Source organism: Onychomys torridus, chromosome 20, assembly GCF_903995425.1.
Source record: "Onychomys torridus chromosome 20, mOncTor1.1, whole genome shotgun sequence".
NCBI classification, from domain to species: Eukaryota; Metazoa; Chordata; class Mammalia; order Rodentia; family Cricetidae; genus Onychomys; species Onychomys torridus.
The window spans coordinates 39,550,758-39,839,115 of NC_050462.1; the positions used below are offsets into that span (position 1 = coordinate 39,550,758).

At 42.8% G+C, this 288,358-nt stretch overlaps 2 protein-coding genes across 2 annotated transcripts; both read right to left on the reverse strand.

The window, feature by feature from the left end:
- Positions 1–71,307: 71,307 nt before the first annotated feature.
- On the reverse strand, positions 71,308–203,190 carry Msrb3 (methionine sulfoxide reductase B3). The gene is made up of 7 exons (XM_036169799.1): positions 202,968–203,190; positions 175,463–175,590; positions 156,145–156,253; positions 154,458–154,535; positions 121,655–121,683; positions 80,539–80,636; positions 71,308–74,363 (listed from the first exon to the last, which is right to left on the reverse strand). Exons 1-7 carry the CDS (start codon positions 203,180–203,182, stop codon positions 74,187–74,189), a joined length of 834 nt encoding a protein of 277 aa, XP_036025692.1. The 5' UTR covers positions 203,183–203,190; the 3' UTR covers positions 71,308–74,186.
- A 25,613-nt stretch (positions 203,191–228,803) lies between these two features.
- Lemd3 (LEM domain containing 3) lies at positions 228,804–277,603 on the reverse strand. Its single transcript, XM_036169834.1, has 13 exons — positions 275,856–277,603; positions 254,407–254,444; positions 251,435–251,501; positions 248,982–249,049; positions 236,182–236,261; positions 235,948–236,093; positions 234,857–234,958; positions 234,644–234,746; positions 233,826–234,004; positions 232,027–232,108; positions 231,298–231,403; positions 231,125–231,203; positions 228,804–230,911 (listed from the first exon to the last, which is right to left on the reverse strand). The coding sequence occupies exons 1-13, from the start codon at positions 277,561–277,563 to the stop codon at positions 230,748–230,750; spliced, it is 2,922 nt and encodes a 973-aa protein (XP_036025727.1). The 5' UTR covers positions 277,564–277,603; the 3' UTR covers positions 228,804–230,747.
- Between the last annotated feature and the right edge of the window lie 10,755 nt (positions 277,604–288,358).

Consider the following 288,358-nt stretch of genomic DNA (forward strand, 5'->3'; position numbering starts at 1 on the left):
GATAGAAACCAAAAACAACCTGGAGGAAGGGAACCTTTGATAAAGTCTTAAGGGTCAGAGTAGGGTTTGACCACACTGAAGAACTTTAAAATGAGTAAAAACATAAACAGAAGTTAGCAGGGGGGGGGGGCAGGGGGCGGGGGGGGCTGAGTTTGTGTAAAGAATGTATTAAGAATGTAAACATTCGACAGGGGGGGCTTTGCAAAACCCAAGGTGATAAAGAGATGGCCATGGCTCTGTCATGGCAGGACTGAGGATATGGAATGGATGGATGGTACTAGTCTGTCACTCAGTCTCTCTATGTCTGTGTCTCTGTGTCTCTGTCTCTCTCTGTCTCTGTCTCTCTCTCTCTCTCTCTCTCTCTCTCTCTCTCTCTCTCTCTCTCTATATATATATATATATATATATATATATATATATATATATGTCTCTCTCTGCCTCTCTATCTGTGTGTCTCTCTCTCTCTGTCTCTATGTCTGTCTATCTGCCTCTCTATATCTGTCTCTCTCTGTTTCTCTGTCTCTGTCTGTCTCTCTGCCTATGTCTGTCTCTATGTCTATCTGTGTCTCTCTTTCTGTCTCTCTGTCTCTCTCTCTCTCTCTCTCTCTCTCTCTCTCTCTCTCTCTGTCTACGTCTCCCCAGCCCTCCCCACCCCTACCCCCACTTACATGGTCATGGTGTCAGTACTTTGGAGAGCAGGACACCGTTTGTCTCTCTCCTCCCTCGTGCCCGCTTGGTCTGGAAAAGCAGGAACCACAGACAACTGACATGAGACCTCATCTCAATGGCCTCTCTCTGCAAGAGACTCCTGGAGCTTTTCTATGCTTTGTGGTCTGCCCCACTCTCTGTTCAGCTGTCTACAGTGCCCATTTGAGAATGATTCTAGAGCCCTGGGCATAGGGCAGAGAAGTGGTTGCCACTCCCCAGGCCCCCATCCGCCTGACTCTAAGAACCTGTTCTTGTTTCTCAGGGGGTGCTGACAGGACAAACCTGCTGTGGGCATCACTGCAGCTGGATCCTGTCATCTGTGTTACCTTGTTCCCAAGCCCAACCTTCAGGTCTCATGGGTGACTCTTCTCCAGAAGCTCGAGAACATCCACACTGGGAGCAAGGGTGGGCACTACAAGGCTCACACCAGTTTATCACTGATAACCTGCCTCCCTTCAGAAAGCTTTAAGTGATGCATCAGCCATGTTCAGGGTCCCAGTGCATCCTGGGAAAGTCTCCACACTACCTATCCTTTTGAGAGATATGAAAATGTATGACTTACTCTATTTCATTAAATTTCAATGACCTTCACTGTGCATGGAAAAGAAGATAGAAGACAGTTGTACCCATGTATGTGTATGTGAGCACCTATGTGTGCAAGTGTGTGATCTTCAACAGATACAAAACACTTTCCCATGTGCTTTCTCATTTAGTCCTTACCACAACTTTTCTATTTCATTAACTGGGGGGTGGCAGGGGGGGGGGCAGGGGGAAGGAATCTCAGAGTGACAAGGTTATGGACATAACTTATAAAGTTGAGATTGTTTCTCATATCTCCAGAGCCTACCACAGTGCCTGACACATAGTAGGTGTCTGGTCAATATTTGTTGAATGAACTGTGAAGTGAATGAGTGAAGTGAATGAATATTATGTATTTTGAAGAGCTGGGGTTAAAATTTAAATTCTGGGGTTGGGGATTTAGCTCAGTGGTAGAGGGCTTGCCTAGCAAGCACAGGCCCTGGGTTCGGTCCTCAGGTCTGGTTAAAAAAAAAAAAAAAAAAAAAAAAAAAAAGATAAAATTCTAAATTCTAACCTGGCGGACCCCCCCCCCCCGATTTCTTCTGGTAAAATAGTGAGGTTCACTGTCCAAATGGAAACAAATAGAGCACCTACTCACAGCAGTCCTGGAAATTTAAAACATTTTCTTGTAATATACCTAAGCCATGCTCTGTGTTAGTGGCTGCACCCTTGGCATTGAGTTGATGGAGAGGCCATACTGAGGAGGGTTCACGGGGTAAGGGGCTCTACGGCCTTTGGCTACCCTGAACCCGATCCCATAGCCTAACTCACAAAGCATGTGTGTTTGCTCATGCACAGTTCTGCATACCCCTTGGTAGCTCACACAGTAAAACTCCTCACATATTCAGGAGTAGGGTGGAGGTTTTTTCTTTCCATTGGGATATTTAGTATCCAGTTAAGGCTCCTGATAAACTGCATACCACCTCAAAGTGCAAAGCTACCATCAGACAACAAGGGGAAGCAAGGAAGAAAGGGAGGGACGGAGGGAGGGAGGGAGGGAGGGAGGGAGGGAGGGAGGGAAGCCAGAGGTGCACAAATGTGGAGGGCAGGAGGGTCAGCTCCCTGGGATTTCTGACTGGCTTGGGAGGCTGAAGGATATCACAAGATTGATGATATAATTATTTCAGATGTTCCATCTTAAGAAACCAGGGAGCAGCCAGGCAGTGGTGGTACACACCTTTAATCCCAACACTTAGGAGGCAGAGGCAGGCAGATCGCCATGAGTTAGAAGCCAGCTTGGACTACAGAGCAAGATCTAAAACAGCCAGGAATACACAGAGAAATCTTGTCTTGAAAAAATTTAGGAAGAAGAAGGAGAAGGAGAGGGAGAAGAAGAAGAGAAGGAAGGAAGGAAGGAAGGAAGGAAGGAAGGAAGGAAGGAGGGAGGGAGGGAGGGAGGGAGGGAGGGAGGGAAAGAAGGAAGGAAGGAAGGAAGGAAAGAAGGAAAGAAGGAAGGAAGAAAAGAAGGAAGGAAGGAAGAAAAAGGGAAAAGAAACCAAGGAGCAGCCTGCTGGTTAGCAGATGAGTTTTTCATTTACTTCTGAGGAACAAGAGAAGGTGGTTTGTACATTTAGATCCTTGCTGACCCATGGCTGGCAGCTGAGTAGCCTGACACATTGCATCAAGTCTCATTTATTCATACAAATAAGATCTGCTCAATGATTGATTTATCCTTCGAGAATTTTGAGACCCAGACCATTTTCTTTACCCCTTCCTCCCACTAATATTCTTGGTAAATACAAATAGCATGGTTTTATAAACACTCTTTTTAATAAACCCCAGAAATGGAGCCAAGACTAGCATCCCCAATCCCGCTTTCTGGAACAAGCCCCTTTCCCTCAGATCATTAGTCCTTGTGAAAATACCACATTCAGTTAAACAGACTAGCTGGTGTGGTCAAATAAAATGGTAAAACTCAACATGAAAAACCTTTTGTATGTAGGGATAAATGAAGTAAAATAATTCTCCTGCCAGCTCAAATACATCTAAACATCTTGGGAGTTCCAGAACCTTCAAAATGAAGATGAATTTGCAAAGATTAGCAGTGACAGCCACTCTAAGTAGACAAGGATAGCAGAGACCAGCCTCGTTTCTAATGAGGAAGAACAAATCCAACCATCAGGAAGTCGGTGACCCCAGCGCTATGTACAGCATCTGAGGATGACATAAGCCTCCTGTATCCTTCTTGCCACCACTGGGTCTCTATTCTAGAAAGGTCAAACTCCTCCAAGCATGTGAAGATCTAAACAATCCATATTGATACATACTTATCATAAAAAAATGCTTATAAGGAATAATATATTTAACAAAATTGCTGTATTAAACTATGTGTATGTATGAACAATGAACAAAGGCTTAACTACTCAGGTAAACCTGAGAGTAAGGAATAATAATGGTAAATACATTTAATCCTTGCTACCATGTCCTGGGTACCAGTCTCAGTATTTCATATGCATTAACTTGTCTAACCTTCCTGACCCCTGGAAGACACAATTATCATCCCTGTTTTGTGGTTAAGGAAACAGAGGCTTAGACAGAATAACTTCCCTGAAGTTAAACACACACCAAATGATGGAGATGACATTTCTAATATCAAGTCCTCAGAAGTTGGACTCTTTTGATTTGCTCAGAGTAGCTGTGGATGATGAAATTCCTTCTGGGTGTGTTGGAATCCCAGGAGTGAGGCAGGACAGACAGCCCTTGGAATCTCCTACCCTCTGTGCGGAAAGCTGGACCCGCCTGAGATCATGCCTAAGCTGGATTCTGGGAAGTTCTGTTTTAACAAAGCACTGAGGAAACTGTCCAGGGTTCAGAGACGTGCTACTGAAGAGGAGGGAAGAAATCCAGTCCAAATACTAGAAACCCCAACATCACCCTACCCAAGAGTGGATTCCAAAGTCACACTACTCTTGATATAGTGTTAAACCTAGAAATTACAAAGAGAAAGACCAGTTCTTCAGTTAGCCAAAAAGTGAGCTTTATTTAATACTGGCTAGGCAGACAGACACTGGCCAGGTCCATACCCGGGATTTCCAGAGAATGGCTACTAGCTACATTGACCAAGTGCCTCTAAATGCCAAACCTACAAGGGTACATACTTTTCACCTTCATCCAATGAGGGGCAAGCATACATCCTGATGAACTTCCTGCCTGAGTGTGATCAAGTTGGATCAAACAGGCTCGTTTAGGGAAGTGGAAACATGTAGTTTGTTATATGAACACCAGCCTCCAGCATCTCAGGAAGTATCCCTCCTTAGGAAAGTGGGGTTCACCAGTTAACTTTAGCCCCAGAACAGGAAAAATGGCCCAGAAGCAAACTCTGGTCCTCTGAATAGATATTAAAAAAAAAAAAAAAAAAAGAGAGCTCAGCAGCACATAAAGAAACTCCCATGAAAGGTGGGTATCAAATGCATCACAGAGGCCTAAAGCAATCTCAAAGAGGCTCATTACAACCTTTTAAATATTATTTAAAAGAAAAAGAATGACTAAATGTTTTAAAGGGGCCATATACATTCTAGCATGAGAAAGGCAGCCATTAAACCTTGTCAAGCTTTAATGAATAAATTATGAATTTCTTTTAAAGATTTATTTATTTAATTTTATGTGTTTGGGTATTTTGTCTACACGTGGACATGTGCATGCATGCCTGGTGCCTGGAAAGATCAGAAGAGAGTAACAGATCCCCTGGAACTGGAGTGATGGACAGTTGTGAGCTGCCATGTGCATGCTGGGAATCAAACCTTAGTCCTGTGCAAGAGTAGGGGCCAGTGCTCCTAACCTCTGAGTCATCTTTCAGGCCCCCCCCCCCCACACACACACACCAATCATGACTATTTAAACTGAAAAAGAAAGTGAGCTCCAAGTGTGATATTGAACCTAAATGTTATCACTATGACTGCAGGTCATGAAATTGAAGACATTCACACAAGCTAGCAGAGAGAGAAGCCAGACTGCCATGAAAACCAGCTAGAGCTCACCCGTCACCACTGACTTCTCCGAAACAATGGATTCCAGAAGACAACACAAGAAAATCTTTCCCATGCTAATGGGACACAACTTATTTGAGTTTTCTATAACTTGCTGTGATTTCACTTTTAAATGAGATTAAAATAAAGATCCTCCCAGACGTCCAACAACTGAAACCGCTTGCTACCAAGACCTTCAGAGAAATACCGAAGGACATACCAAGTGCCAGGACAAAATTAGACTCGTGAGGCACAAAAACACACTGGCAAACAGAAATAATCAAATCTCCATATTGTTGGGAAATCTCCATCAGCATCAGCTGTGGAAATACAATGTCACGTCAACATTAACACGGAAGAAGAGGAGTCACTTAGGAATGAAGGTGTTTAGAGATATTTGTCTATCTTAGAAGAGGTGGACACATGGATAAACGTCAGACTTTGAAAATGATGTCATAACTGTATAAACCATGTTAATTGAGAAAAATATATTTCTTGGCTGTCAGCTGAATGCCCTTGTGGGGGGGGGGGCGGAGGGGGAGGGGGGGAGATTTAATATGCATTTCCAGACCTTCTTGTCCAGAGCGTCTGGAAGGGTCTTCTCTCTTTCAGTGTGATTTAGCATAACCTGGATCCAGACGAAGTTTGCTGAGAAGTCATAGTTGATACTGTCTATGCTCAGTGGGACTTGTTTTCTGGATTCCTCCTTTGGGGTCCTCAGGATGAAGAGATGAACTGTGAGCCAAGAAATACCAGAAAATCAGAGTGCCAAAGGGAGGCAACGCCTAGGTAAGCACCTTGGGTTCCAATGAGAAAATCCTCTGCATTCTCCCTGGCATGTAATATTTTTCCAGGTGACTGGTTCAAGGAGGTAATTTAGTAGATCCTGACCATCGGAAACAATTTATTTTGAAGTGACGGTTTAAATTGGGTATTGGCAGGAATTGAATATTTAAGCTAATGAGTTTAATTGAGTATCAGGAAGTGTTCTCCTTTTTCCTTATTCTTTCTTTTTGTAACAATGATGTAATAACCATTGACATTCTCTGTGTATTAGCAGGAAGGCTTAAGTGCTGAAATGTTTGAGCAGTACTGTTGGAGAGAAAAGTGTTCTGTAAAAGTTATTAGCTCCCTCCATAGCCTGGGTGAGAAGCAGAAGTCATTGTCTGAAAGCTCAGTACAAATTGGCTTAGCTAAAATCCAGAGCCATGTACTGATTCCTTGGGTAGAAGTTTCCTGATCTATATGTGAAGAATATTACTGATTCCTTGGGAAGAAGTCTCCTGATCTATATGTGAAGAATATTACTGATTCCTTGGGTAGAAGTCTCCTGATCTATATGTGAAGAACATTACTGGTTGTAATTACTTGATGAAAATCTGTCTCTCAGGCCAAATTATTAGCACCAGGAGGCTAAGAATAGTCATATTTTGTCCGGCATTGTAGCCCCACTGCCTAGAAAAATGGAGATTATACGTTTGTTGCAGTTTCCACTGGACAAGCTCTGAATGAACCATCAACTCCAGTGTCTGTGCCTCGGCGTAGCAGGGGCTGGCATTCTGCAGGCTGACACTCCCTGACATACACAGGGCAAGCTTGAGCATTGTCCCTAAGTGTCATTCCCTGACTGCCTTCTCTGTTCATTCACCTTCCCTGACGAGGCTAAATATTTCCAACACTGCTTTATCACCCAGAAGGGTCTGTCAGAGTTTTTCAGACTCTCGGGGTAGTAGACTGACCTTGCCAAATGAGCATTTGCAATGTAGGAGGACATAGTCTTCCGTGTAGATTGTGAAATGGGTCCTAGAATTCTTCCTGTGTAGAAGAAGCTTGATGCTGGACCCTTGGATGTTTTCTGGAGAGTAATTTTCCCGAGGAACTATCTCATCTCCAAGGCTGACTGTCTGGCCCAGCTCTGGGAACACATATACATCACCGTTTCAATTCTGTGACCACAGTTCTCTCAAGGGCCCCCAGAGTTTTGCTGTTGCCTGGGCAAATTTCTTCATTGCCCCAACCTATTGGTGCCTGGAGACTGGGGAAAATACAGACAGTGAAGCTGAGTGTCTCCTGAAGGGCTCAGGTCTGACATTTCACAAGGGCAGAGCACAGGCAGACCGAAACAGCAGCAGAGAGCCTGCTCCAGGCTCCCGTGAGCCTTCCTGTCTGAGTTCATGCGGCTCTTGCTCCCAAACGGAAGTGGAAAACCAAATAAAGTCAACTCCACGGAGGTCCCAGGGACTAACACTGAGCAGCCTCAGGAATACCAGAGTGATGCATCATGATTCATGTTATTACAATAAATGCCTAAGAAAGTAATAAGGATTTGGCACTTAGTATAAAGCATTGGCAAGACAGCTTGAAAGTTTTCTGCTTGTTGTAAAGTATAGCCTGGGACATTTTCTCTCACTGAGCAACCGGCACTGGCAATGTTATCTATAGGAGTTACTCACAGAGCTTAATTAAATGATGTCAAGCTCCCTCCCTCCATGTGTTCCATTCTTTCCTGGGAGAGGCTTCAGAACAAACACTAAGATATTTTTCCCAGTGTGTCTCCAACAGTCTACTATTAGAAGATGAAACACATACCCGGAGGATTAGCAGTTCAGGAAACACCTTCCCCAAAGTGAGTCACTTTGGGGGGAAAAAAACGTGTGGAAAAGCTAAACTATCACCCTTCTGATTTAATGCCATTCCCATTTACAGAGTCGACTCTGCACAGGACAGGGACAAGTTCAGACACAAAGCGCCGCTACAGAGCTGGCATTTAGGGGATAATAGAGAAATCGTCCAGCTAGTTCTCTAGGTTCTCCAGAACATAAAGAAAGCTTGTGGCCTTCCTGGAAAAGAGGTTCTCTCCCAGAGAACAACAAAATCATCTTGGATCTCCCCCCAGCAGCTGGTGTCTACCCGTGCAGGTCAGCATTGAGATGGCAGCATCACACAGGCAGGTCCATCAGTAGTGGGATGATTTGAAGGCAGGCAGTGTGTGTAGGAAAGAGGTTGACCCTTCATCTTTCTGCTTCCCTGTTTAATATGAGGGATCTGGATGGTATCTACCAAGGCTTACCAGATCTATGCCCTCAAGCAATGAGGAGGGAGAAGAGAGGTACTTCTGCAGGACAATGGCTCTCAGCTCCCTGCGATACCAAGCCTCCCATGATCTCTCCACAGGTCCTCCGCTCCCCACAATAGAAGGCCTTCTCCAGTTTGGCCAAGGGAATTTGGCAAACCCTCCATCATTTGGCAAGATAAGGTTAGGTGCTTCCCTGATTTATCCTACTAGTATGATGAACCATGAGGTTTACCTGGCAAGCAATGACTTCCCGCCATGTGGAACTTTTCACGTTAAAATGAGGACGGTCGCCCCACCTTGCTGCCCCACCTTGCCATGCTCTTTGTGCTGACCGTCCATGCCCCAACTTCTTGTCTTCTGCGATCGCAGTTCACTTAGAGCACGCCAGCCTGTCAGTTGGTGGAGGATGGGGTTTGGAGTCACTAACCTTTGTAACCCTTGACCTGGGGCAGTGAAAATAACCGAAAGCTATTACTGCCACGGAGCCTTAGGGCTGAACGGATGAAACGTGGCTCTTACTCTGGTGTCCCACAGCTTTTCCAGATGCCTTGAATCTAGATGTGGAGACTAAAGTGGTACCTCTGTGTCCTCCACCCACGACAGCTAAACGGATGTCTGACTCCTGCATCTTCCGCTCCAGCATCACTCCCCTTAGTTATTAGAATTAAGAGATTAAGGGCTAGGACTCTTATTTGTTTTCTTTTCTATTCTTTTCTTTTCTTTTTGAGACAAGGTCTCACTGTGGAGCCCTGGATGGCCTGGAACTCGCTATGTAAACCAGGCTGGTCTCGAACTCACAGAGTTCACCTGCTTCTGCCTCCCGAGTGCTGGGATTAAAAGTGTGCGCTACCACATCCTGTAGAATAATTGTTGTAACTATAGTTAAACTCCCTTTGTCGACCATTAGTGGAATATTTGCACATAAGAGCTACGGTAGTCCTGGCCTTTAACTTTCTGAGTTTACATTCAAAACAATCCCTACTGCCTCCATTTTCCAGATAAGAATTTGATTGCACGGAGAAGTTAAATGACTTCCTCAAATGCCCACAGTTACTTACAGGCAACCCAGGGCTGTGCCCCCTTGTTCGGGCTCTTCACTGCAGAACCTATGTTTGTAACCACAGCCCTCTACTGCCAGAAGCCCGAGCAAGGGAGACTGCATCAGTGTGGGAAAAACTTTACTACCAAGGTCTGTATGTCGCATTGAGGGAAGGGATACACAGAGCCGTTTCTCTGCCTCTTGTCCATTAGCCATACTGAGCCTGGCTCCTTTGAGGTAAAGAAAAGCACAGAGCCAGAGTGTGGTCCAGGAGACTGAATACCTAAGAAAACAGGAAGGTGGCTCACTGTTTATGAGATAAATGAGAAGCAGAGAGCAAGCCAAGGTAGAGCTCTGCCCAAGGTAACAGCCAGACAGTGGCAATGCGGGCCTTGGGGCCTTAATCCCCTGACTTCCTGCTCACATTTTCTCCCTGCCTTCCCCCCATTCTGCAACTATAAAAAACACACAGGGCCCTCTTTACCACATTCCTCGGGTTTTAAAGGCCTTGCTCCTGCTGTCCTCCCCCACCCCCAAATTCTAATACTCTTTTCTTTTTAACATTTGAGGGGGAGAAAAGTGTTACGGTTAAAAGCATTTGAATTCCACCATGTCACTGTAACTTGTAATAAATACCTTTTATTATTTATTACCAAAATGCTTAGGGGCCATGAAGACTAAAAGCTATTCTTTTTTTTTTTTTTTTTCTGATGAAGCTCTAACAAGTTTATTCCCACCCCTGGGTGGAGGTTGAGGGGTGGGGAAGGGAACAGCTGGGCTTGATGGTTTAATAGTCTCAACGCCACAGGCTGTGTCATCTCTGTGATTATTGCAGAATTATCTGTGACTGGAAGATTTGTTTTAGCTTAAACCTTACAGCCTTAAGAATGGCAAGGTCCCAGAAATACCTATCCAGCCCCCCTACAGCCATACCCCTCTCGAGCAGCTGAACAAGCTAAGGCAGAAACTGAACCAAGAAGGGTCTAGGTTACCCCCAAAGTGCCCAGAAATTCTGTTGCCAGGTAAGAATTACAGAAAGATCTCATCATCAGTTAGTTGGGCAAAGTAACTTTGTGGCTATTTCTGGTAAAGAAGAAGGAAGGGGAAGAAAAGGAGGAGGAGGAGGAGGAGAAGAAGAATAGAAAAAAGGAGGAGGAGAAGAAGAGAAAAAGGAGGAGAAGAAAAAATCAAGAGGAAGAGAATGAAAATGACAAGCAGGAGGAGGAGGAGGAGGAGGAGGAGGAGGAGGAAGAAGAAGAAGAAGAAGAAGAAGAAGAAGAAGAAGAAGAAGAAGAAGAAGAAGAAGAAGAAGAAGAAGAAGAAGAACCTCTATCTTAAAAGGCCCAGAAACTACAAGGCATCCACACTCTACCCTCCAAGCCCTTTCTACCTGGCAGGCAGGAATTTTGTTTGCATTAAAATGGCATCTTCCAAGAGGACCTATGAACTTAAAACAAATGTTGTTTATTTAATTTGCCATTCATTAGGGGTGTATCTGGATTGATTTATTGCCCCCTTATGACCCTAAGTCTTTGGAACAGCATTCCTGCACGATTAAACAGGGAAAGGGTACAGACCAGACTTCCAGGGAGAGAAGGCTACAATGATACTGAAAATTGCTGTGTATCAGGTAACCCAAAGGGAACACAGGACCAGTTTTGAATGCATGTGATCCAGACCAGAGTGTGTAAGTCTTTTGACCCAGGTTTGCCGAGTCTTGCCTAAGGGACGTGGCTAGCACAGGCCTCCATTATGCAGACTGTGGGCGTTTTGAGGACTTCCACATTGGGGGTATTTGGAGAGTGCTATACAAGTGATCATAGGGTGGCAACCTCTTTTGATCCCGAGGAAACCTGCTCTTCCTGCTAACTACACAGCAGCAGGAGACAGATGAGATAGAGAAAAGACAGACTATGGAGATGTGCGAAGAGAGAAAACAAGTTTCCCCTGGCAGTTCAATAGGCCGGTGGCAAACAGAAAAACAGGCAAAAAAGAAATCCAAAAAAAAAAAAAAACCAAAACAAAAACAACTTGCAACGTGCCAAGAGTTGAGGCAGTAGCGATTACCTTTAGAAATGGGATCAGCCGCCTCTCCCGTGGGCGGCACAGGTCTAATTACAGCAATTATGAGCAACAGCTACAGTCTTTTATTTTATCTTATTTTATTTTGCTCTTAATGTGTAAACAAACTATTCAGGGACTGGTAAGCCTCAGCCAACGGGTATTGTTTGTTTTTATCTCCTACTGTGACTCACCTTGTTTTAATTGACTTCCAAGAAAACTGTCCAGGGCCTTTGAGGTTGTGGTGGGAGCTCAATACACACATTTACCTGGAGACTGGGGTCGTGGAGGGAGAACACAGTGCCTTCGGTTCACTACCCAGCTTCCTTAGAGCCCAATAACCTCAGGCTGCCCCGCCAGAGTCCGTGGGATGGAGGGACTTGGGGCTCCAGTTGAGGCCCCTGTGCCCCTAGGCTTCCTGTGAGGCTTGGATGCTGGCTCTCCCTTGAAGCAGCTGGCGTAGAACCTGACCACTCCTTCCCACATCCCTCTCTCAGACTCCCTCCCTCCCACCCCAAACTGGCATGTGTCGGGGTGTCTAGCAAGCATCCTGATTTTGTTTGGTTTTCCCATTGAAACCCAATGGCTATATAAGTCAAGAGGAATGTGGGGGCCCAGATGAGGTCAGGAAGCTGCTCGTATTCTATTGTTTGGGGGTGGGGGGGAGATGGGAGGGGATATTCGGAAGCCCGTCGTCTTAGAACTAACTCCCCACCCAGAGGCTGACAGTCTACCATTTGTGAGGGACTAGCTTCCCCCAAGAATTCCTTAGGATTTATTAATGCAGTTAAAGAAATGAATCCCGAGAGATCCGCCACAGACTCGCTTATAGAGAATCGGCCGTTGTGAGCAGCAGCCCGCTTGCAAATGAAGGGCTGCAGATTCTCCAGAGGATGACTTCCTGCCCCCCACCCCCACCCTCCAAAAAAAGAGTCTGCAGTGTGCTTCGAGGAATGAACAGCAGTGAAGTCTGACTGACCGACTAGTAAGCTCTGAACAGAGTTAACGATTCACACAACGGGCTTTTTTTTCTCCATACGTTATCTTGCCAGATATCTGAAACTTAATTTTATCACTAGAAATCGATTCCTGCAGTCTAAGAATACCCTTATATTTTTCTTTGGGATGAAAATGTTTGCTTCCCACTTTTACTACGAATGCAAAGTGAGTGGTTCTTTTCACGAGATGGGCTGACAAGGAAATACCCCAGTACCCTGGCTCCCTCTGTTGGGAGGCCTTGTCTTCCCGCCAGCTCTGTAGCCCTGGTTCCCTAGGTGTCCAGGCAGCCTTCCTCACTAAATCTCTGCAGGATGCCCTCCCTGGTCCCTCCAAATGTCTCCACCAAAGGTCCTCCTGAGTGTGGGGAAGGGGATGGAGCTGAACAGGAAGGCTCAGGTGGTGGCTGGCACCCCTTGCTGAGTTAGGGGCCAGGTCAGCAGCGCGGGCTAGAAGGCAGTAGGTAGGTGGTAGTTTCATGCCCTCTCTGTGCCATTTTCAAACGCTTGGATGTCCCTATGTCTGACCAGCTCAGTTGCTGACAACCTCCAGAGATGACTCCACACTGTGATGGATAGGCAAATAGAATTGTGGGATACGGGCTGCACATGCTGCCCACGGCCGTGTTTTCGACTTTCTCCTTCCGCCTTCCTGGGCATTAGCTCTACACTCTGCCACTACCCAAGCCTTATTGACTTCATCATCTTTACGACACTCAAGGAGCCATAACATCTTTGGCGTCTTAATGCTCTTTCTACATCCAAGCTTCTTTACGGCCCTATATATATCCCTATATATCCCTATATGCTATAGTCTTTGCGTGGCTTTGAAGATGTCCTTAGCTCTCTTCACATTTATGAATAGTGCTAAGTGTACAACCTCCCTTCTGTATTTCAGCAGAACTAACCTGATAGTATTAAGTAGAACTGTACAAAAAAACCAGTAACTAGGACTTAACCCATGCTGGCTGTTAGAATTGATATTAATATATATTCTACAATGTCCTTTGGTTAGTATGTTTCTTCCGAAAATGCTACATTAATGTGAAGGTGCCAAAATTCTTCATATGCCAAAAAGACTATCATTGTCTTTAAAAGGTAGTTAGCAGATCTGCCTTGATTTATATCAGCCACTTCTTTGGGAGACTTATAGTCTGGACCGTTCACTAAAGTTCCCAGCTGAAAGATGTCACTTTACAGAGTACAGCCAAGACTGAGTGCCTCACAGGAGACTACAAGTTTCAATAGGGGACAGAGCTGGTGAGGGTGATCATCCTTCTGACAGTTTCCAAAGTGTTGAGAAAAAGACAGGGAAATAATAGAAGAACAGCTACAGAAATATTCACAAACACACATGGAATGAAAAGGACCCCAAGTGTCAGGTGGACTTTAGCCAGCTTGGGCTCTCAGAAACTATCTATCCAACCATTCTATAAAGCAGAAGAGCCTGAGCTATTTGCTCAGATGAAGGCTCCAGGTGGAAGTCCTTATGCCTCCTAGATTTGCTCTAAAGCCTGGTGCAGAGCTCAGCCAGATGACTTCTGGAGCTTTTGACACCAAGTCAACCGTGACTCCACCAAGCAGAGGACTCCTTAGTGAGGATGTTAAGACAGAACCACTCAGTGTGTGACTTCTCTAGATCTTCCCACTTCTAAGTGGAAAGGGAGTAGAGCATTCTCTTCTTAGTTCTACCCCTAAGTTATTATGGGTAAGTGACCCCCTCTGCCAGATGACGAAACTAGAGAGGGAAATCTTTAGCACCCAGCAAAAGTATGACCATTCCAAATAGTTTATAATAATGTTTCTGGGAAAATAATGTTCAACTGAAATAACATGAGAAAATCAGTGGGAAAGTGCATGAGCATGTACGAGTCTCCCTAATCCCCACCATCCCATAATATCATATCACACCACAGAGAAGAAAATAGAAAGAAAAATGTGTCCCTAGAGAGTCAACAGCTCAAGATGTCTGTCCCATAGAAATGATTGGTCTAGTATATAGAGCAAAGCACTATATTAGGAGACAATGTTTTTGTTTTATTCAATTGATTAATGACCAAAGAGATTCAAAATGATTAGAAAACATATTCCTTTCTATTGGTGAAATTATTAAGGCCACTCCACGTAGTTAAAAGGGAGGTTTATTTTGTGGGGTAACTTACAAATGAAGGGATAGGTTGCAGGGTCTGGGAAAGGTATGGTGCAGTCCGGCGGTGTTCTCTGGAGAACTCTGCTCAGTCTACCTCCAGCGTCCAGGGTCCCGGAACAAGGAGAGCCTCTCCTCTCGATCCTGGGTCTTGCGCTTCCTCCTCCACCCTGCCTTGTGCGCATGACCATTACCGAAGCCTCAATGGGGGTTGGAACTTTCAGGCCAAGGCTGGGATGGCTACCCACTACACATTTCTTTCTTTTTTGAGACAAGGTTTCTTTGTGTAGCTCTAGCTGCCCTAGAACACTCTGTAGGTCTCACTGTGTAGACCAGGCTGGCCTCAAACTCATGAGTGCTGGGAGTAAAGGAGAAATTAGATTTCTGTAGTTCTTCAAAATTAGTTTCTAATTCTCACCCTGCATCTTCTAATACACAGTCTGGGTGGAGCATCCAACTAATGCTTACATTGGTGGGAAACAGAAATGGCCCTGGGATTCACAAGGACACCCACATCAGATTGGACCTTACAAGGCTCTGATGCTCCTGAAGGAAAGATCAAGCCAGCAAGCTGGGGAAGGACATCCTTGGATGCAGGCAAGGTCCTGAGTTCCTGATTAGTGAACACTTGGTTCCATGTGATAACTTCCCCAGTGAATGTCTCTGTGGCCAGCAGTGCAGCTCACAGGGAAGGACTCTAGAAACCTTGGTTCAGACTGAATTCTGTTTCACACATGCATTAGCTACATTTCATCTGGCAAGCTCCTGGGCTTCAGTTTTCTTGTATGTAAAATGTAGATGTGAAGTACTTAACATGCATAATAATAACTCCATAAATTTTAGACATCATCACTACTTCTACTGCCATGACAAAACATCATAGAATGGCTGGCCTAAACCACACCTTTGTTTTCTTTAAGCCCTGGCATCCAGATCCAGGTCAAATTGGTGGATGATTTGATTTGTTGGTGAAGATTTTCTTCCTAGCTATCCGACAGCGACCTTCACAGCTGTGTCTTCATATAACCATTCCTTGTGGAGTGTGCAGAGAGATAAAGAGGAAGGGGAAGAGAGTGGAGGAGGGAAGGGAGGAGGAAAAGAGAGGGGCAAGTAATTGTTTCTTTGGTGTATCTTTGTATCAGGGCACAAATCCTATTGGATTAGGGCTCCATCTTTATGACATCATTTGATCTTATTTTCTTGGCATTCTCATCTCTTTATAGCCACACTGGAAACTGAGACTCTGGCGTATGGATGTTGAAAGGGAAAAACAAACATAGAGTCTACAACACTATAATTATTTTCACTATCCTAAAGGAATATTTGAAAACCTTCAGTTAGAGGGATCTAATGCAAAAGTGTGGAGCAGGTGAAGGGGATGCCTTTACATCTCCATTGTTGGGTCAAGTTCAGTTAACCATTGACACCCGTGATCAGACTTTCAGGCTTGACAGTGACTACGTACATAACCACCAACTACTCCTGTACACAACACACATACACACACTTATTGATCCAAAGGACGCTTCTTCCCACTCTTCTGATCCCATTGGAATACCATGATCTGGGGAACTGAACTCAAAGAAACAATCTATATGACTATGACTGAAGGCTTTGGTATATACAATCATCTCTCAGCTTTTTAACTCCAATAACACATATGCGACAATTGGCCGGCTTCGTGTCTCCTGAGCTCCCCAAAATGTTTATAGTTTGTTTCCCTGGGGCCTGCCATATTCTCCCTACCTAACAGAGAACTCACTTACAAAGGCAGTAACCTGTCCTGGCTAGTCTTGTGTCAACTTGACACTCTGACTAAAGTTATCTGAAAGGAAGGAACCTTAATTGAGAAAATGCCTCCCTAAGATCTAGCTGTAAGGCATTATCTTAATTAGTAATTGATGAGGGAGGTCTCAGTGCATTGTGGGTAGGGCCATCCCTGGGCTGGTGGTCATCCTGGGTTCTCTAAGAAAGCAGGCTGAGCAAAGCCATGAGGAGCAAGCCAGTAAGCAGCACCCCTCCATGGCCTCTGCATCAGTGCCTGCCTCCAGGTTCCTGCCCTGCTTTAGTTTCTGTCCTGACTTCCTCCCCAACTTGCCCTTTGGTCGCGGTGTTTTATCACAGCAATAGAAACCCTAAGTAAGACACCGGAATTCTTTAGTCAGGCCTGTTTAACTGCCTTGGCCTATTCCCACTATCCTCCCCTTAAACATGCCCTACCCATGAAGACTGCACATGGTGTTTCTTATGCCCGCAATCCTTGCTCCAAACCCCTCTTGCGGCAAACTCGAAGCCATATTTCCTGGTTTATTTTTCAATGCTTCCTTGAGTAAAGCTAGATGTGTGTTTTGCTTCCATCATACATTTTGCCCTCCTGGATGTCAGTGTTGACCACCAGATGTTGGTTATGTTTTCACGTCTCTGTAATGCTTACTAAGAACATAGGTGCTTGCCAGCAACTATTCCCTTTAAGTCCTTTAATTTTTTTTCATTTTTTATTTTGTGTACATGAATGTTTTTGCGTGTGTGTGTGTGTGTGTGTGTGTGTGTGTGTGTGTGTGTGTGTTGCCCATGGAAGCCAAAAGAAGACATTGGATTCCCTGAAACTGAAGTTACAGATGTTTGTGAGGCACTGTGTGGGTGCTGGGAATCGAGAACTCAGATCCTCTAGAAGAGCAGTGTTCTTGACTGCTGAGTCACCACTTCAGCGCCTAGCCCTCTGATTCTTGAAAAGACCCTGGCATGGTTCCCACTGGAGCTGTATGATGGACAGCCTATGGGGTCGTTTTCAGAGCTCCTGGAGTGGAGACTTTCTTGATACCCCCAACTGCATCACGCAGGAGGCATCTCTATTTTTTAGTCGCATAGGGTCTGCAGAGTCACATGACCTGGACATAGTGCGACTCTGACTTTCACTTTCAAATGAGCTAACACTGAGTGACTGTCAGCTAGAAGTTGACTTAGCCAGATTAGGTTTCTTCTTTCTCCTGATTGGAAAAGTTTGTTTTAAAGGCTTGCCTTTACTCAGTGATTTAACTCCGAGTGGTCCAATTTCTCTGCACTTTGGAGAGAGAGAGAGAGAATTTTTCATCTCTATTTATATTTTTCATATTTATTTATTTACATATTTATAAAATACTATAGGGGTGAGAGATGACTCAGTGGATAAAGGGTGTCCTGCTTGCCATGTGTGCATGAGGATCAGAGTTCAGATGCCAGAAGCCACATAAAAGCTGGGTAGTGGCAGCCTGCCTTGAATCCCAGTGAAGAAGGTGGAAACAGGGAATCTCTGGGCAAGCTGACTGCCAGGCAAGCTAGAACAATAGCTCCACATTCAGTGAGAGACCCTGCATCAATATGTAAGGTCTGAAGTGATGGACGAGGATACCGGACATCAACCTTAAACCCTTATAAACATGTGCACATGAGTACACCCACACACAAGATCACATACCACAATATACATACATCACACACTCACTCACACACACATGCACACACACCAGTGTATACCTTGATTATCATCTCATAAGCCATTGAATCACACATGGTCTCAGTCATATCAGGCAAATCTCTTGTTACTACAGAAAACCTAGGCAACCGAGCTGAATCACGGAGTAAAATTATCCCCAACCCAGAAAGAGTTCCTCAGCTTCTTTCCTTCTCACTAATTCAGGCTACTCCATCTTTTCTGGGTAGCTGGGGGGGGGGGGGTAACTTCAATGTTAGCACAGGAAGAGAACTCAACAGAAGGAAGGCACCCTGAGGAAAATGCTTAAAATGAACTGACTCTGTGTTGGCAGGAGCAGTCCTAAACTGGGTCAACACCACATTCATTTATTTATTGGTTTGTTGATTCATTGATTTATTGGTGAAAAAAGAGATTATGTGAGTCAGAGGGAAAGAAAAGTTGTGGTCACCAAATCACAATTATGCATTTCATGTGGTCTCTATTGAAGGGACCTTCAACTTGGAATCTATCTGCCTGGTGAGGAGCATGGTACCTCTTAAGAGAAACATGAGTGAAACTTCCCACCTAGGTTGCTCCACCAGCATTCTAGATAGTTCTGCTATCCAAATTATCACCCTAAAACTTAGTAGCTCAAAAATTGTGTCATTATTATCTCCAAGTTCAGGGCTAAATGAAATGCTTCTCACACAGACTTCCATGTACTTATAACAATGTGTGCTAGGTCTGGAATCATCATGAAAGCTTTTACTCCTAATTCCAGTGTGGATGCAGACTGAAAGCCAGGGCCTCAGCCAGGGATGTCAGCTGAGCTCCTATCTGCACATGGCCCCTTCACCATCCAGGGCTTCCTCATAGTGTGGTCACTATGTTCCAAGAGAGCATCCCACAAGGACCAGGCAGAAGCTTCTCTGACTTCTCTGACTAACCTCAGAACCCAGACTCATCTTCCATCATGCACACTTGGTAATCCAGACTCAAGCAGAAGATACAGAAACCTCATTATTGTTAGACGAGAGCAATCAACACAGAAGGAGATGTTCCAAACCAGTGCCGCTAAGCGAAGAAAACTATTAAGGTGTCATATGATGGTTATGATTGGATGAGCAGTTGTTGTGCACTGTCATCAGTGAAAGGAAAGCAAAATATTCTCAAACTAAATGATGGAGATATCAATAATTACATCTGTTATAAAAATTCTAGTAGGTCAGAGAGTTGGGATGAACACTGGCCTGGGAATCAGAATATTTTCATCCCAACTCTACCATACTTAAAAAAAAAAAAAACCAGTGAAGTAACTGAACAGATGTCGCCTTTGTTTCCTATTTGCATGATGAGATCATAAAGAACTGTCTGTCTTGTATGGTTCATGGATCTCTGCAAGAAAATAGATGATGCAGAAAAACCTCAAAAACCATAACCTGTAGTTAATCAAAGGAATCCTAAATATTGCAGGAATGTTCCTCTTACTCTTGCTGGTCTTGGTTTTTTTGGTTATCTTAGCAATGCTTTGGAACAGTCCCTCACACATAACATGGCCTAAGGCTCCATGTTACAGGAAAGAGAATTCTCACAAACCCCTGAAAACACATCTGTGTGCCCACAAGTTTTCAAAGGCTGCAACTTAATGAACAGGAAGTAGTCCCCCTCACACACACAATGTGTTTCAGTTGTGCATCATTAATGCAAACAAGTCTTTTTTTTCCAGTATAGCCAGAAAAATATATATTACATTAGATCAATATGAAAACCACAAAATTAGGAGAAATGACTGCAGGGCTCCGTGACCCTGGAGAACAGATCTGCGTACCTAATCCAGGTGAGATGGGAGACTGTTGATTTCAGTGCATTAGTCTATGGTTTCATGGGGGACTCACAAAGCTGGCTCATCTGCGAAGTCATTAAATTCCTGGAAAGAGAAAGGCTGTATCTCAGACTTCTTTGAATCTTCCAAGGCATTTTTCATAGAGGATTTAATTATGGGCAAGTAAAAATGAATAATGTCATTTAAAATAATACATGAGATAATATATGCAGATTTCAATCTGATTTTTGTATTAAGCTAGTGCTTTAATATAAAGCCCTTCTTAGAACTAAAACCTATCCCAGAACTACAGCCCATCCTAGAACTACAGCCCATCCCAGAACTACAGGCTATCCCAGAACTACAGGCTATCCCAGAACTACAGGCTATCCCAGAACTACAGTTCATCCCAGAACTACAGCTCATCCCAGAACTACAGGCTATCCCACAACTACAGCCCATCCCACAACTACAGGCTATCCAAGAACTACAGCCTATCCCAGAACAACATACAGGCCATCTCAGCTGTTTCCAGTCACTTGAACCACCCAGCTGAGACTCCAATACGAACTTAGCCCCACAGTACCTTGCCCAAATTACTGGTTCCACAAAGCGTATTGTTTTGTACTACTAAGTTTAGGGGTTAACAGTAGAAAGATATAACACTTTCAACAATGCTGGATTGTAGAATCACCATACTGGATAATATTAACAAACATATTACAACAGCATTTGGAAGACGAGTTTCAACTGCCCCACTCAGTGCTGAGCTTTGCCAACTCCAGGGCACATATTCCCACCAGCCAGCTCCCAAAGCAAGACACAGAGACTTATTATTAGTTTTGGATGCTCAGCCTAGCTAAGGCACGTTTCTCACTAGCTCTTTTAACTTAAAAACATGTTTCTCTTTATCTACCCTTTGCCTCGGGATTTTTTTACCTTTCTTACTTCTATACATCTTACTTTTACTGTCTCTCTCTCCTGCCTCCTCCTCCTTCCTCTCGTCCTTCCCTTCTTTTCTAGCCTAGATGTCTCCTCCTATTTATTCTCTCTCTCTGCCTGCTAGCCCCTCCTACCCCTCCCTTGCCTAGCTACTGGCCGTTTAGCTCTTTAATTAGACCAATCAGGTGCCTTAGGCAGGCAAGGGGAAACAGATGCCACACATATTTACATCATTAAACACACATCCTTGCATTGGTAAACAAATGCAGCCTAAACAAAAGTAACACACCTTTACACAGGTGAAGTCATATTGTGCAGCATGAACAAATGTGACACATCTTTGCTTAGCTAAAATAATATTCCACAACGGCGTAGGGCCAAGAAGGCCATAAAGTGACAGAAGACAGGGCCCCAGTGCTTCTCAGAAGTGTTTGTGCTTCACAGACGCTCAACAAATGTCTCTCTCAGGAATGAATAAACATCATCAAGAATGAATAATAAATAAGAAGCATTCTTCCATGAGTGAAGGATAGATTTCATGCATCATTTAGGAGCATTAAGTTTTTTCTAAGATGATTTTTTTCTATCTAAATTGCATGGCGGAGTAGACTTTAAAGCTCTTTCATGTTCTGAGATAAAGCATGACATTTCAGAAAACTACCCTTCAAGGAGGCTGTTGAGATATCACGGCACTTCTGTGGCCAGGATTCCTTGTCTTCAGCCAACAGGAACAACCAGCTAAGTGAATCACTGAGTAACTACTTTGTACTTCCTGTATCAGTACATGTCTCTTGGAACAACATTTAAGGAGGAGAAGGCACGGAATAAACAAAATCAAGGGACTGCATGCTTTTGAGGGCTGTGGAGGAAAACACAGTGTGAAGGTGTGCATGGGAATGGCCCCCATAGGCTTATATCTTGGACTGCTAAGTCACTAATCAGTGGAACTGTTTGGGAAGGATTAAGAGGTGTCTTCTAGCCAGGCGGTGGTGGCGCACACCTGTAATCCCAACACTCAGGAGGCAGAGGCAGGCAGATCTCTGTGAGTTCAACGCCAGCCTGGTCTACAAAGTAAGTTCCAGGAAAGGTTCCAAAGCTACAGAGAAACCCTGTCTCCAAAAACAAAAACAAAAACAAAAACAAAAAAAAAAAGAGGTGTCTTCTTGGAGGAGGTGTGTCACTAGGAAGTGGGCTTTGAGGTTTGTACACTGTGAAGATGTGCTGCTGTGACTGGTGTAATAAAAAGCTGAATGGCCAATAGCTAGGCAGGAGAGATGGGCAGGACTTCCAAACACAGAGAGAATGCTGGGAAGAAGGCAGAGTCGCTATGGAGGAAGCAGGATGGGCAGAACAGAGATGAGGTAGCAAGCCATGAGATAGAATGTACATTAAAAACTACGGGTTAATTTAAATTAGGGAGACCTAGTTAGGAACAAGCCTAAGCTAAGGCCGACCTTTCATAATTAATAATAAATCTGTCTTTCTTTGTGAGCAGGTGGTCCAAAGAAAAATCCCTTTATAGTCTCTCCCTCTCTCTCTCTCTCTCTCTCTCTCTCTCTCTCTCTCTCTCTCCCCCTCTCTGTCTCTCTTTCCCCCTCTCTTCCTGTCTCCCTCTCTTTCTCTGCTATCTGATCAGGATAACTATTCCTCCAGCACTATGTCTGCCTTCCTGACACACACAGCCCCTCCACCAAGAGGATAATGGACGAACCCTCTAAAACTGTAAGCAAGCCCCCAAAAGAGTTGTCTTATTCATGGTGTCTCTTCCAGCGAGAGAACCAGAACTAAGATCCATAGCGAGATGAAGAGACTGTTGCCGTAGAGCAAGAAATGGCTATTGTTTAAGAAGAGCAAAAGCACCTGGCAGTGGTACACTCGGGAGGCAGAGGCAGGTGGGTCTCTGAGTTCGAGGCCAGCCTGGTCTACAGAGTGCGTTCCAGGACTGCCAGGGCTACACAGAGAAACCTTACAGAGAAACCTTATCTCAGAAAAAAGAGGGAAAAAGAAGAGTGAAAGCTTAGTAGGTAGATGACATTTGAGCAGAAACAAAGAGAAATCCAGAGTGACTTGTGTGGCGACTTTATGAACTGAGCCATATTTCCAGAGCCACATCTCCCCTTTTTCTGACCTAACAATTGAGCATACTTGTGATGTAGTGTGGCGATTCAATCTCGGGTGAGGCCCCGCTCCTGTTCCCTTCTCCATAAACAGTTAACTCGCGCGTCGATGACCTTGGCGTTCTCTCTTCCGGTTCCTTACAAGATGTGTAATAAATGGTGGACTGGACAGATTTCAGTTTCAAGTTAGGGAGATGCCGGAAGAGCAGAGGGGGGCAGGAAGTGACAGAGGGCCCCTTTGAAGAAAAGCTGCCCACATGAAATAGCTCCAGGGTTTTTGGAACAATCAAGCAATTGTAGAGTTAAGAAGAAAAATAGATGAACAATACAAGCTCATTCGTGTAAAAAGACAAAACAAAACAAAACAAAAACAAAAACAAAACAACAACAACATAAAACAGTTGCTGTTCACTTTCCCTCTAGCCCCACCCCCACCCCCCCGCGCACATGCGCTCTCCCGCCACTCTGCAGACCTACACCTGGAGACAGAATGAGGTAGGTCCGAACCCCAGCAAAGCAGCTGGTGGGCCTGAGCTGTAGAGTAATAGGCTTATGTCATTGTTTAATTCTTTGAGTATTCCCCTGGGCTGGTATGGCTAGAAAATTACCTGTTACATGTGAGCCAAAATTCAGACTCAAAAGACCCAGATTTCCCATCATCAAGACAATTCAAAAGAATGCACTGTAGGTTTGAAGACAATTTCCAGAGAGACACGCATTCTCCGAATGTTTTCAGTAATGACTGGATCATTGGAACAAGGGCTGACCTCCTCCCCTGGGGATCCAGCTCATTAGGATGTATGTGCTGAGAACTGTTAAAATTCCAACTCATTACATAATAGTTGCACCTTATGCACTTGGATACCTCCGAAAATGTTTCCAGCCTTTCCATTTCGGTCTTTACAACCCACTGACAGTTTCCTGTACCTCTGAGAGAGCGTGGCTCCAGCAAAGGTTAAAAAACAAGAAGGCAGGAGGCCTCAAAGAAACACTGCTGTGGACCAGCCGCTCTATTGGCTTCCTTTGAAAGGACTTAAGACCCCAAGGAGTAAATTCTCTCCAGCTTGGGGTTGGTGCTCAGAGGCTTCCTCTGTCTTGTCTCTTTTACTTTGTGCATCCCATCTGAGAAGATGATAATTCCAGAACTTAGGCCAGTAATGCCTTGGAGGAAACAGCAACCAACATCTACAGATTTCAATCCTGCCTTCCACTAGAAGATTCCTCACCCTCTTTTTTTCCCCCAGGGTGAAGTCAGATCACCCCTGTTGCCACAGGCCCTTCCCTCTGCCACTAAAGCATGTGGCTCTGCACCCCCCCCCAAGGTGCTTCATTTTCTCCCTCTTTACTTCTTGTGACTTTTGAGCATCATGCTGAATATTGCATTGTTCAAAGACTTCATTACAGACCGATCCATATTCATATGCAGATACGGAAAATCCAGGTGTAGGACGGAATGTGTGCAGAGAAAGCATACTGGTAAATAAGGTTTAAGTTCCAGCTGGGCGGTGGTGGCGCACGCCTGAAATCCCAGCACTCGGGAGGCAGAGCCAGCCCATGTCTGTGAGTTCAAGGCCAGCCTGGTCTACAGAGCGAGTTCCAGGAATGGCGCAAAGCTACACAGAGAAACCCTGTCTGGAGAAAACAAACAAACAAACAAACAAACAAACAAAAAAGATTTAAGTTCCAAGCCTCATGCAGGATCTCAGGAACAAAAGGGTCTTCTATGTGTCCTGTCAGATTCAGAGTTCTAATACACATGGGTCTTAGCAAATAACAAGCCTGCAGGGCTGGAGAAGCGGCTCAGTGGTGAAGAGCAGGTAGTGCTCCTGCAAAGGACCCAAGTTTGACTCCCAGATCCCACCTCGGGTAGCTCACAACCACTTGTAACTTGAGATCCAATGGGTACTACGCCTCTATCCTCTGTGGAACGTGCATTGATGTGTACACATACATACACACACATACATATAGTTTAAAACAATAAAATTTTAATAATAATTAATTAATTAACAAATAAATTTGAAAATATATTTTAATAATGATCTTTATTAAGTAAATTATTTTTAACTGCTTACTGAAAAAATCAGCCATGTCAAATATATTGTTATTTTTACTTTGTTAATTATCTTAATATATCTACATATTTTACAACGTCTTAAGCCACAAGTCTATATAATAGAATTTATTCCAAAACTTACTTTTTGACCAACTGATGCAAAGTATGTACAGCTTGCCCTTGAGAACGTGGTCACTTTTTGAGAATCCTACCACTAAGAGAACTGTTAGATGCAAAGATATTTTCATTACTATTAAGGGAGAAATTATAACGTGCCCCACTTCTGAGATGCCAAATACTGAGATTTTCATTTTCACAGGTGTAAACATGGTTGAATTAGAGGTATGGGGAATTAGAGCTCAGTAGTAGAATAGTAATTATGAGGTCCAGGGGTCGGTTGTATGTTTGTTTGTTTGTCTAACTATGAAGAAAGCACACATACACATCCTCATGCTAACTGCAGCATTATGCCCAATATTCGATGTATGTGTCCATCAGTAGAGGAGCCGATGAATACCCAAAGTGGAATCGGCCTTTAAAAAAAAAAGAAAAGAAAGAAAATGTTGTCATTTTTAACAACGTGGATGAAGGCAGGGGACATTACATCAAGTGCAAGAAGCCAGCCATAGATAGACAAACAGCACATGGCACCTCTTACATACAGAATCAAAAACTGAAGTCACTGACACAGAGAACAATGTGGGGGTGAGAAGAGCTAGAGCCGGCCAGTCAGGGGCTGCAGGGCTAGCTGAGAAAGCCTTACACAAGTGATGCAAGGGAACAATTTTGAAGAGATCTATTGTGCAATCTGCAGAGTAGAAAGAAGGTTCTATGTATTCTTACCACAAAAATGGTAAGCGTAGGCAGTAAAGCTGTGGTAATTTGGTCAATGTCACCATTTGACAATACAGGTGAGTTGCAAAGATGACCAAAAAGTTGTGTTGGTCAGTTAAAGCATGATTTCAAAAAGTATAATAGACTTTGAAAAGAAATATACATAGTATAAGAGGAGGATCGCATTGTGGTTGGTGGTATGAGGGACTGTTGTTTGAACAGTACGTTTGAGGGAGGGGCACCATCTCCAGGTTATTTTCCCCAGTGTAGAGGACTTGCAGCCTTCTTCCATTAACCCTTTACTTAAAGCCATCTTATTTTATTTTATTTTTTTAACATTGAGTCATTTATTTTGTGTGGTGTACATGCCAGGGGGTGAGGCACACATGTGGAGACCAGAGGACAATTTCTAAGGGTCACTTCTCTCCTACCAAGAAGGTTCCAAGCATTGAACTCAAGTCATCTGGCTTGGTGGCAAGTGCTTTTAAGATGACTGAGCCATCTTACCAGCCCACAAGATTTTTACATGTCTAAACAGTGTACTTGAAAACACACATGAATCGGGTGTGCTTACCCGATTCATGTGTGGACTGGAGGCTGTAGTGATGTCACATCCCTCCACTGTAAGAATGCAAGGTAGGATGTGTGGATTCATCTGCATGACACACAAATTCAAATCTGTCCCTTTGATACCCTGTGATGAGAAACTGTCAGGATGACCAAATTGGTGAGTTTTATTTCCTTGGAAGTATGTTGTTGAAAAATCACCTCTTATGGTGTCTTAATTTGTTCCTGGTAGAAAGTCAAGAGCCAACAGCACAAAGGAATTGTAGGATACAATCTAATGCTCGATAACCACAAATCCAAAAAACATAATGACTTAAAAAAAAAAACTACATAAAACATTTTAAGGTAAATATTGACTAGCTCATGCACTTAGAACTTCTGAAGTATTTCAGCCAAGTGGTTCTTGCTTGAGGTCTGTCCAGAGGTTATAGTCAAGGTGTCAGCAGGCGCTATATAGTCTGAAGGCTTGATGGAGGAGGAGGATCTACTTCCGTAATGTCACATTCATCATTGCCAAAGTAATGGCAGATGTTAGCAGGGAGGTGGCATGAACTTCTCACCACGGGGAAGTTTCCATACATCCGGTTTAATAGCCTCATAGCTGAACAGCTGGCTTTTCCTCGGAGGAAGTGGTCCTTGAAACCAAGGCAGAAGTGTGGATGGCTTTTGTGACCTTGTCTCGGAAGTTTATGTTCCGTCATTTTTGAGATTCCCTGTTATCTACAGGTCATCCCTCTTCGGTTTAGGATCAGCCTCTGCAAGGCATTGGTGTGAGGAGAGACCCTCTGAGGGCTATTTTGAAGGAGAGACACCAAAGACAGTACAATTCGTCAAGAACCATTAAGGTGCAAATCTGCCAACTGAACAGACAAGTTCCTTATGTTTATAGAACTTATTCTCAAGGTAAAAAAGAACAGAAACAAGACCTGATAAGCAAGAGAATTAATCGTGGGATTTCATCCTTGTTTGGTGGAACAGGCCTGTAATTCCAGCATTTGAAAGATCAAGGAAGGATGAATACAGCAAATGAAAGGCCAACCTGGTTTACATGGCAAGTTCCAGGCCAGCTAGGGCTGCATCATGAGACTGATTCCAAATACATAAATACATACATACATAATACATACATACATACATACATACATACATACATACATACATACATCAGCTATTGAAAGTTATGAAGAAAATTAAGCAAGATGAGACTGGGTGGTAATGATATCTTTTTGAACAGATGGCCAAGGCGGGGGCCTCTCTGAAAATGTATTTTAAATGACTATGAATGATAAGAAGGAACTAGCCTTGAAAAAGTCTGGAGGAAAAAGTGTCCCTGAGAGGAAGAAGAAAACAAAGGCACCAGAAATGGTAACAAGTGTGACGTACTCATGGACCAGATAAAGGGTCAAGGAGCAGCCTAGGAGGAAGTGAGATCGGAGGCCAGCAGGGGCCGGAATGTAGTCCTTGGAGGATGGAGTAGAGACTTTGGGTTTCATTCAGTGTATGATGAGAGTGGAGAATCTGAAGCAGGTAAAAGACATGATTGAATTTATATTTTCAAAAAAAGCGCTTTCTTCTCAATATGTCTTATACAGCAACCACGTGCAGTTAAAATAATAGTTCATGGCAGGACTGTTGCTACAGGTGTGGTGAGAAGTCAGGGAAATTAAGAGAGATTTTAGAAGCAGAAATATTCAGTGGGTCAGGTGGAAGTGAGGAGGAAGGGTCAGTAAATCTGGGGACTGTTAGGGTTTAACAGAGGATGCTGCTTCCTTTACAAAATGGGGGAGATGCTGTGCTAGATGGAGTAGGGGTGAGGGAGGGGGAATTCTCTGTGAAGGTGCTGATTTGAGATGCCTGTGGGTGAAGAGTCCAGCAAGAGGTTGGACCTCTCCAGAGAACAGCGGACATAAAGGAGACCAGAGGAGATAACTGAACAAGTTAAGTCCAGGGACATCTGGTTTGCAAGACCCCACGTTTCACCGGTGTAAAAGGGTAGAGGCGTAACCAGGCATGTAATGGAGGGTTCGTGGAAGCAGTGGTGGCGTAGACTGCCCTTTCAGGGGGAACTCAGCCAGTGAGGAGAGTGGGAAGGTTCAAAGGACAGAGGCAAATTTTGCAAAGTAGCAAGATAAGTCGGAAGTCTGCCAGTAGTACATGTGAGAAAGGATGACTGGAACACACATGTAAAAATAGATATGGGAGGGGTGTCTCCCTAAGCAGTTTAACTGGGCAAATGCTGTCAATGGACACACACAGGTCTTAAAGCACCTAAAGGTTGCTTCCTGTGAGCTCTCTGTTCCCTGCAAACCAGGAGTAGCTTGCTCTCTCTTAGCAGCTGACCTTCAATAAATAAATTCCCCAGAGATGGGACCGTCTCCTCTGCAGATGCCACTGTCAGCTGGAATCCCTCTTCTTCCTCTGACTTCTACGGTCATCCGGTCATCCATCCTGAGGAAGGGCATGCCATGTCTTGCCTCTTCTGAGGACTCCAAGCTCACCCCCCTTCACTCCTGGGCTTCTAGCTTCTACCGAACTAGCCTGGGAATAGAGATGCCTGATGTTTAATTCAGATGCTAACTCATTCCCCTCTTCTCTCCCTTTAACTGTCCTTTTCCTAGGTGTCCTAGGCATCTGTGGGGGCAGGAAGGGGGACCCCACAAATTAAGGTGAAGGAGGAGGTCCTAAAAGCACCGGGCACCATTGTCCCACCTCCGAGACAACTTTTAGCAAGCACATATATTCAGTTTGTGTCTTTGAATGGGAAAATTTATGTCTGATGCCCTCAGATTTGTATTGGAAGCATTTGAAAGGGGGAAGGGGGTGGTGAGAGGAAAATAATGCTTTAGCAGGAAACTGCCCCTCCAGATGTCAAAAAACACCAGACTGAATAAAACAATGCTGCGAAATGTTTAACTTTGGGGACTTAGTCTGGACATTAAGATACTGCAGGCCCTGCCTGGGGCATTGGTTAGCTCTGGACAGTTGTGATTTGCTATAATGTAGCATCTGTCACAGGAAGCCTTGATTTGCCCCCAGGAAAGTGACTGGACCATCACATCACACCCGGCAAGTTAAAATTGCTCGTGTTTCTGGTTCTGACCCGGGGCCAACGGGGCCTTCTTTTACGGCAATGTGAGTTTGAGGTATCACTCAGGCCTGTCTCAGGAACTTCCATTTGGGGTACCTTGGGGACAACGGGAACACTTTACACAATTTGCCCTTCAGGTTCTAGTCCCCCGGAACGTCCCTCTCCTCTTCTCGTTTTTTCTTCCTTGTGGACGGCAGTGTGACTGAGCTACCACGGACTTTATCCAGAGCCCTGTCTCTAATCGGGGTCTTGTCTCTCCAACTTGTTCCTCTGCAATGACATCTGTGTACCCTGCTGCCCGAGCTGTTGGTCACTTCACCTGATGGCCAAATCCTCACCCAGGAACCGGACTGCTTGCTTGCTGCCCAACCTAGTACCCCTACCCTGCCTCCATCAATCTACCATGACCAAAGAGCATCTGTGCTTAAGCTCCACGTTAGGGGTGGGAGCAGCGCTGAGGGGTGGGGAAGAAGGGATGCTGTCTGTCTTTCCCTGAACTGCCCCTAATAAAGTGTCATAAACTCGAGTGGTTTAAGCAATGGGAACTATGAGAGCCAAAGTTATGTTTTAAGTTTTAATGACTGCGCCTTAGAGAGCCATGAAACAAACATGTCTCTAACCTGCAGGCTCCTTATCCAAGGACAGAGCCTTCTTAAATTGCTGGAGGCTCTTGTTCATCTAAGGTAAATGAGCCACATGTTTTCACTCGCCTAGACAAGTTCGGTTGACCCAACTGCACTGGATGTGCTGATCACAAGTAGGCAGGAGGTGTGTAGACAGGAAATGCATCAGGATGGATGTTTACCCATGATTGAATGTAGGCAGGAGGAGGTACAATGGCAGGAAGTATGTCAGGATACCCCCGATTGGACCTGATGGGAAATACTGAGGGCCTTATGGATCCCCCCCCCCACTCCCGAGCTGGGGACCAAACCCAGGGCTTTGCACTTGTTAGGCAAGCGCTCTACCACTGAGCTAAATCCCCAACCCAGGATTTGCCTTTCTTAAGCCTCTGCAAAACGTGATTTGTCACCATTTTCCAGGAACCCAGGAGTGGTATATGCCCAGAGTCCATCATCCTGGTCAGTATATGATTAAAGCTTGCTTCATATTTGAGATTTTTCAAAATTGTGGTGGTGGCCTTCGTCTCCAGAGAGAGGGTTAGCAGAACTAATTTCACACAGCCGAAGCCTGTGTATCTGAGGTGAGGATTTCCCAGGGTTGCTTCCTTTGGAGGGCTCTGGAGGAATCTGTTGTGGCCTTGCTTCCTGCTTTGTTGATGGCTGTGTGCCTCTTCCAGAGGTGTTCCCTCAGTCTGTGTGTCCAGACTTCATCTTCCTCTCAGGAGGACACAAGTTTTACTGGATTAAGGCCCAACCCAACGATCTGGTTTGAACTTCTTTAGTTTTTTAAAGACCCCATCCTGAGGCCTTGGGGGTTGACAACCTAGCATGTGGAATCTTTGATGGTGAGGTAGGTGTGGTGGTTTGAAAGAAAACAGAGGCACTATTAGGAGGTGTGGCCTTATTGGAGGAGGTGTGTCACTGTGTGTGTGTGTGTGTGTGTGTGTGTGTGTGTGTGTGTGGCGGGGGGCGGGGGGGGGACTCTGAGGTCTCTTTTGTTCAAGTTTCCCTCAGTATTGACAGTCAGTTGACTTCCTGTTGCCTGTAAGATGTAGGACTCTCAACTACTCCTCCAGCACCATGTCTGCTAGCATGCTGCCATGCTCCCCATCAAGATGATAATGGACTGATCCCCTGAAACTGTAAGCAAGCCCTCCAATTAAATGTTTTCCTTATAAGAGTTGCTGCAGTCAAGGTGTCTCTTCACAGTAATAAAAACCCAAACGAAGACAGAAGTTGGTATAGGGACTGGTTTATTGCTGTAATAGGACAGATCATGTGTTTGTTTGGAGGAATTTGGACTTTGGTACTTTGAGTTTGGAAAGCAGTAGAATGCTTTAAGCACTGCCAAAGGGGCCATGCTTGTAGGAACATGAAAGACAATGGTGGTAGGAGGCATTTGAACTATGGGGGGGCTCACTCAAGATGTTTCAGAGGAGAAGAATTTTAGTATGTTGCTAGAGATTATTCTTGTGATATTTTGGTGAAGAATGTGGCTGCCTTTTGCCCTTGTTTGGAGAGTCTGCCTGAGGCTAAAGTGAAGAGTTTTGGATTAATTCTGTTGTCAGAGGAAATCTCAAAACAGCCTAGTATAGACTCTGTCATGTGTTTTTTAGTGGTAACTGTAATGAAGATTTATAATGAAAAGGAGCAAGCTGAGCAGGGTAAATTATAAAATGTTCCAGAGGAGAAAGAGAGCACCAGGAAGTGGAATGGAGCTAAATCCTATGTTCAAGGAGATGGAATAAAGGGAGTGGCGACCTCAGGGTAAGATCCCACCCAGCTAAGTTCCCAAGTTGTAAAAAGGAGCTAAAGAAAAGCTTAGAGCTGGATGTGGTGGGGCACACCTTTAATCTTAGCACCTTTAATCCTAGAAGGCAGAGGCTGGCAGATCTCTGAGTTTGAGGCCAGTCTAGTCTACAGAGCAAGTTTAAGAACAGCCAAGCCTAGGCAGTGAAGGAAAACAGAAATCTGGTGAGGATGTAATTGAACAAGTGGGCCAAATTCCAACCCTAGCAAGCAGCAGAATTTAGCAGCTGAGGCCACTTGGTTCTGGCTTTAGAGGTAAGTATAAAACAAAGGAATTATGGAATAAAACTGTTGAGGCCAGACATGTGTCAGGGGTGTCCCTGAATAGAGGTCCAGAGAGGCCATTGAGTGAAGCTGTGAAGTTGAAGCCTGGATTGCCTTGGAGATTCCAAGATGTTAAAGATGCCAGAGGATATCTGAAATACCTGCCGAGGAGAGCTGCTAACAGGGAATGGAAACAGCTCAAGAGAAAGAAATGTGTTGCAGTCAACAAAGCTAGGAGGAGTCAGAGCTCTGAAGGGTGATTTGGCATCAGACATGGAGCTGCAGAGTTTGGAGTTTGCCCAGCTGGTTTTCAATCTTGCTTTGGTCTAGTGTTTCCTCACTATGCTCCTTTCCCTGCATTTTGGAGAGATAATGTATATTCTGTGCCATTTTATGTTGGAAGTATGTGATCTGCTTTTTTATTTTTATTTATTCTATTTTTTACAGGGGGACTACAATTAAGAGATTGCCATGTGTCTCAGAAGAAATTTTGAAATAAGTTTGAGACTGTTATGGATTATGGGGCTTTTTGAAGTTGGACTGAATGCATTTTTTTTTTTTTTTCAGTATGATATGGCTATAAGCCTTTGAGGGCCAGGGAGTGAAATGTAGTGGATTGAAGGAAAATAGCCCCCCCAAAGGGAGTGACACTATTAGGAGGTGTGGCCTTGTTGGAGGAAGTGTGTCACCCAAAGTGTGGGGGTGGACTCTGAGGTCTCTTTTGCTCAAGCTTCCCTCAGTGTGACAGTCAGTTGACTTCCTGTTGCCTACAAGATGTAGGCCTCTCAGCTCCTTCTCCAGCACCATGTCTGTCTGCATGCCGCCATGCTCCCCACCATGATGATAATGGACTGAACCTCTGAAACTGTAAGCGAGCCCCCCAATTAAATGTTTTCCTTATAAGAGTTGCTACGGTCATGGTGTCTCTTCACAGCGATAGAAACCCCAACTAAGACAGCAGGGAAGGCAGAGGATCCAGCTTGGGACAGACCCCCACTTGACTAAGTGGGCTAGACTCAGGCCTGGTTGAGCCCCAGTGAGACAGCACCGAGGTCTCCACAGTGTGCAATCATGTGTTTTGCAGCCTCCCAGACTTTGTCTTGCAACAATGGGAAAACTCATGGCTTTTTTTTTTTTCTTTTTTTTTAGCATGAGGAGATGGAATTTCTCAAACCCACAGTGCAACTCCACTTCAAAGGCATTACAGGTAATCAAAGGAGGCAAGAGAGATGCAAGGAAACCCATCCAGGGAGGGTGATGGGACATCAACCCTGGCCTGGTCCTTCCTTCTTTCCTCCCAGGCCACTGACGACATTGTCTGAGAAGGTGAGGTGTTTGTCTTTTGTCCTTTTTCAAATACTCTTTCTAAAGAAAATCTTCCTTGTCTGTCTCCTCCTTCCACACTGTTCCACGCTGGCAAAGGAACCCAGTCCCACCTCTGGATTCTGCCTTCCTTTATGTGGACATTAACCGTAGTTTTGGACTCTTTGTGCATGTTTCTGTGTCTGAATGCACACCAGGTTCCTAGACGGTTAGGACCTGGAACCACCTGTGGGCCCAGCATCAGAACCCATGCCAATTACCCAATGATAAAGGAGGGAACAGCTATTCACAGAGCAGAAAAGTCACCAGTGTTAACTAATATACACTGATGGCAGGCCCCTATTGCGATTTCTTTTACCATTTATTATAAAATAAAAGTCAGGGATAAATATTAAAGATAAAAACCTGAGATAATTGAAAGCTACAGAGATGCACACCGTCTGCTTCCTGGCCCTGCCTCTTCCTCCTCAGGGACCTAGCTCTCCCTACAGGGAGAATCAGGACAGGGAGAATTCCATGATCCATTCTGACCAGCTGAATGTGAACCCCACCCCCACCCCCAACCAACATCAGATTCCATTTGATGTCAGACCACAGCATAGACAAAATTCCTGTAACAGGTAATGTGGTGGTATTGTGTTCCCCAAAATATTGTGCACCCTAATAAATTTATCTGGGGTCAGAGAATAGACAGCCACTAGATACAGAGCCAAAAATGATGGCTAGAAAATGGGTCAGAGCAAGCCATAGCAGAAGCTGGGTGGTGGTGGTGCACGCCTTTAATCCCAGCACTTGCAAGGCAGAGCTAGGCGGATCTCTGTGTGTTCAAGGATGCAGCCAGCATGGAGACACATGCCTTTAGTCCCAGAAAGTGAGCCTTTAATCCCAGGGAGTGACGGCAGAAAGAAAGATATATAAGGCGTAAAGACCAGAAACTAGAAGCATTGGCTGGTTCAGCATTCTGGCTTTGGAGCAGCACAGTTCAGCTGAGATTCATTTGGATGACTCAGAAGCTTGCAGTCTGAGGAAACAAGATCAGCTGAGGAACTGGCGAGGTGAGAAAGCTGTGGCTTGTTCTGTGTCTCTGATCTTCCAGCATTCACCCCAATAACTGGCCTCAGGTTTGTTCTTATTAATAAGACCTGTTAAGATTCCTGCTACAAGGTCCCTAATTAGTCTGCATGTCCTGGTCCTCCAAGGAGAGGACACCAAGAAGGAGACTTAAACACAAAAGGGACTTATAGGAAAGTATATGGGGGAGAGAAAATGCAGGGGACGTGGGAACACAACAGAGTCCTCAGATCCAGTACAGGACTGACTAAGACATCAGGAACGGGAGTGGGAATATAGAGTGATTGAGCCTCAGGGCAAGGCCCAGAAAAGTAGAGTTGAGATGGAGACTGGAGTTGAAGCTGTTGAGGATCTCTGCTCCTTGGGAAGGAACCTGCATCCTCATCCACACAGCTCCACCAGTAGCTTGTGGTAACCCTCAAGAAAAGGTGACCTTGAGAGAGCAATCTCAGACAGAACCTGGAAATGAATTTATAGCTGGGGTCACTGACCACTTCTCCCTGCAGGGGTCTGGAGGAGAAAGTTTTAATGCAGATGAATGAGGAGAACTATTTATCCTGTTGTGTGTTTCCTGGGCCTGAACTCAGTTTTACTCACAGTATTAGGTAGCTAAGCAGGAATTGGCCTCAGAGGCCCTTAAGGATAGAACCCTGTGTCGTCATAGGCTTGGGACCTTATATCTCATTTTCCTGGTAGATAACAGCTTCAACACTTCTTTTGTTGTTGTTTGTTTTGTTTTGTTTCTTCTTGGTTTTTGTTTTGTTTTGTTTTGTTTTGTTTTGTTTTGTTTTGTTTTTTGAGACAGTTTCTCTGTGGAAGAGTCCTGGAACTCTGTAGACCAGACTGGCCCAGAACTCAGAGATCCTCATGAGCCACCATGCCCAGCTGGTTCTGTCAGCCTTAAGGATTTAAAATACCATATAAAATGGTAGTATATCAGGGCTCACACAGAGGCCCATTAAGCTAAAGCTATTTCCTCCTGGCAAGAAGAATGGAATACCTCTGGCTCTGAGGAGAGGTGTGACATTGTAACCTCACCAAAGATTAGAACAGTATGTACTACTGTCTCCTCCCTCAAGAGTTAGTCTGGCAGAGCCCATCAGTCACCTAGCCACTTCCAAGAGAGCTGAGTCTTCTAAAGACAGGCAAGAACATGGGAGGAATAATTATCCCTTTAATGTGATAACTGACTTCTTCCCAGAATGACATCCCCCACCTCTCACCCCCCAGCCCCCCAGCCCCACAGCTACTTGCATAGTTTCCATCAAGCAGGACTTCAGAACCTGCCCACTTTGCCAAGTTAGAAGGTTTTTTTTTTCTTTACATGCTTTCTACCTGTTTTTCTTTCAGATGCTGGCCAGAACTCTAAGTGTGCTTTCAGATTCTCACTGGGCTATCCCACGCCTTCCCTGAAGCTTGCCCACCTGTTCCACCATGATGCTGCTTGTCCACTTGGACTCTGCTTAATGACCTCTGGTGCTGAACACGGTGGCTTCCTTGTCCCTTAACTAAAAAAAAAAAAAAAAGCATATCTCTCTCTCTCTCTCTCTCTCTCTCTCTCTCTCTCTCTCTCTCTCTCTCTCTCTCTCTCTCTTTCCTCCCAGCAGCTCCCAAAACATACAGTTTGGCTGTTCTGTTATTTTTCTCTCAAACTCTAATAAAATCGTCCCAGAGCTTCCTTCAAGTCTGTCTCTAAAGTCTTACGTTAAACAAGACCAAGAATTCAGAAGAGGGGACTCCAATTCTCCCAGTAAGGACGACACTACAAGGCAAGGCAAGGGGGGGGGGGGGTCCTCACAGTTTCTGTTTTTCATGCTGTGCTCCATCCATCCACTAAGCTGGCCCAAACCAACTGTTATCCTGTTATCCGCTGGGTCCCTCCACCATCTCACACCAAGAACAAAGCCCCTCAACACCTCAGTGCTACCCTGAGCCTGCCAGTCCAGCAACAGCCCATTAGCTGGGTGGCTCCTCCTGGGTCTAAGCTCCTCATGCACACCCCTCTTCCCGCTGGCCACACTTTGGCGTCGCTGCCTTTGAGTTCCGCCGATGGAGTTGCAGTGGGAGTGTGCACCTCTGCCTGAGCTAACAGGATTTAGCTTTCTGCGACAGAAAGAGTAATATCGGCCTGGCGGCGCCATGTGCTGCCTGCCGGAGCGTGGATATTCTTTGTTAAGCTCCCGGGGTCTGGGAGGAAGCAGCAGCTACGCTCTTGTTTAATTCCATATGAGCGGCTTTTTTATTTTTACAAATAGTCCTCTTGCTGTTAGGGAGTGAGTGAGGGGCATAAATCATCATGTCTTTGGCAGCCAGGATTTCGTGGGCATGGTCCTCATTAAAGTCTTTAGTTGCAGGGTTCCTGGAGACCTTCCTTTGATACCAAAAAAACATCAAACTGAAGCGCCATGGTGGGGGGGGGGGGCATGAAGAGGAAGGGGTGGAAACTCAGGAGGACCCCAGAATTGCTGTTGGGAAGCAGCAGGGAAACACTAGAATGATTATTTTTCAGCTACAAAAAAAAAAAAAAAAAAAAAAAAAAAAAAGTAAAATTGCAGGCGCTATACAACTTCCTTGCTGCAGAGCCGGGTCAGCCCCGACAAAGGCTCAGGCAGCCACAGCCGCGGGAAGGACGGCTGCTGGAGGTGGTGAGGGCGGGTGGGGGGTGGGAAGGAAAGTTCTCTGAGCCTTTCCCTCCCCAGACCTCAGCCCAGCAGGCTGTGGACCTCAATGAACTAACCTTTTCCTAAGGCCTGATCTCCCTGCTGGGAGGGAATCCAATCCCAGGGCAAAGGTCACCCGCAACAGCGCTGTGCTGCTGGCTGCGAGCTGTTCATTCACAAAATGAGTTCCTTTGTGATCAAGTGGGGAGAGCAACCCGCTTGTGTGCATTCCAGGCTAGAGGTGGAAGGAGAGCCTCTGACAGCCGTCGGTAGGACCGGACCTCAGAAATCAAAGCATATTTTTAATGTGCGTGCATGCGTGCGTGTGTGTGTGCGTGTGCGTGTGTGTGTGTGTGTGTGTGTGTGTGTGTGTGTGTGTGGCCATTTCGAGGAACTCTGCAGTGACTCTTATGAAAAGTGAAGGATCACACCGAATCCATCTATTTTTGCCTGGAAGAAACAAATATTATGTACTAGGCAAAGGGCTGAGCGCCATGAACATTTCTTAATATGGGATGTCCCCGGGCCTGAGAAAAACTTCTTTGAGACACGTTTGGTTTGGGTTAAACCAAGATGAGCTGCTTCCAGAGTGGAGGGATTCCAGCTGGAGCCATATCCTCATGTCAGTACTAGAAGACACACACCAGTTGGTCTTCCCCTGCCTGACCCGGCAGTAATTCTTCATGCAGACAAGCAATATTCGATGTCTTTTTAAGGCCCGAAAGAGGAAGTGATAGCCAGAGTCATGGGGCAAAGGTCAGGGCCTCTATCAGAGAATTCACCCCAACTCGGCTTTCTGTGGAAGTGTCTGCCCATTCTGGTGGCCATCTCTTTCCTTGTCTCTCTCAGGGAACTCACAGCCCAGCTTGTCCATCCTCTGTGCCTATCTAGAAACTGATGCTGCATTGATCCACACACAGCTTAAATCCCCAGTCTCATCTGGGAAATGTAGTGCCTTTGAAAACACTTTTGAAAGAGAGCCTAAAGTAAAGTGAGCCTGCACAGAAATGTGTGCACAAGAACTATGTTGAACTGTTGGACCATCTGTGTAAGATCCCAGGTCCATCAGTCTTTCAACTGAACTTGGGCCGAGTTACCTAGCAGCTTCATATTCAGGCTTACTTATTTGTGAAATGTGGATAAACTTTTAAAATCCCCCTAAATTGAGTATTTGGAAGATAAATCACAAGATAGATAGATGATAGATAGATAGATAGATAGATAGATAGATAGCTTAGTTGCATGTCCAATGTATATAGTACACACTCAATAAGTGTTAGGTATTATGATCTTGTGGGGGGTTTTGTTGATGTTATTCACTTAAAAACTAAATCTCTTTCTGTATGATTTCCAGGATTTGACTGCACGGCGGTAGCTGGCTGTCATCTGGAAGAAGGGTCCAATGATGGGCTGATTGACCCCAAAGGAAAAAGAACAGCAAACACGGTAAGTAGTACCTTTGCAGAGACCGTCACGAGATGCATCCTTGGCCATAGAGCAGAGCGGAAACCTGACCTCAAAAAGGAGCACTAAGTCCAAACACTAAATTTTATGATGAACAAAACCAAAAAGTGATTTAAGAAACTTAACCAGGGAAAGACAAGAAAAAAGAAGAAGGACAGGAAAGGACATGACTGCTCCGAGATACGGTGGACAAGAAGGCTGATTGTACATAGATGGGAGAGTGTAGTCAGAGGCAGGGACTTCTGGAAGAGTCCAGAGTAGACATGACCAGACTGAGCTGGGCCATGTGGGAGAGTGGAGTGGGATGAGATGCAGCAACCAAGAGGCCAAAATCCCAAAAGGACGGATAACCAAAATGTCTGACTTATACAGGGAAGAGCCTCTGGGAGAAGGACAGTCCAGCCCCAGGGGCTGAAGAGTTCATTGTAGAGGGTGGGGTCTGCCAGGTAGAGACTGAAGGATGCTGGGAGAACCTGGAGGGCAGGTCTGCTTTGATATGGACCTCTGCCATTCATCCCGGGTTTGAAACTTAACAACCAAGATGTGTATCATCTTCATAACAACAATGATAAAACATGATTCTTTGTGTGTCAGATCTTCCCAGTCAGGAGGCTTCCTGAAAGACAACAAAAAAGAAGACAACTTTCTCCCTCCCAAAGCTAGGATGAGATTGGAAAGAAAATGACCAAAAATTAGAGGATAATTTAAAAAAAAAAAAAAAAAAAAGCCTGTCTCCAGACAGAAAGGAAAAGAATGAAGGCAACACGTTTAGTGAAAGTTCTTAGTTTCAGGGGTAAAGTCTTTCTTCAGGGCTGGATGTGGTGGCACACATCTTTAATGTCAGTATTTGGGAAGCAGAGTCTAGTAGATTACTTTGAGTTCAAGGCCAACCTGTTCTAACAGCCAAGGCTGCAAGACCCGAACTCAAAAATAAACAACTCATAGTCTGCTTCAAAGTCACCTATGAAGGATTGTGGCAGTGCTATGTCCTTATCCGATGGCATATAGAGAAGCTGGGGTACAGCCAACACGGTGCTGGTATTTCCCACATGCTAAATGAACATAGATATAACACTAATGTCACCACCCACCTAGTCAGTAATCGATGAGGGACACGCTCGTCACAGCCCACAAGCTGTACATGTGTGAACCATCACAGAGAGGAGATGGAATTGTTACTACTCACCCTGAGCTGCTTACCAAGAGCAAGATTTAGTGGCAATAAATCCACACTGACTGTGCAATTGGGGGGTTACCATAAGCAGAAAGAATTCTTCTACCTGTGGCAGTACTGAAGGCCGCCACATGCTCCCCATATGCTGTCTCCTGAAATTCTCTTTATTGACATGGAATGTACTGAAATAATGTCTCTTGGAAGCTCATCAGGCAGAGCACAGATCCTAGGAAACTCCTCGAGACCCTCCCATGCACCTGGGTAGAATCCACCATGCCTTGAGGAATGTCCTTCCCTTTGTCTGCTAAAACCCTGACTCCCCCAGCTTTGAGGTGAGGCTTGAACTCATCTATAACCCATGACAAGGTCATCTGGGCCTCCACCTTACCATCTTCCTTGTCTCATATGAGATCTGTTAGAGAAACGCCCCCAACTACTTAATCTATGTTTGGTCATCACAGTTACAGCATTCTCCGTATCCATTGACCGGAACCCAAAGAAATGAGTCATCTTAGGCTAAAATAGGAAAAAATAATGCTTGGGCAATTTGGCCTCAGAGTTAGATGAAATCCTGGTCCATAGACTTCCAAACAGACAAAAAGTCAGGGTGATTTAAAAACACAGATGACAGGGGTGGGGATTTAGCTCAGAGGTAGAGTGCTTGCCTAGCAAGCCCAAGGTCCTGGGTTCGTTTCTCAGCTCCAGAAGAAAAACAAAACAAAACAAAACAAAGCAAAAACAAAACAAAACAAAACAACAAAAACAAAAAAAACAAAAACACTGATGACAAAACTCTACCAGCAACTAGAAACACTACAGAAACCAGGCAAGGAGGCAGTGAGCCTTCCCACATGGAGGTACCAGCATCCTTTGGACATGTAAAGCCCAGTGGGTGACACAAAGAAGTGGTAGACTTGTCTCCTGCCAGGGAAGAGAAAGCAGGCGGAGAAGGGCAGTTAGGGAGGGGAAGGACGCAGCATGGGGAACAGAACGCATTGTTAGACGATGGGAAACGTGCCTCCCTGGACTGGTTTGAAAAGAAGAGAGTCATCATAGGCCATGCAGCGTGATTCAGCACTGGAAAGAAGTAAGAGAGCCAAGCTTTTTGAGGTGCCCAGGGGATCCTCACCTTCCTACGGAAGCGTGATATGCCTAGACTGGCTCCGAGGGTCTGAATCTACAGGAAAACCAACAGAGCCCCTCCCTGGGAGGTCCCATGGCCACTTCTCTGGCTGGGTTCTTTGTCTCCAGCTTGCCTTTAGGAAAGTCAGTGTGCCCAATGGTCAGGTGACAAGGGGACCCGGGCCTCTGGAGACCCCACTGAGAGTAAGCCAGCTGAGAAAAACAAGGGGTGAGGCTCCCAAAGAAGGAAGCCAAGCCTGACATCAAATGTGCCGGACCCCACGGAGGGAGTAGCGCAAAGAGGACCGACTCTGGTTAGAGCGCCATACTGCAAGCTTTTTGCAAATGAGGGTGGCATCCTCTATAGCTCACAGTTTACACATTATGGGGAGCTATGGAATCCATGGGCACTTCTCCTTGAGGGTTGGAGTCTGCCTTTATATCTACTAACCAATGGCCTTTGTAAGCCTGTTCCTGTCTTCAACTTTCTCGTCTACAGGTGAAAACTGCATCATTGTCCTCTGCCCAGAATTGCGACAGGGTGGTGTATGAAGACTTAGTTTAGACAGTTTCATGGCCCACGCTGTGCTTCAGTTTTCTCAGCTACAAAATAAGGACTATGGTAAGCCCTGGACAAGATTATGCATCTGAAATTCTAAGTCCAGTACCAGGCACAGAGATCCACAGAGAGCCTGGGCACTAATATGACCACCATCTCAAAGTGCAAAGTACCTTGATATTGCAAGAAAACACAATGTCAAAACATAGCAAGAGCCAAAGATTGTTGCTATTACTTCATACTATGAATCAGTTTCTATAATTCTAGAAAAACCACTGGAGACTCAAGTACATACGTTGAAAGGCACAAATCCCAATGTTGTTTATCAAGGCCTGAGAGGAATAATGGTCTAGAATCCAGCACAGCTTAGCAAATAAGCAGAGGTTTTAGCCATTTGATGGACTATTTACATGGTTACTAAAGCCATGTTTTAAAAGAAGAACACTTATAATCATCAGAATCATTAAGATTAATGAGAAAAAGCATAATACACTTTTATTATATTTCATAGTCTACAATGACAGACCCTTGTTATAGTTGCAAGGCAAGGACTGTTTTGTTTTTTTTTTAAACATGTGTGGTATGTCTGTATGCATATGTTTATTTACATTGGTGTGTGGGCATATGTGTGCATGCACATGTATGGGAGTGCATGTGTGTGCAGGACAGAAGTTGACATGAGGTGTCTTCCATGATCACTTTCCACTGTATTTATTAAATCATGGTCTGTTGCCAATGGGGCTAGTCTGACTATCCAGCTTATTTTAGAGGTCCCTGTCTCTGCCTCCTGAGTTCTGGGAGTACAAGGGTGCCGGGAATCCCAAAGTTCAGTCCTCACATCACCTTACAGTATCGAGCTGCTTCCCCAGCCCCAATATTTGCCTTAGACAGAGATATGTTAACAACCAGCATCAGAATCCTTAGAAATGACAAAATATTCAGTCTCATGAAACAGACAAGTAAATGTTGTGAATAGATGGCTGCTAACACCATAAGATGGTGTTAACATGTCCACAAATCCAAGAGGAAAAAATAAAACAAACATGAAAAATGTTGTAGAGAGGTGGCTGACGGGCTTTTTTTCTGCCATGGGCTGCTCTGAACAAAGATGGTTTGCTGGTGGAATGTGCTCCAAGTGGCTCTGACATTCTGTTCCCACTCACAGGAAAACTACTGTTCTCGATCATCCATGTCTGTATGGTTTTAGGAGTGTGAACTGGAACACAGATGCATCTTCCTTGACACCTATGATAAGAAGAGTCAAGGGATTATAAAAAGAGGTCAGTTATCCAACAAAAATTTCAAAGAACTTTCTAGACTCTTTGTGACATTGGCCCAGAAACTTGAGGTTGAAAATATGTACCCTGGAAATGGGAAGTAGTCTGCAAATTTTGCTTAGATATGGAAGAAGCCATGGTACCAGGAAGGCTCACCTGGGGACCACAGATGCAACCTAAGATAAGCCCAAGCCTGGTGAATTTGGGAGCAGAACCAAGGAGTATGCAGCAGTCAAAACCAGAACTACTAAATGTTATCCTGTTTAATTCTCTCAATTCCCTCTTGAGGTGAAAACTGTGGTCCATATAATGTCACGAAGACCACTGTGATGAGATTTTAGGGTATACACCTTCCATTTTTCATTTCTACTTGCTTTTTGCCTTTCTTTCTCAGACAGGATCTCACTACGTAGTCCCAGAACTTGTTACCTAGACCAGGCTACCCTCAAACTCACAGAGATCTGCCCGCCTTACAGAGCACTGTTTAGTCACAAGTCTGAATCATGGCAACAAGGGACTTCTTTCTAAGCTCCAACTCCTTCCTCTTGGATGGTAAAACCTGCTGCTCCCTGGATTATGGGGGGATTTTGCCATCAAGTAAAAATCTCAGAAGAAACCAGAGACCTAAACGTTCCCTTATTTACTGTCTCGCTAGCTTGTTCTTTTTCTCAGTATTGTTAGATTTGATTGGAGCAACTAATAATCAACGAATAATTTTCAAATGTAGAAACCCCCAGCTGTAGAGTGAGGTCATAGAATCGTCACAGTTACTCTAGATGGGGTGCCCAGAAGCACCATAACGGTGGAGGGCAAATGCCCTGCGAAGGTTTCGTCCACAAGAGCGGGAATAAAGAAATTACTGAGAGCATCAGTAAGCCTTCCGTGCATCATGCAAGGCCAGGAGACACCGGCAAGCTGGCCCAGTGCCGACTGGCCTCAGCATGGTCTCAGCCGCAGGTCACCAAAGGCAAGTCCAATTCAGTAAACACAGACTATGGCTAAACAAGTGTTTCTGCCTTGCTCCGTGTCAGCTAGAGGTTGCATGTGCCTCAAATCCTTAAAAAAAAAAAAAAAAAAAAAAAAAAAAAAAAAAAAAAAATCTCAGCAGAGAGGCCAAGTGCAGAAATCTGTGCTGGAGAGTTTCTACTTTTACAAGAAGAATGAGCGTTTGAGGCACTCGGCCAAGGTCAACCTGGGACTGGAAGGCTGCAGTTATGCTCCGAGGAGCCAGCGCCAGGATGGAAAGCTGCAGGCGTTGGGAGGGCATGGACAGGGCGGCCGGAGGAAAGGGCCAAGTGTGGGAATGTTTATTGAAAAGAACGTGCTGGGGAGAACCCAGCCCTCACACCTCGGGGATTTGGGAACTGGCCGTCTGCATTCGAAAGCCCTACCAGATGAGTCCAGCCATTTCCACTCCATAAAGTTCTTGGTGCAAAAATGAATGGCCGAGCCAGCTAGGAACGCGATTTCTCAACGGAGATAATTGAAACCAATGGATCTCCGTTTCCAATCTGTTCTGGTGGTCTGGAGGAAAAAGGCCAGTGGAAAGATCTCTGGGCACTTGCTCACATCCCTGTGCCACTCAAAGAACCTCTGTGTTGTAACGGCGCGGGACAAGCAAGGGAGGGCTGTATCTGCTAAGACTTTTAAGGAGAAGGAGAAGGCAAAAATTGAAGGCTACATTAACCCGGGTTTGGATCTGGTTGCCAGGAGACATTGGAAGACTGGCAAGGGGTAGCAAAAAGGAAGGGACATTTAATGATGACCCTGAAATAACATGACGGGATTGCCCCGGGTGATGGGGCTTCATAGTAGACATTAGATGGCAGCCCAAGGAAGAAACATGCGGATTACGTGGATTACTTATCTAATTGGCAGTCCTATTTTCCTGAAGTTACACCCATCACGGTGGCTTTCCGGATCGCTCTGGATGGCACATACGGGAGTCTGTTTCCCCCAAGGACTCAGTTTGAATTATTTCCTGGCACCGGATTCGTTTCCTTGCTTCCTATAGGCACTTGATTTATTTTTATTTTACAGATGCCTATAGTTTGGTGTTTATTTTGTTTTTAATTTTATAAACTTTATTATAAAAACCTTGCAAACAAATAAAAACATCACACATGAAATCAGACAGCCCTAAAGCCCAATACAACCTGGTGAACCTCTATGGAGTTAGAATTGGCATTTGGGGTAGAAGTTGTGACGTTTTACACTAAATTTTACATTTTTACTGTTGAGTATATCCACCAACTTGAAGTAGAAATTCCATGGCAGAACTAGAACTCAGAAAAACAATTATCTTTATAACCTTACTCATAGCTCGTGTCCATTACCTGTGCTCAGTCCTTCCTCATTGTCTAGTAGTTAGCCTTTCTGTTCTCTTCCTCATGATGTATGGTACCCACATGCGCATTTGTTTACATGTATACGTATATTCCTCATATGAGAGAGAAAATGTGCTACTTTGTTTCTTCCTGAGATTATTTCCTTGCTTAATATTACATATCCTAAGTCCTTTCTCTTGTCCTGTAAATTCTTTAACCTCATTTTTCTTTAGAATTGAATAGTATTCCATGAAATATACATATACATACATACATACACACACACACACACACACACACACACACACACACACACACACACGTTTCATTGCCCGATCATCTGTTGGTGGACGATCAGGCCAATTCCAACCCTTTGCTATAGTGAATAAACCAGTATTAAACGTTGGGGTGCAAATATCTCTATGGTACAGCAAGGAGTTCTCTGGGTATATGTGCAGGATGGGAAGAATTGTGTCATATAGTGGTTCTATTTTTAATTTTTTGAGAAGTTTTTGGAAAGACTGATTTTGACAATGGCTATATTAACTTGCGCCCCAACAGAGAATGGGGTACCTTTTCCCTACATCCTCTCAAACAGTTGCCAGGTTTCTCAATGACAGCCATTCTGACTGGGTGAGTTGGTATCCCAAAGTAATTTTAGTTTGCATTTCCCTGATGGTTAGGGATATTGAACACTTTTAAAAGACAGTTATTGGCCAACTCTATTTCTTTTTAAAATATTCGTCTATTCAGTTAACTTGCCCATGTGTTGACTGGTAGTTTTGGAATTTCTATGGTTCTTTGTAAATTCTGGATATTAGCCCTTGGTCCGGAGTGTAGCTGGTAAAGATTCTCTCCCATCTGTGGGCTGTCTGTTAATGCTGTTGCATGTTCCCTTGGCTGTGCAGAATCCTTTTCTTTTCTTTTTCCACCTTTTCCTTTTATTGAAAACAGATTCTATTTTCTCCCATAATAGATCCCAATTACAGTCTCTCCTACTCTTCCCGGTTCCTCCCCGCCTCCCATCCCTTCTTAACACACCCCCTTTCTCTAATTGAAAAACAAACAGGTATCTGAGGGATAATAATAAAATATAAAATAAGATATAAAACAAAAACCAACACATTGGAACAGGACACAACAAATAGACAGAAGGAAAAGAGCACAGGAAAAGGCACAGGAAACAGATACACACAGAGAGACCCACTTGTCCTTGCACTTAGCAATCTAATAAAAAAAAAAAAATAGTCTGGAAGCCATAATATACATTCTATGTAAAGGACCTGTAGGGTAAAAAAAAACAAAAACAAAAAACAAAAAACAAAACAAAACAAAAAAACCCTGAGGAAATAAATAAATATATAAATTTAATTTAATTTAAATTTTAAAAAAGGTTAAAGAAGGAGGAGGAGGAAGAGGAGGGAGAGGAAGAAAAGGAGGGAGGAGGAAGAGGAGAGGGAGGAGGAGCCCTGACCGGACATGAGACAAGGACCCTTCAAAGACGCCATTGCATTATTCTGATGGCCATCTACTATTGGGGATGCGGCCCACCCTTAAGGGTAGTTTGTTTCCCCAGTGAGACTTGCTTAGGAGAAAACTAAATTTTCATTTGCCAGTGGTTATCAGTGGGAGATAACTTCTGGGTTAGGGATGGGGGCACGTGTCCATATCTCCTTTCAAAATATTTTTATTTGCAGACGATATAATAATATATACAAGTGACTCTAAAAATTCCATCAGGAAACTCCTACAGCTAATAAATATTTTCAACACAGCAGCTGAATACAAAATTAACTCTCTCTCTCTCTCTCTCTCTCTCTCTCTCTCTCTCTCTCTCTCTTACACACACACGACACACACACACACACACACACACAAACACATACTCACACATGCACACAATCAGTAGCCTTCCTATATACAAATGATAAATGAACTAAGAAAGATATCAGGGAAATAACACCTTTCACAGTAACCTCAAAAGTAACTCTAACCAACCAGTGAAAGATGTGTATGTTAAAAACGTTGAGGTTTTTGTTTTATGTTAAAGACATTGAAGAAAGAAATTGAAGAAGATATCAGAAGATGGAAAAATCTTCTATGCTTCTCTGGATCAGTGGGATTAATATAGTTAAAATGAGCATCGTGTCAAAAACAATCTATGGATTTGATGCAATCCCCATCAAAATTCCAACATAAATTTTCACAGATCTTAAAAGGACAATTTCAGCTTTGTAGGGAAACACACACACAACACACATACACATACACACACACACACACACACACACACACACACACACACACACACACACAAACAGGATAGCTAAAGCAATCCTGAATGATAAAAGAAATGCTGTAGGTATCATCACCCCCATTTTCAAATTGTACTACAAAGCTATAGTAATAAAAACAGCATGGTATTGGAACAACAACAACAACAAAAAAAAAAACCAGTCACATTGATCAATGGAACTGAACTAAGACCTAGACATAAGCAAACACACCTATGAACACCTGATTTTTTTTTTTTTTTTAAAAAGGCAAACATACACATGCACTGAAAAAAAAGACAGCATCTTCAAAGTGGTGCTGATCAAACTAAATGGCTTGCATGTAGAATGGAATGCACTTAGAAGAATGCAAACAGATCCATATGTATCACCCCGCACAAAACTCAACTCCAAATGAATCTAAGACCTCAACACAAGGCCAGATATACTGGATGACCTGTCTATTAGCATGAGTAGGGTAATGAAGCCTCCCACTATCTGTGTGTGAGGGACAGTCAATATGTGGTTTAAGTTGTAGTATTCTCTTTTATAAACTTGGGTGCCCTTGTGTTTAGTGCATAGATTTTAAGAATTGTAATGTCCTCTTGATGAATTTTTCCTTTGATGAGTATGTAGTGTCCTTCCTTATCTCTTCTGGTTAGATTTGATTTGAAGTCTATTTTGTCTGCTTATCCCACCTATACTTCCTGCCTGGCTACTGGCCAATCAGCATTTCATTTGTCAACCAATCAGAGCAACACATATTCACAGCATGCAGAGTAACATCACCCATCAAGATGTTGCTTAAATTTATTTTTACCATGGCATGTCTTATTTTCTCCACCTATTGTAATTGAAAATTTTGCTGAGTATAGTAGTTTTGGCTGGCATCTGTGGTCTCTTAGAGTTTGTAGAACATCTGTCAAGGCCCTTCTGGCTTTTAGAGTCTCCATTGAGAATTCAGGTATTATTCTAATAGGTCTGCCTTTCTATGTTAACTTGGTCTTTTCCCCTTGTAATCTTTAATATTCTTTCTTCATTCTGTATGTTTGGTGTTTTGATTGTTATGTGCCGGGAGGATTTTCTTTTCTGGTCCAGTCTATTTAGTGTTCTGTATGCTGCTTGTACCCCAATGGACATCTCCTTCTTTAAGTTAGGGACATTTTCTTCTATGATTCAGTTGAAAATATTTTCTGGGTCTTTGACCTGGGTTTCTTTTCCTTCCTCTACTCCTATTATCCTTAGATTTGGTGTTTTCGTAGTGCCCCAGATTTCCTGGATGTTTTGTGCTGGCATTATTTTAGTTTTAACATTTTCTTTGACAAGCATGTCCCTTTCTTCTATCATGTTTTTGGTGCCCTGGGATTTTCTTCTTCCATCTCTTGTATTCTGTTGGTGAGACTCTGAGATGGTTTCTGTTTGAGTTCCTGAATTTTACATTTCCAGATTCTCCTCAGTTTGGGTTTTCTTTATTGATTCTATTTCCACTTTCAGGTCTTGAACTGTTCTATTCATTTCCTCCCACTGACTTCAGAATCCACCAATTGTACTGCAAGTGTCTATTAGGTCCAGGAGTTTTCTAGTAGGCTCAGCAGGGTCTCTAAGTAAATAATTACGTCGTCTACAAATAGGGATAGTTTGGATTCTTCCCTTCCTGTTCTCCCTATAATGTCTTTCTTTTGTCTAACTGCTGTAACCAAGGCTCCCAGCTCTCTGCTGAATAAGAGACAGGAAGGGTGGACATCCTTGTCTAGTTCTTGATTTTAGAGGAAGTGCTCTCAGCCTGCCTTCATTTAATATAATGTTGGCTATGGATTTGTGTGTGCAGTCTTTATTTGGGCGTATGTTCCATCCATTCCAAAAGTCTGGAGTGCTTTTTTTTATTGTGAAAGCACATTGAACATCGATGAAGGCTTTTCCAGCATCAATTGAAAGAATTATGTCATTCCTGTCCTTAAGTGTGTTTATATGATATATAATGCTTATTGGATTACATATCTGAACCAATTTTGTCTTCCTAGGATGGAGCCCACTTGATCATAAGGTATAATCTTCTTTTGTGTCCCCAAATTTGGTTTGCAAGTATTTTGTCAAGAATTTTTGCATCTCTGTTCATCAAAGAAATTGGTCTGTAGTTCTCTGTTTTTAATGGTGTCATTACCTGGATTTGCTATTCAGTTGATTCTGGCACCATAGGATGAATTTGTTTGTATTCTTTTGTTTTCTATTTTGTGGAATAAATTAAGAAGAATTGGAGTGAGGTTTCCTGTAGTTGGAGAGCTTCTCTCCAGGTTCCACCAAGCCCCTGCGGTCCCACAATCCACGTATAAAATAATCATATAAACATTTATATTATTTAAACTGCTTGGCCATTAGCTTAGGCCTACCATTATCTAGCTCTTACTCTTATATTTAGCCCATTTCTGTTAGTCTATACTTTGCCACATGGTTTGTGGCTTACCAGTATCTTTACATGTTGCTTCTCATGGCAGTGGCTGGCAGTGTCTCCTCTCAGCCTTCCTGTTCCCCGCCTTCTCCTCTTCCTTGTCCCGCCTACCCTATCCTTCCTGCCTGGCTACTAGCCAATCAGCACTTTATTTATACAGAGTGATATCCACAGCAGTTTCCCTTGAAATTTTTATAGGATTTGACAGTGAATCTGCCTGGTCCTGGGCTTTTCAAGGGGAGGCTTTTAGTGACAGTTTCAATCTTGTTGCCTTGAAATACCTCTATTCTTCCATCAGTTTTGAATGGTAGTTTTGCAGTATATAGGTGTTTTGCAGATCATAATTGTTTTCTTTCAGAACTGGGAATATTTCCTCCCATAATCTACTGACCTATATGGTTGCTGATTAAAAAAAAAAAAAAAAGTCTGGGGTAATTCTGGTATTTCTGCCTTTGCATGTGAGGTTTTTTGTTTTTTTGTTTTTTTTCCCTCTATTACTTTTAGGATTATTTCTTTCCTTTGTATTTTTGACATCCTGACTATAATATATTGTGGAGAGATTCTTCTCTGGTCACATCTATTTGGAGTTCTATATGTCTCTTGTGTTTGGAAGCCTACTTCTTTCTCTACATTTGGGGGATTTTCTGCTATCATTTCACTAAGCAGTCAGATGTCTATTTCATTGGATTTTACCCCTGCTCCTCCTTTTACACCAGGAATTATCGTGTGGAACTTCTCGAATGTGTTCCAGGCTTTTTGAGAAATCATTCATGCCCCTTATTTTTTCCATATACATATATATGGAATACACACACACACACACACACACACACACACACACACCTGAAATTCATTTTTCTGCGGGGTCTTGTCTGTTACAGATAATGTCTGTTGTGGTTTTCATTTGATTGGCCATCTCTTTCAAGTATTTCCATTTGATTATTTTTCAATGTTTCAATCTCCTTGTTAAATTTTTTATTTCTAATGCTTTCCTCTAATTTTATTCACTGCAGAGACTGTCTTGTCAAGGTCTTGGATATCTTTCCTTAATTCACACATCTGCTTCTTCAACTCTTCTACATGATCCTTGATTCTTTTGAAAAGTGAGACTCTAAATCCTTTCTCAGACACTTTGGTGATTTCTGTAATTTTGGGCTCCCTCATTGGGGAGTTGGTGAATTGGTGTTGGGTCACGGGTTGTGGCTGTGGTGTGTATTTTTGCTTTATAATGTTTTGTGAATCTGTTGGAGAAGGTATGTTTTGACTTCCCCTTTTTCCAAGCCTGTTGGGATATTCTGCGTACTGTGGCTCTTCTTAGAGAAATATCTATATGAAGTGAGCTTCCAACAGGAGGACTGGTGAACTTTGTATTGATTATTGAATTATTGAGTGAGTTGGCAAGGTGATTTGGACTTGGCTATGTGCCAACAGTTTTTAGAGTCAAAACCCTGGTCACGCCTGGACCCTATGAACCTTCCTGAGGCAGAATATCAACTTCAGACCCAGAGGGCTGTGGTTAGAGCCACAGGCACCAACTAACCTCTGGGACTTCAGAAATATAGACTCTGGGTCTTGGAGTGGCCTCTAGCACCCCAGATATCAGAATCCCACCTCCGTACATATTGTCCACAGATACTGCTAGAACCAAAGTGTTATCTCTCAGAGGATCCTGGGCACACTGGAGCCAAAGCTCAGTCCTGTACCAACCTCTGAGGCCACTCAGAGGGGGCCTAGTCACACAATGCTCTCCAGTCCTGCAGAAGCCAGGGGCCTGGTTGCCCAGAGCTCTCTCTTCTGTTGCCATTGATTCTCAAATCATTTCTGGGGCTCTTAGTTGTCTGCCCTGTTCCTGACCAAACTTCCGGGTCTACTGGAGTTCTTTTCTAGACAGTGGAGTCCTCTGACCTTCTCTTCTATTCACTCTAAATGATATCAAACTTCACCAAGTTGGCTGGCCTTACCAATTCTGGCATGTACAACTATATTCTTTCTTTCTTTCTTTCTTTGTTTTATTTTATTTTATTTTTTTTTTGCTGATTTGGGGGTTAAGGTGAGTGAAGTCATCGTGATTGCCTCTTCAAGTGTAAGGAATTTGAGAAATGAGGTTGTATGGGGTTTTGGCAGGCAATACATTTGAGCAAGAAGTACAGTGACCATCTGGGGGCCGGTCTTTTTATCCCCCCCCCTTTTTATAGACCCATACTCAAGTTCAAGTTGCTTTGTTAGACTGTGTGTCTTTTTATATTTCTGCTTTATACAGTCATTCCCCAGTCTTCCAAGCGGACAGTGAGGAAAAGTAACTCAAAAGGAAGTGCTCAGCTTAAGTCCTTGGAAGATTCACCACATCCATGCATTTCTCTTACTTTCTGGCACCTACTCTTTTAGATGTTTCCAGAACAATCTTGAGTAGATGATGCTATCAGCACTCCTAGACCATTTCCCTGGACTTCCTGTCTTGGATGTTTTTCATTGTAAATTATATTTAGCATCAATCAGTGTCCCAAAAGGAAGACACAGTGATGCCAGGGATCTCATTAAGGACAGGGGATCAGCGCAGGCTTGTGTGTTGTTTATAAAGACAAGGGCGATCTCTGGAGGAAATAAGGAAGTTGATAAATGAATTATCTTTACACTAATGGAGAATTCTGTTCAGGGCCTGGAGTGATGGCTCAGCAGTTAAGACCACATTTGCTTTTTTTTACAGAGGACCCAAGTTCAGTTCCTGGCACTCACTCCAGGCAACTCACAGCCGTCTGTAACTCCAGGCTAAGGGAATCCAAAATCTTCTTCTGGCCTCCTTGGGTATTTCTGAAGTTGTGGAAAACACACACACACACACACACACACACACTTTTTTTTTAAAAAGTCTTTAAAATTCTACCCATTTCTTTAACATTGAAAATAAAATAAAATAGCAGATTTTCAATTCTTAAAAAAAAAAAGCCTTGTCTTGCTAACAAGAAAGCAGCATTTCATTTTCCATCCCTGATACCCTTTCTCAAGTTGCTGGAGACACCAGGACCGAGTCTGCTGCTGTCTCTGATTGCCATGGTGAGGTGTGCTTTCACACACAGAGGCAGTTCCTGCACTGTTGGGGGTGCCCGCCGGGGATGCAATGAGTACCTGAGACTCTCCATCACACAGTGTGTCAGAGAGGACGTGCTGGCATCTCTAGGGGGACTGTGGCAGGGGTGTGTGTACCCCGGTAATGAGGCAACTCTGCCACTTCCCCCAAAAGTTTTGTTGTTGTTGTTGTTGCTGTTGTTGATTTTAAAACTTCTTCCTTTGCCCTGGAAATGCTTCTTATATTGAATGGCATTTCAGTGAACAAACATTAACTGAGAGAGATTCAGCACATCTTCTTCCTATCAAAGGCTGTGTTATATGACTCCCAGTTCATTCAGAATTTCATTTATAGCAGTTAATAAAGGTTGGGAATTCCTCGTACAAAATTCTGCAAATTTTTTTTTTAACACTGACTTGAAGCTACATGTGAAAAATTCCCTCACTTCATGTAATAGGTCACATTTAAAAAGCAGGTGCATTAAAAATATTACATGAACTTACCTTCGGGCTATCCGGCGAGGTGTACGTGATACACAGATGAATGTCATGTTGAGATGTAGGTTTCCTTCCTAACGCTTTTCACTAGGCACAACTCGATATTTCACATCCCAACATGTTTCAGAGCTCTGAAATACTTCTGGTCCTAGGCATTTCAGATAGGGATGCTCAACCTGCGTTACAGTTTTCTTCATACAGATCTTGATCAAGTTTGCAAGGAGGGCCTGATTCCATTGATGGCCCCTGATTGTCACTCTACATTTCAGATACTGTAATACTGGTTACCCTTTTGAATGATTTTGCCAGTTCAAGTGTTTCTCTCACTGGAGCTTTGTGGTGGAGTGTCTAGGCATATCAGGGCCTCTCAATTTCCAATCATTATCATGTCTTTGTTTTCTTGTCTTATCGTTATGCCACAGAGTGTCACCAGTGTGGCATGGTTATAGGACTGCCCATGTCGATATTGTGCTCCCGTTTCTCAGATTGGCCCTAGCTCAGCAGTGCACATAGCGGTTATGGGTAGCTCCTCTTCATGGAGAAAGAAGAGAACTCTCTTTATCTGTTGCTGGGATTACGTCCTAGTAAAGATGCTGGGTTTTTATCGACTGTAAAATCCAGAGAACACATGTCAGTTTCATAACAACCATTGAGAATTCAGGATGAAGTTCATTTCTTTTTTTAACCTAGCTTTTATGCTTTCGCTGCATTTCCGAAACATCTATAGGGGGAAAAATGCTTTTTGGAGAAAATGAGCCTGAATCTTAGCATGGTGGGAATCTCATTTTTATGGTTATGAACTGTAAAAATTGGGAATGATTATTTTGAGATAAAGTCAATAATAACAACAACAAAAATAAAGATCGCAATGAAAGTGTGAGAACCCAGACCCAAGATAGATGCTGAATTTCATGTACTGTTAAAGAGAAAATATTAAATTATTGTTTAAAGTTATTGCATGTATTCCTCTCTGTGTCTCTGTCTCTGTCTCTGTCTCTGTCTCTGTGTGTGTGTGTGTGTGTGTGTGTGTGTGTGTGTGTGATACATGCATGCACCATGGCATATGTGGAAGTCAGAAGACAACTTCTGGGGGTTGGTACCATCTTTCCATCATGTGGGCTCCAGGGGGGAAGAACTTAGATCATCAGACTTTACCTGACTCTGAAAACCTTGAGTTCTACTTTCAGAGAAGTGGGGGGTGTAGCCCAATGCTAGAGCACTTGCTTCTCATGCGTGAGGTCTTGGGTTCAATCTGCAACTGCAAATTGGGCTTTTGATGGCTTTGCTTCACATGAGACTCCCTGTAAGTTTGGTACTTGGTGTGGGTTGGGGATCCACTTTGTGATCAACTGAGAAAGAAGGACTTTCCCTGGGGAGGTCTTCTTGTTGCCAATGTAGAAACACACAGACCAAACTCTACTGTGTTGGGGAATATTATTTTAAGGTGTGTACTTTTGCTTATGTTGCATTTGTTTAACGTTTACTGTGTTACTGTGCCCGTGTAAAGCACATGATAGTCTAATAAAGAACTAAACAACCAATTGTGGGCAGGAGAAAGGATAGGCAGGGCTGGCAGGCAGAGAGGATATATAGAAGGAGAAATCTGGGAGGAGAAGGTAGAAGGAACAAGAAAGGAAGGAAGAGGACATCAGGGGCCAGCCACGCAGCTATGCAGCAAGCCACAGAGTAAAAAAATAATGAAAGGTATACAGGAATAGAGAGAGACAAAAGCCCCAAGGCCAAAGGAAGATGGGATAATTTAAGTTAAGGAAAGCTGATTAACAACAAGCCAAGCTAAGGCCGGGCATTTATAATTAAGAATAGGCTGGATGTGTGATTTATTTTGGAAGCTGAGGGGGCAGGTCCCCCAAAAGAGCAAAGAGCATCCAACAACACTACTGTATAAGTGCATTTCAAGGCTCTGCTTGGGTTACACCTGCTAACACGTCATTGGCCAAAGTGAGTCTCATGGCCAACCCTGGATTTAAGGGCTGCTCATCACCAAGTATGCCACTTTCTAAGCCTACACCAGGGCAGTTCAGCAACTGACTCCTCTCACAGATGTAGGAAGGAATAAAATGGTGAATGTCTGAGCCATTGCGTTTAATAGGGCCCTTCCTCCACCCAGCCCCAACAGGGACACACAGAGCTTGCTTGAGGAGTCAAGGGAAATATTTGTTTCAAGTCCTAGCAAGTCGGGTTGTTTCTCTCTATCACTGGGACAGCCCCACCCTCTGCCCTGTTCTTGTCCCCGTGGCAGACAAGATGACAATAAATGGCTGAAACTGCACAGGGAGATTGCTTTAGATCAAACTGGTCAAATTCCACAGACAAGTCAGAAGACAGCAGGATGGATCAAATACCTGGGGTGGGGGGGAGCACAGGAAACCACACCTGCCTGCTGCCTGGGTCTCACCCCACCACCCTGCACCCCTGTCTACATGGCTCTGCTCCTCTTCTGTTTTTAGTGGCCAGCTGCTTCTCACGGTTTACCTTCACCATCCCTCTGAGACCTCTCCAGTTCACACAGGACAGACAGCCCTGCTTGGGTGACCTCTGCAAGAAGGCTCACTATCAGTCAACTCTTTCTCTGGGGCTTCCTTCTGCTGTGGCCCAACCTGGGGATACCCATTTCCCTCTGGCTGCCAACCCATAGGCCTCTCTGACATCACTCTTGTTTTCCAGGGGACACACACACACACACACACACACACACACACACACACACACAAGCTCTAGCCACCCAGGCCACACACTGGCCACTCTGGCAGCCAAGCTGCTGGACCTGACGGCGGATGTCACACGCCTGCCCTGGGGCCTCTCCCGGGTCTGTTCTCTCGAAGGGAGATTTATTTCCCTGATGTTTTAGGACAGGAAAAGACTCGTTTCTTGGAGGCCTGCCAAGAAGGGGGGTGATCCACCCAGGAAATAAACAAGACCCCTTCCTCTCTCTCTCTCCGTCTTTCGTCTTTCCTGCTTCCCCGTGTCAAGTCCTCCCAGGGCAGCTTCCCCTGAGTGGAAGGAAAGCTGTCAGGATGAAAGGGCCTTGCTCGTGATGAACAGCTGCTGGCCGGACCCAGCCTCAACTTAACTCCTTGTTCCCAGGCAGCCAGGGGCGGACTGCATCCAGACTTCTGAAGTCAGAGCTTTGAATGAAGCAGCCTTTTTCTTTTTTTATGAATGGGGAGTCGTGCTGACAGACTCAAAAGACCACAGAATTTTCCCCGAGCATCCCCTCATCTCTTCCCAGCAACACAACAGACGACCTAAGAGGTCCACCCCAGGAAGTGAAAAGCTCAGACCAATGGCGGCACAGCTCTCTCTGGGCCCAGCTCTCTCTGGGCACCGCTCCCTGACCGGAGTTCCTCAACAGCCCGACTGCAGCTCTATTTCCTCATCTGTACAAAGAGATAAGGAAGACAGGCATCAGTGGGTGGTGTGCAGAGACATAACTGGCATTGTGCCAGTGTCTGGAACAGCCTCCAAGAACTGCCTTGGTTCGCATGGTCATTTCCATCATGGCCAGGAAGAAAGGGCTATTGCTCCTGTAAAGGCGTATGCTACAGATGTGTTCTATGTAGTCAGAAATCCCACAGGTTGGGTGTCTCTAAGGCTTCAGGTGCTGTTGAATTAGTGCAGGAATGAATCTTCGCCGTGTTTTCCAATGTGACAAAATGTTTTTTTCCAAAGGGAGAAACAAGGCATAGCCCAAGATAACTGAACAATCATATGGGCAGAACCGCCTCAGACCTTTCCCCAGCATCGACTGAAGACTCTGGCTCCATCCTCTAATAGTGAAGAGCATAACAATATCAATGCATAGGCAAAACAAATCTATACATTGATAACTGTACATTGGTTGTAGGTGCTACAAAAACACAAAGAATAAGAACAACTTTAAAGGAGAACGGTTTCCTTTCGGCTTGGAATATTCAACGGTTAACTCTGGTTGTTGACTTGATTGGATTAAGAAACTTGTAGAGTTCCAGTGAGTCACACCTTTGAACAGATCCGTGAGACTTTTCCTAGAGAGGACCAACAAAGAGGGCAAGACCTTCCCTGAATGCAGGACAAACCATTCCACGATCTAGAGAGTCCAGCTGAATAAAACTGGGAAAGAAGGAAAGCTTCTCGGCTCCATCATTCCCTCCTCTCTGTTTCCTGGTCCACTGAGATGTGAGCCAGCAGACCCAAGCTCCTGCTGCCAAGCCTGCAATGACATGCTATGCCTTCCTGGCTTAAACCATGAGCCAAAACAAAGCCTTCCTCTCTCAAACTGTTCCTTGTCTGGTTGGTGTTTGGTTGTAGCCACGGGAAAAGTAATTAACACAGAGCACCATGGAGGAAAGGGGTGGGGGTGAGGCAGAGCAATTGACCTCACTGAAGCTGGGTCACGGCAGTTGGATCAGGGCAAGACAAACAACTCAAATGCACCATCCCAACCCACCACTTCCAGCTAGGACACAGCTCCCAACAGCACATTCAGCTATGAAATCATCAATAGAATGGTCCATTGATATGGTTGATACCATCATTATTCAACTGCTTCTCAGTCATACCACCGGCCTCAAGACCTGAGGCTTTGGGGAACATTTGTACTACTTGGGGATCTCTACAGGAAGAAGGGGGTGCTACCCACAGGTTGAGAACCTCTAGTTTAGATAGTTTTGTAGGAGGAAGTCAAATTCAATAGCACCAGCCCCAGTGGTTTATATAAACATTCCTATTAAATATCTCTTGTGCGTATTACTGTGGTTCTAAAGCTACCGTGAACTGCAACACCCCAAAATGAGGATGCTCACGATGTCTGAGCAGGCCACTGTGAAAACCTTGTCGATCAATGGTTTTTCCAAAAGAGCCAAATTAAGGAGAAACAAAGTGGTTTCAAGAAATAAGCCATTAAATTAGAGTGAAAAAAAAAATCCTAGTATTGATTATAGGATTTAAATCCTATAATCAATGTATTGACTGCCATCTCCATCTCAGCCAACATAGAATGGCTGTGGAAAGCAGGGTCAGCTTTCCACACATCCTTTCCACTCTGTGAACAACATCAACAAAACAGAAAGCCAGTGAAGGGCAAATACAGAGGGAAAATGACTTCGCGCCAAAGATTTAAAAAATGGTTATAGTTTGGATAGAAAGTACCCCCAAAATGCTGATGCTCTGAGGGCTTGGTCCCAACTTGGCAGAGGTGGCTGCATCATGAGGGTGCCGATGTCCTCTGTGGGTTAATCCACGGATAAATTCATAACTATTACCAAACGGGCATTGGAAGATATGCTTGTGAATGGTGAATCTTGTCCTAAATACTTCTTCTCTTTGGTTCTTGGGATGCCACGAAGGCAAACAGCTTTCCATAGATAAATAAGTTAAGTTGGGCTAGGATTCCATTCAGAAGTAAGAGACTTAGAGAGTAAGATATAAAACAGCAACGTCGCTGACACCCTTAGACTCCATTTCCAAGCCTCTTCCTCTCCCATGCTTCCCGAGGCCTCTCAGCCAACAAAGCTCTGCAGACAGAACCTGAGCTCAGAGATCTGATCATCTTCTGACCCATTTGTTCTCTTCTTTTGTTCCCTAGAGACAGATGCCAAGAATTAATAATTCACAGAACCTGTTCTGTTGGACCAGCACTGGGAGGCTCCATATTCCCGCAGCAAACACATCCACACAGATAGTTGCAGGGACAATGGGAGGGCCATCCTGTCCGTTAACAGTTTGCCTGCAATGTCCCAAAAGTCAGACGAAGGACCAGTGTTCATGTTCACTTTCAATCCCTGTGATAAATTCCAAATAGCCTCGAATTCTTATGCCTTTTTTTTTTTCTTGACTACATGACAGCTTCATGGTATGGTTAAGGGGAAGATTTTTATTGTAGACACGAGGGAGAAAACAGCCAGAGGTATCTGGAAGAGTCCAGAGCAGAGATAATAAAAGTAGTAGACTGAACATGGTGAGCAGACTGGACCTGGCCAGGGAAGAAGCAGGAACAGAGCAGAGAGAGAGAGTGGGGTGAGAGACAGAGACAAAGAGATCTGCCAAAGACGGAGCAGAGCCAAAATAGTAGGGCTATGAAAGCAAAGGAGCAGCTGCGGAGGGACTCTGTGAGCTGGAGAAGTCTAGGGTAGGGAAGGAGGAGAGAAGAGCTGGGTACTTGTGACACTGAGGGAGCTCTGAGGCCAGCATGGGTGTCCACATGCTAAGAGGCACCATGGAGAGGCATTTGTCCCCTCTGTCAGTGTCAAAGGAAATGGCACCTTTGGTGGGGGTTGGGGGGGCGACCAGCTTCACAAGTTCCAGAAGAATGCTGGCTTTTGTTTTAACCACCAGGATCTGGGGGAAATGGAGTTTCCTTTGGACCTGATTTTGGGGGAATGGGGGATGGGGGGGGAGCATGTGTGTGGGGTAATAGTACTTTCCCTGCATGGTTTATTTTAAATTTTAAAGTTATGATTATTTCTTCTTGCTGGCAGTATGACAATATTCAGCATTCATAATTACCTAGATGGACATATTTTGTGAACATTCTAGGGCCTCTAAGTGCCTTCCAATTATTGAAATCAAATGTTGGGATTTTATTAGATTCGATTTCAGAACATTTTTAACATATTTCCATCCAGCAACTCTGAGACATCGCCTCAAGAACAGAGATTATGAATGAATGGTTATTTGGTACAAAAGCATTTGCTCAACATGGGTACGCTTCCTGAAGAATACTACATATGTTCACAGATGACATTTTTGTTGTTTTGAATTGGGTGGGTTTTTTTCTTAATGCTGCTTTGAAACATTTCACCTATAAAACTTTATATCCTATCTCAAATAAAGCTGACAATTTCCCTCAGAAATTTAAGAGCTTAGAGAAAGTCACATGCATGAAAATAATTCTACCAGTGAGAAAAGCTATATTCTGTACTTAGAGAAATATCAAATGATGCCTGTTGAATTTCTCCTGTTTCTAGGCTGCTGATACAAGGAGCTGAAAGTAGGTACACTTTTTAAAGTTGAATTTTTAGTAATAGAACTCACAAATAAGGGGAGGTAAGAGTGCTTCTCTCTTCCAAGGGTTCCAAAGACCAGGTAAGTAACTTAAGAAAGTCACCCCCTATGTGACACCCAAATAAAAGAATAAGAAGCCAATCTTTTGCACTCAGTGGGGAAGCACTGATGTGAGTAGCCAAAGTAAATTCAAGGATTAAAGAAAATGAAAGTGATGTAAAACTCTGAAGAGATTGGGACCGGAAAAAATAAAACCCATTCAGAATGAACGTAAGCGTGTTCACTCACATGTCTCTTTAGGGATAAGAAAGGAAGCAGTAGTGGAGATTAATAATACCTTAGAAGAGTTTCCATGAGAGACATTTGTTCTGGTTCGCTTCTGTCTCCGCAGACTAGTTAGAGGTTGTCCTGGCTCATTTTAAGTTAACTTGTCACAAGCTAGAGCCATCAGAGAAGAGGGAGCTGCAGTTGAGAAAATACCTCCATGAGATTCAGCTGTAAGGCATTTTCTTAATTAGCAATTGATGGGGGAGGGCCCAGCCCATGGTGGGTGGTGCCATCCCTAGGCTGGCGGTCCTGGGTTCATCAAGAAAGCAGGCTGAGCAACCCATGGGAAGCAAGCCAGAAAGCAGCTCCCCTCCATGGCCTCTGCATCAGCTCCTGCCTCCAGGGTCCTGCCCTGCTTGAGTTCCTTCCGGTCCTGACTTCCCTCAGTGATGATCAGAAATGTGGAAGTGTAAGCCACATTAACCCTTTCCTCCCCAACTTACTTTGATCATGGTGTTTTGTCCCAGAGATGAAAAGCCCAACTCGGACAGAGAGATCTAGCACAGAGTACTAGTTTAAAAATCTACAGGCTCATCTAGAGCAAAGATCTCTTTGGATTTGAACAGCTATTTACCTCTCAACACAATGGATCCCAGAGTTGAAGAGGCTACTCTTTTTTTTTTTTTTTTAAGATTTATTTATTTATTGCATATACAGTGTTCTGTCTGCATGTATGTCCATGGGCCAGAAGAGGGCGCCAGATCTCATTAAAGATGGTTGTGAGCCACCATGTGGTTGCTGGGAATTGAACACAGGACCTCTGGAGGAGCAGCCAGTGCTCTCAACCACAATGTTGAGAGTTTTAAAGTAAACTATGTGTGTGTTGGAAGACAGCAGAATAATTCACTATTCACTTCTTTCTCCTTTCAAAACTTTCCTGAAAACAACAAACAAACAAACAAACAGAAAACCACAGAGTCTAGGTTGGAAGGCATGAATAGCCCCCATAGACAACACAAAGCCTGAATGCAGGCACAAGAAGTAACAGGGCAGAGCAGAAACCTAAGGTGCAACCCAAGAGCCTTTAGGCAGAACCACGGCTGAATGGTATCATGGAGGCTGGTGTGGTGGCAAAGGCCTACGATCCTAACACTCAAATGATGATTCCTCCAAGTTAGAGGCCAACCTGGTCCGCACAGATAACGCCAGGCAAGCCAGAACTACACCCATAGTAACACCCATTTCACCACCATCAACAACCACAACTACAGCAACGGTAGTCTGCAAGAAAACCACTGAATTAGCAGCAGCCAGTTTGGCAGAGAGGATTTTTCTTCCTTGTGGTGAGAAGACGGATATTGAAAGCAAACAGGAGATTGGTTTAAAAGGCTAGATTAAAGGAAACCTCCATCCAGGCTTGCTGAACTAAAATGTCCTCCCACCAAAAGGCAACTTGAGACAGCAAGAGCTGTCCCAACTATGGTTTGAATGCATGTGGGAAGTAGGAAAAAGCCCCCCCCCATTGCTCCCCTGGTACACAAATAAGACCTATATGAAGCTCAAGCTCAGAGCCATGACGGCACACAAATGTAAATAAAATACTTCCTATTTTAGTTGACCTAGGGCTATGCAAGTAAATTCATGAATAACTGAATCTATATTGGGAGACTAATCTTAGATGATCCCAAGACAGCAAGGGAGAGATGGGCACGAGTTTCCTGATTAATTCAGGGCTATGAAAAATACACACATGGCTTCACCAGCGAATGCAAATCTTTTCTAGGAGAACGCATCCTCAAATTCCCAAAGACCAGGGTCTATAATCATGTGCACATGAGCCAAAATTACAAAGCACAAAAGGAAAAGGGTCGCTTTTAACACGGAGCTCAAGTGGCAAACTCAGATTTGGGCTCTGTGGTGGTCAGCGTTTACTGTAAACTTGACAGGATCTAGAATCACAAGGGAGATGGGACTCTGGGCATGTTTGTGAAGATTATCTTAATTACATTAATTGATGGGAAGACCCATCTTAATTTTGGGCTGGACCATTCATTCCCTGGGAAGAGGATCCTTAACTATTTAAAATGAAGAAAGTAGCTGAGTACCAGTTTGTATTCATTGCAATATAATGTATATTCAGCAAGATTTTTTGAAAATGTAGAATTGAATAATTCTAATGAAAATGAGTGCCATAAGAAGCACACATACAGAGAGAAAAGAGGTTATACACAAAGGCACAGAATAAAGATAACTAGAAAGGAAAGAATAGTGTGAGAAGTACTGAGAGAAAATGACAGTCAAATGAGAATTATATATCAACAATAAATAATTGCTTTTAAGAAGGAGAATAGGGTTGGGGACTTAGCTCAGTGGTAGAGCACTTACCTAGCAAGCGCATGGCCCTGGGTTCAATCCTTAGCTCAAAAAAAAAAAAAAAAGGAGAATAAATGAAAGTATTTTTCATATAAGCAAGAACAACAAAAAGGAAGATTTATCCATGTCTTAGTTAGGTTTCTATCGCTGTGAAGAGATGCCATGACCACAGCAACTCTTATAAAGGAAAATATTTCATGGGGCTGACTTACAGTTCAGAGGTTCAGTCCATTATCGTCATGGGGAGAAGCATGGTGGTGTGCAGGCAGACATGGTGCTGGAGAGGAGCTAAGAGCCCTATATTCAGATTGACAAGCAGCAGGAAGAAGAGACAGTGAGTCTGGCTTGAGAATCAAAACCCACTCCCAATGACACACTTCCTCCTTCAACAAGGCCACACCCGCTCCAACAAAGGCCACACCTCCTAACAGTGCCACTCCTTATGGGCCTGTGGGGTTCATTTTCTTCAAACCACCATAGTCTTCAAGAAGTCATTGACCAAAGAAACTTCCAAAATAAATAAATAAATACATAAATAGCAAATAAATACCCTTCAGGATTAAGAAGAATGCCCTATGAAAAGACAGTGTGAGAAACAAAAAGAATCAATGAACACAGAAATTAATGAACATGTAGATATGCCATCACTGTCTCTCTATGCAATCAGTATAATTAATAATATTCATGCATTAAGATAAAGAAATCAGTAGAACTCAATTTCCATAATTAGACTAAGTTGAGAGGAAGATGGTCAACGTCAAAGCACTTATATTATAAAGTCATTCAGCTCTGAAATGTTAGATATTAGTCGTTCATGATGAATTCCAAGGGAGAGGTCATGACTTCCAGATTAAAGACAAAAGAAAGGAAAACAAAATCAGCTTCGAAAGAGAAAAAGGGCAGCAAAAGAGCAAGAAAAATAGAAGGTGTAAAATAAAGTAGCTAAGGCAAATAACAATTGCACAAATAATCCATCTAGTGTGCACCCCCAACAAAACTTATGGGGGGGTTCAGAGGACAGAGCCAGCTACTAGATTAGACATAGAGGTCAGACAGTGATGGCACACACCCTTAATCCTATCACTTGGGAGACAGAGATCCATCTGGATCCACACTGGGAACAGAGCTAGGCATGTTGGCACACCCCTTTAATCTCAACACGAGATCTCACGCCTTTGTTTGGGAAGCACACACGCCTTTAATCCCAGGAAGTGATGTCAGGGCAGAGAAAGGTATATAAGGCACAAGGAGACAGGAACTCACTCTCTTTAGACTGAGGATTTCCTGGAGGAGGTGAGCTAGTAGTAGCAGCAGTTCAACTGAGACCCTCAGAGGTGAGGACTCAGAGGCTTTCAGTCTGAGGATTCATGGAAACAGGATCAGCTGAGGAGTTGATGAGGTGAGGTTGGCTGTGGCTTGTTCTGTTTCTCTGATCTTTCAGCGTTTACCCCAATATCTGGCTCTGGGTTTTTTTTTGGGGGGAGGGGGTTATTATTATTAATAAGGCCTTTTAAGTGTAGTGGTAGCCATTCCACCTTTGACCTAGAAGTTCCAACCCCCATCGAGGCTTCAGTAATGGTCACGCCTACAAGGCGGGGCCAAGAGAGGACATTGAAGACCCGAGTTCCAGATGCCAGGGCTCTCTTGGTGCCCCGACCCTGGACACTGGAGGTAGACCAAGCAGAGTTCTCCAGAGAACACCGCCGGACTGCACCATACCTTTCCCAGACCTTGTAACCTATCCCTTCACTTGTGAGTTACCCCACAAAATAAACCTCCCTTTTAACTACGTGGAGTAGCCTTAATAATTGCACCAATATTTAAGATTTGTGTTACATACACACACACACACACACACACACACACACACACACACACACACTGTAGAGTTCATTGTAAAAGATGCATTAAAAATACATACCTGTGATCATTGATTGGAAAACTTAGTATTGTTTAAATGTCCAGACTACTCAACGAAATTTGTACCATCAATAATATATCAAAATTACATTAAGATTTTTCAAACCTCAATCAAAACTACAATGGTATCTTCAAAGAAATAACAAAAAAAAAAAAAAAATCCTAAAGTTCATAGTGATCCACAAAGTTAGTAAAGCAGTCTGAGCAAAAAGAACAAAGTTGGAAATGCTGAGCATTCAACATTAATATAGCCTACACAATATTAGAAGCAGTTAGATTAAGTGTACTGCATATCAAAACAACACTATACTGGTATTAAAAACAGACATTTAACCCAATGGAATGGATCAACAGTTCACAGTAAGCCCACACACCTATAGCAGGAATCTTAAAGGTACTTATTAATAAAATCAAACCCGAGGCCAGTTATTGGGGTGAATGCTGGAAGATCAAAGAAGCAGAACAAGCCACAGCTACCTCACCTTGCCAGTTCCTCAGGTGATCCTGTTTCCTCAGGCTAGAAGCTGCTGAGTCTTCATCCAAATGAATCTCAGCTGAACTGTGCTGCTCCAAAGCCTAAAAGCTTAATCAACCAAATGCTTCTAGTTTCTGGTCCTCATGCCTTATATACCTTTCTGTTTTCTACCATCTCTGCCTGGCCTGGCTATTTCCAATGTGGCCTTGAACTCACAGAGATCCAGAGGGATTTCTGTCTCTGAAATGCTAGGATTAAAGGCATGAGTGCCACCATTTTCTAGCCTCTGTATCTAGTGGCTGTCTGTTCTCTGACCCCAGATAAATTTATTAGGGTGCACAATGTTTTAGGGTACACAATACCACACACACCTACTGTCAATTATTTTTAGATAATGCTACTGGTGAATCAGTCTTTCAACAAATGATGATGGGTGATGGACCAGCAGTTTGCAGTCCATAGGCAAGACTATTTTATAAGGATGGATGACCAGAGGAAATTGATGAGAATGAGTGTATCAGGTGGCTGAAATTACTGTCAAAGTTTAAATATCCATATACTCACCATGAATACAATGCAATGAAAGAATTAGTAGGGAAAAGAAGTTCCCACAAACAAAACGAAAAGAGAGAAAACAGACGAGAAAAAAATATATCCTTCAGATCTGAGAGAAAGATGAATGTCCAGAATGCAGAGAGAATAGTTACAAATAAGACATTTAAAAAGATAACACATATATGTTATACACACTTACAAATAAGGCATTAAAAAAGAAAATACACACACTCACTCACACACGTGTGTGTGGTTAGTCAACGTGGAGATCAGCACTTTTCATCAAGTAGGAAACAATATTCTTCCTTTATAAAGAAACAACTAATTAAACCCGAGATAAGAGGCAAAGATAAATAAGTCTAACCATAAGATCCTGAACAAGGATACTTCTGCTGAAGTAAAAATAACCTGATACTTAGAATACCAGGAAAAAAGATGAGGGGGAAAAAGAAAGACACACAACTCAGAATAATATCTTAGAGGCAGGTGGATCTCTGTGAGTTCGAGGCCAGCCTGGTCTATAGAGCGAGTTCCAGGACAGCCGGGACTACACAAAGAAACCCCGTCTCAAACAAACAATGCAAAATAATGTCTTAGAGAAGTTCAGAAAGCTACTAGAATATACATATTAAAAATATATATTAAAAACATAAATGAAATTTGTAAAACACAAACATCCTAGAGATAAAAAAAAAAAAAAGAAAGAAACCTGGATAGAATGTCAATAATAGACTCAATCAAGCCGAAAGAGATAGAACATTTGAAAATATCCAATCACAGAATCAAAAGTAAGATGGAACGAAAAAGAACGCAGATACTCTGTGAGGATGATGAGAAACCACCAGAGACCTCGTGTATATATACAGAATAGGCGTGTTTGCCTCAGCTCCTCTGGAGTCCGGAGGAAGGGAGGAGCCTGGAACCAGAGCCAGTGTGACAACTGAGGGTGCAACCCAGATCAGCTCAAGGGTGAATGGCTTGGAGTTGAGCTAAGAGCTGGCATGAGCCACCCCACAGAGGCTGCCTTCTCCCCTGCTGTGTGGGCATACAGAAAAGGCAAAGGTACCTGCTGAAGCCTCCCTAAGGCCCTTCTCTTCTTTCTCCTCCTTTTGAATCTCCCTTAACGTACACAATAAAAATAAAAAGCAAATAAACCACAGGCGCTAGAGAGGAAGCTCAGGAGGTAGGTGTTCGCCCAGCATGCATGAAGCCTCGGGTTCAATCCCAGGTGTGACACGCTGAGCATGGTGCCGTTTTGCTTGTAATCACGCCCCTGGGGAGGGGTAGGCAGGAGAATCGGTCCAGTGTCCCGCTCGGGTACCTAGTCCGTTTGAGGCCAGCCTGTCTGAGAAAAGAAAAGAAAGTTGGAAGAACAACAAAAATAAATAGATAAGTCGTCCAATAAACACCGTGCGCATTCCTCTCTGAAGATGGATGTTGTGAAGAGAAGCAAGAACACCTTTGGAAAAGTGTCTTGGAGAGGATCTTGGGAAATATCAAAGTAATGGGTCTATTTGAAAAGGATAAGGACCGCACAGATCCCTAACAATGTTCCTGGACCACCTTGTCTTGTTGCATCATATTCTATGTCTGCTCCATCTCCAAGTGGAAGCTTGCATCTGCCACCCTCTCAGCTCCATCCTTTTCTTAGAGACACCATAAATTCTTCCTCTCACTCAGTTCTCTTGTGTGCTCACACTTCTTCCCCGCCTTGAGGGACATACTGGGATACATGCAGTTAGCTGTACATCTTTTTACCCAGGTAACTGTGAGCTTTAAGTCTTAGTCTGCCTTGCTGTGCTTAGTTTGGTGCCCAGTAAGTCCTCAAGACACGTGTGTTGAGTGGATGGATGTTGTCCATCCACAGGGGATAATCAGGAAATGCGCAGTCATTGATTTATTCATAGATTTTTTTTTTTTCCAGAACTGAGGACTGAACTCAGGGCCTTGTGCTTGCTAGGCAAGTGCTCGACCACTGAGCTAAATCCACAGATTTTTGTTGTTGTTGTTGTTGTTGTTGTTAGTTTTGATGTTACTGCTAATGTGAAGTTTAGGGTACCTAGAGGGGCAAAGACCCAGCATTTGTAATATGTTAGTATGTTGTGTAATCCATATTAGAATTTTGGAACTTGGTATTGGAAACACTGTTGGTAACTCCCAAAGATCGCTATTTTCTCCCTCAAGTCTCTTGCCTTTTCCCTCGGGGCATAAATAGAAGCCCTGGGCAAAGGGCATCAGGAATACCACTGCCCGTGCACAGGGAGAAGACCCCTCCTATGTAATTGGATGTTAAAAAAGAAAATCGCCTTAAGTTGGACACAGGCTTTTGGCTGAAGTTCAACCACATACCTGGTCTAAGCTGAATTTAGGTATAGCCCTAATAACTACAGTTACTCTCTAGAGAAAGAGCCCAAGAGGTTTACCTGGAGATTCGTTCCAGATGTAAGCAGGTATGTGAGGAGCCTGGTAATGAAGATGTAAACCGGATGAGGCCATTCTCTGCCCCACAGCCTTCTCTGCGATCGCTCGAATACTAGGAGATGTTCCACAGCCATCTAACAAACACCAGATGCCTCGCCAGCCTCACAGGCTAGAGTGTTAAGGAGAAGTGGGGGCAGAACCCCAAATCTGAATACCTTTGCAGTTATCAATCTGTTGTGCGTTGCAATCAAGCAGAGACGATTCTCTTTAGCCCATCATTCCTGGGATAGAGTCTTGTGTGTCCCACATTCACATGCTGTTTCTCTCTCATTGGCAGAGTGTGATTGGTCTCGTGACACTGGTAAGGATGCCCATCCCCACTCCATCACCTGGAGAGACCACTGGGCTAGCTTTCCCAGGAACTGGATGTTTTGGTCATACTCATTTCCGGTATCCTCTCTACTCTCCCTTATTTCCATTTAAGATCACATGTGGCTGTTTCCTATAGCAATCACAGGAGAAGTAGTCAAGATAACCCCTGGAGAAAGGGACATAGTATTTGTTACCAAAGTGCAAAATTGCATGTACTTCACTTTCTTAGCTTCCTCTGAAATAACTGTCACACCACAGAATATATTTGGAAAGAAAAAGTTTTCACTGAACTTGTAATAAATAAATCATTTAAAATTTCCATCCTTGGGTCAAGTCTACCAATAACTGAGCATGAAGAATAAATAGTAAACTACACTGGAGCAGGCAGCAGGGGACAGAGCCTTTGAGGTCACCTGAACTTGAGCACCATTTGTGATTGGCCATGTATTATTATTAGCAACGTAACATATCTTGTTTTGCATTTTAGTGGAACAGCTTTAAGAAGACCACACATCTCCTATTGGAGGTAATGAAGCAAATGGTTGACATAAAGATTATTTGATGTATGGTGCCGTTAAGGTGAGGATAACCTTCTATGGTAACACTGAAGTCCTTAGGAATAAAACCCCATCTCAATCCTTACAATTCTGTTGAGCTGTCTGAGACAGATCCTTTCTTCTTTCACCTTGTCCTGAGTGTGCTGAATCAATCACTACTTGACTTGCTCTTCGCGAAACCTTGTCAAGGTGCTCTCTCTCCAAGTCTGGGTGGTAGATAATAAGAACATGTTTGTGTTTGCTGGGAATCTCAAGAACACTCCAGGGGAACGCTTGGAAACTTTCAGATAACAGAGGCCCTCTGGGCTCCACAATTTGACATTATTCTTGTCTATAATCAGATGAAAAGTCTGGAAGAGTGTGTGTAGGGTGAGGATCTGACTTGGTGTCTATACAGTTGAGTTTTATGTCAACTTGACATGAGCTAGAGCCATTTGGGAAGTGGGATTGAGAGACTTCCACTAGATTGCCCTGTGAGCAAGCCTATGGTGTATTTTCTTAATTAGTGAGTGATGTTATAGCCCTTTGTTGGTGGTCTCACCCCGGACAGGTGGTCCTGAGCAAGCCAGTAAGCAGCGTTCCCCCATGGATTCAGCATCAGCTCCTGCCTCCAGGTTCCAGCCCTCTTTGACTTCCTTCTGTGACAGACTGTGACAGTCTAAGAGAAATCAACCCCTTACTCCAGAAGTTGCTTGGTGTTTTATCACAGCAAATAGAAACCCTAGTTAAGACAGTTCCAAACTCTAAGGTCTCTGTAGCTTTGACCCACAATTGTTCCAGAATTTTCTATGGTCACATGATAACTTTTCTGGTATTTGGGGTTGAGAGGCTTCACAATTGCTTGGTACAGGCATCGCCAAGTTGATCTCTCTCAAGGTTGGCCTAGGAGAAGACCAACCTCTGAATGGGGCAGGGCAGAGTTCATATTAGAATATTCATTGGTATCACATGGTACTTCAAGTCACATGTCAAAATAATGAAATATCAATCAGCTTTGACCAATACAGGAAACAATGGCCTTGGGCTTGCTAGGCAAGCACTCTACACTGAGCTAAATCCCCAACCCCAGCAGCTGCATTTCTAGTGAGTTCCCAGGTGAGGCAGATGCTGATGGAGGCCATGCTATGAGATATGCTGTGGGCGGTTCCCTGCATGAAACTGTTGGTCAGTGATAGGGATCCTGGGAATATGCCTCAGAGAACTGATTGAAAAACAAGTCTCCAGTAGCCCCACTTTTCCTCTCAAATAAATAGGTCAATTAAAAAAAAATTCAACAACAAATATTATATCAAAATCTATTTGTAGATGAGTTATTTTATTTTGGTTCTCAGAGACAAGGTCTCACATTGTAGCCCAGGCTATATTGGAACTCACTAGTTCAATATTGAGGTAGTTCAAACTGACCTCAAACTCACAGTGATTCTCCTGCCTCAGTGTCCTAACTTCTGGGATTACAGAATGAGCCACTCTTGCCCCATTTGTAGAGATGACTTTTCAAGGTCAAAATTAATCCGTGAGCAGTGGGGACATCTGCACTTCCTCTTCCAGGGACCCACCCTTGACGTGTGTGTGCAAGTGCTGGCCATTTTATCAGGGCCTAGGCAGCACGGCACCAGCCCTGCATTCTCACGCCTTCAGTCCACGGTGGAAATTTCCGAAACATCCTTTAGCGCAAACACACCCAGGAGCTGTTACAGACTCTGCTGTAGGGAGGTGAAGGCTGAAGGAATGCACGAATGCCTTCCTTTCCCCTGGCCTTGAGCACTCCTAGAGGCTTTCTTGTGGCCTGGGGTACAAGGAGTCCCCAAGTTCCAAAGGCCCTAGCAGAGGAGAAGTCTCCTAGGGCACAAAGGGCAGACGGGCCAGCAGGGAGCGACAGCAGTCACTGCATTACTGGAAAGTAAAATAGTCTTCTTCGGGAAACAGAGAAGAGAGGCATTTTTATAAAGAAACTTTATTACCTAACTTCTGTATACAACAAATGTAGTAAAAGGTTTCATGTCACTTTTCAAAAGTTTTAAACTATTAGGAGAAAAGTTGTTAAAAAGCATTCTACGTCAAGAGTCATACACAACCTTCAGAACAAATTGTACTAATTTGCATCATTTTTCATATCAAAAGCGAGGCATTTTAGACAACATAGGGAAGCTTGGTGCCAACTGCTATGTCATTTGCATTGAGATTTTAAATACACAGAAATGAAAAGTCTGAGTACATGGAATACAACTGATGTTGCCGCCTTCTGATCTCTTCGGTATGCTCATCTGGACACACTTCCTGCCTACCAGCAGATCTCTGCATTGCCCAATGGCGCACTTGGAGCTGGGGATGTGGACATGGAACACCATGCATTCCCCTGTGTTAAAGGGCAGAACTCTCGCAGATCACATACACCTCACCATATTGCCTCAGTTCACTGCACTCCATATCCTGCGAAAGTAAATCTAACCACTCGACAGCTGACATTATTGCTCACTGACATTTTAGCAATATATTTCTTTAACATAAGACAGAAATATACTGAAATCTGATACCACTTAAGCCCCCAAAGCAATCTGGAATTAAACAGCATACACACATCTTTTTTTCAATGGATATTATATATTTTTTAAAAGTTGGTGCTGGAAGAAGCTGGCTTTTGTTAAAAAACAAAACAGTAAAAGTTTGAAAGCAGGATTCTTGTTATTATTATGGGCTCTTTGTGTGTGTGTGTGTGTGTGTGTGTGTGTGTGTGTGTGTGTAAAATGCCATAATACTATAAAAATGAAGGAAGAATAAGAGTCTCTGGGGAGGAAGAAACTCCTCATTTATCTTCTTTTGTCTACTCCAACACTGTGGCTCACAACCAAGGAACCCTGGGGAGGCTACCACAGGGAATCCAGGGGAGGCTACAGATGGGAGTGGGCAGAGAGGGCTGTGTGTGTCTCTGAAGGATAGATGCCAAGTTGTGCCAATGCCATGAGAGACCCATGTTTGTCCTTAGCAACCCTACATGGGATCCTTCATGGTGTTTCAAAGACTCCTGCAGTAATCTGGATGCCTTGTCTTAAATTTTCCTCATGTTTCTAGAGGAGAGCGAAACCTATGAAGTCCGTAATAGCCCTGGGCTTGGGGTGCAACATCTGGTTGGGCAGGAACTGGTGCTCAGGTGACTTTCCTGTGTGTCCCTGTTAACATGAACTTCTCTAGAACTGTGGGACAGTGCAGACTCATCAGGATGCCAGGACCCCCAGGAGGTACCCAAAGAAGCCCAGAAGCTTCCAGGCATGGGTGTCTCACCTTGACTTGTCCCAACTTTTCCTGCCTGCTTCTCATTGTGTCTACAGCTGTCACATGTCCACCCTCACCGTTTGTCATTAGGGCTTATGAGGGAAGATGCCAGTCTTCACAAAAAAAATTAGAAACATAAATACCTTTTAGAGGAGGATTTCAGATTCAGCATTTAAAATCACGATGTTGATTTGTGAGACATGATACTCACACCTGGCTACAGTGTGGGTAACTTCTATCACCTTTGTTCAGCAACCATGCAGAGCTTCTCCAAGCAAAACTTGCTATATTGCTACAAGGAAGAAGTCTGGCTTTCAGTCCATCTGTTCCCATGCCAACCAACTGAATCCACTTCTGCTTCTTCCCATCATGAATGGCTGCACTATAGCCTTCGAGGTGATTAAACCACATCATTGTGACTTTACAAATATTGATCTTAATTGTATAGCAATATAGTCATTTTGCCCTGAGAGGATCAATACATCTTATAAACATATGAGTCCTACTGTATACATGAAGATATAGGCACAATGAGGCTAAATGGCTTGTCCCTTGTACACACAGTGAAGTGTGGAACTTGGGCCTGACTCTTCTGTCTTAATGCCCAACATCTTTCCACAGGCCGCCTGATGCTATGTAGAAGTTTGGTTTAGGTGTGGTACCTGTAATATTCTATTAGCCTTTTTTGCACAGCATGGGATTATTTAGTACTCAAAACTTCATATTTGGTCTCTGATCTTTCTCTTTTCTACCGCCTTGATGAAGTATGTTGTCCCTCACACTTTATTTTGCACTGGGTAATCTTCCAAAAATGCTCACCCAGATGTTGTTTTCATAGGTGTGGAGAGAAATGCTTATACAAAGGCAAAAGGCAAGAATTCTTCTTTGTGAGCTTTGGACAAAACCAGGGTGCAGAATTTTACAGTTGTCTTACATTCCACTATTGTCGATGGGAAATAACATAAAATAAAGACCTGCCCACGAGGTAACGTTTACATCTCTGCCACAACCCTCAGAGAGCCCGCTCAGATCTGGCAACAATCTAACATAAGGAACGACTTTAGACCTTCACACCCTTTTAGTGAGAAAAAACCTTAGCTCAGACCTTCCACAGAGCCTAGAAATCTAAGACATCACTCCATCTTTATCATAAGGCCACATGTCTGGATGCCCTGGCTTTCCCAGCTCTGCTCTCTGCCCCTGAGCAAACAGCCTCCACCTCTTAGGCAAAAGGGGCGTACCCACCACAAAACCAAAGGAAGGTATGTGCTGGAAGAAAACAAAGCCGAGGCCACTTAGAAGCTGTGGATAAAGCTCCACAAAGCTATCTCCATTTGCAAGCCTACATATAGTTCTTGACCTTGTCAACAGCAGAATACATGGATGGGCAGAACTTCTGTCTGAGAGAGAGAGAGAGAGAGAGAGAGAGAGAGAGAGAGAGAGAGAGAGAGAAACATTTCAATAGCATAAATTGCCCTTATAGCTTCTGAAAAAATAACTCTTAAGATAAATCATTTTTGGTGTTTCAATCAGCTGTGCATGAACTACACTTTGTTCCCGCTGCTCTCCCGGATTCTACAGCTCTGCTTTGTCTGCCGACGCTGGGCTGCCATTCTCTCTGCTGCCACCGCCACCTCCTTCTGCCTCACTGCTGTCTGTGGGCGTGAAAGACAAGGAAGCCGAATTGATGCAGTATCTTTTGCCGGTCGGACGAGGTCCATCATCAAAAATGTGCCCGAGATGGGCTCCACACTGCAAGAGAAAAAGGGTGTTTAAAGCAGACGCACACACGCACAGAGTAGGCTCTGAGGGGAATGTATGGTAGGCAGTTGGAGTGGAGGGCTGGCCTGTGTAGAAATGATGGAAAGCATCCTGGACCATTTCTAATCTGCCTGTCAATAGCTGCTGAGATGGTCTCAGACAGACTTTGTACCACATGGCGAGAATAAAAAACACTGGAATTGTGCGTATCAGAAATCCTTTAGGAGCCACTGTATGTTTTGATATGTGAACTCTCTCAGCCAGCTGGAAAAAGGCTGAAGTAATTTTTTGAATTGACTTGACCCTTGATCTCTCCCCTTGTAAGAAACAGGGCAGAGTGAAATCTCTTCCCCCTGGCATGACTTTTGGCTGTGGATGAGTGGGTTTCAGATATGTGGAAGTCCACTGGAAAAGATACTGTTTAACTGGCCATGACAGAGGGCGATGGTTGTTTTCATGGGCAGTAAAACTTAACATCAGCACTGGATGCTCTTGGAAACCAGCGAAGCGGCGGCAAGACTCAGGAGATTTATGTCATGGTCGCCAAAGCTGCAAGTGTGTAGGCAGAAAGTCCCCAGGCCACATGGTTGCTTTTTCCTAGCGTCCAATCAGTGGAAAAGAGAGAGCCAGAGGGAAGGGCAGTTGTTACGGGATGCGATGGCCGGATGCAGCTTCTCTACAGAGGCTGGCTACCAAATAAATGCCTGTTCTCACTGTTTTTGAAGCCAAGTGGAGCTCTAGATGGTAACATGCACCACACGCACACATCTCCCATGTGTGTGGGACAGGGGAAGGAGACGGAGGCATCAGTGAACCGCCTTCAACAGGCTTGGGAAACAGAGGACTCACTCATTGTGCAGCCAAGGAGCCAATGGCTGGACTCAATGATTTCCACCGACTTGTCTAAATGGTAACTATGGCATACCTGTGACATGCCAGGCACTGTCCTCCACTCTGAAGATTCAGGCAACAATCCCTGGCCTCTGAGCACTCATTTACCAGTGGGAGAACCGACAATAAACAAGAAAATCACTCATAAAGTGTGGTCAGTAGAAATCGGCCTAGGGGAGCAGGTGAGGGTGGGTATCAAGGTGTCAGGAGGCCTCCTTGGCGGCTTTGGAAACACATGTGAAGGAAGTAGCATGGGAGGAAGGAGTGAGGATTTAGGTCAACTTTCAAGAGGGACAGCTTATGGATGGCTTCCTCTATTCCTCCCATTGAGAAGGGCGTATGGATTGAGAAGGGCGTATGGACTGAGAAGGGCGTATGGACTGAGAAGGGCGTATGGATTGAGAAGGGCGTATGGACTGAGAAGGGCGTATGGACTGAGAAGGGCGTATGGACTGAGAAGGGACTGAGGTTGAACCACAAGTACAGAGGGGAGACAGAAATGATGGAGGGTGCTCGTCACTGCAGAAATGTCCAGGGCCTCAGTTACTCCCTCCAAAGGTGCTAAGCTCAGTCCAAAAGGGTCCTCTAGTCACCAATAACCAGCACCAACAGCAGCCCTGGTTCCTTGGGCATTTCCATGTTAAAGGTGCATCCTATATTACTGACAATACACTGTGTCCATTTATTAAAGAACTAAAAATGAACCCTGAACTGATTTGATCAATTGCCTGGAAAATATGAAACAGGCCTAAAAAAAAAAAAACCAAATCTTCCATTATTTTACCACATTCTATGCAGGTTTAGGTAATACCAAAGATGACAGCTCAGATTGCTTTTCCCTTCCATAAACAACTGTGGCCAACTATTCAGGGATCAGCAGCTAAGATGCAGAAGGAGAACTCCACATGCTCGCCCTGTGGACACAGGAAAACACCTATTTCTGCCTGCCACAGCATTCAAGGAGCAGGCCGACAGGAACTAGTATTCTCAGTGACTGATCTCATGTGCAGATTGGGCGCTTTGATCACCCAGCATCTGAGAGGGGAGGCCTGCACATAAAAGCCGGAGGTGGGGTGTGTGTGCGGACATGCATGTGTGCATCAGTAATTATTGAAGGAACACAGCTTGCTGGGCAAAACAAACCATGCTGCTTCCATTCATTAACCGTCTCGTACGAGCATGCTTCCCTCTCAAAAAAAAAAAAAAAAAAAAAAAAGGTGTGATAAGGACAGATTTGAAGCCAGTTAGAAGTTACATGGTCTTCACTTCCTACATCATTTTTTTTTTTCCCAGAAAACCAAATGGCAGTCATTCAGTCTGCTGAACTAAGTTGATATTCAATATGTCCTTGTGTTTGCTATCTAGGAACCGGTCCTCTGATTGAACAGAAAGGCAATTTCTACTTTCAAAATGTATCCCTGATACAGGTACAAGAAAAAGAGAAAAGACACAGGAGACAACAGCAGCTATCGGCCAGCAAACAACAGAGATGACATCATGGTGCCTCCCACAAGAGACTCTAGAGCAGGGGTTCTCAACCTGTGGGTCACAACCCCTTTTGGGGCCACACGCCAGATATCCTGCGTATTGGATATTTACATTATGATTCCTTACAGTAGCCAAATTACAGTTGTGAAGTGGCAGCGAAAGTGATTTTACGGCTGGGGGAGGGGTCACCACAGCGTGAGGAGCCCTGTTCAAGTGTGACATGGAAGGTTGAGAACCATGGCCAGGCTCGCAGCACACCAGGTGGCTGAGGTGTTCACGTCTCTCTCTGCCACCGCACTGGTGCCTGCCATTCATTGCCTGCTGTCTTTCAGGAATGAGTAACCACCCAGCAGGCTTCCTCTCAGGTCTACAGGCCTGGGCATAAAGAGTACACAGCACAAAGGGAGCGCACATGGAGCCCATTCCCTCCAGCTTCTAGCCTGGCCGGCCGGAGTCTGTGATGATGGATGGGAGTTGTCAGTGATACATTGTTTCCTTAGCCGCCTGCGAGCTCTGCCTCCCTGGCCCCAGCCAATTGCAAAGCGCTGGGATCACTCAGCACACATGGTAGTAACTGAAACAAACTGGTGGCCCTGATGAAGAAATCTCTGAAACCTGCTGTTAGTGATTTCATCCAGGCTAGAATCTCTAGTGTGTGCTTTCAGAGTTCTCTTGGTGCTTACGCAGCTCTCTGTTTTTTGGGGAGGGAAAACTGCACCTGAGCAGTCCGGTCTTTATTCCAAAAGTGCACGTGAAAACAGTTCAAAAGGGAAAAATCAATTCTCTGGGGGTGGGGGGAGGGAGTCACTGGTCCTCCCTCGGGCTCGCCATCAGGAATGTTCAGGAAGGGAGCCTGCAAAGAACCAGAGAAAGGGCCTCCTAGAGAAGAGACCAAGAACCCAGTTTAACTTGAGTCCTCAAAACCCTGCCTGCAGGTCTCAACCCTGGGTCTAAGAAACACAAGCGGTGCATTCCCTACAGTGGCACGGACGGATTTCTCACTATGCCAGGGGCCCCTCTCCCCGCTGCTCCGGGACGGGACGCGTGGGCTTTTTGACTGTCAATTTCTCTCAAGTGCTTCATCTGCAGCATGAAGCACTTTCAAAGCCAGGCTTTTATACTCGGGCACATGGGCAAGAAGGGAAAGAGAAGAAAAGAGTTTTCAAAAGAAGGGCAAATTACTCTGCATTTAGTGCTGTTTCCTCCCATGGTTCCTCAGGGCACCTGTGGACAAGGAGGGGCCCCGTTTCTCTGGGCTTGCAATATTAATCTTTTGTCAAGGAAGCGATTGTGAAGTCACCAGGTTAGGATTATGGTTTTACTGAAAGATCAAGAAAATGAGAGATGGGCTGCGAGTCCGAAGCCCCACCATGACACCTGGGTGTCTTTAATCATCAGCAATATAGGCGTTGTCATCGGCAGAAGATTAATAAGGTTTGGAGTTTTACTAAAACTTGCTCCATTTCTGGACACCTTTTGTAAGAGGTACCTCATTTTGACCATCTCTTTGGTCACCTCAGGATACCTTAAGAAAGGCCTGCCTTTCCTCGGCTGTTACTGATGCCCCTCTGCCAGGCACAGGGACAGGAGGAAGACTATCCCAATCATGAATGAATGAGACACAAGCATCAGAGACGAGGGCCTTGAGAGCCAGTCTCTCCTGACTCAGTTTCCCCGTGCCTGCCTTTCAAAACTTGTTTAGAGAACTTAGAACTTAAAATACGTCACGAGCCAAAGGAAAGTCAGTGTGTAGTAGCCTTTAAAGCAGTTTTTAAGGAGACGGGACCCTGGTGAGATGGCTCCTTTGGTAAAGTCATCTGCCACTGGGCCACAGGGGAGTCTGGGTTCAGTCCCTGGGATCTGCACACTGAAAGGAGAGAAATGACTTCTGCAAGTTGTTCCCTGACCTCCACACACACAGGCTGCAGTGTATATATTTGAGAGGGGGTTGCACATGCATGCATGCACACCTGTGCATACACACACACAAACACACACACACACACACACCCTCATATACATGAGAGAGAGCTACTAGCCTTAAGAGTTTACTAGTTACCATTTACCTACGTGACAAACTGCAGAGCACCATCCTGTTTATGTTGTTATCTTTTTGTCCAAAATTTTAGATTCATGAACACACCATTTCAGTTGACTTCTATGACAGTTATTGCATTTTCAATAATCATTCAATTTAATGAAAAAACTGTACCACATTAGAGCAAATGCTGGGGAATCATGAAGCTTTTAAACATCTCTTCCAACGTGGCTTTTTGTAGTGACTCCCCTCCCCCATACACACCCCCGTTCAATAGCATGTTCTGGAATCGGGTTACCCAAGTGCAAGTCTCAGCTCTGCCATTAGAGCTACACAACTTTACCCAAATGACTGCCTTCTCTGGGACTCAGTTTCCCCAACTGTAAAATGAGGAGAATGAGGTTATTACGTGCATTAGCCAGGAGAACACTAGAAAATGATGCTGTGTAGGCAATGCTCAGTACAATTAAAGTAGGGTTCCTGGGGCTCAAACCCAGCATGAGAGAGCTCCATTGTCATGATTAGATGTATTTCTCAGAGTAGGGCAAACTAGAAACATGAATTAAATGAGGAATTATGCTTTTCCAGGGGCGGGGGATCTTTCTATGTGGAAGATGGTATACTTGATAACCTTACTTTTAAACTGAAAATAGAAATGCTCAGCATGTATCATCTACATGTACGAAGTTGTCAAAGAACTAATTTAAATTAAAAAGAGAACACAAAAATTCATCAGATGGTCAGGTTCAAACAACTGTCCTTCCCTCTCAGCCATAAAAACCCCACCTACTGTCGAAGAATCTTGCGCCTGCTGCAGGTGAGAAGCCGGATGAAGGACAGGCAGATGAGTCCCAAGGGAAGCCCACGGGGTGGCCACTCTGCCCCTGTGGCTGCCCAATAGCACCTCTCTTTCCTTATCTGTACAAAAGCATCTTCCAGTCAGTACCCCAGGCCTCAGAACCTTCCTTTCCCTTGCTGGAACAGATACAAACTGAACTACTTCCTGGAGAGTATGCGGGGGCTCTTTCTCAGGACAGGCATTTCAGCCATGTCTCTCATTAAGCCAAAAGAGTTTAAGTTTCAGTCTCTCAACGCTTTAACTACTTTTGCTTTCCTCTCAAAGCATTTTCACTTTCTTCCTTACAGGGAACATTAATTTGGGTACAGAAGAACGGGTACAGCAGACCCAAATAGAGCATGATTGGAAATAGGGACAAATATATACACCAGCGCACACACAGAAAGCGGACTAATGAGCCTACCCACTGAACTTCTGCTTCTGATGGCTTCTCTCCAACCTCTACCCGGGAAAAGCCACGTCAGAGATCTCCACAGACTGCGTTTGGGTCACAGCCATTAAAGACATTACAAATAAAGACTGGATAACAGAACTGCAGAGGAGACTCTATGGTTACATGAGGCTATGCAAGGCTAGATAATGAAATCATCGCATACCCCGCAAGTGCCCCATTCACCACTGTGGTAGTAGGTCAGATGAAAGAACTCCCCACTACCAGTCAATGACTACCCAATGTTATTGAAGCCAATGACTGACACTGTGTTAGTCTTGCGAGACATCTAAAGATGGAGGTGTCATTCAGACTTTAAAAGTGATCCAGCATGTTTGTCTGTCCCTCTTGTAACAGTCCCTTGGCCTCCCTTACTACGTGTAAGTACAATGAGGAGCCTCGAATGTGTTTGCAGCACAGAGTGGGTCCCTACCAGGGATGCAGGTAGGGGTCAACTCACCTGAGAACAGCTTGTTTCCACCCTGTGTATCCCATGGGAGAAGTCGTCTGTGAACTCGATGGCCTCAGAACTGATCACGTCATGAAAGGAAGGCCAACCTGGGTACAACAGGCACGTGGGCCCAAAAGGGAGGAGACAAAACCTTGGTTAGTTTCCAGTCTCAAGGACGATGAAGCAAGCAAAGCAAAGCCTTAGCTGTGATGAGCTAGGCTTCTTCAGCCTGGAAGAGAGGGCGGGGCATACAGTTGCATAGCAGTTCAACCCTTTCCTCACACTGAGGCGACAGCAGAGCTGGTGTGTGTTTGTGTTTCCTGAGACGGGCTTGGCTTCACTGGTAGTTTGAGAGCGTTCCAAGGTTTCCAAAGCTCTCCGTCACTGCTTTCTCTTGTCTTCAGAGTCATGAGGCATGTCTCAGAAGCACTATTAATCTTCCATTGTGGCATTTTCCAAAGCAACTGATTGATCTGGATGTTATTGTTTCTAACTACTCCAGACTTCTTTAGAAAACCATGTCTTTTCAATTCTCAGTTTTATATGGTTAAAATAAAGAGGATGGTTATCCTATAAACTATCTCCATTGACTTTCTTTCCTCATCTAAAGTGTATCTGCTACACAGTATGAATCTTGTGGGTGAACCTCTTGCTCATTTCCTAGGAAAAGTCTAAAGAACAGCATGCCCAGGCAGCTAGAGATAGCACTGTTCTCAAATAGCATCTTTCCCTCAATTTCCATGCATTCTAGTCACTTTTTTAAAAAAATCATATCTTTAGAAACTCTCAGTAAGCAGAGCACACTCTGAATACACAGTTGGGTTTGTTGGGTTTGGTTTTTGTAACATTTCTTCCAAAGGTGTGTGAGGTCCTGATGTCTAGTGAGGAAAGAGGTAAGAGGCTGCTGAGCTGCTGGTGTAACTAATGTTTTCTCTTTCCGAGGCCACTTGTTCCCACAGAAAGGAAGAGCCACTTAAAAACAGGGTGTCTCACTTTAATACACACACTGAAAGGAAATGGTACGCAGACTCCAACAACAGGATTTCCAGGTTCCAAGAAATTAGCTCCTTGCCCAGTTTTCTTCAGAAGCTTGCCCAAACTCCTCATTCCCCCAACTCCACAAGAGTGCAGGCTTTACAGCCATTGTACAACTTAGCAGCATGAGTTAAAACACTCTCAGCACCTCTATGTGAACGCAGGACTGCTAAGCACCAGGAAAGCCTTACCCTGAACATCTCACTACCGCACTCTTCAGAGACTCGATGCTGTAAGCAACTCATTACCCACTGTGCTCTATGAACTCTAAAAAGACCTTGAACATATGCTAGGCTGCACCATTTGGTTTACAAATGGCTGGTTTCACACATTCAGGTGTTCTCTGTGGAACCACAGATGTGCCCATTGCTAACGAGGGTAAATTTCGTGGTGACACTTAAGGACATTGACAAATGAAGTCATTTATCTAGGAAGAGAAGGAACCTGCGGTGTACTGTCCTTTTTAAACCTTGCATGGCATGGCACATTGGGAAGCAGCTTACGGCACCTGATACCAGCATGGGGGTGGGGAAGGGGTCTGTGGAATCATTGGCACTTGATTCAGAAGTACAAAGATAAAAGACGAGACTCCACATTTCCCTATTTCTAAAATTCAAGATAGGAACTGAGATATGGATGTGTCTCCCGCTTGGTGCCACACTCTGCTTTTTATACAGATGCATCATTCTCTTTATCTGCTCCCGAGATTTGCCAGCATTGTTCCTGCCTTCCTCCTGACCAGGGCGTAAGTGCTTGAAGGCGGCCTAAGCTCACTGCCTCACTGTGGCCCAGCTCAGAGTAGAGCATGAACACTTCCCAGTAAGCATAAAGTAAAGGGGTGAATGATTGAAGCTGATCACAGAGGCCTATGAGAAAGAGGAAGTAAATATATATGTACATATATAAATTCTCTCTCACACACCACATACACACACACACACACACACTCCTTTCTAACACAGGGAGATAGCCAACTTAGCTTCGCCCCTGTGATGAAGATTAAGGTCTCTGCACAGATAGGGAATTGTTTTATTGTGTACACAGAGCAGCAGAAACGCTCACATTTAGACCACTCATTTTGCAGAACTCTTTGGGAGAGAGCGGAGGAGATACAGAAGTGGTGAGTGGAGGAACCAAAGCTAGAATCAGAAAACTTGACATCAGCCTATGACTCTGTTCTCACATCCCACTTACTCCTCTATAAAATGCTGAGTGGTCTTTCATTTGAATACACTGCTAGGAAGGAGGCCGTATGCTTTATGGAATTGGTTTAATGTCCCATGTCACTAGGTTGACCATGACATGGACTTTGCCTCTGGAAGCCAATAATGAATGAATAATAAATACTAATTGTTTTCATGTGTCACAACTATTCAAAGGGAAAAAAATCCAAAAGTCATGATGGGAGTGCATCTAGTATGGTGGCTATATATCTTTCTATTCACTCATTGAAACCACCACAAAGACAGAACAAACTCAACTCACCCTTAGGCAACAGCAATGAGGAAACTTAATTATATTTGTATCTCAATTCCAGTGATCTGGTTGGCCATAAAGATATGCATTTTGTCAACCTGAATTAAATTCATAACATTTTCCCAAAGACCATATTCAAGAATAGAGCATGGTAAGGTGGGTTAAGAAGAAAAAAAGCAAGGAGGTTCTCAAAGAAATTCCACCATTGCTGGGAAACTAATGATGTCTGAATAGTTTATTTGTTGTTGACTCTGCTATTAACATCGGAGGAGACACTAAAGATAAACCCATAAAGACATTTCAATACTCCTCCAATTTACAGTGTCCTTGGTCCCCGTGGAAGAAAGGCAGCTTTACAAATCAGATGTTCAGTATGCCATTCAATTCTCAATCAGTGGACAGCGACAGGAGAAACCATTCCTGTGACAGATCACATTCCTAAATAGGACAGTGGCCACCATCCCTGATGAGGCCAACAAAGGAACCCACCAGTTGTTTGGCTGTGTCTCTCCCACAAACCAACTCCATCGGAAAGGTCCGTCCTTGGCGACAATCACGCCAAGGATGGATGGCCATCACCGGGGAATAAATTGTCTTGTGACAGGGAGCCCAGAGTGATGACAGCGCTTTGAAAGCGGAATTCCCTCATCATGTGAAAGTATTTAAAGGAGGGACTCTTCACTGCTGTAAAAATCCTCAAAGGAAACCCTGCCCCCTCCCTCCCGCCTGCTAATAACGAGGAAAGTGCTTCAAAGGCTGATAGGGAAAGGCTGAAGCAATCTGCGCCTTGTTGAGAAAATTATCTTGAGCAAAAGGGAGGGGGAGGGAGGGAAGTGTGTTTATGTCAGTTTTGACATTAAAGAAACATCATCTCTCCTCCTTTCTCTAGGCTTTTCCTTTTGGTCTTCCCATCCAACAAAACATCGTTTGTTTTGGATGCGTTCCATGCACTTTTTAAAAGAGAAGTCATGTGAAAACCTGTATAAACAGTGGGCTGCCTCCACCCCCGGTCCGCCCCTTTGTCTCTACTTGATGAGGTCGGATTTGGGCCTCTTATCACTTCATTTCAAAGAAGGTAAGCTGCATTTTTTAGATCGCAGCCAACGAGTCTCAAGAACGTCTTATTTTTAATAAATGTATTCTCCCCTGGAGGAATTCTCAAGATAGCGAATAAGCGCAGCAACTATAAGGAAAACAGACAACTTGGACTACACAGCAGTTCTGCCTTGATTTCATTCAACACCAAGGCCATGTCATCTGCACTTGTGTCTTAATTCTTCTTGTATGTAAGGGCAAATTCAGGACATGCTCACTGACATCTCTGACCCAAAGCAAAGGATTTATATCACTAAGTTGTCCCTCGGTGGTTGCTCTCTACACTGCAACAGACTTTTTAAATGACAACAAGACTATTCCACCCTCATCCATAATGCAGCATGACATAGTTGTTCTAAGTCTATTCCCAATAGTGGCCTGATGCTCCTCAAATAGTGTGGACAAAGTTTAGAGGCTCCACTCCCATATCTTCCTAGGAAAAAAACCTCAGCTTCTCAGGCCTATCTCTTCCTCTTTCCTTTCAAAGAGTTTTTTTTTAAACCTAATTGTTAAAATTAGCAATAGGTTATACAGAAGCCGAACACACCATGCCCACAAAGTGTGACCCTGTCCTCCATTCTTAACAAGGATGAGTAGGCAGCATCCACCTCCCCTGAATTTTTCCCTTACTGCTAGACCAGAGTGGGAATCTCAGTAAGTGGCTACATGATCAGTCAGGAGGCAACAGGAGAAACTTGAACAAGAATTTATTGAACTGAAAGGTAATTCTAAAACGTTATCTGAACGTACACGAAGCCTGAACACACTACATTCCGGTTGGTCTTGAGCAGTATTTCGTAACAACAGCTTTTATTTGAGCACAATTTTGGTGAAGATTAGTATTTTTAGTGTACACCAGGTCTCACAGTTCTATAAGTCTAAATATTTCAAAATGTCTGAGTTTGAGGTTTTCAAAAGCCTGAGTCTGTTTGCTTCCCTGACCACAATTTACCTTCTCAGCTAGACCGAGACAAATAATAAGAGGTCTCCTGCTGACAAAGATTGTTTGGGGCTTAGGCCCCTAGTCCTTGCCAAATTATTCACTAGAATTGACATTTGCAGTGTGACTTCTATCTCATTTTAAGAAAGGATGATTCTCAACTCTCCTTCAAAGGCCCCATTTGGTTGCAATCTAGTCTCCCAAAAGTATTAGTAATCAACGAAATGGATGCATGTAGCGAACATTCACAAGACAGATGGCTCCTCATGAAATGTTTCCTCTCCATCCCCCACCTTCCTACAGGCTGCCATGACTAATAGTTTTCCTGTTCTGTTTGTTTTTAAAGGTGCTTATTCTAATACCTCTTGATTCGATCACTTTAGACCTATGCTGTTCAATACAGTAACCACTTGGAGATAGCCGCCTACCAAGTCCCCAACGATCAAACATTACAGGCGATGGCTGTTAGATGGATGGAACAGACACATAGAGACCATTCTTACCATGATTTCTACAGTACGGAAGACTTCTACTACTAGAGAATGCTATTTTAGATGTTTTGAGTTGATTCTCATTGTGAAAGATGGAGATTTAGTATCCCCATCTTCATTAACGTGCCCATTTCCAACTTTTTATGTTTACATTATTTTCCCTTTAAAACCCTCACTTAGAGATAGCTGCCTCTGAGACCAGAATATACATTCCATAACATCAGGGGATTTGTTTTGGTCACCACTTAATTTCTAGCCATCCAGCATGGTGCCTACCGACACCAATGGTCCTCCAAAACACGGTCATGAAAGAACAAAGGAATGCATGGAAGACTTGTAATTCAGGGTGATACTTCTTGATTTCCCACACTGCACCTGCTCCTTCACTCATTCCGGTGGCCATTTATAACTAAACCTTCTGTGTTTCTCTTCACACAGACTTTCAAAGTTGAACACGAATGAACAGGAAGTACCTGTTTGCTCTCTACACCCTTGCTTACTATACAGCTAGAGAATGAAGACTACATTTCCTTCTCCAAGGCTGAACTGGCAAATTCACAGGCTGACCAAAGTAAAAGTTATATCTCCCACACCCCCAACCCCAGTTCATCACTGTTCAAAGGTTTGCTTCCCTCCCCCCATGGGGCATTATAAATATTTTTATAGTGTAGTGATCCAGAAGTTTTCTATCAGTCAAGGTTTTCATTTTTTAATTTTAATTAAAACATGTTAAGTATAAAAATATACAGGCTAGTAGGTACCTGTATATTCACTGCTCAGATTTAACAGATAGATCAGTTCACAATTCTGCTTCAGATATTACCCCTCTTTGTTACCAAACAAATGTTATAATTACAGCCAGATCTGACTCCAGCTCTCCACAGCTATGCCTTTTGATGGCTCAAAGACAATTGTTCTGTGGACCAATCCCATGCTCCTTAGGATCCCATGAGCATCTATATCCACAGACGATCTATACCTACTGAAAGTCTACAGAAGTGGCATCACATTGTGGCCTACCTTCTGAGGACTCATTCTTCTTGACATTCTTGGTATCTGGTTGCTCTTTCTTAACAGTAACATCTAACTTTATAAATGTAATACCTTTCAAATATCTCCAAGAATATGAATTAGAGGGTTGTTTAATTTTAAATTTTCTAAAATATGTTTTTGTTTGTTTGTTTTTCTGGGGCAACTGCAATTCTGGTTTTATTTATTCAAGCTCTTGGCTGTCTTCTCCCTTCTCTGGTGATCCTTGATCACAGTTTCTATTTAAGAATGGAGGCTAGAGAAATTGCCTGATACAGTTGCTCCTGCTGTCAGGCACAATGTGGGTCTATTCCTTCAGTGAGTCTTATCTCTGAATAGAAAGGTTGCCGGCAGACAAGGGTTTATTCTGAGGTTCCTTCAATACCTAAAAGGGAAAGAGTTGACACCACAGGACCAGAATCTCAGTAGCAGCCCCCAGAATAATACCTTATGAGAACAGTATTCTAGGGTTTGTTTCCAGGTAGACGACTGGTGATCTGCCATTTCAAATATGAAAGTGAGGGAGAGGGAGAACTGGTCTACCTCCTCCTTAGGCTTTCCTCCCCACCCCACCATCTAGTTCTTGCCAGTCCAGAGCTCTGAGCTTCTTTGAAATTCTGATGGGCATCAGCTGTTGTACATACTTTGGGCTGCAGCTTCTTAGAATCAGGAATATCAACGACTACAAACTCCCATCACATTTTTCCCTCAGAAAGATTACTCAGGCTTCCCTGTGTGCCCAACAGGCACGCCCAAACTCCAGGACTCTTCCTTTCTCACTTCTTTCCTGACTAATTTTAAGGAGTTCCTTGGGAGAGAAAGAAATAAACATTCATCTCATTCTATGTACCTTGTACAAGACACTGAACCTCTTAGAAAATAAAATTGCGGATTTTCGCCATAATATTTTACGTTATGAAGCAGCAGATTTACAGCTTCAAGGTTCTGTCTACCGACAGGAATTGTGTTTTTGTTTATCTTTCTGACAAACAATACTAAAGTCTGCCTGAGCTTGTGGCTTGGTGGAAGAACATTTGCTGAGAGGATGTGTGGGGGGAGGGCTCTGGGTTAGCGTCTCAGCACGGTAAAACAAAATGAACAGAGCAAACTAAAGTCAGCACTATGCTAAGCAGCTGTAACTGGCTTCCATTCAGCCCTGTGGCTAAGAACTGACTACAGCAAGTGTCTGAGAGTAATGCTTGAAGGCGTTGGTGTGGCCTGCTCCTTCAGAATCAGCAGTCAGGATAGTTTCACCGAGTCTGTGAAAGACATTACTTTTGCAACTTTCCAAATTTATGGTTCTTCACAACATTTGAGAATTTGCTGCATTCTCTCTTGCCATTGTAGAGATAAGAATAAGAACCCCCTAAGTGAAAACCACAGAATTTCATTTCTGCAAACAAGAATGGTCTCAAGAAGCAAAAGACCCAGGCAGGACAAAGGGTTAACAGTAATCATGGAAGTTAAAAACAAAACAAAACAAACAAATAAACAAAAAAAGAAAGCTAGGATTTTGTCAAACATTCCTCCATAGTTCATCTAGTTTTATTAAGTACCTGAAAAAATACAAAGGTACTTAGAATACATACTTTTAAAAATATTTCTTTTTATGTATGTATGTATGTATGTGTGTGTATGTATGTATGTATGTATGTATGTATGTATGTATGTATGTATGTGTGTCTGAGGAGGGCATCACATCACCTGGAGCTGAAGTTACAGGCAGTTGTAAGCCAGCCCAGTGGAGGTGCTGAGAACTGAACCCAGGTCCTCTGCAAGGGTAGCAAGGGCTCTTAACTGCCGAGCTATCTTTTCCACCCTGGCCTGCCTGCTCTTTAAACTCTGTATTCTAGGGGCTGGATGATCTGAGGAGGTAGGACTGCTTAGAGGCTTTGTGGACTGCTAGTATGTTCCTATTTGTCTTTTGAAAAGACGGTTCTGGAAACAGGCTGCAAAGAGGGACCGTGAAATGAGTACCAGTCAGAGAGACGAATACACACCGAAACAGAATCCACGATGCTCTAGCACAGTGCTTCTCAACCTTGCTAACCCTGTGACCCTTTACTACAGTTCCTCACCGTGTGGGGACACCCCTCCCCAGCCCAGCAACCACAAAATCATTTCCGTTGCTACTTCATAACTGTAAGTTGCTACTGCTATGAATTGTAATGTTGATATTTTTGTAGACAGAAGTTTGTCAAAGGGGTTGAGACCCACAGGTTGAGAACCACTGCTCTAAATGAAGACACTGGGGAACAGGGGAGAGACTAGGGGGAAAAATATCATAAAAGGCAGTTCCCTGGCTGGGTGACTATGCTGGGTCTGGGATGATGAAAGAGAAAACCAAAACTTGCAGCCTGCATTACCAGCTGGATCACAGTAAACATACAGTTTGGGTGCAAATCACCAAGCCAGTGCCTCATGGAGCTCCCTAGAAGGCAGAGTGGTATGTGGACTCAGAAGTCAAGACTAAGCCAGAGATACAGATTTGAAAGTCATTGAAACATAAAAGCATGGTTTTTTTGGAAGGATATGAAGGAGGTAACTATAAGGGGAGGGGCGAGCCAGACATGTGTTTAAATGTGGCCCAAGAATGATAGATGCTTCAAGAATTAGGTCAGAGTCCAAAGAGGAAATTCTAAGGTTAGAGGGCCTATGGCAGCGACATCGTCTCTGGAAAATCCAGTGAGCTCTGAAAGGCCTGAATTCAAGAATTAATGTCAGAGAAGGAGGCTGAGTGCTGTGAGGACTGACTAAACACACTTTTTACCTAGGGTGGAAAGGAAGGAAGGGAAAGCAGGTAGGACATGGCTACACAGAGAACAGACAACATGTCTGTGTGGTCTGGATTCTGGCGGCCCCTCCCATTCATCCCATGTCTCTCTGTTTGCGAAAGCATGTTGAAGAAACAACATACTTCCCTAGAATTTCTAAATAAAAATGACTAAGAGATATGAAAGCATTAGAAATCCTAAAACTGTAAGCATTATTCAAATGCTCCTAAAGATGTTAAACAACAGTGATAAAAAGGCTTAGAGAGAACTTGAATTTTATATTTATCTTTTTTTCTGTTGTTTCAAATATCTTGTGGTCTAAAAATTAAGATACTTCAAATAAGTGGAATGCCTTAAAGGACCATTGTGTTTTGTTTTTGAGACAAAGTAGGCAGAAATAAGCTGGGCGGTGGTGGCCCACACCTTTAATCCCAGCACTTGGGAGGCAGAGGCAGGCGGATCTCTGTGAGTTTGAGGACAGCCTGGGCTACAGAGTTAAGTTCCAGGAAAAGTGCAAAGCTACACAGAGAAACCCTGTCTCAAAACAAAACAAAAACAAAAACAAAAAAACACAACAACAATCAAACAACCAAACAAAAAAAAACAAAAACAAAAAACAAAAAAGTAGGCAGAAATAAACGTGGCTGAATAAATAAATCCAGAGACTTAATTCCAGGTCAAGTTTCTACACTGAACTTGTTCACAGAACCCAGTACTTTTACTTCAAATCATGTCTTTTAGTTAGAAATTACTTATTTATAACGAATCATTTAAAATTAATGATGGTTTAAGCACCAAGAGACCATGGCCACACCCAGCTAGTTTATGTGCATGTGCCATCTCAACCTGTGAAGGAGGACCCTCATCAGGAACTGAACCAGTGTCTGAGCCAATGCTGGATTTCCCAATCTCTGAACTGGAGGAAACAGGTCTTATTCTTTTAAGCAAGAAAATGAAGAGAGGAAGAAAAGGAGAGGAGAGAGGAGGGAGAAGAAGATGAAGAAGGGGAGAGGAGAGGATGGAAAGGGAAAAGAAATGTTTGAATATGTCTGCTACTGAACCAACAGAAGAAATATGCAAAATAGGCAGATAAACTCTATTTTCTCTAGGCATTTTTTAATAAATGCCAATTAAACATGAGTCATCTTTCCTATCAAAAAGAATGCATTTTCTAAACATGTTCATCGATAACTTTAGAAATACAATAATGTGGCCTTATCACCTATACTCATTCCACACATTTGAGTCTATTTAAAGACACTATGACCACTGACTGTGGAGAACACCAAGGTGTCCGTTGGGCAGTATAAACATCTGGCATCTATTCTCTTTAGAGATTCATAATGGAGCTGCACGGCACAGGCTTCACACTAATTCCTTTGAGCCCTGCATAGCATTTTTAAATGGTTCCAAACACACATGATTCTCTAATTGGCATGGATCTCATCCACCGTTTTTCTTATGATCTCAAGCTGCATCTAACTCCTAAGCAAGAATTGACAGGGGCCAGCTTCCCTATTTCCCTTAGTGGAGGCAGCTAGTTTTTGGTTGTTGTTTTTCAAGTTCAATAAAGTTACTGAACTCAAACAAACCATTTCAACAAAAGGGCTGGAGAGGAAGCCTTTCTTTCCCCCGGCCTCAGCACAGTCTCTTGCTACTTGAAACCCCAGTCAGTGTTTTAAAAGACACATCTTACACATATCAGCTGAAGTCTTTCAGCATCAAAGGATGTCAGCTCCATCATACGCCACTGCCCACCTTTAGCCGCACTTTCTAAGTGCCATTAAAAAAAAAAAAATGTCTGTCAAACTGGGTTTAAACTCAGTATTGACCTAGTAACCTTGATTCCCAAAACATTCAACTTTAGATGATCATTTTTGTTTTGCTTCCAAAAGCTCTTGAGTCCAGTGAGGCATCCATTAGGAAGTTCCACAAGGACTCTGCAGTTTGTTTAGATTTTATTAGCTAGGCCAGACAGGAAGATGGCGATTTGGGCTGCTCACTGAGTGAAGGTTATTTAACTGTGTTTAACTGACTTTAGAAATACCATGAGAAATAAAACAGGTACATTCAAAGGCATACAGATTCTATTCCTAGCAGTATGTACTCCAGATTGAAAGAAAACAATGCTCCCACCAAGTGCAGCCCCGAATCAGGACCACTCACGACAGAGCATCATCCGGGCAGGGTCAAACGGGAACTTCCGTTCTCTGCTTTGGTGCCTATCAACATTTCACAATAATGCCTCGTCTGAATGCATGGACCTGGAGAAAACGTTCAAACCACACTTGTCTTCTAAGAGGCAGTTGAGTATCAAAATTCTGTCACTTGTCTCAAATTTCTCCTGATGTTTCTCTTTAACTGGTCCCTCTAAACACGCAGCTGGGCATTAGATCTTTATTTTATAATAGAAGCGTAAATAACTACGGTTTAAAATAAAATGTCTCCTTGTTTTCATGAATGTATGATCCTTTATGGTCAGCACCGACTGCTCAAGTGTCAAGACATGCTTCACCTATTCAAATGTCTGAAAAGCCATCTTGGAAAAAAAAATACTGAAACAAGAAAGTGTTCAAAAAAGCTAATAAAAATAAAAGTTTAGAGTAAACTCATTTTCTTTAGCCTTTTTTTTTTCTTTGCATGACAAAACGTATTTTGCCTTTGAAGCAGACACATGGCAAAACTGAAGCCATTTGTCAAAACACTAAGCATTTCCTAATATATAAAAAAAATGTAATAGATTACATCAAAAAAGGTATGAAGCAGGCTAGGAGGTCACTCATTTAGTGAAGTTCCTGTCACAGACACAGGAAAAACCCGAGGCTGGATTCCCAGCACCCATGTAAAAAGCCCGGTGGCGTGGCAATACACACAACCCCAGTGCTAGGGAAGGAGGGAATGGAGGATCGACGAGTACTAGCCATGAGTACTGGTCCAGCTGGACTATTGAGCTCCGTGCTCAGTTAGAGACCAGGTCTCAGAGAAAGGTGGAAAGTCATTGAGGAAGGTTCCCAACACGGACCTCATGTCCCTACTTGAATGTTCACACAAGCTCATACACATCCACACAACACACACACACACACACACACACACACACACACACACACACACACACATATGGCGGGGAAGATACCTATGTCAAATCAAGGTATATCCTCATAACTTTTTAAATTCTTCAGGGAAACTTTTTTTCAACATCCAATTCCCCATTACTCTGCATGCTCGCTCGCTCTCTCTCTCTCTCTCTCTCTCTCTCTCTCTCTCTCTCTCTTTTCCTAAAAGTTATCCCTTTCTAATATACCATATCATATTCTCTTTGTCTCCTATTTGCATTTCCTCAATTTGAATGAGGGGAGATACAGTTGATTTCCTGCCAAAATATTCTAAGCTTTCAAATGGGTCCTAACATTCAATAATTCCTGATGGAATAAATGAATTTCCTATACATAGTCCCATTACTTTGGAAACTTGCTTTAGATCTAAAACACACAAAGTATTTATCCTGTAGTAGAATTAACTATAGGACCCCCACCATTTATTAGTACTTATTAACCATTCTGACACCTCAAGAGAGCCCCATTCTCTTAGTTCCAAACCCTTGTCAACATTTTACCGGGCCTCCATGATGGAGACTCATTAAGACTCCTCACGTCAAGAACCAAGAGGACAAGTGGGCCTGGCAGTTTGAAAGTTTTGGTGATTTTAGTTCCAACCACTGACAATAATCGGAAGCTTTCAAAGTAGAATGTACCATACAAAGAGCTAACCTCCATAAGGACAGGTTTATCTGAATGTGAATGGAGCACACACTGTAAAATGGCCCTGGGCCTCCGAGGCCCAGGAGTAAAAGTTCATGAAGATCTAACCACTTCCAGAATATACTCCACACCCTACAGGCCAACATAACATTTTTGTCAGCTCTACAGTGATGCTCAAATTGACCTACGACTCTAGGTACAAAATATGGCCACAGTATTAGTGGGCACTAGAAAAACAATGGTTGTTTTTTTTTTTCATGGTCTCTTTGGCATAGGGTGTCAGTATGTAACCCTCACTGGCCCCTCCCACAGATACCCACTTCCTTCTGCCTCCCAAGCGCAGAGAACAGGGGTGCATATCTCTATACTTTCTTAAACATTTGAAACCAAACTAAGCTGAGGAAAATGTGACAACACAATGCTGAGCAGTGGACTGAAGGGTGAATACAATCAAACCATGTTGTATACATGTATAAAAATTCATAATGCAGCTCATTGTCTTGTACTGTAATGCTAATAGATGCTAATTTTAAAAATGAAAAAATTCAAATAAAATCACATCTTACACTTTAAATATCCAATGTATAGAATGAAAAGTCCTGGAACTGATTAACTAGTGTGAAATTTACCTTTCAAAAGACCTTCTATAGAGGCCTGGCAACAAACACCTATAAACCTAAGGCTTGGTAAACGAAGGCTAAAGAGCCTAGAGTTCAAGGCCAGCCTAGGGTACATAGCAAGACCTGTCTTAAAAAGAAAACAAAACCCCATAGAAACTGCTTAAGAACGCCCATAAAAATTGACAAAATATTAATGTTGGGGGACTATCTCTATAAGACTTTAAAATGTTCTGTTGGTGTGTGCGTGCGCAAGGTCAAAAGACAGCCCATAGCAATCAGTACTCTCATTCTCCCATGTGGGTCCCAAGAACCAAACTCAGGTCACCAGGCTTGGTAGCATGTCCCTTAGCCCATAAGGCATCTCACCAGTCCTGAAACATGCTTTTAAGCTACAACAGTTCAGCAATGTATAGATGAACGTGATAATAATGAAACAGAATAGCAGCCCAGAAAACGTCACACGTATATATGGAATAGAGACAGTAGGTCAAGATGTGGGAATTGCATTACAATGTAACAGCACATATTACCTCTTAATATCACAGATAGTTTTTGAGAAAGCTCACTTCTCAAGCATTTACATTCTTGTGTCACTAAATGACAATATGTGGTGCCATGCAATACTATTTTGGTAGCATTTTATAAGAACATGAAAAGTCTCTGATTTTCTGTTAGTTTGTTAGTGAAATTTTTGGAAAGCTTTGGTCAGCATTCACAAATACAAAACAGCACTAATGATACTGGGGATCTTTTTAAATTAAAAAGTCTTAGGTACATACTATAAGGCGGGTAAAATCATCATCTTAAAAATTATATAAGCCAGGCGGTGGTGGTGCACATCTTTAATCCCAGCACTCGGGAAGCAGAGCCAGGTGGATCTCTATGAGTTCGAGGCCAGCCTGGGCTACAAAGCAAGTTTCAGGAAAGGCGCAAAGCTACACAGAGAAACCCTGTCTCGAAAAACAAAAACAAAAACAAAAAAAACTATATAAAAAAATGAATTTTAATTACATTTCCCATACTGAAAAACTTCCTTAGAGAAAGTTTTACCAAGGTCTGGTGCTGTATATGTGTAAAATTAAAAAATAATAATAATCTACTTTGATTTAAGGATAAACCAAGAGCCAAGAGCCAAAGAGCTCTTTGATCTTTAACAGATTTTTATTTTTATTCATTTTTTTTATTTGCAATGTTCCCTTCACATAACTTTATACCTACCAATTAATCTCAACTTTTTACTCAGCTCCTAGAACTGCCCTGGGTTTCTGGTCTCTGAGGCATCACAATGTCGTTATTTTTTTAAATGCCTTGTTACCATACTCCTGCTGCTTTTGAAAAAGTCACACACACACATTTATTAACCATATAGAGATGCATAAATGGGAATACAGCAGACGTACCTTATGTACAATTTTTTTCCTATTTTATTTTCTTGGCTATTTTCCCTTCCCGTAGGAAACCTATGTTAACAACCTCATAATGGTTCCACATTTGTCTCCTGTTCTAACAGCCATATAAAATCATAAACATCTACACACACATAAAAACATGAATGCTCTATCAAAAACATAACATTCCACCATGCAACCATCTCCCGGGCCACAGCAATGACTTTGTTTCTAGTTCCTCCGCCCCACCCCCCTTAATGTAACATTTGAGATGTTGGAGGAGGGAAACAGAGCGTGGAGAGGAAGCCAAGAGAGAGTAATGAGGAGGTGAATACGATCATATTGCACTGTATACATGGATTAACATCTTATAATGACGGAGCCAGAGAGATGGCCCAGTGGTTAGGTCAGGAGTGCTTGCTGCTCATTCAGCTAACCCGAGTTTGGCTCCCAGCACCCACAGGTGCCTCACCACTGCCTGTAACTCAAGCCACAGAGGATGCAACACACTCTTCTAGCCTCTGTGGGCACCTACATACATGTGCACATACACACAGAGAAATACACACATACCTATAAATAATAAAGAATTTAATTGTTATAATGAAACTCATTATTTTATACAATTAATAAATGCTAAAAAAAAAGGAAATGAATAAAAACGTGGCAGATGCCCATCCCACAATAACATCCTGGCACAAAAGCTCTGTATGTGGTAGACTTCTCTTTCTATGGGAAGTATTTATAAAAATAGGGTTGCTAGGCCAAACGCATTTTTAAATTTCAATATTGATTCCCCAAGCAAATACAATTTAATGCCTTTTTTCTCTATCTTTTCAACAATGGTAGGTGTCATAATTTTCTTTTTCTAGTAAATTACTTCCAGTAATTCAATTCATCATACTTTGCATTTCACTCACTGTCCTTAAAATAGACAGCTCTTGACGTCAGTTGGCCATTCCAATTAGGTCTTTGGTGACTTGTAGCTCCATATTCTTTGCCGACATTTAGTACTGATCCGAAGGAGGCGTAGCTCTCGTCCTCATCCCGGAAACTCTGCTTTGCAGCAGATGGAGACCACTGCAGAAACCCAGAGAACAATGGACTGTGTGGCGCCCAGCACTGACTAACATATCCACAACACAACCTCCACCTGCAGCTCAGTAAACATCACAGAAGAGAGACGGACAGACTTTAAGAGCCCAAGGACCAGGATATTGGCTGACAGTGTCTTCGATATACGGCAGAAGCTGTTCCCGCGAATCCTCAATGATATGGCTACCTAATTAAGACCAGCACAATGACACCACCCGTTGACATGGAGTGGGGAAAATCTTACAAGGCCCCAGCCCTAGATGAAAAGCTACAGGCAAGTCATGGGAAAAATCAGTGGGTTCCAGGGCTTGAACTCGGGTTTATTTTTATAATTTTATACATATACACATGTATTGGGATAATAATCCTCTCTCTTTAACTTCTTTTCTCCCTCCACCTCTGATGACTCCTTTGTAGAGTTTAATGGAGGATTTTTGCTTTCTTTTGCATTTAGATCTTAATCCATCTGGACTTTCCTTCAGTATATGGTAAAATATTCCAATATTGTCTTTCATATGGGAGAACTATTATCTATATATTTTGATCAATTCTTTATTAGGCGATGATGATGATGATAATGATGATGGGCTCACTTAGGCTCAGCGCTAGCTAGTAAAATAATTTAAAATTGGATAGGCTTTCAGAAGATGGATGTGCACACCCAGATGAGATGCCAGACCCTGCTGGGGGAACAAGAAGATAAGAAGAGGCTTCCTGTGTCAGGAACAGGACCAATTCAGCTCCATAGCTGCTTCTCACTGGGAAGGAGAAGGCTGGGTACAACCACAAGGGGGTATGCCAATCTTTATTCTTGGTGTTCACAGACTGCTTAGCAGACCATGGGAGGGGGCTATTACCAAAATCTCACCATTGTGATCTATGACACTCCCCCTAGGGCCCCTTCATCCACTAGGGAAGAATTGTATTCAAACAGTTCTTGCAGAAATTCCCACCATTCTTTAGGTCATGAGTTTGAGGAAGACTGGAACGGAATAAAGATGGAAGCCACGCTCAGGACTATGGTCAGTGAGTGTTATTGCTGATACTGGTTAGAGGAGATCAAATGTCTTACCTAACTCGGTAGTTATGTATATTACTACTCTACACATATAATTATAGAATTATTATATTATTAGATGATATATATTGCATATAAGTAGTTAGAGTTTTCCTGCCTGGCCCACAGTCAGGACAAATCTCTCTTACCCGCCAGTCCCACAGTCGCTCAGACCCAACCAAGAAAGCATACAGAAACTTATATTGCTTAAAAACTGTATGGCCGTGGCAGGCTTCTTGTTATCTACTTCTTCTATCTTAAATTAACCCATTTCTGTTAGTCTATACTTTGCCACATGGCTTGTGGCTTACCAGTGTCTTTACATGTTGTTTCTCATGGCAGTAGCTGGCGGTGTCTCCTCCCAGCCTTCCTGTCCCCAGCCTTCTCCTCTTCCTTGTCCCACCTACCCTATCCTTTCTGCCTGGCTACTGGCCAATCAGCACTTTATTTATTTTAACCAATCAGAGCAACACATTTGACATACAGAACATCCCACAGCACATATAATGTGCATATTTGTAGATACAAATCTTTCTGCTCTACTTCACAGGGGAAGAGACAGATTTAGACAGTGTGGCTCTTTCCAAGGTCTCTTTACTGTGTCCTATCCCATACTGCCTTCAAGTCCTTGTTCCTAATGTTATACCCAACTCTTTCCACAGCAGCTCAGGTCAAGCTGAGACAATCCATGATTGGACAAAAAAAGGAAGAAACTGTCAATAGTTCCTGGAATCTGGAAATTTCATAGTCTGCCAGAGGACTGACTTTCTGGATTTTCTTTTAAATGAGGCATAGAATAATCTGAGGAGAACTTCAGCTGTGTCCATGTTCTAGAGGAGGAACTGTACAAACGAGGTAACACTCAAATCAGGGATCACTGAACACTTTTTATATTGTTAATGGATCTTTAAAGTCGGGTAAAATCTATGAATTCCCTGGGATAATGCTTTTGAATGCATGAATCATGAGCTTACCAAAAACAAACAAACAAACAAACAAAAAACCCAAAAACAAACAAACAAAAAAACCTTTATACAGTGTTTCCAAAGTACAGAAAGCCACATTTGTAACAGAGACAAGGAAGGCAGTACCCATAGTGATCTAATGACCATAATCTGACATAGTTGAAATCAGCTGTGAAATCTCTGTGATGACTATTAGAATATGAAAAAACAGATTTTTTTAAAATTTAAGAACTTTGCACGCGTGTCCAGGCACTGGTGTTTTCCCACAACCTGTGGCAGGCACAGAGTGAGTACAGTCTATGAAATCTGAAATCCCTACATTTCTTGTGTATCTTAGTGTTTCCTGTACTGTGTTGCCTTTTCCTGTTCTCTTCTTGAAAGACATCAGCTATGCAGTTGGTCTGCTCGTTATTTTCCATAGCCCACACCTATCTATCAGCTTTCCTTTCTGATTATTCTCCTTTTCTTCATTATGAGGTAGTAGTTTCAATTGCTCCTCACATTACTAATTATATATTTAATAACAGTTTCAATTTGGTTCCTCCGTTTCTACTGAAGATTGCGACTCAGGGGATTACGAAGTTTCTCTGGGGCATCCTGCCCCTACGCTCTCTTCTTCTTTCTCTGCTCTGCTGGGAATCAAGCGCAAGGCCTTCTTCCCAGTCCCTCTGCTAGATCTTTTTGATTGTAGTAGCGTTGCTATATTTTAGTCTCCGGTCACATTACAAACTTTTCCGATCTTCCCCGTGTCTCCATACTTTTGGCATGCATGTTTCTCTCGGAGCTCTGCTATTTTCCTCAGCTTACACTGTTGAATACTCTGTGGGCGCCATGTTTGTTCGTTCCTTTCTCCCACAACAGTGAGGAAAGGTGACTTGGTCCTGCTGTTGACACTATTATGAGCCTGTTCTCCTTCTCTACAACACGGTTACGGGAACTAACGGTGACATACTGGTCTATGGAAAGCCAGAGGCATGACAAATTTACCTTTCTATGGACAGCTTGGTGATCAGGCACATGGAAGGGGCTCCAGTGAGTGCCCACAGGGATGTTTGTCTCTGTCTGCTCTAGATTATGCCTGGCAAACATCTTAAGTCCATCCAGTTTACACTTTGGCTGGGTTTTGTTTTTCCTTGCCCACATGATGATGATAAGACCCCCTGTGGTATCCATGTGGTTGCTAGCAGGCACAGATTTATTAGGGTTTGTTCTTTCGTTATCTGGAAAATAAAAGTCTGGAGATATAAAAATGTCCTTAGGCTGTTGGTGGTTGTAGGAGGCCAGCTCCCACCTTTTGAAGGGGCCTTATGAGAGAGGGATAAGAAAATATTAGATAGAAGAGAGGTAGACGATGAGAAAAAAGACAGAAACACAGGATAGCTTCGGGAGGGCCTAGATCAATACCCAACAGCCTTGAAGATTTATTGAAAAGGCTTCTTATAACATGCCAAGGGGCGGGGCAAAAGACCTCCCCCTTGCAAGATCAAAGCACACCATACAGCCAAGTGTAGACCCTTCCAAACACCTGGAAGCCACACCCCGTGGTCAAATCATCCCATTATGTAATCCCGCTGGGTAAAACAAGCTCAGACCCTGAGTAAGTTCTCACCAGGAAGCCTCTGTGGGCTCCCACACTCTAAGATGCATTTTCTGCTTGTTTTTTTTCTTCTTATATTCTAATGGACTAAAATAATTTGATCAGTTATTCTCACATTCACAAACCAGTTTGCCTCATATTTATACATGTAGCTGAGTAATATTTGCTTGGAGAAAGACAGTTTCCACTGTGATCAAATATCTAGCCACAGCATCATCAGGGCCATGCTCACAGGGACAAGAGGGAGGAAATGGTGCTTCCCAGCTGTCTAGGTTAGCACATGCTGACACTAAACCTTTAATTTCCTTCTTTATCTGTGTGTACGACCAGCTCGTCTGATTTGGAGTTAGATATGCTGACTGGCCTCAGTAGCTGGTTTTATCATAGTTATAGGAAGTCTATGTGCACAATACATTGGTTCTAGTCTATTTAAATCCTGTGCACAGGAAGCATTTTTGTTCCCCTTGCCCTTTGGGAATCCATTCACTTTCCTGTACCAGTGTAGTAACTGGTTTTTTTGCTCAAGGCTCTGATATTTCAGCCCGTTAAAAACAGCATATGCATATGTATGCAATGACAGGGTGTACTGCCCTCCAAGGCTATACTTTCTGTATATATGTAAATAGCAAGCAATTACTACATTAATTCCTGCTACTCTAAAAACAGTGTACTAACCAGTCAACAAAAACACTAACTTGGTACACATATTCTCTTGTGATTTTTATATATAAAAACCCTTTTGTTGGGTTGGGGATTTAGCTCAGTGGTAGAGCGCTTGCCTAGCAAGCGCAAGGCCCTGGGTTCAATCCTCAGCTCAAAAAATAAATAAATAAATAAATACTAATTAAAAAAAAAAACTTTTGTTGATTTGAATTTTCTTAAAACCCTGTGTTGGAAAATGAGAAGGTAGATCTAAGAGCAAACCCTGTTGGCTTTACGGAACACACACACACACACACACACACACACACACACACACACACACACATTCTAAGCCACCATATTGACTGTACTGAAGTCAGATGAAAGGTTTCCTAGTAATCAAACTCCGAATATATTTTGTTGTTGTTACTGTTGATGTTCTTCTAGCCTTTCATTTTTTTCCGTTCATCCTCTGCTTGCCAAACAGTAGATCCAGACCTGAACAGCAGTTTCCTGGGCCCATGCGCCACTGCCATCGCCCGTCAACACAGAGAGACATTACCTTGTAGAACACACAAAGGCATGCCCATGCTTCACCCAAGCCCTGCATCCTCATTCCCTGAGCCGTTTACATTGGAAAGCATGAGAGTTTGGCTTTTCTATTAGCACCTTCCAAAGGAACTAAACGCAATCAATAACTATCAACAGAGAGGAGAAAGGATACTCAGAGATTTTTCTCATTAGTTGCTAAATAGTCCAGCGTATTTGCAACTCCATCTCTTTTCCCTCTGTACCAAACCTGACAACAGGCTGGCAAGCTCGAGAATCGAATCTGTGCGTTCTCGACAGAGGACAGACACACAGCCCAAGTCAGCAGCACAGACAGACCAAATGCAGGACCGGTCTCAGCACAAGTGAAGGCGCTCTGCCATGAGGTACCAGCTTAAACCTTTGGGAGAATTTCTGAAGAAAATGAGGAGAGCTGGGGTAACGGAGGGATTAATTTTTCAACCTTCTTGAAGAACAGAAGTCAATCTGACCCATTCCCCAGGTATACAGGCCAGCCCTAAGAACAGAATCATTAAGTAAGTAAGTGCTTCAAGGAGTCTAGCTGAAACGACAAAGACCCTGAATTCCAGTCAGATGCGGGACGTTCCTTAGGGAATGAAAGAATCTTATGACTCATAAGGTGAAAATCTCCTGAATACTCACAGAAGTAATCGAATGAGACACTGTCACCGGGAAGAAGTTTGATGAATGTATGTATTGTGCAGGGAAATTTTAGGCAAAACAGGCACTTGGGGGAAAAAAAAAAAAACAAAAAAACAAAAAAAACCTTAGACATGTTTTCATTTGTCATTTTCCCTTTCTGAATAAAACTAACTTCAGAAACACACTTTCCCACATGGCATGGCATTCTATTAGAATACCACATGTGAAACATCTAGGATCTCAATCAAAATTTCACATTTCATTCAAAATGTGGACAGATAGTGAGTGATCTTAAGATTAGTCCTGGGATTCAGTTTTAAGTCATTTTGAAGATTCTTTTTCTTCTAATTACATATAATTTGGGTGGGGGGGAAGCTGTAAATGCTGAAGGTAAAGACTTGGAACTGATGCTAATACCGTATAAGCAGGAAGAGATCTTCCTAGGCTTTTTCCTAGGGAGATCCACAACAAAGAATGAGAGCCAGCTTTTAGCGAAGGCTTAAGCCCATAATCAACACCAAGAAAGCCACCTTGACCTTAAACTAGTCCCAGTCTTTTCTAAAAATTCTAACTCAAAATTTTGTCTGTTCTATATTAAATTCCCTTCTCCTAACAGGTTGTAAAAATAGAGCAAGCAATGGAAACAGTCTGTTTAATCGTTCTCCGGGCCAAACATGGTGAAATGTGGACTACGTAACTATGAATGGGATGGCAAATTCCTTTTATTCAATTTAGTCTGGTGCTTGGCTTCGCCTCTGAAATACCGGTCTGCTTCCTTCTCATCGGGCTGGCTTCTACGGACCACTTAAAACAGTAAATGTTTACACTGGAAGGACAGGAGAATGTGTGACCTATTTTAACTGTCAAAAGTGTTGTGAACAGCGGCAGCTGGAGGAAGAACGTCACTTGGCGGACCCCCGGGGGCCTCTAGTTTCCACCAACCAGCAGTCGCCTCCTTTCATGACCATGTTAAAAGAAAGACAGGAAAGGAAAGAGAACGAATTTGTTGCTATTTCTGAAAACCCACAGTCCGGTCTCTCTCACGTGTGGTCTCTACTACATTCAATGCAGACCCTAAGTCAGTGTGGGGGTGGGCTGGTCACTGGACGGGAAGCTCTTGGCTCTTCCCGTTCCGTTCTTGTCTTCTGTATGTTCTCAGGCCGTCCCGACACAAAAGCCTGGAAGGCTGTGGTCAACGTGAACTCTGTTTGCTCCTGCTGCTCTGTGCCTACTTCGTCCATCACCCCCAACTCACCGTCACGTGGCTGTGCTGAAGGGCTAGCCTCACCAGACTACACTCTGAAAACAAGTTGCCCCTTTTGCATCTCCCAGACACTATGACCTTCCACTAATAAAGCTAGAGAGATCCTGATGTAATAACTCTCCCGCTGAGGTGGTGTCGGGCGCTAGGGGATTCTGTGATAAATCCTGGATGGTAGGGACACACATGCAAAATCAGACTTCACTGTTGAACACATGTAATTCAAGAAACATGGGGGGGGGGGGGGAGAGGTCAGGTCCACCTTCACATCACCGGGGCCCCATGCTTACCCCTCCAAGCAGATCTCAAACCACACGCCCTTGTTCTTCAGCCACACCGGTCATCTTTCTGTTTCTCCGATGTGTCAAGTGTTTGTGCTTAGAACGCCCAAGCTCTGTATATAGTTCAATTCTCACACTTTAGAACTTAGTTCAACTATCACACCCACACAGCCGAGATTTCTCTGAAATTCCAACCCAGATTAGTGTCTCCTCCCTCCCACGCTGGGCTAGCATTCCTGTCCTTCCTTCACGGTTCTTATCTGCCGCCACCATGTTTCTTGACTGGTTTCATGACAGAGATTAGTATGTAAACTGTCCTGACTCTTTACCGCAGTATCTCCTGGTCCTAAAGAAGTAAATATTTACTGTGTGGATAAGCTTAAAATTCAACCAGAAGCTGAGGCCAATACAAGACGAACGTACGCAGTTTCCCCACCACCACCCAAGAAAAGGCAAGGAAAAGAAAACTAATGATGATATTTTGCCACTGAGCTGCTCTTCGTGCCAAATAATCCATGATGCAGCTCTCAACAAGCATCCTCACCAACTACGACACGCAGAATCAGAAGTCAGAAAGGGCAGGAAGCTCAGGAAACACATGAGTATGTAAAAGCAACATGCCCGCCCCCAAACAACCAAAAATTTTACAAAAGGATTTTTTTTTTAAACCTCAGACAAATGAAAATAAAAACACACCAAAACTTACGGGCTATATCAAAAGCAGTTCTAAGTGGGAAGTTTCAGAAATCAATATCTATATCTAAAAAGAAAGTCAAGTATGGTGACATACACCTGTAATTTCCAAAGTTGGGATTTAGCGCTACAAAATGTTCACATTTCTTTTCTCAGTGAAATCAAACACAAAGCAGTCTGAATGCAATAAATACACACCAGCATGAAAGCAAAAGGCTAAGAGAACTGGGAGTCAGTTTCCACGGTTCTGTGGCTTTCATATTTTATAGGGTCTCTGTTGTGTTCATGTTCATGTCCTTTATAAACAGATAAACACAAACATTCATGAAAAGCAAGGAGAGCACACAAATCATAAGTAAGATGGCAGATATCCTCAGGGACTCTCTCTCTCCATAATAAAAGTGAGCCATTTAAATTCATAGAAAACTGGATATTTGCAGACATAGACTCTCATGCTGAGTAAAAAAATATGAAAAAATTCAGCAATATTATTTTATAAGATGCTCCCATGAATTGTCAGAAAATGACAAAAGAGGTTAATATCCAAAAATAGCAAGCTCCACCAGATAAGTACAGAGAGGACACAAATCCTGACTACCAAAACAACAATAAAATCAATTCCAAAAGCATCAACTAGCATAAAAGGGAGAATTTAATAAAGGGTGATAATTCACGAGTACATGATCTTTGATGTCCTCTTCCGTATCACAGAGCTGTGAACTGTATAAAAACCAAAATTACTAGAAACATACACACACACACACACACCTGGTAACTCTCACTGAAAGGGCTGTTAATGAACCTATTTCAAAACAACAAAAACGGCAAACAATAACAATAAAGGAGACAAAAATGCTGTGAATTGCATCAGGAACAATACTGGCAGGAAATGGTGGTCAGTGCGAGGGACTCTTACCTAACATGGTCAAGGTCACAGATTTGACCCCAAGCCCTTGGAAGAAACAAAGCCTTCCTGGATCTTCCTACCCATTTACCAACTACAACTCATTCTAGAGCAACAGGTCAACCAGGGGGGAAGCTGGGATAGAAGAAACACCACACCAGGGGGAGTCTGGGAAATGCAGTGTCAAGGGGCCCAAACTGTCAATCAAACTTCAAAACCCTCAGCTTCTGGCCTGAGATTCAGGAGCAACATTCTGGGCCTTAGAAACCGAGCCCAGCTTGTGATCTCAGTTCTTGACAGGTTCTTGACAAGGAGGACTGAGAAGCAAGGCCCCAGGAGACATGGAGTGCCAAAAGGGGGCTCCTAGGAATCACACAGAAGACCAGTTGTCTGACCTGAGACAAGGTCAGAAAGTGACTTGCCACAAACGTGACCTGTGGCTGAACTATAATCCAAGGAATTAGAGACTAATTAACTCCATCCCTTCTCCGTTCTTTGATTCATTCTTGAGTTCAAGCAAATGTTCACTGAACTTCCAGTAAGAGCCAATCCCCGTGGAAGCAGAGAAAATAGTGAAGGAAACAGACAACATTGTCTTCACTCATATATGATTACTTCTGGGACTTGCCAGCCATCAGGCCCTCTAGATACATGCTGGAGTTGCTTAGGGGCTTTTAAAGTAATGCATATCTCAGCTCCAACACCAGAGACTAAGACAGTTGGTCACCAATGAACCCAGGGACCAACGATTTTTAAAAGTTCATTAGGTTATTCTGACGTGTGCATAAGGTTGAGAAAGACTGTCCAAATGAAGTAGGGACCTAGCAAGCAGAGTAGGCATTGGATAAAGTGGGTGTAAATCAATCCAGGTGCAGGCAATGTAGCTGAAAATCTCTAGAGATGCTCTAGTCCCCAAGTCTTCAATTACCCTCTCCTCCCCTCCCACAGTGAATCCCTGGGATCCGCTCCCATTTTCTTTTAGCACTTAGCTCAGGTTTTCCTCCTAATCCAACCTTCCATGGTCCTTCACATACAACTTGCACAGTGCTGTTAATAACTCTCTCAGAACCCTGGCTTCCTCAGTCTCCACAACATTCATGTTCAGGCCGCCATTGCTGAACCACAGCTGGTACAACTCCAATACCAATCATTTCAAACACTGCTCCAAACTCCCAGCAAGCCTGGAGCCAGGTGAAGCCGCCTTTCCCTCCCACAAATGGGAAACTGATTCCTGTCATCCCACCCTGACCTTCTCCATAAACTGTCTACTAAAACTGTTATGGACTATCAAGGACCGTACAGGTTGCAAGCCTGGGAGACCGGCCTTGGAGGCTGCTGTTCTTGCATAATAAAATATATTCGGAGCTCAAAGCAGTTGAACTTACAAGCGAACCTGTGAATAAAACCACCCAGCCGGCTCTTTGACAGTGGTCTGTAGGTCACATGGCAGCCAGTGCAAGAGGTGACACCAATTAGTGTCATGAGTCATAAGCAAAGGGCAGAGTCTGAGAAGCAGTGAGTTCTAGACTACCTTTACGAAAGTCACAGATGAAAACCTTCCAGGAGCAGCATGTGTGTGGGAGCTGCTGTCAGTGACCACTTGCTCTCTTTTTCTGGGGGAAAAAGCCAGCCTGTCCTTACTTTCAACTAAGCCGTGTTTTAGCTGTTCATTTGAATAATCAGGAAAATCACCGTGAGAAAAGCTACCCAACACTGGTGTGAGTCTACCACCTTCCGGCTGGAGAATTGCAGGTTCCTGTTTCCAGCAGGGCCTCGCTCTTCCTGCTTCCACATTTCTGCCCCGGGGAAGTCCCTCTTCCTTCTCCCACAGCATCCACACGGGGTAACAAATTCCTGCCACTGCTCACTTGCTGGGGAAGCCTGTGCAAATCACCTTCCTTCCTTTTCGTCGTGGGCTCCAATGTTTCAAGGCAGGACCCCACCGAACAACTGGAACATTCTAGCAAGTCACCGGGCAGAAAACACTCATCTTTTGCCAGGAGAATAAGTGGTGGAGAACGGGGGGAGGGGGGGGGTCAGAAAAGGCTACATATAATGTTTCCCCTTGTCTCAGTTTATAAATGCAATGACTGTTTTTGCAAATTAAACAAGGAAATTACAAGAAAATATAAGAAAGATAATAAAGCCACCCATAATCTTATTGCCTTGAAGTAACCACCATTAACATTTTGGTGTGTTTCTTTTGGGGATTATAATAATAATAATTTATTATTATTATTATTATTATTATTATTATTATTATTATTATATAAAATATAGTGCCTTGCCCCTATCATGGAGATTTGGAATATTCAGGTCCCCTCTCCCCTCTCTTCCTGTCTTCCCTTTCTCTTTCCTTCCTTTTTTCTTTTTCTGTGATTGCATTTTATGGATATTCTTTCACATTTGCCTTTGAATATTTTCTCTATAAAGTTTCTGAAATTAGAATTTCTGTATTATGTAATCATCAGGGAAAAAATTGCATCAAATACTGTTCCCATTACTAATGTTTGAGCTTTGTTTAACGATACTCTTGAAGCTCTAAATTTGGGGGCAGGCATGTAATAGTTGGGACCATTTACATTTCTATGATTCCCAATTTGGTTAAACTTTGGAAATGTTTATTGGTCTCTGATAATTATTCAGTTCTCTCTTACCTTTTTTTAAATTTAGGCTGTTCCCACAAATAAGGTTGAGTTCATCATGTTGTACTTGAAATTTTGTGTTCAGTGAGAAAGGGGATGCATCAGAAGCAAATGAGGCTGAAGAGGTTACGTTTGGGTTTGTGTACTGTTGTCTCTCCACATTAAAAAAAAAAAAAAAAAAAAAAAAAGATAGAAAAACCAACGCTTTCTCTCCCCTCAACTGGATAAACTACCATACATAGATCGTCCGAAAGCTGGGAAGTATCAGAGTGCTGATTGCCTTCCAATACCTGCCAGAGATCAATGCAGGCCTTCACAGAAAAACTTTGCAGGGACTCGGAAACCGAAAGGTGAGGCAACAATGTAAGGTGAGACAGAGCAGACACCAGCCGAAAAATGTATCCAACTGTAACGACATTTGTTACCAGTTCATTTGATTTGCAACATTTTGGCTTTGGTCTTCCCCATTCTCTCCCTCCCAGCAACCACCCACTATCATCATCCTTTCAAGGGCAGGCTGATGTGCTCCTCGAAGATGAATGGTTATCTTTAGACACAACAGACTTCCTTCCATTTACTATCTTATGTAGTATTTACACATAACCTCAGTGAAGGAGGAAAATGAGGGATTAGGACAGACTTCCTCTAGGTAAATATGGCAGAGAATGCACACACATCATTATCTGGGGATTTAAGAGGCAGAGCAGCTCCAGGCAGTGGGCAAACATCCAACATCCAGAGATATACTTGCACTACCTACTTAGGCGCAAGAGACTCTGAGACGGCCGGTTTCCACTCGACGAGGCTCTGTCTTGCGCTAAAAATAAAGTTTTTCAATCACATACTGACTAATTGAAAACAATCATCTCAGGTCCTTTATGCTAAGCCTAATAAATCTTAACACTTTAATGAATATATTAAAGATATCACAAAAGCTACATTTGAGTTGAAATTCATGCTTAATTTATGCTTTTTGACTAAAACACAGGCACAATTTGATAAGGTTAAACAACTTTCGAGTGGATTATAATTGATATATTTTTCCTGTAATGTTTTACTAGCTGTAAATTTTAGAGCAGAAACAAGATAGTGGTCATTAAAAACAGAATGTGAAAATATTTTAATCTTCAGTCATTAATCATGTCAGTTTTACTAGATTCCCTCTCTAAGCTATTTAGAGGAGATGAAGACATTTTCTAAACCACGGCTTTCCTGTTTTCAATCATTCTATAGAAAGCCATCCTACTAACTCAGTGATAAACTCAGATAAGGGAAAAACACAGAAGCCTTCAATGTTTTGCTGCATAGACCCATATCTTGAATTATGGTGTATCGCGAATCAGGATTCATATGAATTAGATAAATATACTTAAGGCAAATAATGTCAAAGGAGAAGAATCATAAATCTAGCAGCAAGAAAAATAAAATGTTAAAGTTGCTGCCAATCAACTTTACACACAATCCCACCCAACATCAAGACAAATATGTATTTTGAAAACCCACACAAGATTATTTTCAGAACTCACTTAAAACAGAGTAGAATTACCATGTTTAATACTGCAATTTTTGTTTGGTTGGTTGGTTGGTTGGTTTTTCCAGACAGGATTTCTCTGTATCTTTTGGAGCCTGTCCTGGACTAGCTCTGCAGACCAGGCTGGCCTCAAACTCACAGAGATCCACCTGCCTCTGCCTCCCGAGTGCTGGGATTACAGGCGTGCGCCACCACCGCCCGGCTAATACTGCAATTTTTATCTGTGTCTTTCAATATTTCTCCCAAATGCACAATGAAGTTGTGGGGAGAGACAGATGCAGAGATACTGAAAATCACCCCAACCAAGCACCTCTGTCCCTACCAGTTCCTGCTTTAGAGAAAGGCAATCCCTCAGTTTAACTTTACATCCATCCATTCCACCAAGGAGGGTAGACACACTAAAATATTGTTACTGTAACTAGCATTGAAACAACTGTTCAATCATTTGGATAATTACCCAGGTAGCGGAATAGGACTCCTTATGGATAAGCAAACAGGTACAAAGTAACGAAATACCTGTCTGGCTTGGTTAGTTACAAGATAAACAGCAGAGAGAGGCAACATTCTTTATGTTTCACCATGCAAGAACATTGAACTAGTGATATAATTTTGTTCTAAAAGCTACTTTTATTGGATGCCAAGTAAGTCTAAAGCAGTTCCCAGCTAGTCAAGGCAATGCAGAGACCTTGATCCTAGCTTGTGTTCAAAGTCCGTGTGGAACCAAACACGTAACTTAAACATTCAAGCTGATGAAGCTTCCATTTTGACAGTAACGTCTCCTTTTGAATTCACTGCCACTTACAAAAATGTCTTTTTCCAAAACATTAGAATGTATATTTGCATATCCACAAAGTGACCTCTATAGCTCACATGCCTATACTTGGGAGCTTCGGATGTTTAAGTGGCATAAAGGCACAACAATACTACAAAGAAAAATTTGAGAAAGTAATCGTAGTTCACCATGATGAAACCTAACATAATTGTTAAACTTTGGGAGAAATTTTTGTATTCAAATATGTTTTCTGTCAACTGTTTCATATTCATGGTAACTCTGGTAAGAACACATCTTAGCAACACTGGACAGTTCTAAGTTCTAACCATGCAGTCCTCTATAACAACTGAGAAATCATGTAATCAGACAATGAAGAAAATGAATATTCTAGCAGACAGAATATCAACAAAACCTCACAGACTTTCTAATAAATACATCGGTAAAAGCCATATATCCTGACAATATCTCAAGGAAAACTGATGAGCAAGTCGTAAACTGTGATGAAAAATAATTGAATTAATTCCTATACAATCAAGAAAACAAGTATGTATATTAAAACTGACTTAAATCAAGTCACAAAGTATAATGCATTAAATGGATTCCTATAAATTAGGCAGTGGTGGTACAGTCCTTTAATCTCAGCCCCTGGAGGCAGAGCCAAGTGGATCTCTGTGAGTTGGAGGCTAGCCTGGTCTACAGAGTGAGTTCCAAGGCAGCCAGGGCTACACAGAGAAACCCTGTCTCAAAAACAAACAAACAAACAAATAAATAAATGAAATACAGTATCACCTCTTTGTCCACTCACAATCTTAAGAAACAGTACGTAAATCTCTTATAGAAATTGAAAATGTCACAAGACCAGTGATTGTAAAGCAATAATTTACTCAAAATGAATTTATATTTAGTTCCTATCATGAGAAATTGGGAAATGAATTTAAACAACAGAAAGCACTTTTTTTATAAAAGACTTATTTTTATCATTTTTAATTATGTCTATGTGTGCCAGGGTATGTATCTATGAGTTGCAGGTGCCCCACAGAAGCCAGAAGAGGGCATCAGATCCCCTGGAGCTGGGTTTGCAGGCAGCTGTGATTGGGTGCTAGGAACAGCACCTGGGTCCTCTTCAAGAGCAATAAGCATGCTTAATCACTGAGCTGACTCTCCACCACCCCCCCCCCCAAAGAATCTCCTATAAAATGTTCTTTTCTGTAGTGTAATACATAATATAAAAGAAAAAGGGAAGCTATTTCTACATAAAAAGTTTTAAAAGTCTGGCTAATTATGGAGTTTGGTGGCGGATATTTGCCTGGCAAATACGCAGCCTTCAGTTACAACTGCAGCACAGAAAAAAAAAAAATCTATCAGAGTGTGGTAAACTGCAGCCCCACATTTGAGAGGCGGAGGCAAGAAGACAGCCAACTGTGGACCATCCTGAGCTACAGTGAAACCCTGTCTAAAATAAGGCAAACCTAAAAGAGTATTTTGAAAACATGAAAAGGAGTGTTTTGATATTGTAGATGACAATAAGGTATAGTCTTGTCTATATATGCTTGTTCTTTAATGAATAAGCACTTTTCATACTGAAACAAGCTGCCAGACTCTTAATCTTACAACAAGAAACATGTCACACCAGAGTTTCTAGGTGCCGTGGGATGATGGTAGTGTATTTCTGCCCAGGAATGACCAAGATGTGTCATTTTCCTAAAGAAAATGGCCATGGTCAGTGACTGATTTGGACAACGCTTTCCGCTACAAGGCAAGTACTTGCACTACCTACAAAAACCACAGCGACCTGTATCTTAAGAGGAATCCAAAGAACAAGCGGCAACTATTTCTACGGAACCAATTCTGTCTCAACTACTTCTTTATAACATATCCCGTGTAAAGAACTTTTTCAGCAAGTAATTTCATACTGGCGGGATAATCCATATGCAGAAAATATGATTCAACATCACTTCCAAAATGTACGCCTGAACAGCCTACCAAGTCTAAACACTTTCTGAATTAGAAAAATGTCCAAAACCATGTGCATCCCTGAAGGGAACTGTATTATGTACAAGCGGGAAATACAAGTAAATAGATGAGATATTTTTACCACACTAACTCAAAGTCTTTAGATTTGTGTAGTGCATGATAGTGTAAACTGTGAGATCAAAACTACTTAAGCTCTAACTCAAGTCTATCATGAGCTGACTGACTCTTCAATAATCAACTGCCTGGGCTAACAACAGATGATCTATTCACATTAAATACGCCAGTAATTATTAAAAACTTAGTACGTATTAAGTCAACATTACCAAAGGCTATTGTTATCTACAGAGTTAGGCCCAAACTCTTTTTTTCTTTACCCTGTGGCCTGTAATAAAATCTCAATACCACCTGGACCTTTCAACCAAATCCCCTGGTTCTGGTGGGTGATTTACTTATTCATCCTGAAATATACTGAAATATGGTCTCTGCACTTGGCCCTAAATGGCTATTTAAAATGTTCCTTCTCTTTATTTTTAACAACCCCAGTTCTTGAAGACCTTCCACACTCTAAAGTAACTCCCTTTCTAAAGATTCTCCCAGAATTCTATTGTGAAAATCAATCATGTTGCCTTGAATCTATAGGTATCATTTCTTCAATGAGATTGTGAGGTTCATTGGAGGTAAGAAATGTCATATGTCTTCCTTCATGTCTTACATGTTGTGGCAAAACATGAAAGAAAATGCCCCCCCCCCCGAAGGGAGTGGCACTATTAGGAGGTGAGGCCATGTTGGAGTAGGGGTGGTCTTGTTGGAGGAAGTGTGTCTCTGTGGAGGCAGATTTTGAGGTTTCATACGTGCTCAAGATACCGCCCAGTATCTCAGTTCACTTCCTGTTGCCTGCAAGATGTAGAACTCTGAGCTACCTCTCCAGCACCATGTCTACCTGCATGCTGCCATGTCCCACCATGGTGATAATGGATTGAACCTCTGAACTGTAAGCAAGCCACCTCAATTAAACATTTTCCCTTATAAGAGTTATCATGGCCATGGTGTCTCTTCACAATAGAAACCCTAAGACAGTACTGCGAGTGAGGTATTGCTGTGATTGGCCAGACCATGTTTTTGTTTGGAATAATATGGACCTTGGGAGTTTGGGTTAGGAAAGCAGTGGAATGCTTTAAGAGCTGTTTAATGGGTCAGACCAGTAGAAGCATGGAAGACAGTGGTGCTAACAGTGATTTGAACTGTGCTGGGCTGGCTCAAGAGGTTTTAGAGGAGAAGAATTTTAGTATGTTGCCTAGAAATCATTCTTGTGATAATTTGGTGAAGAATGTGGCTGCTTTTTGCCCTTGTCCCAAAAAATTCGCCTGAGACTAAAGTGAAGAGTTTTGGATTAATTCTGTTGGCAGAGGTATAGACTCTGCTGTGTGGTTACTGGTGTTAACACTTATGAAGATGAATAATGGAAAGAAGCAAGCTGAGCAAGGAAAAATATTTGAGGAGAAAAGGAGCACCAGAAAGTAGAATGAAGCGAAGTCCTGTGTCCAGTGAGATAAACAGATTAAGAAATGGAATAAAGGGAGTGGTGACCTCAGGGCAAGATCCCACCCAGCTAAGTTTCCAACTTCTAAAAGGAATTAAAGAAAAGTTTAGAGCTGGGTGTGGTGGGGCACACCTTTAACCCCTGCACTCGGGAGGCAGAGGCAGGCAGATCTCTGAGGTTGAGGCCAACCTGGTCTACAGAGCAAGTTCACGGACAGCCAAGCTTGGGTAGTGAAGGTAACCATCAAAACCAGAAAGCTGGTGAAGATGTAATTGAATGAGGGGCCCATGTTCCATCCCCCAGCAATCAGCAGAACTTGGCAGCTGAGGCCACATGGTTCTGGCTTTAGAGTCAAGGATAGAAGGAAGGCCTTATGGAATATCCCTTCGAGACTAAGGAAAGACACTGAGGCCAGGCATGTGTCAGGTGTGTACCTGAATAGAGGCTGTGAACATGAAGCCTCAATGGCTCTGGGGACCCCAAGATGTTGGAGATGCCAGAGTCATGGTATACCTGTTGAGGAGAGCTGATAACAGGAAGTGGCACCAGCACAAGAGAGAGAGAAGTATGGTGCGGTCAACAAAGATGAACGGAGTTAGAGATCTGGAGAGCGTTTTGACCTCAGACATGGAGATACAGTCTGGAGTTTGCCTAGCTGGTTTTTGGTTTTGCTTTGGCCCAGTAGTTCCTCACTATGCTCCCTTTCCTGCATTTTGAAATGGTAATGTTTATCCTGTGCCATTACATGTTCAAAGTATGTGATCTGCTTTTTTATTCTGATTTTACAAGTGATTACAGTTTAGAGATTGCAAGAATCTCAGAAGAAACTTTGACCATTAAATAAGTTTGAGATTGTTATGGACTATGGGACTTTTAACGTTGGGCTGAATGCATTACAATATGACTACAAGCTTTTGGGGACCAGGGAATGAAATGTGGTGGTTTGAAAGAAAATGCCCCCCAAAGGGAGTGGCTCATTAAGGAGGTGTGGCCTCGTTGGAGTAGGTGTGGTCTTGTTGGAGGAAGTGTGTCACTGTGGAGGTGGGCTTTGAGGTCTCATATGTTCAAGATACTGCCCAGTGTCTTAGTTCATTTCCTGTTGCCTGTAATATGTAGGACTCTCAGCTCCTTTTCCAGCACCATGTCTGCCTACATGCCACCATGTCCTCCTACCATGATGATAAAGGACTGAACCTCTGAACTGTAAGCCACCCCAATTAAATGTTTTCCTTTATAAGAGTTGCCATGGTCATGGGGGTCTCTTCACAGTGATAGAAACTCTAACTAAGACACATATCCAAGAAGAAGTTGGAGTAAAAACATCGACATACTGTTCCAATGCCTCGATAGTGTTATTCTGGGCCAGAGGACCAAAAACTAACAGATTATGAGCATAACGACATCACTGGCATCCATATTTGGGCCAACAGGTACCCAAACTTATACTATTCCGTCATAACTAATAGTACCTGCAAATACCTATGTGGCTTTAAGTAAGCTGCATAACTTTCTGCAGCTCTGTTTCCTTCACTGATGAGCATGCCCCAGTAGAACAGATTTATGAAAATGGCATTTTTTAATGGTAAAGTACTATGCAAATATTTTCATCACTACATGTCATGAATACCACAGCTAAAGCTGAGTTTCCAAATCATGAGAGATAAAAAGGAACTGAGTCTATTTAAATAATGCAGCATCACTCTAACCCTATAAATATTTTTATAAAGAAACTGACTTAAGAGTAGGATGTTTGCCAGGCAGTGGTGATGCATGCCTTTCATCCCAGCACTCAGGAGGCAGAGGCAGGTGGATCTGTGTGAGTTCGAGACCAGCCTGGTCTACAAAGTGAGTTCCAGGACAGTCAAGACTACACAGTGAAATCCTGTCTCAAAAAAAAAAAAAAAAAATAGTAGGATACATTCAATGCCATGGGTTTAGTTATGGACTCTTAGTCATCCCCATCCTTGCACATGCTCTGTAGTGTATGTCTCATCTATTTACAAAGGAAGAACACTTACATCTGTACTAGCAGTAAGAACATTTTCCTAAACATTAATGTGCCCCAATGAAAACCAAGACTACAATGTTTTAAAAGATTACATAAAATCCTTCTATGAGTCAGCTATAATTTCAAGGGAGGCAATCCATAGCTTTAAAGGATTTAATTCCAAATTTTAAAGAAAGATATTATAAATTTTAAATTTCTGATCGAGTAGCAAACAGAAAGTTCAAAAATCCAATTAGAAAGTGCTAGAAACAAGAAAACTGTACTTCAAAGAAAGCCTCAGCACTCAGCCCGGGCTCGGCTGCTTCCTGCCTTAACTTAGTTTCTGAAGGACAAATGATGATGTGTTCTATTGTTTCTACACCACCAGAAAGGTTGTTACAGCGGAGACCCGACTTCTCCTGCCAACCTTGAACAGGATAAAGGAATGACCGCACAGTGCAGAATTTACAAATACAAATCACCGGTATCTTCTAGTTCATCTCCCGGTGACCATGAGTTGCGCCATGTCAGTCCTTACAAACATCAACACCATCAGCTGTCCTCAAAAGCTGAGTAGGAAACGCTGAACAGTGTAAAGAAAAGTGGATTTGTCTAAACTTAAAATATACTGGCTCAAGCTTAAATACTGGAGCTCCTTAAGATACCATCTGGATCTAAAATTAGACTTGTCAGCCCTTCTCTGCTAAACAGACAGAGAAATCCAGGGAATTCACACACCGGACCAAATACAGTAAGATTCCATGAGAGAAGGAACTTTGTCCTGTTCACAGCCACTACCTCAACACCTGGGTCACAGCATGCCCAAGAAATGCATGAATGAACTGTTGAATTGCCAGTATTTTTATTTCTACTGAGTGACGCTCAAATATGGATTTCAATATTCTTATAGAGAGATTCATATTTTACTTCCTTTTCCTCCATTGTCATTAAAATAATAAATTTATTATCACAAAAATGTATTGTCAACATAGTCATACAAGAATGGAAAATATTTTCCTTAGCCACATGTCTTGAGAAGGGGAAATGGCCTTATTTGTTGGCAAGTTCCACACTCTAGCTGTGCTGTGCTCAAGTTCTCCATCTCCTTTAGCTTTCTGCCTCTCCCAGTTCTCCACTCTGCATTTCGGCGCCTTTGGGCATCAACTGAGTGTGTTCTTTGATTGCCTTACCCTGGCGTGGGGATTCCTTTTAACTAGAGATCATAAAAGAGACACTCGCTGCTTTTTGTTTCTTGGACTTTTTTTTTCTACCCTTCGGGATAATTATATTCTTTCGTGCCTTTTATTATCGTGTTGCTGAGGACCTCCTAGCCTTGACACACCCGCTTCTGCTCTCCGCCCTAAACCATGCTCATTAGGTCTCTTAATCCTCCATAATTTGCTTTCATGAAGTCTTACGCCTTTCGGACGCTGTGTTCTATGAGCCAGTTTCCTTATAGCCATTGCTTGTAGAACAAATCTAAGGAGCGCAGAAGCCACAAGTACCAGCCACCAGCTTCTTTGCTTTCTATAGAGAACTTCGTTTTGAACGTCTATGGGCCGTGAAACTATACCTTTTAACTTCATAGTTCATTTTTTCACCCAAACACTGCCTGAGATGTTTCAAACGGCAGCATAAGCCTATGGGCAGTCTTTAGCAGATAATCATGAATGTGCAAGCATCAGTCTTAGATAGAAAATATCAACATCCCACTGCTCTGATTAGTAAATCCAAACTATATCTTTGCATTACCCCTAGAATTTAGAAAAGAATAAATCGATTTTTTTTTCCAGTTATTCTGCAGGAGCATGGATGATGCCCATGTCCTACAATCTCACTGAAGACCTGGGTCTTTTCAACCACTCATTCTCATTTTTTCTCTGTTGCATTTATTGACACTTCTGTGAAGGGGTATATTCAGAATGGGAAAAAAAAGGAAAAAAAAAAAAAAGCACGTGCTTTCCACTTTATTTCTAACTCTCTGGGAGCCTTTGTATAGAAACACTGTCTTAGTGTGTGGGCTGAAAGAGTTAATGAATTTTCCAAAGGTGGCAAACTTCCCTCCAGCAGAGCTTACTCTTCAGCTCTGTCCACGCTGGTTTCTGATCCTCCCCATCCAGATGACAGAAAGCAAAGCCAGAGTTCTTTATTTAATTGGTTCGCATCCATGCACTGACTGACCCCCAGGGTTCTGTTTATACAGCCTATCATGCAGAATGGACCACAGTTCTCCGCCTTTCAAAACCACGTTTCTCCTGAGAGTTGAGATATGGCTTTCACGTTTGATCACCGTATTAAACTCAATGCTCTGCTTCTTCCAGCATCAACTAACTTCCCTGCTTGGGTGGTGGGGTGACAAGCCCAGCCTCTTGCTCCTTCCGAACATGAAAGGAAGACAGTTTCACTCTCTTAGTAAGATCTCCGGGTCCACATGTTCTTGATGGCAAGAGACATCAATTAGGAACTCATGTTAACATCAAAACTTTCAGGTTTCTTTCTTTCTTTCTTTCTTTCTTTCTTTCTTTCTTTCTTTCTTTCTTTCTTTCTTTCTTTCTTTCTTTCTTTCTTTCTCTCTCTCTCTCTCTCTCTCTCTCTCTCTCTTTCTCTCTTTCTCTCTTTCTCTCTTTCTCTCTTTCTTTCCTTCTCTGGTTTTTCCAGACAGGGTTTCTCTATGTAGCTTTGCGCCTTTCCTGGAACTCACTTGGTAGCCCAGGCTGGCCTTGAACTCACAGAGATCCACCTGGCTCTGCCTCCCGAGTGCTGGCATTAAAGGCGGCGCTGCCCAGCTAGGTTTCTTTAGAAAGAAGGCCAGTTCACTCTTCTCAACTGGCAAAGCCAAACATTAGGTCATTGAGTCATAAATCAAGAGAACACATTTTTAAATCAGTGTAAAACTCGGTACGGAGAAATCACAGAGAGACGCAGGAGCTCCAATTGTGTCCCGCTTCCTCATGAGGACAGGGCTTCTCTGTGAGTCTCAGATCAGAATGAACTCAGTGCCTCTGCTCCAGCTGCAGGGTTTCTTCATTAGATAACTTACTGGAAGCAAAATTTCACTTTCTGTACCTGAGTGTGAACTTGGAAATGCCACAACCATCTGATTCATAATCCGTGTGTGGTCCAAACTTCCACAACAGGTAAAAATCCTGAAAACTTAGTTGCCCCCATTCAGTAGGGCAAAACAATCTGCAATTATCAGATTTTTAAATATCACATAAAATGGACTGTCCCTTAAAATATCATGAGGAGAAAGCAAAATGAATGGCAGATTATTAATAATAGTAAAATTTAGATAATGGTGACATGGTGCTTTTTGAGGAATACTATACTCCCCACTTTTAAATATGGTTGAAATTTTCAGTATAAAAATTTTAATTTTAGAAGCTAGAAAAATGGCTCAGTGGTTAAGAGTATTTACTGCTCTTGCATAGGATGCAGATTTGGTTCCCAGCACCCACACAGCAGGTCACAACTGCCTGTAACTCAAGCTCTGGGAGATCCAGCACCCTCTTCTGGCCTCTATCGGCACTGCACACATATGGTGGACATAATCTCATGTAGGTACACATACACATATATTAAATAAATTCTTAATTTTAAAAAATGAATTTAAGAACCTAAAAAGATGGTTCAGTCAGTAAAATGTTTGCCTTCCAAACATGAAGACTTAAATTTGATCTCCAGACCCATATATTAGTGGGGGAAAAGCTAGGCATGGTGGCATGTGCTTGTAATCACATCACAGCAGTCTAGACATGGGGAGAGTAGGATCCTTGAAATTTGTGGACATCAATCTAGCTTACTTGGCAAGCTCTCAGCCAAAGAATTGAGGCTAGACATCCAGTAAAGATTATACCCTGGCCTCCATACACATACACACACACACACACACACACACACACACACACACACAAACACTCCATATATTTAAAAATTGGCAGGAGGTTGTCTGTAGGCTTTATTTTTATAAAAAAAAAAATAAGCAAAACTTTGTTATTTTCTAGGTTGATCATTTGATGTGTACTGAACAACTGATTTTTTAAAACTATGTAATGGTAATTAAATCCTTCCTTCCTCCTAAATCTTACTGAACAGCCTGAAACTCATCAGTAAAAACTACAAATGCTGTGCAGTAAGCTCAAATCCTAAACTAGATACTTTCCTTAACAAACAATATGTCTCTATATAAGCAAAATATGTATGCATACACATTCATATACTTTAAAACCTTTTCCTTTCTGGCTAGTTATTGACCATCAAATTTAATGTTTCCTTTTCTTTAGTAAGAGTGGCTCCATTCTTTAGCTAAAGACCTTACTTTGTCAAACTGTGTACAGCATTAGACAACTTCTGTATTTGATGAACAATAAAGAATCTGTACCTATTAAAGTCATATATTAACATATCAGAACAATTAAATGTATGACTTTATCTCATTCACCAACATTTGCATGATATAAAATACCAACGAGTTAATGCCATACTTCCTTTGCCTCATTCCTCATCAATGGTGAGCTTATATTTCCCTCAGAAGAGAAAAAAAAAATACTTATTCCTTAATTTGAAAACATCTAAATTTACTCCATAGTTGAATGAAAAATCAAAGTCCAAACTTTTAATTTGTATTTCCCATAAGACCTTCGGCATCTCTAACTGTAGTTTTCAAAGATATGCAGACGTTGTCTAAGACAGACATTCGAAAAACACCAGAAATTGAAGAAAAGAACTGTGGACAGAAGTCTCAGGTCAGGGGAGTGAAATGTGAGCCTGTACAGATGTTACAGCTATTTCCATATAAACACTAGCCTGCTGTGCATGAATTTAGCAGCATACTTTAATTTGGATTAAAATCTTAACATAAATTATTTGACTTTGACAATAGCAGCCTAATATTTCAGTTTTGTGTACTATTTCCAGTTTTCACTTTCAAATGAACCTAGTAGACTTTTTCCTTTTTAAAAGCCATATTCCAGGTCTTGTACCTTAATACCAGGTTGCCTGATTTTTTTTTTTTTTTTTAGTGAAGTAAATTATATAATCAATAAGCAATAGTTATTATCTTATTCCTTGGTGACTGACAGAGAATTTGTTAAAGCATGTAGTTTTTGGGTAAAGAATTTAATACTTCATCAATTTATTTATTATTATACATAGAGATTTCAACTATTAAATTGTTTTCACCCTGTTTGGGTCAATAAAAGAGTCCCAGGGTTGTTCCAATGTCATTTCATCGTTAGTTTCCATATTGTTACTGTTTTGTGTTTGATTTTTTTTTTTAACCAAAAATGTCTACCTGTAACATCAATGGCACATGTGACCAGAAGCCCAGAACACTCTGATTAGAAAGAGTGGTGGAATCCTGGTATTTAAATTAGATGAATTTGTTAGGTCAGAGCTACAGACTCCATCAGCTGAGACAAGAGTCCCTCCAAACTAGAGAAGCTCATAAAGCTAGCTGTACCACACAAGGACAACCTGGCTCACCAGAAAGAAAAGCAAGCTAGCTCTGTGATACCCTGATCAAGAGCAATTTACAGCCACTGGTTTCTCTGTGCTCAATAGGCAAGCACATTTAGACTAAGATGCAGTGAAACTCATGAGTAAGAGTGTGGCTTTTAAATCTAACACATTATGTAATCCACCCTCCCCCCGCCACCCCCACCACCCCCACCACCCCCACCACCCCCGGCAAATTATTATCTCCTAGGATTGGAAACTAATGTTGATGTATCAGCAATCCATCAAAGGACATAATTCCTCAGTGCCCAACGTGATACAATTTTTGCTCTTTAACTGTAAACACGACCAGGATCTCTGCAGCACATAGCTCTCAGAGAGGGGTAAAAGATACAGCCAATCCCAAGGATTATGCAACTTCATCCATGCTTAATGACAAGAAAACATGTAATGTGACTGATAATGCTGCTGTAAGACGCAAATTCTGTCTCAATAGATACAAAATAATAGCTAAAGGTGATTTTAATTTTCTATCAGCCCCCCAATAAAACATTAAAAAGCCTACATCACAGATGAATTTCCATCTCTATTCTACCTGCCCCCCAAAATCATTTGTAGAGACTCTGCAAATATTTAAGATGCTTTGTGTATTTACAAAGTAATATTCTTTGTAAGCACATGCTACAGCTACCCCTGCAGATATACAATGTTTCATGCTTATTTTTAAATTATGAAATATCCGAAAGTGAACTTCTTAGTCCTGCTTTGAGGTGGGGCTCGTGCTTTGAAAAGAGATTGCTCAGTCATTTGAAATCAAAATGGTTCTTGATGTATTGATTTACTTTTCAGAGAATAACATAAAAAAAAAAAACACTCAGAATAGCATTATTAATGTAAACATACCTGAACCAGAGTCAAATTTGGTTTCTGATCTGCAAAGGAAAGAAAAGAAATTAATATAAAATTTTTAAAAGGTCTGAGATGGGGAGATACAGTAATTATAGATTTCTACATAATGATCAAGAAATAAAATCATTTCCTTTAATATAAAGCAAATTTATGCCAACTATTTCAATTGAAGGCAATATTCAATTCAGATTACATAATAAGAAAAAATTAACTTTCAAAGTTAGCTTTTCCGAGAAGGGACCTTATTTTTCAAAATATCCAATCTTTCTTTACAGATAAACTTTCTTCAATTAGTATTATGGAGCGATAAAAAAAAAAAATCCAATCCATAATTATGCCTTTTCCTTTATTATTAAAGATTTTCAATTACTTAACACCAAGTAGGTCCTTAGCACACAGTGAATGAACTTGGTAACCCCATACACTTAATAAGGAGGAAGAAGAAATGGTGCCTTGTGGGAACATTATGTTTCAGATACAGGTTAACACGGGATGTAAATCCAGAAGCCTTTGAAGCCGTTGGTCTGGCTGTGGGAAACTGCTGTTGGTAATTACTCTCAAGATGCCGCCGCCGATGCGCTGTCAAGCAGAATTAACCCCGTGACTGGGCCTATCCACACAAGCCACTATAAGACAGCATTGTCTCTATCTAGCTTGCAAACCAATTAGTGGGCATGCTCAGTTGGATTTATATCACACATTAACAATCAACGGCATATATGTTCACAGCTGCCGCAGCAAGATACAAGAACCAAACAGCAGGAGTCCTGTTAGGGATGTTACGTGGACAGAGGAGATTTTTCCCCTCTGTTGAAATGCAGTTAACTAACTGAGAAAGAAGAGATCTTTGAAATTATGCCAGAGTACCGAAGCATTTTAGGAGTGGCTCTCCTCACTTAAACTAGCCTCGAGAGAACTCATCAAAGAATAGAGGGGGAAAATAAGGGGCTTCTTTGGTCACAAAAATTCATTTTCTCAAGGGCTCTCAAATTTCCCCTTATTTCTAAACAGAATCGACTTTTCATATACATATTATATATAAATATATATGGATATACATACACAGTTATAAGTGTCTATGTATGTGTGTACGTACGTATGTATGTATGTATGTATGTATGTAACCACCTACCTGGTTTGGGGAGGGGGTTCTCTGTGTGGTGCTATGAATTGAATCTAGGGGCTCATGCATGCTAGGCAAGCACTCTGCCCCTTAGCTCTACCCTAGTCCAGCCAATCACAGGTCTTAGCAAACAAACCTATAATGTAGATTCCCCAACTTCCTTCCCAGACCTAAACATCATCTCGGTTCTCCCCTTCTATGCCCTCCCATTCCCAGTGCAAATTCACGTCACTCGTTGAGATCCATGATTCTGGAAGGCCTTGCGTCACGATTACACCATCCCCTGAGGACAGCCCAGAGTCTCTATAGTATGTTACACTATTGGCTTCCTCACCTACATCCTCCCTAGACCTCAGCTAGGCCATATTAACCTTTGTAGCCAGGGCATCCACATACACCTGGTGTAAGTACTCAGATGTCTCTCAAGGGAAACTACAATGACAACGGCCCTGATAAAACATACATTTTGAGATATGAAAAATTATGTCAAAAAACCTTCCAAGAATCTTACCTTTTGTCCCGAGACAGCTGGTCAATGTATAATACACACACACACACACACACACACACACACACACACACACACACAAAATGTACAGAAAACATTTTCACAAACCAATTAGCCCCCCCAGGCCTCAATTAAAAAGTAGAAAACATTTTCATAATCCTCAGACATAGTATTAAACATTAAAAAAATACATTGCAAATAATTAAAACATGATGATAAAATTAATATGGTCAGATTTGGGGTTAGGGGAAATTGGCCCTATGACATGTGTTCTTTTGAACTCCTATGAGATTTTATGCGCTCACACAGTCAGACATGAAGTCTGCTGTGTCCTACCATATCATAGCATCTGCTATGATAATCTGTTCATAGATGCTCTTTGAGAACATGAGTAAAAAACAGACAGGAACAAGCAATTGACAAAAGAAGAAGAAGAAGAAGAAGGAGGAGGAGGAGGAGGAGGAGGAGGAGGAGGAATAACACACAGACATGGGCGGCAGAAGGAAATCAGGTTCAGTCATCATTCTAAGTACATTCCTGGCAGGCTTAGTTCAAGTAGCTATGCTAGATACTGTGGTGATATTTTGTGTACCCTAATAAACTTGCCTGGGGATCAGAGGACAGAGCCAGTCACTAGATTAGACATAAAGGTCAGGCAGTGATGGCTCACACCCTTAATCCTATCACTCGGGAGGCAGAGATCTCTGAGCCAGGCAGTGGTGGCACACACCTCTAATCCCAATCCTGGGAAACACACACACCTTTAATCCCAGGAAGTGATGTCTGGACAGAGAAAGGCATATAAGGCATGAGGAGACAGGAACTAAGGCAGCTCAGCTGAGACACTATTGGGTGAGGACTCAGGATTTCAGTCTGAGGGATTCATGGAAACAGGATCAGCTGAGGAGCTGGCAAGGTGAGGTTGGCTGTGGCTTGCTCTGCTTCTCTGATCTTTCAGCTTGCACCCCAGTATCTGGCTCTGGGTTTGTTTTTTTTTTAATTAATAAAACCATCTAAGATTTGAACAAGATACCAGAATACAAAGAAAAGCACAAAACAGGACACAAAATGGATAAAATCATGGTGGTTCCAAAGATACCCATTCTATTCCTAGACTGCAGTCAGAATGATTTCATTGGTTCCTTCAGTGATCCCCAAGGGAAGGTGTTGGGTGTTATCCCCGCTTTCCAACCTGCATTCCCCCTTTTCCAAAGTTTTAAGTAGGCACAGGGCTGCATAGGTGAGATACTATTTTCATACCTCTATTTAGCACCTCTCTTGTGGCTCATTGCGACCATGTGACCTAATTATCTTGCCCCGGGCTCCATCTCTTAAAGACCCAACACCTGGACACATCACACTGGGGACCCGTGTTCCAGCTCACACACTGTTGGTGGGCACACTGCATCCACAGGCAAATCACAGAAAGTCTTACACTGGCATTTACAAATGTCCGAGTGTGAAAACAAAGGTCCTTCGAATGGGAAAGCCAGAGAGGGCGACACTAAGAAACTCAGTTTTCATTTAAATTTTTTAATTAATTTAAATATTTAACATATACGTTCCTTTCATAGCAAAATTGCAGCTTTTCAAGAGAGGGTAGGTTTGGCCACTGGTTAGAGTTGTATGCTCCTGGATAAACAGAAACAATCATTTTCTATTTCCACAGAACATTCTATGTAAGTCAAAATGAAAAGAACTGAAGCAGAGGATATATAGTCTGATACACCGGGAGAATACTCACCCAGTGTGAGTAGACCTGGATTTGATCCCTAACACTGTGTGGACTGGTTGTGGCGGTACAGGACTTGGGAGGTTGGAGCAGGAGGATTATGAAGTGAAGGCCTTTCTCAGCTATACAGCAGGCTCTAGGCCACCCTGAGTGACATGAAACCCTGGCAATACAGAAGGAGAAGACGGAGCAGAATGGGGAAGATGAGGAGAAACTCCGTTGGTTCAGGGCCTTACCTACTAATCTCGGAATTTCTTTCTGCCCACACAAGCCATGCAAAGGCTTTTCTCAGACAGAACAATAGGTAAGTGTAGTGAGCATCCGTGTGTGTTTTCAAGCAATGTAGCTACAATATACTTCTTCTTCTATTTGAGATATTCCCATTCTCTCTGCTACCTAATCCCAGAAATGGTCTGCTCATATCAGCTTTATAATTAGTTTTCAAAAAAAAAAAAAAAAAAATTACCAGACCAAGCTAATTCTTTGGCTCCGTAGCACTACCATGCCTTCCTATGCCTATAATGTATCTGTTCATAGGAAGTTCTTATACTGTATCTTAGTGTTTTTTTTAAATACTTATTAATTACATATTACTTGTGAATACAAGTAGGCTTCAGTGTGGCATTTCCACATTGTTTAGTAAGGATGCTGTGGTGGTATTGTGTTCCCTGAAATATTGTGTGTTCCCTGAAATAAACTTATCGGGTCAGAGAGCAGGACGGCCACAATATTAAACATGAGGATAGGCAGTGGTAGCACATGCCTTTAATCCTAGCATTCCAGAGACAGAAATACCTCTGGATCTCTGAGTTCAAGGCCACATTAGAAACAGCCAGTCAGGTGACACTAGCCTTTAATCCCAGAAATCCAGCCTTTAATCCCAGGGAGTGAGGCAGAAAGTAGAAAGATATGTAAGGCGTGAAGACCAGAAGCTAGTTAAGCATTTGACTGGTTAAGCATTCAGACTTTGGAGCAGCACAGTTCAGCTGAGATTCATGTGGATGAGGACTCAGAAGTTTGCAGTATGAGGAAACAAGACCAGCTGAGGAACTGGTGAGGTGAGGAAGCTGTGGCTTGTTCTGCTTCTCTGATCTTCCAGCATTCACCCCAATAACTGGCCTCAGGTTTGTTTTTATTAATGAGAACCTTTTAAGATTCCTGCTACAGGATGCCCAGAGTTCAACAATGGCAGCAAACACTATTAACTGCCTACCTGACAGCTTGTCTCTCTCCTCCCCAGTAACTGAACTGCAGTTGCTGAAAGGGGCTAAGACACGCCCACTGTAGTGCTGATTTCTGCGCATGCTCTGATGACCGGTTCAAGGACAGCCCCTTAGCCCAGCTGAGTCCTGTGAGGTAAAGTCTGTGGGTGAGTGTCCACAGAAAGGTCGTTCTTCATTAAAGAGAGAGAGGTTATTGAGAGGGAAGGACCTTCTCGGGCTCTCCACACCTTTCCTGCGTTCAAAGTGGCTGTGTGCAGACCCCTAGCTGGGAATGGCCACAGTGTCTTGCAGCCCCCAGGGAAAGGCCAAGGACAATCACAGAGATGCAGCTAGCCGCCTTGGTGTCACGAAGGCCAGGCTGGATCAGCTAAGTGAGAGGCATGCCTAGATGCATTAACATTGCTTTTACTTGGAGATTTCTACCCAAAACCAAATGCGTTCTGTTTCTTTTAAATCTGAGCATTAAAGAGATTATTCCTCATCGATCCCTGTTTTTGAAAATTTATGTTTTGGCAATAATGCTACAAGATATAGACAAGATGCAAAACACACAAAAACAAACCATGGTCCACTTAAATGTTTAGATACACATAGGCTATCACGACCCAAACCCAAGAAAATGCTAAAATGTCGATTGGCTGCATAGGTTTTTATTAATCAATCACAAATGCTCAGAAAATTTTAAATCAAAATGATCATGAGTAAAAGAACAGCAAGAACTGAGCCAAGCCCTGTTGAAAACAAGATACACTTAGAACCGCTGTGAAGAATCATGCAGTTAACACACAACATATTGCATTGTTTATCTTCCACTTCCTCACGACAATCAGATTTGTGGTTACTTGGTTAGGAAATATTGCTGAATGAAAACGTGCTAAAGTCTTAAAAGTCTGCAAATACTAGACCCGCTGCATCTACGTTATGGTTGTGCAGCTTGGTGTTCTTGTGGGGCTCCTAACAGTGGGAGTGGGGTGTCTCTCGCTCTTTGGTCTAATCTTGGGACCCTCTTTCTCCTACTGGGTTGCCTCATCCGGCCTTGATATGAGGGTTTGTACCTTGTCTTGTTGTAACTCTTCACTATGCTGTGTTTGGTTGATATCCCTGGGTGGCCTGCTCTTTTCTGAAGGGAAACGGAGGAGGAGTTGAGCTGGGGGAAAGGGGAGGTGGGGAGGGTTAGAGGGAGGGGAAACTGTGGTCGGGGTGTAATGTATGAGAGAAGAATAAATTTTAAAACTTGCCGGTATTTAAAAACAAATCATGTTCAAAAGATAAGCCTAAATTCATTACAAAACATTAATATCTGGGAAAACAAATTGAGACATTATAAACAACAAGAAGGCAAGAAACAAAACGTGCATAAAATCTGCTAAGAACCGCATGCCCTGGGACCATCTCATGGGTGTTGAGTAAACCCGGGGGATAGAAATGCCAACAGACCCTTCTTTCACACTGAGGGAGCCATGTAAAGGAGACAGCCTGAAGCCAAACCTCAGTGACCTTGGACACATTCATTTATGACCACTCCAGGGTTGTCTTACTGCCCATAGAACAGGCTGAGAAACTTCCTTTTAAAAACCTTTGTATAGATTAAGATGATCCTAAAGAGCCAATGTTGGGTCCTGGTACGTATGAGAAGTCAAAGAAAAGCTTTCTAAGCAATAATACTATGCAGAACTAACCTATGACCACAAGCTCAATTAGCAACATTTCAGCTAAATAAGAACAGCATTGTGCTATTGAAAAAGAGCTATTGGTCTGGTTAAGATCTTATAGGGGTGCATTGTGAAATGATACAGGAAAGACCAAAAAAGAAAAAAGAACAGAATAAAAATAACCGGAAATGGGGCTGTTTAAGAGAACAGACAAGAAGGATGGCTCTGCATTACTTGGTTTCTGACAAACCCCTCGATGGACGCGACTCGAGGGAGGAAAGGGTTAATTCAGGTCACACTTAAGGAGATACATCCATAGTGGAGGCTGGGGCCCACCATGTCTGAGTCAGTGGGAGCTTTCAACCTGACTGTTCACATCTTAGCGGATCAAGAAGCGGATAGTTTGAGCCAGACACAGGTTTAACCTATCCCAGGGACGTACAACAGGCAGGCAGGTCCTGCCTCGCAAAGTTCCACTGTATGCACTGGAAAGCAAGAGCCAAACACACGACCCAGCAGAGGACATTTACCATTTAGACTATAACATTCTGCTCCTGTCCCCAGAGCCTGTCTCACGATGCAAGATGCATCCAGTGCAACTTCCCCCATTTTAACAGTCCTACCACTGTTCACAGTCCCACAGTCCATTGTCCTTTCTGAAACTGTAGGCAGACACTTAGCTGGGAGTCTCCGTAAAATAATAATATTTAAAGGTGCATATTCCTAATATCCATTGACACACTCCCAGCCCAAAAGGGAGGAACGGGGCATAGCAAGGAAGCATTGGGCCAAAACAAGAGTGAAAGCCAGCAGGACAGACTCTGAGCTCTGTGGCTCTGCCCGTGTTCAGCATCTTGGAAGCAGCATCCGAGTGCTAGCAATTTAGGGTAGCCTTGCCCCCCAGGGCCCCTCTGGGGAGCCTGCATCTGTCCTTCGCAGACTCTGTCCATTCCTGGTGTCTCCAGAGTCCTGGACTCCCCACTGCAACTTGAGCTCCATCCCCACAGCATTACCAGGCCTGCTCAGGGGCATCACATAAAGAAGTCAACCTTGCTACACAACCTTGCTGCACTCATAGGCTCTGGGGGACCAGCCCCCACTATTATTTACCCCAGGAGCTCTTGAGGATTGAAGGATAAGAGACTTAGTTAGAAATAAGGAGAGAGGGTTGGGGATTTAGCTCAGTGGTAGAGAGCTTGCCTAGCAAGCGCAAGGCCCTGGGTTTGATCCAGAGAGAGAGAGAGAGAGAGAGAGAGAGAGAGAGAGAGAGAGAGAACAAATGGAAGGAAGGAAGGAAGGAAGGAAGGAAGGAAGGAAGGAAGGAAGGAAGGAAGGAAGGAAGGAGAGAGAAACAGAGAGAAAAACAGGATAGACTCGAGCGGGCCCAGATCCTTATCCAAATGGGCCCAGAACTTTATTCTAAAGGTCTATTTATAACAATGTCAAAGAATGGAGCAAAAGACCCTTGCTAGTTAGACCCTTACAAACACCTGGTAGCCAGGCTCATGGTCCAATCAACCTCTTATGCAGTCCTGCTGGACACAGCCACTAGGAAATCTAGTGGGCTCCAACAATAGGCTTTTCTTGTAACCTTAGTACAAGGCCCCAGGACCGTGTCAATGCTGTATTCTAAATGCCTGCAAAGTCGGGTGCCGTGTAGATAGATGATGGCAAGTCCTGCTGCCAGCTCAAGATGTAACGGCACCCTTGAGCCACAGTGGCAGCAGCCTCCAAGTGCCTACGCGGCTGAAGCTAGGGACACACTCTTAGGCAGCTCTGTACAAGTAAAGCACCCTGGTTCTTTCTTTTCAATAAAATGCCTCTGTAAGATTGACCTCCAGACAAGCCTATGGGGCATTTTCTTTATTAGTGATTGATGTGGGAGTGAAGCCAAGAGGTGGAATGTCTCTTCATCATCATTGGAAGACCTGGTCCAGTGCACTGGACCACCAGTTCCAAGGGCCTGCATCAATGACCCCAGAATTCGTCAACTTCTCCAGCTCACATCAAGCTTTTGAAAAGCAGGGTCAGGTTTGAAAAGGTGTGTTTGTAAGGTTCTCCAAGTAATCTTCTAACTGAACTGGTATTCCTTTAACATGAAGAAAACCTCTCCTATTTATGTTTGCGAAGCTTCTCGCCTTCCTAAGCACTCCAACTTGTTTATCTTACTAATTTTCAAAGTAACGTTTTTGACCAATGGGGAACTAAAGAAGGTCCCCTCACACTGTATGACGTTTCATGTGGAAAATATTTTCCATATCACTGTAATAAAGTTATCTTTGTGGGAAGTACTGAACTAAACAGTAAGGAAGTAGAAATGTGTTGGAAAAGACCCACTCCCTGGGAGATAGGTGTATATACATACGTACATACATATATGTACGTATGTATAACACTGTCTTAGTGAACTTATTAAAACTGCTGTTTTATTGTACAGCTGTTGTCTCTGATAACCTGAGTCAAACAGTAACATATTAGATTGCAAGAATTTGGACTGGCCAGCAAACCACCTAGAATGACTTATAAATAAAAAGACAAGCTTCAGGGTTGGGGATTTAGCTCAGTGGTAGAGTGCTTGCCTAGCAAGCGCAAGGCTCTGGGTTCGATCCTCAGCTCCAAAAAAAAGATAAGTTTCATATGGTCAGTAAAAATTATACTCTATCAAAGCCACAAGCAAAAACACATATGAAAGACAATTCCAGAAGCCTTCCCACCAATCTGGAAACCAGGCAGAGAAGTTCATGGGAAGGTCGAAACATGCATTAAGTCATAGTTGAGAGCATTTATGGCATGCTTACTATGTACAAAGCACTCTATTTGACGGAGGAGGCCTTCTATAAAGTCGCCGTAATTCAACCCGTAAAAGCCCTTTATAGTTTAAGATCAATAGCTTCAACCTCCTTGAAGAGCAAACGGGTCGTGGGTTCGTACTCAAGGAGGCAGGTGTGATTGGTCAGTCAGTGGTGACTGGTGTCTCAACTTGAATGAGTCTTTGCAGTCTACGTAAATGCCACATTCTGGGTGGTCTCTCAGAACATTCTCAAAGAAGGCACACCAGAGGTAGCAGAGTTAATTTATGGTTACGCAGACTATGAGTCATGGGACTGCCATTAACACTACACACTTAACTAAATGTATGGAAGTAAAATGTGCAAATCCCCAGCAGTATACTGCCAATTTTTCCTTCCAGCAGAAATGCTGCAACTGGATGCCACTGAAAACCAAAGCAACCCATGAGTTTTTGAAAGTGTGTTTTGTTTTGCGGACCATGCCAGCTGGTATAAACATAAAATATGAGCCGTGGGAGGCATCAGCCCCTTTCCAGCTAACTCACGATTGTGGAATACAGGATTGATGAAACAGTTATCTGGCTTGAAACTGTTGTCTATTCATTCCCTGGTGTATGAGGCAGTGGAAAGGATGGCAAGTAAGAGCTGCCGGGTTCCAAGTCCTGCTTTCCAGCAGCACGTCTAGGCAGCAGGGACATTAGCCAATCGAGAAAACTAAAACAATGTGAAACTCATCTTGGGGATGGGCAGCTGAGAAGTTCTATTCCCAGAAGAAATCCAATCTGCATTCCTAAAGCTTCTCCTATGACCCGGACGGAGTTCTCTTTCCCTCTGGACCTTCAATGCCTCCCTCTGTTCCATTTTCTTCACTTAAAAGAAATTAAAGCGTTTCCTAGAGCCCACCTTCCCCATCACTGTAGGGGACGGGTCTTACCATTCCTTCCCTAGCTCGCTCGCGCGCGCTCTCTCTCTCTCTCTCTCTCTCTCTCTCTCTCTTTTTTTTTTTTTTTTTTTTTTGGTTTTTTGAGACAGGGTTTCTCTGTGTAGCTTTTTGCACCTTTCCTGGGACTCACTTGGTAGGCCAGGCTGGCCTTGAACTCACAGAGATCCGCCTGCCTCTGCCTCCCGAGTGCTGGGATTAATAGGCGTGCGCCACCACTGCCCCGCTTCCTTAGTCAGCTCTCTTGACCCGATCATTACTACTGTGTTCTCTGAGATAATCCTCCACTTATGTTTGGGGCTTGAAAATTAGACCATCCCCCAACATCTGAAACCCCTGCTACTAAACTGTTTTTCCCATACTGACATACCAAGTAAGAGCCCCTCAGCCTTCCACATCTCCACAGTCTTCCCTACCTTTCTGTGATATCAATGCTGTTAGCGTGCTCTTTGTTCTAGACTTATGCATCCATGTCAGCCACAGCATCTCACAGTTCACATTATCAAAAACACCAGACTTGAAATACTTCTTTCAGTTGAGAGACTGATTCTGTGGCCAGAAGATTTTGAAAACATTACTCACTGTGTTCTACCCTGAACATGAGTGTGTTGTAGGTACTCATTTGATTTCGGTTAGTTTAAGTTTCTCGGTAAACAATCTGTCCCTAAACACAAGGCACTTTTTTCTCTTTTGCACAGAATATAAATTCATATTTCATTGACCTAGAATTGTGCAAAACTAATATTATAATGGCACAAATATTCGAGAGAACCCGTTTGCAGGAACACTACCATACAGACCTACCTACATTCTCAGTTACAACTTCAAGTCTATCAGACTTCCAAAACTGCATTCATTAGCTTCCTTCCCAGACAAGGCGTCAGCCATCCTATTAATCAGGAGGAAGAGCGTTTTCACAGCTAGCTGGTACCTATTTTGATTTTTTTGCAGCACGTATTAAATCGCTACTGATACCACTCAAATCAGATCTCCCATCAGACTCAAAAAACGTAGAGGAACTTTGCAAAACATGGAGTAGGTTCTGGGATCTACAGCCACCTCCCTAAGAAAGAACTCTGCCAGGGCAAGGCACCGCAGGCAGCTGTGGTTCTCCGGGACATCTAGGTTTGCAAGTTGCTGTGTATGAAGCTCAGCATGTGGGTTCATGACTAGTCGTCCCCTTAAGCTTGCAGTTTCTTTTCCTGCCTCCTATCACCTTTTCAAAGAGGCATGGCTTTCAGGGGTCCTAGCAATCAGCTGGGCTTTTTTTTCTGAATTGGCCATTGGGCCCACTAACCTTTCAAACAAATGCCTCATACCAACCCAATGAATACTTTGGCTATAGACTGACCAATTTCTGAAAGACGGGGATCGTCTGTGATCTGTTGATTTCTGGATTTATCTAGATTTCTCTTTATTTTTGGACAAGTAAATCAATCTCTCTCTCACCCATCCTCTGCAGCAAATTCTCTTCATCATCAAGCTTGATGTGAAATAGCCACTGGCATGCAAGCCACCCCACAATTCTGAAGCAGCAGTTACACAACCCTGGCCTTTATTCCAAACAAGCAGGGCGCCTTCCCTTTCACCAACGAACACTGGGCCAGAAAACATTAGAATAACCCTTGATAACTATTTTAATAGCAATGCTTCACCTTTATAGTGATGTGTTTCTATTCCTAAAACATTACTTCCTGCGTCTCAAAAGTTCTTGGAATGTGGGTTTTCTCCTTGCCTCACAAAAGAGGAAAGCGCCAGCTGTTAGAGGTTAAGTCGGCCAGTTGGCTCTACTCAGTAGAGTGAGGACAGTTGTGAATTGTCCTCACTTCTTTACACTTAAATCACAGCTTTCCCTACCTCAGCATCCAAATATAGCGCCTCGGCCATCTTTAGAAAATTAGCACCAATTAACAGCAGTGTGAGAGCTGCCAGGTGGGGAATGGCTGAGTGAAGAAACAAAATGCAGAGAAGCAAAGTCCGGGGACCAGTCAGACCTGAGTTGTTGGGTCCTATTCCCAATGTTTCCTGAATTACACAGCCTGTGTAGCCTTCTGTCTTTGTTATAAAGAATAAAAGAAAGGATTGCCTAGGTTATTAGCATAAAAACTGAGCACATAGTAAGCCCTCGGTTGTTTTAAAATACAATCTGGTCAAGTATGATCAACAGTTTATAAAACGTCTGTTTAAAAACAAATCCAAATATTCTGATCATGGTGGGTCATCCTTCACCAATTACCCTTAGGTTCTGAGAACAAGACCCAAGGGATGAAATATAGCAAGGAGGAGGGAGAAAATTTTGAAATGGTAATTAAAATAGAGGCCAAGAGAAGATAATTATAAGGTTTGAGTAGTTTACCCTCCCATGGCCATTGAGAGAGAAAGAGAGAGACTTAAAAACAAAAAACAAAAAACGATGCATTCCAAGGAACACAGCTCTTCAGTAAAAACTCCAAAGAGCAAACAATCTACACAATGCCTGAGAAGAATCCAAAATAATGATCCTCAGGAAACTCATCAAGACATAGAAAACATCGTGAGACAATCCAGTAAAATTAGGGAAACAATTCATGGTATTAATAAGAGTAAGAATTTCTGCCAGGAAATTGAGATAATTTAAAAAAAAAAAAAAAAAAACAAGGGCTAGGAAGACGGTCGGTCAGTCAGTAACATGTATACCTTGCAAGCATGGGAGCCTGAGTTTGATCCCTAGAACCCGCAAAAAAATAGCTGGGTATAGTGGTTCATGCTTGTAACCCAAGCACTGGGGTGGTGGAGACAGGCAGATCTCTTGGGTCGGCTGGCCAGCAAGCATGGTGAATCCAAGGCCAGTCCCTGTCTCACCAAATAAGGTGGATGCTACCTGAAGAATAACACCTAAAGTTGACCTCTGACCCACAGGTGCACACACACAGAGGCATGGCAACACAGGAAACAGAGGACACCATGGAAAAACCAAACCTTCAAGTTATAGGCATAGATGCGGGAGAAGAATCCAAAGTCAACGACATTGACCAAATATCCAACAAGATCAAAGGAGCAAACCTCCCCAAACTAAGGAGAGATGCATTCATACAGACACAAGAAGCACACAGAACACCAAGGAGACAAGACCAGAAAAGAAAATCCCTATGGCATATCATAGCTACAACAATAAGTATACATAACAAAGGAAGTGTATTGAAAGGTACAAGAAGAAATACAAAAACCACCACAGGTCTCATATAAAGGAAAACCCATCAAAACAACAGCTGATATCTCAACGGAAAGTTTGAAAGCCAGAAGAACCTGGAGCAATATATTCCACGCATAAAAGACTATGCTAGCCTGCCTGGGATAATATATCCAGCAAAACTACCCACAATAATTGAAGGAGAAGGAAAAACTTTCCATAATATGAACAACCTAAAGAAAATTATACCCAACAAAACAAATGTAAAGAAAATACAGGAAGCCATATTTCAGACTGAATAGAGGATTGAGCATGGCAGAGAGACTGGAAGGAAATACAAAGCCATCATCATTAAAACACAAAATACCACTAGGAAGGCAGACAATACCAGAAATCAACAACACAATGACTACAATTAACACGCACACTTCAATAAAAACTTTAAATAGGCTGGGCAGTGGTGGTACATGCCTGTAACCCCGGCACTCGGGAGGCAGAGGCAGGTGGATCTCTGTGAGTTCAAGGCCAGCCTGGGCTACAAAGTGAGTTCCAGGAAAGGCGCAAAGCTACACAGAGAAACCCTGTCTCAAAAAATTAAATAAATAAATAAACAAACAAATAAATAAATACTTTAAAATAATGGCCTCACCTTCCTGTTCAAAAGACACAGGCTGACTGAATGAATCAAGAAACAAAGTCCTTCCACCTGTTGTCTCTAAGAAACTGATTGCAGAGCAAAGAAAGAGATATCTTGATAGAGGGGGCCCTTGTGGGGTTAGGGAGAAACCTGGTATGTAGTTAGAGTTTTCCTGCCTGGCCCAGTCAGGACAAATCTCTCTTACCCGCCAGTCCCACAGTCGCTCAGACCCAACCAAGAAAGTACACAGAAACTTATATTGTTTAGAAACTGTATGGCCATGGCAGGCTTCTTGTTATCTACTTCTTCTATCTTAAATTAACCCATTTCTGTTAGTCTATACTTTGCCACATGGCTTGTGGCTTACCAGTGTCTTTACATGTTGCTTTTCATGGTGGCGGCTGGCGGTGTCTCTCCCTAGCCTTCTACTTCCCAGAATTCTCTTCTCTCTTGTCCCGCCTATACTTCCTGCCTGGCCACTGGCCAATCAGAACTTTATTTACACAGAGCGATATCCACAGCACTGGTACTAGGGAAATTCCCAGAATCCACAAGGATGATCTCAGCTAAGACTTCTAGCAGTAGTGGAGAGGGTGCCTGAACTGGCCTTCTCCTGTAATCAGATTGGTGACTACCCTAACTGTCATCCTAGAACCTTCATCCAGTAAGTGATGGAAGCAGATGCAGAGATCCACAGCTAAGCACCAGGCCGAGCTCCGGGAATCCAGTCAAAGAGAGGGAGGAGAGCTTATATGAGCAAGGGGGTGTCAAGACCATGATGGGAAAACCCACAGAGACAGCTGACCCGAGTTCATAGGAGTTCACAGACTCTAGACAGCTAGGGAGCCTGCACAGGACTGACCTAGGCCCTCCGCAGGTGGGTGACAGTTGTGTAGATTGGTCTGTTTGTGGGACCTGTTCCTGGTGCATGAGCTGGCTTTTTAAAAGCTATTCCCATGGTGGGATTCCTCACTCAGCCTTGATGCTGGGGAAGGAGCTTGCTCCTGCTTCAACTTGATACACCATGCTTTGTTGACCCCCCCCCCACGGGAGACAGAAGAGGAGTAGATGTGAAGGATGGTAGAAGGGAGGTGGGGGAAGGGAACAGGAGGAGATGGGAGAGGAGAAACTGTAGTTGGTATGTAAAATAAATTAATTTAATTTTAAAAAATGAAACAGATGTGAGCTTTAAACATGGGCACCACCATGGAGTAAAAGGTTGGACAATCGTATCTCAATCAAATGGGACCAGGAAGCCAGCAGGTGTTATTATCCTAATATCTGACAAAATAGATTTCAAATTAAAACTAAACAGAAGAAATAAAGAGGTTCATTTCATGTGAATGAAGGGAATAGTTAACCAAGAAGACATTGCTATCCTAAATATTTATGCACCAAAATCAGGGCACCCAGTCTCATAAAAGTGTTCTATTTGATGTAAAGATGCAGATTAACATCATTCCCCACTACCTCCAATGAACAGGTCATCTGGACCAAAACCAGAGAAATAGCAGAAACAAGTAACACCATACAGCAAATGAATTTAACAGATAGCTACAGAATATTCCACCTAAACACCAAAGAATACACATTCTACTCGGCAACACACCAAAGCTTTTGTAAAAAAGATAGAACATACCCAGGGACATACGACAAATCTTTAAAAACTCAAAAAGATTGAAATAACTCCTCTTTCCTCTCTAACCACAATGCAATAAAACTTAAAACTGGCCAGGTGGTGGTGGCGCACGCCTTTAATCCCAGCACTCAGGAGACAGAGCCAGGCAGATCTCTGTGAGTTTGAGGCCAGCCTGGGCTACCAAGTGAGTTCCAGGAAAGGCACAAAGCTACAACAGAGAAACCCTGTCTCACAAAAACAAAAACAAAAAACAAAAAAAAACCTTAAAACTACGAGAAAAAAAAAATAAAACTAATAACAAACAAATCTCCAGCAAATACACAAACCCATGGAGATCAAGCAACTCATACTGAATGATGAATGGGTCAAAAAAGCAACCAATAAAGAAATTTTTAAAAATTCCTGAAACTAAATGTCAGTGAAAACACAACACAATGAAACCTCTGGTACACATTAAAAGCAGTCCTACAGGGGAGATTTATAGTGCTAAGTGCCTACATTAAAAAAATAATAAGAACTAGCTACAGGACAGCCAGAGCTGTTACATAGAGAGAAAAAAAAAATGGAAAAGAAAAAAAAAGGAACTAGCACAAATAAATAACTTAATGATGCAGCTCAAAATTTTAAAAAATAGGAACGAAATCTAAATCCAGTCAATGGCAAGAAATAATAAAAAAAATCAGAGTAGAAGTCAATGAAACAGAAACAAAGAAAACAATACAAAGAATCGATCAATCTAAGAGCGGGTTCTTTGAGAAAATTAACAAGATTGACAGGCCCTTGGACCAGTTAACCAGAAGGAAAAAAAAGAAGACCCAAATGTACAGAATCATAAATGAATACAGAAACATTACAGCAGACTCCAAAGATATTCAAGATATTATAAGGGAATATTAAAAAACAAATGAAAACCAAGATATTATAAGGAATATTAAAAAAACAGACAAACAAAAACCCTACACTGCATTAAGCTGGAAACCCCAATAGAAATGACTGACTTTCTAAATCCAGCAAAACTACCAACATCAAACCAAGAAAGTCAACAACCTTAAACACACCCATAACAAATGAGGAGATGGAAACAGTAATAAAAAGCCTCTCACTTCTTAAAATGTCCAGGTCCAGACAGACTTTCTTAGAAGATCTACAGCCAATCCTTCTTAAACTATTCCAAAAATCAGAAACAGAGAGAGCACTCCTAAACTCCTGCCACAAAGCCAACACCATTCTAATACCAAAACCGGGTAAAGATACAAGAACAACAACAACAAAAAGGGAGCTACGGACCAGTACCCCTGATGAACATGAACTCAAAAATTCTCAATAAAGCACTGCAAACAGAGGACAGACATACATCAAAAAGATTTTCCACCATGACAAAGCTGGCTTTAGCTCTGAAATGCAAAGATGGCTCAACATGTACGTAAGTCAATAGATTTATTAAATCACACGAATGGACCTGGCTTGACAGACTCCAGCATGCATTCATTGTAAAAGTCTTTGAGGATGTAAAGCTAGAGGGAACAGACCTCAATGTAATAAAAACTATAAATGAGAAACCTACACTCAATGTCATCCTAAATGGTGGAAAGCTTGTATCGATCTCACTAACATCAGGAACAAGACAGGGGCGTGCATTATCCCCAACACTTTTCAATATTGTGCTCTAAGCACTGGCTGGAGCAATAAAGCAAGAGAAGGAAATTAAAGCAGTACAATAGGGAAAGAAGTCAAATAGCCCCTTGTTGTTGGAATCTTAGATGGTCTTTAAATAAATAAATAAATAAATAAATAAATAAATAAATAAATGCCCAGAGCTAGATATCAGGGTGAAAGCTGAAAGATCACAGAAGCAGAACAGCCAGCCACGAGTGCTTACCTCTACAAAATCCTCAGCCTAAAGAGAGTGAGTTCCTGTTTCCTCATGCTTTATATACCTTTCTCTGCGCAGACATCACTTCCTGAGGTTAAAGGTGTGTGTGTTTCCCAGTTCTGGGATTAATGGTGCATGCCACCACTGCCTGACTTCTATATCTAATCTAGTGGCTGGCTCTGTCTTCTGATCCTCAAGTAAGTTTATTAGGGTACACGATATATCATCATATCCCCTATTTCAGGTAACATGATCCTATACTTTTAAAGATCCCCAAAATTCTATGAGAAAATGTCTAGAAACAATAAACAATGATGGTGGGATCAACACTCCAAATTTTAAGCTATATTACAGAGCCATAGTCATAAAAACAATATGGTACCGGCACAGACACAGACTTGTAGACCAGGGGAAGAAACCTGAAGACCCAAGAATGAGTACACATAACTTAAGCCGTCTAATATTTGACACAGATGGCAAAAACATAAGCTAGAGAAAAGAGAACATCTTCAGAAACAGGTGCTGGGGAAATGGGATGTCCACATGCAGAAAAATGAAAATTACACCCATTATCTATCACCTTGCACAACAACTACCTCCGAATGGATCAAAGACCTAAATGTGAAACCTGAAACACTGAAACTTCTAGAAGAAAACATAGGCAGTACCCTACAGGATACAGGTGTAGGAAGGGTCTTTCTGAAGAGGACTCTAGCTGCTCAAGAATTAAGACCAACAACTGATGAGTGGGGCTTCGTAAAATTAAAAAGCTTCCACACAGCTAAAGAAATAATCAGTTGGATGGAGAGGAAGCCCACAGAATGAGAGAGAATCTTTGCCAAATATACATCTGACAGAGGATTAACATCCAGAATATAAAAAAATTCAAAAAGCAAAGAATAAAAGAAAAAAAAAATAAAAAGGCAAATGACCCATTTGAAAACTGGACCAGGGGCCAGAGCAAAGATTTCTCAAAAGAAGAAATATCTCGAAAAACTGCTCATTGTCCCTGGAAATTAGGGAAATGCAAGTCAAAACAACTTTGAGATTTCATCTCAAAAGAAGAGCAAAGATCAACGAAACAACTGACATGAAATGCTAGAGAGAGTGTGGGAAGAGGGACTTTTATTCACTGTTGGTATGACTGCAATTAGTGCATCCAATACTACAGGAATTCCAATACAGGAATTGGTGTGGAGAATTCTCCAAGAGCTAAAAATAAACCCAAATCTACCAGTTGACCCAGCTCTATCGTTCTGTGACATTTGCCCAAAGGACTAGACATCCTACTCCACAGATACTTGCTCAGCCAAGTATATTCCCAACAGCTAGGAGATGAGAACAACCTAAATGTCCTTCAACTAATGAATGGATAATGACAGTGTGGTACATATACACTGTGGGGTGTATATAAACACTATTCAGATGTAAATACTGTGCACATACATACACTATTCAGATATAAACAGTGTACACATATGCTATTCAGATGTAAACAGTGCACACATACGCTATTCAGATGTAAACAGTGTACATATACACTATTCAGATGTAAACAATGTACATATACGCTAGATATTCAGATGTAAACAGTGTACACATACGCTATGCAGATGTAAACAGTGTACACATATGATAGATATTCAGATGTAACAGTGTACACATACGCTATTTAGATGTAAATAGTGTACACATATGCTATCTAGATGTAAATAGTGTACACATACACTATTCAGGTGTATAGAAAAAAATGAAATCATGAACTTTGCAGGTAAGTGGATGGAAACTAAAATGGGCCATGTTGAGTGGGTAGCCCAGACCCAGAAAGAAAACACCGCATGATTCCTCACAATGCTCTAGCACTAAATCTCCAGATGTTAGTACATATCCTGGAGCAGCTGCAGAAACCAAGAAAGTAAAAAGGGACCATTGCCTGGGCAGGGGGTGGGGGCAAAGAAAAGAACATTGGCCAAGTTATCTGACCAGGGACATGGAAACAAAAGAGGGTCTAATAGGGAGGATGGAGAGAGTAATCGCAGAAGTGGAAAGAGTAAGGATGTCTAAAAATACTATTAACTATTTACCTAAAGATTTACCTAAAAATTCTATAAAGTCTGTGCATAAATATGCATATATAGTTTAAATGAAGTTTTCTCATCTAGACTCACAGGCTTGCTCCCTTAAAGAGCCAAAGACCACCTAACAAAACCCACTAGACATGAGACGCCCTCCTTTGAACTGTTGGTCAGCGTTGTCAAACAGACTCAAACCACACAGGCTATTGTATTACTTTTGGTTGCCCCTGAGACACAATAAAGGGGCAAGACATTAACTCCTATTTCCCCAATCTCCAGAGAGGAGAAAGGAGGTGAACGTTACCGTGACCACCAATAACCAGTGATTTATTCAAACGTGACTACGCAAGGCTTCCACAAAACCCCCAAAGGACTGGGGATGGGGGCCGTTTAAACAGCCTAATGTGGGGGGGGGTTCCTGAGAGGCATGACTAGAGGGGGCATGGAAAGCCCTGGTGTTTCCCACAGCTTGTCCCAGGCAGCCAGTCTATCTGACAGTTCACTGAAACACTCTATAATAGAATGAACAAGCTTATGCCAGGCAGGCGGTCTTCTGGGCTCTACCAGCCACTCCACCAAATCAGCTGAGCCAAGGGAGCCATAAAACCCCAGTTTTATTTATTTGTGTGTTTATTATTCATCATTCATTCATTCATTCATTCATTCATTCATTCATTCATTTTGGCCAGAAAGGGTTGTCGAACCTGGAACTTGCAACTGATGAACCTAGAAATAGAGGCAATCGTGGGGCGCGATCCTCGGGTCTGTGTGGTCTGATGCTACCTCCAGCTACACAATGCCAGAACTGAATTAAATCCCTGCAACCGCAGCTGCCAACCCATCGCTTGTTTGATGTGTGGGGCAAACCTCACACACATCTGCTCAGAGAAGCAATCTGTTTTGTGTGGTGCGGACACTGGGCAGTAAGAGAAAAGAAAAGGAGAAGCATGTTGGCGCTTGGTTTGCCCCAGGCCCCCACATTCCGGCAGAACAGACAGGAACATGTTGTTTTAAGTGGTAAGGAAGAACAGGGAAAAACAAAACACTTCTGTTTCCTTACAAACGGCTTTTCAGTTTGCTGAAACACGTTTCTGCTGCTGTTTTTCTTCTTGTGTTTTGTTTGGGGGGGGGGGTTGTATTTTAATAATTGATCTTTATCCTTAAGAATTCTAGACTTGTTCCGGGCGGTGGTGGTGGTGCACGCCTTTAATCCCAGCACTCAGGAGGCAGAGCCAGGCGGATCTCTGTGAGCTCGAGGCCAGCCTGGGTTACAGAGTGAGATCCAGGAAAGGTGCAAAGCTACACAGAGAAACCCTGTCTCGAGAAAAAAAAAAAAAGCATTTCATACTTGCACACAAGGGAATATGATCTTATGTCCCCCTATTTCCCTCCCAAGCGTCTATTGTATCCCCTCAACAATCAGTTTTTCTCCACTCCAGTAGTGTCCTGAACATCAAGAAAACCAACCGGTAACTTATGTTCTGAGAACATTTATAGCTAGTTGTCAAATATAACTAACCATTATCAAAAATAAGCTAGATAAACTTACTATCCAACCAATTATATTTTCAAAGGTAACACAATTCATCATTTCCCCAGTATTTAACTAGACATAACTCTTTTTGTGTTTATATATATATATATATATATATATATATATATATATATATAATAGTAACAGAAATATGATGCATGGCGTGTGATGGCTAATCTTGGTTGTCAAATTCACTAACCTCTGGAATTGACTAAATCCAAGCAATGCAACACACTTGGTTGGATTCTTTGAGGTGGAAGACCCACCCTAAATTTGGATCATTTGAGTCAGAACACGCACCAGAAATCTGAGCCCCACCTTCCGGTAGCAATCCAAAAGCGTTTGTATTTTGCCTGCTTGCCCTCACTGTTGCTAGCAAATCTATCTGTGCTGTTCCTGAGATGTCCCTTCTCTGGTGTAAGAATCTTCTTCTTCTTCTTCAGGATTCCAAAACAGACGGATAACTAGCAGCTCTCTGGGACTTCAGACCAGACTAGAACTGCTGAGACAGCCAGTCTCATGGACAGAACAACTGACAGAGCCTCGGCTTTCTGTCAGGAGACAGCCGTTGTTGGACTACTTTGACCATAGCTGTGAGCCTCCCTAATAAATCCGTGTGTGTGTGTGTGTGTGTGTGTGTGTGTGTGTGTGTGTGTGTGTGTGACAGAGAGAGTGAAGAAGAGAGACAGATATACACACAGACACAGTCATAGAGAGAAACCTGACTACTAAATGGAGTCACGAAATCTCTTCCCAGCCCCACATTCAGTGGTGTCACATTTGTGTCACATTTGACACAGCCCACACTGGAAAATCACTCAACAGCCAGGCGGTAGTGACGCACGCCTTTCATCCCAGCACTTGGGAGGCAGAGCCAGGTGGATCTCTGTGAGTTCGAGGCCAGCCTGGTCTACAGAGCGAGATCCAGGACAGGCACCAAAACTACACAGAGAAACCCTGTCTTTGAAAAACCAAAATAATAATAATAATAATAATAATAATAATAATAATAATAATAATAATTTTTTAAAAAAAAAATTAATCACTGAATAGTACACATCAGAACTTGAGCTATTATTTTGTGGATTGCCCAGATCAGTTGTTTTCAACTGGAGACAATTGTGCCCCTTATGAGATACTTGGTAATGCCTAGAGAGATTTTTGCTGGTTGAGAGTGGGAAGGGAGATGCTGTGGCCATCTAATGTGAAGTAGAGGTTACTTTTAAACATCGTCCACTGCATGTCAGGGGATGTAGCTCTGACCCTTGTCTTCTGACACATCTGCCCAGCTGGTCTCTGCGGGGACCGTCTTTGGCTCTCAAGTGCCTGGGAGAAGGCCGGTGGTTTACCCCAGTGTGTTTTGTTACTTTTCCACCATTTTGATCTGAATGTGCGTTACAGTTATTTTTAACAATAAAAGCTGGTCCTTAATTTTCTTTTAACATAGCTTTAAATGTCTGCTCCTGGTTTGTGACTTTCTGACCAGTTCAATGCTTTCCTGTAAGAATGCACCAAACTTCAGCACTGTCATCCTCCCGCCGTGGCGGGAACACACCCTTGCAGGTGTCAACAGTGCCACTGATCAAGCAAGCAAGCATCTACTGAAAGCAAGTGATGGAGTCCTGCCATTCAAAGAGTCACCTTGAGAAATGTGATAAGACAGAACAATGGAAGATGCTTGCAACCAAGCATCTATGTCTACCCACCTAGTCTGCTTGAGTCATCTAATTCTACTAATTAAGCTATTTAACAAATACTTAAGTTCTTCGACTATGCAAAAACCCGATGCCCTTTGCTGGTCGGAATAGAGATCACAAAATTCTTAAATCATAGCAAGAAGTTCGTGGAGTTATATGGAAAAGAGATTTGGAAATGACCAATGTCTTCCTATAGTTATTCATTTAAATACATTACTTAAGAAATTTAGAATCCACACTAAAATATTTTTTTTAATCTTTTATAAGAAACTGCAGGCTTTTTGGATGAGCTGAGTCACTGGGTCAAACAAATACCGTTTTATAAAATACCACATCAACGTACAGCCTTGCTGACCCAACTGTGGCTGTGAGGGAAAGAAGAAAATACAGACACACAAAGGAGCTGGGGTTAGGTGATCTGGGCTCTAGGGTGAAGAACTGGCAGGACCCTGGAAGCTGAACGTCTTTATTATATAGAGTTGAACAGAGAGGTGGTGGTGTTCCTGCGTACCACCAAGGAGGAGTGGGCTATCACACACATCTAAACAAGGAGGCAGAGTTAATGATGTACAGCTGGATCAGTGAAACAACTTGAGTTATTCTAGGTAGGAGCTGTCTCTCTAGGCAGGGCAGTCTTCAGGCAGTAAACATCTAGGTAGGGGGCTATGGTGGACACTTTCTACACACACTATCAACAACCACACTTGGACCAGGAGGGAAGGCTCATCCATTCCCCTAAACCTGTACTGGGGAAGGCTTTGCCATTTCCCATGGGTCTAAGGCTATTGAGTCCTTGACATAATTGTTCCCACATCAATTCAACACATTCAGTAGTCAGGACTTTACTCACTCGGGGCTTCTGACAATAAAACATGCAGTTTTAATAATGGAATACAAAACATACTATGTGACTTAATTTTGAGAACTCTAGATTTATATGCTGCTTACAGTTTATCATATAAACTTGAAGTTGTGATTTTTACAAACCTTACTTTACGCTTGTACAGCTCATCTCTATAATTCCTGCATTTATTACAGTAATGCTGTTAGAAGAGAAAGAACACCTGCCATTGCCCCCTCCATCCTACAAATGGGAAAGATGAGAGAAATCTTTACACAACTGGTTTGTGGTCTTGCAGCATACCTGTGCTGGGACCAGACAATGCCGCATCCAGATGGCGCTCTGGATGGTATCAGGACTCCCCTCAACAATGTCCCCTCATGGGCCACTTACTCATGTAAGTCACTCGAGAAATGTGCCTGGATTAAAATTTCTGCAATTCTTGTTGACCACTTTCTGATTTAAAAAAAAAAAAAAAAAAAACACAATTTACAAAACTACAACTGTTCATTTCAAGAAGAGCCACATGGTGGATAACCTCACAAGTACCTCCTGGAGCTTATCTATTGTTTTCATGAACTATCTGACTTCAGAGCCCCTGAGGCAGAATGGTAAGTATTAATTGTCTGGTCCACGTTTATCAAAGATAAATCTGCATTCACTTTGTTCTATTTATCCTAAACACTATAATTTGCTGAGATAAATATAGACCATTCCTACCTCTATGTGGAAATTAATACCATAGTTTTGTGAATACAAGGTAAAATGTCTTTCTCTATATTCCTCTCTCCACAGTGCGCGCGCGCGCGCGCGCACACACACACACCCCTTCATGTATCTTGGCATTTTGTGTATACTATAGTTTCAAGCTTTTTTATATGTAGATAACTTTTAAAAAGAAAAAATGTAGTTATGTTTATCTATCACCACACCTTGAATTACATCTTGCTACAGTTTTGTAGTTTCTAGAATACGAGTTTTCTCCATCTTCTGACTAATGGGCTCTCCCTGCCCACAGTGGTTTCAAGGTCAGATATCAGTGGTGACTTTTACTCCCCATCCATGCAGTAGGCCACGAAATTCATTCCTCCCAACCCATCTGTGGTCTCATCCTGAGCTTTCCAATGAGACAAAAGTATAAAGTGGCTCTTGATATAAACACCACTACTGCAGGTTACAGTGTGTAAGAATATAAGACAGGCCAGCGGGACTCAGGATCTCAATTCCATACTCTCTTCAAAAACACACAACTTGTCCAGTTAGACAAAATCCATGTAAAGCCACCGCTCAGACTCTGCTTCATTTCAGAGGGTGCTCCCTCCCCTGCAAAGCTCTAAAGGATTTAGATATTGGCAATGGGCAAGTTAATTCTTTAAAACTTCAAAGTTAAATGCACTGCGGTGATGGTTAGCACCTTTCTAGAACTATAACCAATTTCCAGCAGAATCCCATGAAGAAGCAATCTTGAGGATAAGTTCATGTTGCCTCCAGGTTTCTACCGTGGCTGAAATGGTAAAGACCGCAGGAATAGTGCAGATGGGGTCGAGGAAGCAAGGTCTCGATAGAGGAGAACCGTAGACAACCCCGTCTTCCTCCTCATGCCATCCTCCCTGCCACACAGGCACCCAGTGGTGTGAGAGGGTGAAGAGGCCACGTTGAACGTCCCCTGTAGTGCTCAGTGGAAGAATGTGCAGGGAGCAGCAGAGTTCAGGCAGCTGCGTGTGGCACTGGACTGGAATTCTCTCAATGAAAGAGCTTATGTTCTTAAAGAGCTGAAAAATGGCTTCAATTTTCTGGTGGCCTATGTGGGGGGGGCGACACATGCATGTGGAGTATAGCATGTGTGCACAGCTCAGCGGCAGCGGAGTTCCGCTTGGATGGTGGCAGCGCAGGGTGGAAGCAGTCACTTGTCACACCTGCATCTACTTTTAACCAATAGACCTGCTCTGACAAGCTCTATGTGCTTGCGTTTTACAGACCCCCTTTAGACTGTTGTGATAGTATATGCCCCTAAACTCGCTCAAGCCACCCACATTTAACATTTTTGTTTGTTTGTTTGTTTTTGTTTTTTGAGACAGGGTTTCTCTGTGTAGCTTTGTGCCTTTCCCGGACCAATTTGCTTTATAGACCAGGCTGGCCTCGAACTCACAGAGATCCACCTGCCTCTGCCTCCCGAGTGCTGGGATTAAAGGCGTGTGCCACCACCGCCCGGCAACATTATTTTAGTAACTAGAATATTATACTAGGCATGTTTGTGCATTGAGTTTTTACCCTGTTTGGCTTCACTTCCCCCTTTTTACAGAAAATGAATCTGAGCTCACCTATCTAGGCTGGCACTCTACATATCCTATGAGTTGCTTTTGGCCCGTCCCTATCTGGTTCCTCAATGAAGATGGAAACACAGAGAAGGCATTTAGAATTACAGCAAGAAAAAAATTGAAAGAAGTGATAAATGTGAAATCAAGCTGCTTGAGAAAAAGATGACGAGAAACCAGTATGTGAAAATACTCTATGCCTCCATTGCTCCAATCCTTCCCAGTCAGGCCAGCTCTGCCTGCCAGGGGTTGGATGGCTACTGGCTTCTTGAACCTTCAGCCCATCTTACTGGGGTGGCTCCAAGGGTCTCTCAAACAGAGTCATTCTTGACAATTGGCCACAACAGAGCTCACCCTTTTTTCTAAATAGATATGATCTCTGATTCAACAAGCAGACTTTACAAAGAATGGAGCTGTGCATGCTCCATTTATTCTAGTGATGTTGATTAAAATAATCATGCCTGATTGGCCAAAATAAGATATAAAGCATTGTACTAAATAATTCTTTAACCTTTGTTTTTTTTTAAATTGAGCATTACTATTTAAAGTACACTCACATGCTAACTGTGATCCTCATAGGTTTTCTTTACTTAGTTCCCTTATCTACACAAAATGCAGAGCTATAGAGATTACATGATTTGCATAAGAGGCACTTAGGGCCATGCCAGGTATTTGGTAACTGCTATGTAAGCATGAGGAATTATTTTAGTAGTAATGTTATTCTCATTAATGAGCCTACATTACAAAATGAGCTGCTAAAGGAGGATGACTATGCACACAGAATATGGATACTCTGTGGGGGTCTTCAAAGCCACAAACAAAGGGACCAGGGGATGAGTGCACATAGATAATGTTGCAATTTATCAGCTAACCTGGAAAAAGCTTCCCAATGACTCTACTATAACCCTATATCCTCTTTTTTGACTCCCAGAAATCCAGTTTATGTGTTGTTATGACTGGCTTCCATTTTTCATCATGCTATTCCTTCACTCAAAATTTCTCCAAAATCAACCCAACCATAGTGAGACACGCATGTGACCAACCAAAAAGTATTTAGTGATTATTACAGGCCTGGAGCTAAGAGAAAAAAATATTACTAGGGAACGGTCTTTCCACTGCAGAGTTCATTTAGTATAAGGAAGGTAACCATAGAAGAAGAAGACAACCATAGTGAGTATGCAAGAGCACACGCGCACACAGGAGCACACACACATACACACACACACACACACACATAATCCAGAACAAAGCGGTAACTACAGTGATGGAGGGGACATGCTAAGGAACAGAGATGTGGGACCACATCTGGAAGGAGGAAACAAAGACTTCGATGGAGAACAGGATGCTGGGCCTTACAGGATTTCAAGTAGGTTAAAAGCCTTTCTTCAGCTACATCCCCCATTGCTCCCAACACAGTCCATCTGTCCACTCCTATTGGTCCCATTTTCTTGAAAAAATACACCTTTGATCCTGTCTCTAATCCCTCTTTTCACCTAATATTGTCAGGATCCTCCACCAGGGTTGGAGCCCATCAGGTTTTCCTGGTGGCTTTATCCAGCAGGTCTGCATAAAGAGGATGATCGGACGGACCCTGGGCCTGAGTGCAGGTGTCTGGAAGGGTCTACACTCAGCTGTATTGAGCCAGGGGAAGGTCTTTTGCCCCGCCCCTTGGCATTGTCATAAACAGCCCTTTGGAATAAAGTTCAGGGCTGGTGGGTTCAGACCCCTTCTGAGGTTATCCTGTGTTTTCTGTCTTTCCTCTCGGCATCTAGGCATCTCTTTCTTCTAATATTTCTCATGTCTCCCCACTCAAGAGTTTCCTGGGTCATAAAAGTGGAGGCTGGTCTGCCACACACCGGAGAAGAGCTGAGCTCACGCCTCCTCTCCCCTCTCTCTGCCTCCCCTCTCTCCTCCCCTTCTTCCTCCCCCACCCAGTAAAATGTGGCCTCATGTCCCATGAACCCTTGCTAACTTGACAGCCATAGATCCTCCTATTGCATATGAAAGCATTTCAACCAGCAGCACTGTGATACTTACAATCATTTGTCATTTTTTCAGACTCCCAACAAAGGCATAGCTACAGTGAGAAAAATAATTTGTAATGTTATTCTATTTATGCCACAGCACCTGGCAATGTGTCAGCCACAGCACAATATAAATGGCCTCAAGTATGTTCTGAACCTAACTGCTTTACCAGTTCTCTCTCTGGTTTATCTGATGTGTAATAAATTCACTTTATGAAATTTTAAGAGTGCAAATAACTGGAGGTGAGAACATTCTTGCGTCTGTCAGTAAATCTACTGACTGAAAGTCGGTCGGACCGTGTGAGACATAAACTAGCTTGGTAAAATTTGTGAATGTGAAGAAAACATGAACTGGGGGATGAATTACATGTTTGGTTTATAAGAAGGGCTGTGAATGAGGTTCTTGTACTCAGGAAGACGAAAGAAAGCAGCGTATTGTCCAAAGAAGGAAAGGGTTTACATTACAAGTTTGGAAATAAAATGAAAATAATTAAATAGACATTTTTGTGAGGAAGTATAATATATGTGTGTCAGTCAAGTAAAAGATGATGAGGGGCCGGGAAAATAGCTCAGTGGGTACAGTGCTACCCAAGTGTGAGGACGTGGGTCCGAATCCCCAGGAGCCGTGTAAAAGCCAGATGCCGTAATGCAAGTCTGTAATCCCTGTGCTCCTATGAGGAGAAGTGGGAAGAGAGGGGAGAATTCAGAAACTTGTGAGCCAGCTAGTCCGGCACACATGGCAATGAACAGCTAGACACCGCCCGCAAACAAGAAGGCAGATGAGGACCAACACTCAAGGTCACCCTCCAACCTCCACATGCAAGTAATGGCATGTGCCCTCACTCACATACATCAACATAGACACACAAATAAAGCTTTAAAAAGAAGCGTATGCACATACATGCATGTGCATGCTGTAAGTATGGAGCAGATAATGAAGACGAAAGTTTGGGAAGCATTTAGACATGTCCAGATTCAGTACTGCACTTGTTTCCCTACTTTGTTTCTCAGAATATTCCTAGTCTGTTCTCTTCATCTCTCATTCCCTTCCTTCTTAAAAAAAAAACAAAACAAAACAAAACAAAAAACACAAATACACATTTACACACCTCACTCCGCATTTCTTTCTATACTTTGTATTCAAAAAAGCCTCTTGAGAATCCCTAGTAGTAATACAACTAATTCACTAGCATCATGAGTGGTTTTCTAACCTTTCATTGGGGATCCCTAAAAAGAATATTGAAGTGACTCCCTGTCTAGTTCTTGAGACATGGGCAGCGACATCAGGACCAGGCTCCTGCCTGCCTTGGAGCCAGTTTCTCCTCTGCCAGGCTCCCTCTGCATTCACAGCTTCTCCAGTACCTAGTTCCTGAAGGACAGTGTCTCCTGCACCCTTCTCCCCAGCAAGCTCAAGATCTCAGAGTTCAAGCACTGTAGCAAGGGGAGCTTCTCAGGTGCCAGGTTCCTACAAGGCCAGGTGACTTCGGTGTGCTTCGAGCAGCAGGACCCAAGAGCCAACAGCTTCCCAACAGCTTCCACCGAGACACCATCCTGCCAACAGCTCTCCTCACCACTTGAAAAGGGTGGTTTTCCAGAGAATTCAGACAGGCAAATTTCCAGTGCAAAGTTGTATTTCCAGTACACTACACCCCATGACACGGCCATGAGTTCTCGGTCATGTAGTAGCTGAAATCACACCATCCCCTTCTCAACCTCAGAGAGATGAAGTAGGTTTGGGTCTGAGGAACTTTCTAGACCTTTCTGTTTCTGTACTAGAGATCATGACCACCATTCCTGCTGTCTGTCTTCATGACCACCATTCCTGCTGTCTGTCTTCATGACCACTATTTCTGCTGTCTGTCTTCATGACCACCATTCCCGCTGTCTGTCTTCATGACCACCATTCCCGCTGTCTGTCTTCATGACCACCATTCCCGCTGTCTGTCTTCATGACCACCATTCCTGCTGTCTGTCTTCATGACCACTGTTCCTGCTGTCTGTCTTCATGACCACCGTTCCTGCTGTCTGTCTTCATGACCACCATTCCCGCTGTCTGTCTTCATGACCACCATTCCCGCTGTCTGTCTTCATGACCACCATTCCTGCTGTCTGTCTTCATGACCACCATTTCTGCTGTGTGTCTTCATGACCACCATTCCTGCTGTCTGTCTTCATGACCACCATTTCTGCTGTGTGTGTACCCTTACTAATTTCCTTTCACTTCTTGCTAGCAAACTCCTCTTTATCCCAACCCTTTGTTATAGTTTGGAATCCTTTAAAGTTTCTTGTTCAAACAATTATGTGGGTTTTAAATCTGGACTTACTGAATAATAATTTTTCCCTTGTTATCTTTTAAGAAGATACAAGGGGAATACGTTACCAGGAATGTAAATAACTATAAAAGATGAATTTCCACTTGTTTTATATTCTGTACATATGCTTACAGTATTCCTGTCAAAACCTTAGACCTACATATTTCCATCATATGTAAGTGCAGAAATTAATCATATGAACTAATTTGCAAACGCTGTCATATACATCAATCAAATCAGACTTGTTTTTTTTCTACCAACAACAATGAAGCGCCCCAAACTTTCATTTTCTATCATTTGTATAAACACATTTGATATGTGTTCTCATGCTACCCAGATAGAAAGACATACAAGATGATAGTAAGGGGTAGTTGCTGACCCATGGCAGGTATTTTGCAACACTATCTCAATGTTTTGTTTGTTTTCCTTTGAGGAATTTGTCTTCAAAAGCCATACATCCTTAAACTATCATTTTGCTGGATGCCTGAATACAACAACTGAGGATAATAAATTCCAGCAATACTTGGGACAGATGACAGGTGTACCATCACAAGTGAAGGGTGAGGCAAAGGTCAGAAGAGAGCTGGAAGGGAAGAGGCTGCGGACCACTGACCTCTGAGTTTCAGCGCATGTGTCCAGAGGAACGGAAGACGGGAAATTCGACTTCCTCAAAACTGCGCATGCCCTGTGGCCCCGGAAGTCTTCTTGGGCACCCCGGGCACATATTTTGAAAGTGAAGACAACTATACAAGGCCACCAATAAACTACTCCATCTCCAACAAGAGAAGAGCAAGGAAGCTTTTCTCCCAGAGTATACACGGAAGCAAGAAGAGCAAAGCGAACAATGAAAACCAGCAAAAGTGTGAACGGAAAGTCAAATCCGATGTCTCCACGTTTTTTTTTTTAGAAAATAGAAGCAGACCGGAATGCTCAAAAGAAACGATGCCACGTCACGGCGAACAGCGAACGCGACTCTCGCCAGCTCTCATGTTTGGATAAGGGTCTTGCTTTCGGGGTTTGTGATTCAGACTCTCACAAAGGTTAAATCCGCCTCTACAGTGTTTCTGTTTCTTATTTAACACTGCAAGTTTTCCTTCAAGCGAGTCCTTCAGTGAAATCACACGGCTGGGGAAGAGGTGGGGCGTCTTGCACAAAAAGCGAAGGGGATGTGGGCGGCTTTTACCGTTTGGGGTATGAACCAGTTTAGCACGGCTCAGGGGCTCTCTTAAGTGTTATGTCAACTATTATGACATAAGCTAAAGGTGTTGAAATACGAGGATGTGTGCTTTCTGAGAGGAAATGGATGACAATTGAAGGGCTGGTCTTAACATGGAAAAAAAAAATACGTAAGAATTCAGAACAGATTTGGCAACCAACACTAACGTGCAAGAAGGTTTATGTAATTGGAGAAAAGTTCAAAACTCCTCAAAATTTTTAAGGAAACTACCATTTTCCTGTTATCTCTGAAATATCTGCAAATGTTAGTGTCCTAAAGGAGAAATATGGTGCAAGTTAGTGTGTCTTCCATGCTACAGCTAGCAGATTTTTATTTACTCATTCTTTCTGTGAAACTTTGTAATCCTGTGTCAGATAAGTTATGCTCATTCTTAAGTAAGCCTTCTGTTTGGGGGATATATAAGGTTTCTAGGATTTTACCCACCCAGCTAAAACTTCTTTGGTAAAGATTATCCTTCACTGAGTAAGATTATCCTATCCAGACCAAGAATTAACTCTTCTCCACAAAGTCTATGTGGTGCCTGCATCATTGTGATTATTTTTCGAGACAGGGTTTCTCTGTGTAGCTTTGCACCTTTCCTGGATCTTGCTCTGTAGACCATGCTAGCCTCAAACTCACAGAGATCCGCCTGCCTCTGCCTCCCGAGTGCTGGTATTAAAGGCATGCGCCACCACCACCTGCTCAGATCTTTTAAAAAGATGGTGGTGGTGCACACCTTTAACCCCAGCACTAGGGAGGCAGAGGCAGGCAGATCTCTGTGAGTTCAAGGCCAGCCTGGTCTACATAGCGAGATCCAGGAAAGGCGCAAAGCTGCACAGAGAAACCTTGTCTCGAAAAACAAAACAAAAAAGTTAAAAAAAAAAAAAGGAAGATGATTTTAGACCAATACAAAAATTATGGTAACGTCAAATATACAATAGTGTTGCCTATACATAACATAAAAATCTGTTGTATGCCTCATGTTTACTTTACATACAGGTGTTTCCCATCTGTGGAACTGTATGAATATGTTTTAATCTGAAGGATATCATGAGTGACTTGAAAAAATGGTCCATAAATGGATTTAAGGGTATCACTTGAAGGTAGAAAAATCAATAAATACATGAGCAGATAGATCTCTGCTCACCAAAATTTCCTTCATACTCCGGCTATGAACAATGGTTACTAAGGTGGGACGAACTTAACACTGGGTGTTTTAAATGTCCAGACAGTACAAGAATCACCAGTCTGTCATAGAGTATTTAACCAGGAAAGTCTGTAATTATTCTTGTTTTCAGGGAGTATACATACACACACACACACAGACACAGACACACACACACACACACACACACACACACGTGTATATACATATATATTATGTATTTATAATAGAAAAATATAGACTCAAACTCAGCAAAGATTCACAGATAAATGAGCAAAAAGAAGTCTGCTGCCATGTGACCCAGCCATACCTACCAGCTTACAGCACACTTACTTGAACAATGGAGTTCCACAAACAACACATTTATATATTCCAGGATCTTTGTGGTGTGTGTATTCTCCTTCAAAAGCACTGATAAAAAAAATAAATAAACAGATCGTCAAAAAATATTATCAAAGCTAGTGTTCTTAGAGAACATAGTGGTGTAAAAATACATTTCTCTAGTAAATCTTTCCAGGGTTGGCCCTAAAATGAGAACAGACCAAACATATGGAAAGTTGAACCATACTAATATACTTCAAATATACATTTAAAAAGTGCATATAACTACTCCAAACTAGTACAAGTAAAAATATCAAGCCATCTAGTATGTAATATTTAGAATATTTTTCAAATAAAAAAAAAAGCCTGTTGTTGGAGTCACATAAATAACATTATTACATAAGATTTCTGCTACTCCACACTGTGCACTACTCCACATTTTCCACACTGGAAAATGCAGCAGGGTCCAAGTCTTCCCATGGAAGGAGTCTTAGTTTTCAGTTTGAAAAGGAATATTGCAGCTTTAAGGGAATATTTTTCTAAGTTAGCGATCTTCAAGGCGAGGAGGTCATTCGGCTAACACAAATCAGCTGTGGTAGCCCCACAAAAAGTCTGTGTGCTCTGCAGCTTGTTCTTATTATCCTTTCAGCCTCTTTACGAGGTCCGGTTTTTTTTATAAACAGAATTTTTAAGAATGACCTAATCTCTGGTTGTTTGTGTGCATTAAATCATTTCGCTAGCCATGCACACAACAGGGCAGGCAAGTCCTCTGGCTGCGAATCCAGCCCACCACCGGCTCCAGTGGACAACGAGGGCATGCTTTGTCAGAGACTCCACGTTTAGTCAATTCAGTAAATAGCAGATTCTGTGACAGGAAGAGCGTGTTGCCTCTTAACAAGGATCCAGTGTGGGAAAGAGCTCTCAGCTCATGAATGAAAACACTAAGTTACATCATTAATAAATCTGGATCAGAGGTACGTTTACAGCTTTGTGCCAAGCTCCATAGTATAAATTAGACAACAAAATCATTGGGCCTTGGCAAGTTACTTTTTAGCTGGAATCAGCTGAGAGAGACTTTAATCACTAGAAACAGTCTTGGAAGTGAACAAACTCTTTTTTTTTTTTCTTCCAGGATGTAGGGCGAACTTCCAAGGACCAAAGCCATGTGAGGGCAGTTATTGAAAATTTTTGACATTCCAACCACAAATGAGCCAATAAATACTCTCTCCACATGTGCTTCAAAAAGAAATTGGAGTGGGGTAGAAAGGAACTAAATTATGCTACCTTCTTTTTGCAGCCAAAATGTCTATGCTTACAATGGCCACCTTCAAAAATGCCAGCATCCTGGCATAGCTCCATGTCCCTCATGGTTTTCCTCACTGCGATGTCTTCAACAACAACAACAAAAAGTACCTAAATCACTATTACTTCCACACGTTTTGTTGTAAACTAAAAACAGGCCCTTAACAAAAGCCCCATGACTCTATATAAGATAGAGGGGTCACTGACTGGAGGAGAACAGAAATAAGGCTCAGCCTCGACCTAAACAATGTCCCAGTTCCAACCTTTTCAAAGCCAGTCATTTGCAGGATTAGCCAGTATGTATAGAACTCTGAATGAACTAGCAAGGAAGATGACTCCAGGGAGCAGGGAGAAAAGTAGTACTTGCTGGCTGGCTTTTTATTAGAGCACACATTACCTTTCCGTTCCTTTCTCCTGAGTGACATGGTACTGGAGGGGTGTCAGGCGCTTCCTCAGTTCCTGCTGGGAAAAGACCACCTTACAGTTCTTTTTATCCCTACATGACCCTGGAAAGAGAGGATATGGGAGAAATAGCCTTTTTAGCCTGAATCCTAAATAATTGCTTTGGCTGGTCCCCACAGTGCGGTCTCTACAGTCACTTGTCAATGACCAAACCAGTCCCTAACAGACTACAAAGTCTTCCATGAGCTGCAGCTGCTCTCCAAGTTCAAAAAGAATGTACCTTAAGATCCACTTGACTCCTCTGGAGTAGCAACACAGCGTTAGAGCCAAAGCTTCTAGAAGATGATACTAAACACTCACTGGGTACTTGTTCCCAGGATGGTGGTACATCCTTTATGTCACCTGAACCCTGAAACTACTTTTTAAAAGATGAATTCAATGTCATGCACATATTTGTAAGTGTTATATATATATACACACATATATCATATACATATATGTGAGAATGGGCACATAAAGACCCATTCAATAATTTTGCAACTTGGTAGAATAGCTTGAGACCATCACCATTCCATTTTCATCCAAGATGGCTTAATTACCATCCTCTTTATTTTTCTGAGAACCCTAAAGATATATATTTTTTTCCCTACAGTAGGAATTGCTGTTTTCAGTGAGTCTATCAGATATTTCACTGGGTTCTACACAGTCTTTAGAAATGCATGTTTTTTTAAAGACCATTATCTTACCATGTTAGCATGAAACTTTCAGTAGACTTCAGGAGAAGGCATTTATTTATACTAAGGCAGATTCAAGAATTCCAGAGAGATGGCGGGGGGGGGGGGGGGGGAAGCAAGACAGAGAAATGAAGAGTAAGTGTGATTTCACTTTGAGGTTTATACTGTCCTTTTGCAGTTCAGCTGGGAGGATTTCACTGCTCGGGAGTGTCTGAATGATGAAATGATTCTAATGTGACTAATAGCTAGGGTAGTTTCTTATTTGAATGTATACAAGTGGCAAAATGTCCAGACAACACCTATTTACCTGTAGTATTTTATTTTCCTTGAGCAAACAGCTGAAAAGAAATATAATAACTCTGACACAGGACAGCCATGACTCACTGCAGTAAAATGCCTTTTCTTTCCCACCACAGTAGGAAAGTGTGCAGATGGCCCTCCATGCAAAGATGTCAAACTGTTTTGAAGTTAGCCTTCTTGGTGTCCTGAGCATTAACTTCAACTTCTTTTGATTTAGTAGTGAGAATGCTTCCCACTGTTTACTCCTACGGTACCTAATGTAGAATATGAGATTACTGAAATAAACCCAGTGAAGACTACCTACCAGTTTCCCTGACTGTGGGGTTGAAGAAGGGCTATCAGCTTCCCGAACTGGAGTCTCCTAGACCGATGGTTGATTCTCCACCAGGAAACAGGGAGCGGAGGAAAGAACCAACCAGAGCAGACAGGAGATAAACCTGCCTAGGCCTGCAGAAGCCAGACGCCACTTTTGCTGGCCTTTGTGATCCTTTGTTAGTCTAGAAAGAGAACCAGGAGCAACTGGCACTGGGAAGGGCCTCCCATCTCACTGAACCCCAGCTAACACCAGGTTCATTGTAGTGTGAGAAACCCTACTGCTGTCCAAGGCATAGACAGAAATGTCTCCCTGGCTAGTCTGTTCAGCTTCCATGTAGAAGGGCCTTTTCTCAGTCAATGCTCTGAGATGGGTGAGTTTCTGTTTACCTCCCTCTGGACTTCTTAAAAAAAATTATTTTGCTTTATTTGTTAGAATGGTATCTTTGCTAATTTTGTCAAGAAGTTCATTAATTACAAACTTAATGTGACAAATTATCATGGTTAAAATTATTAGTTCCAATGGGCTTGATAATTAAGATCTGAACAATCAGAATTAAGCAAATCCATCGAAAATATTTTTGGGTTACTATATGTTCATTCATACAAAAAGACCAATTGTGTTTCCAAAGCTGCGAGAGCTAAGCTAGCCATCTGTATGTCATTTAGTACAAGAGAAGCAACCACAGGTTTAAATTACATGGTATTGGATTGCAATTTCCTAACATTGGATGTTTTTCTGCTTTTTTACCTTGAGTCATTTACCAAGGAGTGTTCATAAAAAGTAGCTTCAAGCACAGATGCTTGCAAATCACTTAGGCAAAGATGTTTCTCTCTTTTTCATTCTACCTCTCCCCAGAATCTCTTTTCTGAAGAAAAAGAATAAGACTGTTGGTCAGTATTGATGAACCATGTCATGTATTTGTCGAGGGGAAAAAAGGTAAAATTGAAAACATCTGATTGAAGTAAATAATACAAACATAAAAGCTTTACTGGTGAATGAAGGGTATTGAAGAGACCTTATTTCATAGATTAGAAATTACTTTTGATCTAAACATTCTTAAAAACAGATTGTTTTCCGCTATGAGCCATCTCATTAGCTGTGCTACAGAGACCCTGTTTTAATGGTGAACTTTGAAAGGGACCCACTGGACTCTTTGTCGGCCCCCATCTTATTTGGAAGGGGGGAAAGCTTTCCTTGCAGCTTCCTTTGTTTGCCTTTCAAGAACCACGAAAGCAGTATTCACACAAATTTTGGAGGAATTCGCCCTATGTCACAGCCTACAAATTATTTGGTTTTGGTGCACTTAAAGGTCATCTTCCAAATTAGCAAAATTTTCCTACATCCTGGCTTTTCAACCTTAAATATAAATGTTGTTCCCTAACTGTATGTGAGGTTTATTCTCTGAGAAAATGCTGGTGATTATTTAAAGTGGTCAAACTTCATATATATTTTTATTCTTTGGCCAAACTGTGTTCTCCAAGTAATTAGGCGTTTAAAGGATATCTAATAGCAAAAGGAAGATACACACACACACAAAAAAAAAAAAAAAAAAAAAAAAAAAAACACGTTATTATGATTTTTGTGTTAAACAACTCAATGGGAAGTCAGTCAGATTTTAATAAAAGTCTCGCCACCCACTGCAATAATAATAATAATAATATACTTCTTGGACAATTGAAAGCAGTACTAATGTACTCAATCTTCTGGGATAACAAAAATTTGGCAGGTACAGAGAAAAGCTTCATTTCTGTCCCTGCGTCCTCTGCCCCCTACCAGACCGACTTTTCCAAAGTCACGTGGTGCCACTGTTAATTCTACAGACGTCATTTCATTTTGAAATTGGAGAGTAATTCATTGGGTGGCTCCCCTCTACTATCTTCACTTAGGGACTGTAATTTTCTTATTACACAGGGTAATTTAACATTAGTGTTAGACGACATCTGTTCAGTGACTTCTGAATTGGCTTAGAAGTATGCTACAGAAAGAGGTATTCCTTTCTTAAACATTTAATACCATTACTTTGAAGGAACAAGTCAGTGCATATGCACATACAACATGGTACATCTGAGGGAATGATATTACCCCCTTTGTATCTAATCATAGCCTATTCCCTACGGTGTCGTTTTTATTTGGGTCAGGGTTATCTTGATCCCAGTCCAAAGGTATTTAAATGCTGGAATATGCCCGGTGTCTTTTTTTTTTTTTTAATTTATTTATGCCAAGGCATCTTTCATGTTACTACTGAAGGGGAGAATTGTGGTGAAACCCCAATAGGAAGAAGCTCTTCTCTACACAGACACCACAAGAGTTCACTCTCGGAGAGTTGGAGGTGGGACACACCTGCTGTCCCCAGGCTTTGTCACCACCCCCCACTTCTAAGCAAGAGCTTGCATTCTGGTCTGTGCGTCCTGCCTGCTGCCAACTGTGCCCTTAGATGAGCTGAGCCTTGCATTAGATCTGTGGCTACAAAGATGGGAACAACTGGGACGTAGCAGGCGCCCGGTGCAAAATGAGAGGACACAGAAACTAAAAATCCAGTTTAAAAGGTAGCAGCTTAGATGTTTCCGTGCACTTCCGTAGCCAACTGGTAATTACTTTCTATAATAATTCTCTCAGAAAAGTCTTTTTCTAACAAGTGATCTTTTTAAAATGAGAAAAAAATAGGAAGCGAGGGGGGAAAAAAACAGAACTAAAAATTCAGTTCTACTCTATACCAGGCACATTTCCAGACACATAATTCTAGAAGGTAGAATCATGCCCATTCTACAGACACAAAAACTGAGGCTCACAGAGTTGGTTATAACATAACGTATTAAAGAGTCACATCAACTCAAACATGCAGTTGTGGGACCGTAAACCCATGCCTATTTCTGCCAGTAAAAGATAATGCTCTAACTTTCTTCTCAAATTATGCAGAAATTTCAGCTTAAAAAAATTACTCGCTAACAAGTGAAGACAGTAAGTGGAGGAGGGTAGTAGTCATGATAGTGCATAAAAAGTAACAACATCTGCCCACTGGCCCCATCTGCTTTCCCGCTATCCCTCCAGTACATACAAGACTCTCACCACACCTACAAACCTTGAAAGGCCCTTTAACGTCTTGAGAAGAAGATCAGATCTGTTACTTAAATGCTCAGAGCACTCTTGAGTCATATGCTTTATATTTCAGTGTGAAAAATCAAAATAAAACTAAACCTGAGGATCTCAGCATTTTAATTTCTGCTCTAGGACTATGGGGGGGACATGAAAATATTACCCATTTTCCCAAAATAATAAGAGATAGCTATCTTGTTTTGATTTAGCTTCATTAAGTTAAAACAGTAAAATTCGTGTAGAAATAGCTTGCTGCTGTATTTACAGGTGGCATAAAATTAAAGCCTCTGTTCATTTTTACTATGAACATGAGTCTGCCATGTTGGAAAACTATTTTATTCCAGGCTTAAATAGTCTTAGACTTTCTAAGTCGAAGATTATAAAACCCAATCTACACCACTTTTAGAATCAAATGTAAATATATAGCACAGACAATTTTTGCTTGTTTGTTTTCTTTTTTATAACCCCAGTAATTCATAAAGGCCTTGAGAACGAATTTGCCAGTACAGAGAGGGACGTCTCCATGTACAGAAGCATCCTCAGTTCTAACTTTTCCCCCTGATACTGTTCATAACCTAGGGTATGAGGATGTGGCTTCCAGTCTCCAGCTTCCACCAAACCAGGCCTGCCCTGTTTTCCTTGAGAGCACGGACCCAAGACTACCTACTTTTCTCAGTAATCAAAAATGCTGTGTCAGCTACAGAGTGTGCAGTACTACGCTAACAAAACTCTTATCTACCAATTGCTTCTGCCATTGTTTTGAGTACCTACTGCATACTGTCATGGCTCTGCATACTCAGCACAGAGCCAAAAACAGAATGTGCCCTTCTGTCTTGGACCTCTCATTCTGGCTGAGGTAAGATACCCAGAACACAACCAAGTCAGGGGAGTCTGTTATGAGGTCTTTTAGAAGGTAGAATGTAAGCAAGAATGAAAAAGCCAGCATGGCGAAGGGCCAGGACCACAGGGCTGGTGGGGGACAGCAATCTTCATGGAATAGGTGGGGGTGGGCTGTCTCATGACAGCGATATTTGGGCAGAGCCCTGGGGAGGGAAAGGCAGCTGGTAGTGCTGATGTCTCAAGAACGTCCCAAACACGTACAGGAGATGGCCAGGGCAGGCGGAGAAGACAATGGGAGGCTCACCCATGAGTGACAGAGACAGGTAATGCAAGCAGGAAACCTGAACAGCAATGCCCGCAGGCAAAGTAATCAAGAAACTCGATTGCTCTGTACATATCGTGATATGAACTCTTCTAACACTACCACTTGGTTCCTAGGGGGACTCTCTGGGGCCGCCTTTTAGAGAGTGTACACCCAAAATGTCTCTAAGAAAGTATTCACTTGGCCAAACTCTGGAGACACAATGTGTGCAGACTATGCTGACTTGCTTGCTGGTGTCATGTCATCGTACTTAAACTCAGACCACCGTTCCCAACCTCAAGTCATGTTTAAGAGGACGCTCAGTAGACATATTTGGTGATGAATGCCGGATGAGCATAGAGAATAAAACCTTTAGGCCATTTCAAACAAAGAGTTCGCCCTGGGATACACCGTCACCTCGCCCACGTTCGGGCAATCCCGTAGGTAACAGAAAGAACATCTGTAAGTCAAGGAAGCACAGAATCAGTACTTCAAACTTTTTATTTTTAATGGCCTTAATTTTTACATCAAGCTTAGTTTAATTTCATCTGTGTTCCAAGCCCTAAAGACCTGTAACATAATGTAAAGAAATATCACACTTCTCAAATTAAATAGTGCCGTGTCTCTTCCCGCCATGGCACTCTAATGCTGAAACTGGCCTCCAGGTTCACACCAGCAGCGTGCACAGGCAAACTCAAAGGACATTTGAGGCCAGTTTTCCTGCCCACTCCATGCACCCAGTTAGCTTCACCTCTGCCAGCACCCTCTGAAAGCTAGGCTCCACAGGAGCAAACACAGTAGAGGCAGGTCATGCTCCAACATCTTCCACTGCATGTGCGCTCCTGGGAAAAGTACAAATTCTGTAAGGCACACATTGCTAAGCTTACAACTGGCTCATACTTTTCCCAACCACTTATTAAATATCTGCACCGAGTTAAGACTCGAAATGAGCGTTAAGAAATTTAGAACATAGCAGGGAAAGGTCCTGGTTCCTACACAACACAGCCTGAAGTCTTTAGGGAAGGCATGTGCAGAGCTCTGTGTGAAGGGAGTGAACACACAGGACAGGTACACTTTAAACTTTTCTTATCGAGACTGACCATGTCCGAACTGGACTAGGCCCTCAGAATAAGGGAGACGGTTGTTTTGCTTTAACTGTTTAGGAGGTCCTCAGGCAGTGGGACCAGGACCTGCTCTTGGTTCATGAGGTGGCTTTTTGGAACCTAGGGCCTATGTTGAGACACTTTGCTCAGCCTTGGTGCAGGGAGGAGGGGATTGGACCTTCCTCAGCTGAATGAACCAGGCTGGGCTGATTCCCCAGGGGAGACCTTGCCTTGGAGGAGGTGGGAATGGGGGGGTGGGTTGAGGGGAGAAGGCTGGGGGATGGGAGGAGGGAGGACAGGGGAATCCGTGGCTGATATGTAAAACAACTAGAAAAATCTCTTATATAAAATTTAAAAAAAAAAAAAAAAAAAAAGATTGACCCTGTCTAGCTGTCACCAGAAAATGGGAAGTACAAATATTCACAGAATGTGCAAGGTCAGAGTGCCAGCGAAGGTCCAAATAGGGGAAGAAAACTCCACCAAGGCAGCTGACTAATAGATGGGTTGGGATTAAATGTGTGTAAGCCAAGGCTGTACGCATCCATCCTGCTGAAAACTATGTAAATGGGGGACAGCTAGCTGGATCGGCTCATTTTATGACGTCACCACTTCACCAAACAGGAAAAGGTGGAGATTCCTATTGAAAAGGGCAAAACTTTGGGATCTGAGAAATGAAGTCATTTTAAAACCAAGGAGGGAAATGTGAGAATGTTGTGTGTTTCCTGTTGTAAGCTGATAGGATTAAGTGTAACGTCAGAGCCCAGGATCAGCTGTGCGGTACCTAATTAATATGGCTGAAGAGTCTATCCATAATAGTAAAGCCTCATTCATGCAGCCACGTGGTCTCCTTGAGCGGAGACAATGGAGGAGTTTATCCTTTCATCCACCCCGATGCAACTGTGGTTAAAAATGTCTGAATGACGGTGAGGTAAAAACCACCTTTGACACATCTAGATTTACTTGTAGGATGAACACCTTTCATTGTTGAACTCACATGCAGCCATCATTTCATCAGCACTGGTTTAATGCCCAAAGGTAACTAGAAAATCCTTTATCAAATCCTCCAAACTCACTTCAAGCACTTTTGGGAGCAAGGGCGTTCATGGTAATGGGGACCACGAAGTTCAGGGTTTCGAGAAATATTTAAGGCATGTCTTGATCCTGAAAGCGTCTTCTTGCTTGCAAAGCATGTGACTAAAAAAAGAATGTTTGAACCCCTGCCATCATCACGTGACAGCAGAGGGAGAAAAAGTCACTTAACTTCAACTCTATCTGATTGCATGTGAAACTTCTAACAAAGTTGAAGTCCCCTGGTTTTAATTTTTTTTTTTTTTTTTTTTTTTTTTTTTAGCATGGGTCTTCACTTGAACATCATAGCCCATAAAGAAAAAAATTAAAACCAGACAGGCTCATTTTAATTCTACATTTCACATGCAATCAAAAAGATTTGTGTGTGTGCGCATGTGTGCACAGACACACAGACACACAGACATGCAATACCCTCTCTACCCATCTCTCCTTCCTCCCACTCCCCTTTGTGGATCATAGTCTGCTCAGGCGACAAAAGGAGCGCTCTCTTAGACTATCATGCAGAAGGTTATTTAAATACTTGAGGATACTTCCTTAGAAAGAAAGCAGAGTGTCTGAAGACTCAACTTCTTCCAGTTTCCAAAATTAATGTAGAGCACATAACAAATTTGAGTTTAAATTTAAGCATAATGACAAAAAAACAAAGTCTGCAACTTCCACTAGATGAGTGACAGCTCACTGATTATCCCAGAAGAATCTAAGATTTTCTGGAGAAAAAGAAAAAACTTTCTTTTTCACAGAGCAAACTCAAGAAAAGGCATATTGCTTACGCTCAAGTTTTTCACAGAAACTCAAGGGAGCATGCCTGCATACTTACTAGCCAGCCTTGCACTCCCTGTACCAAACAGTGTGGGTTCACAAGAAAGATCTGGGTTTGGGGATTTAGCTCAGTGGTAGAGCGCTTGCCTAGCAAGAGCAAGGCCCTGGGTTCGATCCTCAGCTCAAAAAAAAAAAAAAAAAAAAAAAATCTAAAATGTGCACGTTATATTTACTTAACTCTCCATCTCAATGGCTGCTCCCCCCAAAAAAAATGTCTTCTAGATGCCTATGGCAACACTTTTTAGATCTTAGTTTCAAATATACTGTAACATCTGTTTAATAAGTAAACATGATAAAAAATATGATGGTCAATGATAGAGAAAAAATTTTTCCTTTGAAGCTACTCAATCCTTTATTGCTTCTCTAGGGTCCACATTCAAATCTTCTCACTATGTCTAACACTTAATTTAATGATTCTTTGGATGTAAGACTATGAGATCACTTGATTCAGGATGGCCCAGAGCACATTTTATCAAATACTTAGGGAGAAAAAATGCTAACATGTTGTTCCTCTTGGAGAGTGAAAAAGAGAAGTTTCCATAGTCTAACCAGGTTAGGAAAATTCACCAGTTTTCTTGATGCAGTCCATCTTATACTAATGTATATTTTTAAATATGATGCATTATCTATGGTCCACTAGAAAGGGGAAAAACACTGCCAAACTATGATATATTATGATATATTCTTGTCACAGTGTTTGATTTATAGATTTACTTCTTTTTATCTCATGTATATGGGCGTTTTGCCTGAATATATGTTTCTGTACTATGTGTGTAGTGCCAGCCGAGGCCAGAGAAGAGCATCAGATCCCCTGGAGCTGGGGTTGTAAAAGGCTGGGAGCTGCCATGTGGTCTCTCCCCGCCCCCGCCCCCCACCACCGTCCTCTGCAAGAGCAGCCAGGGCTCTTAACAGCTGAGTCATCTCCGGCCCCATCACTGGGGACTTTCAGCTTCATGCTCCTTATAAAAGTGGAAAAAGATGGGGGCAGGAGAGATGGCTCAGAGGTTAAGAGCACTGACTGCTCCTACAGAGGTCCTGAGTTCAATTCCCAGCACTCACAAGGTGGCTCACAACCATCTATAATGAGATCTGGCGCCCTCTTCTGTATACATAATAAATAAATAAATCTTATTTTTTAAAAAAAAGTGGAAAAAGCTGCGTATTCGAACTTATGAAATACAGTGATATCTGGCTTCATCTGATGATTGGTTCACAGGGTAAATTAGTATACAGAACTAGTATTCCTCATGTTATAAACTAGAAAATGACAAACTTCTAGACAAAACCCCTCAAGGAGAAGTTAATTCCCAAAGCAGTTACCTGACGTGGTCACATGCCTACTTGACGTGAGCCAGGATCTTCGGGTTGTGGCTTCCGGCAGTTCGTTACATTCTCTCTTGAACCTACGCTTTACGCCATCTATACTAACGCATGTTCCCACAGCACATCCTCACCTCTGCTCCCACCATCACCCCCAACTGATTACAGTCACCTAGTCCTTTGCCACCCTTTCCAGTACTGTGAAATCCGGTCCTCGGAAGCTATTCAGTACGTGGTGCAGAAGGCCGCAGGGCACTTCTCAGCCTGCTCCTGCCTGCCTAGTTAAACAAGGAAGTGTCTAACAGACTCAGAAAAGCATCAGTAATGTAATTCTCTTCATCCTATAGTTAACAAAGTGGATATCTTAAAAACAAAACAAAACAAAACAAAAACCGGAATGTACCTTCTACACGCACAGAGATCTTGTCACTCACAAGGTAGCATTGTTTGGAGGAGCTGACATCCATCCAGTGCAGGACACAAAGAGAATGCCCATCACGTGACAGACACAGTTGTAGGATGACTGGAACCGTCACTTAAACAATCAAGTCTCAGTCTATCTGGCACTCTACAGGGTCTGAGAATTTTCTGCAATAGGGCAAGCTTTGCCTGGCCAGACTAGTCTGGGTTTTTCCCATAGTTTCTTTTCTCAGCTTTCTTCTCCTTGATAGCAAGGAATTGAGGTTTTCCACAACCAGGTTTTGGAAAGTCTCAGCTAATATAACACTTGAGAATTCTAATTGTAATAATAATAATAATAATAAAACAGTGTTACATAATTCTCAGTTTACAGATGAAAAACATGGAATAAAAAGTATAAAAGGAAACTTCTGGGGGCCCACAGGCAAATTGGTAATAAACACAAACCAGTAAGGAATAACTTACAATTTGTCTCTTCATCAATACCAATAATGTAGTGAAAGGCTCTAAACCTTGAGGCTTATTTATCTAAAATCACACAAGAGATATTAAAAATTAATCAAATGGGACAAATCATTCTGAAACAATATGTATTTTTGGCAAGAAAATAAAAACTGTAGAAATATTTACCAGTGTAGATTTTCTTAGCTTGCTTAAAATTCAAATAATCTATTAAAATAATATATCATTCTCTGCAATCATATGGCTGACTATAATAATCATAAGTAGTGCTGAAGTATTTATCATAAAAGTTAATAAGTTTAAGTGTGCAAATATGTAACTTACTAATCCATTAAAAACCTGATGTATACTTCTGTAACATATTTTAAAATAACTGACACAACTGTGAACATATTGAATACAAATAAAGGGGGAAATTAAAGCCTTTGGAACAAATATTAAATTTTCCAATAAATAGTTGCTTTCAAATGCAAAGGCACAAACTATCTCCATATAATTTATCATTGCATATCAATGCTCTGGTTTAAATAACTTAAAATGTATCTAGCAAAAGCACTCATGAAAATCTGATCTGTAATCCCCTCAGTTGAAACTATGAGTTGGGAAAGACTGATAATAAAAATTCACCAGAAAAGACGGGTATTAACTAGCATGTGACGTTACACAGTTACCTCTGGCTCAGCCTTCACTAGGCTCATCTGTTGAGGTTACTCATTTCAGTGAACCCCTTTTTAATCTTTCTCATAATATTACTGAGCATGTTTAGATACAGAACCGCATCTATCCATTATCTCCAAGTTCATAGTGTCTTGAATTCCTAATCCGGTAGAATTGCTGGAGCCGGTAATGTTTCATATTCTTTACAATTGTTGAAGCTGGTGATATTTTATATTCTTTACAGTCATAGTTATACTTCATTTGCCAAAAAAAAAAAAAAAAAGCTGAGATACATTTCAGATTTTGTTCATTCCTGTCTTAATTGTTTTCCTGTGCTGTGTATTTTATAACTACTAATTTGCCATTTAACAAAAATTTAATGAAATCCATATTTAATAAGTCATCTGTCTAATACCTTATATTTATAGATATGCCATTCAGTGACAAACCAGCCTTGATGAAATATGTATTCTCTACAAATAATTTTTAAAACTCATACCACATACCAACTTTTCAGTATTAACTCAAGCTTTATTATAAAGCTACTAAAACATTTTGTCCAAAAGCATAAATCTCTATCAGAGTACTTATTAATCAAGATTTTAAAATATAATTTTTTCTAGTTTCCTAAAATATTTCTTTCATGCAAAAACTGATCAATGCTTCACATTCAACATGTTTAACTAATAACATTTCAAGACTGTAGAAATCCACAACATGGCAAAACAAAATGTATAATTTTCTTTAATTCTTGGGTGGTCTGCTGCAGAAAACTTAGCTGCATATAAAGCTATAAATTACTGCTAAAGCAGCTATTTGGTACAAGATAGGTTAATTTATGAAAACTTGTTTTAGTTTGTAGAAAGTCTGCATATGAAAGACATTTCCAAGAAATGTCCAAGCAGAGGGAGTCGAGGTCCTATTGAAAACGGAAGAGGTTTTCACTCTACATATGCTGTCAGAACACAGTAAAGGCAGGGACAAGTCTGGTTTGTAAATCCATATGTTCTTAACTGGATATCATTACATTCTTTCAAATTTTTACAATGCACCTATGTGTTTAAGGCTGGGCTCCACCACAAGCTGTGAAAGAATGTAAAACCAGTGCCATCTACTGGAAAGGGGGTGACTGTTCGGTCAGCTGGCTCCAATGCTTTTGTAAACTACACTGAAATTTGTGTCTGTTTTTAAAGTTCTTTCTCTTAAAAAACAATTAAATATAAATCTCCGGGTCTGTTGCATATATGAGGCCCTGCATCAAGCCTAGAGAACTGCATGAGCACTTGTGTGCACGCGCGCACGCGTGCGCGCACACACACACACACACACACACACACACTCATACACACCATACATACATACACTCATACACACACACACCACACACAAACACACTCATACACACCCACACATACACACTCATACACACCATACACACACACACTCATGCACACCCACACACCACACACACACACACACACACATACACACATATATACTTAAAAATGGTAATTAATAAAAAAGCTAGGAAAGGTAGGTGGTGGTGGTGGCAGCAGCAGCGGCAGCACACGCCTGTAATCCCAGCACTTGGGAGACAGAGCCAGGCAGATCTCTGTGAGTTCGAGGCCAGCCTGGTCTACAGAGTGAGATCCAGGAAAGTTGCAAAGCTATATAGAGAAACCCTGTCTCAAAAAACCAAAAAGAAAAGGGAAAAAAAAGCTAGGTAAAATGAACATGAAAAATGGTGAACACAGCCGGGAGGTGGTGGTGCACGCCTGTAATCCCAGCACTCGGGAGGCACAGGCAGGTGGATCTCTGTGAGTTTGAGGCCAACCTGGTCTACAGAGCTAGTCCAAGACAGGCTCCAAAGCTACAGAGAAACCCTGTCTCAAAAAAAAAAAAAAAAATAGTGAACACACTAGACAGCACTCTACTGGTGACACCAATAATAATAATAATAATAATAATAATAATAATAATAATAATAAATTAATTAATTGAAGGAAGGAAGGAAGAAAAGAAAGAAAGAAAGAAAGAAAGAAAGAAAGAAAGAAAGAAAGAAAGAAAGAAAGAAAGAAAGAAGAGTCGCAATCCATTTCAAACATGGGACGTTTCATGAGGAGGCAGCTCTGGAACTACTCATGGAGCATTCCCTGAGGAGCTTCAGAAGACCTGACCATCGAAAACTTTACAACTGCAACACTGTGTCCACAGACACCGGTCACAGGGTCTACCAAAGACTCCAGGAGGAGGTCCATGTTTCAACAGGGGTTTTCAACACTCATGCAGGAAGTGTACCTGTCCCGGTGGGCAAGCTGGCTGCTTTTAAAGGAGCTATGGCATCAGTTGCTACCAATGAACTACTGACAGCTTCAAATGAAAATAGTGCTTTTTCCTCATAGGGAGGCTGCTATTTGCATTTGCAGTAAACTTTGTTTAAAATGTATAAACTAAAGCACAAACTTACTAATTTGCTCCTCAGAAGTGATCAAATGAACCTGTTCTTAATTCTCATAATTTGCATAAGATCTACTTATTCACTTCAAACAGTTAATATTTGAGCAAACTCAAATTATGTTAGGCAAAGAAATTCTAGATAATGTGTGTGTGTGTGTGTGTGTGTGTGTGTGTCTGTGTGTGTGTCTGTGTGTGTGTCTGTGTGTGTCTGTGTAGTTTCTGTGTTGTCATTTTTGTTACTTATTTAAAAATACTACAATCTGGCTAGGCGGTGGTGGTGCACGCCTGTAATCCCAGCACTCGGGAGGCAGAGGCAGGTAGACCTCTGTGAGTTCAAGGCCAGCCTGGTCTACAGAGTGAGTTCCAGGAAAGGCGCAAAGCTACACAGAGAAACCCTGTCTCGCAAAAAAAAAAAAAAAAAAAAAAAAAAAATTACAATCTATACCCTAAGACATCCACTATACTGTAAAAAAAACACAATAAAATGAGAATAAATTGCTTTTTTAAAATGAATTTGGAAGGCACACAGGCTATAACCTTTACTTTTAATCTTCCCGCATAAACTAATCTCAAATGAGTCTTTACTCTTTGTTATAGTTATGACCTCATATACATATAAACTTTCCAGAAGTTTATTATTCGTTTAAGAAAGACTTACTAGACGCCAGACACTGTGTCATGTTCAGGAGTCACAAACCCCTGATTCAAGGGGTTCTACTCACACAGAGACAGTCTGAGTCTTTCGAGCCCCATTTTCAGAATGTGCCTTTGGGAGCTCTAATGTAGCTGTTAGAATGTTATGCTACATCATCTTCATAAACAACCTAACAGTCGTGTAGAGGCGTGTTAAACACATCCAATAGGGAAGTAAAAGTCACAACTGCATACTGTGTGTGTGGTATTAAAGTGTGACTATCACTATACAAGGCCTATCTAGACAAGCACCTATGGTTGACAAAAACCTACCATGATATCCAGTCTTCGCTACCACATCACCTAACGTCTACGGTATTGAACCTTTGTATCTAACGTTTTTTTTGCCTGATCCCTCCCCTGGGACATTCCTTTTGTCTTGATTTAGTGACCAGCAACTCTTTAAGTCTTTCTTTAAGTCTGCAGCATGAATTCATCGGGAGTTTTAAGATTCATTCACTTCAAGCCAAAAGTTGAAGCTGTAGCTAAGAAACAAACAAACACAGAACAGACTATCTAATTTTACCTCTTCATTTTAGAGAAGGAGAGAATGAAATCTGGAGAGGGTCACAGATGTGTGTTCAAGGTCACACAAGCTAAGGACAGAACCACGGTCAGAGTTTCTGCTTTAGAATACTCACAGGAAACTGTTGTAGGAAATTACCAAGGAATTCTGAGTGAGAAGAAATTACCTCTAATGACAAACATGAGTGAACCGTAACTCAGATGTACTTAATAAGGTCTAAGTTAAAAGTATGCTTTATTAAAAAAAAAATAAGAAGAAGAAGAAAGGCAAGCCAGAGCCAAAAAATGATAAATCACTTCTGAGATGCAGCCTTCCTGCAGACCAACTCAGTTACAATCAACTTTAGGACCCCATTTCAATGACTTTTTTCTTAGTTCTAGAGTTATCTCACATTGAATTATTATTCAAAAATCAAGATATAATTCAATATTGAATTATCATTCAAAATTAATTTGTTATTCAATATTAAATTATTATTCAATATTCAAAATTAGTGGGGGTCAGGAACCAAAATCTTTTTGATTTACAGAGATTTCTGCTATAATGGGTTTGGGCCAAAGATCCGTGATTTAAAGCAAGCAATGAAACTTCCATTTTCATTTCCTAGCTCTCCCATCTTGCCCTCTTTTCCTCTTTATGCCAAGTAATAAAGGTTAGTGTTCTCATCTCGGTGATATTTTTAAAGTTCAAAGTTCAAATAGTTCGTAGCATGGCTGTTAAACCTAGCAGCTTCTTTTACATTTCTGTGTCTCTAAGTATAAAATCCCATTAAATAAATGGATAATAAATTCGTTATGCTCCAAACACGAATGGCCCTTGAAACACCAGGGAATTAAGGAATTTTCTAACCAATTCATACCAGGTAAAATGTATCTATAAGCTCCAGGGAAAAAAGATACAGAGTTCCTCTGGGCCCTTGCCAATACTGGGTGGTAAGAACAAAAGAAACGTGTATTTACGGAACTTGCATTCTGGTACTGGACAACATATACATAAAATAAAGAGATCAGGTTTAAATATAAAAGAGAGGAGCTGGCAAGATGGTGCCATAGGTAAAGGTACATGCAGCCAAGCCTGACAATCGAGTTCAGTCCCCAGGAACCATATGGCAGGAGAGAACACTGTCACTAGCTGTCACCTGACCTCCACAAATGCACAATGGCACACACATACATGCACTCATGTAAATAAATCAATGTTTAAAAAAAACAACAGGTTGAGATGGCTATTTCTCAAACAGCATATATTTGTGGTTCCTATTAAAGTAAAAGTAGCTAGATTTAAAAATGATATATATTTAACTGTTGTCAAAGGTCTATTTTTATGGAAAATATGAATCCAAATGGATATAAATATATGGATTTTTATAATGAACCTAGTGAACACATCCATGGTGCTTACTCTGTGCTGGGTAGTGCCCTAAGCTTTTTTTATATGCTAATTTATTTAATTCTCACAGCAACCATTTTGGGTGAAACCTTATTATCTTTATTTAGAAAACCGGCCACACTAGTGGAGGTCCATGAACTGTAGACTAGAGGCTGTGGAGCCCCCATGGGACTGGACTAGGCCCGCTGGATATGGAAGATGGTTGTTTGGCTTGAACTGTTTGGGGGGCACCCAGGCAGGGGGATCCAGATCTGTCCCTGGTCTACGGGCAGGCTTCTGGAATCCGGTGCCTGTGTTGTGACACCTCGCACAGCCTTGGTGCAGTGGGAAGGGGCTTGGACCTGCCTAGGCTCAGTGTGCTGGGCTCTGCTGACTCCCCATGGGAGACCTCAATTTGGGGGATGTGGGGATGCGGGGTGGTTTGGGAAAGAGGGTTGAGGGGTGGGGGAGGGAGGAGGGGTGATCTGTGGATGGTATGTGGAGTGAGTAAAAATTTCTTAATAAAGAAAAAAATTCGGAAAAAAAAATAAGGCACTAAGACATCTAGACAGTTAAGGGTCAAGGCCAGTTCCCAATCCCAACACGTCTGAATCTAGGATTGCTTGCTGAGCACTGGACCAACATGGTCTGGTCCTCCTCAGTTTTGTTGACTTTCTCTCTGCATTCTTTTGTTATCAAAAGTTAAAGTTCAGCCGGGCGGTAGTGGCGCACGCCTTTAATCCCAGCACTTGGGAGGCAGAGCCAGGTGGATGTCTGTGAGTTCAAGGCCAGCCTGGGCTACCAAGTGAGTTCCAGGAAAAAGGCGCAAAGCTACACAGAGAAACCCTGTCTCGGAAAAACAAAACAACAACAACAAAAAGTTAAAGTTCTTTGTATTTCATTATGAAACACTTCACTAGCATCTTATGTTTTGAGGAATGCACTGCTATCAGTAAGTTATTTCTGTAAACACTCAGCCTCCACTAGGGACAGCAAACCCACCTTACAAAGCTATGTGGAGTGCTTTTAGCCATAGGGGTATTCACAATGAGGAAACAGTTATGCGTGAACTTGAGCTCCACACTCAGTCTAACTGCTGTACACATGTATGGCATTGGAAACCTCAGATATGCAGGACAACTGTAGTGGATGAGGTTCTCCTTCCTGTCCACTTCTAATGAAATGGGTGAAGCTTATCGCTTCCACAGCCCACATCGCCCTGTGGTCTACCCCATCCTTTCACATTTCTTCTAGTTGCCATTGTTGAGATGCTCAGCCCTTGAGGACACCACACAGCCTCCAATTCATCGACTCTATACAATATGAGGTCAGTGTATGCAGGGGCAGGGCGAATAATATCAAAGGTGATGTGGGGAGGGAGCTTCTGGGCATTAAGCTGTATTCACTCATGAGTTGTCATATACAAATAACATAAAATCTAGTTCTTACGAATGCCTTACCAGCACTTGAGATCAACCTCTCTCACAGCAATGGAGAAAAACACAGCACTGGTCTTTCTCCGAACTCCACCAACGGATTCTATACAACGCCGATGCCAATTGGCTTAGGCACCCCAGAGCACATCATTCGCAGCACTTCAAGGTGCACCCAGGTTTCCTCCCTCATCTCTCCCACTTGCCCTTGCCTTCCCTAGATACCTGGCCATACATCACTCTTGTCTGTCTTCATGTTTTGCCCAGGCTATGTCATAGAGTGGGTAATAGTCCCCCAACTCATGGTCCCAGGGTTAACTGCTGCTCATGGCTGAGATTCAGCTCAAGCACCGTGTCCTTTGTGTGATCCTCTTAAACTCCAGAGACCTACCTCCCTTCCAATATGCATTTCCCTAGAGAAAACAGCTAGGCTCAGTCTGCTCTGGTCTTCTACTCTACCCAAGGCACAGTTATGCCGGTCTAGCCTTAACTTCATATGGTTAGCGGGCCTCATACTGCTTTATTTCTCTTCCCTCCTTGTGGAAAACCGATCAGCTTAGCCTTGTTTATCATCACATCCTTAACACAGTGCCTGGCATGCATTTAATACTCAGTAAGTGTTTAATGACATAGTTAAATCCTCTACCCAACATATTAAGAGATATATACAGTGGTGGGAATATAAATAATATTGATAATCATATTCACGGACCTAAAACATTTGACCATTGTGAATTTCATGATAAAATTAAAACATTAACTTTTTTTGAACTTCTAGGCTTCATTGGTTTAAATGCTGAATAAAAATCACATTTTTAAAAAGTACAGTGGTTCTAATTTATGAACCAGTTTGAAACATGTTGTATTAGTTCTGTTTATTTGGGTCTTGTTAAACAGAAAATCTTTTCTTCTTAACTATAGTATAAGTAACACAATTACCTTAAAGTTGCCCGGTTTAGCTTTTTTTTTTTTTTTTGGAACAGCCACTGTGGAAAGCATGGCGTTCCCTTTAACGAGATGAATGCTCCACTTTGTGTGACTTGGGGCAGTTTCTCCGTAAGACTGCCAGGCTCTCTAGCGCACTATGGTTTGCAGATGTGTAGTGTGCACTGGAGGACAAGAAGATGCCATGAAATACTAGGGATAAGTAGATGCTGGGCAAGGAAACAGTGTTCCTAATATTCAAAGGACTGTGGGAATGAGTGTCATTCAGAGCAGAGAGTTGACCAATAGCCACTCTCCACCTTCAAATTAGGGCCCAGACCAAAGGGATGGAATTTAGGGAAGCCTGGTAGTTTTACTAAAGAGTGTACCGTTTCCTAGAGCAGAAATACCCACTCAGCCCAGCGTCCTACTACTACTCAGAGGGAACAAGCAGCCACCTGAGGGAAGCCCACAGGCTCGCAGGGCCACCGGCTGGCTCTTGGTCACCAAATGCAGCAGGTTGAAAGCGGACATCACTGTGATCTGTCTTCGGCAGCAAACCCAGAGGCAAGACCGGGGCCAAAAGCTGAGCAGGAGAAAAAAGGAAAAGAAAACAAGAGACAACCAATTAAAACATCACACACGTTAGGCACGTTCATTCAACAGCTGACGGTTCCCGGCTTACAGAGCTGAGCAGATGCACGGTGTTAATAAACTGCCCATGTTTTCCGACGGCAAGCTGACTCTCTCGGTTATCACTAATTCCTCCAGGGCACCGGGGAGGTGGGTTTTATCCCCAGTACACCTGTGAGGGAAAACTGGGGCCCAAAGATCCAAGGACGCAAGCCAGTAGAGCTTGAACGGAGTGAGGAAACACCCAGCTGATGGCAGTCCCATAGTGTGTCCTTATGCACAAAGCCTTCATGAGATGCAGAAATTCACACTTTAAGACAAAACCAAACCAAAAAAACCTAAGGACAACTGAGAGATTTCACTCCACAAACCATTAAGTTTGAATAAAGCCTAAAGAGCATGTACTTGTGTTCCATTTTCTGATTTATACTTTCTAAATAAAATTCAGTGAGTGGTCCTCATGGCCCAACATTAAACAGGATAAACAATATTCTACCGACGTCTTTGGAAATAAATGAACGGTGTAGGAGAATCCCAAGACTGTAGGCTGTTAAGCTTGCGACAGAAGTTCAGCTCAGACTTTCCTAAACATCTCACACACTGCTTCAATAGCTTCAACTGAAAGTGGAGGATGCTCGGGGCCCATCAATTTCTGATGCTTTATTTAAAATTACCGTGTTAAGTAACTTTAACTGCCACATGTCCAAAGATGGAATAAAATTAATGTCTCGCTCATTTCCTGACCACGACCACCTCCATTCCCCACCCCAAAAATAAAAGTCTTTTCCTGGACTCTCGTGACCCCCTTGAAGAGCAAACACATAATAAACAGTAATATATTTGACCAAATTGCTCTGGACTATATCTGACGGAAATCTGCTTGTATTAACATGCCTGAACTCTGACTTCCACAAACTAAACTCTCTAGAAAACTAAAACATTTTTGTGTTCCTAACTGGAGGCAAAGTGGAGGGAGAGAGAGAGGGAAGGTAAGAGTCACAATGCACAGCCTGAGAGAACCGTTAGACATAAATAAACATGTCATTTTCACGAGTGACTGCAGAGCAGGGAAGAGAGTGCATGCCTTTGGAGCAGACTACTGGCTAATAAAAGATCAAAGGTCTATACCTCACAACGCCATAAATAAAAATGTAGGGTTTTTTTTTTTTTCCATGAGACCCTTCCCCGTGAGGAACAAAGTATGTGCGGTAAATGTAATTACTTAGCAAAGCTGCGGCCTCGCTGCGCTCCCACAGCTGACCATAAAATGTCTTCCTATTCTGTTTCATCGACCGACCGCTGTACCAGGCGGCCTGGGCGCCTACGGATCACTGTGGCCATCTGGCTTGTGTCAAAGCCAGCACACAGGAAGAAAGGGAGTGACGTCACTCTGCAGGTCAGGCAAAGAACAAAGATGCCTTCTACAATTAAAAGCCAAGGAGTGCAAACACTAGGGACTCCATGTGACTGCAATTTCATAGTCCTCCTTACTCTGTCTCCTACCCAAATAGCCAGAGCGCCATCTAGTGGCAAACTGGTTTTGCCCAGTTTGGGGGAGTTTAAACTGTTTTGTTGCGGTTTGGGTTTTTTGCGTTGACCCTGGAAGGGCCACACTAGCACTGGCAGAATTACTGTCGGAGGCACCTGGCCTTTTCATGCTGAAGGGTGGGGAACCAGTCCGAGTGAGGTCTACTTGCAGATCTCACCAATACGACTTTATAGGTTGGAAATTGGTACGGCCCTAGTTACATTAATGCGTACAAGAATGTTAGAGAAAAAAAAAAAAACCTGACAGGCTTACAGAATGCATGTGAACGGTACGGTAGCTGAGGATATGTTTCTGAGCTACAGCTCAAAAGGCAATTCTGAAGAATGCTGTCTGAGGCTCAAACCCACACCCCCCACTTCCATCAAGCAAAAGAGCCCCGGGAAGTGTGCTTCTAGTGTGTGAAGTCAGGGACATGTTTCCTCTAGAGCACAGGAACGATCATTTTGTAAAGTTTGGGGGGAATAGAGAGAGTGTGTGTTTTTACACTTGCGGTGAACGGAGCAAACACCGACATTTAATCCATTTTCAGAGAGATGCCTATCACCATGGATGCATGCAAGCTCTGGAGCCAGACTGCCCGGCTGGAACCATGGCAGTACCTGTCATTACCTACCAGGATGACCTTGGACAAGTCACTTACCTTCTTAGCATCTTGGTTTCCTTGACTCTAAAATAACCACTAAATAAACTAATTAGCTAAAAGCACCTCCAACAATGCCTAATGTATGGTATATGTTCAGAAAAAAAAAAAGCTGATATTATTTAAACATGTCAAATCATTGCCGTGTCTAATATTACATGAGTTAATAAAAAGTCTTGAACATAATTTTTTTTCTCCAGTACATTCTGATCCTAGTTTCGCCTCCCTCACCTCCTCCCAGACCCTCCCCACCTCCCCACCCATCCAACTCCATACTCTTCTTTTTCTCTTTCTCACCCAATCCTACCCCGTCCTCTAATACTGCCGGATCAACTGCTTATCATTCCCCCCAAACAAGCCCACTGTTTCCTACTACCTCCGGGTCTTGGCTGCAAGCCACCGCTCTCTGCTACCACTCCTAACATCCACTAGCCAGAGCTTAGCTTTTCTGATGCTCCTGGAGCACCAGACATGCTCTCGCCTCTCCTGGGACAATTCTGGGGACACTGGTCTGCTTTCATCCTCTCTTCTTCCGGATCAAGCAGCTCCTAAGGGCGGGGAGGGGATCCGTTCCATTTTCATATCCCACCACCCAACACATAACTACTAACCATCCATCCACTTGTGCGCAGAAGACTTGATGTAAATAACTGACCTACGAGACTGGTTGTTTGGGGCCCTGGTTTCTAATGTTACCAGTTCCCTTGCTGCTAAGGGTGCCTAAAGGAATTACAGTCTGTTACATGTGTCTAACTGCTTGCAGTTCCTATGAGAGCTGGGACGGTGAACAGCATCTTCACTTAAAATTCCAAGATAATTCAAATGATTTTCAAGTTCTGCTCTCCCATCTCCCTACCACCCCAGAATGTTAACATCTAGATCATGGCTAAAGTCAGTTTGCTAGTGTTTTGGGTGTGGATCCTCCCCGACACCCGCCTCTGCCTTTTCGCCTGAAAATAACAATGTACTATACTGAAGAGAGATCACTGCCAGGGGATCCAGAGAATTCACCAAGTTGATAATTAGTTCCAGATAGAGCAGACTGTACCAGCGGACTTAAAAGCCATCAACCCTAGAGGTCAGAGCCCTCTCCAACTAACACAAAGCAAAGAAATGTATACATCGGTGGTTTTCACAAGCTAGCAAAATGCCCTCCCCAAACTACAAAAGGCAAGCGAATTGACAAATTTAAAAGTTGTCAAGGACAATTAAAAAAAAAAAAAAAAGTAACATTCAACTCTCCCCAGGCTCTCAAGAAAGTAAAGGTATGCTGACAGCAAAGACCACCTTTGACAGAAAAAGCTCAGCAGAGGGGCACAGGTTCATGTCGACACCATTCCCATTTCATTCAGAAGAAGCTTCAAGCTGGCTAGCACCTCAGAGTCACTGATTACCAAGTCTGCTCTAAAATTCTATTAAAAACACGGTTCTCATCCCCAGGGGCCTGACATACACTTAACTTGCTGAGTGAGTGGACCACTCTTTTAGCTGCTGCTTGAGGTCAACAGCCGGATGGGTAGTGACGAGTACCTACTGCCTTTGCTAACCAGAGATGCTTCTGCGATTGCACAGAAGGCCAGCTTTTAAAAATCCTCACTCTTTGGAAGCATTCTCAAAGAGGATGATTTTTACGACGTGGAATATCTTAGCATGCTGGACATTCTCTTCCTCTACTTCCTGGCTCACTGTGACGTGAACTGAGCTGTTCCCCGTGCCTTCCCCATCAAGATGGACTAGTCTTCGAAACCATGAGCCAAAATAAATCTGACTTTTTTTTTTTTTAAAGGAAGGAAGGAGGGAGAGAGAGGACAGGAAGAGACATGGGATTTTAAGTTACTCAGTCCTCCGGGGAAAACAATTGTACTGCCGCAGCATGGGAAACAATGTATCAGCTGCCGATTGAGATGCGAAGATGCAGTCCACACTCTCAAAAACTTAGTGGCACAGTGGAAATATAAAATGTGGCCAAACTCCTTGCTCTCTTGGGAGAGCAACTCCCAGCTTTAAAAGACAGAATGGCTGGTGAATGCTGGGATTTGAAACAACTGCTAAGATGTATAAAAGAGAACTCAGCTTGCTTTTTTTTTTTTTTAAGCTGAGGATCGAACTCAGTGCCTTGCACATGCTAGGCAAGCGCTCCATCACTGAGCTAAATCCCCAACCCTTCAGCTTGCATTTTTATATGGACATGTCCACACATTCCTGGACATTTTTATCTCAAGATCCTTTATACTCCCAAGAATCAAGGAGTTCAAATTATCTTTGTTTATGTAGCTATACCCATCAATACTTACTCCAATAACAAATTATGAATGAACAAACTTACAGTATTGGCTACAATAAAATGATAATAAATAACTTGCAAAATTACTATTTTTACCTTTTAATAAGAAATCTTGAATAAATTTACAAAGTTGATATTTCTCATACTGTTGCCTTAAAATCGACTGGTCTAGTGTGCATCCTCTAAAGATTTAATTCTCTCTTCCTTGTACTGAAATAAATTTTTTTTCTCTCACATAATAGATCCTGGTTATAATTCCTCCCCCCCCCCATCCCTCCCCCCAGTTCCTCCCCTCCTCCACGCCCATCTGGATCCACACCCTTTCTGTCTCTCATTAGAAAAGCTTGGAGAACACCTCACAGGCCAGAAGCCACCACCTACCGGTTATGCAATGTCAGCTGTAAGAAGTCTCGTTAAAAACTGTCCTTAGCCAAATTTGGATAACAAAGTTTTTTAAACAGCTAGGTGGATGTATCGTCTTCAATAGTGTCTCTTTCATGTATTAATGTTTGACTGTTTCCAACGTAAGAGGGAAAAGAAGGACGTTAGATCTAGCATGGGTATTGAACTGGATATGCAGCCTACACCATCTGCTCTGCAACTGTATAATGGTCTCCACAGGACTACCTGAACGTGTCAGCATCCGTCACATCACAGTGAGGAAGGACAGGAGACAAACACATCTTTTAGCTTGAAAATATTAAAACTGATAAGACTAACTATAGGTCAGCCAATTTGAAAAACAAAAGAGGTCTATGTGGTGCAGCGTCTACATTCTCATTGTTGAATTCACATAGCAAGATAACAACATAAAAGGTGTACCGGCTATTGATGACGGCAGGCTCACGCTGGGCCCGTTAAAAAGGACCCCAATGGTGTGATTGGCAGAGAATTACAGGTATCCACTCAACTTCTCCTGAGGCCGTTCTATGAAATGCCTTTCGTTTCCAGGTTCCTGATTTGTAAGGAGTGCAGTAGAACATGGCAATTCAGTCATTCTCAAATTGACCCTTTGAAAACAGGGGTTCTCAACCTGTGGGTCACAACCTTTCATGAGGGTCATGTAAGATCATCAGAAAGCAGATATTTACCTTACAAATGATAACCGCAGCAAAATTACAGTTATGAAGTAGCAACAAAAATAATTTTGTGGTCGGGGGTCCCCGCAACATGAGGAACCATATTGAAGGAGGGTCCTGGCGTTAGGAAGGTTGAGAACCACAGCTTAGAAGTCTCTCAACCATAGTACGCACCTGCTCAGTTTTCTAAAATGGCCACCGTTGCCACCGTTTATAGCTTATACTTTGTATATGTATTTCTGCTGTATTTTTTCTTTCTTTTTCCTCAGACCCCCAGCTATTCTTCGTAGTACACAAGAAACATTGACAAGACAGAAAAACCCACATCAACCGTTTTAACATTATGTAAGAACATACTTTCAGGCTTCTGCCGGGAGGGTGACTGGGTGCTGAACTTAGGATCCTGCGCCTTCTAGACAAACACTTTACAGCCAAGCTCCACTCCCAGGCGTTTTTGTGACTTTTTTTATTTGAAATGAGGTCTTGCTGGCCTTGAACACAGTCTACAGCCCAGGCAGCTGACATTAGAGTTCTATAGCCCTGAGCCTGGTTTAGTCTCCTTTTTTAATTGTTCCTTTTCGCTGTTTTCTTATGTAGGAAGGTTTTTTGGTTTTTCTTTTCTAGTCCTAGAGTTCCCACAAAAACCCTCACTGGCTACATTTCCTCCTCAACAGGCTTTACTCAGAGTTTTGCAAGTCTCCTCTGTAAACACAGAGTTTATGATAGAAGCCCTTAGAGGAGCATGTGGCACCTCTAAATACATATACATAGTACATAATTCATATCTATACTACAGACCCCACAGAACTGGGGAGCGGAGCCTCCTGGGCGCATCTTGCAGGGCTGATCTCCTTTGGTTTTCTGATTAACATTTTCTTCTTCCCTTTACAGAAGTAGTGTCGACTCTACCTCTGATGCTATTTCTTTCTGGTTCCCAAAGTAATCACGCCCCGCCCCGCCTCGTCTAGTCCTCCGTCCTCCTTTGGGTTTCTGACTTGTTCACTCTCTTCCTTATGGACCTTACCTTCCTTCTTTAGTCTCCACCCTTCCAGATGCTTACAACTTCACCACACACACACACACACACACACACACACACACACACACACACACACACTCATACTTCTTGGTAAACAGCTACAAAGCTCTAATGCTAACCTTGCTCAAAGCTCCAATGCCCTATTTCCTAACGTCCTCTAGATAACAATAATATCAACTTGTGTTTGCGCTGCGTGCTTTTATTTACCGGCGCTTCCATCGTTTTATAACCTGCTCTACTTCGTATTCTTTAAATATCTGCACGGGCGCATTTCACACGATTATAAGTGATAATCAGATTCAAGCGCCTGAACTCCGAGTTTGAATGTGTGATTCCCTGAAGTAATTCCTCCCACTGCTATTTATTCGCTCCTTATTCCTGGCTCTCCCACTTCCCATGCTTCGGAACGCAGTTCCTGCGCCCGCCCCCTTGTGGCGGGAGGGAGACCCCGTGACAAGCTCCAAGCGATACTTTAGCAGCAAAAATTAAAAAGGTTAAAGGAAAAAAAAAGTGCCACTTCCAAGCCTCTTAACTGTTGGTGTGAAACTTTGCAGAGCTTGCTTTTCTGCTGTAACAACACCCAGCCGTGCGCTGTAATTAGATGAGGGTAACTCTATTAGCCGGGATCCTGGAACAAGGAGACAGGCTGCAGCCCTTCCATCCGGCCCACGGTGGACGTGCATTACGAGAGCGAAGCCGTCAGCATCTCCAGCCACTGGAGTTGGTGACTGTCTGTTCCATCAAGAACCAAAGTGCGGGTAATAACTTGTTTCAACTTCCATGGCAGCACGTGATGGAGCCAGAAGCAAGTTGATTTTAAGATCTTCTACTATATTAAAAAATTATTCCTTTGGGCTGGAGAGATAGCCCGGCAGTTAAGAGGCTGTGAGTTTAGTCCCCAAGAGTCAAGTCCCAATTTCTTGTGACACCAGTCCCTCTGTGGCAATCAGATAAGCCCAGCCTCCATGAGCACCTACCCACAAATACAAAATGAAAAGTAATTTTAAAATATATATTAGGTTAAGCTTTTAGGCTTTTGAGCAACAGTTCAGTTGAGATTTATTTGGAGAAGGACTCAGAAGCTTCCAGTCTGGGGAAACAGGATCAGCTGAGGAATTGGCAAGGACAGGATTTCTTTAACAGCCCTGGCTGTCCTGGAACTCACTCTGTAGACCAGGCTGACCTCAAACTCACAGAGATCCGCCCGCCTCTGTCTCCCAAGTGCTGGGATTACAGGCCTGTGCTGTGGCATGTATTTCTGTATGCTGTCAATATGTGTGGCTCCCACTGGATAATAAATAAAGCTGCATTGGCCTATGGCAGGGCAGGATAAGGTTAGGTGAGACATTCAAACTGAAGAGGAGACGAAGAAGGGCAGAGTCAGGAGAGATGAGAGCCCACCACTGGAGGAGCAACAAGATGTCAGGAGACTGGTACAACTCGGCCACGTGGCAACATACAGATTTATAGAAATGAGTTAAGATGAAAGAGTTAGCTAGGAAGAAGCTTGAGCCATAGGCCATAGTTTGTAATTGACATATATATATATATATATATATATATATATATATATATATCCTCAAAGACCGGAATTCCGGTGCTCCAGATTACTGTACCGATTTCAGGAAACATAGTCCAAAAAGATGAGAAGTCAATGCCAAGGGCAGGGCAGTAACACAGAAAGCTGTAGGGGCTCTCCCATTACTCACCCCTCTGCTACTAAATATCACCAAATGATTGCTGTTTTGGCTGGAGGAGAGGACTCTCCTTTTACAGAAAGACACTGAAGACCAGATGGAATGTGGCTTAGCCTGACCACACAGAGTTAACTGACCCTAACCCTTCAAAGAGCAAAGTGGTCACTCCGAGGCAAAGCTGAGCAATTTGTGAAGGAAGGGATGAAGGGAGGAATGAATGAATCAAATCCTTTACCCTAAAGTGACTGGCTGCTCCCTGGGCACTAACCACATCAGTTGCAGCTTCTTACTGAGTCAGCAAGTTAGAGCCTGCCCACAAGTCCGTACACACACAATGCTTTCATGCTAATCAATCAATAGAAAAAAAAAAAAGAAAAAAAAAAAACAATCTATTTGTCATGATGCTTCCAAAAACAAATATATAATATCTCTTCTAGTGCCCCAGAGATACTTACTCCAGACCTAAGGAAAAGCAATCTCAGCAACAGCTAACTTTTTTAACCTAAAAGTAAGCAATCTCTCTCTCTCTCTCTCTCTCTCTCTCTCTCTCACACACACACACACACACACACACACACACACACACACACACAGCGTTGTAATGATATAAGCTTTTAAAATTAACCTGTGGGCAGATATTTGGCTGTTTCTGAACACACTGTAAACACCAGCAGCTTCTCACATCCAAACGAAAAGGATACAGTAGCAAAGAAAGCCAGAAGGAAAATGAAGAGAAAGCCCCAGAGCATCAGACCTTCAACCCACGGAGCACAGAGGAGACACCACTCACTGTAAACCACCCTCCCTGCCTGCATGTCATAAGAGAAGCTCCTGGAGCCTTAGCTAGACCTACAGTCACGTGTCTTGGCCACCCTGGCTGCTGGATCGGAACCTGAGACTGGATGGCGGAAAAGGGAATGTAAGTCAGCCGTCAGCTGGCTGTGTCGTCTTTCAGACGAACTTTAAAGACACAGTCACCTGCTCTCTATTCCTCCTTCCCTCCTGGGACATGCTAACAGTTCGTAAGCAGTGGTGACAGAAACAGAAGTTACCTGATGAGAAAGACAACACTAAGGGGCCAGGAAGCAGAGACTGGTGTTACGTTTGACCTAGTACCTGAAAAAAAACAAAAAACAAAAAAAAAAACTAAGCTTCCGGTTTACCTAAGTCCCGATGCTGTATCTCCAACACAGCCTGGCCCAGGGCTATCAAAAGCCAGGATTAGACACACCAATGCTATAAAGTGAACAATGGAGAGATTGCAATACCACAGTCAACAGTGGTAGACAAAATACTGACGCAGTAGGGAAGGAACCCTTCTCTTTTATGTCTCGATATTATCTAAGTTTGAAAAATCAACATATGCTGCTACAACTCTATCAAAATGATGAAAGCGAGCATCAAAACAATAATGATTTGAACCTCTGCTCTGGAGGAATGAGACAGAGAGGTAACATTGGAGCGTATTGCTTAGTGCCCTTATACTAAGAGTCACTGGCAGGCCTTTTCATGAGAACAAAATTCACATTTGGAAAAAGTACAGCATTCCAAATGACCATGATTTTATCTAAAGAAAAACCTTTCCTGATGTTGGCTGAATTGGTACTACAATTCTAGGCGTGGGGCTATAAGTTACAGTATCTTTGTCTATCCGTGACTGGTATCCTTTTTGAGGCAAGGTCTCACTATGCAGCCTTTTGTGAGGCTTACTGAAACAGGAGGATTACTTTGAGTGCAAGGCTAGTCCAGACAACATAAGGAGTGCTAGACCAGCCTGGTCTCCAGCGTAAGCTGCTGTCTCAAAACAAAACAAAACCTAGCTCCTTTCTTTCTTCACTAATGTATTATTCTTGCCATATTTTTGTTCCAAGGTATTCCCATCTGCCCATCACTGAAACCACAAACCCGGTTTCTTGATTCTCCTTTAATGGCTGCTAGCCACGCAACACAAATTCATGGCGACTGTATCGCCATTTTGTTCCCCCAATGCATCCTTTTCTTTCTGCTTCTCACCTAGCGTGGAGACAAACAGCCTGCTACTAGTCTTGCACTTCTGATCCCCGTCACATCCACCCTGCTGTCCGCTGCATGAGCAAGCCCTGTGCACCGACTTTGCCCATACTCAGACAGAACTCAGCATGCTCCGAGTCCCACCGCCCGCTCCAGGGAAAAGTTCAGCCCATCTCTCTGTCCCACCTCCGAGACCAATCAGAGTCATTTCCATTGCTGTTTGTGGAACCTCAGCCCTCAGCATACTCTGGCACATCCACACGCTCTTTCTAGGGCCTCACTCAATGTCCAGCTCTAAGAAGGCAGCCAGTGTATACCGGTTGAATAAACAAATCAATGTTATGTCCTGATTATAACCAACTGTTCAGTTCCTCCCTGAAACCTTCCATTTCCTGGGGATCTCTATAGATCTTTAGCTTCCTTACCTGCAAAATATGGGTAATAATAGTTATTTCACTCAAGTGCGGGTTAAATGTAATGTTGGTAACACTATATAGCACAGTGCAGTCAACTGTACTTTCCCTGTCCAGAAGAGAAAACAAGAGGAGGAAGAGGAGGGAAAGGAGAGAGAGGAGGAAGAGGAGGAAGGGGAAGAGAAAGAGGGGAGGAGAAAGGAGAGAGAGAGTTACAGAGTTATAAAATTCAGTTCACTGGCTTTAGGATATGGAAAGACAGATCATTCACACTTAACTTCACAAGGATGATTTTTCCACCTCAGGAATTATGCCTTAGTAACTTTCCAAAAAGTATCATCTTTGACAAAAAAAAAATAAAATTTCAAATTTTGCAGTCAATGGTTTCACTCAGTTCCGAGTGACCCAACTTTATGCGTGCAAAAATCAAAGAGTTGAGCAACTCTTATCAGCTCCAACAGAAGCTATCAATTACAGCTGCAATGTTACCGTCATTGAAAGATAAAGTATTCAAGGACTCAAAGCTAACTTTGCACATGGCCCTGAGAATCCTCCATACCACTTGAGATCTTGAACTCCCAGCACTAATGACCTTGTGACTGATAGGAATTGTTCACCAAAATTCCTGTAAATGCCATTGTCTTTTCTCCCTCTTTCAGCAGAGAATGGTGGTGACTTTTTATATATTCTGTAATACATTATGACTTGAAATCAGCTTAACCAATAACAATATTCCATCCTCCTTATTGTGCCTTTTAATAATCTTCTTCTTAATCAAATGTTTTGTAAGGGATATATGATAGTTTTTATGGAATTCCCTCGGTCTTAGGAAACAAATATATCTTTCCTTGTTTGTTTTTGTTTTTTTTTTTTTAAAGTAACATCTCAAGGATGAACACTAGGCTATGAATGATAGATAAAGACATTTAGGATACAGAAGTCAAAATATCATTAATTTAAGGTTGACAAAATGAAGATGTAAAATGTACGGTGGTGTGGTGGTTTGAGTAAGAATGGCCCCGATGAGCTCATAGGTTTGAGTGCTTGGTCACCAGGGTGTGGCACCATGAGGAGGTGTGGCCTTGTTAGAGGAAGCATGTCACTGTCAGGTGCTCAAGCCAGGCCCAGTGTCTGTCTCTCCTGCTGCCTGCGGATCCAGATGCAGGACTCTCAGCTCCCTCTCCAGCACCATGTCTGCCTGCATGCCGCCATGCTTCCTATCCTGATGATAAAGGACTAAACCTCTGAAACTGTAAGCCAGGCTCAATTAAATACTTTTCTTTATAAGAATTGCTGGGCTGGAGAGATGGCTCGGAGGTTAAGAAAACCGACTGCTCTTCCAGAGGTCCTGAGTTCAATTCCCAGCAACCATAGGGAGGCTCACAGCCATCTGTAATGAGATCTGGCGCCCTCTTCTGTATACATAATAAATAAGTAAATCTTAAAAAAAAAAAAAAAAAAAAAGGAAAGAAAGAATTGCTGTAAGATGCAGTGATCCACAGCCTAGCATTGGGCTGAGCTCCTGGAGTTCAGTTGAAGACAGGGAGGAGGGGTCATATGAGCAGGGGGGGGGGATCATGATGGGGAAAACCACAGGGACAGCCGACCCAGTTAGTGGGAGCTTCCGGACTCTGACCTGTCAGCTGGGGAACCTGAATGAGACCAAATTAGGCCCTCTGAATGTGAGTGACAGTTCTGTGGCTAGATCTGTTTGTGGGGCCCCTGGCAGTGGGACCAGGACTTATCCTAGGTGCGTGAGCTGGCTTTTTGGAGCCTATTCCCTATGGTAGGAAACCTTGGTCAGCCTTCCTCCCATATAAAGAGTTAAATACTGTTTTGCTTTTCATGGAACAGATTGGATGAGGTTTGCTGGTATTTTTTAACAGTCATAGAAACTAAAATACCCCTACAAAAGATGGAGGGCAAATCCAACACAGAAAGCACGCTACCAAAAGAAAAAAAAAAAAAATGAACACAGAGAGGAAAACATCACAAAACAAAAATAAAAGAGTGATTTTAATGAGCTTATTGAAATAGCGACTCACGTGGCGTTGCAGATTGAAGAGATGACGCAGAAGGGTTTGGAGGAAGAGTGAGAGAGAGGAGGAGGCTTTCTTTCATCTGGTGCACTCAGGCACAGATAGAAGAGTAGCAATACTTTTCAAAAGACTTTTTCACTCCCAGCCTGTAGTCAGATCCATCACTCCCAGCAAAGTGGAGAATGGAATCTAAAAACAGGAAAACCTGCATCCGCCCTTAAAACAACACCAATAGGTTCTTCTAAAGAGTTTCTGGCAGATAAAGTGCAAAGAGGAAGAAGGAAAGAAAAAGACCAGATCCCAACTCACGTCACATGGGCTCACTGCCTGCAAGGCAAGCAGAGCCTAGCACCTTCCCACGGGGGTCTAGAGAGGAAGGAGAAAGGACACAACACAGCCAGGCCACCAGGTATGGTTAACACCAACTGAACGTGCTCCGTCTAGAGCCAGTGGCTAATTCTGGAAGGGACTGACCCAGGCTGTCATCTCACAAAGGACAAAGGGAGCACCCACAGGCTGACTCTCAAAAGTAACAGCCAAACTGGGAGATACCGGGGGTCCTGCCTTGAAAAATCCCAGATAGTGCTCCGATCAAAAAGGAGACGCCATGACAGCGAGACAACCCCTCCTTTCCAGAGCTCACTTCAGCCCTGGTGCCACCCTGTCCTCTCTATTCACAGTCCATGTCTGTGAGAGTCAAGCCACAGAAAGCCGGAGCTTTCTCTCCTCTTTTGTAAGCGTGAAAGACAAACACACACACACACACAGTGAACTCGGGGGTGCTCTCCATGCCTCAAACTGGACAAGCCTGTGCTGCATTCACTCCTGGTTCTAGCTGACAGAGGCAGAAAGTAAAACAAGACATCATGGTCTCCAGCAGCTTACCTGTTAGTGTCCTGAAAGCTAAGGTTACTAAGGGCGGTGACAGTCCCACATTGAGGGAATGGGGAACACAGACCCGCCCAACAGACAGAAGGAATGCAGGCTGGAGACAGGAGAAACGTTTGCTTCATCGGACATTTAAATTAACAATAAAGGATACGACTGGTGCCCAGCGTTCAAAGGAAGAAAGGCCTCAGGAGAGATGCTTTGGTGGTTTAGAATGCTGGCTGCTCTTTGCAGAGGACCTGAGTTCAACTCCCAGCACCCACATGGTGGCTCATGACCATTGGTAGCTCCAGGTCCAGGGGATCTGACCCCCTCTTCCGACCTCTGTGCACGCTAGGCATGCACACATGGTATACATATATACTTGTGGGCAACACACTCATACACATAAAATTTCAAAGAAATAAATACTATCTGGTGGCCAGGGATGTGGCTTTGGAAGGGGGGTGCAGGCTCACTGAGCACTGGGAAGGCCCTGGATTGCATCCCCAGCACCCCACCCCATAAAAATAAAATAAAATAAAAGGGAAAGAGAAGTGTCCCAAATGAAGAAGGTAAATAGTGGCCAGGAGACAAGAGTAAATGTCACTCACTGAAGGCAGTGAAGAAGGAGTATGTGCTGAGGCTGAGGTATGAGATGATAATGTTGACAGGGTAAGTCATGGAAGCCATTATAAGGATTTGTAAAGAGAAATCAATGAGATTATCATCATCAGATAGGCAGATTTCAATTTCAATAGGACAAAAAATGAAAATGGGTAGGAGCCACACAGGATGGAAGGCGGACACTGATTGCCAGTGCAGCGGTCTAGGCAAAGGTCTGCTGTGGGTGTGACAGGTATTTTCAATCAGGAGACCAGAGTTCCTGCTCCACCAACAGTGAGAATGATAAGGTCGGTTACTAATCTGGGGAATGAGGGGAGGCCAAAGTTGAGGTAGGAAAGGAAGCTCTGGTTTTGACGTGGTCAGGGTGGCCGGGGCAGGGTTATCCACTCAGCGATGACACAGAAGGAAGTGAATGGCAGGGGACTGGGCTGATGGGGAGATAACAGAGGACGTTAGCTAAATACAGGCTGGAACTGCAGCCAAGAAGTAAAGACAGTTATTTAAGAAGATGTACTAAATGAGAGAAGAATGCTAGGTGAGCCAAGCGGTGGTGGCGCACGCCTTTAATCCCAGCACTCGGGAGGCAGAGGCAGGCGGATCTCTGTGAGTTCGAGGCCAGCCTGGGCTACAGAGCGAGATCCAGGAAAGGTGCAAAGCTACACAGAGAAACCCTGTCTCGAAAAAAAAAAAAAAGAATGATAGGTGAACTATTGAACTATAGCTCAACTCAAGGTGAGCTGTTCGGGATTTAGAAGGAAGGCGCTAACCACAGAAGGGAGAGGTCAAAAAAAAAAAAAAAAAAAAAAAAAATGTTGTTCCAGAACGGCAAAGGATGACCATGACTATAATGGCAGGGATGCTGCTGGTAGCATTTCCTGTGCAGTCGCTGTGAAAGGAACCCTGCTAAGTCACTGCCTTAGTTACCTTTCTATGTCTGTGTGGCAAAACACCACGACCAAGGCAACTTATAGAAGAAAGCACTTAATCTGGGGGCTCACAGCTGAGCGTTAGAGTCCATGACCATCAGAGTGGAGAACTTGGCAGCAGGCAGGAGGGCATGGAGTTGAAGCATTAGCTGAGAGACACTGGGAATGGGATGGGCTTTTGAAACCTCAAAGCCTGTCCCCAGTGACACGCCTCCTCCAACAAGGCCACACCTCCTAATCCTTCCCAAACAGTTCCACCCACTGGGGACCAATCGTTCAAATGTATGAGCCTATGGGAGTATTGGCATTCAAACCACCACAGTAACTCACACATACCCCTTTCATTTCGTGACTGAAACCATCTACGAATGATGAATGCACTATCACCTCCATTTTGCAAGTGAAAGAACTGAGACATAGGTTTCATCAATTACGCAGGTCAGAAACCAAGACAAAGGACCACTTCTAGGAATGAGGGTGGCTAGTGTATCCAACATCCTGAAGTCAGGAAGATCAGGAGCAAACGGAACCCACTTGGTTTAAAAAGGACCACCACCAGAGCAACTCATTTCAAGGAAGTAATACCAATGAGGCTTCACCTCTGGCACCTCGTCTCCTAATCCTAACTGGTATCAGTCCTTCTCTGAACCAGTGACTAAATGCTGCACCTACTGCTCTTCTTGGCCCCTACAATCTATTCCCCAGACAGCAGCCAGAATGTTTATTTAAGAGTAAAGCTTGGGCTACTCACCGCCTACCTAACATCCCTTAAACACTTCCATGCTCAGCATATCTAAAATCTCAGGATGCTCTAAAAACCCAGGAAGTGGCTGGGGAAACTGTCCGAAGATACAAACATTTGCTTCCAAGCCTGGCAACTTGAGTTTGATCTTCAAGACCCACCGTGGTGAAAGAAGAGAGAGCCAAGTAACCGCAAGTTATCCTCTGGCTTCCACACACCTGCTGTTGACATGTGTGTGCACACCATAAGAAAATAAATAAGTAAATATCATAAAAAAGTGAAGTCCTATATGCTCTCACCTTCCTCTTGATTCTCAACTCTAACTACTCTCTCTTGCTCCTACCACAAAACGGTCTTGCTTTTTTCTACAGCAGGACATGGCAGTTTCAAACCAAAAAGACAAACCTGAGACTGAGGTCTGTCTCTAGTTCACATCCGCCTCGCCAACATGAGACACGTGAGTATCTCACACGTAAGAAGAGCCGATACATAGTTTTGGGTGGACGGCAGAAAAGAGAGCTAGCAAGGAGATAAAGAATTTGCAAACTGGTTTGAAGAATAAATGAACAGTAATGGGACAAGAAGGTTTGGGGTGAGTGGGATCAGGGACGAGAGCGCAGGGTGGAGGAGGGAGCATGGGAAGGATAACTAACTCTAACGGCCTTTCAGAGGCCATTCTAGAAGCTTCCTGAAACATACGCATATAGAAAAAGAGTTTAAATGGAGTCAGCCTACAATGGGAGTATAATGTCTCTCCCAAACATCACAGGCTATCAAATAAAAAACCCAGTGGCAGGAATGTGTTATCTCTTTTCAAGTTGTTGGTCCATGGGATCCCATAGACACCGTCCAGCACCCCCCCCCCAAAAAATATCACAGGTCATTGCCAATGTGGTTGGCATTCATCAGAGGTAAGACCCCAGTTGCTAAAGACATCGTGTACTTGAGTCACAGAACAAGGAAAAATCCAATTGGGACTTACCTGGAAGTTTTATTCCTACAGGTGCTGGACAACACTATACACATTATGCTACCATGGGGAGGGGGGGGGGCGCTGTTGGCTGTTGGTAATCCACAGTGTTCCTCTGCTATGAACCCTGCAATCCACAGTAGCAAGTAGACTAGAAAGATACGCCAGCCAGTGTAAGAGTGGCACAAAGGTCATGATAACAACCAACCCACTTTCTGATTGGATTGAAGGTCCCCTGTACAAAACAGAACTCATGTCTAGCGTCTTCATTAAGGCCAAGAGCCTGTGACTGGGCAGATGGCAGGCGCTAGGGGAGAACCAACTACCATTAATATTCTAGATGAACACAGATGAAACAACCTCCTAGGTGCTTCTCGTCTATCTATAGATCACCTATGGCTAACACAGAGAGCCACAGCTAGTCAACATGCTCACCCTAAAAAAAAAAAATCTGAATCCCAGACTCCCTTTCAAGGCTCCACAATCATCATAGAAGGAGGAGGAGGAGGAGGAGGAGGAGGAGGAGGAGGAGGAGGAGGAGGAGGAAGAGAAGAAGGAGAAGAAGAAGACTGTAAGAATCAAAAGTCAGAAGGACTGATGTATAACTGTGCTTGTGCTGCCCAGACAGGGCAGGGCAGTTTTACACACACACACACACACACACACACACACACACACTCACGGCAGCTATGATTACACACCCCAGACCTGCAGAAGCCAGACAAAAATCTGGTGTTGAGCCGGGCAGTGGTGGCGCACGCCTTTAATCCCAGCACTTGGGAGGCAGAGGCAAGCAGATCTCTGTGAGTTCAAGGCCAGCCTGGGCTACAGAGCGAGTTCCAGGACAGCTAGGGCTACATAGAGAAACCCTGTTTTGAGAAACAAAAACAAAAAAATCTGGTGTTGGACAGGGGAAGGGGTCACAAAGCCTGACCGCTAGCTGAGGAGCCACTGAAAACTGACAGCCACTGGGAAAGAGTGAGTCCTTGAGAGGGTATCTAAGCTCCAGGAGATGGTCCTACACCCATGCACATATAGACAGCACCAAGTGGACTTGGGGGGGGGGGTTTAAAACAGCACATAAAATTGGGAAGAGCGCGTGGTGGGAGGGTAGGAGAGGAACAGTTGTACATACGAAATTCTTAAACAATAAAATGACAAAACATTTTAATGTTCCTAACAACTTGAGTTTATTAAAAAAACCATAAGAAAGCAATTCTAATTTCTTATTTCTACTTTTATCTTTAAAATTTTTACTTGTTAAAATATTAAGTATTTTTAAGGCTTTTACTCCTTACCCCAATATTTCCACTTCTGTAATTTGAGGTTAGCATAAAACCAGTTGTTTCCAGCCCCTACCCAGAACTTTATTTTTCTCTCTGGTCATTTCACGTTGGAAGGCATTTTTATTAACAATTATACATGGCTGATGGATGAAGCAAGCATCGCTTGACAGATGCAAGCTATTTTGAAAAATCCTAGGGTGTTAACTGATTCACACAAGATCATGAAAGTTCCCCCCTTAAAAAAAAAAAAAAAGGATATTTGGGGCTGGCAAGATAATAACAATCAGATAAAGCAAAGAACAATCAAACTGCAACCCACAGAACCAGAGAGGCTATATAGCAGGGGGACCCTAGGATGACTGTGGCTTATAATAAGTTTTGGTCTTACTCAATTACTGGGCAAGCCTCAATGAAACATTTCACTATCACTATTAGGATAAGAATTTATACTGTATCAAGCTGATAATAGATAAATAAATAAATAAATAAATAAAAATTTTAAAAATTTTTTAAAAAAAGATGGTGAATCGGGTAGGTAGAGGGTCCCTGCCGCCAAGCCTGAAGACCAGAGTTTGATCCCTGAAGTCCATGGTGAAAGGAGAAATCTGACTCTCCCAAGTTGCCTTCACATGTGCACCATGGGGTGTGTGTGTGTGTGTGTGTGTGTGTGTGTATGTACCCAGTGTGTGCTCAAGCATGTGTACACGCACACACACACACCCAGAGACATACATACAAACACAAACACAAGCACACACTGGCACCCACACACATAAATAAATGTATAAAGCACTTTTTTTAATATGCTGGTCTTTTTTTTTTTTTTTTTAATGTATGGTACACAGCTATCTAGAAACACAAAGATGTTTCAGGAGAAAAAGCAAGACACACACTATATCCAGCAGATAACCGCATCGGTATATAAAGGACCAGAGCATGCAGAACGGGAACGCGTAATAGAAGCTACCTCTTTGGTAAAGGGATAAAGACAGCAGGAGCTCCCACCATCGCTGGTGAGAAATGAGAAAATCACAAAGCACTGTAGATAATGCCAGGCGGCAGAAGATACGACCGAGGACTTCACATAGACAGCTTTAACATTCCATTCCGAAGCTGGATGGGGCACTCAGATTTTTAAGACCAGACTCTGTTTTCCTTATATAGACACCTTACTTACACACTCTTCTTGCATGTGTGAAATCTTTTCAAATAAGAACAGAGCAAAAGCTGACTAATAAACCATAGAGACGAGCTACTGCTACAGTGCTCAGGAGTCATATAAGCAAAGCGTTTTGTTGTTATTGTTACTGTTTTTGCCTTTTGCTTTGGTTTTCTTTCCTTTAACCAGTTTTTAGAGTTCAGCCTACTTTTAGGATGGCCAGAGGGCAAACTCTGCTCGTTATCTACCCTGTTAATATACTTTCTGAAATTTCCCCTCTGAGATACACTCTCAAGCGTAAACAAGCAACCCCTGGCTGCTGCCCTGGAAAAACAAACATCCTTTCTAAGGCTTGCTGCTGCTACTTCAGACAGGGCATTCGTGGGATAGTTCTAATATGCTTGCCATCTATCCTTTAAGTAAACACTAAATCTTTTAAAAGGTTATGTAACATTAGCTGTCGATCAAATGACCGGGCACGCCAGGATACAAAGTTCAAACTTAAGCTCTTAGAGAATGTTTGCAGGTCGGTCAACAAAGGAGAGAAACTAAAAGCATGACAGGAAAAACGTAACTCTAGACAATCTGTTATCTGAGCTACTTCCATTAAAAGTTACGGAAGCTCCTGGTAGACCTTTGAGACAACCCACAGGCTATAAATGCGTAAAGGAAACATCACAGGTAAAAGAACCTGCAGTGTTTCAAATTGCCCTTCCTATAGGTGAGCATCCTTCGCCTTCAACCCATTCTCTTCCTGGCACACTAAGGCAGTCTGACACGTTCCCAGCAAGAAATCAGGGGCTGGAGAGACGGCTCAGCTGTTAAGAGCACTGGCTGCTCTTCCTGAGGATCCAGGTTCAATTCCCAGCACCCACGTGACCCCTGTGACTCCAGTTCCAGGGGATCCAGTGCCCTCTTCTGGCCTCCATGGGTCCTGCACAAACATGGTGCAGACATACATGTAGGTAAAAATATTCATACGCATAAAATATTAAAAACCTAATATAATTTTTTTTAAAACCAGAAGCAAAGATGACAGTGAATTTTTTCCTTTCAATTATTGTGAAATTGGAACTCCAAGAGTGCTTATGGCATCTCACCCACTGTCTTATCTAATCTGGACTAGGTCCCAGGAGACGTGATCACACTTTTCCTTATTAACACATTACCAATCTTTCCAACTCCAACCAAGCCCAGATTCTGTAGTCATCAAACACAATAAAAAAACAAACAATAAACATAAAAGCAAGATAGATTTATACAAGGACTACTTCACATTCCCATGGAGTATATAGGCTTATTCTCAATAATGACTTATGTTTAACATATGTACTGAAGTACTTTTATAATTACCAAATAAAATAACCAATACAAGAAACTATAAGAGTTCATTATATTATGTATAACAACGGCAGGCAGGTGTAACCAAAACAGTGAGTGCTCTAAGTGTGCTATGCAAACTTCACCTTAAAATCATTATTATAGACCTAGGAATGATGTGTGAAAACACAGTTTTCAAAGTAGACTGTCTGTCTCCCCCATCCTTGAGGCCATGTCATAACCCAGTATCAGCCACTACATCTTCGGTCAAGAATAAAAATTAAAAATTAAAAAATAAAAAAAAAACAGGTGGCAGTTACTTTGAGAGAATTTTGAGGAATTTCCTTTTATTCCAAATTTCAGTGATTTTTTTTCAAAAAAGTTAAAGTGAGACAATGACCCAGGGGATGCTGAATCCAGAACGTCCTTGAAAATACTCTACAAGCCAAAGAACCAAGTGCGGCCTACAAGCTTTCAAAGTCAAAATGTTCGCATGTGCACTCTGTAAGCATATGGGTATGCTTTTATATTCAAAGTTGAATTTCAAATTTTTATAGTAGCTTTCTGCTGCTATGCATTTTCTCAGTCAACAGCTACTAAAAGTGCAGCTATTAGCATATGGGAGTCCTCTTGTTTCCTTTTATTTAGAGAGGAAGAAATCATTCTTAATACTGCACTCTGTACATAAACCTGTCACTACCCACATGTGCAGACCAATGCACTGTCTTTAAAAACTCAGAATCAGGACACACTACGAGCGTGGAAGCTGGGCCCCGAGAACGCATTCCAGGCCACCATTCTCTCCCTCTCTCTCTCTCTGGTTCACTTTTAATCAGCTCTAGATGTCATTAATCTCTACAACCCACATAAATAAGCCTCACATGAAATAAGTGTTCCCTGAACTTTGCTTCAGACATCAGTACATTGCCCAGAGACTTCTACATCACCCCACAGTTGGATACCCTGAGTAGACAGGCCAAGATAGCCACACTTCTCCATGACAGTGGCTAATCCAGGGTGCAGAACCATGCAGGTGACAACTGATACCACAAACAAGGCATTCATGTCTTAGGGATTTTAGTTATTATTAGTACAAAGAGTAGTGAGGTGACTGTCTGCTTCATTGCGTATTTTAGACAGAGAAAATATCCAAAGGGACACATAACCTGATCATGGCGTCGGCAGAGAACCCAGAATACTCCATTCTATCTCCATTCCCTGCCCATTCTTGGGGGGAGATAAAAAGAGGGCCCAAGAGGCATGTGAGAGAGAATACGTGTCCAGAACTAACTGAATAACTTAAAGTCCCAATTATTGAGGAGGAGAGTGGGGGAGTAGCGCCCGCACTGTGTGGCTAAGAGCATTCTGGATGCAGTATCTTGTGTTCGGTGTTTCCTGCATGTTACAGGAGGAATTAGAAGAGCAGCGTTCCTCCAGCAGAGCAGCTCACAGACAGAAGGCCAGGTGCCGAGGGATCATCTTTTAAAGCCTTATCAAATTCTGTCTCCTTTAGGGTGCTTTCCGCGTATCCCTCCTTGTACGCAAGCCAACCAATGTTCTCCTCTTACCCCTCCATGCCGGGCCTCCTCACTCAGACAAGTTTTATTTCTAACCCCGCTCTCTCCCCCTCCAAGCCTCCGCCTACCACACCCTCGCACGGGAATGTCCTATCAGCACCGAAAAGCAGACCAGATCAGAAACTAACGCTTATGTTGATCCATTTACAGACCTGTTCTGAGTTCACATTCTCTCCGTCACCGGAGCTTGACATATTGCCAGCAGCTTTTAGCTATCCCTCTCTTTCTCAATACCCAATGAAAGGTGTCGGCCCAATGCACCTCAGCAACACCTCTTCCTCCAACCCCATTGCCACTCCCTAATTCAGGCCTTTATTTCTTGAAAACCCTCTCGGGTTGCTTCTTATTCACCCGGTGGCTTCTCTGCCAATTCAACTCATCATGTGAACTGTTAGAAAGGTAACCTACAATTCCACTCTGACTGTGCCGTTTCAGGGATCAAGAAACTCCAATTTCACAGCTTATTAGGCCAGTCCAAATCTCCGGGCCTGTCCTTACGAGTCTTGCATGGTCGGAGCCAAAGCAAATTTTTTCCACCTCGTTAATTGTCACACTCTTCCCCATGATAGCTGCTCCATTCCTTCTGCATTTGCTCTGTCTAATATAAGAGCATGTGCCCCACCAAAGCCGATCCCCTCCCACGTGAGTCTTCGGTAACCTCCTCTCCTGCATCACTTCCGATGATGGGGAAACGGCCTAGCTTTTACCTATTCCATCTCCACACAGGACACTGGAGCATTCATGGAAAAGCTTCTAAAACCGAACAAACGGACAAAGACGAAGAGAGGAGAGTGCACCTGTGTTCCAGTGTCGGGGAGGAAGATGGCAGTGGGTGTGAAGGTTTCAGATCCAACATAACTGAGACCAGGCACTCCAGTGCTAAGGGCCTTCTCAGAATTGCAGGCCACCCACCAGCCTGCCACATGGTGAAGACATAGGGTCTTAGGTGGCACCAGCCCTTAGAGATGCTAAAGGAAGTTAAAGGTTCTATTAGAGACAGAAGGATTCACAAAATAGGATCTGACAAGAGACCGTGAAGCAAAAGTCGGGGCAGCAAGCTAAACCTCACGAACTCATACTCCCTACATTATTTCTATTTAGAATGCCTCTATCGTTTACATACCCCCAATGAATTTACATAAACAGTCACTTGGACTCAACATTTTAGTGAGTGGATTCCTGAAAATATGCAGATGATGGCCTGCAGAATGGATTGATGGCTAGCATACGGGATTTTCACCACTCTGTTCCATGCCAAGCTCATAATTCCTGAGTGTGACATGCACCCAGTTGCCTTCCCAGAGGTTCCCCGCTCAGTACTCCTGCAGGAGAAGGAACCGCATGAAGTCTGGTGCCCACCTTACACACACACACTATAATCAAGAAGAAATTATGTAGCGTAAAGACTAATGACCCCAGCCTGGCAGTGGTGGTGCACACCTTTAATCCCAGCACTTAGGAGGCAGAGGCAGGTAGATCTCTGTGAGTTCAAGGCCAGCCTGGTCTAAGAGCAAGTTTCAGGACAACCAGGCTACACAGAGAAACCCTGTCTCAAATATGTATATTTGAATATATCTATTTGAGACGTGAAAAGGCCAACTCAAACTCTCCATGGCTGTACTACAGGATACTATAACTAAAAGACTTTGGGGGAAATCTAGACCAACCATGTGACCCAAACTGTGTGTGTCGGGATCTTTTGCTCAGGAACACGACTGAACTTTGTGTTTGTGGGCAAAGGACACAGAAAGAGAATAAGAGCTGCTGAGCAGCAACATGTAACTGTAAACAACAAAGAGCAGACACAGGAACAAAAAACGAAAATAGCCAGAGAACAGTGAAGCCAACGAAGGCAGGGACCGGGAGTGCTCAGGCTTTCAGTATAGTTCATAATCGTAGGCCCTAATAAGGTCTGTCTGCACTTGGCTTCCAGTGGTCTTCCAGTACATTCCTTTCCCTCATCCTTCCTTTCTTTCGACTAAAACTAGTTCAGGTTTATTTCTGTCACTCGAAACAAGTAGTAATCAAAATCCTCCACAAAGTCAACTGACTCATCGATGCTCCACTTTTCCTCTAGTCTCTCAAAGGCTTCCAGGGGGGAAAATTTTTCAGAAAGTTGAGCCACTGAATACAGTAACAGGGAGCAGGGACCACAGTGAACGTTCTACAAGGAGAATGAAATTATGACCAAGAAAGAGAAAACAAAGGGCATTCAAGGTAAAGTCGTGAGATCCGTGTGCAGCAATAAGAAATTCTAATCAAGAGACAATTAACAGGCTCATCATGCTCCCATCCAAAGGCACGTCCACGGTGAAGACATCAGACCAGTAGACCAGACTTCAGAGAGGCCTGATTATAAAGCAAAGCCTCAGTCTAGGGGATTTCATTTGGAAGGTTCCCCAGGGGACTAGCAGCAGGCTTTCCAAGGACAAGAAGTGTTGAGTGTCCTCTGATATCTTCCCTGACCCAAATACCAAAACCAAGTTATCACAACGTGCCAGAGGCTTCAGTTTACCTACAAAGAGCAGGCGGACATTTTCAGCCACACAAGCAGCCCTTTCTGTCTTTAAGGGGAAGGACACATGCAACTGAATTTTAAGGAGCTCTGGTACGTGCCTTCTATCTATCAAGCCAATCCCGAGAGCGGATGGCACCCCAGAGCTGAAGCCACGCCCATCAGCCCCGACTACCTGTAGACCAGTTTAACATGTGTAGCAAGTCAAAGATTGACATGCAGATGTTGGAAGGAATGAAGTGGGTGGCTTCGCGGGGTTATGCAAACAAAAAGAGTCACTTAGGATCCTGTAGTTAGAAGGCATTTGCGGAAAAACGAGCCAAACTTGGGGACCAAATTCATCCACCAAATCTGTAACTGCAACGTTACAAAAAATATATACACATGTATAAAATATATACAAAATGTAATAAATATAAAATATATATGGGAATAAAAATCAAAGGGCTCTGACTAGTTATGAGGGAGCTCAAAAGCATTATTTTTGTTTTCTGATGGTTTAAAAGTCTATGTTTGGTTATTAAGTGAAAAATACATCAGGAAAACTGATGAATTCTATTTGGGGGGACAGTTTTTAGACTTTTTTTTTTTTTGACAGTCTGACTCTGCCCTGGAACTTGCTATTCAAACCAGGCTGACCTAGAACTCATGAAGATCTGCCTGCCCCTGCCTCTGAGTGCTTGGATGAGAGGGTATCCCACCATGCTGGGAGTTAGACATCCTTATTACTGTTTTAATGAAAGAGCAAGGACTTCTGATGACAATATTGGACCAAGAATCTTTAAAAGTTGAAAACAGTGCTTTGATTCAAACGTCTAAATGACACTGTATGCTGCAACCTTGGCAGACAGGCAGTTTAGGCACTGTGACAAAAATCTAAATGGCAAAGAGCTACTGAGTATAATAATAATAATAATAAAAAGAAATTCCAGACATCCACATAGGAAACTATTGAAAGCATCGGAAACTTGATTGGTATATCAGGTAGGAACAAATCTTTAAAACTATATTTAAGTCATCCAAATATAAACTTGGTGTTCTCAAAACTGGCAAGACGCCACAGCACAGTTGATTTTGGTCTTCAAAGTCTGCTTGGCCACAGGCATGAAGTAAGTCAACATATCAGACATAGAAAAAGAATCATTCATATATTCCCTTCAGCACAATCAGTCCCTTATCATCCAGCCCAGAAGTTTTTAGAAGTCCACTGATAAAATGAGAAGTCAGGATCTGTTGATTCCCAAGGACTACGATAAAGCAGCTCCTGGATTACGAATCTATTAAAAGGTGGGTCCTTTCTGAAGACCCGTATTCAGGAACAAGCAAACATAAAAAAGGCTTCCCCTGCTGAAGTGAGTAGTCACAAGCTGCACTTTCAGTCCATTTAACTACCGCCCTCGGTTCTGAGAAACAACTTTGTAAACTCTATAACCCTGCAAAGCTTTTGTGGGTAAAATTTTATACGTAAAATTACTCTCTAAAACCTACTTCGTCTCTCACCCTGCACGGGGTGCCAGGGTGCCGTCAACTGCCAACCAACATGTGCGTCCCAGCCAACCGAATCTCATTTTGACAGTTCCATCCACCCGATGGCCAAACAGCAACCACCTAGCCTCTCCCAAGTTATCCCAGTTTTCAATAATGACAGTGTTTTGCCTCGCCAGACAAAATAGAAGAACCAAGCCTTGATTAGTTGACCCTGGTCCAAATTCAAGAACCCCTGCAGCTTCGCAATCCCCTTAAAATCTCCCCTCACGCTTCAAATAATTGGTTTTTTGACACTCAAGGGAGGGAACCCACACAAAACAACAGAAAACTCCCTAATACTTTCTACATGATTCAAAGAAAATTCTTCTAAAACCTTATTGTTCCGCCTTCAGAATTACCACCCTTATCGCATAACCTACAAAGAAAGGCAGGAACCGTACTTTTTACTTGGATAGTATGACTTGGAACAGCCCAGTGGAAAAGTTTTGTTTTTTATTTTTTAAAGGGGGGGGGGGGGCTCAGCTAACTTGTTTGCACTTGAAAACAAGACAAAACTGGTACCTGCTCCACTGGGATTCTGCTGGGTTGGGGCCTATGAGATGCCAGCCCGGCCCCGGGTGCACCCCTCTCCCCGGGACGGGACGTGGAGTGGGGGGGGGGGGGGCAGTGGACGGGATGTGGTGAGATCGCTGGCCTGGTGGCGTCTCCCACGTTCCCACGCCCCGGCCCGTTATCCCGGCCACGGCTGCAGGCGGAGGCCGGAGCGGAGCAGAGCGCGCCAGGGGGTGCTGCAGCCCACGCCCCCGGCCACCCCAGGAGTCCCCCAGGGGCCCCCGCTTGGGGACAGTGGCTCCCGTGGCTCAGGTTCGCCGTGGGGGGACGGGTAAGGTGTCAGCTCCCGCCTGACCTCGTTCCGTGCACGTCCCGGGGGGACCCGCCCGGGCTCTGCGGCCGGGGGATGACGCTCTCGAGGCTGAGAGGTGGCGCGGGCGCTGCGCTCCCGGGATCGGGGGTGAGGGTGGGGGGGATGGGATGCGGGGGAGCTCGGGTCCCAAGGCTGACTTGGCCGGATGGGACGAGGTTGGCGAGGTTGGCGGACTCACCGGGCTGCGTGGTGGCCGCGGCCGTAAGCAGGCAGAGACCGAGGCAGAGCGCGAGAGGGCGCGGGAGGGTCCGCCGCACACTCCGGGGCAGCCGAGCCGCCGCCGCCGCCGCTGTCCGCCTCCCTCCTCCCTCCCGGCTCCGGGCGACAGACGGGGCGGCGGGAGGCATGACGGGAAATTCCTGGGCACGGGCGGCCGAGTCCAAATATGAGCATAGGAGCCGAGCGGGTGTGCAAGCGAGCGAGGGAGGACCGCGGGGCGAGCCGGCCGAGGACGGGGCCCGATGCCCGGAGCCCCGAGGCCGCCAACTCCCGCCTCCGGCGCCGCCTCCACCGCCCCGAGCGCCAGCTCTGCGGGGGAACCCCGGGGGCAGAGGCGCCCCGGAGCCTCCACCTGAGAACCCTGCGGGGGTCAGACCTGCTGCCTAAGAGCCACGGACCCGCGGGATGACTTGTCCCGGAGGTGACGGGATGAAAAGTTCTGGCCTGTCCGAAGAGTGAGAGGTGCCAGCTAAGGGGTGGCATGAGCGTGCTTCATAGTACTGAACACCCACAAGTCAGAGAACCACTGCTTGTGTCCCTGGGGGGTCCCCGCCACCCCCACTGTGTGTGCCCAGGTGTGAGAGAGGTTCTCCCCAGCCCCACTGTGTGTGTGCCCAGGTGTGAGAGAGTCCTCACCACCACTCCCACTGTGTGTGTGTGTGTGTGTGTGTGTGTGTGTGTGTGTGTTGCGTGCGGTGAGATCAGCAAAAGGGCATCCCCTGAACTTTTATTTGAACACCATATATGGAATCAAAGCAGGCTGACCGAAAAAGTTTCCACAGCAGCTAAATGCTGGTTTACATCAACCCTTTATTCATAGTCGTACAGACAGACAGACAGACAGACAGACACACACACACACACACACACACACACACACACACACACTTTGTATTTACTGCAGACTGTCCAAAGTGCAACATTGAAATGTATTCAAAAAGTGCTACCTCTGGTGACCAAAATATCCTTCCCAGATGTTTAATTACAGGCCCAAGCACGTGACCACCTGACTTTTCTTTGGCGCCAATTCCACGATTATTAATCAGCTCCAAATGACCCTTCGCCTCTCAAGACGATATAATTGTCTTAATTACTACAATATATATTTTCCCCCAAAACAAATTTTTGACAGGGTCTGGAGATGTGGGATGTTATACAACTACTTCTCAACATATTAAGAGGATGAAGAAGTGTGATTAATTGAGGCAAAACACTGAAGGGGTAAATGTCAAACAGATTTACAGGGCGGGTTATTTTAACATGAACCGAAGGGAGACAATTTGTACATCACACTGTGCTTGGAACCGCTTTTATTTGAAAGTTAGCAAACCTCATTTCCAAACAAATCCAATTCTGGCAAAGTATGAAGGCCCATAAGCCAAAACTCAGTGTGTGTGCAATTGTGTGTCGGCCCCTAAAACATCTGGCATTAAAAACTTTTATGTCCCGTGAATTCCACCCTACCAATGGGCAGATTTCACTTCATGTGCTAGCAATGACAGTGGATGGAAGGACAAATGGCCTAAGGAAACTCAGAGTAGGTAGATATGTTGTAATAGAGCAAAGGAGGCTTTAAAGAACCCTGTAATATTACTATTCAGCTATGTACCCTGAACATGGACAGCTGGAATAGAATGGGAAATGTTAGTATTCCTCTCTCTCTCTCTCCCTCTCCCTCCCTCCCTTTCTCCCTCCTTTTCTCCCTCTCTCTCTCTCTCTTTCTCACACACACACACACACACCCTGCTTGTATTACGTAAGCAGCTGCTTTGTTTTCCTCCTGTTTTCCAGGAACAGCTAGCACAATCCTTTCCCGTCATCTGTCTTTAAAACTAAAAAGAGCTCAGCTGGAGATAGGAACTCTCTGCATAAAGGAAAAGGCACATTTTGAAGGACTGAGGCAATTGTGGCCATGCTTAAAATGTTTCTCTGCAACGATGCTTAAGAGACAAAGCTCTAAGAAAGTGATGCCATTGCAGAGCCGATTTGTGTTCATCTAGGTGGGGAGTTAATGACCAGTTTGCAGGCTTCACCTGCCAACAGTTACTTTAAAGGCCTGAATTAAGTATGTTAAAGAGGGGGGGGGGGAAAGCCCCCAGTTAATGGGTGTATAGTAAACGGCAGATATTAAGCTAGATGTTTGACACCCAATGTTTCCATTGAATCCTGCCAAATATCTGTAAACTTAGTATTTTTGTCTGTTTTGCAGTTATGTAGACTGAGGCATAGGAACAGAACCCTACTCTAGAAGCGGTGGAGTAGTGTTGGAATTCAAGCCCCAATCCAGTATATATATACCTTTCTTACCATGTTATTATGGTCTGTTTTCTTGACATTAAAAAAAAAAAAAAGAGGTAGCTTCAAAGAGTGTGTCCCTTGGGTTCTTATGGTTTTAAGTATCTGGCAGGCATTCAGGTTGTCTCAGGTTCAGAGTCACATAGAAATTCGATCAGAGGCTTAACTGGGCCTCACAGGTGGGGCCATACCTTTGATGGCTCAGGGAAGAGGAAAGGTAGGACCCTCAGACCACTATGTTATGAGTTCCATGATCTAATCACATGTCTCCTCCACAATGTTTCTTTCTTTCTTTTTTTTTTTTTGGTTTTGTTTTCCAAGACAGGGTTTCTCTGTGTAGCTTTGCACCTTTCCTGGATCTCGCTCGGTAGACCAGGCTGGCCTCAAACTCAGAGATCCGCCTGCCTCTGCCTCCCGAGTGCTGGGATTAAAGGCGTGAGCCATCACCGTTCAGCCTTCACAATGTTTCTAAATGCCCTGAATTAGGTCAGGTTCCTGCGGCTGTGAAGAGACACTATGGCCACAGCAACTCCTGTAAAGGAAAAACATTTAGGTGGGGTGGCTTGCATTTTCAGAGGTTTAGTCCATTACTGTCACGGTGTGACATGGTGACATGCAGGCAGACCTGGTGGGAGAAGGAACGGAGAGTCCTACATCTCAGTTGTAGGCAACAGGATGTGGTCTGTCTCACTGGGCATGGCTTGAGCATATTATGAGCCCTCAAAGCCTGCCTCCACAGTGACACACTTCCTCCAACAAGGCCACACCTCCTAATAGTGCCGCTCTCTGAGGGCCTTTTCCTTTCAAACTACCACATGCCCTTTCACCAGACTTAGTAACAATAATCGTTCCTATTATTTTAAGCATTGCTTGGTTTTTAAGAAAAAAGGAATCTCTTCCCCTGCTTCCTACACTATGGCTCCCTTGCCTGATGGCACACTGGCAGATATCTACTTCACACCAGGCACAGTGCAGGGGGACCAGTTGCATTGGCTAACTCACGTGCTGTAACTGCTCCTACTAACCTAATGTGTCTGAGAGACAGCTCTAATGCTTCATGTTTTTCAGAACATAAGAATGCTTTGTACAACTGTGGCTCTTTGTCTTTTTACCTGCCTTCCCAGCCCTTGCCAGATGTCTCATAATCAAATGCCCGAGAGGGTAAAATCTGACTTGCTGTTGGTTGCTTTTGGACTCTTTACTCCTTTGTTCTGTTGAGGGGCCCACCACCCAGCTCCCAAATAAATCGCACACGGAGAGACATATTATGAGTTATAAATGCCCAACCTTAGCTTGGCTTATTTCTAGCCAGCTTTCCATAACTTAATTATCCCGGCTACCCTTTGCCTCTGGGCGTTTTCCTGTTCTTACCTCTGTGTATCTTACTTTCACTCTTACTCCGTGGCTGGCTGTGTGGCTGGGTGGCTGGGTGGCTGCGTGGCTGGGTGGCTGCGTGGCCGGCCCCTTCTTTTCTCACTGCTTAATCTCTCTTGCGCCTCCCAGATTTCTCTATTTATCTTCTCTGCCTGCCAGCCCTGCCTATCCTTTCTCCTGCCTTGCTATTGGCCATTCAGTTCTTTATTAAACCATCAGGTGGTTGTTTTTTTTTTTCTTTTCTTTTCTGTCTTCTTCTTCCTTGCACTGGAGTTTTGCTGCACATATGTCTGTGTGAGAGTGTCAGATCTTGGAGTTACAGACAGTTTGAGCTGCCATGTGGGTGCTAGGACTTGAACCCAGGTCCTCTGGAAGAGCAGTCAGTGTTCTTAACCATGCTCTTAACAACTGACCCATCGCTCCAGTCCCCTCTCCCCCTCCACACCAATCAGGTGTTTTAGATAGACAAAGTAACACAGCTTCACAGAGTTAAACAAATGCAACATAAAAGAATACAACACATCTTTGCGTCATTAAGCAAATATTCCACAGCGTAAACAATCTACAACACTGACTCTTGCACCATTCTTGCAGAGTCTGTCACAAAGCACGGGCCACCCGGACCAGGCACCCTTAGTTGTTCAGCTGTGGCTAACATGAAATAGTCACGTGCTACCAAACAACGCCGGCAGCTGTGTTGATGAAATAAATGGGGTGTGGCTGAGCATGGCAGAGCGGCTTGTCATCCTAGCACTCTGGAGACTGAAATGGGAACAGTGTTACAAGTTCAAGGCCAGCCTGGGCTAGACAGCAAGGACCCTATTTAGGAAGGAAGGAAGGGAGGGAGGGAGGGAGGGAGAAAGGAAGAGAGGAAGGAAGGAAAGAAGAAGATTGAGATTGAGACACCCTCCTCCCCGTCTCCCCTGCCCCCCCTCCACATGCCTCAAGGAACTGGATGGATGCCAACTTGTCCTGGAAGTGAAGAATGGACACAATAGGACTTGCTACTGTTCAGACACCCCCGGCCAGACCAAGACACCCAAACCAGCCCTTAAATGCAATGACCTTTCACCAAATGCCACCATTTTAAACCGGTTAGTGATCTGCGGAAGTGGAAGAGTGGTACTTTGGGGAGGTTCTAACGGGGAAAGATTCTCAGATTCTGTGTTCCTGTTTCAGGGAAGAGAATGCCCCGGGCTCTCACTCCTGGTGGTAACAGGGTTTTAACTGATGGAAGCACGCCTCCTCCCTCAGTACATTGTACCAGACTTTTTCTTTGGGGCCACCAATTCATGACACCAGCTCCCAAATCATGACACAGAGACTTATTGTTAGTGTCGAATGCTCAGCCTAGCTTAGGCACATTTCTGGCTAGCTCATTCAACTTCAGTTAACCCATTTGTCTTTATCTACCTTTTGCCTTGGGCTTTTTACCTTTTCTGACTTTCTTGCTGTCTCTGTGTCTGGTTGGCTGACGGCTGCCCGGCTTCTGTCCCCTAGTGTATCCCTCCTTCTCTCCTCCTTCTTCTCTCCTTCCTCTCGTTCCTCTAGCCCAGATTTCTCCTCCTCTTTAGTCTCTCTGCCCTACAGCCCCGCCCATCCTTTCTCCTGCCTAGCTATTGGTTGCTCGGCTTTTTACTAGACCAATCAGATGCCTTAGGTAGGCAAGGTCAAACAGAGGCAACACATCTTTTCATTGTTAAACAAATGCAGCACAAACAAATGTAACATACCTTTACACTGTTAAATATTCTGCAGCATAAACAAATGTAGCACATCTTTGCCTAGTCAAAATAGTATTCCACAACAGCACACTGCAGTGGGAACGGGCCCAAGAAGAACATGACAGACACAGAGTCAATACTGAACACTGCAGTAAACCCTTACATTTTTGTCTCCAATCCTCAAAAAGAATACCATGGCTGCTGGTCCCTAGCCACTACTTGCTCTGAAGAGGAACAGCCTGCCACAAAATCCACGAAATTCCTAACTGGAAAGAGACAGCTGGATGAACATGAGCATTTTCCTTCTTTTCTAGGTAAAATGGTAGGTCTGTGTCTTGCAGGGCATTTTAAATTTTATACAGTTGGAGTCCTGCCATTTTGTGTGTGTGTGTGTGTGTGTGTGTGTGTGTGTGTGTGTGTGTGTGTTTAATTCTGGAGAGATTTGAAGTGATTGGCATACTATCTGATTCTTCCAGCTTTGGCTTATCGGATGTGCAACAGTATGTACTAAATATTTAGCAAGAGTTTCAATATTATGAAGAAATAAGTAAGTCTCCCTGAATCAGCAAAGCTGCTTGGTGTTGGTGGATTCTATGACAGAAAGTGATCTACCAGTACGAACTGAGAGTGCAGATCAGCTTCCTGGGGTGGTGTAGACAAATCCTGACAGGAGACTTCACACTGCCCTTCTTCCACTTGGGCTGGGCCTACTCGCTTCTTGCATCAGGACCATCTTGACTCTTGTACAGGAGCTAACGTCTAAGGGCGCATGCTTTTGTCACACCGTTTCTGCTTAATTGCAAACCACCTTGGGCGTCTGTGTTTATCCCAGCAGCTTCAGTCTGAGCCAGTTTTCATGTGACACGCAGCTGCTCTCAGAGTCAGTGGCGTGAACTCTGGCATCACCAGATCGAGCTTGAAATATGCCTTCTACCACAGGGGACACTGGACACATAACACCATCTGCAAGCCTCAATATTCTTATCTATAAAATGGAACACAAAGGTTTTGTGCCACACATGATGCTTAGCAATTAGTCCCTTGTTAGCAAAGGATAACACTACAATACGTGTGACTTAGTCAGTGTTCTGTTGCTGTGAAGAGACACCATGGCCATGGCAACTCATAAAGAAAGGCATTTAATTGGGGCTGGCTTACGGATTCAGAGGTATCATCAGGGCTGGGAGCCACACAGGCATACACAGTGCTGGAAAAGGATCCAAAGGCAGGCATCAGGAAGAGAGAGTGAGCCATTGGGCCTGGCTTGAGTGTCTGAACCTCAAAGCCCACCCCCAGTGACACACTTCCTCCAACAAGACCACAAGTCCTAATTCTTTCAAATAATGCCATTCCCTAATAACCTTTGGGGACTATTTTCATTCAAAACACCATGAAATGTCAATACCACATTAATATTATTAACTTTCATCCCTTCTTACCAACCTGCAATCACTACAAAACACACTTTACTTTTAAACCTCATCTGATTGGATTTCCTGTCTTGGGTGACTTACAGTTGTTTTTCATAGCCCATGGTCCTACATTTGTATTTAAAAATCACCTTTTAAGGAAGTCTGTTCATGTTTAGCTATTTTCCAACACCTTTTAAAAATTTTACATTTTACAATATATTCAAAATCACTCACAGTGACATTTTTGTTGAAATGTTTCAACTTCTTCAAAGTAATCAGAAGCCTACACTCACGTTTGAATATTCAAACTATTTTGTGAAAATTGCTTGCCATCAAACCATATGGTGCGATTAAAAAAAAAAAAAACTCCAACAAAGGAAATTTACTCCTGCAAGTCATTCATTTAAGTATTTGCGGCATGCTTGCTAAATGCACAAAATATACCATAAAACAAGAGAAATTGGCAAGATGTTTAGTACATTAAATAAGAAAAACAAGGCAGGGAAGGCTGCTACAAGGGTTTGGGAAGGAATGTTAAAGATCTCAAAGAAGTAAGAAATCAAGCCATGCGAACGCCCAGAAAGGAGGCTGCTGCCATGACGGGCCACCTCAAAATCGCATGTGGCCAAGGCCTGTGACAAGCTGGTTCCTGGAAGGGGCTGTGACAGGAAACCAGCGCTGAGCTAGTGAGGTTCTGGACAGCTTTTAGGGTCTGAGCAACAGTCACCCAGACATAGAAAGAGCTTCAGAGGAGAAAATGATTAAACTTGTCCTAAGGATGGGTAGTTAGCTCCCTGGAGTACACCGTGTACATTTCTCCCTGTTGAAGAATACACTGGGGTGTGTGAGATAGATCACTCTGCCCCGGGCCCTTTCAGCAGCCAGATGTGGCTGATGGAGAAGTGATGGCCACAGAGCCAGTCTTGAATCTGTAGAACCTGAGAGTCACCTGAAGTGGCAGGCAGAGGTGTGACCATTCAGCCCAGGCCCCCGCCAGGCCAGACAGTGCAAGCTGGCCCCACCAAGCCCGTTGGGGTGGGAAGATGAGTGATAACCCCACAGCAGTTCCAAGATGAGGACACAGGGATGGCTCATGAAGAATGACTGTAGATGATGGAAGGCTAGCTGGGGTAGTGTCCCATATCCATGCCACTGTCCCCAACACTGCTCCTGGAGGAACAAGTGATATTATTACAGCAAATAGCTAATATATGTGTGTGTGTGTGTGTGTGTGTGTGTGTGTGTGTGTGTATGTATGTATGTATGTATGTATGTATGTATGTATGTATGTATTATCTCCTCAGCTCCCAAACTCCAAGACCATTGGCACTTGTTTGAAGTGCATGGTTGTGGACTTTCAGAGACTGTGCCAATCCTCTGTTAAAAAAAATGTTTCACTGGGCGGTGGTGACGCACGTCTTTAATCCCAGCACTCGGGAGGCAGAGCCAGGTGGATCTCTGCGAGTTCCAGACCAGGCTGGTCTACAGAGTGAGCGAGACCCAGGATAGGCACCAAAACTACACAGAGAAACCCTGTCTCAAACAGAACAACAACAACAACAACAACAACAACAACAACAAAAACCTTTCATTATTTAATATTGTTGCATGAAAAATCTTAATACCAGGGGCAGGTCACCTTCCTACAAGGTGTTGACTGGGGAGGACCTTGAGGTCTGTCACATAATAAAAGTTATTACTGCCTGCTGGAAGTGGTGGTTAAGTCCCTATTACTGAAGATACCACATGCTTCAGCGGCAGGATATAAAGATATCAGACCGGAAAGCTCCATCCCCACCTGCCGCCTTTTGTGATGCTAGAAGATGCTAGGTAGGACGATGGGAAAGAATTGTCACTGACAGCCCCTGCTACATGCTACACGACCCAATTAGATACTTTTCTGTTGCTGTGAGATGCCACGACCAAAGCAATTTATAAAAGAAAGAGTTTATTTTGGACTTACAGTTCCAGAAGGTTCGAGTCCATGATGGCTGAGCAGAGGAAGCGGACAGTATGAGGTGGGAGCAGCGGCTGGGAGATCACGCAGCAAACTATAAGTGAAAAAACAGCGAGAACTAATTTGAAATAGCATAAGTCCTTTGAAATCTCAAAGCCTGATGCCAGTGATAATACCTCCCAATTGGGAACCAAGTATTCAAAGGCTAGAGATGGACGTATGGGGGATATCTCATTCCAACAGCTCACAACTGCCAACATGCCAGACAACATGTGCTTGCTGGTGTAGTAGTGGCAGAGCCGTTAAAAAGTACAACTAACTGCTTTCCCGTTGAATGCAAGGCACATTCTAGGAGAGGGAACCCGTGGCTAGTATTGGAAGCCAGGGCAACTACTTGAAGCCAAGGAGGTACTAGGCTCCCATGGGGAAAGCAAGTGCTATCGTTACGTTAAACACTTACGATATGCTCATCAACTCCCCTTTTGTGTTTATGAACACTTGTGTTTATGTCCATTTGTGTTACGTTTATGGCAGCTGTCAGCCTAGGTCATGGAGGAAAACTGTTTCTGTTTTCAGTAGGCAGTGGTTAGGTTATTGTTGGGACCCAACTAGTCATGTTGTGGGTAAGGGACTTGCTGTAGTATGGCATCTCAGGGTTCAGCTATAAATGATTAGATAGCTGTATCACCCCCACCAATACTCAGGGGTCATCACAGAAGACAGGAGATGTCAGAACGTAGGAGCCACAGGAAGGGGTGGAATGCTGCCTTGATATCTATTTCCTCCAAACTGAAATAATCCATCTTGGAAGAACTCTTGCAAGACTCAGAAGCTAACAGGCACTTCGAGGCTTATCAAGGTTTTGGATTGTTTGCGTTTGGAGACCGAGTCTCATATAGCCTAAGCCGGCCTTGAATTTGCTCTTCAGCTGAGGCTGGCTTCAAACTCCTGATCCTCCCGCCTCTGGCTCCCAAGTGCTGGGATTACTGGTGTGTGCTACCAAAGATTTATTTCAAGAGAGAGAGAGAGAGAGAGAGAGAGAGAGAGAGAGAGAGAGAGAGAACAAGCAAACAGGCATCAGCTGCCCTGGGGCTGGAGTTGCATATGAACCTCCTGACAAAGGACCTGGGAATTGAACTCTGGTCCTCTGCAGGAACAGTCAGTGCTCTTATTCACTGAGCCATTTCTCCAGCCACCTACAAACATGAAATTACTGCTGGGGAAGAGGAGACTAGACTTCGGCAGCGCCGCCTGCACCTTGGGTAGGAGCCCTGCTGACTGGAACCCTCCTGAGGCTTCACCCGTTCATTCCTGGGTCTGCTTTTCTGAGATGCAGCTGCCTTTGAGTCGTTCATGTTCCTATTAGTAATACACTCATTTACTCACCAAACTCAACTCAGGGAGAATCATTTCTCTGGACTGTCAGTGTTTTGTCTGGGACAGACAGACAGCCACTCATGTCTCCTCCCAGAAAAAAAGTCAATTCCACGAATGTTCGTTCTCTCTTAAAGCTGGCTGCTGTAAAAACAGAGCAATCCAGTTGTACGTAGCAGAAATCTAGTCAAGCTTCGTGCTCTGTGAGAGTAGTGTGTGACTTTCCCAATTCACTTTCCTCCTCTGAGATTTAGCTTATATCTTAAAGTAAATTAATACCTGTTGTGTCTATTCTGTAAGATACCGGGAATGACGTTAAGTAACGGGACTTTTAAACTACCTAGACCTGAAGGGAGTCATGGTTGAGGCTGGTTGTGGTTTTCCAAATTTGCCCTTTCTTTGAATCAGCCAACGTTCTTTACCTATCTTGACGATGCTTCCCTAAGAGCCTGATACAGACTAAATGACCTATTCACGCATGCACGGATAACACAAGATACAAAGCCCAGTGATCAAAAATCACGTTGTTGACTGGAGATATGGCTCAGTCAGTCAAATGCCTGTTGTGAAAGCTTGAAGGCGTGAAGTTCAGATCCCTGGCACCCACAGAAGAGCCAGGTGCAGAGGCATGCATTTGAAACCCTAATGCTGAGGGTGAGGTCGGATGGCGGACAGACAGTAAATCTCTGGCATTCATTAGTCAGGACGTCTAGTTGAATCAAGTCCCAAGATCTAGAGGCCCTACCTCAAAAGGAAGGTAGATGCTGATCGTGGTTGACTTCAGACCTACACATATGTACACACACAGAGAAAACTACTTTGTAAAGGAGAGAGAGAGAGAGAGAGAGAGAGAGAGAGAGAGAGAGAGAGAGAGATCATAAATTCTTTCTGTGGGAGAGAAATGTAAAGATAATACTTCTAAGAAGCTGGAATGTGCTGTGAGCAATGGGGGAAAGTGTGAGAAGTCTGCCTCGGCAGGAGTTGCCGAAACCAGAAACCTCAAATGTGAGACTAGAGTTGAACAACAGGAGATCCTTAGAAATATAGTTAGCAGACAGAATGTAGAATACGCAGATACACTTGAATCTTAGAGCAATTCATTTTTTAGCATGGATGTGTCTGAAATATTGTATGGTGCATACACAAACATTCGTGATTTATCTGAAATCACCTTTAGGTACTCTTTGCTTTTATTTGCTAAATCTATAGTCATGGAGATAAACAGTAAATGCACTCCCACACCTATGTCCATATTTGTATCAGGTACATTCATTTTTCTCTAAAGGCCCATCTATTTTCTAGTCAGGGTATTTGATTCAGTAATGTTATGGTTGTTTTGTTTTGTTTTGTTTTGAGATGGGAGTGTTATTTCAGACTCATCTGGAACCTTATGTGTAGCCTTGCCTCAACTTCCCAGTTCTGAGACTACAGCTTCATTCTACTGAAAACTGGTTGGGGTCCACAGAGGTTTCCTAGTGAGATCTGAGCTTGCTTTACACAGCAGGGCTGCATAAGGGGGTGGATTGACCACGTGCATGGTTAACAGGTGGTTAGAAGGGTCTGCACTTGGCTGTGCTGGGGGGAGGTCTTTTGCTCCATCCCTTGGCATTTCTATAAATAGCCCTTTAGTAGAGACAGAAGGGGCTGCTGGGTTGTGACCCAGGCTCTCCCGAGAGTATCCTATGTTTCTAACTCTCTCCCTCTATATTTCTATCTAAATATTTCTTACTTCTCCCTACCCAAGAGTACCCTGGGGGAAAAAGTGGGGGCAGGTCCCCCACAAAAGCCATTTTGATACTGTACTATATAGTCTATAAGAATGTGTATGGGTGCATGTGCACACTTAGTGTAGGGGTTAGTTAGCATCAGAACAACTGATCCAGTTTCCACGGGAGAGACACTGTAGGAAATATGGATCAGAAGACCCACATTCTTCTCCATTATCCTCCACTAACATATGGACAGGTACACAAATATATGAGACATTGGCGGGAAGGTCTCCCTCCCCCACCAAAAGTCTATGCAGCCTGATTCTCTGGCTTTGATTGGATAGTGTGTGGTGTATGCAAGAAAAAGTAAGGTCCAGGCTATGAGTCCCTTTCAGTGGCGGAGTCAAAGGCAAATCCGTTTGATGTGGCAACAACAATGTGCAGGTAGGGAAGGCAGGTCAAAAGCAGGAGCCTTCAGAAGGCAGACTCTCCATTTAAAAGCTACGGCCCTTGAAAACCTAGGAGGGGCAAAGGAAGACCCGAAGTACAGTGGTAAAACTCTAATTTCCGTCTCTCCCACTATATGACTTCATTCTGAAATACAGTGCAGGACTTGGATACTGAATGACTCATTAGCAATAGAGAAACTTGGAAATCAACCCCAAGCCTTCCTCCTCTAGTGACTCCACCAAGTACAATAAGTATGTTAAAAATGCCATGGGCCCTTTAATGGGGCTGGAGAGCTGGGATAGAACTTATGAAGGCTCAGTTCCCACAGAGAAAAAACAGCAGATAAAACCATTAGCCACTTACCTCCATACAGACAGGGAGCGTCATCAAAATAATTCTTGAAACATATTCTGCTCCCAGTGATGAGTTGCAAGAACAGGTATCGGTTCACAGGGATGAAAATATGGAACTGCCTCAGAACCGAAGCTCTAAACACCCAAAATGTTCAGGAGAAAGAATCCCGAGAGAGGCTTCTGTAATGCTCCAATTTGAGACAAAATACCAAAACAAGAAAAAAAAAAATGTCTTCCACATGAGTGAAGTGTGCTTAGCTAATTTCATGTCACTTCATGTCTGTATAAAAAGAAAAATATATTAGAAATATAATATCAAGTATGGGTGCTCTCAATACAAAGGAAAACCACTGAACAATTTCCAGCTTCACCTTTACAATTCCTTTCGCTCAACAGAGTACCATTTTATTTCCTGGTCTTCTCTTGTGGGGAGTGGACATTTCAACCTTTGTCCCTTTCTCCTCTGTAATCAACATTCATGGGGGAAAAATGGTGATTTGGTAACTCTAGGTAGGTGTCCCTCAGTCAGATCCTGATACTGTCTGTAAGGGGGTCCCAAACTGAAAAACCAGAATTTTCTGGGGGGGGGGTGATAATATTCTGGGTTCTTTCTTAAGTACAGTGACTCGGTTCCCAACAAATGCCCAAGATGATAGATAGACAAGTGATCCACACAGAAGTCTTTAAAACTTTTGCTTAGATTACGAAGAGTAATTGCTGGCATTACAGGTGTTCACCATTACATTCAGCTATCAGGATTGATGTTCGATGTCTAATTTCCAACAGGGAATGGGGGGTTAAGCTTTGGTCTCTCTCTAAAGTTCACAGCAGAGCTGGGAAGGATTAATAGAAAAACACACAGGAATCTAAGACAAGACTTTCATAGCCTCTCCAAGACAGACATTCATTTGTAATCCAAATACTCAAGTCAAAGTTGGAACTTTCTCTTTCAGTTGCTAGCTACGAACACTACAATACTGAGCAGCTTCCTTGGCATTCCATTAGTAAACTGAGCTCTGTGTACATTGAATACTGTAATCTTCAAGAAGTGGTGATTTTTAAAAAAAATCTGGATATGTCAAACTTTAGGTAACTAGGATATTAAATTTATCAGAGTACATTTTTATTATTCAAGTAATCAGGAATGTACTCTACAGATCTGATTTCAGAGTACAGCATGATTTATTATATGAGAAGAGTTGGGGCTGGAGAGATGGCTAAGCAGTTGAGAACACTTGGGGCCTTTCCCAGCACTCAAGTCAGGCAGCTTACAAACACCCACAGTTCCAGTCCAGGGTATCCGATGCCTTCATTCAGTCTGCATGAGCACCCACATACATGCAGAATAAACACACACAGATACACACAAACATACAACTTTAACAGAGGGTTACAAAAAAACATGTCTTTTCTGAACATAATAAAAATACATGAATGACTCTAAACATTTTAATTATACATGCAATATTTCTCCCACAAATACCTACAAATAAGGTTTGAACTTATGGCTAGTATTTTAAATATACTGAGCCAATTTTGGGGCAACCAAGAAAAGAAGGTTTTGAATATTCCATGTAACTAAAGAACAGCAGAAAAAGAAAATGCATTTTTACATAATTAGATTATGAAGCAAGGCAATTTTTATGTTGATGTGATATTGAAACTTGGCAAATTTAAGCATGAAACAATGTAGTTCTTATAATAATGAACACTATATATTGGTATATAATAATGAACAAATAACAGAATGAGCAGCCTATTAAGTTCCTGGAATGTGAGCCTAGGATTCCACAACTCACAAGCCTGCTTACAGAAACAGTAAACAGTACGTCTTGCCTACTTTCTCTACACCTCTCAATTATTGCTCTTGCTCTGTGGTTTTCTTGGAATGTACGCCACACAACTGAGTCATGCTGCTACAAGGAACACATCATGGGAAATTACTTTCAGACTGCTTGATGAAAAGATTATGCCAGCATTGTGTTTAGAACACCGTGGAACAGTTCAAACAGGACTGACCATGTTCAAGATGTAATGTTTTCCACCAGCATGTACAACTGGTCCATTCTAGTGGGGCCAAAACCTTGCTCTAAAAACTGACGATGCCCTAGTTCTCATGATCGTTAATTCTGGAAAACTGCCATCCGTGGCATCTAATCGGAACATTGTTAATACTGAGGAAAGAGATGTCAATCTTGATTCTTTTACCTTTTTGAAGTGAAAGGACTTATCACAAGAAGTTTTAGATATTTCGGAGGACACAGTAAATGGAATGAAATTATAGCAAAGTATAGTGTTTCAAAGCCAAATACAATAAGAGAATCCACAGATGATAGAGGTGGCTCAGCAGCTGAAGACTATTGGATGCTCTTCCAGGGAACTCAAGCTTGGTTCCCAGAATCCACACAGGGCAGCTTACAACCACCTGTAGCTCCAACTAGAGGCATTTTGAGGCCCTCTTCCGGTCTCCATGAGCACCCACCCACACAACATGTAAACACACACACACACACACACACACACACACACACACACACAAACACAAGGAGGGGTAGACATACACATAAATAAAAATGAAGTTTTTTTAAAAATTCAAAGGATCCTTTAAAGTGAATACACTAATTTCAAGAGAAGAAAGTTCAAAGTGACTGTCAAGTTTTTTGTCATCTTAATAAAAAGCCATCTCTTATGAGGAAGCTCACCTGAGAAAATGCCTCCATCGGATTGAGGCCAGGAGGGCCTGTGGGGCCATTTTCTTTTTTCTTTTGTGGGTTTTTGAGACAGGGTTTCTCTGTAGCTTTGGAAGCTGTCCTGGAACTCACTTTGTAGACCAGGCTGGCCTCGAACTCACGAGATCTGCCTGGCTCTGCCTCTGGAGTGCTGGGGTTAAAGGTGTGTGCCACCATTGCCCAGCAAGGAAGGTTTTTTTGTTTTGTTTTGTTGTTTTTTTAGGTTTTAGGGGAAAAAAATTCAGAGCATTCAAAATTGTAAGTCCAACAGAAAGCCAGGTAGGGCTAAAAGAGAAACCCACAAGGTCTTTTACAGCAAGGTGTGTAAGTCTCTTCCAGGAGATTCTGTGAACTAGAATTCTAGTTTGGTTCCCCTTTTCTGGGAAAGAAGGTATGCATGCTGAATGTCGCCAGGTATTTGGGACAGCCATATTATTCTTCTGTCAAATTTGATGAAATAGTATCATAATGCAAACTGACCCGTGCTCCTGGAATTAACCTGACTCAGCTGTGATGTGTGATTTGTACTATGTAATTTGATGAATGAGTACATAAATGCACACTAATCCCCCCATCCCATCCCCACCCCGGCTCCCAGATTAACCTGATGTGTGCACTGCACATCGCTGGGGTCATTCTCTAACCAACGTGGTCTGCTATGACACCCGTGTTTCTATTCTCTGAGATTGCCTTGCAAATGTTCCCATTCTATCCGTGGTTTCCTAGTCAGGAAGTTACCCCTCTCCCCTTCTCTGCAACTGAGATTTCATTTTCAAATGAAGCACTGAAGAGTTGATATATTATCAAGTTTCTCTCATGTGTGAACAATTCAAAGGACCACAATGGAGGGCAAAAAATTAAAAGTCATTACCAAGTAGCCTCGGCTTAGAAATACTAAGAGCAGCACTCTGCAGCGGGCAATTTTAAAAAATGCTTTTATTGTCTTGTCAACAATACAAACAACTGTAACAACTGTTTAACTTGCCTGAAGTCACAGATCAGCATGGGTCAAAGCTGAAAGGGGAACACGCTTCTAACTCCGGAGACCACGCCCCCCATTGTTTCCCCTCTTTCCAAACAGGATTTTTCATATACCTGCTAACACTACCAAGTCATGCCAAAATAAACATGGCCCTTTCCCAATGTGCTGAGATGATTAAATTCTAAATGTCTGAGCTTCATTACCAAAGACTGGCAGGGATTCAAAATAAACGAGCAGAGACCAATTTTAACCATAAGAATGAACATAATGAGCGCACGCGGAGTTTTGTAAATAAACCCGGAACTCAACAGACTGCCACCCGAAGCTAATTTTGAAATCCTTTCTGCCCAATGTTTCGTGAGTATGCCACTCATTCTTGACAGTTTCTCGACTTTCAACAACTGTGATAAAGAATTATACTTTGAAGTCAACAGTGCTGTCAGTAACAAAAATAAACTGCTGTTGCCTATGCTAAGGGCTATTTCTGCCAGGGTGCTGATGCTTCCTCCCAACCGTGCGCACATCCAAGCAAATGCCTGAAGGCTTCTGGAGAACATTGAGTGGGAACTGCAGCCGCAATCTGGTAAGGACCACTCCTTCCTTTCTATCGCCTCCTAGAGAAAGATCTAGCTCTCCTTTACTGTGACTGGGAACCTGCTCGAGCTTTGTCAGGGTCTTCTGTGAGAATCGACACCTTGAGTGTCATTCTGGCTTCCTCTCCTAAGTATCAGAGAAAATGATGGAGCCACTTCCAACCGACAGTGTCCCACATGGCATGTATTTGAGGCAACGTGAACACAACTTAAGTACTCACATGACACGATTTTTCACTTTTTAAATACTCTTCAAAACATTTCCAGAATCTTCCTATCATCTGATAATTTCTTAAAATTCCCTGGGTGCTGCAGAAATGAGTCAGTGGTTAAGGACTCTTAACCAGAGGACCCAAGTTTGGTTCCCAGTTTCTGTATCAGGCAGGATATAACTACCTGCAACTCCAGCTCCAGGGGATCCAACGCCCTCTCCTGGCTATCTCTGAAATCTGCACACATTTGACATATACTCACACTGATATACAGATATACATACATTGAAAAAATTATACAAAAGCTACTGCTAAGACACATAAATGGGATTCTCAGATGTATTCTCCCTGAGCATCTACTAATGCCTGTGCTTGAATGTTAACAATGGCTTAGTAAACTCCAATTCTTTATACTGGTACATTCTGAAATACTCCTCTGCCAGTCAAGAATGTAGGCTTCACTGAAGAGAAGTCTGAGAAGAGTTCCTTAGGCTGCCACTGGCTACGGAGTGAAGTTGTGTCTCTCCGCTGCTGCTGACAACTCGCACACCATGGAGATATTGAGTTAAGGGCACAGAAGTCACAACAAACTGAAGGGTCTGAGTCACTTCTCAAGAGAGCATCAGGAGACACAGGCCCTGACATTAATAATACCATGGCTCTAACATTAAGGCCTTGATTTTCCTTTTGTTATATGATTTTGTTGTTGTTGTTCTTTTTTTTTTTTTTTCTTTTGGAGCTGAGGATCGAACCCCGGGCCTTGTGCTTGAGCTAAATCCCCAAACCCTGTTGTTTTTCAAGTAAAAACTTTAAAAAAGGAATAACCTGATTTTCTCACTAGTTTTACAAGACATCGTCATATATTGAATTCTTATGTACCAAAATGTCCTTAACGCTCACGTGTTTATTTTATTTATTTATTTGTTTGTTTGTTTGTTTGTTTATTTTTAGCTGAGGATCGAACCCAGGGCCTTGTGCTTGCTAGGCAAGCGCTCTACCACTGAGCTAAATCCCCAACCCTCACATGTTTATTAACTATAACAAAACTGCTTTTCAAAAAGCCACTGTCTCACTGAATATTTTCTGCTTCACAGAACCTACCATCTATTCCTGCCTACAGTTCCAATGTGTTTCCAATGTCTTGCAAATTATCATTCAACAATATAAATGCAACAAGAACACCCTACAAGATGGACTTCCAAGCCTCTCGAAATGGGTAAGGTCTCAAGAAGTCCATGAGAATGACCAAAAACAGCTGAAATCACAAGCACGGCCAAAGAACCTGTCAGCGGGAGCCCAGTTAGTAAAGACTGATAAGGGCAGAGGCTGATGCTATAGGGCATGAAGACATGCCTAGTGACAGCCTCGGGCAAAACCAAGCTGCAGTATCTTCAAAAATGACCCTGACTTTGGAGAAGAAATCAAACACTTGGAAATTACCATCACCTGCTTCCAAACACTTTTGTCAGGAAAAAAAAAATTGGAAGGAATTCTGGAGTTAGTGTAAGTACAATCTAACTTGTCACGTCTAAAATAACCACAGTAATTTGAGTATAGTACTTCAAGTTAAGCTCTAATGAATCTATCATGAAAATCGGGTCCCCGGTTAAGGTGGATTTCAGTGACTGTGAGTGTCAATGAAGCCAAACTGAAGATCCACTTCAATGAAGGCATCTATTTTCTCCCTTTATCTGTTGCATGTTTTTGTTAGCAGTTTAACATGTTTTTGGGGTTTTTTTGTTTGGTTTTTCGAGACAGGGTTTCTCTGTGTAGCTTTGCGCCTTTCCTGGAACTCGCTTTGGAGACCAGGCTGGCCTCGAACTCACAAAGATCTGCCTGCCTCTGCCTCCCAAGTGCTGGGGTTAAAGGCGTGTGCCACCACCGCCCGGCTATTTAACATATTTAATTAGCTCTATTATCTAGTAGAGCCAGTCTACGTTTAATCTGTCTATCAAACCGCTAACCTCACTAGAATGCCTCCACTGAACACGTGGGCATTGACACCAAGAACAGAATCCCATTTCTTTAGACACCGAGCATGATTTTTAACTATGGGGACAACAAGAAACAGTTTAACCACTTATTTCCAGGGACACAATGATATAAGATAGCTTGAATAAATCATTCGTTTATTAGATTAAACATAAAATAATAAGCCAAAGGGCATCTGGAGATCTCTAGTGACGCAGAGACTTCAGCAGCAGCAGCAGACACATTCTCATATCTACAGGGACTGCTCTCCAGAAAAAGCCACATGCTATGCCACAAAATAAGACTCAGGACATTTTAAAAGGCTGAAATAATACAAAGTATGTCCTTAAACCACATGGTTCAAATCAGCTAAAATCATTTGTTATGAAATCGGGAGAGTTCACCAATATACGAACATGAAATACACTTCCAAACCAGCAACAGGTCGAAAAGAAATTTCAAGAGAAACTGAAATACTTTGAGATGCACGGAAAAAGGGCTATGGTCTGCCAAAACTCATGGGGGGCAACGAAAACAATGTTTGGAAAGAAACGCCTATGCCTAAAAGTTTCTGTTAAAATGGTGAGATTTCAGATCAATAATCTAAATATAATACCTTAAGACATCAAAAAACAATAAAACGTAAAGTAAGGAGAGTAATTAACAAGGGTGGAAGTTAATGATACAGAAAATAGACAAATAGATAAAATTAAACAAAAAAAATTATGGGTGTTTGAAAGAGTCAACAAGCTATACTGTCAAGGGAAAGAAATCAAAGACTCAAATTGTGAAAGTGATGTTAGGGGTCACTCCAGAAGGGGGGCTACAAGGGAACGGTGTGGATGGACATCGAGACGTACACCGATTAGATGACAGATGGAACGGAAAATTCCTAGTAGGAGACAATTACTGAAGCTAAGAAGAAATACCTGAATCAACTCAACAAATAAGAAAAATGATTTAGTAATAATAATAATAACAACAATAATAAACTACCCACAAATGCCTTGGCCCTGATGCCTTTGCTGGTAAATAGTACTAAACTTTTAAATGGTCACATCAGTTTCTGTTCCAAAAAGTGAAAAAGAGTATTTATTAAGTCACTCTGGGACTAGTCTTAACCCACTAAAACCAGACAAGACCTCACAAGAAAACTACAGTCTGTTATGAATGCTGATGCAAAAATCCTCCACAAATATGAGATCAAATCCAGCAACATAGAAAAAGGATTGCAAACCATGACCAGCATATGAGGTTTATCACCCAGACCCAACTGTTTCAGCATTTGAAAATCAATCCCCATTTTCAATAGATTAAAAGGCAAAAACCGCATCATCTTATTAGATAAAAAAAAAAAAAATTGATAACATCCAAAGATTCCTGATAAAAGCAATAAACAAACTAGAAACTAAAACTTCAAACTGACAAACTCAAAGTAGAATAAATGAGAATCCATGAGATGAATAAAACCACACTCACTGCTAAGAGAATTTTGAGAGTGGGTGGGAGTGGAACCTTCTTCGGGAGGGCTTGCTTACTGGGAGGTCTTCTCAGTGAGGACATTCTCTTTGCAGATGATGGTGGGACACTGGCCTTCTCTCTTCTAGCCCCTTTAATTCTGCTTTTTGGCTCACAAGGCCAGCATCTTGCTCTGCAATGAGCCTCGCCATCACATACCACTCTTGCCAAAGGTTCATGGTATGAGACCACTCAGTCTTGGACTTGAACCTCTAGGGTCATGAACCAAAGCAAACCTATGTTAATTGCTTGGGTATTTTGTTATGCTAACAGGAAGCTAACTAGCAGAGACACATGCTTAGTAATGAAGTGCCTGTGGATTATATGGCAGGTCTACTCATTGTATTGTGTTCTGTATGACTGTGATGGCTAACATTCCTATCAACAGTGTACAGGGGTTCCCATTTCTCCACATCCTTGACAACACCTGTTACTTTCAATGGGCTCAGCAGACTTTGCTATGACTTTAATTTACATTGCCCTGACAGTTACTTACATACTGGATGGCCATTTGAGAAGCATCGATTCACAATCTTTACCCCATTTCTTAACCAGGACGTGGGTTCGCTTGCTGCTCTGTGAATTCCTTATAAATTTTGGATATTAACTTCTTACACGAGATGCAAGGTTTGAGCTGGACTTGGGTGTTACACATCTTTATATCAGAGTATTTGAGTGGCTGAGGCAGAGGACTGTGAGTTTGTGGCTAGTCTGGGTTACAGAGTACATTTCCTGCAGTTCACCCCATGGTGCACAAAAACAACAAAACAAGAATTATTTACAGATATTCTTTCCTGAGAGGATGTGTCCCCCCTTTATACCATTTTTGCTTGTACAGCAGCTTTTTAGTTTCATACAATCCTGTAGTGTATTTCCACTTCTGTGTGCTATGAGTTGGCGTCATAACGAAAAAAGAACGCCCAGACCAAGTCCATGCAGCCTTTACTCCATTTCCCCTCTAGCACTGTTTCCGGCTACACGGCTTCAGCGTTTGATCCATTTGGAGTTAACTGAGTACATGGCATGAGGTGACGATCTAATTTTTCTACATGTAGTCACCCGGCTTTCCTAATGCCACTTACTGGAAACAGCCCTTCCCCCACTGTGTGTTCTTGGCATACTGGTCTACCTCTACGTCAGTACGTGCTGCTCTGATTAATGTGGTTTGCAGACTATCCTGACACCAGGTAGTGGGATGCTTCCTGTGTGGTTGTTTTCTTTAGACTGTCTCAGTTGTTCAAGTAAAACAGACTTTCAGGGCATTTACCCACCAATCCCACAGCTCCTCAGTTTTCTTGTGTGCGAGCCGCAGGAAATACTAGATAGAAGAATTTAGATTGTGGAGAAAAACAGAAAATACAGGATAGCCTCGAAAGGGCCTAGAACCTCTTCCAATGAGTCCTGTCTCTGCCCCAGGGTATTTATAGAGACGCCAAGGGGTGGAGCAAAAGACATCTCCCCCCACCCTCCCCCCCAGCACAGCCAAGTGCAGACCATCTCAGACGCCTGCACTCAAGTCCGTGGTCCTAATCATCCTCTCCATGTGGACCTGCTGGGTAAAGCCACGAGGGACCCGAAAACAGGCTCCCACACAGACTGAACTGAGCTAGGCAGAGTGGCACACACCTATAATCCCAATACTTGTGAAGTAGAGGGGTGGGCGCTCAAGGTTATCTTGAGCTATGCTATTAATAAAAAAGGGACGATTCCTTGGTCATGTATTCCTAAGTATTTTAATCTCATTAGTTACTGTGGATTAAACAATCAACTTGACTTCTTTTTCAAACTGCTTTAGTCTACAAAACTATTACCGATACAAAAAATTACCACCAATCTTTGCATGTTAATTGTATCCTGTAATTTAACTAAACTCATTCACTAAAGTTATTTTTGTATTTTTAGCCAGAGCTGGAATTTAATAAAGATGTTCTAATATAAAGTTTAAGCAGGAGAAACTTGGAAAGAGCAGCACCTGACCGCAGCAAGTGCAATGACATTCTCACACACAAACTGTACTTGATAAAAACTAACCATATTTGTTATGTGTGTATACATACACACACACACACACACACACACACACATATATATATATGAAAAGAGAACAGAAGCAAATTTTATAAAAAGAAAAGCAAGATAATATATATCTAACCAAATCAATACTTGCTGTGGGATGGTCTGTATGTCAAATGTGTTGCTCTGATTGGTTAATAAATAAAACACTGATTGGCCAGTAGCCAGGCAGGAAGTATAGGCAGGACAAGCAGAGAAGAGAATTCCGGGAAGTGGAAGGCTGAGGCAGAGAGGCACTGCTGGCTGCTGCCATGACAAGCGAGATATAAGATACCGGTAAGCCACGAGCCACGTGGCAACTTATAGACTAATAGAAATGGGTTAATTTAAGATAGAAGAACTAGCCTGGCGGTGGTGGTGCACGCCTGTAATCCCAGCACTCGGGAGGCAGAGGCAGGCGGAGCTCTGTGAGTTCGAGGCCAGTCTGGTCTTCCAGTACAGGCTCCAAAGCTACATAGAAACCCTGTCTCAAAAAACCCAAAAAAAACCAACTGCCACCTACCCAAAGCATTCCTTAAATACAAAGACACAAATTAAAAGTAACAGCTCAACAGATAAAGGCCCCTGCGGCCAAGGCTGTGGACCGCCTTGACCCCTAGGAACAAAGATGGCCTCCTGAAAATTGTCCTTTGACCTCTATAGATACCTGCTTTGTGGCAGATGGACCCAAACACACAAAGTAAGTATAAATCAAACAAACAGGTGAAAGGAGAAAACAGATAATTCAATCACAAATCCAAAGAAGCCCTGAGTGATGATACTAATATAGTTCCAAGCAAACTCAGAGCAAAGTATTTCAGGAAGTTAAGACCATTTGCCATAATGACACAGGTATCAAAACACCAAGTGAATACAAGTGTCTGCGTACCAGATAATACAGCTTGCAGAACATGAAGGGAAAGCAGACCAGCAAAAAGAAAACTCGTTTCCAGAGATTTCAATAGCCTTCTCAATAATCAAGTACCTAGAAAATTGGACACAGAAGATGCGCAGAAAAGCAAGTAGCTTCGTCATGTACACAACTCTATCCACTAATGGCAGAAAACATTTTTCCAGTGCACATAGTTCTACCAGAAAGACTGTTCTGAGCCATAAAATAATTCAAACTTTAAGAATCAAATCATAAAACGAACTCTTATAAAAATTAGAAGCAGAAAGCAAAACGGGATCCTGAAATTCTCCAAGTACTCAGAAATGGAGCAACACACTCCCAAATAACCAATGAGACGGAAGCATGTAAAAGGGAAACAAGTATTCTAAAGTGAATGCAAATGAAAACACAATGTACCAAAACCTGTAGGACCGGGGGATGGGATCCAGACAACTCAGTTGGTAAAGCACTGACCACACAATATGAGAACATGAGTTCCCAGGACCCACGTAGAACAGCAGGCTTCTAATTCCAGGGCTGGAGAGGCAGATAGGCCTTCCTAGCCCTCAGTGAGCTCTATGCTAACGAGACCCTGTCTCAAAAAAAGGAGGAAGGAGCAGGTGAACTTCAACAGGTGAAGGCACTCTCGGCCATGCCCAGGAACCTGAGTTTGATCCTTGGAACCCACGTGGTGGCAGATCAGTCTACTGAAAGTTGACCTCAGACCTCCATTTCTAAGCCATGGCACAACACACCCACATACACACTAACAACAAAATTAAGGTGAATGGCTCCTTAGGAATGATACTGGACATTGACTGCTGGATTCTAGAAGCACACATACACCCCCCCAATGTGTGCACCCACATGAACCCCTTCTATAATAAAAAACGTGAGGCTATGTTAAGCTGTCCAGAGGAGAAATTTGATCTTAAAGCTATACCAAACTCCCTAGAATCAAAACACAAACTTATTTAGACCCAGGATGATGTTTTTAAAATATTATTTGTGGGTGGATTCAATATACACTCACTGAAGACTTAATTTAGGTCAAGCATCATTTTGATCCCTAGAAATCTAGTAACTGACACAAATTCTGACTTCTCTACTTTTGTAGGACTTATATTCTAGGAAAGGAAACAAGTACTAGTCATATAAACTCACAGATCGTAATAAACTACAGGAAAACAGACCATAATTTAGGAGCGATTGGAAGCCTGGTGAAATGTAGGCCAAAGCCTGAACAAGGCGGTCATATGAAGATGTAGACCCACAGCAACAGGGCTTCAGACAGAGAGGGCGGTAAGGATGAAGGTCTTAAGATGAGAGGCGTACCCTGCGAGGACACAAAGAAAGCCCATGTGCCTGGGGAAAGTGACGGAGGATGGATTAAAAACTCGTTAAGACTGAACCAAGCAAGCCGCTCAGGATGCTGAAACCCAAGCAGCTTGGGGAGCCCCGGACTAACATTTCATCGGGACATTTGAAGGTTAAATGAGCACATTTTCATAAAGAAAAATGATGTTGGCCAGGTGGTGGTGGTGCACGCCTGTAATCCCAGCACTCAGGAGGCAGAGGCAGGCGGATCTCTGTGAGTTCGAGGTCAGCCTGGTCTACAGAGCTAGTCCAGGACAGGCTCCAAAGCTACAGAGAAACCTTGTCTCGAAAAACCTCCCCAAAAAAAGCGAAGTTAGAAGATGGGGATCAGCAAGACTGGGAAAGGACAAGAGACAGTAATGGGGGAGGGGTGAGTATACATTAAATACAAGCATACACATGTCATAATACAGCCCACTATTGTGTATACTTAATATGTGCTAATAGATTGCTGAAAATGGGTGGTCACAATTAATTTGACAACTGGGCATGGTGGCTCATCCCTGTAATCTCAGCACTTGAAAGACTATGGCAGGACCCTCAGGTCTGAGGCCAGCCTATAGACTACGGCAGGAGGACCCTCAGGTCTGAGGCCAGCCTACATGGCTACAGAGTGAGACCTCCATCTCAAAAACCTAAAACCAAAGCCAAAAACTTAACTTTATGGCCCTCATCTTTATAAATAAATATCCACCCACAGATCCTTAGGTAAAGAGATTTAAAATGAAGATATCTACTTTCACTGGTAGACATAAGAAAAGACACAAGACACTTTACAAGTTTCTTTTAAAAAAAGACACATTCTTAAAAAACCTAATAAATTTTTAATTAGAATGTTTTCCTTCTTTTTTAAACAGAACAAAAAAACAGATTACATCAAACCAGAACTTTTCAAATACCTAATTATTATACACATTCCCATCTGTCTTATAGGGAGGACTCTTGGTCAGCTTAAGAGTTCCAGGTAAAATAAGCTGCATAATAGTATATATATTACAATAATAAATGTACAATGTTTACATGAAATATATCTTAGAAGCAAGAAAAAGATGCATCTGCATCAAAAGGTGACCTGTTAAAATGCCACAACTATTTTTACATTCACTCCTGCAACAGGTTACAAGATGCGGTCACTAAGGTCAAATAAATCACTACGATGCACATAAAATACAGAAAGATTGGTTCTTTTATATATTATATATTTATATTTTAACATGTTAGCATCTGAGACATAGATTGAGAATTTAAAATTCATTCTCTTCTGATAACAAATCATTTAGTCTTCATAAACATGGTGCCCACAGAAGCACACAGGTAAGGCACAAAGGGTTTTCTGTTACAGAATAGTGTGCATCATGTTTACTTTAACCAGAAAACGTGCATTATCTGTGCAAGTTCATGCTGCAAACCCAACATATATACAACAGAAAGAAAACTGGACTGAAAACAAATAGAAAAATTGGTAATTCCAGCTGTTTCACACATTCATTTGGACCAACAATGATATATCCAGAAGGTTCTTTTCCAATAAGCCATTTTCTAGGTTACAAATAAACCTTGATCAGTAACTATTTTGACCTGAAATCATAAGCAGTAATAAAGTAGCTTTACTGAAACAAACATTGATGCACAAACAATGGTCATTTGTGCATTTTCTACACTGCAGACATGCACAGCCCGACACCCAAGGGTAATTTGTCTGCACCAAAGTGCCTGCTGGACCCTGGACACAGAACAGAGCGGTAACGGACTGGGAAATGACATCATCCCAAGAGCACTGTTACAGCCCCAGGATTTGTAATACATACAGCTTTTCACAAAATCGTTTCCAGTATCTGCCAATTGCTTCTTTATTGCTCACATAAATTTGAACTCATTACAACTGGTGCCAGACCTTTCACACAAAATCATACTCAGGCATTTGTATATAAAATCTATAAAAGGCATTTTAAACATGTATCTAATACTTCCAGGTATCTGGCTGTTCGGTCATCTATGACAGTACAGCCGTATGTAAATATCTGTGTGTCTATGTACATATGTAACTAGACATATGTACATAAGCACACAGCTATGCACATATATATACACACACAAATTAGATTATGAATAAAATAGAAAGCTTATTTTACTGCTAATGCAGACATTCTCACAAAACAAGACTTCCACTACCATCGGCATCTATACATATATACAAAAGCCAATTTAAGTACATGTACATCCACTTACACATGGATGTAACCATTAAAATCAAATAAACTGCCCCATATTCCAGCTGCAGCAAATGAACCTTTTACAAGCAATAGAAACCTAAGGTGAAAGTGGGAAATAAACAGTTTTACCACAGTAGCCTGTAAGGAACTACCCAGCTGACTGTATACAAAAATTCACATTAGTTCACAAGAAATTATGGAAATATAAAAAGCTGCTTCGCCATGCTTGTGTGTGGTTATCTAAACACTTCTTGGTGCAAAAACTGTAAGCACCATCTCTGAAACGGTTACTACGAAGCCAGTGTTCCTCATGCACAGGTCCAAATGCAATGGCCTCACTGAGCTCCACAAACTGCATCAACAATTATTCTACCTCCTCAGCCTTGCTACCTCACTGCTACATCCCTTTGGAACCTGAAGATTTCAGGAACTTTCAAACAGCTGTCTTCAGCAATCAAAATATTACATACAAAAAGCATTGGAAAAGGAAGCCGGGAAGCCAAACGGGAGTTTTCCTATTTAAAGAACAGTCCTAGGCGTGGAGAGCTCTTGTCAGGAACTTCCTTGAGAACTGGCTGGGCCAGTCCGAAGGCGCAGATGAGACATAGAGTTCAGGTGTTTATTCGCTGGCTTCAGGGCAGTGCTGCAGGTGAGCGCTTGGGGAAAACGGTGATGATATCTATCCAGCCGTAAATACTTTACTGTGACCAACTTCCCTGTCGGAAGATAAAAATAATATTACTGAGATCTATAAAATTATGGTTAGTATTTGTAGAAAATTACCTGCAGTAAAGAATGAACACAAAACAAAAGCATCTGAAATTATTATTCGAAAAATGCTAGCCTAAAATTATTCTATTTAAAATCAGGCAAAATCTAAAATCAACTAATTTTCCTCCCCAAATCTTTGCAATATTCAAACTTCTTACCATCAAACCAAGAGCCATGCAGTGCTTTAAAAGCTTTTCCAGCATATTCCGGAGACAGACACTTAACATACACACACCCCTGTAACATAAAAAGAGAGCAGAGGGGAGAGAACAGTGTTAGCTTAATAGCAGCAGACACAAAATTCCGCGTTCACTCCGGGACACTGCCTTACCTCCCGGGAGTTTTTGTCCACTGCAATATGAACAATGCCATCATTATCGCTGCATTTTTCTAGAATTGCTTCTTGGATTGCCAGATGCCATTGATCTCCTATTTCCCTGAAATTCCGAGAAACAAAATCAACCGTGCTGTTCCCACTCGGCGGCCACTGTCTCACTTCAGTTTAACAAACGAGTTTAGTCATTTTGTGTGTCTAGATACTTGCAAGTTGTTTCTTTTTCCAGACTAGTGTCAGCACTGGAGCTGCAATAGCTGAACACCCTTCTCTTTATTGTTAGTAACATTTTCAAGTCTTCTTAATTTATTTACTAGAAATACTACATCCCAAGCTTCTCTTTCCAAAACAAAAGCACCCCAGGCCAATCAGGGTCCATGGTCGTCCCACCTCAGCAGGAGCTTCAAGAATACCTGCTCCAGTACATATGCTTATCTGTCTCACCATGGGTGAGTCACAGATGGGAGGGTAAAAGGGAAAGCAGCTTCACTTTAAATCTGCCTATGCAATCAAATGCTGGGCTGGAATTGACTTTCTAACTAGTAAAGCATGCAGTAGATTCCTTTGCTTGGAATTTAACAAAAGGGAAGAAGTATAACATTCATAGTTAGAAATAATAATAAAAAAAAGGTTTCCAGCTAGACACACAGCATAATAGAAATAGCATGTATTTTACACTCAAATACCCAAATAAAAATTATCTGTATACCTGTTCATAATACTTACATAACTGGGTCAAACATATTTCGAATCTTTAAACACGGCGTCAAACTATTTGGTGGTGAATTTCTTCTATCTAAATGAAATGCTACAATAAAAAAAAATGAATTGTGTTACTTGAAGTTGTTCCATTTTGTTGAAAGACAATCTTTTAGTTCATTAAAAAAATATTTGTGTGCTTTTAATGAGCCAGCTAATTAAGGTGGATTAAGACAGTCATCAATGTCCAGAGCCAATAGTTTGGTGTCAGAAACAGACAACTGATATTATCTTCCAGGGGATTAGAGCTGTGGAACCAGGAGGTAGTAAAAATGACATCCTCAAGGATGTGAGGTAAGACCTCCCTGAGGAAGGGAAGCTCAGTCTGAGAACTGAAGGATAATAGTAGAGGAATCAAAGCAGCAGAGGAGACAGTGCCGGGACACTTCAGGGAGAGATGAAGGATGTGCACAGCCTTGTGACGAGAAGGAGGACGGTGTACTCAAGTGACCGACAGCCAGTGGGGCTGGAACAGAGCAAAGACGGGCCTGAGAAAGGGGAAGTCAGACAGTCAAGACCATGCTGCCATCTGAAAGTATCCCAACCACGGCACAGGAGTAATAATGCCACGCGAGTGTATGAAGGGGAGGGCTCTTAGGACAAGACCTGTCTGTGAATATTAAAAGAACTGAAGTACTTCTGTGGAAAATCAACTAGGCAAAGTGACCTCAGGACAGCCAGAGATGATCTGTCATCTAAGAGGCAGTGGTGTGGAAAGTGAGGCCACTGGGGCCACAGGGAGGGCCCTGGAGGGCATCACACGACCTGTTCAAGGACTGAGCAACCCAAGCTAAAGGGAAGTCTGAGGATGACTTCCAGGTACATGGAGGAGCCAAGACCAGGGCACCAGAGAAGGAGCTCACACTCACGTCTCTCTGTAGCTCAACGCCTGGAAGAGGTTTCAGCAGGGTACAAACGTCTGAAAGTCAGACCGCACTATGAATGCAAGATCCAAACCTGGGAGTTGTTGTATGTGGATGAAATGAAGCCATCGCATGAGAAAGGGTGAATAGAAAGGCAACGAGAAGAGAGCTTTGAGAAACTGCAAAAGCCCAGAAAGGAAAATCTAGAAGGAGGGAGAGGAGCAGCGTGGGCCACAACCACACGCCGGGAAGAAGAGGTCAGCGCAGGAGAGAAGGCAGGGGAAAGGTGCTGTGTCAAAGCCCGCAGTGAAGGCCTGAAGGGCTCGGGCGCCAGACATGGGTAGGAGTCGTGTGAAATAAGCTAAACTGGTTTCTAGGATCACAGGGTCCTTCTGCACACAACTTTCCAAGGAAATAATTTGTTCTCAGCATTTAGAACAGTAAAGCACTTTATTTTTTAACATTGAAAACAAATTTTCTCATCATATGCTACATTCTGATTATGGTTTTTCCCTCCTTCAACTCCTCCCAGATCCTCTCCACCCTCTACCCACCCAACTCCATGATTAACGTCTTTTAAGCTTTTACAGTAAAATTGACTATTAAAGCCATGATTTCATATACGTAATGTATACTAATACATACTAACAAGGAAACAATGCAGTTAGAGCTACATACTAAGTTCCTTTGTTGAATGTAAAGGGAAAGGTCAAAGGGACATCTGTCTTTATTATAGTACAGACAAACCAGTTCTGTTTTAATGTTTATTCCCTCTATGGGTGTAGTGTAAAGTGAAGCTTTACCTTCACATACCTTCCAATTGTATATAGAGTTTCTGTTACTTATAGAATGTATATTAAAAGAATGAGGAGAAAATCGGTGGTTCTGCTTGAAAAGCCTTACCTTGACCTTGCCACACTTTAGAAGGTATCACTACGATCTTATCACAGGACGCAGAAGGCTGGATCCACCGCCAGACCAGAAAGTCTGCACCCCCTATTCTCCGTGTTTCTGTGCGCACTCTCGATTCATTAGCAGCAAGGAAGTCCACAGCTCTAGCCCAGACCTTCTTCATCTTCCTCCTATCGCACGGACAAAAGGACACATTTACTCCAGCCGTGGCCTGACATCCCTTTGTCAGTGAGTGGAGTAGGTTACTGTGAACGAGCGAGTGTCTCTGTCTGTGCCTTCCCCCCCTCCCATAGCTAATGCCACTCTTGACAGTTTACTAAAGGCTGACTTCCCGCGAGTCCCCATCTGCAGAGGCGTGCCACGAGCACATGCTTCCTCTCTGCTGTCCCCGGTGCCCACTGGTGAGGGCGGTGCACCATTACACTTACGACCATATCTGGTTCTTTTCATTTCCAAGAGTTAGACTTTAGCTTTCATTTGACAAGCTGCTTCAGTCAGTACTAACAACCTAAGTACTTAAATATTGCTAAGGCATCACTAGCTTTTGTCTGTCTCTGTTTCTTAGTACAAGGGAAAGAAGGGGACAAAGAGAAAGACTGACCAACAAGAATAAACACATGCAGGACTGAGAAGAAACCGCATTCGTGGTACACACTGAAAATCAGGAGGGTAGACGTGTTAAAAGGATGGGGAAAGTACTTTTATGTCTGTCCAGTCAAGCAGTTAAGAGGAGTCATGACTCTCAATAAAATCCACGTCTCCTGCAGGCACCCACATTCTGCCCTAGCTCCATGTACTGATTCACACACCTGTCAGGGGGCTGTATTAAGGAGTCTCGAACATGTGGAATAGGCATATAAGGTTGTAAGTCTTTATTTTCCTGGCAAGCTTCATTATGACTCCGTAAAACATCTGAAAATAAATCAACAGCTTTACAAGTAATCAACTTCTGACAACTATGTTGTAGCTTTATCATACGGTAACTGTTCAAGAAACAGTTTAGGATTTTACAAAGTCCATACCTATAATCTTTACCACCATATCATACATCTGCCTTGTCTCCTCTTCCTCCTTAGTCCAGCGGTATTTCATGTAACGTAGAACGACGCAAACCATCACCACACCTGCAAGATTCAGAGTGGGCACAGGCCGCGGTCAGTGACAGTCACTTATATTGCAGCTAGTCCAGCAAAGACGGCTCCACGGCCTACTGGAATAACCGAGTGCAAAGGCTTGATTACCAGGTCATCAAAAAACTTACAGAAAAACTTACTACTAAGTACTTCCCCCAAATTTCACCTCTCTCTAAAAAAAATTCTTCCATTATAACAGAGGAGTATTTAGATTCCTACTATTAAAAATAAAAAAAATTGCTGTTTCGGGTTTTTCTCTTCTCAGAACTAAACTACTAGAAAATGAGTTTTACTAAACATACTACATATTAGAGCAAACTTAATTATGTTTAAAAGCCTAACAAAGAAAACAAAAACGAGGAATAGCTCCTTACTTCCTGTTATGAAAATATCAGAGAACTTAAATTTAAAAATTCTCATAAGTGACATTTTAAACCAAAAATTTCAGAGCTCAAAAATGAGCTCAACTTCTCTTATTTTCCAATTCTATTTTCTAAAAGTAGGTTTCCATATACATACTATTATACTTGCTCCTTCGGTGACCTTTTCATGACAAAGTTCTCTCTCTTCTTGCCTTACCCTAAGCCCTTGGGCCCACAACTGCCATAAACACCCAGCTTTATTGTCACCATTACACATGAAAACGTTTCCTCATAGAGGCTGGGTCACCTGCTTACAGTACTAACGGGGACTTTAGGAGGTGCTCTCTAGCTGGAAGAAATGAGTCCTGGTGGCCGGTCCTTGGGGATACCTGTCTCCGGCCACTCTCTCCTCTCTACTTCCTGGCTGCCAGCCCTCCTTCCATGATGGCCTGCCAGTTCTCAACCTTCCTGCTGCGAGTCGTTGCCGGCGGGTATTTGGTCACAGTCACACAGGAGCAAACTTCCGATGTGATCTGTGACATCTGCAGAAGCAGGGGTAAGCTCTGGCTCTGACACTTGGAGCCGGGGAGTAAGAGCTTCCTACGCCTGACAACTCACCTAAGCACAGCAACAGTAACCTATGGGTGACGGTTATGAAAGCACGTCGGAACCGACACCAGAACGACATCTGGGGTCTGGTGGACTGTAAAAACTGCACATCAGTGATGTTTCTCAGCTCCTCATCAGGCCCATAACCAACACACCTATATGAAAATAAGTAAGGGAGAGGTTAAAATGTAAAAACCACTTCTTACAATACAAAATCGTCAAAGTGTAAATCAAATCCTGTACCTTATTCCAACATCTTTCCCATTTTTTAAAATCCACAGCAATGAAGTATTAAATACATCTTCATACTCAGGGTCTAAATCCTAACGAGAAAAATAGAGAACCATTCATACAAATAACATGCTCGGTTTTATTTTAACCACATAAATGAAATCATGGAAACATATAACTCAATATCAAAAAAAAAAAAAAAAAAAATGAAAAGCCACCATCTTTTCATGATTCCCATATAGCCACCATTAATATTTTGCTTTGTTTCTGGGTGAATTAAAGATTTCAGTTACTTAGTTTGTTTTCAAATATCATTGTGAGAATAAGTTATTTTACTTTTTATAAATGGAACAGTATATTCAAATAAACAAATGGCAAACTGGATGGTTGAAGTTTTCAACAAGTGAATCCATTGAGCCCAGAAGCTCAGAAAACTCAACTATAACTAATGATAAATTCGAACTTTCAGGTAAAAAAGTATAAACTAGAGAAACTCACACTTGTCACTGCCACCACGAGTTCACAGGACTTACAGACTTTCCACTGATATGACATTAACAAATGTGACTTTGACACAGCATAAACAAACAGTAACAGAAAGATGTTCAAAACTCAGCAATCCAGGGTTTTCCACCCAATATCCCAAGAGTTAATCACACACAGGTGAAAGGCCTCCTCAAAGTTCAAGACAGATCCAAGAACTTTTATGAGACAGAATACAAACTCTTCACCAACAACAGTAACTACTGTTTTGTTTGGGAATTACTACTTGGGTAGGGATGGCAGGGAGCCTGAAAAACAGGCATGAGGAGCAGAGTTCAGACACCCAGCACCCATGGAAGGCCAGGCATGATAGCATACACAGGAAACACAGCACGGAGTGGGGAACAGGAGGCACATGCTGGGGGCATGCAGGCCAGCTAGTCTAGCCAGAACATTAAACTCCACATTCTCTGAAAGCCCCTGTCTCCAACTAGGTGGACAGGGAGGAAGGAAGGTACTCAACATCCTCTGGCCTCTACATGCACACGCCTTCTCTCCCCTCCTCCTCCGCTTCCTCTCACTCAACTACTACTACTTCTTAGAGGTCTGATGTGTAATCAAACAAGAGTGTCAACAATTACCTGAAGACAGCTGTTTAAATATCTTGCTTTGCTTTATATTCCTACAAAGCTGTACTTTCATGACACGCTTCAACCATAACACTAGCATAATACACTGAACACAAAGAGAATCTAGTTTCCTCTGGATAAGCTTCCGTTGTGCAACTGACAACCAGAGCTGACCTCTGGAAGCCTGCAAAAAGCTGGATGCAGTGGTCTTATACACCTATGATAGAAACGCTGCTGTAGTCTCAGAGGCAGACAGGAGGATGGCTAGTAAGAAGTGGGCCAGCTAGCCTGAGTGCAGCCAGCCAGCAGAAACAAGGGGAAACCCACTCCCAAGCCAGCCTCTCACCTCCACAGGTGTGCCTGCATGGCACTTAAGCGCACACACACACACACACACACACACACACACACACTACATTTTAGTATTTTTACCATGTACTAAGTTCATTATTATTCCAAATGAATAATTTTAAATGTTCTCAATTTTATTAACTAATGTGATAAAATATTTAAGTATATACTAACATGTTTACCATATCAGCTAGCCACACCTACATAAGACATTGCCTCAAAAAAGTCCCAAGAATATAAATTCACATATAAACATATGTATATGCATAGTTCCCACAAATAAAAGCAATTTAAGGTTGTAAATAATTATAGAAAATCCAAAAGTGTAACAATTGGTAGTTCTGTGTAGATATGATCTTTGTTTTTAATTGTGGTGTGTGGGACGTGTACTTATTAGCGTGGGTGTGTGCATGTATGTGTAGGAGGAGGTAGGTAGGTACACCCAAACCCTATCCAATTTCTTAAACGTATTTTAAATAGTAAGTTTCCTTTTAATCTGCGTTTCTTAACGCTCCGCATATAAGGGTCCACACTACACCAGCTACTCTGCTAGGAACCAGAGGCACAGCACTAGCCAAGCCGCCGAGGGCTCCTATGCTGACAGAGCCTTCACAGAGCGTCCCTTTATGCACTTGCTGCAGAGCCAAGGCTGCCTCTGAAGGTGACGAGGTCTCTTCTTCAGAGACGCTGGAAACTGCTTTCACGGGCTCATGCTTGTCCTTTCCAATTCCCTGGTGAACTTGCATTAGCACATCCAGTGTGCAAACACACCAAACTGTACAAAGCCCAGCTCACTCTGCTCGGGATCACGACTAACACAAAACAGGGCTTTTAGGATACTAAAGATAGCATACCGGCCGTCTACTTGAATTGCTTTATAGAAAAGGCATCTTTCCGTCTCTCTTTCCTGCAGTAAGCTGAGTCTTTTTCACGAAGCACTAGTACTTGCTCTGTTTTGAGACGGTCTAGCTACCTAGATGGCTAGTCTGGGGCTCTGTATGGATCACACGTTAAGCACCCCTGGATCAGAGGGGTCATCACCACACTACACCACACTAGACTTGCTTTTTGACTTTGAAACTTAAGCATTTGATGCATCTGACAATGGTTTTAAAACATACCTTCCCAGCAGCTATTCTGAAACTCAAAGACATCTGGAAAGGGTAGCATGTGTTAAGTGCACATACATACATACAGTACAGTATAATACCACCAAGAATTAGAAACCTAACATGGACAGTTCATAAAAAGGATATTCCAAGATAAAAACAGCTATGTGCCTTTACTTAAGAGAGTACAATGGTCACTTTTAACATGGATATACACACAGGGCAGGAGAGATGGCTCAGAGGTTAAGAGCACTGACTGCTCTTCCAGAGGTTCTGAGTTCAATTCCCAGCAACCACATGGTGGCTCACAACCATCTGTAATAAGGTCTGGTGCCCTCTTCTGGTCATAATGCTGTATACATAATAAATAAATAAATCTTTAAAAAAAAAAAAAAAAGATGGATATATACACTATACACCAAGAAGCGAGACTGGGCCAGGCGTGATGGTGTATCTCTTTAATCCTAGCACTCAGGAGATGAGGGCAGGTGGACCTCTGAGCTGGAGACCAGCCTGGTCTGGCGAGTTCCTGGCCAGCCAGGGCTACACAATGAGACTATGACTCAGAAAAGGGAGAAATACTGAATTTAATCATTACTCAATGGGAAGTTGGTTTCTGGGATTTTTTTTTTCCCCCTGAGACAGGGTTGATTTCGCATTAAGCAGGTCTGGGACTAGATCTTAGTTCCATTACAAACTATATATACAGACCCTTAGTGAGAAGACTATATATCTACAAGACGTACCACTTTAACTGCCCCTTTAGAGTGCTCATGTCCACAGACATACAGGGTTCCAGACTTAGCTGGCCATCACCATGGACCAGCACACCAAGGAGGGCAGACTCTCCCCTGCTTCCAGTCTGACCCGATTCTAGCCAGGTGACCCAGTTATCAAACTCTGAGCCTCGGCTATTTTCATAAAGTAGGATTCGTGTCCCCTACCTTGTTAATCACTGACATTGAGAGCAGCACACAGCACCAAAAGAAACTGAGTATTCGATAAAACCAGTTACAAAAGTCCCTCTTTTTAGAATACCTTTTTCTTTCCCCAAATGTCTACTACAAGATTTAATTTTGCATAATGAGAACTACAGAAAGACCAAAAGCATCAAGATACAAATAAAACCAGATTTCAATGGAATCGGTTAAATGTGTAAAAATGTAGAAAACCAGACTATCCTATTATTTTCAGGAGAGGTAATTTTCTGCTGAAAGTACTGCCCCCATCATGGCCTCTTGAGAATACTTTATTTTTCACATAGGACTTAATCAGCAATGATTCTGTACCAAGATGAACTATGGAAGTCCTATCTGGCCATAACTTGGCCCGCAGCTACCCACTTTCCTATTACATTCCTCACAAATCTTAATATTGTCCATTGTGTCAACGTAGACATTGACCAACCACTCATCACATCGCCCCACAGGGAAATCATCAGGAAATGCTCCAGTAAGCGCTGTCATGGAAACAGAAAGCATGTGTTTCCTAAGTCTTCCACCAGAGGGACCTCTTAGCTTTCCACAAGTGTAAGTCAGGGTTCACTACCACATATGAAAAAGGCTCAATAAAAGCAGTAGGTAAGATAAAGATACATTTATATAAATAAGCTAATTAAGAGTTCTTTTGAAGGAGAAAGCAGAATAAAGAAAATGATAATAAATGTAAAGAATCAAATTCAACAAGCATTATACCGAGAAGTATTCATCATGACTACTGAAAATGCACTACAACCCAGGAAAGTTAGTGTGCATTTGTGGGAGTTCTACATCCGCCTACACCTGAGCTGAGCCAAGAGGCTGAGAAGTGATTGACTCATTTACCCCTATAGCCAAATAACGTTAACTGTTTTACAGATGAAATAATAATATAAATACAAACTATAAATACAAGATCTCTCCATAAACAGAAAGCTTGCATATACCTTATACTCATTGTCTGATAGCATGTTTGGGGGAAGCCAACCGAGGGAGGCTAGGCTAGACTGTCACTAATTTAGGAAGGGGTCTCAACAGCATCAAAAGCACTTTCTAAAGCTAATGCTCTTTGACAAAGTAATTTCCTTTCTAGGATTATTTCCTCAGGAAATGGCTAGAAAAAAATCCCAATGCAATACAGTCACATAATAAAATATTATCCAGCAATTTAAAAAATTAAGCTGTTTAATGGCAGAGGCAAATGTACACAATTCTAAGGATAAATATATGAATATTTATAAAAGGAGATATTTACAGTTATATTAATTTAATTTTAATTTTATTTTATTTTTTCCGAGACAGGGTTTCTCTGTGTAGCTTTGCGCCTTTCCTGGAACTCACTTGGTAGCCCAGGCAGTTGTACTAATTTTAAAGATACACTTTAAAAGACTAAAGAGAGCCGGGCGGTGGTAGCGCACACCTTTAATCCCAGCACAGAGAGCCAGGCGGATCTCTGTGGGTTGGAGGCCAGCCTGGTCTACAGAGTGAGATCAAGGACAGGCTCCAAAACTACACAAAGAAACCCTGTCTTAAAAAACCAAAAAAGAAAAAAAAAAGGAAGGAAGGAAGGAAGGAAGGAAGGAAGAAATGGAAGCTAGACTCTTTTATAATACGCAGTGAAAGTCTAGAGTTAAAAACAAAAGGGAAGCCCAATTCTCAGTCTGGACTAAAAACTGGATACAGTTTAGTGAGAGCGCTTGCCCAGCATCTATTTGCAAGCCTGGGACCTCATCTACTGGGTTCAATCCCAGCACTTCAGAGACAAAACCAAGCAAATAAAAACAACAACAACCAGACCAAACCTACCGCTACAAAATCCACCTGTTTAGAAGTGTGAAATAATTCCAGGAAAAACATGATAACTACAACTAGATCATCAACACCTTGGCTTACAGTGAGCTCACGACTCCAGTGAACTCTGACACACACATATCAGTGGACCTAAACCCTTCCACCTTGCTGCTGCCTGAGACCCGCCTGTGCCAAGTCTAACTCCGGACTTCTCCCACTTCTTAGAGCCTCCTCATGTTACTATCGAGGCTCAATTACAACCAAGTGGTTGGGAAAGAGAAAGGTTGAAAAAGCTTTGCATGCCAATCCCTGCCTCTCCAAGTCAAATTCTGCTTCCAAATACTATCCCGGAGCCGGAGAGATGGCTCAGAGGGTAAGAGCACTGACCGCTCTTGCAGAGGTCCTGAGTTCAATTCCCAGCAATCACATGGTGGCTCAAAACCACTTGTAATGAGATCTGGTGCCCTCTTCTGGCCTGCAGGGACACATGCAGGCAGAATACTGTATACATAATAAATAAATAAATCTTTAAAAAAAAATACTATCCTATTTCTTTAGTCCTTCAAATACAGTAGTCAACCCTTCAAGTACAGTAGTTAATTTAAAGTCTTGGTATTCTTCCAAAATATAAATACATTTTGTTCCAGAATGTATGATCAAATACATCTGTGCTATCACCTCTGTGAGAGACTTAACTAGATTAAAAAAAAAAGCAAGCTGGAGGAAGCCAGTCAGTTTCCAAGGGCCAGCAGTAAAAATCACTTTAATTATTTCATTAAGGAATCATTTGATTACACTGGATCCTACAAGATATGCCCCTCCTCTGAAATATTTTATTCTATGTCCCTTCAAGCCTCCTCAGTCAAATTCCTCCTTTACTCCTCCTGGCAAATTCTTCTACCCTGAACATTGAGCTGCATGATCATAACCCATGTTAACTCAAAAATCTTTTGGCTTTTTGATTCTTTTGCTATTAACAATCTATTAAGCATTACATGATCTACAAGTGACTCGCAAATTCTCATCTAGTTCAAGGTAAAAACAAACAAACCAGGGTTGAGCTACAATGAAGCATCATTGTTATTATTAGAGACCTTTGTCTAGAACAGAACTAATTTACTTCAGCAAAACAAAGAAGTAGAATTTGAAAGAGCCAGGCACTGAGTTCTTTATATACTCACTCAAACGTCCCAATAATTTGAGACATTAACAAGTCCCTCTCCAGTCTGGTTAAGAGCACTGGTTGCTTTTCCAGGTTCGATTCACAGCACCCACATGGCAGCTCACAACCTTCAGTAACTGCAATTCCAGAGGACTCAACACCCTCTTCTGACCTCAAAGGCACAAATCACACCAATGGTGCACATACATAAATGTAAGCAAAATACTCCTACACGCACAAATACATTAATTGTTTGTTTGTTTGTTGTTTTGTTTTGTTTTTTCGAGACAGGGTTTCTCTGTAGCTTTGGAGCCTGTCCTGGACTAGCTCTGTAGACCAGGCTGGCCTCAAACTCACAGAGATCCGCCTGCCTCTGCCTCCCGAGTGCTGGGGTTACAGGCGTGCACCATAACTGCCTGGCTTATAAATGTTTTTTTTAAAAATGCCACTTTCAACAGAACATATTCAGAAAAGTTAACAGACAGTTCAAATACATGGGGTTAGAGTCTGGTCTTCATCACCACATTGTTACTGCATCTTTCTGTAATGAACACATAAATTATGCAAAGTTAAAAACTGTCCACTTCTGATGAGAAGAATGTATAACAGAACAAATGAAGTTAATTGAAAATTAATTATGTAAGTGTTCAAGAGAATACAAAAAAATCAGCAAACTCCTTCCTTTGATATTACTCAGTTAGAGGTACATTTAAAAACTCCCCAAATATGGGTAAGGAATTAGGCATTCAGATTGAAGAAACCCAACAAATTAGAAGACAGACAGATCTAAATAACTTGAGTTATTAAGACATTATCATCAGGGGCTGGAGCAATGGCTCAGTTGGTGAGGTGCCTATTTGCTATACAAGCAGGAGGACCTGAGTTCGGATCCCCAGAATCCATGAAAAAAGCCTGGCAGCATGCCCCTGCAATCCCAGTCCTGTGGAGGTAGAGGCAGTGGATCCTTGGAGCTCAAAGGTCAGTGAGAGACCCTACTTTTCACAGCAAGAAGGGAGCTACTGAGGAAGGTAATGTTGACCTCTCTCCTCCCTTGTGCACATTTACCCCCCCCCAAACCATTATCATTAAATTATGAAAAGGCAAAGAAAAATTGAAAGAAGATAAAAGCTACTCATTGCATAGGGGAACCTACCTATGCAATTGTCAGATTTTGGGGAGCAGAAATCTTGAAAGAAAGTAAGATGAAATATACAAAGTGCTGAAAGAGGAAGAAAAAAATTTCCTGTCAATTAGGAATAATCCAGAAAACTAACCTTCAAAACCTAAGAAATATTTCCTATAAAAGTGTTGCAAGTTCAATACTATTAAAATTAAATTGCCTTACAAGAAAAGCCAAAAAGCATCCAATATTAAAAGAAAGATGCAAGTAGCAACCTAAAAGCATGAGTATAAAGCTCACTTCTAGAGGTACACATGAAACAAATACGGAACACTGTAATAGTGAGGTATGCATGAATCACTTCAAACTACAGCAAACTAATTAAACAAACCTATGCTTTCAAAGCTGTAAGAATGTTGAAGAGCTATAAACAACCTAAAGGACACACTCTATGGCCCTGATAACATAAAGAGAAAGGACAATAAATGCAAAAGCAACTAAAGCATTTCACTACAAAAAGCTTACACAAGAGAAGGCAGGAGAGGGAAACACATTTTCCATAGTTACCACACTTTCCAGTGACCAGAAACAACCACCAAAGTCCAGTGTCTCCCATTAGTAATGGACGTCAAATGAAACGGAAGCAACCGCATCGACACACTGGAGACTAAATGAATAAAGAGCACCCGACTACCAACAACTCTGCAGAAGAAACCCACTTTAGATCTAAGGGCATACACACAGGCTGAGAAGGATAGAAGCGAGAAAGAGATTCCATGCAAATGGCTAACTAAGAAAGAACATGGGTGACTGTTTTACTAAAACTGACATCGAAACTGTCACCGGAGACAAGGCAGAACATCCTATCGTGATAAGCAGCTCAATCCACTTAGACATAATGACATCGGATGACTCACATCTATGAGGGAGTTAATGGCAGAACTGAAGGGAGAAACAGCAACCTACTAGTTGACAGGAGACAGCAGCTAGACCCAACTTCCACAGATGGACACAACACCCAGATAAAGGTCATCAAGGAAGAAAACAACTTAAATACTACCTAACTAACAGACACAACCAGTTCACCAGGAGAACAAAATCCCTATTTTTCTTTTTTGAGAATTTCATACATGAGTACAACACCCTACCTCTCCCTCCCTCTGTAACTCTTCCCTTGTCCCTCTATAAATCCCCCTCTCAAACTCAGTCCTCTCTAAAATTGTGTGTGTGATTTATTGAACATAACAATGGCCATGTGTACTTGGGTTCAGAGCTAACCACTTGGTCAGGGAGCTTGTACCTGAAGCAAATGGCTGAGGGAAGGAGAGTCAGTTAACTATTCAAATAGGGGTGAGGCTTCGAGTGCACGTCTCCATTCGTGCTAGGACACTGGCTCACGTGGTCTTGGGCAAGTATGAAAGGAGACTCCATTTCTAGTTTTATTACGTACTTTATCAGAAAAAATTAATACCTCAAATTCTTCAAAGAATGACGAGGAAGGAACATTTTCAAACTTAGTTAATTAAAAATGCTCACATTTATTTATATATTTATCCATTTTGTGTGTATATGTATGAACAGACATGACATTTATTTATATATTTATCCATTGTGTGTATATATGTATGCACTGACATGACATTTATTTATATATTTATCCACTGTGTGTATATACGTATGCATGGACATGGACATTCAAAGGCTCACACGTGGCAGTAGAGGACTCTCCTTCCACCTCGTGAGTCCCAGGGACTGAACTCAGGTCATCAGGCTCGGTGGCAAGTGCCTTTATCCACTGAATCATCTTCCAAGCCTCCAAACTGATTTTTATTATCAAAGTTAGACAGATAGGACATGAAAATTCAGAATACTGATGAACAGAGACACAAATATCCTCAACCAAATATCAGAAAATGAGGACTCTATGATACAAAGACATCTCAACACAGAAAATATCAATGAGATCACACTTCAACAGATCAAAAAATTTAAAAACCACAATATTATCTGGGTCTTATATTACCTTGTTTATTACAATTAGTATCCACGTGTTGTTGTACCATACTCATATTGCAGTCTCAATTTTTAAAAAAAGCATGTTTACACTACATGCGTATTTCAGCAGATGCAGAAAGGGCACAAGGAAACTCAACATGCCTTAAGAATGAGTAAAAACAGCGCAGGCGTGAAAGGGCTAATGTCAATGTGACGGAGGTCTACAAAAGGCCGCATGAACAGTCGTACTCAACAGTGAGGAACCGTGTTCTCAGAGATCAGAGGGGGGCTCACTCACCACTGCATTCAACACAGGGATCAGAGGGGGGGCTCACTCACCACTGCATTCAACACAGGGATCAGAGGGGGGGTTCACTCACCACTGCATTCAACACAGGGATCAGAGGGGGGGTTCACTCACCACTGTATTCAACACAGGGATCAGAGGGGGGGACTCACTCACCACTGCATTCAACACAGGGATCAGAGGGGGGCTCACTCACCACTGCATTCAACACAGGGATCAGAGGGGGGGCTCACTCACCACTGCATTCAACCCCGGGGTCAGAGGGGGGGGGCTCACTCACCACTGCATTCAACACAGCACTAGAAACTCTAGTAATTTTGCAAGAAATTTTAAAAACCAAAATTTATCTTTTTTCACGAATGATATAATCATCTACATAAAAGCCTCTAAAGATTCTATATCAAAGTCTTCTTAGAGTCAATGAATTCAAACTTGCAGGGCACAAAAATCAACTGTTTCTATATAGTAACAGCAAACAATCTCAACAGGAAATGAAGAAAACAATTTTGCTTACAATAGCCTCAAAAAGAATAAAATACCTAAGAAAAAACTCAGAGGTGGTGGAAAAATACATATACCAAACCCCACAAAACTGCACTGAAAGAAAGGAAGACACAAATAAACAGCCATGGAATGCTCACTGACTGGAGGAGGGCTTGTGACAAAATGTCTCTACTTCCCAAGGCAACAACCTTTGAATCAATCCTACCTTAATGACAAGGTCACTTATTGAAAACATAGAAATAAAAACAACCTTAAGGGACTAGAGATGGCTCAGTGGGTAAGAGCATTTGCTACTCTTCCAAAGGACCCAAGACCAGTCCTCTCACCCACCTCAGGTGGTCCCTAACCATCTGTAACTCCTGGTCCCAGGGTAAGGTAACACAGGCCTCCTGAAGCACCTATATGCACACATGGCAGCCACTGAGTGTTAGGAGAGATGGCCTGGGGGCAAAGTACTTCCTACAAACTTTTCGACTTCGAAACGTATGACAAAGGTCTAATAAAAAGAAAAATACTATCATATGTTAAAATGCAGATAGGCCTGAAAAGACATTATGTTCAATGAAGTAAGTCAGACAGAGAGAAAGATCAATGAGCCTACTTATATTAGCTAGCTAATACAGCAAAAAGTAATTCAGAAAACGGAACAGTGGCTGTCAGAATTTAAAGAGGACGACAATGAGCATCTAAAATGAAATGTCCTACTAGAGACTGGCTACATAACACTGTGGATACGGCTACCACACTGTACTGGACACACACTTAGTATTACTAGGAAAGAATTCGTGTTACTTTTGAAAACCATGATATTTGATGGGGGGTGGGAGGGTGGTCAGGAGAAAGGACGCTTGTTCACACTGAACCCACACAACCACCTGCAAGCTGGATCACATTTCAGTTTGCAAGCATTCGCATCTTTATGGGGTTATCGGCTTGGAAGTGGACCGTCAGAAAACTTTCCAGTATCATTTTTCCCTCTCACAAATCAGAATGGCATTTTCCATCTATAACCTTCTAGTATTTTTCAACTAGTTCCAGGGATGACTTGTAACAGCTCAGAAAACTCACCCACGCGTCTTCTTAGTCCTGAGATTAAGCTGATCTAGGCAGACCAGAAACAAATGACTAGCCGCTCACTTGCTTTCTTGCCTGCTCCCCACCTGTCTTAATTCTGTCTAAATTTCCCTCTCCCCTTCTTTTCTCTGAAGACAGGCTCTCACTAAGCTGCCCAGGCCGCCCTCAATACCTGGGTTCCAAGCAATTCCCCTGCTCCAGCCTACCAAGCAGCTCTGAGCACTGGCATGCATCACAGTGCCTAGTTAATATCCAATGCTCTTTACACATGTATGTGCATTTCCTTATACACAGTTTCTAAAACACTAAAAACTTCTAACTTTCTTTTATTATATCTGCTTACACAGTACTAAATGGTAAGACTACCTTTTGTAATTTTATAAACTTTATAATTAAAACAAAAAACCCTTTGCAAATAGTAAAACATCACACCAAAATTAACCTTACACAAAGTCTTTACAACTCAATGAACTTCTACAGTTAGGCGGAGCGGTGGTGGCACACGCCTGTAATCCCAGCACTCGGGAGGCAGAGCCAGGTGGATCTCTGTGAGTTTGAGGCCAGCCTGGGCTACCAAGTGAGTTCCAGGAAAGGCACAAAGTTACAGAGAGAAACCCTGTCTCGAAAAACAAAACAAAAAGAAGAGAATGGAGGCTTCAGAGCTTTACATCAATACACTTAGAGTATCAAATCTATTTTATGCACTTATTCACCGAAAGCAATCAGGACATTGTTTTGACAAATCCATGGCAGAAGCAGAACTGGAGAAACAATTAGCTTTATATCCTTAGACATAAATACACTTCTATCAGCTTTATAGCCACAGTAACAGAAATAAAACCCCCACTTGTTCTCTCTTACCAGGAACCTAGCCAACAGTACATGTATATATGTAAACAAATGTACAAGTGAACAACAGATCAGTGGTTCCCAACTTGTGAGTCACAACCCCCCAAAACCATCAGAAACAGACATTTACATCATAATTCATAACAGTAACAAAATTACAGTGATGAAGTAGCAAGGAAAATCATGTTCTGGCTAGGGTCCCCACACCATGTGACACTGTATTAAAGGGTCACAGCACTGGGAAGGGTGAGAAGCACTCAGGTAGAGTAACAGGAAGGAGAGATAAACCTGAACGCAGGGGTGACACAGGACTGAGTGCAGGTAATGGAAGCGTTATCGAAAGACAGAACAACCGCGCCTTAAGCAGCACAATTAAAGTAATCAGATGCTTAAGACTTCTGGCAGTGGTACAGATCTAGAAACCTGAAGAATCCAGCTACAGTTCTGATTTCACTGCTTACTTTTAAATATGCAGCTGCCTCCTGGACAGAAAGCATCCTTTGACTGGAACTGCCGCATTCATGATCTCCTGAAAAGATGGGCATGTTGATTTGCAGTAAGTACAATATTAAAAAAAGAAATAGAATTTAAAATATTTTACAAATGACACCATTTTATATAGAAAATCACATATGTTATATAAAAAAATCAGTCAAGACTGATGAACGTTACTTATGTTTTCTAGAACAATCCAGTATCTAATGCAAACAACTGCCTCAAATGAAGCACTCCTTTGAAATGAACTTTGGTCTACTTAAGACACCTTCCTCTCCGTTCTCAACCATGAGACAACATAGACAGAGTCACTCTGAAGATTGTCATTCTTAGGGGAACATCCAGAAAACTCTCTGGGCTAACTTACACATCGCTTCTTAAAGCTAATAACCCAGAGTCAGGGAGTCTGAACTTAGACCCGCACTAAGACACGTCTGCTTTCAGAGGACAGCCAAGCTCATCGCTGGCAGGAGTGACACCCTGATCAGAATCTATGCCTTCCTTTTTATAAAGGGGTATGCTATAAAAGTTAGAGAAAATCACTTTCTCCTTTAATATAACTGAAGAGAACTCAAAGCATTTTTCCAGACTACATGTGGTTATTAGAAATATTTTTCTTCATACTAAAATTCAGTTTTAAGTTTTTCCTGCCCTATTATTTTCAAGTAGTTTAAAAATATCTTCTTCAAAGCCGGGCAGTGGTGGTGCACGCCTGTAATCCCAGCACTCGGGAGGCAGAGGCAGGTGGATCTCTGTGAGTTCGAAGCCAGCCTGGTCTACCAAGTGAGTTCCAGGACAGCCTCCAAAGCTACAGAGAAACCCTGTCTTGAAAAAACAAAACAAAAAATCTTCTTCAGCCAAAAAAATATAGGCTGGATGTGGTGGCACATGCTCTTAGCCCTAGCACTCAGATCTCTGAGTTCGAGGCCAGTCTGGTCTATAGAGTGAATTCCAGGACAGCCAGGGCTATGCAGAGAAACCCTATCTCAGAACAAAACACCCAACATCAAGCTCTAATAACGAAAGTACAATCCTGCCCCATCTTTCCATAGGGAAAGTATGATCTCACTTAGGTGTTGTTGGAGGAGCCAGGCTGTACTGGTGGTAAGAGAAGCATCTGCTGGATAAACCAGCTTCAAACTTTACAATGCTGTCTCAGAGACTCAGATTCCACAGATCCAGAACACAAGTCAGACAAAGACAGCCCAGGGCCAAATGTGGCCTGCTGGTGCTATTTATAAATGAAGTTTCACTGGAGTATATATAGTCAAGCTAATCGATTAATATGCTATTTACGGTTACCTGCATGCTATAGCAGCAAAATAAAGTAGCAGTGACAGAGGCAGTCTGGTCCACAAAGCCTAAAATATTTACTATGGGCACTTTATGGGGAAAACTTGCCAATTGCCACTCTGGGGGAGGAAATCCACATCTTCAAAAGCAGCCCTGTGTGCTGACTTAGTGAACCACAGACCGTACTTTATAAAACTGCTACCGAGAGCCAGCCAGGCTTAAGTCAGCAGCAACAAGATTTCTTAGCTATGGAATATAGTCACCCTATTCCCAAGTCCTAAAGTGCACCAAATAAATGTCACTAGCTGCAGAATAGGAACAAAGGCAACAATCAGTACAAAGAAAGCATTTAATGATGTACACAGAATTACAAACCTAAAAAGGCCAGCAAAACTTTGGACTCAAAGAGCAAGATAGGTAAGACCCAGGAAACAAACCTCAGGATCTTAAGTACTTCCATTTAACGAGAGGAGTCACCACACCTGTCCCTCACGTGCACACAGCAGTCTGCTCCTGCAGAGGCTGGAGGGCTCTGCTTTTATCTTTCCTGTACTGCTTATAAGAAGGTATCCAAAGCCACTTCTTTCAGATTATACATCAAATGTTAAAAATTTATATACTGAATTGGATAAGCAGATGTGCTAGAGTAGTTTTGCAGATACTGCTGGCAAATATAAAACTTGGTAAGGCCTCATTTCATTATTTTCATTAAATTATTCAGACTGCTGCAGGTGTGTTGATACCTGAGCACTCTAACAGAAGTAGTAACTACAGATAGAATACTGCATTTACTCTAACTACAGAAAAACAACTGCATAATCAACAAAAGAAAATCCACACTGTATCTATCCAAGGTTCTAATTAACCACTGCTTATCCAATGCAACGACTAAAGCCTTCAGAATTTGGTACTATTTACACAATATACAAAACTACCTCTAATATATATGGCAAGCAGAAAAATAGCCTTGGTTACATCTGTATAAAATTCTTGTAAAAATCTCTAAAGAAGACTACTGAATAAATACAAGTCTGCACTAAGGCGAGACTACGTCTACTGACATAGAATGCGCACACACAGATAACTTTAGAAATGGTTTGGGAGACAGTGAAGGCTGAAATAATACCTGCAAGCTGGGTCAATCGATCATGAAGTTTGTATAATGTGCTCATCAGAAGATTTTTTTCACTTTCCTAAAATTAAAAAAAGTTATTATGAAATACCACATTCCAAGGGAAAAAATGTTTATTTAAATAATAATTATTTAAGAGAGGGAATCAAGCTAAAATGGTTAAAGCTACATAATCTGAGAAACATCCATATGGAAACAATAGCTACTATATTTTAAGGAATCTTACCACAAATTATCACTATTAAGTATTTTACTTTCTTGAGGACTATTAAGTTGACCCTGGGGGCTGGAAAGGTGGCTCAGTGATTTAAGAGTTTTTCTCTAGGGGGGCCAGAGTTCAATCTCAGCACCCACATCAGGCAGCTTACAGCCTTTTCTAACTCCAGTTCCAGAAGAATTGATGTTTCTGGCCTCAGCAGGCACCAGTACTTATGTGCACAAACAGACACACAGAGACACATAATTAAAAATAGAACATCTTAGTAAAAAGAAATTACAAAGAATTTCACACACAAACCCTGCCAGTCATCACAGCAATCCTTCCAATTCTATACTGTATATAATGTATATTGTATATAATGTGTGTTTGTGTGTGTGTGTAAACTGTTCTTGTCTGTCTTCCATCCACTTTACTTCTGTGTTGGAGTGATTGATTTCATTTGCGTACACACATATGGGTTGCACACACATGGGCACACCCCATGTACAACAGAGAACAAGTAACAGGAACTACTTCTCTCCTTCCACCATGTATGTTCAAACTCAGGCAGTCATGCTTGCTGGCAAGGGCTTTAGCTGCTGAGCCACTCTCCATGGTTTGTTTTCATCTGACTCAATCACATAAGACTGCAGGAGTGTGTATTGTCACTCTGACATAACCCTGTCCTAGACTTTCAAGATGACCCATATATAGTTACCAACCATTAATGTGAAAGAGTCAATGAAGGTGAAAAGACCTTCTTAGAGCAAAGTGAGACACAATGAACAGGGAACTCCTATTCCCAAGAACATGACCGCCACCTTACGGTGTCCCATTAGAGCTGCCAAGTGCAGTGCAAACAGGGGGGAAGCGAAAGCCCATCTGTGGAACAGAGCATTGGCGCTGGGCAGACAGGAAGAGAGAAGACTGGAGCATCACTCCAGGTAGAGGGCACAGCACAAGCAGAGGCAGAGAAGAAGCATGGAGGCACTGGTTACAGTTCTTCCAGAAACAGAAGCAAAGAGAAGGAGAAGGAGCTCGGAATCATCTGCCATAGAACCCTAGATAGGAAGAAAGAGTTTGCCTTTATTCTGAAAATTCTGGAGGAAAGTCGACAGACTTGTGTTTGTTCGGAGTACTACTGACCAGAAGGTAGAAATGATCTGGAGTAAACATGGCATGGTCTATATAATCGATCAAGTAGTCTACCCAGTGATTTCCAAATTTAAGAACAACTACAACTAAGGTAAGCAGAGTAAGTGATGAGGAAGGTGAGAGATTCTAACTCCGAGAAGATCAGGCCATGAGTATCATCAGGGGCTGTCTTTATGACTTCCTTTAGTCTGAAGAGCCCAACAGAACAGGATTTCTGGATGAACATGCCCACGGAGAAGGTGTAGAATGTGACATGCACATGTCTAGAGACTCGAAACTCATCTCTCCTCCTGTCCCCACATCCATGTCCAGGAAACAAAGAAAACAAGTTTGCACACTGAGAACATAGGTTCGTCAGTGTACCTATGATCAGTGGCGGCAGGAAGGAGCAGATTCACAAAAGGCTCCACATTCCCACCCCGTGTCCTCGGATGATGTCTCATGAGGACAAAGGAGTCACCCTCTAGGTGACTGCTTGCTTCTGAGCTTTTTGCCACATCGCCTTCTGCTGACTTCATCTTTATGTCATTGTAAATCAAGGCAATTCCTATCTTCACACAAAATTAAAAGCCCAAAGTCTAAAGTGCAGAGCACAGTGGTTTATACCTGTAATCCCAGGACAAGGAGACCAAGACAGAAGAACAGCAAATCTAAGACCAGGTTGGGCTATATAACAAGACTCTATCTCACAAAAAGGAAAAAAAAAAAAAAAAACATACAATAATTCAAACTCCAAAAATCAAACACCAAAAAGTAAAAGCTGGGGTTGAAACCCAAGATTCTTAAACCGAATCTGTGATACTACAAATGACTAAAGAAAATAGTTTGTATTTCCAAAGTTCCATGACTCCACTGTACCAAGCCTCAATTATGACACTATCACATTTTTAGACTCAGTTGTCAAATGCATTGCACACAAATGTCTTCACTACAGAATATACTGAACAGAATTATTCCAAAGCTCCACTCCTAACAGTCTGAAATAATATTCTACAGGTCTGACTGTGCTTTACTACATGACCTTGAATAAAACAATTAGCTTTTGATACAGATCTATATAATGGTCAGTTCCTATAATAAAAACTTAGCAGAAAATTATATACTATAATATATACATCAGCTTTAAATAACTATCCAAAGTGTCTATAATATGGCAAGCAAAAATACTTTGATGTAATAAATTTTGGTAAAGTTATTATATCCCCCTTTGAGGAAGAATCTTTCCAAAGCCTTGCTGCTTCCTTTTAAACATTTGCTCTCCTGATGGGTCAACATGCCAACAGAACAAAGATCCAAAGAGACAAAGGAAGGACAGCAGAAAACTCCTGCTAAGGTGGCAGACAACCTGGAACAAGGCACGCACACTTTTAAGTGTAAGAACCAGGTCAGGGATGGCATGCCACGCCCACTTGATGGGGCCGTTGTCTTTTAAAGTAATAAACACTTCGGTCAGACTTAGTTATATCTTAGGTAGGAATACCCAGAATGAGAAAACATATTGCTTCTAATGAAAGGGCCTCATAAAGCTACTTTTCTTAGTTTATAGTCACTTTGATCTTTTCATCACTTAAAGCATGACATAAATTATAAGCATTATGATTTTTTTACTTACTTGTATATTTCCAAATGTTTCATCAAAGGGGTTTTTTACTATCAAGGAAAAGAAAGAAAAAAGAGAACTATTAGCATCACTCAAGAATTTAAATCCTCCTCACACGTACCCTGAGAAGCCAGCATACACTGTTAAGCTAAAGCACATATGCAAACAAATGTAAACAAACCGGATGGAGAAAGTTGGGAAGGAATGACTAACTAACTAACTATACTAGCCATTCTCACTTGAAAGTCATCTCTTTCTCCATCACCACTGAAAGCCAGAGTTCTGGTGCGGTGAGTCGGTGACTCCAATCTCCACACGAGTATTTAGCAGCACCTCCTTCACTTCATGACCTGGTCACTATATAATTTTCCTACGAAGGGGAGGTAACAATGGCCCACACCTTATACAGCTGCTGCAGGAAGACACTGAATAATCCCGTAAAATGCCTGTCATAATCACTAGGGTCTCAATACATACTACCCATTTATTATTGCTAACTATATACCATGTTTCTAACTTAACGTGTTGCTTAACGTAATTCTACCAAACAGAAAACAACAAACCTGACTTTTCGCTAACATCTAGAAAAATGGCAAGGAGAAAGCAGACAGATCAAAGCAGCTGACAATTTGATGTCAGTATCTGACAATCAAGTATTATAAAGGGGATTTATAGTAATTCCATGTATGTTATTTTTCTCTACCTAAAATCTCCCCCAAATACAATGCTAGATTACAATGTTAAATATATACCATCTCTCACAATTACTCAGAATACAATGCTAGATTACAATGTTAAATATGTACCATCTCTCACAATTACTCAGAACTTCTTCCCATATCACCTGTTTTATTCTATATAAAAATATTCAAAGTTCACAGACACTTCAAGACTTTTACACATTTTATTCTGCTTACACAGTCCAGTTGATCTCATAAAGTCGTTCACACTGACCAGATTTCCTTTCTGAGATGCTTTTCTATTTTTATTCGAGAAAACAGGAAGTTCCATAGGAACCAGGAACTGCCTGATTCTAAGAAAGTTCATGTTCAAGACCATTTTGACAAGGTGTAATTAAAAAGCAATGGGTGGGGAAGTACATGCTGTTACCAGACTTTCCAAATGGTCTGTCTCCATACAACAAAAACGGTGTCAACAGTGGGAAAGAAGTATTCTTGAAAGACAGAAAACCAGAAGTTCTCAAAACAGGAGTAGGAAAAAGAAGTAAATCTTAAATATTAAATTAAAACATCAAAACACATGGGCTGCAAAACTACTTTTAAGTAGCATTAAATTTTAATGTTACATCTGAACACTTTGAAATAAAGCTCAATACACTACCAAAAATGTTTTTATCAATCTTAAAATAAGTTGGCCAAGTAATACTAAAAAACAAGTTTTACAACATAAAAACCATGCAGCCCTGAAAAGACAAGTCTTTGAAGAAAGCCCCGCTACAGCACTTTGCCACTTGTTATGAAAGTGTTCTTTGTCACCACCAATGGCAACAGCTCAAGTGTGTGTGTGACAGCAGAACTGTATGTACATCAGGTGTGGTGTCACCAGACTGCTGCTCTTCCAGGAGCCTCTCAACTGAAACCAGGGGTCTGTCCCATTTGTAAGAACGGAGCCAAGCACTTAGTGCTGGGAGAGGCTTCCTGCTGGCTGAGCTGAACCCACCACACTGCATCCACACGGTACACATGCTCCTCCGCCTTGTCAAAGTGCTAGTGTTAAATTACAGGGAAGCGGGAGGAGGGCTCCGGACTAGAGGGTGGAGAAACAGACACAGGCTGTTGAAAACTACTGCTGTCTTTTATGGCCTAGATTTGTGCTTCAAGACTAACACTGAGAACTGACACATCTGAAAGCCAGGGGGACTCTTTCTGCCCTTAGGTCAATGACTTTTATGCCAACAATTGACACATGCTAAATTGAATTAAGAGTAGATAAAATATAGCCTTGTGGATAAGTTTGAAAAGGAAACTCTATCCAAGCACAGCAATTCTTAACACTAAGTCAGTCCTCAAGCTCATGAAAGAGGTATGATCACATCTCTTTCTCCTCTCAAACCATTTTAGTGTTTTAAACCACCAATACACCTCACTGGAACTGTTGGGTCTTTCAGGAGAAAAAGAATGATTTAAAACCCACAAACACTCTTATCCACAGTGACCTACTTAACTGTATGGAGAAACCGGTAACTGTAAACAGGACCCTATTTCAAGAGGATCTGAGAGCAGAACTCTCTTACTGGACAGTTGGCAGTTGTACCCCAGGGCAGTGACTGTACCAAGCACTCCCAGATTCACACTGCCATCCCCAGGGCACAGCCAGCCATGAAGCCACTCTCCAAACTTCCTGCCTTCAACTCGATGCCTCCAAACAGTTTCCCATCACTGCTTTTTCTCAAATTCTCCTGGTTTGGCCATTTCCTCTCTACGTCCTGGTTCAGGTCATTTCAAACTTCAGATACACCAAACTCTTCTTGTACCTTGAAAAACTTATCTTTCCTTTAAACTGCACTCATGACTACAAATAAAATTCCTAATATGTTTAATTTTGATCCTCAAAATCTTCCAATACTTTCCTATCACATTTTGCCACAAAGAACTTTACAAATTTAACAAGACATGTTTTTATTTCCCATCTCCAAACTTCTGCTACTAATTTCAAAAAACATTGTTTTGTCAAACCTTTCATTAAATGTGAACTTTTTCCAGTTTTTATGCTAAACATTTATCAACCTGTAGTGGGCATTTGTTCCACCTATGACCTTGGGGAGCCAGCCCCTAGGGTGTGGCCTCTTCTCACATGTTCTTGGACAGTGGAAACTGACTGCTTCCCACCACCCGAGCAGAGTAGGACCTGCTTTCAGCCTTCCAGGCCTCTGCGACGGATCTGCCTTATCCCATGTTAGTGAGTTGTTCCCCTTATTATAATTCCTTAATAAATAATTCCTTTGCCAGTTATCTGTGGACTTTATGTGTAGTCAACCACTCTTAATTCCTAACCATGAATACATTATAACCACATCTATGAGTTGGTATACTTCAGAGTATGTACTATTTATTCTTAACCAAATAAACTGACCTTTCAAAAGGACTCCACGTGGGTTACTAAGTGCTTAGAATATTACATGCTAGACAATGTAAATATGGGCACTGAGTAAATCAATACATGTGTCCTAGTTTAATCTCTGTAGCTATTAGAAAACAGACTAAAGCAACCTGAAAGAGAGGTTTATCTGGCTTACAGGTCACAGCCCATTGTTTAGGAAGCCGAGGTCATGAAGGAAGGAATGCTGCTTCCTGGCTTCCTCAAGCTACCTTTCTTGAACACAGCCCAGGCCCACCTACCCAAGGACGGCACCACTCCAGGAGGCAGGCAAGAAGGTGAGCCCACAGACATGCCCACAGGACAATCCGACAGAGGCAATCCCTTCCTTGAGACTCCCTCTTCCCAGGTACATGTGGGCTTGTGTCAAGTTGACAGTGGAGCACACTGCCCTTGTGGATTCTGTTCTACAGATTCTAAGAGACAATGGACAAGTAAATGCTAAAACACATTCGAGCAGGTAGGTCTAAGTAGCTGGGATGGCAGCAGCATCTTGACTGGGATGGAAAGAAGCTATTCTATCTAGGTAGGATAATGGGAGGATGCCACCCTCTGACTGCATTTCAACAGACACCTGAGGAACGCGCCATGGGAACATCTGAAATTTGAAGGTCAAACGCAGAAAGAATGGCCAAGTACACAAAGGCTGGAAGGTAGTCACATGTTCGGTATGTTACTCCTAGGATGGAAAGAAGCCAGGACAGCCAGAATATTCTACAGAGGAACAGACAGCAAGTAGTAAGAAATTAAATTTGGTTGTAAGATGATTTAAGGGGTCAGCAAGTAGGATCTTAAACATTTTTTATTTACTCAAAGGCAGAAACTTCAGAAAACTAGAAGCACTTCTTACCTAGTTCATGTAATAAGGATCAAGTTTTTCTGGGTAATTCGAAGAGTCCTAAGCACAGTGAATAAACATCTACTCACAAACCCGGAAGAGAGCAAGGGTGTACATATATATATACACACACACCCCGAGTGCTTTCCTCCAGTGTTCTCTAGGTCAACACAATTAGCTTCGCTGTGCACTGACATTTTCTGGTCTATGTATCTGCAATTAAAGTAAATTATAGAACACAGAAAGATGTTTTTCCCCAGGAAAATTCTAGACATTTGCTTCTGGTAATTTTCATACTCTGCTCTCCTCTTCTTTCTTTCTGCATTGAGTGTTCAATCTGCAGCCACAACATGAAAGGTGGAAGTCCTGTTACTCACTGACTGTCCTCATCTCAGACCCCCTGTGTAGCTGGACTTTTCTCTCCGGGTCCTGCCAAGCCCTGGCAGTCCGATATCCCACTTATAAAATAAACGCACAGAAGCTTATATTATTTATAAACTGTACGGCCATGGCAGGCTTCTAGCTAGCTGTTCTTATATCTTAAATCGACCCATTTTTATTGATCTATAAGTTGCCACGTGGTTCGTGGCTTACCGGTATATCTATCTCGCTTGTCATGGTGGCGGCCGACAGTGTCTCTCTGCCTCAGCCTTCTACTTCCCAGAATTCTCTTCTCTGCTTGTTCTGCCTATACTTCCTGCCTGGCTACTGGCCAATCAGACATTTTGACATACAGACCATCCCACTACCAGCTGTCACCATGACAAGTGAGATGTAAGGTACTGGTAAGCCACGAGTCATGTGGCAACTTATAGATTAATAAAAATGGGTTGATTTAAGATAAAAGAACTAGATAACATAAAGCCTGCCATGGCCATACAGTTTGTAAGCAATATAAGTCTCTGTGTGTTTACTTGGTTGGGTCTGAGCGGCTATGGGACTGGCAAGTGAGAGAAATTTGTCCTGACTGTGGGCCAGACAAAAACTCTAGCTACACCCCTGAGTGTCCAGTCTGCAGCCACAACATGAGGAAGTTCTGTAACTCACTGGCTGTCCCATCTCAGACCCCCTGGTCATCTCAGTATCTTTACAACCAGACAGTTAACTATTTAGTGCTTCTTTCTTTCCCAACAAGACCACAAAAACCTCTTCCTATCTTGACATCCTGGAGAAAACTGGTGCTTACAGACATGATGAACTTCAGTTTGAGGGCCTGCGTCTCCTAGATTAGAGCTTCATTAATCTTGTACCAGGAATAATCTGGCTGACATATACTTTAAAAGTATCTCATTAATACAACAGCACAGTTTTAGAGAATGTATTACTACATTTTGTTCAGAGATACTGACCCATGAAAGGCTAGGCTACTTCCTTGAGATAGACATGTTAGTAAACAGAATTCAAGACAAAATTAAAATCTATTTATGTCTGACTACAAAAACTATACACTTCTCATTATAAAAACTACCGAAACTAAAGTATTTTTCTACTTTGTTTAAAAAGCAAAGAATAGCTGGGCAGTGGTGGTGCACACCTTTAATCCCAGCAGAGGCAGGCAGTTCTCTGAGTTTGAGGCTAGCCTGATCTACAAGGTGAGTTCCAAGACAGCCAGGGCTACACGGAGAAACTCGTCTCGAAAAACAAAAAAACAAAAACAATAACAACAAAAAAGTACAAAAAGCATTTATTTTTCTGTAGCACTTTCTGAGTTACTAAACTTGAATCTCTTTATGCTACAACCCATTAAAACAACAACAGAAATGTGGCTGGGAGACTGCTGTTGGAGGTTTGCTGTTGGCTCTTAGGTGAGGAAAACACCTCCCAACAAGTTCTCAATGCCGAGTTCTCTACCTGCAATGGAGGAAGGTGTATCCTATCAGTGGCGTGTCCCGGGACGACACTGCCCTCTCTCTGAACAAAGCACCTCATTCACAGGACTACCCTTGGCACGTACCACGCGACATCAGTTTTTTTAAAGCTGTAACTTATGGACTCAGTACTGTGATACATCATTCAGCTTTATCTCTGAACATAAGATATTACCAAACAAGTCTCTGCTCTACACCAGTAATGCTTAGTTATAGGACTTGAGAGGAAAGCCAAGCCCTCCTCTCAGATCGTTCTGCAGAGCAATGACTCCAGACACGGGCTTTTGGAGAAGGCTGCTTACAGTTGTGAAACTCTAACCTGCCCCTAGCTGGGAGTCCTAGGAAACCTTCATCTAAGCAGTAACGTTAGCCACCTAAATTACCAATTATCTCTCTGAGTTCTATCTTTCTATACAGAGACATTCAAATTGGCGAATCGCATCTCTAACGTGAGTGGGATTACATGGCCTGATCATCTGTAAAAGGGAGGGAGGAGAAGAGGGAATGTTTCCAACAGCTGAAGAACACTGCACCTGTGTGGCAAGCACTTTTGAATGTCACCATCAGCCAGATGGATCTAAAAAAGGACAGTGAACAAGGCAGAACATTCTTTTGCAATAGTAATTACACATTTGTTTCCTGACAATTTGACAATTACTCTTGGCCCTATTAAATATGCTCTCAGTCCATAGCACAGACATTTAACGTCTACTTAAATCAGAAGTCATTTACAGTCCACTCCTGTAAGACTTCCTTCAGGGAACACTCTGCTACCTTTATTCTAGTCATGAATGACCCTATAGCCTATTTACCGACCTGGAACACAAAGGTACAAACCTAAAATAGTGGATTCATGAAATAAAGGGAAAAGGGCAAAAATTCTAAGCTCACATATTCCATAGGACAAGTTTTCCACTTGTCTCTGTGTTAAGAGAGGCAATAATCTCATGTCTTCCAAATAAGAGTTTATAGTGATTTTATAAAATAAAGATGGCTTAAATGTGATTATCAAATACTAACAAATACAAAACCAGAAAAACATGTATTCAAGGATTTAAAAGGCCAAAACTCAGAATCAAATTGGCCAATTACACTGTTTTAATTTGGTTAGCTCTTATTCTCTGTACATGATAGAGAATACTATGGTCCATTTTCAACCTTATGATCACCAGAAAGTCACGTGTTTGCTCAAAACAGAAACAGATTCCTGGGCATGATGGCACACACCCAGTACAGGTTAACAAATTCAAAGTCACCTTGGGGCCACAGGGAAACTATGCCTGGAAGATTTTCTCTTTTTAAAAGAAATAACAGATATAAATTAGTTACAGACTATATAACTGAAATTACTCATAAACTTCACATTACGATTGTGCTAGGGTCTGGGATCTATTACAAAAATTACATTAAAAAAAAAACCAGAAGGACAACTAAGATAACAATGATAAGCTCCGTAACAAAGCAAATATAGAGCTGTCAACAGTAGGACTAGGCAATGGGGCATGAGTACTGATTCTTTCAACTTGGTTTGAAATTTTCATGTATCACAGAGGAAATATAAATACAAATAAGTATTTCACTTTAAAATCTATTTTACAAAGCAAAACTAGAAATATTTATGGGTGATGTTAAATACTATCAAAAATCTGCTTTTAGTCTGACATATGAGAAAATTTGAGGTTATTACTGTTAAACCAAAAATCTTAATTCTTACTACCACAACAGAAGTGATATCACAGGGTAAACTGTTCTCCATGAAACTGAAGAGATCAACGGTCATGTGTAAGTGGGAAGTGATGGCACAGACCTCGATCTCAGCCACTCAGGAAGCTGAGGTAGGATGATTGTAAGTTCAATGCCTGTCTGAGTGAGCTCAAGATCAGCCTGGGCAGTCTAGAGACACCTTAAGTTAAACAGCTGGACCCACTCGATGAATGAATGAATTAGTTCATGCTTTCTCAGGACAACAGAACTTGAGGGAATTTCTTCCCCATAAAAATTACTTGTATAAGTTGAAAGTCCTTTAGAGGAAAGAAAAGGGAGCCAGGTGGTGGTGGTGCACGCCTTTAATCCCAGCACTCGGGAGGCAAAGCCAGGTGGATCTTGTGAGTTCAAGGACAAGCTGATCTACAGAGTGAAATCCAAGACAGGCACAAAAACTACACAGAGAAACCTGTCTCGAGAAAGGAAAAAAAAAAGCTATATGCCAGGCGGTGGTGGCGCACGCCTTTAATCCCAGCACTCAGGAGGCAGAGCCAGGCAGATCTCTGTGAGTTCAAGTCCAGCCTGGGCTACAGATGAGTTCCAGGAAAGGTGCAAAGCTACACAGAGAAACCCTGTCTAAAAAAAGAAAAAGAATTCAGCTTTAGAACTTGGATCTAAAGAAATGAAGCACATCAGAAAAGGGATAAATGAAATAAAATGAAAATCAGTAATGAATAACTTCCCAAAACAGAAAACACTAGGCCTAGGTGAGTTGACTGGTGAATCTTACTAAAAATTAAGAATCTACCAACTGTCTACACTACCCTTCAGAAGATAGACTACTCTTTATACCCAAACCAGCCATATATTATAAGGAATTCCCATATCAATATCTGTCATGAACACAGGTGTCACAGGTGTAAAATCTTCTAGAGAACACCAAGTCAGATCTAACAATGTAGAAAGAACAATGTTCTGACCAAAGGTTATGTAGCCAGGTTTTTGACAACAAAGAGCTACTCACAACCCCTAGACAATGGAATCAGCCTAGATGTTCATCAACTGAGAAATGCATAATGAAAACGTGGTACATGTACACAATGGAATTTTACTCAGCTATAAAGAAAAATGAAATAAAAACTTGCAAGATGGCTGGACCTGGAAAATACTGTACTGAGGTAAGCTAGCCACCCCAGAAAGTCCAATGCCAACACGTTTTCTCTCAACTGTAGATCATAGTTTGGAACTGTTAGCTCTAACTTGAAATGTGTATAGAGACCCGGAAGTGATGAAGCGTCCATAGTGGATGCAGGTAAGAGGCCTTGGGGGCAGGGATGGTAGAATGCATGTGACATGGAATAGAGAGAGGGAATAACTGAATGCTGCAGGTTTTTAACAGGAACAAGGTGAGAGGGGGAGAGAATGGAGGGAGCTAACAAAAATGAAGGTCACACAAAGTCACACAGAAACTCACTGCTTTATACGTTAATTAAACAATACAGTTTTTAAAAGGATGAATAGACACACCATGCATGGGTGGATAACGCTAATCCTGAAGCCATGGGTTATTAAATGAAAATCTCAGTGCCTGCTGTAGGACACCTCGCTGGCTAGGTCACTGGCTAGCAAGGCCACAGAGACCCTAGATTATGGCCACTGCCCTTGATCGCCCAACAGAACGGGATGATAAGACCCTACCGCTAAAGATGCCACACACCTTGGTGCAGAATCTAGATAAAGCAGGCTGGAACTGAATGGGAAACTTCATCCCTGCTGGCTAGTCTTCAGAGTGCCTGAAATTGCTACATGCAGGCAGCTGGAAGGGGAAAAAACAAACTAAACAAGGATTGCTCTTGGTTTTGCACTCTGCACACATTATCAACTTGCCAGGCAAGGGTGCTTACAGGCAATAGTGACATGGCTGTTAGGGGAGCAACCAAGTGTTTCTGATTGGATCTCAGGAACACTTGCAGGAGAAAGTTCTTAGTCAAAGTTCCATGACCAGGGAGGTCAAGGGCACTAGAAACGAACCTACTCCTCATGGTGCCCTCAACCTGGATCAGAGAAACGTCTTTTTGCAATGGCTGCCAGCTAATTCAGAGAATCGTGGCTGGTCAAAGTGCTGAGAGCGAGGGGCTGAGTGGCTATTGAGAGCTTAGCTTTAAATGGGATGCCCTTATTACCTCCTCTAAGATTCAGGGAATAGCCAAGAAGTGTGGAAAGAATCTAAGAGCTGGATGATTGGGGAGAAACGCCATGAAAAAACATCTTAGAGATGCACTATGGCTAGGGCACTCATGAACTCACAGTAACTGCAGTTGCCTACAGAGGGCCTGCACAAGATGAGCACATAAACATCCAGCTCTCAGGGGAGGAGGGACTCAGAGCCCCACCTGACCAGGGGAGCTCTGGCAGTTGAGGACTACTAGTGGAAATAAAGTGGGAGACGTAGCTACTGATGAGTTAGTTACTCATGCTCCAGAGGATAGCCTTATACAACTCTGCCTATAATTGTGGAATGCTCAACCATAAATGACACATTTTTATTGCTCCACCTGCATCAGTGCTATGGGAATATCACAGAAAAGGGAGCAGAAAGGCTGTAGGAGCCCAACGTTTGCTGCAAACAGTGTTTTCTGGACATAGCTGGGCCGCTAGGCTCATGAACTCTCAGCAGCCATGGTGGTCTGTGTAGGACATGCACGAGATCAAAGCAGTCAACACCCCAGCATGGACCAGGTAGACAATGTGCTCACAAAGGCCCACCCACAGCTGAAGAGCTATTGACAGGTGAAGGAAGCTGGGAGGAGTCAGTTTTCTTCAGGGGTGTGGTCCCTGGTAGGTTGCTCATACTCCAGCGACTGAACTATATATACCCATGAGCACATGGGCAATACTAACTGGACTCAGCAGGGAGGACAGTGAAGGGGGAAAGAAAAATTGGGAAGAAAATGAAGAATAGACATGAAATTGAGATAGGGAAAGGATTGGTGTAGATATGATCAAGATACATCATATGCATGTATGAAATTTCAAAAAATAAAAAAAAATATATACTATTTTAAGTCAATTGCCTTCTTATATACACACCAGGCAAAGGATGAATGGAATTTACCATATAAAAATAAAAGAAAAAGAGATAAAAATAAAAGACAGCATTGCCCAGGCTGGCCTTGACCTCTGTGTAGACTTAAGTTCCCCAAGTCTCTTCTGGTTCTGAATACCACCCAACTCATGAATTGTTCTTTGTTCAAGTAAACTTTACTCCGTGAAGCTCTTTAGCACTGTTCTATTCCTTCGGTTTCCTTTTATTCCCACAGAGCTTTTATGGTATACCTCAGATTCCAGATATGACTCAATGGTGAAGTAAGTCTAACTGTTGTAAAGCTTCCTAGGGTATTAGAAGAACCAGATCTAGCATTGAAAGGAAAAAGTGGCCTTTCTGAGGCCATGTGGGAGCCTCCATATCTAAGGAATTTTCAACTGCATTTCTGCCTATGTTCAGTTTCTGCTTTATGCTGATTTCCGGAGCTTAACTTCATGGAACTTGCCAGCTGCATAACGATACTCTGAACAAATCAACATGACTAATACTTATTCTCTAAAGTCTAAAAAAAAACCCTCAAAATCCTGGAATAAAACTAAACTAGTTTCTGTCCCTTTATCCCGTCCACTATGGGATGCCCATCACTAAAAGCCCCTTATGGCACAGGATAAAGACACCTGGTATGATCATCTGTACTCAAATCAAACCTTGGTTCTGTCACACACGCACCTCTGACTCTTAACCTCCCAAAGATTCTTTTTTCCCTAAAGACCAAGAACGACGGTAGGATACAGCTGCTGGGGGCTTTGTTGTACTGGACTTCTGGTTGACTACATTTGTTCCTCAGCACTTTCATTCATGAAATACATTCTGCTTACTCTCAGTTCCATCCTCTCCTATCTCCCTACCACTCCTGCCAAGCCTGCCCACCGTTCTTTTCCGGGCCTGTTGTTTTGTTTTGTGACTCAGAGTTCAACCAGGGTGGTCTCTGTAAACATGGGTATGGAACTAGCAAATGGAGCCTGGTGTGCTCACCTGTAGGTACCCCTCTGAAGACAGGACTCTCCTCCAGAATCATTTGTAGCTAGCAGTTGAGGAGGAGGGAGTGGGTTTGCCTGATTTCCCCCCCACGCACCCCCCATGACTATCTCCAGGTCCACTCTTGTGCAGGGCAATGAAGCAACAGCAGCAGCTGTGAGTTCACGACTGCAGCCGCCGCCCCTGTGCCCTTCTCTCTACCTCCTGACTCTGACATGCTTGCCATCCCTTCTCTGTGACATTCCAAGCCTTAAAGGGGGATGGCAGAGAGGATCTGTTTAAGGCTGAACATTCACTGTCCCTTTTTGAGTAGCCAAGTATCTCAGCATTCACCAACATGCACTACAAAGAGAAGTTTCTCCCAGTAAGGCTGAAGGTAGCATGTGTCTGTGGCATGCCCATCATGGAATCCTCAGCTGTTAGTTTTAAGAACTAAATAATGCAAGCAAAATCTAAATATTTTAGTACTCAAGAGTCAGAGGCATACATACGTACATGGGGCCCCTTGAACGATGTCATCATTAAATGTTTATAATTACAAATCCACAGTCACAGTAAAACTCTCAGTTTCTTTCAGTTTTTTTTTAGGGGGCACTTTCTTTCCTTCCCTCTCTCTCTCTCTCCCCCCCAAAATAGGGGGTTCTCTGTATAACAGTCCTGGCCGTCCTGGAACTCTATAGATCAGGATGGCCTGGAACCCACAGAGATCCGCCTGGCTCTGCCTCCATTAAAGATGCCACCACTGTGTAGCCAAAACCTCGGTTTCTTACAGCTGTCCTTACATCTGAAGAAACTTGGATAAACAATGTCCTCCCAAATTTCTACTCTGCAGAAAGCAGCATACAATTCTGAAAACTCCTGTAAAATCAAAGACAGTTCTACGTGGCAAAAAAAAAAATTTTTAACTTTAGAAGCCTTTATTCCTCAGATCTCTCTTCTTCTTCTCAAGAACCACAATCCTCTTATATAAATGGGGTGGGCATAGAACCCTTGTAACACACTGGTGGAGTTAACTGTGTAAGAACGTCTATGACGAGTCTTGTAAAGTATAAAACAAGCTATTTACTTATATTCACGTAATGTCTGCTCTAGCTAGAAGACTAGAACCTTTTCCACTTGAAGTGATACATTTGCTTTTTACCAAACTGTACACCCTATTTATACTCTAGTTTTAAAACATTTCAATTCAAATAGCACGCTCACATATTTTTATTTATTTTCCTCTAGGACTCATACTACAGTTTTATAACGAAGCAGTAACTGATGAAACTCGGTGTCTATTTTAAATCTCTAGAGACACTAACAAAAACTACTAAACAACACAGGCGTTTGCTTTAGGAAAGCATGGGGAGTGGAGAGGTGGCTCAGCAGTTAGGAACACTTGTTGCTCCTGCAGAGGACCTGGGTTGAATTCTCAGCACCGACCGACCAGGTGGCTCATGAACGTCTTGTTTCTAGCTCCAGGGTATGCCATGCCTCTTGGGCAGCAGGCATGCATGTGGTACACAGATACACATCAAACAAACTAACAAACAAGAAGAGAGAAAGATCGGAAAAAAAAAAAGCGAGCAAGCTGTGATCCTATAACCTACAAGAATACTGCTATCCACTCCCACTTTGGCGTGCTGAGACTGAACCCAGACCTCAGACACAAGGCAAATGCTCTACTGCTAAGCCGTAGTCTCCGCCCCAGAGTAAAGTGGGAATTCCAAGTTAAAGATGTCTTACACATAATTCATGATGTTTGACCAATGCAAAAAGGAGCGTTTGCCTGTTTTTCCTTTTTGTACAAAAGAGGCTGCTACATAATACACTACAAAATGATATGATATAAAATATCTATAACTCAACATGATGAGTGACAGCTTCCCAGAAGTCTTTCTCAAAATACTGACCAAGTTAACCCTTTATCCGACACAAGCCTCACTGGTCATTAGTTTTCTCTCTCTTCCAACAAGAGACGACTTCTCCCTCCTCTCATTAACCATGAGCCCACCTGGAAAGGCTGCATCTCATATCTATGTCTAGTTTCAAGAAGAATAGAAAGGAATTTAAACTGGAAATGGTAATGTAAGCATAAAGGGCTATCCCCAATGGTATAAGAGCAGGTGGGAGCAGTACTGGTACATCAAGCCAAGAGGCATTTGGTGCCTTACTTAGTATAAGGAGCAATGAAGTCAAGTACTAGAGTGCGTCAAGGGGTTGGGGATTTAGCTCAGTGGTAGAGTGCTTGCCTAGCAAGCGCAAGGCGCTGGGTTCGAGCCTCAGCCCCACCAAAAACAAAAAAAAGAAACATTTTGGGTTGGGGATTTAGCTCAGTGGTAGAGCGCTTGCCTAGCAAGCGCAAGGCCCTGGGTTCGATACTCAGCTCAACAACAAAAAAAAAGTACGTCAAAACAGCACAGAACAGAACTTAACACCACTCACCCGCCTGCCCTGTCTCTGTTCTAAACTAGTGCAGCATAGAAAAGAGAACAAGTGTTTTAAGATCAGAAGACTTGTAGATCCCATTTAGCAGAGAACTCTATGTCATTATCTGTAAATTGATAACAACAAGGCCTACATCATATTACTAGAGAGATTAACTGTAAGATTATACAGAACCAAGTGCATGGCACATTGTAATCATACCAGAATTAGTAATCATGAGATCTAATTAAATCAATAATGTAACTCAGGGAAGTCTAGATCTCCTAACCACGTGTCTACTGAGCCTTGGAAATGTCACTAGCCTGTTGAGTTATACTATACGTAAGACTCCCTGAGTTTTGAATCCTAGTACACACCAAAAAAGCACATCAACTATTCCATCAGCAACTTCTACATTGGTTATGTCAAAACGACTTTCTAGCTATACTAGATTAAGTAAAGTTAATTACTAGTATTCAGTTTACCCATTTCCTTTTATACCTTAATGTGGCTACTAAAAGTTTTGACTGATTATATTACTTGTATTATATTTCTACTGAATGATTCTGGTCAAATAAAACACAACATTGATATTTCAAATTCAAAATGGAATGACATTGTTGTTATATGTCTCACACAAATTATCTAGGAGACTGGAGATATGAGTGCACTTTAAATTTCTTCTAACTTAGGCAGGATGGTTTTAAATCCTACTTATCAAATCCATATTAGACCTTCGTTTCTTGACTGCACCCATTTAAAGGACTGTGTTTGCACTGGGACAAACCTCATCTTCCCACTTTGGTATAAGAATACTCAGCCTGCTTTATCAGAAGAGCATCTAAGAAGCAAACACTTGTTTGGTACAATTCCTCAGCTGACAGTAGCAGATGCTTCCCCTAAAATGCAACAGCGTCATGTCTAGGAGGGGGGCACTTCCAGGAAAGAGAAGTAGGGAGGACGATCCCCCCTAAAGAGGGCAGAACCTTAGGTTGTAGCCCAGATATGAAGAGGGAAAAGTGCTGCTTTGCCTAGCTGCCTCGCTCCCTGCTGGTGAATGCATCAATCATGATGCCGCTGTGGTTGCTGCCGTCCTCTACTTCTCAGGGACCTCGGCATCTTAGGCTTCCAGCCAGACTGCAGAGCAGCAGCTCGGGTGGCCTCCAGGCCTTCTGGATCGGGCTGGGACTGCTGAGGGAGCTACTAAGCTAGAGGACTGAGCAGCAGCACGTCCTCGGCGGCCTTCCTAGCATGAGAGCAGCTACTGTTGGACTACCCAGCCACCGTCATGTGAGCCAATCGGATAATCCCTTTTCCAAAGGTACACTCATTCCATGAGTTCTGTTCCTTTAAAGAATCTGAGTAAAACACCCGCCTACGTTTTTAAATCTATTCTGCCTCAAACTCAGTTCCACATTTTACCTTAATGTACCATCTCTCTGACTTGCAAATCTACCTTCTGCTGGTCAGCACCGTTAAAATCTAGCTGCTGGTTGTATTTTATGACGTATCACAATAATGTAACTATAAAAATAAAAGGTTTTTCAGTCTGGGAATTAATTAGGTGATATGAACCAATAGCTCCCTTTTATCTACTCAGACAGTGTAAGAGACAAGTTTAAAAGTATCAAGGACTATAAAATTTAACCAATTTGTCATGACTTATTGAGCTTAACAAGTGTTCCTTAAATTATACTACTATAGCTGGAGAATTCCAACTTACAATATCAGAAGTGCAGTTTAGTTATCTCAATTTCTTTAAAGCACTTTCGTAAAAGTCGCTGGCTGGATGCAAGGCTTATTTTCCTGTGCTTTCAGTTGACAGCTAGAGAACCAAGACTCAAGAGTTCTGGGTAACTTCCTTACCCAAACACAGGCAGCAGCCAAGCACCAGCGACCACTCCGGCTGCAGCTGCAGGGCCCTCACCAACACACTCACTCCTCATTCTTCTGCGTCCCAGTTTCTCTCAGGGACAGCAGCAACTACTCATAAAAACTAAATCCTCCACACATGGTTCTTAATGTTCCCTCTTACCAACTAAGTCTCAAAATTCTAAAAGAAGGGACAATTGAAGTGGTAATTAAAAAAAACAAGACATTTTGTCATAAGCATAAGAGTATGTCTAGAACATCTTGAACTTAGCAGTAAATGTTCAGAACATTTTCATTTGAGGCACATTTATTCTCCATGTTTCCTCAAAAAACAACTTACTTCTAAAACCTTGCATGAAATAATACCTACGTTAAAACTGTGTGATGTATAGATGCAATTCTCACTTGAGAAACTGTGGTACCAAAAACAGGTGGAAGGAATGATCAACCCACACTAACACTTAGCAGTGGAATTATCCAGCTCCTCCTCTATACAGAGCACATGGTGTGGTAAGCTTTACCATAAGGCACTCAAACGTGCAGAAACGATTTTTTAAAGTTATGTTTCAAAAATTTCAATATACAAATCCAAACACACAATGAGCTCATCAGTGTAGATTTAAAGCAGTTCAGTTCGAATGAAGAATGGGGCTCCTGGGCTGACAACTGTCATGTACAGTGGCGTAGTATTTCTATATAGCTTCCATTCACCCACTTCCGTACTCCAGATCTAGTCTACTAATGCAGACTACTGCGTAAATAACGGAATGTGAATCATGACATAACTGAATGTCAATTGCTATATAAACACTGTACCATGCTGTTAGGCAATAACAAAGTACATGTTTATATAATATAATATATATATATATATATATATATATATATATATATACCACAAAGTACATGAATATAATTATCACATAAATTTACATTAATTGCTATATAAACAGTCATTGTACCGTACTGTTTAGGCAACAACAAAGTACATGTTTGGATGATAATTTCTGTCAAATATTTCTGGTTAAATCTACAGATGTCAAACCTACACATACAGAGGGCCTGTGCTGGGTACTTTATATGTGATCATTTATTCAACATTGACTAGGTCACAAATTTGTGACCCAAGGATACTACATCGATTTCCATCCTCTTTAATAACACTAAACATATGACATACATTATCTCATTTATCACTTAAAGCCACCCTGGGGAGATATCAAACACTCTCATTTTTTAACATGAGACAATTACATTTCTAGTAAGGTCACAGAACCACAGAGAACTGAAATTCAAACCTCAAACTGAGTAATAAAGCCTGTACCTAACCTACAAGAAGATTAACCGAAGGAGTATAATCTGCCTGCCATGGTAGACTCACACATCATATAGTATAATAAATGCTACGAAGGATGTTTGAGCAAAGTAATGGTCCAAACTTGGATAAACAGGATGAAGTGTTCACAAAGCAAACTTTCAAGAATAAACAGTAGAGAGGAAAAGAAACTATTCCCAAGGAAGGGAATAGTATGTTCAAAGACACAAAACGCCTTTACAAATTCAATGACTAGGGGAAATGAAGGTAGAAAGGATGAGGGTAACCTCAAGACAGGTTAGCCAAATTTCAACTGGGCCAGTAAGGAAGAGAAAGTCACCGAGTAACTTGAAGCGAGAGAGTGAGCACATGTAGGCTTTAGAAATAGTGCTCACGCAGGGAAACACTGGAAGGGTACTGCCTAGCAGCAGGGGCTTTGAGGTGATCTTGAGGTCAGGCCAAAACTAACCTAAAAGCAGAGGGATAGACAAAGATTGAGCTGGGCGTGGTGGTGCACGCCTTTAATCCCAGCATTGGAGGCAGAGGCAGGTGGATCTCTGTGAGTTCAAGGCCAGCCTGGGCTACAGAACAAGTTCCAGGAGAGCCAGGGCTACGCTGACAAACCTTGTCTCAAGAAGCCAAACAACAATCATAACAACAAAGATTGGAAAGATGCATGGAGACTAGAGTTACTAGACATCCAAAATAATCAGGAAAGAAGATGAAGGGAAGGAAGGAATCAAGCAAAACCAAGTTCTCTCTCGAGCTCTGGGTATGTATGGAAGCACCGTTATCAAAACAGAAGAGAGGGCAAAGGCAAGGGGGCGGGGCAGGTAATGCCAGACGGTGCTGGTTCCTGGGACATTCAAAGTCCAGCATTCGGAAGAGACAGTTAGGAGAGAATACAGAGTGAGGGGTCGTTCCTGGGTGAGAACGGGGTTGTATAAGGGATGGCCCTGAAGATGAAGTTCCCCAGACTAAACTACTCACAGCAGAGGCAGATGCAAGAATGAAAACTGGGGGACAGTGGCGGCGATGGGCAAGTCTGTAGGAGTGGACATCCAAGGCAGCCGACAGTTCAGAGAGACCAAAGGAAGTTAACTGGTGACCTGCAGACCTGCAGCAGAATCGCTGGCGGGGAACAAAAGCAAAGCTTAAATGACAGCGGAGAAGGAAAGAATGAATGTCGTGGCTGAGAAGAGAGCAGCAGCTAGAGTCGAATATAGAAATGCACATTTTTAGGATAGCACAGATTTGAGCACTCTACAGGATAAGAAAAGGGCCTGTGATGAGAGAAATGTTTAAAATACATCTTTACACTTAAATCAGGACATGGAAGAAAAGATACCTATGATATCATGTTAAATGAAAACACATGTTGCTTAACACATACAGAATGATGTCCTTAAAATTCAGACTCTTGACGGGCGGTGGTGGCGCACGCCTTTCATCCCAGCACTCAGGAGGCAGAGCCAGGCGGATCTCTGTGAGTTCGAGGCCAGCCTGGGCTACTGAGTGAGATCCAGGAAAGGCGCAAAGCTACACAGAGAAACCCTGTCTTGGAAAAACAAAACAAAAACAAAAAATTCAGACTCTCCCATTAAGACCTCACCCATGCCCAAACTGACATTCAGTCCCAGCCACACTGGCCACTCTTTCTGCCCCTTCAAGCTGCTCTATCTGCCAGAGTGCTCTTCTTGTCCATGGCTAGCACCCCAGGCCATTCTGATCCTGGGTCAGGTGTCACCTCCCCAGCGAGGCCTGCCTACCTGTATGCACTTCCTTGGGCTAAGGTAATAATAAATTCTTCCTTTCACTTGTACACCTTTCTCTCTGGGATGTCGGCTCTGAAGGCAATCTCATCTGCCACATCACCACATATTGTTCAACACTCAACTGTGTTTAAAAGCTAACGGCATGGTAGGCACTTACAGTAAAACTTACACATACAATCTGGATGAAAATCAGCACACCTATTTTTACATGGAAAGTAGGAAGTTAGTTCAGAAAGGAGCTACAGTTGCTGTTATAAATGGCCAGGAATGAGTATGAAATTAGCAAGAGTGGATAATATAATTATACTCATGTTGTGCTTCATCTCTCTTCAAATTGTTTACAAAAATCCTGTCTTTTGTAGTTGAAGAATGATTTTTAAATCATAACCATGAGTCTACACCAGGCAATCTATTCTGTTCTCTCTTTTCCTTTAGTGAGCTGTCATGATTCAATCATCTGTAGGACAGTCTTACTGAAGGCTAACGTGTGAGCTGTTGTGACAGCAGCTTAGAGTTCAAATGCTAAAAGCCTTGGAACTGTAGAGCTCAGCTCATCTTAGCTGACACCCAGCTCTGCAGACGAGAAAGCAACTCAAATTTAATGAGTAAAAGTAGTTTCATTAAGATACTAATGAGGGTTGGGGATTTAGCTCAGTGGTAGAGCGCTTGCCTAGCAAGTGCGAGGCCCTGGGTTCAATCCTCACCTCAAAAAAAAAAAAAAAAAAAAAAGATACTAATGAAAAAATTGCAAAGACCAAAATACTTAAGACCTTTGTATTTAAAAGAACATTTAAAAGTCCATTATACATTATGTAATTTAAATGATAACTAATAAAAGCTTACAGTCACATATAACCCTACAATCTTCTGGTGAAATTATTGCTTAAAGTAAAACTTAAACATACTATTTGACCAATGAACGCTATGGCTAAACATTAAAATATGACCAAAGATTCAGAACATAAGGATGAAAACAGCCACTCTGAAAAGCCTAATTCCATTAAGTGACCAGATTAACTCAAGTAGCAGACACTTCTCTCTACCATGGTTTACAGTACGCCGAGTACCTGAGTGATTCCTTATACTGTGACTCAACCTCTACATCAACGGCTTCAAGGTGTGTCTAACAGAACTAATGATGTGAAATGTCAAACAGATTAAAAAACACAGCAAACATAATGAACCTTAATAACTATTTCTCACATATAAACTGTAATTTACCAAAAGTACGGCAAATGTCATCTGAACCTCTAAATATCTCATGCTTAATAAATCCTCTCATTTGACTCTCACAACTACAAAGCTGGCAGATATTTCTACTCTTCAGCAGTAAGAATGAGGCTCAGAAGTTAAGAGTTTGACTCTTTCAGCCAAGCCCTTGATCATCTCAACTACTTATGCCTTGTTTTCCCCATCCAGGAAAATAAAGGGACCCTCTTCTCGATAACGCGATTTACAAAGGTCACACAAATATTAAGAACAGACCGTGGTTAGACAGAAGTCTGAAAACAACTCACAGATAATCCCTCTCTCTGAGAGTGTTGGGAAGTCCAGGTAAGACACCCCATGTAAAGTCCTTTCCCCTTCTGGCCATCCCTGCCCAGATGGCCCTCTCTCTACAAGGCTACTTTTTGGTTTGTTTTGCCCCACGGTATGTCTACCTTCAACAGTACCCCCTCTGACCCTGCAACCTGAAATAGCACACCCCGATGACTTCATCCTTGTGTCTTCACGGAACACACAACGTTATCTTCTCTGAATGGCTGGACCTATTACTGTTGTCTTGACCTCTCGGTACTCAGTACAGACTCTAGCTTAATCAATGCACACACCTGCCTATAGTCATTTACCAAGTAAAGCTGACCCCAAGTTCCATGTGCCAAGTTCCCATGGCTTTCTTCACGGGTGGCAGGGGAGGTGCTCTGGCCTGAGAAGTCACTTATGGGGTGTGACCTGCTGTCTTCTCAACACTCATTCTCTCTAAAGAAATGAGACAACTACCTATATTGTGTGTACCACAACTTCAACAAACTGTACATTATCCTCTTCAGTCATATCCCGCTGAAAAATGGAAACACCGCATGGATGGCCCTGCTTAAAAACGGTACTATTCCAAACCTCATGAGCAAATGACATCTGCAGCTATTTAAAACTAAAAAGAAATGAAGACACTCAAGTGCCTTTTACCCGGACTGTTTCCTTCTTTCGATAAGCTGTTTTGAATTTAACAACACACCGTGCAGAAACACTTAAAAAACCAGTCCTAAGTTACCACTCTGACACTGGTAATCCTGTTCCTTCTCAAAAGAGAGATGATGCGTGGTGTGTATCCTGTAGTAGCATTTTCGTTGTTAAAAACCCATTCCTTGCAGGTAAAGGTCACACCACCACCACCACCACCACCAGCAGCAGCAGCAGCAGCAGCAGCAGCCACGCTGCATTTGATAACCTGAGCCCTCCTGGGTGACTTCATACTTACTGAGACCTCCATCCTCGGGGACTCCCGTCCCTCTCATTCCTAGGTAAGTCAGTCCCAGGATTAGGAAAAACAAGCAGGCGGCAGTCAGGAGAAACATGGACAAGTAGTGGGCACTGAAAGTTCCTGTCGGGGACACCTCTTCCCGTTTAAACTGCTGCAGAAGTTCCTCCTCGGGCTCGCACAGCTTGGGCTTGCCGTAGGCGTTCTTCAGGTAGGTGTGATTGGAGCCGGTGTGGTTGGCGTGGTGATTGATCCTGAGTGAAGTCGGGGGAGGGAGGCTGTTGGGGTAGACGCCCGGGGGATCCACGCCGAAGGCGCCACCGCCTATGTGGTTATTGGTTTTGAGGAGGGACCCGGCGGGCGACTCCAACGTGGAGTCCAGGTCAGGCCCCGGCGGGGCCAGCTTCTTCGCGCCCGCACGGTACCGAGGAACCGGGCTGGAGTCCACCGGCTCGCACCCCGCGCCGGGATCGGCCGCCGCCGCCTCCTCCGGGGTTCGGCTCCTGTCTAGACTCGCGGCGGCGGCGGCGGCGGCAGCAGCACCAGCCGCCGCCCTGTCATTCATCGCCAGTCCTCCCCCTCCCTGACCCGGAGTCTCCTGCCGGCTGCCGCCAGATTTAGCCGTCAGCGCCGCCGCCGAGAACGGCTTACTATGATGGCTCCGTCTGGGTCGATGCCGGGCCAGGGAGTCGTCCTTGAATACCTGTCTGCCGCCAGCGGTGGAGGAGGAGGAGGAGGAGGCCCCGACCACGTCGTCGTCGTCGTCGTCCTCTTCCTCCGAGTCCGAGTAGTGCTCCCGGCAGCTGTACGGGAGGAGCCGGCTGCCGTTCACCGCTCGGCTCGCCCACCGCGGCTCGTCGGCCTCGGGATCCCTCTCGCCGCCGTCCGCCCCGTCCTCGTCCCGGTCCTCCGCGGCGGCCGCGGCGGCGCCGATGGCGGCACCACCGTCGTTCCCGGACGACGACGGCGGTTCGGGGACGCCGGGCCTCCGCGTCGCCCACCACGAGTGGGGCTTCCTCCGCTCGCCCGAGTGGCTGTGGGTCCCCTCGCCGGAGGCCAGGGGCGCCGGGGCCGCTTTGAACCCGCCGCGGTACTGCAGCGCAGCCCGGTCCCTGCGCGCGCCGCCGCCGCCGCCGGCCTGCTCGCGGGGACTGGCCTCCACGTCCGACTCGTCCGAGCTGAAGCCCAGCAGCACTTTGGGGACGGCGGCCGCGGCCCCGGAGCCTCCTCCGGAGCTCTCGGGCACCGAGGCCGACAGCCGCCCGAGGCCTGCCGGGGTCCGTAAGTACGAGAGGTCACCCGAGCCCGGCCGGAGTCCCATCCCCGCCGTGGCCGTCGCCGAGCCCGCGACCGTGGCGGCGGCGGCCGTGTTATTGTTATTACTGTTCCGCGTCTTGTAGCCGCGGCCCCCCGCCCGGTGCTGCGGTTGCAGCGGCGGCTGCTGCTGCTGCTGCTGCTGTGGCTGCTGCTGCGGCTGCGGCGGCGGCGGCGGCTGCTCTTCCTCGCGAAGCTTCTTGAGCTTCTTGAGATAGACCGGCCGGGTGCTCTCCGTCACCGGACCCGGAGACAAGCCGTAACGGCGCAGCTGATGGAAAAGCTCTTCATCCGAAAGCTGCTGCGGCTGCTGCTGCTGCGGCTGCGGCTGCTGCGGCGACTGAGGCGCCGCTGCGGCCGCTGAAGCCGCCGCCGCCGCCGCCGCCGCCGCCATTTTCTCTCCAGGGTGTTTTACAAGCTCCGCGCTACCGGAAGTGACGCGCCGCCCTAGACCCTGAACTAGACCCGGGCTGCGTCGCCCTGCCCGCAGCGCCACGGCCGCCTCGGCCAATGGGAGGCGCGGGAGGAGCTCACCTGAGCGGGAAAGCGCCACCTGAGCCGGCGGGCGCGCGGTTTGCACCGCCGCGGCGTGGCCGCCCGCTCGCACCGGGGCTGCCCGCGTGTCCCCTGCACCCCAGCCCCCGGGGATGGTGCTGGCGGCGGCGGCGGCTGTCCCTGCCACCGCTCCGCGCCCCCGGTCGCCACTTTGGCAACCCACACCTTGACCTCTCTTCCCTCTTCCCCACCTCCACCTCCACCCCACCCCGGGGCTCCCGCCACCGGGCAGCGGGCGTGGAAAGGACATCCGCCCTGAAGTTCATGGCGAGCGACACTTGGCGTGTTCGGATCCCCGCTGCTGAGTCGAGAAGAAGAGATTGCCCTCTCCTCGGCTTGGCCGTTCGGCGGTCTGACTCTAGGGTTCCCTTTTTCTCGTGTTGTCTTTCCGTGTCTTTTATTTATTTATTTATTTTAAGTGGCTTTCTCTCGGTGCCTTTTCAGAGACTGACTTCTCTTGGAAGACATGGGAGAGATCGTTCACAGTATACAGGCTTATTTATTTATTTGTTTGTTTATTTGGTTTGTTTTCTAAGTAGGATGATGGGGAAATTAACTTTGTTCGTTTTGCTTATTTATTTATTTATTTTGTTTGTTTGTTTTCTAAGTAGGATGATGACCCTTCAGAAGTCATGGAGAAATGAAAGAGTCTATCATCTGATTCATTCCGGCTGAAGAAAGACAAGCTCACCATTCTGCTCTCCCAGCACCTATCCAAACACAATTAATATAGATTTATTTTGTAATATGTTATTGCCCCCCTTGGGGGTAAGCTCCATGTACAGAGGAACTTGGGGTCTATCGTTTTCAACACTAGAAGCCCAGTACACATTTGTTGGATGAGGTAGTGAGCCACGCACTTTAATAGAATGAGATTAAAATTGGGGGCGCAGGAAAGCTGCCTGGCAAGGTCGATAAACTATCCCCCAAAGAAACACAGTTTTGGTAAAGAGTGCTTCCCTTTTCCTAAATCCTGACATAACTAATTTTTTTTTTTTTTAGTACTTTAGCCCTAGAAGCTAGTAGGCAATCCTAGGACTATGTACGAAACATTACTATAGTTTTTTTTTTTTTTTTCAATCTGAATTGCTTTACCCTATAACATAAAAACATCTATACAGAATAGGTTAATCAAAAGCCTAGATACTAGCATTTCAGTACCCAGCATCCCACATCAGAGGAAAAAAAACAATTAACCTCAGTTCTTGATTTCTAAGAAATCTTCCTTTGTCTTCAAAAACAAAGTTTTCCTATGAAAGACCACTTCCCTTTTTTCTTTATCACTGAGACTTTAAACATCACAAATGACCCTGAATTTATGACTGTTAAGCACTTACAAGAGTTATCTGACATTATATAATGTACTTATAATGTCCTTATAATGACCTAAACTTATTACCTTAAGTTTTGGAGTGGGAAATCAAATGATCACAAACTTACTGGGACTCAGTTTAGCAAAGTAGTTCCTCTGGGGGCTTTGATGCTACATAAAACTGGATATTTTATTTTCTTTTTTCACCTTAGTTCAACATTCATTTTCCACTCTGTTGGCTCAGGTCTGAATTCCAGGTTGTCTGTGATGGCTAACAATGTCAACCTGACTGGATCTGAACATCACCCAGGAGACACGCATCTAGACATGCCTGTAAGGGATTATCTAGGTTTGGTTAATTGATGTGAGAAGACCCACCTCAACTCAAGGTGGGCCCAGTTCAGTGGCCTTGGATACTACACGGGATGAAAAGGAGAAAGGGAACTGAGCACAAATACTCCATAACTTTTGGCTTCCTGACCATGGTTGCAACATGATCAGCTACCTCAGGCTTCATTCCTTGTCTGCCATGACCTTTTGTGTGTGTGTGGGGGGGGGGGGGGTTGTTCAAGACAGGGTTTCCCTGTGTAGCTTTGGAGCCTTTCCTGGAATTCACTCGGTAGCCCAGGGTGGAACTCACAGAGATCCGCCTGGCTCTGCTCCATCTCTTAACTCTGGGTAAGTTGCTGTTTCTGTGTATACAAAATCCTCCACAGATGACTATCTCAGGGATTAAATGTCCATGAGATACTTAGTGCCATGCCTAATGCACAGTGTATATATACTCAGTACATGTTAGCAATGCAAAGTTGGTCAACTTGTGTATCTCTTTCAGTAGTATGGGTCCTGGTGATTCCATGTAACAACAGTCAAAACACTACTGTACGACAGGAATAGAATTATTCAAGGTTTGCCCAAGATATTGATCCCATTGTGAGTTAATGGGGATCAAAGGTGTTAGTAACCACAGTTTTGGGGTTTTGAATGAACTAGGAACTAAAGGTCTTCGTTCTCCAAGTTACATACCCAAGTGCAAATCTTAGGTTCTCAGAATCTCAATTTATTTCTTTTTTTTTTAAACAATATTTATTCATTATGTAGACAGTGTTCTGCCATGTGTGCCTAAATGCCAGAAGAGGGCACCAAATCTCATAGATGAGTGTGAGCCACCATGTGGTTGCTGGGAATTGAACTCAGGACCTCTGGAAAAGCAGCCAGTGCTTTTAATCTCTGAGCTATCTCTCCAGCCCCAATTTATTCTTTTAAAATGCTGACATATTGCCTTTCCTTCTTGGCAAACAACTAATATTTAAGAAATGTTTGGCTGGGCAGTGGTGACACACACCTTTAATTGCAGCACTCGAGAGGCAGAAGCAGGCAGATATTTGTGAGTTCTAGGCCAGCCTGGTGTACAGAGAGAGTTCCAGGGGAAAAAGAAGAAAGAAATGTTTATGAGAACAATGAATAATACATAGTATATGAAAATGATATCCAAGTAAGGTGTTTGCGTGTTGGTTACTGCCACACATTAAATAAAGCACGGCAATTACACTAATATGCAAATTTTGTTTTACAAGAAGGGTTTTTCTGTGGATTTTTGAGATAGGGTTTCTCTGTGTAGCTTTGTAGGGTTTTTTGTTTTTGTTTGTTTGGGTTTTTTGAGACAGGGTTTCTCTGTGTAGTTTTGTGCCTTTCCTGGAACTCTCTCTGTAGACCAGGCTGGCCTTGAACTCACAGCGATCCGACTGCCTCTGCCTCCCTGAGTGTTGGGATTAAAGAGTGTTGGGATTAAAGGCGTGTGCCACCACCACCCAGCATCTGTGTATCTTTGGAGCCTGTCCTTGAACTCACAGAGATCCCCCTGCCTCTGCCACCCTAGTGCTGGGATTAAAGGCGTGTGCCACCACCACCTGGCTTACAAGAAGTTTTATAAACATGATCTCATTTGGTCTACAAAACAAACAACATCCTTTCTTGGAGGATGCTGAGGGTGTGGTTTATCGTAGGGAACTATATGGGGTTGTAATTCCCCCTTGGTTTGGGTGTTTAAACAGACCCAACACTTCCTCAGGAGAACCTTCCCGGCCCCAGCCCTGTCACTGATCATCTGTGACTTGTGCCTTATTTGCCAAATGGATCTTACTCCAGCTTGCAGACTGGCCAAGTGTTAAAACATGGAGCTGTATCTTAACTGCACCCAGATACTTGACAGGAAATACAATCTTAAACTTACTGGGCTCCGTGGCTTCCAAAAATTTGACTGAGGGAGGCATTTATGATAGGCTATCCTGTATAATCTTGGCATCAGCTCTCACCGAACAACTTTGAATAGAATTTTTGGAACCCAATATTATAATCAAAGATACCATTTGTGGTTTATTTCCTAGAAGAATATCCTTTCTGGTCCTAGTACTAAACATAGTTCTGTTTTTTTCCAGATCATTAGATTTAGTTTTGATTTTGGTTCATTTTTCTTACCAAAATGAAATTCACAAACATAAAATTGGCCATTTTGAAGTATATAAATGCCACTTAAGACACTCACAGTACTGTGTTGTAGAATATTATTTTAAGATGTGTTAATTCGTTTATGCTGTGAAACACTGGCTTTAATGATGCAAAGCTTTATGTTGCATCTGTTTAAACTCTGTGAAGCTGTGTTACTGTGCCTGTCTAAAACACCTGATGGTCTAATAAAGAGCGGAACAGCCAATGGCAAGGCAGGAGAAAGGACAGGCGGGGCTGGCAGGCAGAGAGGATAGATAGAAGGAGAAAATAGAAGGTGTTAGAGAACAAGGAGAGGAGGACACTAGCCACCCAGCCAGCCACGGAATAACAGTGAAAGTAAGGTATACAGAAGTAAGGAAAGGAAGAAGCCTGGAGGAAAAAGGTAGCTGGGATAATTTAAGTAAAGCTGGCTAGAAACAAGCCAAGCTAAGGCCAGGCATTTATAATTAAGAATAAGCCTCCATGTGATTTATTTGGGAGCTGGATGATGGGGGCCCCCAAAAGAGCAACAACAACCAACAACAGTACTGCACAACTATCAACTCTATCTAGTCCCCTAAATATTTTCATGGCTCCCAAAGGAACCCCTGAACTCATGAAAAACTCACTCCCCATTTCCTTCTTCCCCTACCTCTAGACAACCATGATCAGTTTCTGGCCTCTGAGGATATAACTCTTCTGAATATTCCATGTGAGTAGAATGAAAAGTTATGTGACCATTTACCCGACTCCCTTCACTCAGCGTAATGTTTTCAAGATTAATCTATGTTGTAACATCTCTTTATATAATATTTCACTATATGAACATGCCACATTTTATTTACTCATCCATTGACCAGATTTTGGGATGTTTCTACATCTGCTTACTATTTATAATGTTATCATAAACATTGATTTTTTTTTAAGTATCCATTTTCAAATATTTTGAGGATGTACTTTGGAATGTAATAAAAAAAACCACATGGTAACTATATTGGAATTTTTGAGGATTACACAAATTTATGAATGTGTTAATGAAAGAAGAGAGAAAGGAAGACATTAGCCTGCTACTGTCCCAACACCTACAGCTGTTTCTCATAACGAACTGCCATGGTTTGAAAATGACCTGTTCCCACCAGTTTATGTGTTTAATTCCTCAATATCTTAGTGTGGGTAATTCAGTATTGGAAGAGCAGCAGGATGTGTAGAGCAGAGCTCCCATGAACATATTCATACCTTCTCCTGGGAGTGAGTGCCCACTTTCAACAGGGCTGGAGTAATTACCTGGAGAGCAAATTATTACAGAGTAAGCTCACCTCTAGCCTCCAGGGTATGTGATGGAGTTTGGCTGCTTCCCAGAATTCCATGGGCAGCAAGTTTCTTGATGCCTTGGGGCTTGTTTTATGGCCCTGGTTCTGGTGGGGATTTTATTACAGACATTGGGTGGGTGGGTGTGTGTGGGGGGGTGTTGTTTTCTGGCTGGCTGGAAGAAAATACATCATTTGGAAGTTTGGGAGCCTGGAGTGACTCTAAGTATTGCCTTTACTCCATCCTGTGGGATGGACCAAGTGACGGCAGTGATTCGATCCAAGAGGAATTTATGTCAAACGTTGAGCAGACTAGGTAAACTAAGTATGAGGCTAGCAAGGAGGAAAGAAGTGGCTGGGGGAGGAGCCGGGATGGGAACAAGGCCTGGCCTGTCCAGCGGCAGAGGAAATCCGGTATTGAATTTTTTGAGCCAGGTTCCCTGAGTCTTTAGGTCCTTTCTTGGAGCAGCATCGTTCCTGGAGGAGGGCACACATCCCTCTGTTAGCTGAATCCAGGAGAGCTAGATCCACCCCATCAATTCAAGAACCCAAACAGCCAAAGAATCGAGTTTCTCCTGAAAGGGGAGCAAGCTGATCTGAGACCCGGCGAGGGAGATTAATGGATGACAACAACATCAACTAACGTCTCCGTCTACTATTCCTGAGTCCCGAAAGTGTGCCCAGAGTGGCAAGAAGAGGGATGAGCTGGATGGCACATTAGCTAGGCAAAAGTCATTGGTGCCAAGGAAAAACTAGCAAGGTCAAGGGGGGTTTAGGGGCAGATGGACAGCAGCAGAAGTAGGTTTGAATAGGGAGGGGTGCTTAAGTGGTCTCAGGCAACGTCTGAGACAGAGGATGATGACTCAAGAAGATTGGAGATGATAAGCCAGTGAGGTGGAGAGTGCCGGAAGCTGGTGATGGTGAGATTGTACTGTTAAGGGTAGAGGGAATGTACACAGGGCGGCGGGGTGGACCAACACATGGAGGGGGGGTGCCTGGGAAATAGGCTTATTCCTAATCGCTAAGGTCCCTTGAGCAGATGTTGAGAGGAACAAGTTTCACGAGGCTCTGCTGGAAGCTGAGAGGTACAGCCTGGTTAGAAGAGCTCTCCCCATCATCTCAAGGGTCCCCCAGTATCCTTACAGGTAAAGTGAACGCCCTGGGGGCAAGGCATCCCCACTCTTCTAATCCTCACTGAAGAGGAAGGGATCTGTAAGGGGGCGCGGAGGAAGACAAAAGCTTTTGGCAGCTGCCTTGTCTCTTCGTCCTGTTGCTACATGCGGCAGCTAGAAAGAGAACACGGAAATATAAAAGCATAATCACCCACTCTCCAGAGGATCAAAAAAACAGCACAATATTGTATTGATGTTATCACTGGAACTCCTCGTGAAGTGCCTCAAGGATGTGTTTGCTAGTTTCTAGTCTACAAAGTTCCTGGGATTTCTCTCTTTAATTGCTCAGCTTCTGCAGAAACGCTAAGACTTCTAAGGAAGAAGCCAGAATCAACATACCAGAACTACAACATGGTATTAAGAGACGTTAGGCAAAATTCTTATCCTATGTGCGTGTGAGGATTTGCCAAGAAAGTTTTGTGCGAGAGCATCTGTCTTTCTTTCCTATATATAACTCAAACAGGTGAGGAGCTGTCACGGGATTCAAGTAAACAGCACACATATGCCACGGTTGATATTTATACCCCACTGTAACTAGGCGGGTGAGTAAATTGCCTCAATCATACGCAAAAAAGGGACAGGGAACATTTCACATTGAAGAAGGATGGATGAGGGCCTCGGTGTCAGGTTCGGATCCTGTTTCCATTTCTACCACCCATTGCAGTAATGTTTTATGTTGCCCATAGCCTAGAAAAATCCTTTATGAGGCCATTTCATCTTTATACCCACCCTGAGGGAAAACAATGAATACCATAGTTTTATAGATGGGAAAACTAAGACTTAGGAATTTTCTGTAATTTGTCCTCTGAGAAGCCAATGAGGACCACAATTCAAAACCGCTCTTGGGCTCTCAGCCCCTAAGCTGCCTGCTCACTTCAGGCCACCATAGTCTCACTCAGATTTCCCAGAATGAGTTCCTGGATCGTTTGCTTTGGGTTCCTTCATCTATAAAATGTGGTGTGGAAGTACAGTGATTTAACTACCAAGCTGCCTGCCAGTTGCAAAGCACTTGAAGCACCTTCTTAACTACTTAGGGTTTGGGGTATATATATATGTATACATGTATGTATATGTATATATATATATATGCATATATGTGTGTACATATATATGTATGTATACATATGTATATATATATTGCCCTGTTTCTGCCCTCAGCTCTCGGTGTCTTTTAGAAAGTTTCATCCTTCCTGACTCTAACTTAACTGCTTGTTCAGCAGATAACAACACAGCTGTGTTGATCATTCAAAACTTATAGAGGGTACTACCTGTTACAAAATGACATTGGGGTTTTCTTGCTGTGAAGAGACACCATGTCTGTAATAGGACTTTCTTGTCGGACCCTCTCTGGGACCGCCAGCTCCCCAATAATGACATGGAGACTTATTATGAATTATGAAAGCTTGGTCTTTAACTTAGGCGTGTTCCCAACTAGCTCTTATAACTTAACCTGTTTCTATTAATCTACATTCTGCCGAGTGGGTTTTTACCTCTCCATTCTGTACTTCCAACTCCTCAGTGTCTTGCTGGTGAAACTAGATTCTAACCCTGAGTGCCTCTCTCCCCCACTCCCGGAAGTCCCACCTATTCTCTCCTGCCTAGCTACTGGCCATTTAGCTGTTTATTAAACCAATCAAAAGGCACCCTAGGCAGAGACACATCTTTACAGTGTACAAAAGGATTATCCCACAGCACATGGCCACAGCAACTCCTATAAAGGAAAACATTTAGCTGGTTCTGGCTTACAGTTTCAGAGATTTAGTCCATTATCATCATGGCAAAAAGCATGGTGGCACATAGGCAGACATGGTGCAGGAGAAGGAGCTGAGATTTCTACATCTTGATCTGCAGGCAAGAAGTGAACTGTCCTACACTGGGTGTAGCTGGAGAATATAAAACCTCAAAGCCAAAGCCAACCTTCACTGTAGCTGGAAGGTTTCTCCGGTCTCACCCGCCACTTCCATCCTAAGTTCCTCAGGTCCTGCCCAGCCTCACAGTCCCTCAGCCACTTATAAAATAATAATTCAGAGGCTTAATATTAATTGCAAACTGTATGGTCTACGGCAGGCCTCTTGCTAGCTAGCTCTTATATCTTAAATTAACCCATTTCTATTCATCTATGTTTTGCCCCATGTTCCATGGTTTTCTTTACCGGTCTGCTGGCATCTTGCTTCTCCTTTGGGAGCGGCTAGTATCTCTTCTACCTCTCCTTTCTTCTTTCTGTCTCTCTCTTGGATTCCCTACCTGGCTATAACCTGACTCACCATTGGCCAGAGCAGCTTCATTATTAACCAATCATGGCAACACATAGTCACAGTATACAGAAAGACATCCCACAGCAAACTTCATCTAACAGGGACGATTGCGACCAACTTCCTCTAACAGGGCCACACCTACTCCAACAACCTACTAATAGTACCACTTCCTGTGGGATTCAATACTTGAGTCTATGGGGACCATGCCTAGTCAAACTGCCACACAAAGATTCTGAAAAGGGGTTTGCTTTCGAGTGTTTGTTTGCTTGCTTGTTTTGTTTTGTTTTGTTTTTTTCTCAAGACAGGGTTTCTCTGTGTAGCTTTGCACAAAGCTACACAGAGAAACCCTGTCTCGAAAAAAAAACAAACAAAAAAACAACAAAAAAGTTCCCATATTTATGGGATACTATTTGATGTTTCAATACATGTATACATAGTGTAATCTTTAAATCAAGTTATCAGTATCTGTCTCCTCAAACATTTGTCTTTTATTAATAGTGGAAACATTAAAAAGCCTTTCTTGCAGCCATTTGAAGTAAACAGTACTTGCTAACCCAACTTCCCTGACCCTGCTGTGTAGGAGCGCATCAGAACTCACTGCTCCCATCCAACTGTAACTTTGTACCCATTGACACCTCTTCTCCCCCGACCTCCCCCTCCCGTTTCTGAGACAGTGTAAAACAGAGTCTGCTTTTAGATGAGTCATGGATCCCCGGCAAGGATATCTTCAGAAGGAATCAACAATGACTGCATAGTTTTAGGCTGAGTATCCAGAGAAAAAGAGACTATTTACTTAGGTGTCACAGCCTACTACAGTGACCTCCGGAGGAGTCAAGAGATGCGTTTGGATTTGGGATGTTTGTGATTACCAAAAAAGGGGCTCTAGAATCAGATGTTTACTGAGTGCAGAGCTGGGAGGGGGTAAGGGAAGGAATTGGACACGAGTGTCAGCATCACAGAGCGCAATTTTAAAGTTGTGGAAATGATAAGATTAGGAAAGAGAAAAGGGCCGGGCGGTGGTGGCACACACCTTTAATCTCAGTACTAAGGTATCAGAGGCAGGTGGATCTCTGAGTTTGAGGCCAGCCTGGTCTACAGAGAGAGAGTTCTAGGACAACCAGGGCTACACAGAGAAAACCTCTATGGAAAAACCAAAAGGAAAAAGAGAGAGGGAGAAGAGGACGGAGAACGGATCCTGGCTGTTATTTAACATTGAGAGACAGACAAGATAACTACTTAGATAAGCTACTAACTCAAAATTTGGAAATTTCTCTTCAGTCAAGTACTCATCCTGTGGATACTGGACTCTCCACCAGAGTCCAAGTGCAACGACTCCCACAACATTAAATAACTCAAATGTCTGTTAATTAAGAAGCAACAAGACGCATTTAGAGGGCAGAAAAATAGCTCAGGAGATAAAAGCACTTGCTGTGAATCCTAGTTAGGTTCCTGTTGCTTGATAAAACAGCAGGAACAAGAGGAACTTGGGGAGGAAAGGGTTTGTTTAGCTCGCACTTCTGTGACAGTTCATCATAAAAGGAAGTCAGGGCAGGAACTCAAGGCAGGGACCTGGAGGCAGGAACTGAAGCAGAGGCCATGGAGGAGTGCTGCTTCCTGGCTTGCTCTCGAAGGCTTGCTCAGCCTGCTTTCTTATAAACCTTAGGGCCACCTGTCCAGAGATGGCCTCACCCACAAAGGGTTGGGCCCTCCGACATCAAACACTAATTAAGAAAATGCCCCCACAGGCTTGCCTGCATGCCAATCTGGAGGGGCATTTCCTCAACTGAGGTTCCCTCTTCACAAATGACCCTTGCTTGTGTCAAGTTGACACAACACTAGCCAGCTCACTGTGCAATCCTGACACCCTGAGTTTGACTCCAAAACCCATGGAAAAGTAGGAGAGAGCCAATTCCATAAATTTGCCATCACACACACACACACACACACACACACACACACACACACACGCTACTACTAATATAATAATCATAAAGAAAGAAAAGTTTAAAAACACTTAATCATTGACTTAAAATAGTAGGGTTCTGACTAACATCTACTTTAATCATCTCATATATTTATTCATGTTTTTATTAAAAATAAG

Bases quoted from the DNA above. Each gene is read 5' to 3' on its own strand.
- Lemd3 (XM_036169834.1), bottom strand. From the start codon at position 277,563: ATGGCGGCGGCGGCGGCGGCGGCGGCGGCTTCAGCGGCCGCAGCGGCG. The intron at 234,747-234,856 runs GTATGGACTTTG...ATTTATTTTCAG, and splicing joins TATGGTGGTAAAGATTATAG to ATGTTTTACGGAGTCATAAT. The intron at 234,005-234,643 runs GTGTGTGAATCA...TCCGTGCGATAG, and splicing joins TTAATACAGCCCCCTGACAG to GAGGAAGATGAAGAAGGTCT.
- Msrb3 (XM_036169799.1), bottom strand. From the start codon at position 203,182: ATGCTCATATTTGGACTCGGCCGCCCGTGCCCAGGAATTTCCCGTCAT. The intron at 175,591-202,967 runs GTGAGTCCGCCA...TCTCCTGCTCAG, and splicing joins CGCGGCCACCACGCAGCCCG to CTTTTGGCCCCGGTCTTGCC. The intron at 80,637-121,654 runs GTATGTTTACAT...TGTTGTACCCAG, and splicing joins CAAATTTGACTCTGGTTCAG to GTTGGCCTTCCTTTCATGAC.